This window comes from Monodelphis domestica, chromosome 7, assembly GCF_027887165.1.
Source record: "Monodelphis domestica isolate mMonDom1 chromosome 7, mMonDom1.pri, whole genome shotgun sequence".
In the NCBI taxonomy this organism is placed as follows: Eukaryota; Metazoa; Chordata; class Mammalia; order Didelphimorphia; family Didelphidae; genus Monodelphis; species Monodelphis domestica.
The window spans coordinates 235,158,618-235,446,975 of NC_077233.1; positions in this window are offsets into that span (position 1 = coordinate 235,158,618).

A 288,358-nucleotide genomic window follows, 5' to 3' on the forward strand; every position below is an offset into this window, starting at 1 on the left:
TCACAAGGGTAATTCATTATGATCCAATGGGACTTATACCAGGAATGCAAGGATGGTTCAGTATTAGGAAAATCATCCACATAATTGACCATATCAAAAAGCAAACTAACAAAAATCACATGGTTACCTCAATAGATGTAGAAAAAGCCATTGACAAAATACAACACTCATCCTATTGAAAACTCTAGAAAGTATAGGAACAGAAGGTCCTTTCCTAAAAATAACAAACAGCATATATCTAAAACCATCAGCCAACATCATCTGCAATGGGGATGAACTAGATTAATTCCCTGTAAGATCAGGAGTGAAACAAGGATGCCCATTATCATCTCTATTATTCAACATTGTACTAGAAACACTAACAGTAGCAATTAGAGAAGAAAAAGAAATTGAAGGTATTAAAATTGGCAATGAGGAGACCAAGCTATCACTCTTTGCAGATGATATGATGGTCTACTTAACAAATCCTAGAGAATCAATTAAAAAGCTAGTAGAAATAATCAACAACTTTAGCAAAGTTGCAGGATACAAAATAAACCCACATAAGTCATCAGCATTTCTATATATCTTCAAAATATCTCAGCAGCAAGAATTACAAAGAGAAATTCCATTTAAAATCAACCTAGCCAATATAAAATACTTAGGAATCTATCTGCTGAGACAAACACAGGACCTATATGAACACAAGTACAAAACACATTCCACACAACTAAAACTAGATCTAAACAATTGGAAAAAACATTAACTGCTCATGGGTAGGATGAGATAACATAATAAAAATGACAATCCTAGCCAAACTTATTTACTTATTTAGTGCCATACCCATTGAACTACCAAAAAACTTTTTTACTGAATTAGAATAAAACATAACAAAGTTCATTTGGAAGAACAATAGATGAAGGATATCCAGGGAAATAATGAAAAAAATGCAAAGGAAGGTGGTCTTGCAGTACCAGATCTCAAACTATACTACAAAGCAGTGGTCATCAAAACAATATGATACTAGCTAAGAGACAGAAAGGAGGATCAGTGAAATAGACTTGGGGTAAGTGACCTCAGCAAAACAGTCTATGATAAACCTGGGACCAAAATCCACTATTTGATAAAAAAAAATTGCTGGGAAATTTGGAAGACAGTGTGGGAGAGATTAGGTTTGGATCAACATCTCACACCTTACACCAAGATACTCAGAATGGGTGAATGACTTGAACATAAAGAAGGAAACTATAAGTAAATTATGTGAACACAGTATAGTATATATGTCATATCTTTGGGAAAGGAAAGATTTTAAAACCAAGCAAAAGTTAGAAAAAATCACAAAATATAAAATCAATAATTTTGATTTCATCAAATTAAAAAGGTTTTGTACAAACAAAACCAGTATAACCAAAATTAGAAGGAAGTAACAAATTGGGAAACAATCTTCATAACAAAAACATCTGACAAAGGTCTAATTACTCAAATTTATAAAGATCTAAATCAATCATACATAAAAACAAACCATTCTCTACTTGATAAATGGGCGAGGGATATAAATAGGCAATTTTCAGTTAAAGAATTCAAAACTTTTAATAAGCACATGGAAAATGTGCTCTAAATCTCTTATAATCAGAGAGATGCAAATCAAAACAACTCTGAGGTACCACCTCACATTTAACAGATTGGCTAACATGACAGCAAGGGAAAGTAATGAATGCTGGAGGGGATGTGGCAAAGTTGGGACATTAATTCATTGCTGATTGAGTTATGCATTGATCCAACCATTCTGGAGGGCAATTTGGAACTATGCCCAAAGGGCACTAAAAGACTGTCTGCCCTTTTACTCAGCCATAACACTGCTGGGTTTGTACCCCAAAGAGGTAATAAAGATAAAAGACATGTACAAGAATATTCATAGCTGCGCTCTTTGTGTTGGCAAAAAAAAAAAATTGGAAAATGAGAGGATGCCCTTCAATTGGGGAATGGCTGAAAAAATTGTGGTATATGTTGGTGATGGAATACTATTGTGCTCAATGGAATAATAAAGTGGAGGAATTCCATGGGAACTGGAATGATCTCCAGGAATTGATGCAAAGCAAAAGGAGCAGAACCAGGAGAAAATTGTACACAGAGACTGACACATTGTGGTACAATCAAATGTAATGGACTTCTACATTAGTTGCAATGCAGTGATCCTGAATAACCAGGAGGGATCTATGAGAAATAACACTACCCAAATTCAGAGGAAAAACTGTGGGAGTAGAAAACCGGAAGAAAAACAATTGCTTGACTACATGGGTCAAAGGGGATATGATTGGGGATTTAGACTCTAAATGAACATTCTAATGCAAACACCAACAACATGGAATAGGTTCTGAGCAAGGACACATGTAATACCCAGTGAAATTGTGTGTGGGCTACGGGAAGGGTGGAGTTATGGGAGGGAGGGATAGAATATGATTCTTGTAACCAAGGAATAATGTTCTAAATTGACTAAACAAAAAAATAAATAAATAATTTCTACCTTGCCATGGCCAAGGGAGGACTTCAAGTACTGAAACAGATTTGTGATCTCCTTAATTCAGCAGCAACCTCCAGTTACTCATAATACAGCATATCTGACATTTCAGATGACTACTGTCCATTACTGTCCTTCTATGAGTTCATCACAGAGACGTCATCCAACATGCTAATGACCTTTCTTGGTTTCTCTTGAAATTGCAAGATTTCAGACCACTGGAGCATTTTGACTGCCCACCTGTCATCTTTCATTATTTCTACATTACCAACCTACATTTTCTCTTACTAATCATGTGATTTCTTTTTTTTTTAATATTTTAATTTCCCTCCAATTATATGCAAAAGAGTTTTTTTGTTCTTTAAAATTTTTTTTGAGTTCCGCATTCCATTCTCTCCCTCTGTTCCTTATTTACCCCATTCCTTCCCTTCCCTGAGATTTTAAGTATTCTGATATAAATTTTATATGAATCATATAATTTCTTAATGAAACTTTCTGTTCCTATTCTACTTTGGAGTTAACTCATTTGTTAGAAGTTCTACCCTGATCGCAATCACCACATACTTCTCCATTGACTTTTTTGTGAAGCAGATATTATTTATTCCCAAAACATTTTTGATCTTTACCCAAGATCATACAGAATTGAGATAATGTTTCCCCTTTGTCCTTCAGAAAAGTCATTCTGGAATTTTTAGACCCAATTCTGGAACAGAAGTTATAATAATGCCTGTCTTCCCTCTCTTGTGGCAACATAGTTAGATATTATTGTACTCCATCATCTCCCTGGAAAGTTATGAAAATGGAACATAAGCTCTGGCAGGTCCTAACTATTCTTGAAGAAAATGCTTCAAGAATAAGCCTGACAAAGACCTGCCATCAGAGGATCAGTCTGACAAATAATAAGAGCTCACAATTCTGTAGTCCATTTGAGTTTACAAAGTGTCTTCTTCAGAACAAACCTGTGACAAAAGTAGTGAAATTATCAAGATTTGTCCTTCCAGGGTTACTGGAGCTTTACACTGTGATCCAGTCAAAGTGGTCTCTTTCTTCCTCATATGCAACCCTCAGGCTCTCATCTCTGTGCCCTTGTCATGATCCTTCCCTATGTCTGAATTGCTTCTTCTCTCCTCATCTTGTCCTTAGAGTATTTCTCCTTTCCTTCAAGACACTCAAAAACCACCTTCCAAGTGAAGTTTTCCTCATCCCCATAGATGTTATAGTTTTACCTCCCAAACTGCTTTGTATTGAATCATTCTATATTTGTTTCCTTTATATCTATTCTGTATATACTTATATTTATGCAAAGCTTGACTCTTTTAGAACATAAGGTCTTTTAGAATAGATATTAAGTACCTAGGACAGTGCTTAGTTCACAGTAAAAATTTAAGAAATATTTGTTCTGGTTGATTCCCATTTTCCAGAATAAGAAAAGGAGTCTTACCTTAATTAAATTGCTTATTAATGATCACACAACAAGAGAGCATTAACCAAGATGTGGACTAAGAGAGTAAGGAGTAAATTTTGGAACCAGAGATTCTGGATTAACTTGTTTTTAAGATAAATAGGTAGATAGAATGGATAGATGGGTAGACTGATAGATGTTGATAGAAAGATAGAAATATAGATAGAAGAAATATAGGTACATAGACACCTATATTTCAATATAATTTAGTGTCCTTTGTCATTCTATTAATTTTATTTTCTGCATTAAAAACATTATTCTGAGGAAGAGCCCTTGCATTTCATCTGGCTGCCAAAGGGGTGCTGGAGAAAGGATTAATAGAAGAGAAAGGGTAAAGATTTGAATGTGAGGGTAAAAAAATAGAGCAACTTTTCATTCATTCAACCTCCCCTGCAAAATAAATAACTTGCCACTCCCAAATGACTCACTGCCTATGCAAAAATCTAAAGTACTCAGAACCTAAATAAATGAATAAATCAATTAATTAATAGACAGATAGATGAAAAATCCAAAAGAGAGATGGTGAAGAACTTGAATTAGGATTGTGACAATGTGAGTGGGGAAGAGAATATATATATAATAGTAATAGTTAGTGGCACAGTGGATAGAGTGCCTGGCCTGGAGTCAGGAAGATTCCTCTTCTTGAGGTCAACTCTGGCCTCAGACACTCACTATGTGTATGACCCTGGGCAAGTCACTTAATCCTGTTTGCCTCAGTTTCCTCATCTGCATAATGAAGGAGAAGGAAATGGTGAACCAGTATCTCTACCAAGAAAACCCTCTGAAGGGATCACAAAGAGTTCGATATGACTAAAAACAACTACACTTTTTTTAAAAGTGAGAACATTATACTTTAATTTGCATTTAGAATCCCTTAGTTCTCTCTCTTTTTAAAAGTTTATTTATTTAATTAATTAAGAATATTTTCCCATAGTTACATGAATCATGTTCTTTCCCTCCCCTCTACCCACCCCCTCCCATAACCAATGAGCAATTCCACTGGGTTTTACATTGATCAAGACCTATTTCCATGTTATTAATATTTGCAGTAGGGTGATCATTTAGAGTCTACATCCCCAACCATATCCCCATTGAACCATGTGATCAAGCAGGACAATAACATTTTTAAAGCACTTTATGGTTTAAAACACACTTTACAAACTTTTTTTTTTTCATTTGGTCTTCATGATAAGTCTGGGAAGTAAATCTATTATTATCAGCTTTTTAGAGAAGAAGACACTGAACCATAGGTAAAGTTGCCCAGCATCTCTTAGTAAGCTTCTTGGATGGATTTGAACTTGTATCTTGTTGGCTTTAGGTCTGGTGCTCTATCCACTGTGTCATCTAACTGCCTCAATGCATTTAGGAAGGATATTATGAGGTAGAATTGCCAAACCTTGGTAACCAACTGAGAAGCTTTGGGGAAAAGAGTCAAAGATGGTTCCCAAACACCCTCAATTAGAGCTGAGGAATTTAGTACCTAAAAAGCAGCTCTATATCCTGGTGGCATAAAGTTAAGTTAAATATAAGGGAGTCATAAAAACAATAGGTAAGGATGTAAGTCAGTTCTAAATCACCTGAATTACACATACAATGCATGCTATGTCAAGGGGACACTTAGGAGCCCAGTATCATCAAGTACTGCATAAAAGCATAACCACCATCTATGGTTAAGAAGGTTGTGAAAATCTCAAGGGCCTCACTTCGATCCGATCATCATTTTGGACATCCAGGCCAGTGTCAAGGCTTAAAGCTTGGGTTGGCAGAGAATGGGGAGGTGTGCCCTTGATGGTCCTTGTGTCTTCCCCCACCCTCACTCCCTACGTGCTTTCAGCGCTGTGTTGCTTTCCTGCCTTTCTCTGAGGACTGAGAACAACTTGGCTTCATTAGAGCTCCCAAATTCTTCCTAACCCTCAATTTCAGATAGTTTAATAACTGAGTGTGATTCTTAGCTTCCTGGCAAGGGACATTGTTGAAATTAGACCCTAATAATAAGATGAAAGAGGCAAAGCGGTGCAATAAACAGAGAGTGGACTATGGTGTCAGAAGACTCAGTTTCAGGTGGCATATCTGTGTGACACTGGACAAGTCACCTAATTTTTCAATGCTTCTAAATAAGTCTTGAAGACTATAAATTTCAAAATAGTCACTGCTCTTCACTGATACAGTTTTCTTATTGGGAGTTTCTAATACCACTAGAGTGATGGTCCTGGGAAAAAAACCAATGCTACTGAGATTGGGATAATAATAATATATCATTTGGCAGCATTTATATCTAATAATAGCATTATATGACATTTGAATTTAACAATGACAATATTTATACCATATAATAGTATATATTGAATATGTTAACATATGAAAATATTTCTATTTAATAATGATAGTATTAATATAACAATGAAAGTTAGAATTTTTGGTGCTTTGTGGATTGAAAAATAATCTGTAAATTAATATATTATTTAATTATATAATTCATATTATATGAAAATATTAATAATAACAACTATTATGTATTATTTATATTAAATAGTAGCATTTATACTATGTGATAATACTTGCATGTTTTAACCTTTATATATTGATTATATATTATACTTTGATATTTATTTGATGATAATATTTATATAAGAATACTAATGATATCAATAACTAGCATTTATTGTTTTAAGATTTGAAAAGAACTTTACACATTTGATTTCAAATTTTATCCCCACAACAATGTTAGGAGGAAGGTTCTATTGTTGTTCCAATTTTATAGATGTGAAAAGTGAGGCAGATAAGGCAGAGTGACTTACCTAAGGTTACACAACTAGTAAGTTTCTGTTGGATTTGAACTCAGTTCTTGGCTCCAAGTCCATTTATCTTTTGGATTCTTTCACATGCCAGATATAAGATAAGATAGATATAAGATTGTAAGCACATAGATTTGGAACATTAAGAGGCCTCCTAGGTCATTTACTCAAATTCCTTAATCTTACAGATAAAGAAATTGAGGGTTCAGGGAAAGGAAGTGATTTCCTAAGTAAGTGATGGAGTCATCATTTGAACCCAGGATTTTAGTTAGCTCATTATCCAGGACTCTTCAAGTATTCAAATCATTTATACAACAAAAGTGACATAATTAGGTTGTGAAATGAGTTGTCTTTAGTTTTGGTGGCATAACTACATCTTTCACAGTGACTGTGTGGTTAGTTGAATCCAAAAAATTGCTTCACCTTAAGTGTCATTTTGCTTCTTGTGCAGCACATCCAGCCCTGAGGTATTCAAGTTAAATGTGGTGGCTCTATTGTCATCACAGATGGGGAAAGAATTTTAGACTCCCTGGGTTAAAAAGAACTTTAGAGGCCATCTACTCCAGCCCCTCACTGAGAAAGAATCTTCTTTACAAAGTGACCAATAATTACATGCTTGTTGACTTGACTTGATTTGACAAGTCATCCAGTCTTTGCTGTAAGACCTCTAGGGAGAGGACACACATGACCTGTGAGGCAGTCCATTCAACTTGAGATGACTCTAATTATTGGAAATTTTTCCTTACATTCAATCTACTTCTGCCTTTATGTAATTCCCACCCATTGCTCCTAGTTTTATCCTCTGTGACCAAAAAAGAAAAATAGTAATATTCCATTCATTTGGCAGATCTTTAAATAATTATGTGGAGATAGGATTAACTCTCCTCTTGCCTATTTTAAAATTAATCAGCAAAAATTGACAACACCCCTACTTAACACTAAGTAGGGGAGATTCACAAACCACTTGCTAAAAGTGGGTGTCAACTGCAGAAGTGACTGACCACCCCCTAGGCAGTGCTAAGAAAATTAAAAAAAAATGCAATTGGCTCCTGTAAAAGTGGAGAAAGGGACAGGAAGGGACATGAAAAAAGACTATAAAAACCCTGAACTTCCTGTCCTAGGGGGTCTTCAGAAGCCTGAATTTTCAGCTTGGAGGGTTTTGGACTGGGACTGTAGTTTGGAGCCACAACTTGGAACTTCATTCTGGAACTCTGGCTCTTGGACTCCTTCTGGTAAGACTGCTCCTGAATCTTCTCCTTCAGAGCTTCAATTTAGGTGAGTGATAAACTGAACTTCCTTTCCTGGCTTCTGGAGAGATTAGTTCTGGAGAGGCCTCCCCTTCTTGGAAGAGGTCACTTGGGTTGAACCCTTGTTTAATTCACTACAGAACCCTGCCTGTATTGAGCTGGGAACTGGAGCAAGATTTAGGGTGATAGGCTAGACTTCTTACTCTACCCTCTTTTACATTTCTCTACTTTCATTCTTTCCACCTCTCTGTAAATAAAGCTCCTGAAAGCCAATTTGACTTGAGCTATGATATTTTTTAAATAGGCAACCACAGTATTATCTTAGAATTCTCATATATTTAGTCAAACCCTTAATTTAATCCCTTTCATTTTAAAACAACTTTAATCCCTCCTCTTTTTTTTCTCTAGGATAATGATGAAGAAAATGTAAAGCTATCTAAATTGTTTCCCTTTTGCATTCACAAGAAGAAACTGTTGTGTGTTCTTCATTTTTTAAAAGAATCAGTGACATTATGGAGTGATGCCTTGACTTGTGCATAAATTGGATTTAGGTGGAGTGTTGTATAGTCCTCAGCCTAATTCTCTCTTCTAGAGTTATCCAAGTCCAGTGGTAAGATGAAAGTCAGGATAGCTGGTGATGACAGTGAATGACTTGGCATCTTCAATGTCTAACCAAGCTCTAAGAACTCTACAATTTCATGGTCATTGGAACAAATTGTTCTCGTTGACTTATTCCACTGGGGGAAGTCTTCACATGATTGGGTTGATTAACTAGTTAGTCCCTTGTGCCAAGCAATCTATCTAAAAACTAATCAATCAATTCAGATTTCTATAATAATGACTTTTTAAAAAAGTTTGCAAAGTTATATATATATATATATATACATATATATATATATATATATATATATATATATATATATATAACCACCACTCATATTAAATCTCATTTGATCCTCATAACAATGCTAGGAGGTAGCAATGTGGGCTGTCATTGGGTAGCAAGGGGTAGTAATGGGAACAGGCCCCTCATACTCTGAAATCCTTCATTTCTCACTGGTCAGCACTGGTTAAACATCAACTGCAAAGCCTGTAGTTTTCATCATTAGTCAAGTATTAATTGTGTATTGTCTCTAATATTCTATACTGGCCATCAGCTTTGTGCCTAATCTGTTTTATTAATTACTTATATTGTTCTATTTTTATTTTAGATTAGAACTGTAAGGCACAATTAATTACTTATAGTGGTCCTCCAATGTACTGCATTCACGCGCACACACACACACACACACACACACACACACACACACACACACACACACACACACCCCATGTTCTCATTTTAGAAGGGCAGCGAGATCTCTCCCACATCAACAAATAATGATAAGGTGGACAATGGGGGAACATGGAACCTGTGCACTGGGAACTCTGGCATTCCAGAAGAGTCTCCCATACTTGCACATGCTCTTTATTCCCTATGACATCAAACCCCAAAACACACTCCACCTGAATTTGGCTGTGTCTACTTTCCAAGGTTTTGGGGAAAGTTGAAGATTTCTCTGGAATGAGAGATGACTATTCCCAGACCATAATAAATATGTCAACCCTCATCCACAGGGTGTGGAGGTTGCTCCTTTATAGCAGAAGCTACAACTTTACAGTGGAAGTTGCTACTCTATAGTGGAAGCTGTCACTCTATAATGGAGCTGCTACTCCTTATTATCTTTGGAAGAGCCTACTCAGCTGGTCCCTGGGCTTATCCATCAGCCATAAGGCTACCTAATCAGCCCCTCAGAGCATTCCACCAGCTATTAGGCTATTGTATCACCATAGACCACTTCTTCAAGTAAAATTTTTTTTTTTTACTTCTGGATTTAAAAGCATTTGCGTCTCCCATAACAGTAGGAGCTATTATTCCCTTGTTATATATGAGGAAACTGAGGCTGAGAGAGATTAAATGATTTACTAGATTAAGTGATAACTAGAAGGTGTTTAAGACAGGATTTGAACTTGAGTTTTACTGACTCCAAATCTAGTACTTAATTTACTAAATGAAAATTATTTTAGAAGAGGGAAGCAAAGACAACCAAGGATGAATATAAATGCATGAATGGCCTAGTAATAACAGCCTCAGGAGTGCTAAAGTTCAGAATGAGTCCAGGGTACTTAAAGAATTCAGGGATGTGACCATCAGCCTTCCCTGCTTGCTTTACAAATGCCAGAGCTTCCCTATTATCTCTAGAATCAAATATGAACCTCTGTTTGGAATTTAGAGCTCTTCACATCTTGACTTCTTTCTATCTTAAAGTTGAGTGTGGCCATACTGGTCTACTTGCTGCCCTTCACATATCTATCTCCCACCTCTAAGTCTTTGTATTGGTTGTCCCCCATGTCTGGAATGCTCTCCCTCCTTACTTTCATTTCTTAGAATCCCTGACTTCTTTCAATATTCAGCTTTCATGAGTCCTTTACCAGTTCCACTGGTTTTAAGTAATTACCTTCCACTTGAAGTATAACTTACATTTGTCAATATCTTATACTTATCTGTATATGTACATGTTGTTTCTCCATTAGAATGTAAGCTCCTTGGGTGTAGGGACTAATTTCTCTATTTCTTTTCATCCCTAGAAATTAATACAATATTTGGCATATACTGTGTGCATAATAGATACTTAGTTTGATTGATTGACTCAGAAGATAGTTGCAGCTAGCTAAATATTGAATTTGGGGAGAAGTCTCTAAAACAGTGCTCCAGATTCTTATCCATGATTCTGTATTGTTCAACATTTTGATTATTGATTTAGATCAATGAAATTGATGATTACATGTTTGTTGGATTTGAAGAGAAACAAATTTGGGAAAGATAGATAGTGCATCAGATAATAAGATTATCACCCCAAAAGATCTTTGATAGGATAGACCAAATGTAATAAACTGAAATTTAATAATAATGAATTAAGGTATTGTATTTAGACTAAAAATGTTTCATTTTCATAAATATAGTATGGAGGATACACAACTAGATGAGTGCTCATGTGAAAAAAGATGTTTGTGGTTTTTGTTTTTGTTTTTTGATGGCAAGGCCAAATATTGTCCATCCTTTTTTATTTTTTTAAGTTTATTTAGTCAATTTAGTCATATTCTTTGGTTACATGAATCATATTTTTCCCCTCCCTCTGTCATGGGTGGAGTCCAGCCTCACTCACAACTCCAGGGTTCCCAAACAGTGGCGAATGATCAGTCAAAATAAATAACAAACGGAAGACAGTTTAATCATTACGGCCATGGGACTGCTTTGCATCTGACAGCTGCTCTGCCATTCTCAGGCGTTGGACTTTATTTTTATACCCATTTTCTTGGCATTATTGGCAGATTACATTACCTAACACACATGTTCAAAGAGAGATAATTGTTAAAGTGATACATTAACTTTTAACAAACCACTTGATTAACATTCTATATTTTTGTATTGTGATTATAGACAGAATACAAGATACATGATTTTATCACAGGTGGCTTAATTTTCTCATTACCCTCTGAGAAGTTTTGAGCTTACAATCAAGGGAAATTACTTATTGCTTTTAATAAAATGGAATAATTAATCAACAGTTCTTAAAAGATAATTTAACAATCATACCATTGAGGTTGAGGGGTACTGGGAACATAATTCAAATTTAGACCGATCATTTCTCAGGGTTCTTACTAGGGAGTTTCCCACTGGCAAGTTACTGGTTTATGAAGTCGAGTCACTGAGGCATATTGAATCTTGATGTGCTTGTACTTATCTCATAGGCCTCTATGATTGATTTGTGTACTGGCTTCACGAGAATAGGCTTCTGTGAGTGGGGAAGTTCTTGGGCTTGGCCTGTCACTGCAGTTTTGCTGGGAATTATGTACCTAAGTAAAAGTTAACCCTTGATAGCCTTTTGGGATTGGATATGAGGGTCTAGTCTTTTGGTGATGTTTTGGGGAATAAGGATGCATGTGTTTTGCTCTTGCATTTTTTATTTTGAGACTGGGGGAATAATAATCATGTCAATTCATAGGTAATGGGCATTGATGAAAGAGGTCATGTAAAAGAGGATAGAGTGGGCAGTCACATCTTGCCAATGACCACTCTGTGGTCTCGCCAGCTACCACGCATGACTCTGTCAAGGTGTTGTGGTCTGATGGCCCCCAGCATCCCTCCCCTTCCCCCCCACCTTTTCCCATAGTCGACGCACAATTCCACTGGATTTTGCATGTGTCTTTGATCAGAATCTATTTCCATGTTGGTGATGTTTGCACTAAGATGATCATTTAGAGATTATATCCCCAATCATATCCCCTTGACCCATGTAATCAAGCAGTTGTTTTTCTGCAGTGTTTCTGCTCCCACAGTTTTTCCTCTGTATGTGGATAGTATTTTTCCTCATAAATCCCTTCAAGTTGTTCATGATCACTGCATTACCACTAATGTAGTGGCATTGCATTTGATGGTACCACAGTGTATCAGTCTCTGTGTACAATGTTCTCCTGGTTCTGATCCTCTCACTCTGCATCAATTCCTGAAGGTCATTCCAGTTCACATGAAATTCCTCCAGTTTATTATTCCTTTGAGCACAATAATATTCCATTACCAACATATACCACAATTTGGTCAGCCATTCACCAATTGAAGGGCATCCCCTCATTTTCCAATTTTTTGCCACCACAAAGAGCACAGCTATGAATATTCTTGTACAAGTCTTTTTCCTTATTATCTCTTTGGGGTATAAACCCAGCAATGCTATGACTGGACCAAAAGGCAGACAGTCTTTTATAGCCCTTTGGGCATGATTCCAAATTGCCCACTAGAATGGTTGGATCAATTCACAACTTCACCAGCAGTGCATTAATGTCCCAACTTTGCCACATCCCCTCCAACATTCATTACTTTTCTTTGCTGTCATGTTAGCCAATCTGTTAGGTGTGATGTGATACCTCAGAGTTGTTTTGATTTGCATATTTCTGATTATAAGAGATTTAAAACATTTTTATGTGCTTATTAATAGTTTTGATTTCTTTATCTGAAAATTGTCTATTAGGTTTGGATCAACATTTCACACCCTACACCAAGATAAAATCAGAATGGGTGAATGACTTGAATATAAAGAAACTATAAGTAAATTAGGTGAACACAGAATAGTATACATGTCAGATCTTTGAGAAAGGAAAGATGTTAAGACCAAGCAAGAGCTAGAAAAAAATCACAATATATAAAATAAATAATTTTGATTATGTCAAATTAAAAGGTTTTTGTACCAAAAAACCCAATGCAACCAAAATTAGAAGGGAAGCAACAAAATGAAGGAAATCTTCATAACAAAAACCACTGAAAATGTCTAATTACTCAAGTTTATAAAGAGCTAAATCAATTGTAAAAAAAAAACAAGTCATTCTCCAATTTATAGATGTTTGTGTTTTTGAAAACTACACGGTCAGTTAATCAGCACTGTCATGTGATAGCAAAGTAACAATAATAATAATAATAATAATAATAATAATAATAAAATTTGTTCAGGGGTGTAATAGAGGGTGTATTTAGGTAGTAAAAGAGAGAGGAAGAATGGGGTACTCTCCCCCTCAAGGCAAGGCAAAGGAGGTGTATCTGTTATTAAATTTGACTAGGAGGGAGGAGGGCAAGTGTGTTTATTCTCCCCCTTCAGCTCTACCAGATAAAGCTTGTCAGGTTACTCCCCACTATTACTGTTTCTCTCCAGCAAGCTCTTCCTCCCAGGGGGGAGAGGGGTACCTTTAATCACCTCTCAGTTATAAACTACCCTTTATTCAGTCTTTAGCCAATTGTTGTATAAAGCAGAATTCATTATAGGGTAACAGGAATGCAGGATGAAATTAGGAAAAGCTGGTCAGTTGAGGCAAAGAGAAGAAGAAAGAGAGGTCCCTAAATATGTAAAACCCCTTTCCCAAAGTTGAGGTGACTTGAGTTTAATAGCCTCAAGCCCCTGAGGGGTTCAAGATGATGAACCCTGTCTTTTAGCCCTGCCCATCAACAGACTCAGTTCAGGAGAGGAGGCTGATTTCTTCTTGTGGACTTTTCTTCGTTTCAGTCTCTGTCCACTTGTTGGAGGATTTTGGGGGGGTAGGTATCAGGAGTCAATGAAAGGAGAGGTTTCTTGGGAGCAGGACCCAGTCAAAGACTGTACCTTCTCTGTAGCTCTCTCGAACTCAAAGACACTGGCTCCAACTGCCTCCCTCTGGATTCCTTTCCCAGGATTCCAAGACTTCTATGCCCATCCCCCACTGCTGCTTCTGGGATCTTTGCTGTCAACTCCAGGCTCTTTCCACATCCAAAAAAGTCTCTGGATTTTCTCCTCTCATACAGGGGTTGTAGTAAGTAAGTCAGAGTGTTCAGAATGAGAGGGATGAGAGTGTCATTTCCCTTTATCCTGATCAGGCTATATCTAGAAGATTGTACTTTGTTTTGGTCACCATGTCTTGCGAAGGAATAGACAAATTGGAGCATATTTAGAGAAGCATAGCTAAGGTGAAAAATTGGAGACCATGGTGTATTGGCATTGGTTGAATGGACTAAAAATGTTTACCCTTGAAAAGAGAAGACTGTAGAAAGGGAGTGGAGTGAAACAGAAAATAATAGCTGTCTTCAAGTTTTAAAGAGTTATCATGTGGAAAAAGGATTAGTCTTGTGCTGCTTGTCCCCTGAAGACAGAATTAGAAGCAATGGATGAAAAGAGTTGAGAAGCAAGTTTGAGCTTATTATCATGAAAACTCCGTAACAAACAGCTGCTCAAAGGTGGAATGAATTGCTTTAGGAAACAGCGTGTTCCTTCTCTTTAACTCTAGGTCTTAGAGGATAGATATGGTTGTCATATGGCAGATTCTTGGTTAGGTCCATATAGGACGAGATGGTTAGCAAATTATCATATGATAGATTTAAAGTCTGACTTTAGAAATTATCTAATCCAGTTCCTTCACTTTATAGATGAAGAAACTGAAGCCCAGAGAGATTAAGTGATATGATGAGAGTCACACAGGAGGCAGAGGTAGGATTTAATCTAGATTCTGAAACAAATTCAGCACACTTTCCAACTCTGAGATCCTATAATTCTGTAATTGTTGAAAAATCTCTTTTTTTGTTTTGTTGTGTTTTGTTTTGTATAGCAGTGTAGTTACCAGTGTGGTAGATCCAAGAGAAGTCAGGTGTCAATCTTAAAGAAACTTGTAATCTTTTTACAGGGCAATTGAAATAATTAAATGATAATCTAGAACCATATAATTTAAGTATAAATTGTGTTGGGATAAGACTATGTAAATACAACATATTTCCAGAGAGCAGGAAAATGAACCTTCCTGGACTCAGTGGCTTCAAAAGTACTTTCTAGTTCTAAATCCATGATATCATGACTATAATCTGGAGTATAAAGAAAAGCTTTGGGTTGGAGATGGTACTTGAACTAAGTTGCACTGATTAAATTGAATTGGAATATGCGAGATTACAGGGATAAGATTTTCCAGTCAAGGAAATAGAATGGGGAGATGCATGGAAAAAGAAATACACATGGCATGTGGACATAGCAAGTCATCAAATTTGTTGTCCAACAGAAATTTTTTGTTATGGAATCCCTCCTGGGACCATTATGAACAACAGCAAGAACTGAATGTTATGCTTTTCTTTCTAAGAACTTATAGAGTTTGTAGACACCTGGGTTTGATACTCAGCTCCCTTCCTTTACCACCTGTGTGAACTTGGGTAACACATTTATCCCTTTTTGATCTCAGTTTCTGCCTCTGTAAAATGAAAAAAAAAAACTGAAGTAGAAGGTCTCTAAGGTCCATTACAACTGTAACTCATAATTTTATGTCAGCTTCTCCCTTTGGTGGCTCTACTCCCAGGTCTTCTACAGTTGGCTGATAGGGTGGTGTCCCCAGATGTTATCCTGTGTGCTTCATTTCCTGTTTTTACCCCCATAAATAGTGAATAATATGTCTCTAAGTTCCTCCCTATACCAGTGGGTGAGGGGTATGAAGAGAGAGACTGAAAGGGAAATGGAGAGAGAGAGAGATAGAGACAGACAGAGAGAGAGAGAGAGAGAGAGAGAGAGAGAGAGAGAGAGAGAGAGAGAGAGATTCTTTTTATGACACAAATATGATACTGAAATTTAATCCAGGAAGAGCAAAAACAGAAAAAGGAAACCTGGCAATATCTCTAATGAATATCGATGCAAAAATCTTTAAAAAATGCTAGCAAATAGACTATAGCAATATATCATAAGCACAATATTCACTAATACCAGGTACGATTTGTACCAGAAATGCAAGGCTGGTTTAATATTAGCAAGACTATTAGTATAATTGACTGTATAAATAATCAAACTAATAGAAATCACACAATTATCTCAATAGGTGCAGAAAAGGCCTTTGACAAAATACAATACCCTTTCCTATCTGAAATAGAGAAAGTAATCTTTGCAAACTACTGTTACTACTTGCAATGACTATGATGCTCTGGCTTATGACTGTGACAAGAGAGCAGCTGCTGCTATGGGGACACACCTAAGGATTGCCTAGTTACAATGGTGGAGATAGAAGTACTACAGAGATAGAGAAAGACTGAGAGATACTGCCACAGGGGAAATGCTGCCAGAGGGGGAATGCTCTGAGGTTTTCCGATTGATCCCTACTGATGGCTGATGGGTCAATGTGTCTTCCCTCACCTCCTCCTCCTTTTCACTCCCTCCCTTCTCCAACCCTCTTCTCCCTGTCTCCCTTTCCTCCCAGTTCTTCTTGAAGCCTTTGGCTTCTTCCTCCCCCCTCACCCCCCCAGTGAACTAAAAAAAACATTCTTTTCTTTTCCTTTTCAAATCAAGGGGACAGTTCCCCTCAGTTTACTACTCTATTTCAACAAGTAATAGTTTCCATCAGTTTACTATTCTATTTCATATCGAAACACTAGAAAGAATAGGAATAAATGGGTCTTTCCTTAACATGATAAGTAGTATCTATCTAAAACTGTCAACAAGTATCACCTGCAATGGGGATAGGTTAGACACTTTGGAGGTGAAACAATAATGCTCATTATCACCACAATTACCTAATATTGTACTAGAAATGCTAGCTTTAGCAATGAGAAGAAAAAGAATTTTAAGGAGTCAAAATAGTCAACGAGGAAACTAAATTATCACTCTTGGCAGATGATACAATGGTATACTTAGAGAATCCTAGAGAACCAACTAAAACCTAGTTGAAATAATTAATAGCTCTAGCAAAGTTACTGGATATGAAAAAAAACACACATAAACCATCAGCATTTCTATATATTTCCAACAGAATCCATCAGCAAAAGATAGAAGGAGAAATTCTATTTAAAATAATTCTAGACAATATAAATTACTTGGGAATCTTGTCAATTGAGGAATGACAGAATAAATTGTGGTATATGATGGTGATGGAATACTATCATGCTGTAAGAAATGATGATGTCTTCAGAAAGAGCTGGAAAGACCTACATGAACTGATGCAGAGTGAAATAATCAGAACCAGGAGAACATTGTACATGGTAACAGCAATATTTTGGAATGATCAATTGTGAAAGGCTTAACTGCTCTCAGCAATACAATTCAGGACAATTCTGAGGGACTTATGACAAAGAATGTTATCCACTTCCAGGGTTGGAGTTGGAAAGCACATCAAAGCATACAGCTTTTCATTCTCATTTATTTGGGTTTTTATTTGGGGGTTTTGGTTTTTGAGTATTTTCTTACAAAAATGAATAATATGGAAATATGTTTTGCATTATCATACATGTATAACCCAGATCAAATTGCTTACCAATTCCAGGAAGGGGAAGGGAAGAGAGGTAGGGGAACATTTTGAATGATATAACTTAAAACTTGTGTAGGAAATTGTTACTGTATGATATTGGTAAAATAAAATATTTATTTAAAATGTTTTATGAAATGCTTAATAAATATCCCATTTGATCTTCATAAAATCTCTGGGAGGTAGGTACTATTATCAACCCCACATTTCAGATAAAGATATTGAGGTAGAGAGAAAGGAAGTGAATTTTTTGGAGTCCTATAGCTAGTTAAGTGCCTGAGGCTAAATTTGAACTTCATTCTTTCCTAAGAATAGTACTCTATCCAGGCTTGCTGCCTAAAAAAGGTGGCTGAGGACCCAGAAAGAAATGGAAGGGAAAGGGCACCCAGAAATAAGGGTCTAGATCCTTAAAAACCAACCTTAAAATTTTGCTTGGAGTGGACCCTACCCCAATCTTCCACCTATACATTTCTTTTAACACAGGGATGGCTACCAGGTCATAAAAACTAGAGGAAGGGCAGGAGGAAATAGGGCATTACCTCTTAGAAATCCTCTGCAGGGATGCTCATGGGGCAAACAGAAATCTTTTCGTCCATGCCCCTCCCAATCCATTCCTCCCATTCCAACCCTGAACATGACTGACTGACTGCTAGCTGAGTCTCCCAGAAACCAATCACATAGGAAAGGCCGCCAGTTCCCTGGAGGCTCTGCTATCCCATGACTGAATTTTCTTTCATTCCGCTCCACCTAAATCATCTAAAAACTAAAGCTGAGGTCCCAATGATAAATGAAACTGCTTTCCTAAAGAGTTTGGCCTGGCCCCAGAACATCAGCTCGCACACCAGTTTATTGTCCATTTAAATCATGTGTGCTTTTTATGACAAAACGATAATGACAAAAATGGAGGTGATTCTCTAAGAAAGTGGAAAAGCGATATTTTTGCAACTGGAAATTAGAAATGTATTATTAATGTTAAGTATTAATTATATATTTTAAGCCTCATATTGTTGAGGTGACAAGGGGCATAATTTTCAGAGTAATACTGGGCCCACCAATATGCAGCACAGTTCTTTTATTACACTCAGATTCTATTTCCTTTGCACATGAATATTTCATTTGGAATTATTTACTCCATCTTGCTATCAGCAAGATTTTCTAGCCCGAAGAGGAGTCTTTCTTGCCTGCACCCAGTCCTTTCAGCCAAATTTCTTTGACAAAGGGAAAGCTTCCTATAGCAAAGATCTACTATTTTAGAGAATACCGCCATAAACTATACATTGGAAATTTCTTTAGTCACTGAGAAAACCTACCTATACAAATTGGTAGTACATATAGACATCTGCATACATTCATTATACTTACATATATATATATACACACATACATATCTCACCCCACCCACCATTACTTTGCAGGCTCAGTGATGGCAGGCGATCTGACTTTCTTATCTATCACCCCAGTTAAAGGTTATTGACATCTGGGGTCAAAGTGTATTGCTTAGTTAGGCTTCGCCTTTTTTGCCTTTTTTATCCCAGCTTCACCTTTTCCTAGCAGATTTCCTACCATTTCCTATTTCTGTCACCCCAGTGCAGTCTTTATTACCATCTGCCTAGGCTATGTTCAATCTTTCTCTCCACTCTGTCCTGCAGGCCATTTTCAGACTAATTTTCTAAATGCATAATAAATCCAATCTTATAAAGTGACTCCACTGCTCAAAACCATTCAAGGGGTCCCCATTGCTAAATGAATAAGTTCCCATCTCCTTATCCTAGTGTTCAAGGCTTCCCATAGTCTCCTACTATCCAATATTTCCAGAGTCCTTCCATACTACTCTAATCCATTTACTCTCTTTCCAACCCATTAACCCCTTCCATGCCTTTGCTCCCTCTGCTCCTTGTACTTGAATTATTTCCCTCACTTTCCCCCATCTTTGCCTAGCTAAATCCTACTCCTTCATGACTCAACTCTTCCAAGAAGTCTTTCCTGATTCCTCCTGTCCAAGATTATCTTACTCTCCTCAGAATTGTCATAATATCTTAATATATTTATTTTTTATTTTGTATTATAGTTTTATGTACATAACCTAACAATAGCTTACCTCACTTTCCACTCCTTTGCAAGCTCAGTGAGGGCCAGCAATCTTACTTATTGTACAAGTCTTACTTCTCCCCTACATCACCCCTTTTATACTTCAAACACTACCCAAAACTCTTTCTCTGCAGTTAAATAAATCTCTTTTATTTGAAGTGGAATATTTCTCATCAATCCTGGTAATGTATTTCCAGCCAAACTGTAATATATATATATATATATATATATATATATAATAACAGATATCCCCAGAACTCAACCTTCTATCTTTTTTTTTTTTTAACATTATTTTATTTGGTCATTTCCAAACATTATTCACTGGAAACAAAGATCATTTTCTTTTCCTTCCCCTCCCCCCCCTTTCTCTCTCCCATAGCCGATGCATGATTCCACTGGTTATCACATGTGTTCCTGTTTCTAACCCATTTCCATGTTGTTGGTATTTGCATAAGAGTGTTCATTTAGAGTATCTCCTCTGTCATGTCCCCTCAACCACTGTAGTCAGGCCTTTGCTTTTCTTCGTTGTTTTTACTCCCACAGTTTATCCTCTGCTTGTGGATAGTGTTTTTTAGATCCCTGCAGATTGTTCAGGGACATTGCATTGACACTAATGGAGAAGTCCATTACCTTTGATTGTACCACAATGTATCAGTCTCTGTGTATAATGATTTCCTGGTTCTGCTCCTCTCGCTCTGCATCACTTCCTGGAGGTTGTTCCAGTCTCCATGGAATTCCTCCACTTTATTATTCCTTTTAGCACAATAGTATTCCATCACCAACATATACCACAATTTGTTCAGCCATTCCCCAATTGATGGGCATCCCCTCGTTTTCCAATTTTTGGCCACCACAAAGAGCGCAGCTATGAATATTCTTGCACAGGTCTTTTTCCTTATTATCTCTTTGGGGTACAAACCCAGCAGTGCTATGGCTGGATCAAAGGGCAGACAGTCTTTTATCACCCTTTGGGCATAGTTCCAAATTGCCCTCCAGAATGGTTGGATCAATTCACAACTCCACCAGCAATGCATTAATGTCCCTACTTTGCCACATCCCCTCCAGCATTCATTACTTTCCTTTGCTGTCATGTTAGCCAATCTGCTAGGTGTGAGGTGATACCTCAGAGTTGTTTTGATTTACATCTCTCTGATTATAAGAGATTTAGAGCACATTTTCCATGTGCTTATTAATAGTTTTGATTTCTTTGGCTGAGAACTGCCTGTTCATGTCCCTTGCCCATTTATCAATTGGAGAATGGCTTGATTTTTTGTACAATTGATTTAGCTCTTTGTAAATTTGAGTAATCAACCTTCTATCTTTAGATCCCTGAATCTACAGAAATCATCCACCTGTCCAGGATGCAGTGCTTTTTAATGGACATCTCTCTAAATTCCTCTCACTTTTCAAGGCTCAGTTCAGAGAAAACTGAGACCAATGACATGACCTCCCTTTTCTCCTTTTGTCTTCAACCAAAAAAAAATGCCCCAACACCTTGATATTATCCCTCATTCTCCCTTTGTTCCCCCTATCTCTGTCAACAAGACTGGTCTGTCCCCGTGTGCTCTTGATTTCATTCCCTCCTGTTCTCTCCAGAAGACTGCTCCCTCAATGATCCCTTTTCTTTCTCTAATCCTTAATCTTTCCCTATTTACTACTTCTTTTCCCACTCATCACCCCAAACATCAGCTTCGCTGCCTCCCTATATTAGCTCACCCATTTTTATATACATGGATCATCCAATAAATTAACCAATAAGAAAGCATTTATTAAGCAGCCATAATGTTTCATCTACAAAATGGGGACAGTAACAGCACATGTTTTGCAGGTTTCTTGTGAGGATCAAATGAGATCATAATTATAAAACATCTAGCACAGTGCTTGGAACATATTAAGTGCTGTATAAATGCTAGCTTTTATTATTGAGAGTGAGATCATTTCATTGTTTGTATTTGTATCCCCAGTGTAGAGCACAGCTCCTGGAATGTAAAGACTTCTTAGTAGATACACATTGACGATATCTTTTTGTCAGATGACACCTGTAGTGTGGGAAGGAGGGAGATAACTGGGAATTTTCATATGATAAATAATTAATTAAAATAAATATTCTAGATCATTGATTAGATAAATGCCGATCAAAATAACTCTGAGATTTCATCCCACACCTATCAGATTGACTAAAATGATAAAAAAAGGCAAAATAACAAATATTAGAGGGGATGTGGAAAACTAGAGGTACTAATGCATTGTTAATAGAACTGTGAACAGATCCAACCATTTGTGGAAAACAATCTGGAATTATACTCAGAGATTTATAAAACTGTGTATCCCTTTTGAACCAGTAATACCACTATTAGATTTATCTCCTAAGATAATCAAAGAAAAAGAAAACTAAACTATATGTTCTAAGGGAGAAGTGTGGGGGAGGAGAACAAGAAATACTTTTTTGGACATAACTAATGTGGGAATTTATTTTTATTGGATAAGCTGCTTCATTATATTTTTACATTACATTTTTACATTTCATTATATTTATTATGTTTGGAAAAATCACATTATTATATTTTGTCATGTTACATATTGTGTTATGCTACATATTTTAAAAACTCAAAAATGCATATTGATTGATTGAAGCTTTCCTCTTGCACTCAGTTATCAATGCTTTTAATATCTTCAAGTTATCATGTATTTTCTTCTTTCTCTAATTTTATTTATAATATCATATACTAACCACTTCTCAGATCACCTTAAATTATATTTGTCTATGTGACTTCCATTTCCCCAGGAGAATATGTGCTCCTAGAAGGTAGGTGTTCTTCTCTTTTTATCGTCACACCTCTCAGGGTTTGGGAACAGTGCCTTGCAGGGGGAAGGAGCATGAAATGTCTATTGAATTGAACTGATTCAAGTCTAAATAAATGCTCGAGGCCAAAGATGTTGGGTTTTTAAAGACCAAAATAGAACATGGCATGGGAAAGTTTTCTATCCGCATAGGCTAAGCACTGGAATACCCTTCCTACTGTGTCTTGCTGTTTGACATTATAATTTCACCTCTAACTACAGCTTCCAGCTGGTTTTTGATGAGCTTCCAAAGGAGACATTGACAATAAGGAATACTATTCAGTATTAATAGATGTAATAACACTGCATTATCAGTGCAGCATCTCTCTGGGAGCATATGCACATCATGTTAAACTCCAAGATGAAGAGTAAGTAGGAGACAACCTGCCAGCAATCCTGGCAGCTAGTGGAAGAATGCCACTGACTGTCCAGGAAACTGCAGGGTACAGCTCACTCAGTCCATAGCTTTAAATCTGGCCTTAAAAAAATAAATTCAAGGGCAAGTGGCATGTAGTGGTTGGATCTTCCTCCATGATGAAAGTAACTTTCCTCAGGGACTTTTAGAGAAAAGAACAGATTCAGCTCTAGTCTATAAACAGATAGGAATGAATCTTGTTGAAGAAAAATGCCTTCCTCTCTTCCTTCTACCAATAACCATTCTCATCCTGAGGTCTAATTAATAGATTTTTTTTCATCCCATTAAGTCTTTTGACTCAGAAATCCAATTGACTTGAAGGGATTATTTCTTAGAATCTATATAGGTATGAGAAATTGTGTGATTCAGTGAATGGAGACTGACCTCAGAATCAGGAAGACCTAAAGTGAAGCCACAAATCTGACTCATTTTAGTTCTGTGACTTTAAGCCAAATGTCACTTAAACTTTCAGAACTCTAGACAACCCTATAATAGTTGAAGTTGTTGAGAAGGCATTGACTTATATTGGTAGAAGTTTCTCTCTGGAAACTCCCTATGTCAATGAAATTCCAGATTCATTCCCTAATCTTATGTGGATATACTTCAAGTTATATTAAGGTCCCAGAAATATGTGTCTATCTTGATTTTTGGTGTCCTTTTCCTATCGCTTCAATATTCTTAAAATTTCCCCAAGAGTTTGCTAGATACATAGAGAAACTTCTTAGGATTATGATCCAACGTCTTTTTTTTTAGAAAGTTCTTGGAAATACTTAAATGAACTGACTAACAACGTTTTAATGGAGTGATTTTCTTCCCAAGAAAAGATGATTTAAAGGAGAGTGTGGTTAATATTATAGTCCCTCTGAAGAGACATCTTAAGAAGAAAAAAAGAGTGTCTACAGTATGTCCCCATCTCCAAGATTCTCTTCGTACTTTCACCAAATGGGAATATCTAACTTGGAGAAGGGATGGCAGGCAAGAATGGAAGGAAGGATATAGGTTCATAGAACCAAAAGGAATCTTAGGCACCACTTGGTCTAACTTTCCCTCTTTTTACAGGTGGGAGAACTAATTAACGCCCATGGAAGGTAAATGACTTGCTAAGATCATTCAGGTGGTAAGCTTCAGGGATGGAATTGAATCCAGATTTTCTGATTCTAGAGCCATTATGTTTTCCATTCTATTACTGTTTTTTATTTGAAGGGTTTTGAGGTTCAAGAGACATTAGATTTATTGTGTTTGGCCCCAATGGACATAACCAGAAACAATGGGTAGGGAGTACAGAAAACCAGATTTAAGCTTGTTTAAAGGGAAAAAGTTGTTGTTTGGCTTTCATTTTCAAAAAGGATCAAAGATAAGTCATCATCTGACAAAAAGTTAGGATGACTGGTGATGACTAAGGATGTGGTGGATGGATGAACTTGGCATCTTTGATGTCTGACCAAGCTCCAAGTGCTCCACGGAGCCTACTTTAGCCACCTTCATAGCCTTTGGAACAAATTGTTCTCATCTGTTCTCTACCAGGGGAAGTCTTCACATGCTTGGGATAGACATCCTCATCAACTCACCAATGTATTTGTGGCCCATTACCCTTAGCCTGGCTTAGCCCATATGCCCAAATGGTTTTATAGTGCTGCAATGCTATAGCTTCTTGGAGCCACAGGTGAGAGTAGAGTGTTAGATGGACACTAAAAGTGGTTGAGTATCCCTGAAAAGAGGTCAGCAAGCCCTCATTCAAGAAGTGCTAGTACTCCTTGAACACTCATATTAGTAATATTAATGATGATAAAAACAGTAATAATAATAACTAGCATTTTTCTGATACTTTAAGGTTTGCAAAGCACTTTACAAATATTATATAATTTGATACTCATAATGACCCTGAGAAGTAGGTGCTATAATTATCCCCATTTTATAGTTGAGGAAATTGAAACAAATAGTGGTAAAATGACTTGCTCAGAGTCTCAGAGGTAGTAAATATCTGAAACTCAATTTGAACTCAGATCTTCTTGGCTCTTTGTTCAACACTTTATCTATTGTGATAATTACATTCTTTGGTTAACAATTAATTCTATTCACAGGTGAAATATGATCCCTTGGAGAGGTAGTGTGGTCCACATCATTGAGGGAACTGACCTAAGGCAAAATCCTACTTGTTGGGGACTTCATAGAAGTCTCTTGTACAGTTAGGACTGGTATGTAAGATCTCTCTGACTTTAAGATTCTTTGATTCCTGAAATATATACACAAAGAAGTCAGCAATCATAGTCAAAAGGAAGTTAGTTATTGGTTGGTACTGGACAGAATAGACATGAAGATGTTTTGTTAGAAGCTCCACGTCTGACTTTCAAGACCATCCATGAACAGTAAATTAGTGGCAACATTAAGACAAGCCTTCAAGTTTGATTCTGCATAACTCTAGCTATTTCTGTGAAGGAGAGGGCTGATATAGTCATTGTATTTTATGGAACTATTTTAGTGATCAGAAAGATAAAGGCAGATGTAGCATATGTGAAAATGTTTACTTCATCAGGATGTTGTATCAGAGGAAAATAAAGTTAACATTAATTTTCACTTCAAAAGTCCCTGTGGTAATAGACCAATTTGGGAAATGGCAATTCAGAAACCAAAGGACAACATGAATCCAGCTTCTGATAGAGCCTGGCTATGCAACCTGAGAAAATCACTTAACTTGAGGGTACCACCAATAACTCTCCCAGACTCCAAGTTACACAGAAATCATTGAGTTCCATCATTTGAAAGAACCTCCATGCCAACAGCTCCTCAAATCAATGAAATCTCAGATTCCCAAAATCCCTTCTTCCATTCAGAAATTACTTTGTTATAGTTTATGTAACATTAAGTTATAGCAGAAGTATCTCATTCTGACCCTTGACCTACCTACTTCCAGTGGCTTCTTTGGATGAACTGGTTGTCTGGAATCTAACCCAGCTTGAAGTACCTGATCCCATCCTATGAGATCTTTAGTTCTGATTAATCTCAGTACTATTAGGAAGAAGAGTCTCAACCAAAAGTTTATCCCACTATACCCAAAGGTCTATAAAACTACATTCCCTCTGATCTAGAAATACCACTTACTAGGTCTATAACTCAAAGTGATCAAATAAAAAGGAAAAGGACCCATATGAACAAAATTATTCATAGTAGCTCTTTTTGGCAAGGAATTGGAAATTGAGGGGACATCCATCAATCAAGGAATGGCTAGACAAACTGTGGAATATGATTGTGATGGAATGATTTTATCCTATAAGAAATAATGAGCAATATGTTTTCAGAAAAACCTGGAAAAATGTATACAAACTGATGCAAAATGAAGTGAGCAGAACTAGGAAAACATTGAACTTAGCATTATTGTACAATGATTAACTGCAATGATACCCGTTATCAACAATACAAAGATTCAAGACAATTCTGAAGGATTTTTGAGGAAAACTGATATCTTCCTCTAAAGAAAGTACTGATGAGTCTAAAGGCATTTTAAAGAATATGAGTTTTTTTGTGTGTGCCTGTGTGTTTTAGCCTTTCTATGGAGATATACTTTGCATGACTGAACATATATAATGTATATCAAATTTCTTGCCTTCCCAATGAAAGTGGAGGGGTGTGTAGGAGGGAGAGAATTTGGAATTCCAAAAAAATTTTACTACAAAAAGTATTTGTACATGTAATTGGAAAAAATAAATATTAAAAGAAAAGCCATCTAAATCAATGTTGCTTCTTATTTGGACCCTCAATTTTAACATCCAAGGAAGGTAACTCATGATGGTATCCAGGAAAAGTAAGTAAAATTTTAAAATTCATTTAGTCCATTGTCTACCTCCACCTATCATGGGCTTTGTTTGTGTCTTCTGAGTACACTTGGTTTCCAGCAGTCGTTGTTGACTTAATGCTAATGAAAACCTGATCAAAATAATTGAAGGGTTTTTATGAGAGGTGAGTGTCCATTTATTGAGAAACCAAATTCCCTTCTTTGAGACAGGAGCTGAAAATTTCCTAATACAATAGATGTGCACACTGTATGTAACCCTTACCAATCCCTATTAAACCCAGGATTAGGCAAGGAGTAGAGCAGATCGACAATATATTCTCATTCAATCTCTTTTAAAATAATGATGCATGCAACTTCATGTCATTACTTTTTAATAGTCTTAGCCTATTTAATAGCACAGTAATATTCCAAAAAGGAGCAGGGAATTATTTCCACATTTAATTTTCATTGCAAAAGTGAAAGGAGCTCCTTCCACGGTGGAGGCTTTGCTCGCTGCTTCTGACTGCATTAGCTTTGCTACATTACAGCAGAGCTAATGAAACAAAGCTGAATGATTAGCTTCAGACTCTTCTGAGCATTTCCAAGTAATGATTTGACTTGCTACCAGGGACTTGGACATGGGTTTTTCAATAGCTGGAGGAAGTTTGCTTGATTTCCCATAAAGTTGGGGCAAGTTGACCCACTAATTTGAACTGTGCTCTGAAGTGTATGTGGGATGAGGTGAATTCATCATGTGTAAGAAAGCTGTGGAAGATTGGAGTGGCATTCGTTGATTAGTTCAACAATTCAAAGGAGCATAAAGTTAGAATTGTAAAAAACTTTTAAAGGTCAATGAGTTCAATTCCCTCATTTTGCAGATGGGGAAACTGATGCCCAGAGAGTTTAAGAGATTTGCTCAGGATTGCAGAAACAGTATCTAGGATGTCATTTGATCCCAAGTCTTCCTGATTATATGATCTGCTCTATACTGGCTTTCTGCCAAAGGACGAATATCTATTATCATTACTACCTTCCCATACCTGGTTAGAAACCTCCAGGAATAGTGGTACCTACCTGTAATCCCAGTTACTAAAGGAAGATGAGTCTGACAGAGCACGGGAGCTTGGGAATTCTAAACTTCAGTGGGACTAAAATTAATTAGGTGTCCATTCAAAGTCCGGCAACATTATGTACCTGGGAAGAGAGGATCACCTGGCTGCCTAAGGGTAAACCAGCTCAGATCAGAAATGTGGAACGACTTCAAGCCTCAGTGTCTACTAGCAGTGGGATTGGCATATGAGTAGCTGCTTCACTTTCAACTTGGATGAAATAGCGGGATAGAAATTTCCAGATGTTTCAGAAGGGCTAATAATATCAGGGCCAGTCCCCAGAAAAAAGTATTTAGTAGATTTGTTTTTAGCACCCTATTGCCTACCCATAAATTGCTCCCTTCCTACCTCATGACCCTTTCAACTTTTCACTTCTTGTCTCTGGGGCTATCCCCTAAGTTCTGTTGCTTCTCATTCTGCATACCTCTCTCATTAAATTATATTAGACATTCATTATGATTTGATAATAGTTAAACATCCTTCCTTTCCTGTTCAATTTCTGCCGTAAACACTAAGTGATTAACATTGTTTTTTCTCTCTTAAAGTCCTGACAGCAATGAACTAACTTTGGGAATAACAATTCAGAAACCAAGTCACTCTCCGAGACTCTCCCTCCTCATCCATAATGTGGAGACAAAAAATATCTCCATTGTTTTGGAGATTAAATTAAATAACATATTATACTTTATAATTTAAGCCCTTCTGAGCTTAGAGAGGGTCACTGAGTTGACCAGGATAAGAGATGTGTTAGTGGGAGAGCTAGAACTAGAACCCAGCTCTCCAATCTCCCTTCATAATTCTTTTTATGCTCTACCATCATTTCATCTCTATTGGCTTTGACCGAGTTCATAAATTGTATCATTTCTTTAAAGGCTTTAGATTTTAGCCACATGAAGATAATCACTGTTCTTCATATACTCATTTACCATCAAAGTGAGAGTGCCAGCTATGTCCCTAAATTAGCATTCCATCTCTCATCCTCCATGTTTGGAATGTACTTGTTCCTCCTTTTTCTCTTGGAATCTTTAACTACCTTCAAAGATAATCTTAGGCACTACTTGCTATGATAAACCTTTCCAGATTTCCCCAGTGTCAGTGTTCTCTCTTTTCTCAAATTATCTTTTATTTACCTCTGTGTATATAGGTTATATTTCCCCAGCTACAGGGAATCCCCTTGAGGGAAGAGACTATTGCATTAATTTCCTGTATCCCCAGTGCCTGACACAATGGCATACCCATATAAGGTATTCAAATCAATATTTTTGAGACTCCCCAGGGGCTTTATAAATAGGATTAGAGAATTCAAGAATATCAAATCTTAGCTTTGGAAGGGAATTCATAGGCATGTCGTCTAATTCATATCTGAGCAGGAACACCCTCTTGTACATCTTCTGCATTAGGCAACTAGGTAGCACAGTGGAGAGAGCATTAGAAAGACCCAAGTTTGTATCTTGCTACAGACACTTCCTAGTTGTATGACCTCTGGTGAAATATTTAATATCCATCGATCTCAGGTTTCTCATCTATAAAATGGAGTTAAGAATAGCATCTGCCTCACAGGGTTTTTATTAGGATCAGATGAATTATGTAAAACATGTAAAATGCTTCACAAACCTCAAAGTGCTATGTAAATACCAACATCTCCTGAATTGGTCACCTAGTCTTCGCTGGAAGAAATCTAGCAAAGAGGAAGTCTATCCTACTTTTGAAAGCTTGACTTTTCCTCTATACTAAGTTCTTCTCTGAAACTTCTGGGGAGTGTTCCTAACTTTGTCCTTGGAAACAAGCAGAATAAGTCTATCGCTTTCTTACACGCCAACCCTTCGAATAGAAAACAGTTCCCGTATCTCCCGCTCAGTTTTCTCTTCTTCAAAGTGAACATTATGAGTTCCATCAACTGATTCCTATGTGACAAGATCTCCACTGCTCTTTCCTTCCAATATGTCTAGAGCCTTCCTAAGACATGGTGCCTAAAAAGAGAGCAATATTCTGTATAAGCTCTGATCAGGACACAGTGCAATAGCATTGCCACCTCCGAAATCCTACACACTATTCTTTGCTTAGCACAGTAAGATCTGCGCTAAGCATGTCTGTGCATGTGTGTTTCAAATGTGGTATTAACTCTCACCAATTCTGTAGTGCATTAACATCTCCAATTATTTTATACATCCATACAACTGTCAAGTCTCATCTCTGTAGCTACAGCTCAAGGAGTCAAAGTGAGGTCTAGGACTAAAAAAGAAGGCATTGATTCTTAATTCACTTTATTTTCCCTTCCTCACAAATGGGTCATTAGTTAGTTCAAATTCACATAACTTTTAGCACAGTGTGAGAGAAAACTTGAGCCTTCACTAGATTTTCTTTATTTGGAGACCTGAGACTTATGGTTTCTCTTCTTTGGAAGAGTAGCTACACTTTGGTCAACAAAAATGAAATCTTTTTTAATATGAAATTTTTTATTTAATTAATTAAACTAGATTATTTTTCCATGGTTAAATGATTCATGTTCTTTCCCTCCCCTCCTTTCCCTCCTTTCACCCTCCTTCTGTAGTCAAAGAGCAACTCCACTGGGTTTTACAAGTCTCATTGATCAAAACCTATTTCTCTATTATTAATATTTGCACTAGGGTGATCGTTTAGAGTCTACATCCCCAGTCATATTCCCATCGACCCATGTGATCAGGCAGTTGTTTTTCTTCTGTGTTTCTGATTCTATAGTACAAGTGAAATCCTCTAAGAAATTCTCCATGTTTGGCCTGAATTGACAGTTTGTTCCTGGAAAAATATGGCCCTGGTATGCCCCCATGAATCATGGATAGACTTGACCCCAAAAGATAACTGCCCATAAAGATAACCCTTACTCTTGGAAGTGAGTCCTAGTTTCATCAGAATAAACAAACAAAAATGGTGTTTTTGTAGATTCGGAATTCTTAATATTTTGTCTGTGTATGTGATATATCCTTTGGAAATGTGATAAGCAAACAGCCCCCTTCTCAGAAGGACATTTGTTGCCTATACTCATAAATGAAGAAAATGTTCAGTTTGTAAGGAATTAATGAAAATAATGTTGTTTTTCCTATCTAAGTTAAAAGGGACCTAAAATCTTTAGAGACCTCAAGTTAAAAATTCCTTTTACAGATGAATGCATTCTCTTAGGATTAAGAAACCAAAGAGGGAATGAAGATGATCTTTTCCAAGGCTCTTATTTTATAGTCAAAGAAATTAGGAAATGAGATAAATTGACTCATCTAAGGTCACAAGGATATTATTTCTCAGAGCTGGGATTTGAATCTAGGTCATCTGAATTCTATTGTGGGAGTGAAGTTTATTTTAGTATACCTTAAAGTATGAGTAAATTAAAAATTTTACTCTGTGTAGCATTACAAGTTATAGCAGCAAGGTTGGAATCATCTTTCCTAAATGAACAAAAATATTTCCAGGGCATGAAAAACAGTACAAGACTGAGAGGTGAAATGCCAGTTTAGGGAAATAGCTGGTGGTCCAGTTTGATGGTAACATAGGGTACATGAAGTTGCTGAAAACTTCAGAATTTGAGGAAAATTTTTTAATTGAGTCCAAGCCAATGGAAAGGGAAATATGTTGTAGTGGAAAGAATTTCAGACAAGGATATAGGATATTGGGCTGTGGTTCTAACTTTAACCCTGATAAAGAAAGGCACTAATCCTCTTGGGGCATATTGCTATTTCCTAAGAGAATATTGCCCATGAAGGGTCAATAAGAGGAGACCTTTGGCAATGGGCTTGGACCAATGAAGAAAAGAGAAGTCCACTAGGAAGCTAAGCTCTAGAACATGTAGCTAAATATATAAGTATATGTTCATAGATAAAATCAGGCTGATCCATTATAAAAGGAAATGTAGAAGGTATTATATGACCTGTAACTACAAGGGAATTGGAGTCATAATGAAAAATATTTTTCTGTGTAAAATCATATCATATCCATATCTGTGTGCATTTATCTTTATATCTAAACATAAATGAAGTGAAATATGTGGGCATTTAAGAACTACGGTGGGGTTTTAAAAGAGTTAAAGGCAAATTTGTAGTTACACACCAGTCATTATAATGAGGATATCTTAAAAGATTAGCACACATTTTGTCATGATAGAGAATTTTAAGTATAAATTCTTAAAACCCAATCAAATATTCTGTAATTAGTAAAACAGTATAATTATCATCTTGATTCCAATCAGAAGTCAAGATATGAAACATGAATACTAATACAAAAATTTTCTGGCCAATTGTATTATCCCCCAATTAAGCAAAAGCTACATGAAGGCAGGTTCATTTCTATGCCTGTCTTTGTATCATTAGCTTTCAACACTGTACTGCTGACATAATAGGTGCCTAATAAATACCTCTTAGATTAGTATGATTATACTGATTATGCTAACCCTAGAGTTTGGGGTTTGAAAAGAGAAGACAGATTCCTCAATAAATAAATGGTCAAAGGATATGAATAGGTGGCAGTTATTGAAGAAAGAAGAAATAAAAGTTGTCAATACTAATGCAAAAATTTCTTCAAGTCAATTATTATTGGAGGAATACAATTAAAATTACTCTGAGCTTCTGCTTTATACCAGTAAGATTGGTAAAGATGAGAAAAAAATAGATAAATGACAATTGACACAGGGACTGTGGAAAGAGACACTAATTTTTTCTTAGTAAAGTTGTGAATTTAGTATAATGAGTGATCACATGGCCAATCTGTGCAAAATGGGGGTCCTTGATTCTTCCATCATGGAATATCTTTTTGACAAGCACACCCTTGGAGAAAGTGACAATGGGAGCTAAGCCTCCACCTGGCTTCCCCCACAAATGGGAACTGTGGGTGAGACTCCTACAAGCTTTCAGTGCATGCATATTTTGGTTATCTAACCTTTTCATAATCTGTACTAAAACCTACCACCATTTACATTCCAATACAGAGGATTGATTTTTTATTTTTAATAAACCCTTACCTGGGAGTCAGTACTGTGTATTGACTCCAAGGCAGAAGAGTTGTAAGGGCTAGGCAATGGGGGTCAAGTGACTTGCCCAGGGTCACTCAGCTGGGAAGTGTCTGAGGCCAGATTTGAACTTAGGACCTCCCGTCTCTAGGACTGGCTCTCAATCCACTGAGCTACCCAGCTGCCCCCCAGAGACTTGATTTTGATGAAAAATAAAATAAAATAACTTTAGCTATTTTGGAAGGAAATTTGGAACAATACCTAAAAAATTCACTGAACTATGCATAATTTTTGATCCAGTAATATTATCAGTAAACTTGCATTCCAAAGAAATAAATAAAATGGCTACATATATGTATATAATCCCCAAGAATATAAATATTTGTAGCAGTCTCTTATTCATCAATTAGTGAATAACTGAATGCATTATTGAATGAAGGTAATGAAATATTAGTGTGCTGTAAGAAATGATAAAAGGGTTTCAGGGAAACCTGAGAGGACTGGTGTAAACTATTATAAGGTCAAGTGAGTAGAACAATTTATAAAATACAATATTAAAAGATATATATTTGAAGGACAAGCATTAGGAATGTCTTGACCAACCATGACTCCAGAAGAATAATCGTGATGTACATTGTTCCTCTTCCCCTCACTTGACAGAGAAGTGATGGAGTCAGGATGTAGAATGAGAGATGCATTTTGGGGGATGGCTTATGTAGGATTTTTTTGTTAGAAATATGCTTATTATTATATGGAAATTCTTTTTCTTTTTTCTGATGGGGTAGAGAAGGATTTAGGAACAGAATAAGATCAGCAATAATATTTCAAAAAAAGAGGGGAAAAGAAAGAAAAGAAAAAAGTATGTAAAAGAAAATTCACAAAAAAGAACAGAAAGTAATTCAGAAGAAAACAGACAATTAGGAAAACTTTGAAAGCAACATTCTAAATTTTAGCACAGTTTGGGAAAAGTTGTGAAGCTATGTGTGGCTGAGACTTGTCATTTCATGTGTAGTCATTTTTTGTACTTTTGTTTTGCATAAGCAAATTCTTTTCATGTTTTGTATTGTTACATGTAGAAAAAGAATTTAAATTAAATTGAAAAGGCTTTCTCTAGAACAAAATCACTCTAAACAAGAGACATTGAGAAAGGGCCAAAAATGAATCATTTTTTGTCTACTATGATATGTCCTGAGGGATTCTTTCCCAGACCTGAACCTTAAGATGCTGTTTACAGAGAGGCAATTTCTATATTCCAGCTACCACATGTGATATTCCTGTTGTTTGGTCATTTCAGACTCTTTATGTCCTCATTTGGGGATTTCATGGCAAAGTTACTGGAGTGGCTTTCCATTTCCTTCTCCAACTTGTTATACAGATGAGGAAACTGAGGCAAAGAGAATTAAGTCCCTAGTAAGTTTTTGAAGTTAGATTCAAACTCAAGAAGATGAGTCTTATTGACTCCAGACCTGGTACTCTACCCACTGTGCCATCTAGCTTCCCTTAGCATTTGGTGGATTATGTCGTTTATACCAATTAGGTACATAGCAAATTGACAGAGCCCAACTTTATCCACTTTATTATTTTATTACTTCTGAATCAATTTTTTCATCTCTCTAATCTTAGCCTTTATTAGTTCAGGCTTTTTTCTACCTGTTTTCTCTCCTTCATAGTACCCTACTTTTAGGGTTATACTGGGAAATGTTTAATAAATAGCTCTCAAAAATATATATATAGGAGACAGCTAGGTGACTCAGTGGATGCAGCACCAGGCTTGGAGACAGTACGTCCTGGGTTCAAATCTAGCATCAGACCCTTCTTAGCTGTGTGACTCTGGGAAAGTCACTTAACCCCAATTATTGAGCCCTTACTACTTTCCTGGCTCGGAATCAATACTTATTATCGATTTTAATTCAGAAGGTAAGGGTTGGGGCTTTTAAAAAATATATAGAGATTATATTTTTGAGTTTAATTTGCATTATTAGCATTCCCTATAACACTTTAAACCTATCTACCTAATGAACAAAATAATGACTTGAGCCTTGATTTATAGCTTTTGTCCATTCCAAGATGTTAAAAACTCAAACCAAAAACTAACCATTGGCCATTGTGAACTGTTGGACCTGGCTCCAGAATAGCTCTATAGCAACTTCTACAAATTATCTAAATCAAATGAAACAAGGTCCTACCTAACACAGATGCCTGCCCATTCCCTAGTTCTCTCACCTCTTTGACCTAGATTTCCTATGCTAGTTCTGCTGAAGGGCACTGGGCTTTCCTCGATCATCTTTAAAACTCTGGATTAAATTTTTTCTCTGCCATGATATACCAGAACTTCAGCATTGGCCAGGGTTGTCACATCCTTGTTTAGACCTCAGAGCACCTATCCTTGTTTTGCCCACAGGTGCTTTTTTTGCAATAAGAAACCTAGATTTGCCCCCCTTGGAAGAGAATTTTCTCTTCTTGATCTAGGAACTCTCTTCAGCCTCCTTTCCTCAGAATCAAACACTTGCTATCCATGGGGACTTATGTGCAGAAATGGTGACTACTTTCTTCTTTCCATTAGGTATTTTCTCATTATAAACTTAACGGTAATCATAAACACAGAGTACCTGATTGTGCTACTGATGATTAATGACATTAATTTGCTTGATTTATGGTTTTATTTCATACATATTAATTGCACATAACTATTATTTCATTGTTTATTATTGTATATACAGTATGCTTAATGATTAGCCTAGTGTTATTTGTTTGCTAAATACAATTTGCATATTACCATTACTTGAAAAATGAAAGTTGACATGTTTTATGTGTATTGTGATATTTTTTATCTGGGAACTCACAGGGAATAACTTGTTTTATGTTTTCATTTTTTATTTATATTTTTTAAAATTTTGCTTTATTTTATTCCAATAACAAATTACATGTAAGTTCTCCAAAGTTATATAATTCATGTTGTCTCCCTCTCCTTTTTCTTTCCCCCTCCTGGAATTGACAAGCACTTCCTTTGGGTTATACATGTATTAACACCTGATTTTAGAAATGAGTTAATTAAATTAAAAATGAGGTGGAGGCATAATAGAATATAGAAAAGTCAAAGAATAGTGTGAGAAAGTATTTCATTGCATAATCTAGTCTGGGCAGACTATCAATAGTCTCTGATTTGCCTGATTTTTTAGATTATTTTAAAAATGCCAGATACACTAACAACAGAAATTAGCACTGATTTCCTAATAATTGTAGGAAATAACATCCATTCATATATCTTCTGAGGAGGAAAAGTTTGTAAGGAAAAAAGGAACCTATAACAAAAAGGGGGGGTAAGTGGGATGGAGTTGACATCAAAGACATTAAAATGTCAAATAGAGGATTTTATATTTTATTTAGAGATAATAAGAAGACACTCATTTACCAAACAAGAGGGAAGAGGTGCTGTCTTGGTGAGATCAATGGTTTAGAAAAAATCACTTTGTCATCTGAGTAGATGATGGTGAGGCAAGGCAGAGAAGCTAACAAAAAGGAAAGTGTCTAAGTAAGACCTAAGCTACAGTGACTGGAAGGAAGGAAGGAAGGAAGGAAGGAAGGAAGGAAGGAAGGAAGGAAGGAAGGAAGGAAGGAAGGAAGGAAGGAAGGATGGAAGGAAAGGAGAGAAGGATGGAGGAAACTACACAAGAACTTTCATTGGAAAAGTTATGTACTGTTTGAAGAATATTTAAACTTTTGAATAAAATATATATCTCTGAGCCCCCCTAAAGGTGGAGGGGTAACTAGATGGCTCATTGGAGAGAGGGCCAAGCCTAGAGATGGGAGGTTTGGGGTTTGGGTTTGGCCTCAGACATTTCCTAGCTGTGGAAGCCTAGGCAAGTCACTTAACCCCAACTGCCTAGCCCTTACCACTCTTCTGCCTCAAAACCAGTACTTAGTGTCCAATCTAAGACAGTAGGTAAGAATTTTTTTAAAGGACTTAAAAAGGAAGGAAGAAAATAAGCATTTCTTAAGCACTTTACAAATATTTCATTTGGTCCTTACAAAAACTCTGAGAGGTAGCTGATATTATTATTTTAGACTTGAAGAAACTGAGGCAAGACAGTGATTTATTGATTTTCCAAAGGTCATACAGTAAGTATTTGAGGACATATTTGAATTCAAATTTTCCTGACTCCAGGCCAAGTGATCTATCTACATCACAGCTGTTAAAAGTAATTCTGATTGGATTCTGAATATATTTTATGTAGGTGGTCACCAGGGATTTAATTTCCAAATCCCCCAAAATTAATTACTAAAGTAAATGGAATTTATGGTAGTTTATTTATAATATTTACAATAGAAGGAAGATATTAAGGAATGAGTGAGAGAGAGAAAAAAAAACTCTGGCTTCTTTTGATACCAGTTAGAATCTTTAAGCCTCAGCCAAGGGAAGAGAGTCTCAAGAAGATGGGCCTTACCTGGAGGCTTCACATCTCCAGAAAGGCAGGGTTACTAAGTCAGCTTTTCACTCACCAATGGTGACAGTCTTAAAGAAGTCTGGGCCTTCCGGTCACTTCTTTGAGTCAGTGCCTGAATATCTGAACGAATCTCCGAATCTCCATTTTCCCTTAAGCTCTGAGTGACTGATCCTTCACTCTAAGACCTGGTGACTGACTGTCCTCTTCAGGCTTTTTCCCCTCTATTTAAAATCCTTTTTCTCTTGTGTCACCTCCTCTAAATTTTCACGTCTACCAATCACAGCAGATGTTTTCTCCAGGATTGCCCATTCTTTAGTTCTCACCTTCTTTGGTTAGATTTTATAATTTTGGGTTACTTAAATCCTCTTTTGTTAAGTTCCATTTTTGTAGTTACTTAACACCTTTTTATGGTTAATTCACCATTTGTAGTTACTTACATTTTTGTAGTTAAAATCTAAAAATAGATTGTAGTTTACAATTCTAGCTTCACTATAAAGGAAGAGCTAAGTACCTTCATTGTTACCATCAGGAGATTGCAATTTTATCTTCACAATGAAGAAAGAGCTAAGCATCTTCATTGTTACAATCAGGAGATAGCTAAATCCAATCTTCACACTGCCTGAATATAGAAATAAGATTTGACAACAAATTGCATTTATGATTCTGAAGAGTAACAAAGTGAGGATGATCCAGAGATTTAGATTCTGAGACATTGGAAACATGTTAGTGTCACAGAGAAGATCAGAAAATGAAATAAATTTTTTGGGAAATATATCATGTTCAATTTTGGACAAGTTACATTGAACATGACTATTGGATATCCATCTCAAGATGTCTAAAAGGCAGATGATCTAGAGCTGTGGCTGAAGAGAGAGACTAGAATCAAATAGATTTCAGAATCATATGAATAGAGATGATAATCATTTATTCGTGGAATATTCGTGGAAGCTGATGGAATCTCTAAGGGAGAAAGGACAATGCAAAATAATGAAAGAATCCAGTAGGGAGCCTCAAGGGACATCCACCATTACTAGAAATTATTTATATGAAGAGCCAGAAAAAAGAGTCTGAGAAGAAGTAGTTAGACTTTTAGGAGGAAGAAAGAATGACAAAAAAAACCCAAAAACAAAACAAAAAGAAAAATTCAAAGAGAAGAGAGACCAAGAAGAGGTTGTGTTTGAAATATTTCAGAGAGTACAAGGATTGAGAAAAGACTTTTTACTTTTTCTTTTTAGTAATTAAAACATCATCACAAAAAAATGAAGAGATGATTTGATGTTTAGGAGAAACCATGGTCAGAATACAATCCTTTTTAAGACTGCCATTTAAAACAAAAGAGAAGAGTCTGCTTGATTTTGCCAATCATGTGAATGTTCAATGAATGGCCTAAGGCAGTGATGGTGAACCTATGGCACAGATGTCAAAGATGGCATGCAGAGCACTCTCTGTGAGCAGCTGACTATCCTCCCCCCACCCTCCCCCTCCCCAGAGTTTGTTACTAGAAAGGTAGAGGGACTCAGGGGGATCTGATTCCCTCCCCCTCTCCATTGTGCCCAATGACATTTTTTCACCACCCTCCCATGCCCAACAGCCCAATGGAGCACATGGGGGTAAGATGAGTGATTCACAGGCAGCAGAGCTAGAGGAGAGCAGACAGCTCAACGGGCTCCTCTACCCCTCTCTACACTCACTGGGAACATTTTTCATTTCCCCCACTCCTTTATCCAGTCACCCAATGAAAGAGCTTCCTCCCTCCCCTGTGTGGGGTCAGGGGGGCAGGGCACACCTAGTACTCATTGTGTGTGGGAGGGGATAGCACTTGGTCTGTGGGGGTAGGGGCGAGGCCTGGCACTCCATTTCCAAAAGGTTTGCCACCACTGGCCTCAGAAATTGCCTCAGAGGGGGCAGCTGGTTAGCACAGTGGATTGAGAGCCAGGCCTAGTGATGGGAGGTCCTAGGTTCACATCCAGCTTCAGACACTTCCTAGCTGTGTGACCCTGGGCAAGTCACTTGACCCCCATTGCCTAGCCCTTACCACTCTTCTGCCTTGGAGCCAATATACAGTATTGACTCCAAGATAGAAGGTAAGGGTTTAAAAAAAATTTTTTTAAATTAAAAAAAAAGAAATTGCCTCAGAGATTCACTGGATTCACACAGAGTGTTGATTTTACCCAGGGTTTGAAAGATACCAGCAGTGGATTCTTAAGGCATATATGTTTGCAAAAATGAGAGAGACCAGTTATTGTCAGTGGGCAACTATGAGAACAAATGGAAGATTCCTTCACTTCTTTCTTTTTTATTTCTTTTCTTCCTTCTTTCTTTCTTTTGCCTCTTTCCAATTGATTTCCTTCTCTTTTGTCTTCCTTTCTCTGATTTTCTCTTGTTCATTTATATTTACCTACTCCTACCTCTCTGGGTCCTGACCAATCTGTAGCTTCTAGTCTTCTATTCCTAAACAATCATCTCCAAATTGCATAGCTAGTTGTTCAAATGAGCTAATATATGAAAATAGAATACATTTTTTTAAGGAGTAAGTTTAATTTATTCCAACAGAAAAGACCAAAGTAGGACAGGTAGGTAGCTCAATGGATTAAATGCCAGGTCCTGAAATGAGATGTCCTCAGGTCAAATCTGGCCTTAGACACTTCTTACCTGTGTGGTCCTGGGCAAGTCATTTTCCCCCATTGCCTAGAATAGGATACATTTAAAAAAATGTTTCACAAATATCAAAGTGCAATATAAATATTTGCTATTATTATACCAAATTAGAAATTAGATATTTACATTTATAAATTGTTGCATTTTTATTAAATGTAGCTAAGATGGCTTTCACACAACTTGAGCTGGTGTTATTCATCAGGATAATAGCAACAAAAACTGTTTGGACCCAAAACTTTGATTAATGGGACCCATTTAGATTTGGTCTAAGAGCAAACCCTCAACTCGCAAACTTATCTTCTACTTTTTAGTTTGAAGTCCCACTAATTCCCTACACAAACCCTGGAATGGGCCAGACTAGTCTAGTCACCATCTCATAAACACCTCTTGCAATTTCCCCAAATGCAGCTTTGTCCATGTCATTTATCTTTCCTGAAATTCTCTCCCTATTCTCTGAATCTCCAAATTAATTCAAAGCCATAGCTTTACAATATCATTTTAAAAAGTATGTGTTGAGGCATTTTATTTTATAACAACAGATACAACTTTGATAGAACTTTCTACGAAATATCCTTACAAAGTACAGTTGGACCTCATTTTATGCAGCCAATCTATTCCATAATTCTCATAAGTAGAAAATCCTAATAATAGTGAAACCTATGATTTAATAAGTATTTCTTCTATGAAAATACCAAGGTACTTTATGACTTTTCTTAGGCTTATCAGAGCTACTACTCATAACTACTCCTGCACTTTTGGACCATTATTAAGAACTAAATAGCATTCATGGAATAAAAAAGAAACACTGTGCTGACAGGACTTGTTACAAGTGAGAACTCCAGATAAAGACTGACGCGAGAGTTAAATGTTTGGCACAAAACAATGCAATGACTCACACTAATGCTTTTCAGAGGGAGAATGAGTGTGATTGGGTGAACTGCTCTGAAAATTTGTGCTGCTTGGGAAAATGACTCAGATTTAGCACAAAATTAACATTTTTTATTTTACATTTTTTTCTTTATTCTTTTTTTTTGGATTGCCAATCACATATACCTGAGTTTGCATAAAATGAAATCCAACTGTATATTCCCCAAAAGATAGCTTGTCAGCTGTTAACAGAAAGGAGGTCTTCATCCTTTAATTTTGACGTTCTGGTACTAACATGCTGCCATATTTAACCAGAGTTTTGTTACATCTCCTTTTGATATTATTTACCAAAGTTGATCATAGTAGTACTCATGCATATTTAACACCAGATTTCTGGTTAAATATGACAGGTATTTATTTATATATATAAATACATATATATATATATATAAATATGGAGGTATTTATTTAAAAGACAAAGGCAATAAATCAAAACCATTGTTAGAAGAAATCTGGATGAGCCTATAAATAATGGGTAATTTTTTTGATTATTATACAACTACTTCTAACTGAAAGTCTTCTTCTAATATTTATATTTCATGGTCTTTGCGCTAAGTTTTCTTCTAGCTACAAGATTAATATTCCAAGACTCCTCTTATCGATGACCTTTTATATTCTAAGTTCATAGAGGTCTTCCAGCTCTGATATGCTATATGGTTAATTTTCATTCATTCTTTTTTTTAATCCTTATCTTCCATCTTAGAATCAATACTGTGCATTGGTTCCAAGGCAGAAGAGCAGTAAGGGCTAGTCAATGTGAGATAAGTGACTTGTCCAAGGTCATACAGCTAAGACGTATCTGAGGCCAGATTTGAAACTCAGACCTTGCACCTCTAGCCCAAGATCTCAATCCACTGAGCTACCTAACTGCCCTGCTCCTTTTTTTTTTTACTTTCAATGGTGATAGTAGTCTTGCTCCTATTGAAGAATTGAAGAACTCTGATAAATATATTGATACAATGAAAATCAGAATTGATTCAGAATTATAGAAATTACCAAATGGAGATGGAATATTACAATATAACTGTAACATGTCAAATGTCACAAAATGTTCCATTTTCTCAAGAGATGAACTTGAATATACTTTAATGTCCTGGAAACTCATCTTATTTAAATCCCCTTGAAAATCTGTGATTTGTTTTCTGTCTTCAACATGATTTAGGATTGCTCCAAAATCTGTAAATATCCTTGCCAAATTGAAGTGAAAGCTTCCCAAGGAAAATGAAAGCATCAAAAGATCTTCATTAGATTCTTGAGATTCAAAGTCTCAGATGCAATTCTTAAAGGACCATATGGGCCATGGGGTATACTCCAGCCTATGTAGTTATAAAGGAGCCAAATCACAAGTATTCAAAGGGATTTGGTTTTATTACCTGTCACCAGTAGATGCAGCCTGAAGTATAAGAACTCACAAAATCTATGGCAAAGTTGACAAATTAAAGACACCTGTTCCAAGAGAGGATTCTCAAAGAATAGGAACCCATTTAACTGCAAAATAAATTATTATGGGTAATTTTTTAATCCTTTATCTTCCATTTTAGAATAAATACTGTGTATCTTGGTTCCAAAAAGCAAGAGGTAGGCAATGGGGGTTGTTTGCCCAAGGTCATACAGCTTGAACCCAAGACTTTTCCTCTCTAGAAGTGACTCTCAATCCACTGTCACCTATCTGCCTCCCACCTTAGGGATACTTTAAGAAAGACTGTGAGGGAAATAATTTAAGACATTTAAACAGCAAGGAAAGATGATGATGACTGAAATCATGACTGACCAAGGGAGTGGCAAGAATTTGGCTTAGCTTTTGTGATCTAAAATAAGCATAATTTAGGGAATAATATTTCTGTTTAAAAAGACCATGTTATAAATAGACTCGGTTCTGAAGTAAGGAAAACCTTGTGGAAACAAGAAATTATTAGCATTCTGTGTAGTCAACTTTGGGGGTAGCCATGATGATGGCTTTGGTGGAAATGGTTTTGGTGACAGTCATGGTGGCATAAGATAATGAGGAAGTAGAGATGGTTACAAAGGATTTGGCCATGAAGGTTATGGTGAAGGTAGCTTGGTTACTTTGGAGAAGGTAGAGGTTATGGAATGGCAGAAGCTATAAAGACCAACAACTACCCCAGTCTTTAAACTCTGGTCCAATGAAGAGAAGAAACTTAGTAGGCATAAGCCCTTGTCATTATGGTGGAGGTCAATATTTTGCAAGCCATGTAACCAAAGTGGCTATGATGGTTCTAATAGTAGCAGTGGCAGAAGATTTTAATCATTGTTAAGAAAACAAAGCGGAGAGACAGAGAAATGACATGGAAGCTGTAGGTTATTGGAGATATGTGAACTCAGTCAAACACAGTGGTGGCCAGGGTCTAGAAGCTACAAAACAACATGTTTTAGACAATTGTCTAAAACAGGCAAAAAAAAAAAAAACCCACCATGACTGTATTTGTGACTAATTGTATAACAGGTTATTTTAGTTTCTGTTCTGTGGAAAGTGCAAAGCATTTCAAAAGAATTTTATGTAGAGTTTTTGCACCCATGCTGTTGATTGCTAATAGTTTAATCAGTATGCTGAATAAATGTTAAAAAAAGGAAAAGAATCAAAGTTGAGCTTTTAAAATTGAACCAAGGTACATTATGACCAGTGTGAAAAAAGTGTTGTTTCATAATGGAAATTTAATGAATGTGTCAAAATCTTGTGAACCCAATGCCAAATTCTGTAAAAATAAGCAATTTCAACAATCAGAGCATATGCCACATATTAAAAGTTTTTGAAAACATTTTTAAATGTAACGTTTATTTATATAACATTTAACTATTTTACTTAATTCAAGTAATTTATATGTCATTTAATACTCCCCACCTCTATTTTCCCTAAGGGATTTCTCTTCTCTTTTCTTATTTAGTTTTTTGTTGTCACTTTTTGTTGCTCAACACAATTCTACACATTTGACGACAAGGAGGAGAATCTGCTTATACATAACTTCTCATTCAGCCAACTTGCAAGAAGGTTTCTCCTTTGGAGAAAGTAGTTTCACTAGAGTGGGGTCAGGGGCCGGATTTGAAGACAATGAGTAAAGAGGTGGTAAGGAAGCTCCCAGACCACTTTAGACCACAAAAATCTCTCCTTCCTCTGAATTCAGTGCTTACTGATTGTACCACTCATTTATCAATTAACCATGTAATACTTCCTCTTGTGTTATATTGGCAGCTCTTATATTTTTATTTATCTAGGACTTAAGCCTGAATATTGACCCTGACACAAAGTTCCAAATTTTTAAAATGATGTAAGGCAGCTTACACTTTAAACATAGTTTAAAATGAGGCCATTTGGGATGAAAACAGAATGGAAACCATTTAATGGAAAAAGAGGAATTAGAAACTACCAGGCAATGAAGATAAGTTGATTGCTACATTTGGGCACCAGAATTGGCTCTATATTTTATGGATGCCTAGTTAAAAATAGAAGCACGTGCTGTGTAGTTTAGTGTTCTGACAAGATAAAGCATACAAATTCATCTCCAGAGATGAACTATTTTTGGAAATAAATTTGAGTAGGAATTAACTGTATCAGTCCTTATATATTTCGAGGGATATTTTGTTGATAATATTTTCAGTATTTAAATCAAAAAAGATATAGAAACCTTGGTCAAATGGATGATTTTTGTACAATGTGAAGGCAAAGGATTCAAGATTAAATTATACTTAGTCAATGAAGTTCTAAAGGGCACTAAGATGATTATATGACATCCACATACTTTATTTCTAATATTGAATATAGGAACAACTAGGTTGCCCAATTGATAGAGTGCTGGAGTCAGGAAGATTCATTTTCTCAAGTTTAAATTTGGTCTTAGACACTTACTAGTTTTGGGACCCTAGATGAGTCCCTTAACCCAGTCTGCCCCAATTTCTATATCCATAAAATGAACCGGAGAAGGAAATGGTGAACAAGCCTAGTGTCTTTGCCAAGAAACCCCCAACAGTGTCACATAGAGTCAGACATGACTAAAAATGATCAAAAATGAGCAACAATATGGGAACATATTTGAAACTCAAGATAAATTGATATGTCAGATTCTTTCTCCTTTTGTTCCCCTGCCCTTCTGTTTTCTGCTAGCTCTCCAACTCCTCTCAGATGTTACATATCTCAAGTGAAACTTTGATAAAGGCTATCATGAAGTTAACTCAAGGAATGAATTTGATTATCAATACTTATTGGACAGAATGTACCTGGTATTTTTGTCTCTGGATGTCATTTGACTTTTTACGTACTCACTTAGATGAAAGGTCAAAGATGGGCCCAGTTCTCCTACATGTATCCCAGTGAAGTTAAAAAAAAAACAACAACAAAACGAGATCAAGAAATAACTTAGAGATTCAAAGAAAAACTACAGTTACTGACTTCCTCCAGCTCAGATTGCACAAAAAGAAGGCTGTGGGACCCTTTCACTAGGGAAGCCAGTGTAAGTGTTAATCAAGCTGGAAACCTGTCATTCCTAGGACCAGATATACTCTAGAGGTACCTAAAGATTGTAACACTCATCTACAGAAAGCAGGAAAGGTCTAGAGAGCAGATGGAGTGACCTCAGAAAGATCACTTGCAAGCATCTGACTATTTTAAAGTAGATATGGGGATTGAAACTGGTAATGCTTTGGCTACAATGCTCTGGGGGTCAAGGACGGGTGAAGTACACAGGACTTTGTCTTGAGATACTCAAGAATTCTGAACCCTGAACTACTCTATATCAGAGGAAAGGAAGCCAAAAATTCTAGGTAAAGCAAGCTCCCCAAAAGGTAAAAATCTCATATCTGTCAGACCTTGAAAGTTGGGAATCAGCAATAATGTGACAGGCACTCCAGAAGAGTTCGAAGTCCATTGCAGAGGTCAAGTAGGTGTCTCAGTGGATTGAGGGTGCATTGCCATCTCACCTAAAATAAGTGCTCTTGAAAGCCTGGAAGGTTATATCATTCTGAATCCATATAACCTAGAGGAGGCTGAAACCTTTCAGCATTCTGAACAGAGATATACTAGTGGAAGAGAAAGACAATAGCAGTAACACAGACCACTGATGGTAAAGGAAAAGGGCTGACTGCCCCTTTCAAGAGAAAATGATGGGCAGAAATTGGCCCTGTCAGAGTTCCAAATCAGGAAAACTGATATGTGAAAACAGAGAAATAGTGAAAACTCTAAAGAAATACTATAGGCGATGAGAAGCCCAACAAATGCCCCAGAAGAAATTCCAGAAAAGATATACAAACAGTTTCAGAGGGGAGAAAAGCATTGACTTAAGTTCCACAAGAGTACCTAGGAGAAGTGAAAGTGAAGATAGAAATTGAAATTATAAATTGAAATAAGATTTTTTTGAGGAAGAATTAGGAGAATAAATAGCTTAGAACAGAAGTTAAAAAAAAAAAAACCTAACCAAAGGAACAGAATGTCTGAAAATAAAGAACTCAATGTTTCAATGAGGCAACAAGATTTATTAGAACAAAATAAAGTTTTTTTTTTCTAAATAGGAATATATTCAAATTGATGGGGAAAGTAAAAATAGAGAGAAGTTCTTATTCGACTCTGAAAGAAATCCCAAAATGAAAGTTCTCTGGAATGTCAAATTCAGAACATTTAAGTAAAAGAATATATATATATATATATATTGCAAGTAGCTAGAAAGAGTTCATATACTATGTAAGGACAGAAATAACTATGTAAAACTTGGCAGCTACTACTATAAAGGAGAGAAAATTATGAAAATTAATTTTTAAAAAGAAGAAATAAAGGCTTAAAATCAGAAGTACCTTATCTTGGAAAATTAGATGTAATCTTCCAGGGAATAATGAACCTTTATTACAGGGGAAAGAGACAAATGTTCTTTTAGAACTTTAATAGTCCCAAATGGCATAGTCTAGTGATGATCTTACTCTGAATTGATGATCTTTAATGAGAAAAGAGAGGAGGGAGTGAGGCATACAATGGAAGAAATAAAAAAAAATGTGGGAAACTTATTATTTCTCATAATTGGGGTAAATAATAAGAAAATTCAAACAAAGGAAACAGGGAGGAGAGTAGGAATTACATGAACTTTATTCTCATCTAAATAAGACAAAGGATCATTGGACCCATTCATATATGTATTCACATAGAAAGAGAAAATTATTTGTATACATTGAACATAACTGAAATAGGAAAGAAAGGGGAGAGTAGAGAGGATACATTATGAAGGAAGATAGAGTAGAGGAGGGGATAGTTAGACACAAAGACAAACTATTAATTAGTCTGGGAGAGGGAAACAAAGGAGGTACAGTGGTGTGGAAGCAGATCTCTTCAATTAAGTATCATTCATGTTAATAATATTCCTTCACTATCACAACCTCCTTTATAAAGAGAGAAAGTTGAAGAAAACAGAATATTAAATCTCATAAAGAAGTCTAGAAAAGTCAAAATATTGAATAATCCTGTATTGACTACAATACAACAAACTTGTTAATCAAAAAAGACCTTTGAAGAAATTATTTAGTTTAATAGAAAGGAAATAATGCAATTCTAAAGAATTGTTGGGTAGAGTAAGAGATTTCAACAAAGAAATGGATAGCAATGAGACAATATACTGAAACTTTTGGAACTCAAGTGCAACCAAAACATTTCTAAGGGGAGAATGTATATTTTTAAACACTATCATAAATAATAGAAACAAAGAAAGGATCAATGAATTGACAAACAACTAAAGGTTCTACACAACTAAGAAATTAAAACAGAAACAACTAAACATTGACATTGAAATTCCAAAACTCAAGGAAGAGATTAACAAAACAGAAATCAAAACAATAATATTTAATTTGGAATTACTCTAGCTGGTTTTTAGAAATAATAAAATAAATAAAGCATTAGCTTATTTGATTTTACAGAGAGAAAGAAGAAAACCAAATTATCCTAATCAACAATAAAGTAGGAAAATTCACAACAAATGAAGACAAAATGAAAGGAATTATTAGAAATTATTTTACATGATTATATGACAACAAAGGTGATATGTTAAAAGAAAATGATGAAAATGTACAAAAAGGTAATATTACCAGGTTAATGAAACAATAAGTAGGCAATTTAAATTATTTTTTCTCAGCAAAATAAATTGAACAATCTGTAAATAAATTCCCAAAGTGGATGGGAGGAACCAGAATCAGATGAAATTATATATGAATACTATCAAATAGTCAATGAATAATTAATTCTAACATTATAAAAATAGTGGGTGAAAGGAGATTTTACTAAACTACTTATATGATATTGATATTGCCTATATACCTAAATCAAGGGGGAAAAGTATAAAAATTAAAATTAATCTCAATTAAAATATTAAATTAAAAGATATATTTATTAATGATCATTAGAAATAAAGGAATAAAAGGCATACAAAATAAAAACCATGTTTACATGGCTAATCATCCTGTTCAAAATCCCCGCACTTACCACCACCATGCTCCTGAAAGGGAGCCAGTGAGGCGGGGATCCTCCACCTCACTGCCTAATATCCCCTGTCTACAGGAAGTAAGTAATGACAGGAAGTCAGTGGGCTCCCAGGAAATGTAGCTTTTTAGGGTAACAGATTTTCAATTATAGAAAAGAGAGGGAAAATAATATCCCTAATGAATATCAAACTATTGCAACATATTCAGTATGGATTTATGCCAGTAAAGCAAGTCTAGTTCAGCATGTGAAAAGTATAAACATAATAGACCAAATAAATAAAAATATACATAATTATATTAAAATTGTAGAAAATATTTTTTATAAAACATATTTTCAATTCTTAATTAAAACACTAAAAGCATAGGAATAAATAGATATTTACTTAAATTAGTCAATAATATTTATCTAGCAATCAGAACCACCATTATATATAATGAAAAACAAAAGTATGATCAATGGTAATGCAAGGATGACCATTATCATTACTATTATATAATATAGATCTAGATATACTGACTTTAGTGTTGACAAGTTTTTAAAATGAGAGAATAGGCATGTGCAAAAATAAAACAAAATTATTCTGTTTTACAGATGAGATGATGGGCTATTTAAAGAACTCTAGAGACTCACCTAAATAATTCATTGAAAAAATAATCAGCAAAGTTGCAGGATATAAAATAAATCCACATAAATGATCAGTATTTCTTCTTATTACTAATATAACTAAGCAGGAAGGAAGAGAAATTCCATTAAAAATAACTACAGACTATATAAAATATCTCCATAAGTTACTAAACTATGCATAGCCCTTTACCAAACTATGTCAACAAAAAGGTACATATTCTTAAAGAAATCAAAGAAACAAGTAAAGGATTCATATATATGAAAATATTCAAAGCATCATTTTTATTGTAGCAAAGAAATGAAAACTAAGGAGATAGGGATTCCTTCAACTGGAGTATTAATGAATAAATTATGATGCATAAATATAATGCAATATTTACCATGGCATAAGAAATCCAGACATGAGAGATTTGGAGAAACTTGGGAAAGTTTATTTGAACTAATGCAATGAAATGAGTAGAAAGAGAATCACTTATACAATTATTACAACATTGCAAAGAAAAACAACTTTAAATGATTTAAGAACTGTGATCAAGGTAATGATGAACCACAATTCCAAAGGACTAGTAATGAAATATGCTATCCATCTCTTGATGGATAAATAATGGATTAGAGGTTCAAAAGAAGACATGCATTTTTTTTTGCATGGGTTTGTATAGTTTTGTTTTGACTATACATGTTTCTAGAATAGTGTTCTTTTAATTTGAGGCATAGGAAGAATTGTGGGGAAGAAAGGAGTTGGTGGCAGGTATGCAAAGAACAAGAAAAGAAAGAAAAGAAGCATTATTTTAAAAATGCTATCAGCAAAACAAAATTCAGAGAAATATAAACAATCAAGATGGTTTTAATACTATTGATCATTTAGGAAGCATTTTAAAACCCTACTATTTGCCAAGTGCTATGTTAGGCTCTAGGATTACTAGTGAAAAGAATAAAACAAATATCCCAGCACCAGGAACATAGTAGTAAATGTTGAGTGATTGATTTAGTGCTCACAAGGAGATTATATTCTAATGGAGGCAACCAGTACCTATAAAATATATGTATCATAAATATAAATGGCATTGTCATTGATCATTGTATTAATCAGAGTAACTAAGTCTTTCACAGTTGATTATTGCATTATTGTCAATCATGTGTACAATATTTTCCTGGTTTTGGTCACTCCGTTTTACATTATATAAGTCTTTCAAGGTTCCATCCTTTTCAGTATTTCTTACAGTACAATAATATATTATCACAGTCATATATCACAACTTATTCAACCATTTTCCAATTATGAGCATTCCCTCAATTTCCAATGCTTCACAAAAGGGTTACTGTAAATATTTTCACATTTCTAGGCACTTTTCTTTTCTTTGACTTTCTTGGGATACAGATCTATTAGTGATAGTACTGGGTCAAATGGTAATTACGTTATGATGTAGGTCCGCATAAACTTTAAATTATTTCTTTGTATATTCTTATATATATACATATATATACTTCTTTTGCCATTTTTTTTATTTTTCAGTTACACATTGAAATAGTTTTTGAAAATTGTTTTTTGACATTTCAAAATTTAGATTTTCTCCCTCTCTACCCTTCCTCCTCTCCCTGAGATAAGTGAATAGTTCAATATAGGTAATATCCATACTTTCATGCAATATACATGTCCATATTGCTCATGTCATAGTAGAAAACATATGACATATACAATAGAAATCTCATGAAAGAAATATAGTGGAAGATGGCATTTTTTGATTTGCACTCAGATTCCAACAGTTCCTTCCTTGACTATATATAGAATTTAAAACATGAGTCTTTTGTGGTTATCTTGGAGACTTGCTTTGAATTATATATACTTCTCTTATTTATTAGAATGCAAGTACATTACAAATAAGAATTGTTTCCTTCTTCAGATTTGTATCACCAGTAACTAGCACAGTGACTGGCCCATAGTAAAGTCTTAATAACTATTTCTTGGTTCTTTGATTAGTTGATATACCAGGCATGGGTTTGTAGGATAAATGCAAAACAATGAGATAGGAGATAGTGTTGAGAATGAGGAACAAAAAGATCAGATTGAATGGCACACAAAATGAAGGAGATAGAATAATGCCCAATGTGATTAGAAAGGTAGGTTGGGACTGGTTGCATAGAATTTTAAAGTGAATCAAAGGAGTCTCCCCTTAATCCTAGAGATAACAGGAAGCCAGTGGAATTCAGTAAGTACAAGAAACATGTATTTAAAATGACACTTACAGATATTTACTTAAGCAGTAGTGGGTAAGATGTAATATTGTGGAGAATCTTGAGGCAGGGAGACAATTAGAAGGCTATTGAAATAATCTAGGAGAGATATGATGAGGTCCTGAACTAAAGCAGTAGCTATGTGAGTGAAGAGAAGTCACAAGATGTGAAAAATGTGATTAAAGAAACAGCAAGACTGAGCAAATGATTGGACATTTGGAGTAAGGGAGAATGAGAAGTCAAGAATGATCCCAAGAGATTACATATCTGGGACACCTAAAGGGTGGTGAGACCTTGACAAAATTGGGAAATTTTGCAAAAGGAGAGAGTTTGGTTTATATATGTTAAGTCTAATATTCTCCTGGACTTCCAGTTTCAAATGGTAGGACTGAAGTTTCCTGTAAAGACTGGAACTGGATATACAGATCTAGGAATTAGTAGGCTAAATTCATTGTATATATCCGTTTTTATATGTATATGTCCTTTTTTTAGGAAAAACTTTATGTATTTTATATTCCCATTTTCCATATTTCTAAAACCTGGGATTACCTATTTTCCATAATTCTTTTTACAAGAAAATAACATCCAAACTATTTACTTATTGCTTGAAGTTGACTACCAGTGGAATTTCTCTCAAACCTTGCTTGACTCTTGTATCATAATGGAATTCTCTTCCTTGTTTTTTTATTTCTGATTTCTTAACCAAGACTGAAACTTCTCTCCATCTCGCATTGGAAACTTATCCACAAAATTCAATTCTCTTCCTGTGCTTACCAGATGTCTCCAATCACCATCAATGTCTATATATGGGGAAGCTTTATTCATGGGAAAATTTCCCTTCTAAGAAGCATACTTCATTTTTATTTGCTCATTAATTAACAAGGTTAGAGGGGTCTGACTGATGTGCAGTAAGATTACTGACAGTTTATACATTGTGAATCATGGCATGTCACAGTCTGAACTATTTATAATCAGATGAATGGCATAAAATATGCCACACATGCTAAGGATGAACATTAATATTTAGTATTCCAAGTTAAACCAGAATGATTAATTTGACCTTAACTTTATATCTTGCTTTAGAATTTCAAATCCCTTCATCATTTAAAAGAATCATTAAAAATATTTTCTGAAACATATGTAGAAAGCACTTTTGCAATAGTAATTTAAACTATCCATTTTTTCTTTCTGCTTTTAACTCCTTATGGACAGATTAATATACTATAAGAGTTTAAATTTAGGTTTTATGCTAAATATGAGAATTCTAAAGTAATATTGTAGTCACCGATTTAAAATTATTATAGCTTAAGTCAAAATGACTTTTAGCAGCTTTACTTACAAAAAGGTAGAAAGAATAAAAGTGGGAAAATGTAAGACAAAGAGACAGATTCTAATAATCCTACCAGCCCTTCTCCCGAGAAACCAGGCTAAGCCCCAGAAGGATTTCCCCCAATCGGATCTCCACATGGATTTCCTAGTAATCCTCAGTCAGAGGTCCTGGTGGTGTCTTCAGCCAGAGTTCCATCAATACAGCCTTCTCCAAGCCAAGGCAGGGATCTCAGCCACTCACTCCAAGCACCAGGAAGCGAACTAATCTCTGGAACCAATCTCTCCAGAAGCCAGGAAAGGAATGAATCTAGACCATGCTGGTCTCTTCCCTTTATGCTCCTATTTTCCATTTCATTTCCTGTCATTCCCCCTTCTTCACAGAAACCAGTGGAAGTCTTTCAATTTGCTTTGCACTGCCCCAGCAGGGTGAGGGCAGTAGCCTTTGGAGGTGTGTTTACTCTAGTAAGTGATTCCTGAACTCTCTTACTTAATGGTAAGTAGGGGTACTCTAATTTCTTGAGTTAATTAGCTAAAAAATAGAAAAGGGGAGAGTTAATTCTATCTTCACAATATGAATATTCAAACTGATCTCACAGATGTGGGTATTCCTAGAAATGATGCGAATTGAAACCTGACCTTGTCTATTCCTCTTGTTTAATCCCTATCTGTCTCCTCCATTTGGTTTGTCACAGGGCATCCACCTAATATGTTAGAGACCTCACTTTTTGTTGACATCTTGGATATATCAGGGGCTCCACTAGTCATCTCTTGTTTTAGTCATATAATGAGCCTACTTTCATTTTTTGCTCATGGATTTCAGTGTTAAATCAATCATTGAAAAAACATCTATTCAATTTTTAATATATGCTACACATTGGAAATATAAATACAAAGAACTAATCTACACTTTCAAGGAGCTTATATTCTAACTGGGGAAACAACATATATGTAGAAAAGTAGATAACAAAAAAGGATGATAACTTCCTTTAATTCACTTCATAATACCTTCTTGCTAAAATAGTTAAGAGGAGTTTAGAACTTCAGAGATGATGGCATCCAAAAATCCTGCCATTTGGATTATGATTATGAATCATAGGAATAGTACCTGTAGTTATATTTTGCTTACAAATGTAAATCCTTACATCATCTCTGAACTTCTATGACCCATATCATGTTCTCTCATTCCAGATATATTAGAAGTAACCCTCATGGCAACCAGCACACAATTAAGAATTATTTCTTTTTTGGCTGTGACTGCTTTAAATTTAATCTTTGCATTCTGTTCATTCCCTGTCTGAATGTATTAAGCAATCTTTACTAAAGCCAAAATGTACCTACAGATTGTATACACGTATTCTATAATAATATAATACACATGTATCTACATATATTTATATGTGTATGAATTATACATATATATGCATAAAACAATTGATTGGCAAAATGGGTCAGTTTTGTTTTTAGCAATCATCATAAGTTATAACTAAATTGTTTGCAATTAGATTGGTATTGGTGAAGTGTAGAAAATACTCTGGGTTTGCTAAAAGCCAATAGATTTATATATTTAAAGACAGCTTTGGATTGGGTAACATCTGAGCTCAGCTTTTGCTCCATAATATAACCATTCAATATTAGCATTCCTTGGAACTTCTGCCAATTAAGGGCCACTTCATATTCATGCAATTAAAATATGGAGTTCTTTATAAAAAAATCTGCCAAATATTTCCACTTGAACTTTAGAATAGATAAATGATGGGGTTTTTTAGTTGAATAATTTTCACAATTGTTCTTAATTAGATTAATAATAAAGTCCACTATTGATATCTGGAAAGACTAGTAGTAACCCCAAATTACATATTTAGTGACTATTGTGTAGCTAGTATAAAAATTGAAGACATGGTCCGCAAGAAATTAATGTCTCCATCAGTTATGGAAATAAGAGTAATTCACATATGAATTCCCACACCAGGGCTGCTTGCCCAAATCCCATTAGCATTGTTGGGTCAGGTCTCTAAAGGTTGACTATTACTAATGTTGTAATTTGATGGGTAATATTAAGGGACTGATTTTCTAGTTTTATCACTCATGAGCCTCACCAATGTGCTTCCTATTGACAATCACATAATATTTACATGCTGAGAGTAGACCAAGATCTAGCAAAGGATACTGGGAAGTAGTGATTAAATAAATTGGAAGAGAACCAGCAGAGAGTAGAATAGTATCCAACACACACAAACAAACAAACAAAAAAAAAAACTAGAAGAGAGAATATATAAAAGAAAAAGGTGACTAAAAATGCCAAAGACTGAAAAAAGAGGTCAAAAAGAATGAAGATTTCACCTATATCAGGATTTGTTTAAAGAGGGAAGTATGTGTATGTCTTTATGTATATATTAGAAAGAAATTTTAGAATTTCAAAAAGATAAATTGAACAACTCATAAATGAATCTTCTAGGAGGATGAAAAAGGAAGGCCCAGAGACATTTACGTGGCTCAGCAGATAGATATCCTGGCTTAGGGACAAGAGGTTCTGGGTTCAAATTTTGCCTCAGACACTTCCTTGCTGTGTTATCTTGGACATGTCATGGGACATATTCCCAATTGCCTATATACCTTAATGCTCTTTACCCTGAAACTAATACTTAGATCGTTTATAAGACAAAAGTTAAGGATTTTAAAAAAAGAATTGGTAGGTCAGGAGAATTGCACACAACAAAATACTGAACTCGAATATGAGATATGAAGAGAAAATATGATGCTTTAAGGACTTCCAGTAAGGCACCAAGAAAAGGAAAACCTATTTACATACTCTAAGATTTTTTCAGAGAAAAAATATCTGGAAATATTGGAAGTAGTCAGCAAAGTTTAGAGTATGACAATCAAAAGAATTTTAGCTCAGCAAGAAATATTATGCATAATTTAGAACTGTAATATTAAAGAATATTTTTTCAGTAAGTAATATATTTAGAACATGGACAATATTGGATAGAACAAAAAAAAAGCACTTCAAGGGACTCTGAAAAGGTAGGAATTGCAATCATTTAATGAGATTAAGCAATCTTAAAAATTCATAATGTTGAAAAAAACAGGGAAACTATATTATGCCTAAAAGTACCAAAGACTTTTTTTTAATGGATAATTATAATGGCATGCCAACTAAATTATTACAAAAAATCTAGGTAAATTTCAAAAAAGCACCACACATAATATAAGAATAAGAAGCCTTATTAATTATTACTTTTATAAAATTCACTTCCCTATAACTCAGTTGCTTCTATAAATTATGGGATTGCACTTGATTTCCTCTAAGTTCCCTTCTAGATTGAAACATTTGAACTCAATCAAACTATTAACTAATCAACAAATATTTAAATTATTATTGTGTTTCAAACCTTGAGTAAGGCACTAAAGATATTAACTTAAAAATAAAGTAATATATACTCACATTGAGCTTACATCCTAACCTAGAGGCATAGGAAACCATTGGAATTGGTTGAATAAGGAAGATATATGGTCAGATCTACACTTAAGGAAAATTATTGGGCAGCAGTTTGTTGGATGGGAAATAATGAGGAGGCACATAAGAAAGGAAAACCAATTGCAATTCTACTGTAATAACTTGAGCAAAAGATGATAAGAAACTGAACTAATGTGGTAGCTTGTGGGTAAAGAGAAAGGGTCAGATGTAAGACATACAAATAGAATGATCTTGCAAACAGCAAGATTTGACAACTACTTAGATATATAGATAAAGAAGAATGAGGACTCCAAGGTAATATAGGATTACAGACCTGAAATATTGGAAATTTAATGTTGCTTTCAACAGAGATAGCAAAGTTTAGAGAAAGGGAATGATGAGTTCAATTTTAGGCTTATGAAATTTCAGATGTCTTTTTGATAAGAAAATGGCTTCTCTTGGAAGAGAAGTGATAAACTCAAGATTCAGAATGAGGCATAAATTAGTGGATTACACCAATGTATTCCAGTCAATATCCAGTTTCAAATGTCCAATGTTAATTGAAGATAAGGCATTGAACCTTGGGGAGAGACTCAGGCTAGATAAATAAATCTAAAATAGATCTGTATCATATTGATAGCTTTTTTTAGTTTTGTTAATGCATTTTGTTATTAAATCATACACATGTACACATTATTTTTACTTCATGAAAGTTACTCTTGTAACAAAGTCACTATTAATTAAAACTAATAATATACTAATAATCTAAAAGAGCATGGAACCTTTTACATCTACACTACAGCATGCACTCAAGCAACTCTTCTTTTAATGACCAGAAATCTATTTTTCCCTCTCCCAATTGCCACTTGATTAGTTAAAAAACACAAGAAAAGGAAAACAAATATCTTTTAGCAAGAAAAAAATAAATTATCTCAACAATTGTATTATGTGTTTATTATTTATATAATAATGCATATCAAAACTATGTATATAATATATTATTATAATAATGTATTATGATTACCATGTGCTATAATGCATAATTATGTATACATAATTAGTATATACTACATAAAATGTATATGTGTGCATATGTGTATATACACATATATGCACACATACATATATGCACATACATACATACGTACGTACATACGTACACATGTATAAGTAATTCCACACCCTAAACATGTCACCTATCTGTAATGGATAACATATTTCATCACTGGTTGACTAGAATCATGAATGGTAATTTCATTGTTCTTATACCTTACAAAGTTGTTGGTTCTTACAATGTTCTTATTATTTAAATTATTCTCCTGCTTCTGTTCATTTCTTTCTTCATAGGCTTTCCAAAGTCCTTAAAGTTGTTCATTTTTATAATACTGATGGTACAGTATAAATTATCCTTCTGGTTCTGCTTATTTGTTCTGCATGAATTTATGGAATTCAACGTGTGGCATTTTGTTAACATTTTAATTTATCATTTGTTTTTTAACATTTTTAAAAATTTTGATCTCCAAAGTCTTTCCCTCCTGCCAACACTCTCCCAAATTTGCTGAGAAAGCAAGCAATATGATATCAATTATACATGTGAAACATTACCATATTAGCTGTATTACCAAAAGAAAGAAAGAAAAAAGAAAGTGAGAAAATCATATTTTAAGTTGCACTCAAAATCCATCAATTCTCTCTCTGAAGGTAGAAAGCATTTTGTTATCATGATCCTTCTGGAATTGCCTTGGATCATTGTATTGATCAGAGTAGTCAAGTTTTTTACAGTCAATCATCATTACAACATTGCTGCTCCTGTGTGCACTGATCTCCAAGACCTCCCACCCCCCATCTTTGTCATTTTCCATAGCACAAATGCAGTTCATCAAAATAACATCACAATTTGTTCATCTATTCCCCAAATAATGAGCATGCCTTCAGTTTCCAATTCTTATCCACCACAAAAAGAGCTGCTATAAATTATTCTGTCCATCTTCCTTTTTCTATGTCTTTGGGATATGGCAATGATATTTCTGGGTCAAAGAGCCAGTGCAATTTTATAACCCTTTGAGCATAGTTCCAAACTGTTCTCTAGAATGGTTGCGCTAGTTCACTATCTACCAATATTTCATTAATATCCCTATTTTCCCCTCATCCCTACAACATTTGTAATTTCTGCTAAGTGTCATGTGGTACCTCAGAGTTGTTTTAATTTTCAGTTCTCTAATCGATAGTGATAGAGTATTTTTTCATCACAGTGTGGGTAGTTTTGATTTCTTTTTCTGAAAATTGTCTCATCATATTCTTTAACTATTTACAAATTGGGAAATGGGTCTTATTTTGATAATTTTGGCTCACTTTTATATTCATATATATTTAAGAACTGTTACCTCTTTCAAAGCAACTTGCTATAAAATATTTTGATAGTATTTCATTGTCTATGGTACCCTTTAGAAGAATTTAGTTTCCATGATTTTTTCTTTTAAATTAGATCTAATTTTTCTTTTGATTTATCTGAGATTGTTTGTTACGCCTTCCTTTTTTATTATAGTACAAGTTGAATTAGATTCTGTTCTAGCCTTTTATTTAAAAAACATTCCTTTTTTTCAAGTGAACATCTTGTAAATGGCATATTTTTTTAATTCTGATTTCATATCTATTATCTGCTTCCATTTTATAGGTGATCAGGTTATCCCCTTCATATTCTTGATTGTTATTATTAATTGTATATTTTCCTCCATCTCATTTTCTTTTGTTTCTTCCTCTCTCTTTATCCTGCCTCTCCTCAAGTCCATTTTGCTTCTAACAATGTCCCCCCAATCCACCCTCCCTTTTAGCATCCCTCTATCCTTTCTCTTATCCTTTTTTCCCTCCCATTTCCCTATTGAGTAAGTTACATTTCTATATATAACTGAATGTATCTATACATTATTCCTTCTTTGAGCTAATTCCAATGAGAGTAAGCTTCAAGCATTGCCTGCCACCACCCTTACTCCCCATCCACTGTTGAAGTTCTTGCTTGAGTACATCTATTATGTGAGAAAAATTTCTCCCTTCTTCCTTTCCTTTCCTCTTTCTCCCAGAGTACCCCACTGAAATAAAAATCCTTCCTAGATGGATAAGAGATGATAACCACCCACCTAGAGATCTGTTCAGAGTCAGTAAAGCTCTTCAGGGTCAGTAAAAGACAAAACCCCTTGGGCTCTAGAAACAAAATGTATTTTTATAATAGGACTAAAGGGGAAATGATAGGTAGGTTCCAAATACTATAGATCTAGTCTCCACCCAACCTCTTTCACCTCATGGTGAATTATTTCTTCTTCTTAAGAATTTACTCAAGCTACTCTAAACTCCTAATCTCTAACTAAGACCCAGAAAACCTAGCTATCTGATTATACTACTTTACTAAATAGGATGGATTATCCAAAAAGGATAAAGAAGAAGGACTCACAGATGTATTTGAGCCTTTACCTAAAGCCTGGGGTTGTTACTAGGTATACCCAGAGACCCAGATGACCAAACCCTAGGGTTTACCATCACCAAGTGGATTTCTGACAGATAGATCTCAGGCAGATGGTCTCTGTACTTCAGGGAAAAAGCAGTATACTCCAAGGCTCTCAAACCCAGGAATCACTAACCTTTCCACAAGATTAGAATTTCCAAAGGAAACTTGCCAGATCAAAGATTCTCCTTACAGCTAGGTCGAAGCCAGATCCAGAGAGAGTGACAGTTAAAAACAGTCAAACCCCAAGATCTCTTCTTCCTTACGGTATCTTTCTCCTCACCACTTTCTTGTCCTTCCATTTTTCAGATTATCCCAACATAATCAACTCACACCCATTGCCACATCTATGTAAATTCCTTTAAATTGCCCTAATAATCATATAATTAGGAGTTCTAGGTTTTATATATACATATATATCCCAGAACTATATATATAATCTTCCTATATAGGAATGTAAACAGTTTAATTTTATTGAATCAGCTCTGGTCTTTGCAGCAGGAATGGTTGGAAGTCCCCTATTTCATTAAATATTAATTTTTCCCCTGAAGAATTATATTCAATTTTGCTAGATAGGGTGTTCTTGGCATGTAATTCAGGGTCATTTACCTTCTGGAATATCATATTCCAACTTACTCACTTTTTTAACATGGAAATTGATATTTAATGAAATAGAGGATTTCCAACCATTCCTAATGGGAAAAAAACCCCAAGAGCTAAATAGAAATTTTGACATAGAAATGGAAGACTCAAGGGAAGGAAAAATAGTCATAAGGGACTCAATATACCAAAAAAGAGATTAAAGAAAAATGAAAATATCTTTCATGTAGAAAAATGTTTATATCAGCTCTCTCTATGGTGGTGACTGAGGAATGAATAAATAAGTCATAAGAACACAGTTAAACCCATGGGAATTAATTAGATTGCCAAGATAATAAATATAGAGGAAAAAGAGAAACTCTTGATGAACTCCCCAAATTGGAGCTATGAGCTAGCAAAGGAGAATAACAGAAAGATAAACAAGAAGTTTTAATGGTTGTTTCTGGATGGGAATATTAAGGAATATGGACATTTCCCAGTTTTTTATTTGAGGAATCATAAACAAATATTTTAAAAAGCAAATATAACAAGCACATTTCATATCAACAATCAAACTATAAGCTACCATTAACAATTACTTGAGAAAGTAAAAGAATGGATATATAAGGAAAATATTGAACTCAATGAAATCTGAGTTATGATCTCATCAATAATGTTTGGGTCAAAGAACAAATCATATAAATTTGATGTAAACAATCAAAAAATAATTGCATTGAGCAGAATGTTAACAATGAAATGGCATAGCAAAGCTTATAGGATATAATAAAACAAAGTTACTAGGTGAAAATACATATATATTTGAAAGCATACATCAAAAAATAGACAAATAGGATAAATGATGACCTTAAAATACAACTAAAAGGACTTAGCAACCCTATAAGTACAAAAGAAGAAACTTTGACAGTTGGAAGAAAAAGAAAGAAATCTGAAAACAAAAAGTCTTAAAAAACAAATAAAACTAAGAACTTTTTCTTTAAGCCTGGAATGGGGATGATAGTCAAATTGAAAGGAAGTGATGAAATAGTTTTTATATTAAATAAAATATAGAAGAAACTAAATCAGTGTTACTCTTAAAAACCCAAGAATACAAAATATTAGAATGGGTGAAGTGCTTTAGACATAATTTATTCAAATTCCTTTTTTTAATAGATGATGAAATAGTGACCCTGGTTAGATAGTAAATATCAGATCTAGGACTAATACTTTGGTCCTCTGACTCCAAATCCAGCAATTTTTAAAAACTATACTATACTGCACTAGCAATTCCATAAGCAGTTAATATCTTCCTGTACTTCTGACAGTCCAATAGTAAAATTCAAGTTCCATGGCTATGATCCAGATTGGTTATTCAGTAAAGCAAGCTACATACTGGAAATGTCATGTTAAATGCACAAGAGGCTCACATTAATTTCAGCATACAGCACAGTATTGGGGCAGAGGGAGGGAGATTTTCTGTGAAATCCTGAGCACCATCTTGGCCTCTTCAAGGGGAATGTCCTGGGAATTTCATGAGAGGCGTGAAATTACTGTCTCATTAGTGCATTATTTATTTTGAGGAAGTATTCAAGCTTGTTCAGCCTCTCTCATTCACATGGCTGGATAGCCAGTATAATGGGAATAACATTAATTTGATTTTTTTATAGGGGTGATTTTCAATTTGAACTACTTTCAAGTTGTGAAATGAGTCTGAATAGATTTATAGGAGAATAGGGCAGGGGGAGCATCATGTAATCTTAATTTTTCAAAAGTTCTACTGGTGTGCAAAACATTCTTTCTCTCCTCCAGACCCATCACAAGGAAAAATAACATGTCACCATCCTCCCACCCCTTAAGCAAATTAGCAAGACAAATGTTAGCAAATAGCTCTGTATACTCACCATTATTTACAAGGGGGATAGAGAAGATGAAGCTATGAAATAAATCACACTGACAGTTCAATCAAAGGAAATCAAAATATATTATTCATGCTACTTCTTCTGACTTGAAAAGAAACTGGACAGAGTAAGCCAAGTATGTACTCCTGTGTCTTATTTACCCATAATAATCATTTGGTTTCCAGAGTTGCCACTGTCTAATGAAGTCTATGAACAAAGCAGACATTATTTTTGAGGTGAGCCAATAATCATTTATGCCCAGCATTGCATTTACTCAACATGTGTAGCCCAAGCTAATTTTCCCGTAAGAAATGTTTTATTTTAAAATATATTTATAGAACCTTTAAGATACTGTTTTTAGTGGGTGGGGAGGGGCACTAATATGGAATGCTCCTGGGAGAAAGTAGAGTGGCAGAATTGAAATTTTGGATCAGAAAAAAAAGGAAAGTAAACTTATTTTTTCAAAGAAAATCTGTTGTACTTGTACACTATTGTCAGATATCTTATTTCATGTTTGATATTTTAGAAGGGAAAATACAATTGTAATGACAATTTTTTCGTTCATAACCTCGACACCTTTTCTGGAAGAATGTTTGGGTAATTCAGTACTAGACTCTATCAGGGATCCTGGTTAGGTGTGCAATGGCTTCTAACTAAAACACGTTCACAATTGTGTTGGGGGGAACAGGACATATAGATATGCAATAACTTAGAGGTTACTGCTACTTCATTCCCCTCAGAAAAGTATAGAAGGTAAAGATCCCTTTGCCCTAATCTAATCACCCTCTGAGAACATCAGTTTCTTTGTAAAATGAGACAGTTGGACTAGATGCCTTCTAAGGTCTCTACTAGCTCTACTTTCTAGGAATTTGTGACCTGACAATTCAAGTCTTCATATAATTAAGTTCTGAGTCGGATCATCCAGTCACTAAATGATTACTAGTTTTTCAGGAAAAGGAGAAATCCCTCAGGGATAGAATAGCAGAAATAAGTTAGAATTAAGTTAGACTTTATCTGGCCTTTTAAGAATGGGTTAGTTTATATGTAATTGGGAAATATTAAATGATATAAATAAAAAAATATTTAAAAAGAATAGGTTGGACAGTTTAAGAGAATACAAGGGGTAACCTATTCAAGAGAAATACAGCATAAGAAAGAAATGCAAAGGGATATTCACTGTCACCCAGGGTATCCCAAAGACAATAGTTTCATGTAGATTGTGCCATCTACTACTGGGAGCTAATTCAGAATGGTCAATTCTCACTTTTTTCTCAGTGCCTCCAACTTCTAGTTTATTCTTGGAGGATAATAAAAATAAAAGTAGGTCATGTCTAGATTTCCCCAAATGTGGGCAACATGTCCTCGGGTTCCTATCTGAACAATCAAGGCAACCAATGCAAATCAGCCTGTGGAAAATAAAAAGAATGAAAAAAAAAATTCACGAGTCCATAAATATTTATAGGAAAATGTACAGAAGTCAACCCAGAAAAAATCCAGAAGGTAACTGAACTTGGGGCAGTTATAGATTCTAACCTTTCATAGTAGTAAATCTGTCTTTCCCACAGGTCCCTTTAAGATTAAGAGTAGAACTCTGTGAGTTCTTTTATTTAACTCTGTGAAGACAATGTGTCTTTTTTCACAACATAATGAACAGAATAATATGTATTATATGATCACACACACACACACACACACACACATATAGTCTATATAATATTGTCTGCCTTCTTGGAAAGGGGAGGAGCAATGGGAGGAGGAGGAATGAAACATAGATTTTTGGACATAACTAATGTGAATTTCTGTTTCTTTTGGACAAGCATATTTTTATAATTTATTACATATTTATAACAAAAGAAATGAATTCTGCTTTCCTAAGGAACATATTAATCAAGTAATAGAAAAAAAGGTTCCATATTGAGTTGTCTAATACAAAAGAATTATTGTATTTTATCCTTTCTCTTGATAAAAAACACAGATTCACATAATATATTCATTTGAAAGTATATTATAATGTTCAAAAAGCTTTGGAATATGTTTTTTCCAATAAAAAACTGTTTAAAAAAGATTCGTAGCAGAACTCTTCATTTAAGATTCTTTCTGAAGGATCAGCATCCTTTAGTAGATGTTGGCCTAACAGTGCTAAATTTCAAACTATATCACAAAGCAGTAATCTTCAAAACAATATGATATTAAGAAACATAGATCAATCAGTGGAATAGAATAAATCACAATAAACAATAGTAAAAGAACATTGCTATATAATTTTTGATGAGCCCTATGATACAAGATATTTGGGTAAGAACTCATAATTTGACAAAAATTGCTAGGAAAATTGGAAAACAATTGGGCAGAAACTTGGAATCAACCAACATCTCACAATGTATATCAAGATAAAGTCAAAATGGATAAATGACTTAGATGTAAAGTGTGCTGCCATAAATAAATTTGGGGAACATGAAATACTTTACTTGTCAGAACTATGCATATTATAAGAGTTTATTATCAAATAATTGAGAATATGATGAGAAGTAAAATGGATAATTTTGATTACATGAAATTATTTAACAGATACAAAGCTAATGCAGTCAAAATAGAAGGAAAAAAGAAACTGGGAAAAATTTATAGTGAGTGTCTCTGATAAAGACCTCATTTTTTAAAATATATAGAGAACCAAGCCAAACTGATAAAAATAAGAGCCATTCTCCAACTTAAAAATGATCAAAGAATACAAACAGCTAATCTTCAGAAGGAGAAATCGAAGTTATCTATAGTCATCTGAAAAAATATTCTACAATGCTCTGGATGACTACTGATTACAGAAATGAAAATTAAAACAACTCTAAGATACCATCTATCAAATTGGTTAGCATTCTCTGTAAATTTGAGAAATTAGACTTTTGCCAGAGAAATTTATTATATTTTATTATTTATTTATTATAAACAAATAGTATTTATTATAATACATATTAATATGTTATATATTAAATTCATTATGAAAATATGTTATAAAATTTTTATTATAAAATGTATTGTAAAAAATTTTGTCCCCTACCCCAGTTTGTTATTTCTCTTTTAATCTTGGTTAGATGGAGTTTATTTGTTCAAAAGTCTTTTAATTTAATAAAGTCAAAATTATTCATTTTATATCTTACAGTGCTGTTTATTTATTTGATCAAAAATTCTTTCCTTCTCCATAGATCAGTCAAATTATTTTACCTTCCTCTACTTTACTTATAGTACCACTCTTTGTATCAAAATCATATCCCAATTTAAACCATGTCTTGTTATAGATCTATACCAGTGATAGTGAAATTTTAGAGATAGAGTGCCAGGCCCCACCCCACCTCTCCCAGAGACCTAGTGCTGTTCCCTACCATCTCACACCCCCTGGGTCTCCCCACTTACTCCAGTCCAGGAGGGAGGAAGCACTCATGCTGGGCTGCTAGGCAGAGAGGTGGGGAAGTGAGAAATGTCCTCAAGCATGGCAGATGGAGGAAGGATAACAGCTCTATCCCAGTCCCTTGGGCTTTCTAGTAATGAATTTGGGTTGGTGACTGCAGGTGTGCCCACAGAGATGGCTCTACATGTGCTTTTGGGCACATGTGTCATAGGTTCACCATCACTGGTCTATGCCTAGTTTCTATCCTATTGCTTTCTAGTTTCCCCAGTAGTTTTTATTAAATAGTGAGTTCTTAGCCCCAAAACTGTAGTCTTTGTGTTTATCAAACATTAGATTGCTGAGGTCATTTACCCCTGTATATTTATCTAATCTATTCCATTGATCCACCATTCTATTTCTTAACCAATACCAAACTATTGTGAGAATTACTGCTTTATAGTACAATTTGAAATTTCATACTGCAAGACCTCTTTCCTTCACATTTTTTTCATTAATTCCTTTTACATTCTTGACCTTTTATTCTCCTAGATTAATTTTGTTATTATATTTTTCTAGTTTTATTCAATGAAATAATTATTTGGTAGTTTGGTACGGCACTATATAAGTAAATTAATTTAGTTAGTGTTGCCATTTTTATTATTAAGCTTTTATTATAAGTTTGGGCTACTCATGAGCAATTAATACTTTTCCAAATGTTTAGATATGACTTTATTTGTGTGAAGTGTTTTGTAATTGAGTTCATACAATTTCTGTGTATTGACAATTAGATTCCCAGGTGTTTTATATTGTCTAGGGTAATTTTAAATAGAATTTCTCTTTTTATCTCATGATGCTTTATCCTTTTATCTCATGCTTTGTTGGTAATATCTAGAAACAGTGATGATTTATGTGGGCTTATTTTGTGTACTTGCAACTTTGCCAGTTATTAATCTCCTCAACTAGCTTTTTAGTTGATTCTCTAGGATTTCCTAAGTATACAATCATATAATCTGCAAAGAGTGATAGTTTAGATTCCTTATTGCCTACTTTAATTTCTTCATTTTTTCTCTTATTGCTAAAGTTAGCATTTCTAGTACAACATAAAATAATCATGGTGATAATGGGCAACCATGCCTCACCTCTGATCTTATTGAGAAATCTTCTAACTTATCCCCATTGCAGATAATATTTGCTAATGGCTTTAGGTAGATTCTACTTATTTTAAGAAATGGCCCATTTATTCTTAATAGGAATGGCTATTGTATTTTGTCAAAGGCTTTTTCTCTATCTGCTAAGATGATTATGTGATTTCTCTTAGTTTTTTTTTAAATATGGTCAATTATACTTATAGTTTCCCTAATATTAGATCAGACCTGAATTTTTGGCACAAATAGCTATGAACTTTAAAAGGAGATTGAAGAATATTTTTTTACTTTCCTGTTTTTCTCCACCCTTTTTTATTTATGCTTTCTTTTGCAGTAAAGCTAATATGGAAATAGATTTTATGTGATATCACTTTTATAATAGAATTCAATTTGCTTGCCTTGTCAAGGGGGGGGATAAAGAAGTTAGAGAGAATTTGGAACCCAAACATGTTAAAAAGGAAATGTTAAAAGGTTGTTTTTAAGTCATCTGGAAACATTTAGCAAAGTAAGAAAGAAAATACATTTTTAAAAGAAGACTACCAAAAAAAAAAAGAGGCATAACTAGAGAGGTAGCATGATATAGTTTTAATGAGATCCTTAGACATTTGTGTTAGTCCACAAAACAGATCATTAGAATAAGTTAAAAGTCTGAAGTTCTTGTCTTGGCCCCATTTACTCATTTTGTAACCTTCAGCCAGGCACTGACCTTTTTAATAATTACCCTTAGCTATTTCACATGTACATATATGTTAAAAATAAAATAATGTGAGTAGAAGCTTTCTGAGCATTAAAAAAAAATAGAAAAATCTGCAGAAATTAAAGGAAATCATGTTCCTCTCTTTAACATTTTTCTTTTATTTTATTAGTGTCTTCTTACATATGGGGAAGCTAAGATACAGGGAGTTACTTGGGGCAAAGCTAGAAACAGAACTAGAACTAGCACTAAGAAATCCCAATAGTGATGCTGCTCTCCTCTTTCCCATGACAATGGAAAATGAATTGCCAGAAGATATTGTGCCTATCAGTTGCTTCTTTTGGTCTGGGTGGTGACCATTTTCCTCTTCCCTTTTTGCTCTATGAGGGGAAAACTATAATACTCTGGTATTTTTACTGGTATGCCGGGCACATCTGAATGAATACTAGATTCCTGTCGAGTGTAAAGCAAAATGTCTCTAACTTGAGCCTTGCGGAAGTCAGAGAGAGAAGGAAGTCGGAGGGTACAGAATAAAGTGGGATCATTACATGTTCAACCCAGACTGAGAAAAACATGTTTTTAAGTAGGAATGGGGTTGAGGTTGGGTGTGGGTAGTCAGGGGACAGATTGTTTCAAAATACAGATTGTTTCAAAATACATCAGGAAGAAAGTATGGTCTTCTCCAAGAAAACAGATGTGTACTTGTGTATACAAGGGCACAAGCAATCCCCAGTGATCCTGCCTGCACACAGTCTCTTTGATGAAGGAAATGTTACTCATTTAAAGCCATTTTGGAAGGTACGTCCTGACTCAATGGCAAATCACCATAATTCTCTAGGGAGTGTGTTTAATTGCTAAGCACTGCCCTCTGCACAGAAAAAAAATAGAGAAGAAAAGAACAAGCAAGGAAGGTTTCTGGCTTTGCTAGTCGGCTCCAGTAGTACTTAACAGTTTTCAACAGATGCCACACTTGACTGATTAGTATATGATTCTCTATATAAAGTGTAACGCTTGGGACACCTTCCAACCAACAGGGCACGTCCCCGAAGGGGGGAAAGCTTACTCCAGGACATTCTCTGTTTCAAGTGCTAAGGTCTTTAAACCAAAAATTAGGATCCTCTGGACCAGTTAATGTGTCCAGATTTAGTCTTTTCCTCCTTGAAGAATTGTTCTGTTATCGGGGAAATCTTCAAATAGCCTGCTAAGTGAGATTCCTGATATAAAGAGGTACGTACCATAGAATCCAGGAAGTCTTCCGGGTCAGCCAACATTGTACGTGAAAAGGGAGGATCAAGATTTCCTCTTATGGACCTCTTTCATTCCACAAGCACAGGGGAATGGCATCAGAGTAAACTGACAGCAACGGAGATTTGAAATGAGGCTCTTTTTGTGACTGAAAAATGTTCAATGATATGTTCTACATAACAATGATAATAATGTGGAGTGATTTTGAAGTTTTCCAGATACTTCCACTTGTGCTATCTTATCTGAGTCTCAGAACAATTCTTCAAGGCAGGGAAAGTAGGTATTAGTATCCTATTTGATAGCCAATGTGGAAAGAATTCTTGATTTTGATTTAGTTGAGGAAAGGAGTATCTTCTACCATCACCTTTGTAGCAAATTCTTGAGAGTTTCCTGAGACACAAAAAAATCAGAAGCTGATACAATTTAAAATTAATGTTAAAAATCTTGCCCCTGCCCTCATTGTATAGATGTGGAAATTGAGGTATGGAGGAGGTGATGATGCAGACATTCAAGGACACACTGTAAAATTAAAATGGCAGTCTCCCTCTAACAAAGGCAAGTCCACATTTATTAAATATTTACTATATGCCAGGCACTACCCTAAGCACTGAGGATTGCGGGTTTTAAAAGTAATGTTCAATAACTATTATATTTTATAAAGTTTTATTAATAATAACTAAAGTAAAAGAACTAACTGAAACCACCCTAGTCATGAGAGAAGAGAGTGGGGGAGGAATCAAAGCAAACTTAAATACAATCACCTAAATGTGAGGACAAAGGATTCTAGGTAATAGAGAAAGGAATTTTGGGTAATGTAGTTTTTAGGGGTTCAAGAATTCCCCACTATACAGGATACAAGGAAATGAAAAAAGCCACAGTTTAAGAAGGAAGACAATGTAAACAACTATATACAAACTGGTATAGACAAGACACATTGGAGATAAGTAGCAAAAGGAAGGTATCAGCATTAAAAGAGAACAGAAAAAGCTTCTTGTAAAAGGAAGCATTTTGTCTTAGACCTGAAGGAAGCTAGGGAAGCTGGGACACAGAGATGAAGAAGGAGAGAATTCCAGACATGGAAGACAAGCAGAGAAAACATCCAGAGTCAAAAGATGGAGTGTCTTGTGAGAGGAATAGCTTAGAAGGCCGTTCTCACTGAAAGTACAAGACTCTTTCCAATGTACATGTAATCTTTTTTATATCCTATATTGTATTTTATTTTTTCCAATTACATGTAAAAATAATTTTATCATTTTAAAAAATTGTGATTTCCAAATTCTCCTTCTCTCTCCTTTCCTCCCCTCCCTCCTAATTGAGAAGGCAAATAATTTGAAATAAGACATATAATACCTGTAATCTTTAAGAAAATTCATTCTTCATGTTAAGTTCCTCTCATGAAAACATTCCCTCACTTTCCCACTATATGCCTTGACCTCAAGACTTATCCATATTCTGTACTGTAGACACATTACTTACAAGAGATACATGGAAACAAGGCAAATTTTGAATCTGAGGCTGGATTTGAATTCATATCTTCTAGACTCCAGACCCAGCTCTCTAGTCACTGAGCCACCTAGCTCCTCATTAGAGAAGGTGATAAACACCAGATGATTGATGAGATGGAAAAGGAAAGACGGGTTTTAATTTAATAACATAGGAATAGGAAACGGGGCTGAACAAATAATTTCAATAGTATGTGGCATAAGGAAATTCACTCTACAAATGCACATCGGCACTTTCTTAGCAATATATAGTCTTTTCATTTGTTTGTTACATTGAAATACTCAGTTAACTCTCTCCCTCCCTCTCTTCCCCTATTAAAGAAGGCACCATTTGATGAAAAAATATATGGAAATATAAAACAATGTCTTATTTCTATTTATAAATTCTTTCTCTGGAGGTAGAAATACATGTAATTCTTCAAACATTATTTCTATTGTTGTGTATAAGGTTGTCTTGGTTCTGCTCATTTCACTCTTCATAATTTCATGTAGGTCTTCTCATGTTTTTCTAAAGTTAATCTGTTCATCATTTCTTATGGCAAAATAGCATTCCATTACATAAATCATCAACATTTCTGTATATCACCAACAATGTTCTAATAGTAAAAGATAATCCATTTAAACTAGCCATAGATAGAATAAAATTCCTGGGAGTATATCTGCAAAAACAAATCCAGAAACTATAAGGATGTAATTATAAAACACTTATACAAATTAATTCTGATTTAAATAATCCGAGAAATATTAATTTTTCATGGATGGGCAAAACCAATATAATTAAAATGGCAACCTTACCTAAACTAATCTATATATTCATTACCATCCCAATTAAATTACCAAAAAATATTTTATTGAATTGGAACAAATAATAAAATTTGTTTGGAAAAACAAATTCAAGAATTAATAAAAAGGATATAGTCTTTAAATATATAAACATACATATATACATATACATATATTTGGGCAACACTGAATGAATGTTAACTTGATGTCCTGATTTCAAATTTGGCCAAAGACACACTAGCTTGCTATATGATACTAGGCAAGTTACTAAAGTCTGTTTCCCTCAGTTTCTTTATCTTTCAAATAAGCTGGAGAAGGAATGGCATACCACTCTATTCTCTTTGTCAAGGAAATCACAAATAGGGTCACAAAGGGTCAGATGTGACTGACAGGACTGCACAATAACAAATATTTATTTCATTAAATATTACCCAATGATATGTAAAATGTTTTAATGTTCATTTCTTCAAATTTGGAGTTTCAAATTCTTCTCTTTCAAATTCTCCTTTTCTCCCATCCTTCCATATCCCATGAAAAGGCAAGCAATATGATATAAATTATGCATGTGAAGTCACACAATGCAATATATAATCTTACTGAATTTCCTGGAACAAGATCACATAGCCGGTAATGTCAGAGGCAGGATTTAAAACTAGGACCTTCTGGTTTTTAGGTTAGCTCTCTTTGTACTATGTGATACTGCCTATCTATAAACTAAAGAAAAGAAACAAAAACAAATCCTAGAACTCTTAGCTCTACAAAACAACAAATTCAACTGAATGAAAATAACCAAAATTTAGGACAAATGTCTAATCCCCATTTGTGTGACACAAACTTAAGACAATATGGCTCATTGGATTTATAGTCAGAGAATCTGAGTATGAATCTTGGTTCTGCTTCTAAAACTAAATTTAAGTCATTTTTCCCTCCATGGGTTTCAGTTTATAAAATGAAGGAGATGGGATAGATGATTTTTATTCTCATTTTAGACTGTGTCCACTATCCTCTACCATTTTCAGGTTTCCCAGATTTCTTCTCCTCTAATAATCCCTCACTAAAGTCAACTTTAGACCCATTTCTTTTCATCTTCCCATACCCCATCCCAACAGAATAGGTGGGATAGTACTAGCTGGAAACTATAGCTCTAAGGCTGTTGAATCTTTCAAAGATACATTTCCAAAAAAAGAAGCAGGTCTTCTCTCAACCCATTGTCCAGATAACCACAGAAACACATAGCAACAGCATACTAAATATTTCAAGGACCAAATTAGAGATACAGGCAACAAAGAAGAATGTGCGTAATTCAGACTACCAGAGAGGAAGAGGGCACACCAAGCCAAAATTATGGGATAAAGAAAGGTTACAGAGGCAGAAACATGCAGAGTGTACATTTGAGGGGTCATTGAATGAATCAAGATGGTTATAGTGTAGGGTTCATGGAAGACAGAAGTATCAAAACTTCAATCAAACTTGGGTTCTCCTGAGCATAACCAAACTAGGTTAAAATATTTAACCAGGAAATATTTAACAAAAGAAATAAAAATATAGTAGAACAGAGCTAATGTTCTAAGGCCAACAAGGGATTCTTATAGACAGTTTAGTAGTCTTCCCTTCATTTGAGTTCAAGAGAGAAGCAGAATAATTCAATCAACATTTCAAGAAACATTTATTAAGTCTTGACTAATATGCCAGATACTGGAAATGTAAAGAAGAAAAAAAAAGGCCTTTCCCTGGCAAATTTACATTCTGATAGAAGAGTCCAATATGAATGCGGACAATTCAATACAAAGTATATATCAAGTTAGGTAAAGTTATTTCAGGCAGGTAGGTAACCCAGTGGATAGAGTTCTCAGCTTGATGTTAGAAAGGCTTATCTTTCTGAGTTCAAATCAAATCTCACACACTTACTAGCTTTGTGACTCTAGAGAAGTCACTTAACCCTGTTTGCCTCAATTAATCATCTGCCAAATGAATTGGAGAAGGGAATGGAAGTCCACTCCAATCTCTTTGCCAGAAAACCCCAAATGGATCATGAAGAGTCAGATACAACTGAAATAACTGAACAATATAACAAAAATGACATTTCAAGAAGAGGGACATTAATGACTGCAGCAGCCAGGATAGTCTGTGATATGATGTTTCCTCCATTAAGACAAGCCACCTTCTAAAATGTTGGAGAGAGGAGTTAGGGAGGGTCAATAAATCATGTTAAACAAGCATGTTTTTTTTTTAAAGGAAACTAAGAAGTTTGTAAGTTGATGGTGAGGAGGAAGTCCCTTATAGATGGGGAAAACAGCTATACAAAGACAGAAGATGGAATGTTCTGTACAAGGAATGCTTAGGAGGCCTGTTTGACTTTAATGAAAAGAAGAAGAGGAGTAATATGAAATGAGATTGGAAAGGTAGATGGGAATCACACTATGAGAGTTAGATGATGATTTTGTATTCAATACAAAAAAGGAACCACTGAGACTTGTGAGTGAGCAACCTCCCTACAAAATATAACTGGCTGGGAATATGATTGGCCCTGATCATATCCTCAGCTAGTCATTTTTCAGTAGAAAAGTTTAATCCTTTAATTGATTATTTTTTCTGTAAGCTTCATCTTTTCTCCCTCTCATTGTTTGGTTAGGACACTATCAAGGTCAGGTCTTAAAGCCAACTTGCCTTTTCCTATCCAAGATCACTGGGCCAGTTGGTACACACTAAAATGGTGGTATAATATTTATGGGACCTAGAGATGGTGAGAGTGGAAGGCAGCTCAGATATCTAAAGAACTGAATGTCCAGTTGAGCTTCAGAGAGGAATGAAGGCCTGGGGGCTGGTGGCACATCTTTGCCAAAGAGATTAACTCCAAAGGCTTTCACCCCAATCCCTTTTTTCCTTGCAATACATCTCTGACATGACTGTTATTAGTGAGTAGGCTCAGAAACTTGCCACCTTGTATGATCTGAATTGATCCAGTGAAGAATTCTCTGAAAAACGCCATTAAGATGATTTATAGTCTAATTTTGGTTGCTATAGATTCAGAATCAGACTTATGACTGGGGAAAAAAAAAAGTCCCCTGCTCACTTGAAATTCAGGAGAAGGTTTTTGTATTGATAGAGAAGCATGACTGGCTAGAAAAAATCATATTTTTTAAGTTTACATCTAGCACTCCTGGTTTGGGGTTACTATGGCAACAGAGGGGCCTGCGGGGCCTCAGTAGATCTTAAGCTATTGGGATGTGATTGATAGCTCTCCAAAATACTGTTTAGCGCCTTCCCCACTAAAAAGCCAGCCAGGCATTCGTTTATTTATTTAAATACATGGTTACACACTAGCTAGCCCTCTAGTTTGCCCCCCTGCATTTCATTCTAATCATTATTGTTAAGGAATTGTTGTTACCAGTCAGCTTATATAAAGAGAAAACAGATCTAATTAGGGCGATTTTGCCAAGGACAAGACACAGTAGGCATTAAAGCAGGTTCTCGTGCATGCTATATTATTGTGCTTGTTTAACATGATTTATCGACCCTCCCTGACTCCCCTCTCCGGTGCTTTTAGGGATTCTGGAGCCTGACTAGTATTCGGAAAGAACTTAAGTCCTGTATACAATAGTGCCGGCTGCACACTCGCACAGCTGAGATTCCCGAATTCGCATCTTCTCGGGTCATAAGCCTGACAATCTGACGCGGATTGGTGGCAGTTCCCATGTGGAGCAGCCGCAGGGAGAGCCCTATGCCAGGCGGCTGACCAGGAACAGTTCTCATTTACTTAGCGGCTGCTCATCCTATTCCGGGACGTCTAGGATGCTTTTTGGCTTCTGTCACTGCTGGCCTTTGGGGTCACGCCATTGCTCCTGAGCGAGGGGAGAAAAACTCCCTTTGTTTTCCTTCTCCCTCAATCACTCCCTGTCTGACTGTCTGCTGCCATCATGCCAAATATCCAGCTCATTCACAGACTTGAAGCCACCATCTTCCAAGCAGGGCACTGACGATGAGAAAGCAAAAGCTACACACATTGGTTGTGAGATTTTTCAACCGATTCATTTTAATTCCCTGCGTAGCTGCGGAGATTCACGGGGTAGAATGAGGTTTGGAAATTATCTCTTCTCCCAACCAGAGCTATTATGGATGGAGTGTTGAGCTTGGGATCAAAAAGACGAGGTCAAGGGGGCAGCTGGGTGGCTCAGTGGATGGAGAGCCAGGCCCAGAGGTCCTAGGTTCAAATCTGGCCTCAGACACTTCCCAGCTGTGTGACCCTGGACAAGTCACTTAAATCTATTTAATTGATTCCAAGACAGAAGGTGAGCGTTTAAACCTGCCTCAGGTTATTAGTAGCTGTGGGCATGGACAATTCACTTAACCTCTCTGACTCATAGTCTTTTCATCTGCAGAGAGAGAGAGAGAGAGAGAGAGAGAGAGAGAGAGAGAGAGAGAGAGAGAGACAGAGAGACAGAGAGAGACAGAAGAGACAGAGACAGACAGAGACAGGTTCCTTTTACCTCAAAATGCTATCACTATTTTCTTTTTTTTTTTGCCGTCTCCTTTTCTCTTCATGCCTAACATATAGTACATGCGTCATAAATGCTACTTTATTCACTACTCAAATAGTATTTGTCGATTTATTTCACCTACTTGCTTATGGTAATATTAATAGAAGAGTTAATAGCAGACTGGTCTCAGAGTCAGAAAGACTTGGGATCAAGCCCTAACTAAGACCTACTTACTACATAATAATAATAGTTAACATTTATAGAGGACCTACCATGTGCCTGGAATTCTGCTAAGTGCTTTACAAATATTATCACATTTGCTCTTGAAAGGGGTAGAAATGTTCACAATCTTCACAACAATCTTGGGAGTGCTACACCTACAGTGATTTGCATTATTGGGTATAGCGTTGTTTTCAATTGCTTCTATTTCTTATCAATATAGTCTAGTCCACTAACGTATTTTTCTCAGTTTTTCAAATAGTGCCAAATGGTTTATATAACTGGTGTTAAACTCAAATAGAAATGGATCCTTGTTGGCCACATATTGACTTAGAAGACCACACATTAACATTACCTATTTTGTAAAGCATCTTTTAAATTAATTTTTAAATATATTCCAATTAAAATCTGCTTTGATGACACTCAAACATGCTGCCAGCAGTAGATTTGGCATCTCTGTTTTAGGTGGCCCTCACTTTATAATATATTTTGAAATCTGATCACACTGTACCATTTTAATTTTGTCTCATTATTTCCTAAGAAATTATAGATCTATTTTATTTAGAAATATTAGTCTTTGGTGTGAATTTCTGTTATTCTTTTGTACAGTGTCTTCTGTGTACATTGATTGTTAAAATACAAAATGAGCAAATGTTTTAGGTAGTACCTTCATTTTTATTATAATAGAATAATGCAACTGAGAACAATAAACATATTTTCAATTATTTATCTTCCTTATTTTTCCAGTGTTTAATAATTGTGTGCAACTATATATGTGTATATAAACATATAAAAATCTTGTATATCTTGGTAGGTTGACCCCCAGATTGTATCATATTTTGTCATTGTTTTAAATGTAATTCTCTTATTGTCATTTTCCAGGTCCTTGCTATTACTTTTAGAAATGCTGGTTATTTTTGTGCAGTTGTTTTATATCCAGCAACATTGCTAAAGTTATTAATTATCTCAGTTGATTTCTTCAATGGTTCTTTGGATTTTTCCAAATGTATCACCATATTATCTGCAAATAGGGCTACTATATATCTCACTTGCCTTCATATGCTTTGTATATATTTTTTTTACACACTTAGATATATACATGTTGGAGTATATAATCTTTGTAAATAAGGACTCACATTTTGTTTTGGTTTTTGTCTTTCTTTGTATCACCAGAAATAAGAAGCACATAATAGATGCTCATTAATTGAGTAGATTTTTGGATAGTGATGATGTTTTTTTTTAATTTTGTTCTCTCTTCACATTGTATTAGCTAAGATTTTCTAATTACATCATATAACAGTAGGAGAGAGCATTCTTGCTTTTCCTATTTGTAGTATTAAAGTTTTCAGTGTTTTTCCATTGAAAATAGTGATAATTGGAGTACCAAGTCTGGAGTTGAGAGGACCTGGGTTCAAATCTGATCTCACACATTTCCCTAATTGACTAGCCCTTATTGTTCTTCTACATTAAAATTGATACTAAGTATCAATAAATATAAGGTAAGAGTTAAAAAAGAGAAAAGAATGATGATCCTTGCTTGTAAATATGCTTTTGAGCATATTAAAGAACTTTCCAATGTCTATGGGTGTTTTTTTAGATGTTTTTAGTGTGTTAAAAACACACATGAATCTTGAATTTTATCAAATAATTTTTCTATAGCTATTATAATAAACATTTGGGGTTTTTTGTTGTTGTTGCTAACATGATTGATTACACTAGTGCTTTTCCTAACATTAAACCACATTTAAATCACTGATATGGATACAACTTGATCATATTGGAGTGTTTTATGAATATATTTTTCTTGTCTCCTTAAGCATTTGATATTTAAAATTTTTGTATCAATAGTGATTATACAGTCAGTTTTTCTCATTCCTCCTTTGTCATGACATGCTTTGTCTAATGGGAGAATATTTATATAAGAAAAGTAATTGGGTAGTATGCCTTCCTAATCTACACTCTAAATAATTTTCATAGCATAGATATGATTACTATTGAAACGCTTAATAGTTAATTTTTATAAACTCATCTTACTACTACAAAATTTCTCTTCATTTGGTAATTCATTTACTACTTTCTTCATTTATTTTCTATTGATTTTAAGAGTTTTATTTCTTCTTTTGTTAGTTTGAGTAGTTTATGATTTTATAGATATTCAACTATTTCCTTTGAATTCTTGGTCTTGCTGATATACCATTGTGTATAATAGTTTTTGATATTTCTTTACAATTAATTTTTACTATAAATCAACCTCTTCAATTTGTACTGGGTTATTTTTCTCTTATATTTTTCATCTGTTTAGCTAATTATTCATTTTTTCAGTCATTTCAAACAATTGTTATTTTATCAGTTTTCAAGTTATTTTATTTTTAATTTCTCTTCTATAATTTTCAAAATTTCTTCTTTTTTTGCATGTTAAATGACTTCTAAAATTTATTTCCAAGTCTTTTTACTTGCATGTTCAAGTGACTAATTCTCTCTTTTTCTAATTTGTTTATAGGAATCTTCAGAGCTAAATATTTTTCTCTGAGGCCTGCTTTAGCAGAATTCCATAAGTGTGGACATATTGCTTTACTGTTAACAAAAATATTTTTATTTCTATTACCTATTCATTATTAAGAATGTCATTACTTAGTTTCCATTTAACTTGTATCTTTTAGTTTCATTTCTTTTATTCATTACTGTTTTTATTGTTTTGTGGTCTATAAAAGATGCATTTATATCTGCTCTTTTATATTTGTTTATGATTCTTTTATGACCTAGAACAAAATTAATTTAGGTAAAGGTGTAATAAAATACTTTATGTATTTAATATTCTCATTCATAAGTCACCATAGTTTTAGTCGATTCTAGTGAATCCCATAATTTGTTCAGGCCTATTTTTCTCCTTGTTTGTCTATTGGGTTTATCCAACTCTGAGGCAGAAATATTAATACTTCCTATTTTTATATTGTTACTATCAATGCTTTTTGCAATTTACCCAAGTTTTACTTTAAAAGCTTAGCTATTATTCCATTAGTACAAATGCTGATGAAATTACTATTTTTTCATTGTCTTTCATATCTTTGCATCATAATGCAGTTTTTCTATTAATATTCTTGATATTATAAGTTTTTATGTTTTCTCTATTTGAGATTATGATTGTAGCTCCTACTTCTTTAGAATTGCCTAAAGCATAATATATTTTCATTATATACTCTTTTCTTCTATATGCTTTGAATATATTATTAAGAGTGCTAGTTCTCTACAGTAACAATAACATACAGTGTCTATAACCAAAATCTTAAGGGGATCAATTCTGTTATTTTCCTTTTTTCCCTCACATATCCATTTTCAGCAATCCATCCTTCCATTAAACATCAATAATTTATTATGTGCATTAATTAGAATACTATCAAATATTTATTAAGTTTACTTTCTATTGGGACAAGCAAGTACATTTAAAACATATAGAAGATATCATAACTATAAAATTAGCAAATAGAAATATACCAAAAGTTCTTAAAAACAAGATTGCTTTGTAGGGAAGATACTAGCCTCTGGGTAAACCAGGAAAAGTTTTATCCAGTACGTGGTTGTATATTAGAGGAAGAAAATGACAGCATTAGCCAAAGAATGGAGTGGAGGGAGAGTTTATTCTAGGCATGGGGAGCAAACAGAGCTAAAGCATGATTCAATGGAGATAAAATATTGGGTGTGAGGAATAGAGAGAAGGCTAGTTTGGATCGATGATTAACTGCAGAAGGGGAATAATGTACAACCAGGCAAGAAAGATAGATTGGGGCCAAGTTGTTTAGGGCATTGGTTGAGTAGGGGAGTCACATAATCAGATCTTCAATTAAGGAAAATTATTTTGATAGCAGAGTGCATGATGGATTGGAGCAGGGAAAGACTAATTAGGAGGCTGTTACAATAATTTAGGCAGGAGTTGACAAAGGCATGAATCAAGGTGATAGCTATGTGAGTAGCTAAAAGAAGTCAGGTGGGAGAGATGCTGTGAAGGTAGAAATAGAAAAATTTGGCAAGTGATTACACATGTGGGATAAGGGAAAGTGAAAAATTTAGGATGATACCATGATTATGAATCTGAGACACCTTAAGGGTGGAAATGCCTTTAGGAAAAACAATGAGTTCAGTTTTAGGCATGATGAGTTTAAGATGTTTCTAGGACATCTAGCTTGAACTAATAGATACTCTATGATCCAGAACTGAAGCTCCAAAGGGGGAAAACATTTGGATCCATGGCCATCTGAATAGCTGTGATAGTCTATTGGAGCAAAAGAGAGAAGAGAAGAAAACTTAGGGCAGAGCTTTCAATAATAACCACAGTTAGGAGGCATGGTTTGTACAATGGTCCAGAAAATATTCTGAGGAGTGGTTAGACATGTGGGCAGAGAACCAGGAAAGCCACAAAAACCCAGAAAGGAAAGAGTATTCATGAGGAAAGGGTGGTAAATACTGTCAAATAGAAGAATAGTTGAAAAGGATTAGGACTGGAAAATGATAATCAGATTTGACAATTAAGAAATCACTGGTTGAGGGATGAGGTCAAAAGCCACGTTAAAAAGTAAGTAAAAGATGAAGGAGTGTAGGCTGTAAGTGTAGACATTTTTATGGAATTTCCCTGAGAAAGCAAGGGGAGATCAGGATTATATCTGAAGGGGACTTCTAGCAACTAATGAAATTTTTAAATAAACAATGATAATTGATTTATGCTATTACCTCTTTGAGTATATAATCTACAGTTCAATTCATCCTTAGCCATGCATTCCAAGTTTCCAACTACTTCCTCCTCTGTTCTGGGAGTTGGTGCGGAGAAACAGAACTTTGTGTTAAAGACTCATGTCCTGACGAGTCCATCTCCTACTATAAAGGTACTGATTATTAGACCTGGGTTTCATACCCTCCCACTTCTGAGGGAGCCCTTCATGCTGCTGCCAGAAGTTTCCTCGGTTTCTAATAACCACTGCTCTCACTTTTTTATCTGCCCCTCAATGTTCTACTACCTTTATTCTCCCTCCACCCTAAAGGTACAGGAAGAAATTAAAACTCTCCTCCCCGTTGCTTCTTGACTTATTCAGAAGGCATCATGTGGTTTCTTCTTTCCAGCTCTCACTCTCCCAAGATGAGAGGCATTACTCTGTATTATCCTACTTTCCATAATATTGATTTAGTAATGGGGAGATGAAATTTTCCCCCAGAAGTGTTCATTCAATATTTTTTACTTACTCTGTTATGGATTTTTTTCCATGATATCTTTTACTCTTTAAATTCTCTCTTACTGATAGATTCTTTGCCTTTTCACATTAAAAAAAATGGAGTCTTTTTTTAAAATTTAGCCTTTTTAAAAAAAAAAAGAATATGGGACAGCTGGGTGGCTCAGTGGTTGAGAGCCAAGCCCAGAGATGAGAAGTCTTGGGTTCAAATCTGGCCTCAGACACTTCCCAGCTGTGTGACCCTGGGCAAGTCACTTAACCCCCTTTGCCTAGCCCTTACCACTCTTCTGTCTTGGAGCCAATACACAGTATTGACTCTAAGACAGAAGGTAAGGGTTTTAAAAAAAAGAATATCAGCTAACAAATTGTAAGTCTCCCATAGCCTATGCTCATGAACATTTTTATGTCTAGTCATCTGAAAACATTTTATTTCTTAGTCTTTTTTTTTATTTTGTCATTTTCTGAAACTATCTGCTTTTGGGTCAGGTTACATGTTAAATTTCCTACTAACCTCTGGGGTTTTTTAAGGGGAATATTCAAATTCACAGAATCTTTACAGATGAGAAAATTAAGGTCTAGGGAAATTAAAGAGACCTTACTAAGGTCACGGAGACAATAAACGTCATAGGTAGGACTTCATCTCAGGTTCTTTGACTTCAGTGTCAACAAACTTTTCACTATATTTCCCTGCATTGACCTTCCCTTGAACTAAACTTTCAATTATCTTCTTTGCTGCTTTGTAACATCTTTTCAAGATATGTTGGTTTTAGGTGTTAACTAATTAACTTTTTTTCTTCATAATATTACATCCCTAACTTTCCTGTTATAGCTCATTGCTAGGGAATAATCCTGAGTTGTTCTAATTAGTTCTCATTGGAATTTGAGGGGGCTGTTTCTTTTCTACCTATAAAATTTATTCTTAAATATTGGTATTCTGAAATTCACTAAGGTATTTCTTAGAGCATTAAATTTAGGATTTCTTTTTTGTTGTTATGTGTATTCTCATGATCTGTTTTTGATTGTATGATTAGAATATTTGAGGGCATTAGAGGGACACAATTCCTTCTAGTATAGTATTGAGATTTTCTTTCTTTTATTTTTAAGGTTCCCTGAAGAATACAAAAAGCTATACTCCAAAAGTCATTGTCTAAAATTTTCATAGATGTAGGAACATACTTAATGTTTTAATGAGGGAATTTTGGGGGGGAAATATTGGAGTATCAGGTACAACAAGCTGGTGAACTGGTCTTCCATTATTTTTTCCTTCTGTAAGAATTATCTTGTGAAAAATTCTGTTGCTTTTTCTTCTTCCTGTCATTCCTGATATTTTCTGCATTTGGGGGCTCCTAACTATGCATAAATGTATTATTGTAATGTAGGGAGATTTGACCCCCAGATGCCTCTCACTCTTCCTCTCTAGCTCTGTATGGCTCCCTCTTTCACTTTTTTTTAAGTTACCTACAGAACTTTGTATGCTGAATTTGTATTCAGCAGTTCATATTCTATTTCTGCTACCCACTCTCTCCATCACTTTAGTCAAGTCATTTAAACTATATGAGCTCCACTTTCCTTATCTATAAAATGAAGAGGTTGGTTTACATGACCTTTAAAATCTGTTGTAATTCTAAATCTATTTCTTTATTATCCTTCATTTGCCTTTGTCATATTCTTGTCACAATCTACCTTGCAACATACTAATTTTTGTACATGAAATATCTCCTCCTATTAGATTAAAAGCTCTTTTAGGGCACCAAAATTTTATCCTTACCAAATAACATAGTGCTTCACATGAAGAAGGTACATAATTGTAGATCAAATTGAACTAAATTCATGTAGAATTGAAAGTTCATAGATTTGTAGCGAAAAGGAATTTTATCTCTCTAATAGAATCCCCTCGTTTAACAAATGAAAAACTGGGGCCCCCAAAAGTTGTACTTGATCAAAGTCAGACAATAGCTGAGAACATTCAAACACAGGGATTCTGATGCCCCATTTTTGCTCTTCCCAATGCATCATGTTGTCTCATTAATGTGTTTTTCTACTATGAACCAATTTATTTGAAATTACATATTCAGAATATGCTCTGGGATCATGACACACTATGAGAACAAGAGGAAGTGAAAGAAGGAAGAAACTCCAGGAGGATGTGGAGTTTCCTGCACCAATGAAATCAAGTCTGGACCAAAAAAAAAATGATTTGTGAACTCAACATTGGTGGTCACCTTGCAAATGTCACAGTCTCTCCAACTATAAGCTAATCATTTTCAGCTCTGCTGATAAAATCTGATTCTGACTGTTTTTGAAAGCTGAGTGTCAGGCTTTGCCAAAGTTCCCTTGAGTTGTGTATAAGTGAGCTCTTACAATGATGACTAATAGGGAAGTGTGTTTGCATGATAACACATGTATGGCCCCCATCTCTGAGCAGAGGGAGTGAAGGATCCAGTCTGAACCTTATCATTTTGGAAAATTTATGTTATGAATTATTATTCCATGTTATTGGAAAAATAAAATAGCTTTGAATTTAGAAAAGTAAAATAAATAAAGAACAAAGTTCTCTTAAGCAATGGAGAGGAGCAGTTCAGTTGGAAAGGCACCTGGTGTACTAACCTGTCAAGGAAAATGGAATGTAAAATCAGTGAGAGAATGGAGCTGATGGCAGTACTTAAATCAGAGCACCTTAGGACAGTGCATTTATGAAATACCGAGAGGTCTCAAGGGTCACTCTCTATCAGCTCTTCTACTGAAATAAGTGCTATTATTTTCTAGATGAGTGCCCTGGATTGAATATAATTATATAAGGGATGGGGCTGAAAGACTGGGAAGGGTCTGGCTTAGTCATAGAAGGTTGCATGCCTTATAAAGCTTAAAACGCTATATAAAGAAGAGTTGTTGGTCTTATTATTAATGAGGTTTTCATTGAGAGCCTATATACCTATCTGAATGGATCTTCCTAGCACTTAATTTGGAACATAAATGGAGGAAAGCCAGGAGCTTTTCAAGAGAGCTTACTGCTCCATCCTGAGACCAGCAAAGACCTCCTGGACCTCGTATATTCCAGGCCAAACACCAACCCTGGCTATCCTGGGTTGAACGTCTTCCTCCTTTCTCAACCCTTTATATTAAAATATGAAATGAAACCCCACCATGTATGTCATTCTAATGAGGTCAAATCAACGTTCTCTTACTCTCTTTCAATTTTTTTTCTTTCCCTCACCATGGGTGATAACCCCAGAGTAGATGGTTATAGAGCAAATGTGAACCCTTAGCCCCAAAGGGGCACTGGGTAAAGGACTGAAAGAAGATACCCATTGGGCTCTGCCTTGGGTAGTCTATTTAATTTGGGTGCCAGGGTGGTTCAAACACATGAGGCAATCCAAATGTAAATGGAGAATGTCATTGTCGCTTGAGTTTCTCACCCCTTGGGAGCCATTGTTAAGAATAACAATTAGTGATCTCAATGAGTCAAAATGAGAGCACTGGTTCTGAAATCAAAAGACCTAGCATCATAAGAGTTCAGATCCTTTCTCTTTTCCTATAATTCCTGTACAAACCTGGGCAAGTCACTGAATCTCCCACAGCCTCAGTTTCTTCACTTGTAAAAATCAAGGGGTTAGACTAGATGGCCTCCAACTTCAATTTAAGCCCTCATCCAGAGGTTGCTAACTTTTGGTTGATAGCGTGTGTATTATTATCCCCATTTTTCAGATAAAGAAACTGAGTCTCAGAGATTGAGATTTACCCAAGTCAACATTGCTAGCAGGAGGTAGAAGTAGTGTTGGACCCAGATCTTCTGAAGGTTTGCCAAGGTTTCTTTTCATATTCTGCCTGAAATTTTGAACTTTGTAAAAGTAGCCTGTGTCTTCTTGTAAAATACTAGATAAATGGAACCTGGAGAGTGGGAGAATGGTCAACATCATCACCATCACAATCACCATCATCATCATAACTAACATTTATACAGAACTTACTATGTACTTGACATTTTACTAATTGCTTATAATTATTATCTCATTTCATCCTCACAACACTGGGAGTTAAGTACTATCGCTGTCCTAATTTTGTAGTTGAGCGGACTGAGGTAAACAGAGGTTAAGTGACTTGCCCAGGATCACTCATCTAATCAAACTCATGGCTCCTAACTCCAGGCCTGGCATTTTGTCCTCTGAGCCAATTTAACCATAATCATAATAATAAACATTTATATTGGGCTCACTATATGCCAGCTACTGTGCTATCAGCTTTACAATAACCATTTCATTTGATCTTCACACCAACCTTGGGAAGTTGATGCTTTTATTATACCCATTATACAGATGAGGAAACTGAGGCTTAAGTGACTTGCCCATGTAATACTGCTAGTAAATATTTGGAACTGGATTTGCATTCAGTTTTTCCTGAGTTTTGTAAAAATGGAGATTTGAACCCCAGACTTCAATCCCCAGAAGTCCTTGGCACTTTCCAGAATTCCCTATTATCTCACTTGAATCCCCACCTGGGCCAAGAACAAAATGGGTATTTAAACTGACTGTACCACCTACTTGCTCTCTCTGCTTCTGCTTCAAAACACACGTGTCTCTCAAGATGTAGAGTAAGTGACTGTGAATGGGCTATTCAGCCCTAGACACGTGCTTTTCTTATTTTGTATTTCTTATTTCCTTGATTTCTAATAATCTTTAATAAACCTCTAAAAATATAATACTTTTAGTAGAGAAACGAATTTAACTCTTACAGTTTGCAGGTCCAGTGCTCTAGTCCATCTACTGCACCATCTAACTTCCCATTAATAATAATAGTTTAAAAAACCCTTTGATCCTAACCATATGTATGGATGGCAAATAGCATATTATAGATAACTAAAGCTCAAACCATTCATTCATTCATTCTTTCAGAAATGGGGAGAGGCATGACTTATGTGCCTGGAAAATGAAAAAAAAAACAAAACAATCCAAATGTTAATTAATTCATCTAAAAAATATGGGCATCATAGTTGCCTAGCTAAGTATAAAGAGGTGTAACCAGTATAATGGTCACACAGGGATGGACTATTTGGCCCTATCAGCACATAAAAGAAAGAAAACATAAAAATACTCTTTAGTTTTACTTCTATAATAACAGCTGCAAAGTAGCAAAAAAGATTTAGATCATCTTGAAACATTAATTTAAATCTTAAACTCAATGTATGTAAAACTGAATTCAGGGGCATATAGGTGGCTCCATGGACAGAGAACAAGTCCAGAGAAAAGAGGTCCTGGGTTCAAATCCGATCTCAGTACATTATAGCTATTTGGCTCTGGGCAAGTCACTTAATCCAACATCATAGTACTTAACAGTCTTCTGCATTGGAATCAATACTTAGTATGATTCTGAGACAGAAGGTTAGGGTTAAAAAAAACAAAACAAAATGAATTTATCCTTTTTTCTCCCCAAACCTTCCTGTCCTCCAAATTTTCCTGTTTCTGTCAAAGGCACCATTACTCTTCTAGTGTCTCTGGTTTACAACCAGAGCATTATCCTAGATTGCTCAGTCTCTATTAGTTCACCTATATGGTTGTTGAACCTCTGAATATGAGACCCTTGTCCACTGACCAATAAGCCAACATACTACTCAAAGTCTTGATTCAATGTATGAAGAGACATAAAGCAAACTCTAGACTGTTGAATAGACCCCTTGTGATAGCTTCATGGAAGGACATAAACAAAATGTTGGAATGATTCTCTTTTTAATCTTTATATTCCTTGGGACATATAGAGTATGTGGTATATAAGAGGTGCTCAATAAATGTTTATGATTGCTTGACTGCTTAATTAGGAGATGTAGATGGATTGTAATCAGCTCCATTGGAGAGAGTAGTCCCATCAAGTCTCAGATCCACCAAAGGTTTAAAACAAAATAATAGGTTTGGATTGAAATGAAGGATTCTTAACTTGGGGCTCATGAATTTATTTTTAATATTTTTATTGTTTTAATAAGTTTTTAAAATACATATTGATTTTAATAAGTTATTGTTTTTAATAACTACATCAATGGAATTTATTTTCTTTATAATTTTATGTATTTTATTTTATACATTTAAAATCAGTATACTCAGAAGGGATTTATAGGTTTCATCAGACCGAATAAGGGATCCATAACACAAAAAGGGTGCTAAACTTTTAAACTTCTGAATTGTAATATTGAGTTAATAATATCTACCTCATAAAGTTGTCAAATTCAAAATGATTAAATAATTATTTAGCACTTACTATATACCAGTTACTGTGCTGAGTAATGGATATATAACAACAAAAACAAAAGCAAAAAGGTCCCTACCCTCAAAGAGCTTCTACTCTGGTGGAAAAAAAAAAAAAGTGCTTTATGACCTACAAAGTCCAAGATGAATGTGGATTATCAGAATCATTGTTGTTATTTTAGGCTCTACCTGCACTGATTACTCGTCTCTTCCAGTAGGGAAAGTCAGAAGTAAGTCAGTGGACGTGTGCACCTTGTTTAGCAAATACTATTTCTCTCAAAGCAAGGATTAGGATGACAGTGACATATGGCAGGATGTTAGTCTGGTGTAACGTCCACAATTTACACAAAGTACAAGAACAGGTTTGCAACTCACATTGCTCAGAGCTGTAATCCAAGAGAACCGAGATGAAGCATGCCCATGCCATGAAGATGAAGCCAGTCCAGTTTTCTCATTCAGAATAATCGGCTACGTCCATTAAACGTAACCTCGAGATTCATCATCCTAGAGAGGCTGTTCCAAATACAGCACTTGGTATTTGGTCTGTCTCATTCAATCCTCTGGGGTAGATCAATAAAAGAGAAGAATATGGTGCCTGAGAGTCTGGCAGAAAAAATACTAATAATAATTAAATGACCTTAGTGAATATTAACATTGCCTAGCTTTCTCAGGATTTTTAGACGACCCTGGGTAAATCAAGCAGGTTCAGATGTGGTATGGATTTCTGCTGTCTCATTTAATATTTAATATTTTAATATTTAATTTAGCAGCAGTATGCTCTCATTTCATATGTTAGGTAATATTAAAAAGTGAGCTATTAAAAGCACTAAGTGTTTTAGGTCAGGAGCAACACAATATTTCATAAATGAGAGGTGACTCTGGGGTGTCTTATTTTATTTGGTTTTGAAACCACAGATTTATTTTCTAAAACATTTATTATTCATGTACTAATAATACATTCCTGGTATTTATATGGTGCCTTTTCTTCCAAGGAGCATTCCATTTGGATTTTCCCATCAGGTTTCCTAAACATTCTTGACAATTTGGGAAGAGGCTGGAAAAAATTTCTCTCATAGAAGGTCATATAGCAAATCCATGAGGAGATGGGGATTTGTATTATAGAGAGAGAGGTCCATCAACCAAGATTAGATGAGAATATTTGAACGAGCTTCTTCCTCTGACTTCTTGACTTCTGGGGCAATGGAGTGGTAGAGTGGATAAAACACCAGACTTGGAGCCAGAAATCCTCTACAAATGGGGGACACAGTGTGAAAAGTCCTGGGCTTGGAGTCAGGAAGCTTAAATCTGGCCTCATGCACTTATTAACTGTATGACCCTGGATAAGTCATTTAACCTCTATCTGCCTCAGTTTCCTCATATATCTGGAATGAGGAATAAAGGAGACACTATTTGTAAAATCCTTACACATATACTTTATAAAAGTTTATTTCCCTCTCATTCTCTGGGCTCCAATTATTCCTCTGGAACTCATAGATATGACAATTCACTTAAACTTTGTACTTTTTACTTGAATCCCTAGTGCTGGCACATAGAAGATGCTGACTGAATACTTAATTTTTCTTATTTGTAAAATGAGGTAGTTAGACTAGATGTCTTCAAGGGTTCCTTCTAACTCAGAATTCATGAATCAATGGCCTTATTTGTTTTTTTTTTCTACCACTTTTAAGCCTCTTGTAGTAAGCTCTGTGTGTGTGTGTGTGTGTGTGTGTGTGTGTGTGTGTGTGTGTGCATTCTTTTGGTCATGTCACTGGAGGTTCCTCATTAAGGAGGTCAGGATAATATTTTTTTTCTTTTTTTTAATATATTTTATTTGATCATTTCCAAGCATTATTCGTTAAAGACATAGATCATTTTCTTTTCCTCCCCCCCACCCCCCATAGCCGACGCGTAAGTCCACTGGGCATTACATGTTTTCTTGATTTGAACCCATTGCTATGTTGATAGTATTTGCATTAGAGTGTTCATTTAGAGTCTCTCCTCTGTCATGTCCCCTCAACCGCTGTATTCAGGCGGTTGCTTTTCCTTGGTGTTTCCACTCCCTCAGGATAATATTTTATGTCTCCTCCTATCCTCATTGTTCCACAAAAGCAGTCATTCCTAATGCTGACCAGATGGAGTCTTTCTCCCCAATGCCAGATTGGATGGGAGACTGAAAAATTATATTCTTTCCTGTACTACAGCAGCATGTTCAAACTCAAATAGAAACAGGGCCACTTACACTAGAAAATAACATTTTAGCATTATGTATGCCCTTTTGTCTTTTTAAATTTTATTTGCTTAAATATTTGCCAATTATATTTTAATCTGGTTCATGCAGGAGTAGGGAGTTGAACCAGGTGTTTGATACCTCTATTCTACACAACTGTTTTGACTTTGGCCACCATTGTGTGGTTGGAACCTTGGTTTTTGACTTGGCACCACTTCCATGAAATCCTAATAGGGAAGGATCTGACCCTAAGGCTGATCCCTTGAGAACCCATACCATTGTGTACCTCTGTGTATATGGAAGGGTTTTCCACTAAACTGTAGAGTTCAGAGTAAAATACAAAGCAAAGAAAGTCAGCAATTGAATAGTCAGTCCAGACCCCCCAAATCTGGGGAATTTCCATTAAGGGAACAATTTAGATTTTCACTTGTCCTCAGAATCCAAAATTTGGGTCATGAAAGAGAAGTAAAAATTTCATTAATTAGAAGTTTCCTTGTTTTTCATTCATTTATGGATTCATAGGATTTCTAATTAAAAAGCAGGCTGGTTTGGCCATTAGAAAGACAGAATCAAGAAGACCTGAGTTCAAATTCTGAATCTGATGATTTAAGGTTTGCAAATCACTTTTCATGTTATCTCATTTGATTCTCATAATAACTCTATGAAATAAATACTATTATTCTCCCCATGCTACATATGCAGGTGAGAGAAAGGAAGAGCCTTCTCCAAGGTCACATAGCTGCTAAGTATCTGAGGGAAGATTAGAACCCTGGTCTTCTTGACTCCAAATCCAATTCTTTATCCGCTATTCCTTTCTACCTCAGAAACTTAGCCTCTCCATGCCACCAGACAACTCTCTATCACTAAAACTATTATCTTAGTTCTGGGCAGCTAAGTGCTGCAGTCACCTAGAGTCAGGAATTCTTGATTTCAAATTTGGCCCCAGATGTTTACTAACTGTGTGATCCTGCACAAGTAATTTAATTCTTCTTTTGCCGAAGTTTCCTCATCTGTAAAATGAACTGGAGAAGGAAGAGGCAAACCACTCTAGTATCTTAAAAAAAAAAAAGTCCCAAATAGGGTCATAGAGGTTTGAATGCAGATGAAAAGACTAATCAATGACAACAATCCATCCATCCATCCATCCATCCATCCATCCATCCATCCATCCATCCATCCATCCATTCATCCATCCATCCATCCATCCATCCATCCATCCATCCACCCATTCATTCATTCATTCATTCATTCATTCATTCATTCATTCATTTGTTTAACTATTGATTGATTTTAAAGCCTCAATGTGTGATTAGGAGAGTGCAGTGCTGCTCAGCAATTCTGATACCAACTACAGGTATTGGTGATGGCAATGTCCTCCTTTGGCCTTTCTTGCCATTGAGTATTCTATTTCTCTGCTCTTCCCATTGAGTATTCTATCATTCTGCCTGTGGAAGTCTAAGAAGGACAGAGTTATGCAAAGAGAAACTGAGAGAGGTCATGCTTCATCTCCTATACTGTCTTCTCTTTGGACGATAAGTCACAGTAGCAGTGACTGTCATTTTCTATGATGCCTGTCAGTGTTCTCAGGAAAACACAAGTTATGAGCTGCTTGGGTGTATGTGTATGTGTCTGTATAGAAGTAACAAGCACAGAAAATTCTCCTCCCAGCAAGCCTGTCACAGCTCATCATGAAGGGGCATTACTGTCTGTAGCCAAGGTGGGAAGGATTATTATCGTCCACCAAGTAATTCTCAAGTCAGACTCCTTCAAAGGAACACACTGCATCCGGTTTTCATTGCCACATGCCAAGAAAGACAGATAACCCTAACGAAATCCCAGAGAGGGCAACTAAATTGAACAAAGGATCACAGGCACATCAAATGTTAGAGTGAGAAGGGACCTTGGAGATCACTTCTTCCAGTAGTCTTCCCTTTTTATTTATTTTTTTATATTTTTGAATTCAAAAATCCATTTTCCTCTCCTTTCCATCCTTCCACTACACTAAAAAGAAGTAAAAGGGGGAAAAGCTAATTTTTGTAACAAATATGTATAGTGAAGCCAGAAAATTATAATAAACCAAATCCCTCTGCACAAAACTATATGTCTCATTTGGCATCCAAAATTCATCATCTCTCTGTCATGTGTAAATATTTCATTATGGATCTTCTGAAATCAGGAATGGTCATTGTATTCTCCATGGTTCTAACAGTTTTCAAAGTTGTTGTTTTTTTCAATTTCGCTATTATGGCAAAAATTGTTCACTCTTAATTAGATTATAAAAGTCCTCAAAATTGTCCATTTTTATAATAGAGATTATTCTGCTATTTCTGATCATTTCATTCTGTTATCAGTTCATCTCAGCTTTTCCAGGTCTTCCTACCTCTTCCTTTTAAATATGAGGAAATTTTATATGGAAGTTTCTCATAAAATACATTTTGGGGTCTTGAAAGATGAGAAAAAGAACAAGTCATCGATAAGCCTAATGCTCTAATAAAGAGTATAGATTGAATGAACAAGGACTATTTTGACAAAATCCAGATTAGATCATTTGGTTTTTCAAGGTTAAGCCCCTGATAACTTGAAAAAGCTAGTATTAACACAAAGAGAATAAAGTATCATTGTATGCATGAAGTAGAAATCTTATGAACTTCTTAAATAAAATAACTGACATTTATATATATATGTGTATATATATAAAGCTTTGCAAAAGTCTTTATATACAGTATCCCATTTAAGCCCAAAATAACTCCATGAGAACAGTAAAAGGTTTTTATTTCACCTTATTTTTATTGATACCTTTTATCTTAATACCAAATTAATTCTTTAATATTTCCCTTCCTCTTTTCTTCCCAATGAAATCCTGCATGTACCAAAGCCTTAAAAGAAATGAGAGAAATGAAAAAGAGAAGAATATTCACTGCCCTAGAAAACATACAGAGTCGAAATACAGGTTAAAACATACCACTTTTATTTTATCTCCTCCATGAACTTTTCTTTGGCCTAAGTAATATGCATCTTGTTTCACATGACAAAAAAGAAATAGATATTATTTGACTATAATATGATATTATATGATATATTATGATATGACATGACATAACATAACATAATATAATATAATATGCTCTAATATAATATAATATAACATACTATGCTATAATATACTATACTGTAATGTAATATATTACAATATAACATAACATAACATAATACAATATATGTACAACTTATATACAAAGCTGCCTTATTGGGAAAGGTAAGTATTGGAGGGAGGAAAAACAATTATAGACAAGAGTTTATTAGTTTCTTGTAGATAGGACAGTTTTGAAAAGAAGTAGTATTAATGATGATCATATCAAAAAAAGAGAAAGAAAAGAACATTGATGAATCATTTAAGAATACAAATAAAAGAGCAAAGGAAATGCAGAATGAACTCACAAGCAAAGCAATGTTGAAACTACTATATTAAATATGAAATATGTATGTTTTAAAAACTGTACCTAATTGAAATTTACAGTCTCATATGTGGTCCTTTTTATGTTCTTTGAATGTGGAAATGTTCTTGCTTGCTAATGCTTATCAAGATCATAGTAATAAAAGAGAAAAAAATTGTAAAAAGACAGGAAACAAGCAGTTCAACAAAACTAATCAAGAAATCTAAAGTTGTTAACAGCACACACAATAGTCTACATCCACTCTCCTCCACCTCTTCAATGGAGGGATAGAGAATTCCCTCAACTCTTATATGCAGTCAATTTTGACCTTTATAATTATGCAGCATTCCATTTGTTTTGGTTTGGTTTTTGTTCTTATCTTTTACATTGTCTCAGTCATTGTGTATAATATTTTTCTGATTCAGATTATTTCACTCTATATCAGTTCATATTTGTTTTCCCATCTTTACTTAATTATACATACTTATCACTTACTTATTGTTAGGGTGGCATTCAAATAAGCAGCTAGGTGTCATAGTAGATAGACTTGAAGTCAGGAAGATCTGAGGTCAAATCCAGTTTGAGACACTTACTAGTTGTGTGACCCTGAGCAAGTCACACAACGCATCACAGTCTCAGTTTCCTTATCTGTAAAATAGAGATCAAATAGTACCAGTTCATACCTTCTAACCACAGGAATCCCAAAAGACTTTGCCCTAGGCTCTCCTCTCTTCTCCTTCTATACTACTTCACTTGTTGAATCCATACGTTTAATTATCACCATTATACTGATTATTCTCAGATCTACTTCTCCTACCCTGATCTCTTTACTGACTTCCATTCTCACAGTTCCAATTACCTTTCAAACATTTCATATCATGTAGGCATCTTAAACTCAAGTTATCCAAAGTTGAAGTCATTATCTTTCCTTCTAAGGTTCCCCAAACCCAACTTCCCTATTATTGGAGAGGACATTATCCTCCCAGTCCTCCAGGTTCACTTAAGGGCCATTCTCAACTCTTTCCTGTCTTTCACTCTCTACATCCAATTTATTATTGCTAAGGTTTGTTGGTTTCACTTTTTCAACATCTCTTGAATATGCCTTCTTTCCTACTCTGATACTGCCATCATTCTGGTGCCTTATTTTGCTACATTCTACAGGGAATCTCATGTGATTACATCAAGAGGAATCTATAACCAGAAATCTATTCTTGCCCAATACACAATGACATATAGTCGAGTCTAGCAATTTAGATTTTTCTGGAAGTGGCTAAATTTATATTATATTCTTAACACTGTATAAATAAAATGGAAACCATTTTACTGGTTCAAAATAACCCATGCAAATTCCCTCATGGAAATAGTCTTTCAACAGTAAACACAAGTGGCTAGGAATAATACTGGTAGGCAGGTGAAGGAGTGGATAGTTTGGTTTTGGTGCTCAGGGTCAACATAAAGAAGCATTATACTTGCCACCTCTCAAAGTGGAATTAATCAGAAGGAAATTCAGCCGACAGAAAGCATCCTGGGCTATTTTCCCTATTGCTTAGAATTCAGTAATAATAATAGTGTATATATATATATATATGTATATGTATATATAATATAAATAAAATAAATGAAGGAATTGTTTTCTAGGAGTCCAGCAGGTTTCATCAATTTCTAACCATCTAAGGAAAAGTGATCATTGTCCAATATTTGACTTCTATTCTATATAGTACCCACTCAAAAGTCTACTTCTTTCTGCCACACTTTGATATAATTCCTATATATTTGAGTGCCTGGATGAGAAGAAATGGATGGATGGATGGATGGATGGATGGATGAAAAGAGTAATTAAGTGCCCATTGTCATTGTACTATACTAAGATTGCATATATACATATATAATATCCAGATCCATATATAAATGAATAAAGTTCTTGTTTCCAAGGAATTTATATTCTAATTTGTAGAGACAAAACAAAAAGAGTGTAGGATTCTGGGTGGAATGTTTGGTAAGGAAGTTACACAGGGAATGTATCAGAGGATGATAGATTGCCACTCCAGTGGCAATAGAAGTATTGATTTAATTAGTGGCAATAGAAGTATTGATTTAATTTTATTGCCAGAACTGGAAATTGAATAAAGGGATGGGGATGAGGAGGGATAGTGTGAAGGAAAATGTCAAAGAAACAACTGAGTAGTAAAGTGAAGCATGTCTGGAGCTAGCCTAGATGTCTAGATGGAATAGGGTTGTTAACAGAGCCTAGGGTGATGACTTGGTCATTATTAATGTGACGTTCTATGCAGACATGACTGGAAGGTCTGTATGATTCACCTTAATATAAAGGTATGATTCTGCAAGACCAAAGAACCATTTTTTAAACCAATGCAAATTGACCATGGAAGAGAGACCATTTAGAAAATTCCTCCCTTTTGCCTTGCCTGTCTATTAAAGCAGCATAACAAATGAGATCTGATTTTCATTAAGTTGCACATGTATTTGAATATTTTGCTTATGAACTAAATAATGTACTTGAACTCATAGAATCATAGGGCTAGAAGGATACTAAGAGCCTACCAACCCATTCCATTAAATGAGCCCAAGAAGGCTGATTTATCCAAGTTAAAACATTTAGCCAGAGTCAAAGATGGGATTTGAATTCAGGTTTTCTTTCTTTTAAACTTTGCTGTGTCAATGAGTCACTCTTGTATCAAAAGTCTCATTTGAAAAGATTCAAAAACCAGTTCATCAAAACCAATCAATACATCAAATATATTTTAAATTTTGTGTAATATTCCATATCCATGGGGGAAAGGGAAGAAAGAGAGGACAAGAATTTATTAAGTACTTATGGGTCAGGCATTGTGCTAAAAGCTTTATAGATACTATCCCATTTGAGATGATCTTCCACTTCTGCAAAGAGGAGAGAGATGTGCATTTTTTCAACTCTTTGCCATAGTTAAAACTGATCATTGCAATTTCAGATCACTCTTTGTTTTTATGCTTACATTATTATACATGCCACCAATATTGTTTGTTTGTTTATGTGTATGTGGGAGGTGTTTTAAATTATATTATCAATGGAAGAAAATTACCTGGGTTTATCCATGAACCTCTACGGTTATTCTACTTAAATATCTAGAGTACTAAGTAAACCCCCCAAAAATCTACAAAGAAACTTTTAAATGTACTCAAAGTACAAATGTACTTCAATAAGATGCAATATAGACTATTTGCTTCCTACTGCTTGTGAACTATAATAGTGGACTAAGAATGTAAAAAAATGCCCCTTCTGGTTTTCATTAACCTTCACCTGAATCATGGAGGTTTTCTAACCTTAGATCTTAAAATCATTTCTAGGACAAAGTCTTTCCCCCCGACAGTAGCCTGGGATTTATTCCAATAACTTCTTAGATCTTTTGGTCTTTGATTGACTTAAGGGAAAGGGTATCAGTGGTATCTGAGCTTGACTTTTGTTGGTTCTCTCATTTGTAGTTGGGCTGCTTTATCATGAGGGTTAGATAGACCTAAGCTAATGCCATGCACTCCCTTTGAGACACATACGTGCAGACCCTGCCAGGATCACAGTCCATGATACAACATTTCTTTTCATTCAACTAACTTAACTCAATAAACATGTATTAGTTTAAGTCAACAAAATTGTAATAAGCTCCTGCTACATGCTAAGCACTATGTTAGGATAAAATATAACCTACTAGGACATAAATATAAAATAAAATATGCTAGTGATAGTAGGAGGCAGCTAGGTGGTTCAGTAGATAGAGTGTTGAGCCTGGAGTTAGGAAGAATAGGGTTCGATGCTGGTCTTATATACTTTCTAACTGTATGATCCTTGGCAAGTTCATTTAACCTCTGATTTCCTGGCAAAAGGATCAATTGCATTCACTGGAGCGGGGAATGGCAAACCATTCCAATGTCCTTGCCAATGTCCTTGCCAAGAAAACTCCATGAATGGCAATAGGCAATGAGGTCACAAAGAGTAAGGCATGGTTGAACAACTGAACTATGATGAGATAAAATACCATCTGAGATAACCATAATATACAATAATTCATGATTATGAGATTGCATTAAAGAAGTACCAAACAAAGTGCTCTCTAAAGTCAATTGGGGGGTTGAAACCAATTGGTGGAAAAACTGTACCTGACCATCTTTGGAGCTATAAAGGTAAGGATTGGCCTCAGCTAATAATCTGATATTTATGTAATGTTTTAAGGTTTGCAAAGAATTTTTATACTCATTATCTATTTAGATAGTCATGGCCATCTCATGAAGTAGTACTATTATGATCCCCAATTTAACAGATGAGGAAACTGTTGCTTAGAGAAAACAAGTGTCTTATCCAGAGCCACAAAGGGAGTAAATGACTGACGTAGGATTTGAATTCACATCTCCCTAAATCCAAAAATAGTACTCTATAGATAATGCCTCATACTTGATTAATAATTTTTAAAAGTCTATGAAAACCTTATTCACTCTATATTTGGGCTCCAGGTCTTCCAGTAGATGTGGACAGCCCTTTTGCCCAATAATTTTTATTCCTTGCTCTTCCATTTTATTTTATTTTTCCACCTATTTTTCTGTGGAACTTTTCTTCTTCCTCTTGTGTCTTTCTTCCAAAACTATGTTGTATTTAATTACTTTGATTTAATATTCTCTTTGTACTTTATTCTGTATATATGGTGTTACTGTTTCCAATAAAAATATAAATTTCTATAAAATAAAGATTATTTAAGACTTTTTAAAAATTTAAATAAATTTATTTAGTCAATTTAGGACATTATTACTGGGTTACAAGAATCATATTATTTCCCTCCCTCCATTCTCCCACCCTTCCCATAGCTTACATGCAATTTCACATGTCCTTGATCAAAATCCATTTCCATGTTGTTGGTGTTTGCATTAGGATGTTCATTTAGAGTCTACAACCCCAACCGTATCCCTTCTACCCATGTAATCAAGCAGTTGTTTTTCTTCTGTGTTTCTACTCCTACAGTTTTTCCTCTGAATATGGATAGTGTTCTTTCTCATGAATCACTCTGAGTTGTTCAGGATCACTGAATTGCCACAAATGGAGAAGTCCATTACATTCGATTATACCACAGTGTATCGGTCTCTGTGTACAATGTTCTGGTTCTGCTCCTTTCATTCTGCATCAATTCCTGGAAGTCATTCCAGTTCCCATGGAATTCCTCAACTTTATTATTCCTTTAAGCACAATAGTATTTTATTACCAACAGATACCACAATTTGTTCAGCTATTCTGCAATCACAGGCATCCCATCATTTTCCAATTTTTTGCCACCACAAAGAGCGCAGCTATTGTTGTACAAGTCTTTTTCCTTATTATCTCTTTGGGGTATAAACCCAGCAGTGCTATGGTTGGATCAAAGGGCAGATAGTCTTTTAGTGCCATTTGGGTATAGTTCCAAATTTCCCTCCAAAAATGGTTGGATTAAATTATAACTCCACAACAAATATATTAATGTCCGAACTTTGCCACATCGTCTCCAGCATTCATTACTTTCCATTGTGTTTGTGTTAGCCAATCTATTAGGTGTGAAATGATACCTCAGAGTTGTTTCAATTTGCATCTCTCTGATTATAAGAGATTTAGAACACTTTTTCATGTGCTGATTAATAATTTTGCTTTTGGGTTGAGTCAAGATGGTGGCGTCAAGGCACCAAAAGTTCAGACCTCTGAAAACCCTTCCTTACCAATTACAAATTAAATGCTTTTAGTGGACTGAAAAATCAAACCTAACAACAATACAGAGCCAAGGAACCCTACTGCTGGACTCAACTTTAAAGGTATGCTCCCCAAAAGCCTGAATTTGAGAACATTCGGGTTTGAGGTGAAGGAAGGAGGAAGGTTCCAGGCCCCTGCCCCACCTGGAACAGCTAAGCCTCCAGCATCAGCTGGAACCTCTGGGCAAGCAAGGGTGCTGGTCTGGAGGGAGTACCTTGCAAGCAAAGCTGTGCCAGGCTCAGAGTGTTGAATACAGGCAGTGGGGAAGCAGTTAGAAAAGAAGCGCAGATTACAGAGTGGGCAGCATAGTTGCAGCAGCAGAGACACTCCATATTGCCCTCTCCTTTTCCAAGGATATGGCCTTAGGGCATATCTAGATCTGAAACTCAGCTGGACTTAATCTCCTCAAAGATTTCAGAGGGCAGGGAAGCTCAAGCTGCAACATCCCTCCTGCACAGTCTGGGCTGAGAGATTTGCTGACTAAGCTCCAAGGGTGAAGGCTGACAGAAAAGCCCAACACCACGGATCCAACACAAAATGAAAGGAGCAGGTAACTGCAGGGAGTAAAGAAGGGGTAAATATGAGCAAACAACAGAAAAAGAAAAAAAATTACAATCCACAGCTTCTCTACAGGCAATAAACAAAGAGCAAACAGAACAGAAAAGGATGAGAGAAAATCAAGCAAAAAAAAAAAAAAAACAGAAACCCCAGCAAATTGGATACAGGCTTTGGAAGAACTCAAAATACAAATCAAAACACAATTAAGAGAGAGCTTAAAAGGCCAGATAAGTCATCTGGAAGCAGAGGCACTTGAACTAAAATGAGAAAATACTATCTTGAAAGCCAAAATTAACTGAAAATTAACTGAAATTGCCTATTCATGTCCCTGGCCAATTTATCAATTGGAAAATGACTTTATTTTTGTACAATTGCTTTAGCTCTTTAAAATTTTGAGTAATTAGAACTTTGTCAGAGATTTTTGTTAAGAAGATTGTTTTCCAATTTGTTGCTTCCCTTTTAATTTTGGGTGCATGGGTTTTGTTTATACAAAATCTTTTTAATTTGATGTAATCAAAATTATAGCTTTTACATTTTGTGATTTTTTTCTAGCTCATGCTTGGTTTTAAAGTCTTTTTCTTTCCCAAAGATATGACATATATACTATTCTGTGTTCACCTAATTTGCTTATAGTTTCCATCTTTATGTGCAAGTCATTTCACCCATTCTGAGTTTATATTGGTGTAGGGTGTGAGATGTTGATCCAGATTGATTCTCTCCCATACTGTCTTCCAATTTTCCAAGCAGTTTTTATCAAATAGTGGGTTTTAGTCCCCAAAACTGGGATCTTTGGGGTTATCATAAACTGTGTTGCTGAGGTCACTTACCCAAAGTCTATTCCATTGATCCTTCATTCTGTCTCTTAGCCAGTACCAAATTGTTTTGATGGCCACTGCTTTATAGTACAGTTTAAGATCTCGGACTGCAAGACCTCCTTCCTTCTCAGTTTTTTTCATGATTTCCCTGGATATTCTTGATCTTCTGTTTTTCCAAATACACTTTATTATGTTTTGTTTTCTAATTGAATAAAAAAGTTTTTTGATAGTTCAATAGGTATGACACTAAATAAGTAAATTAATTTGAGTAGGACTGCCATTTTTATTATGTTAGCTCATCCTACCCATGAGCAGGTAATGTTTTTCCAGTTGTTTAGATCTAGTTTTAATTGTATGGAGAGTGTTTGGTAGTTGTGTTCATATTGTTCCTGTGTTTGTCTTGGCAGATAGGTTCCTAAGTAATTTAAATAGTCTAGTGATTTTAAATGGAATTTCTCTTTCTATTTCTTGCTGCTGAGATGTGTTAGAGATAGAGACAAATGCTGATGACTTATGTGGATTTATTTTGTATCCTGCAACTTTGCTAAAGTTCTTGATTATTTACACTACCTTTTTAGTTGATTCTCTAGAATTCATTAAGTAGACCATCATATCATCTGCAAAGAGTTGGTCTCCTCATTGTGTATTTTAATCCCTTCAATTTCTTTTTCTTCTCCAATTGCTACAGCTTGTGTTTCTAGTACAATGTTAAATAATAGAGGTGATAAAGGACATCTTTGTTTCACTCCTGATCTTATTGAGAAGGATTCTGTTTCATCATCATTGCAGATGATGTTTGCTGATAGATTTGGATATATACTGTTTATTATTTTCAGGAAATGCCCTTTAATTCCTATCATTTCCAGTGTTTTCAATAGGAATGAGTGTTGTATTTTGTCAAAGGCTTTTTCTGCATCTATTGAGATAATCATGTGGTTCTTGTTGGTTTGCTTGTTGATGTGGTCAATTATATGGATGGTTTTACTAATATTGAACGATCTTTGCATTCCTGGTATGAATCCTACCTGGTCATAGTGAATTACCCTCATGATCACTTGCTAGAGTCTTTTTGCTAGTATCCTATTTAAGATTTTTGCTTCTATATTCATTAAGGAGATTGGTCTATAGGTATTTTTTCCTCTGTTTTTGACAGGCTTGACTTTGAAATCAGTACCATATTTCTTTTGTGAAAGGAATTTAGTAGAATTCTTTCTTTGCTTATTCTGTCAAATAGTTTGTATAATATTGGGATTAGTTGTTCTTTGAATATTTGATAGAATTCATTTGTGAATCCATCTGAACCTGGGGATTTTTTCTTAGGGACTTCTTTGATGGCTTGTTCAATTTCTTTTTCTGATATGTGGTTGTTTATTTTTTCCTCTGTTAGTCTGTGCAATTTATATTTTTGTAAATATTCATCCATATAACTTAGATTGCCATATTTATTGCCATGTAATTGGGCATAATAGTTTTCAATGCTTGCCTTAATTTCCTCTTCATTAGAGGTGTGGTCTCCCTTTGCATCTTGGATACTATCAATTTGGTTTTCATCCTTCTTTTTTAAATTAGATTGACCAGGACTTCGCCTTTTTTATTTGTTTTTTCAAAGTACCAGTTTCTAGTCTTATTTATTTTTTTATTTTTTATTTTTTTAATATTTTATTTGATCATTTCCAAGCATTATTCATTAAAGACATAGATCATTTTCTTTTCCTCCCCCACACCCCCCATAACTGACACGTAAATCCACTGGGCATTACATGTTTTCTTGATTTGAACCCATTGCTTTGTTGATAGTATTTGCATTAGAGTGTTCATTTAGAGTCTCTCCTCTGTCATGTCCCCTCAACCCCTATATTCAGGCAGTTGCTTTTCCTCGGTGTTTCTACTCCCACAGTTTATCCTCTGCTTATGAATGATGTTTTTTTCTCCTAGATCCCTGCAGATTGTTCAGGGACATTACACCGCTACTAATGGAGAAGTCCATTATGTTTGATTAAAATACAGTGTATTAGTCTCTGTGTACAATGTTCTCTTGGTTCTGCTCCTCTCGCTCTGCATCACTTCCTGGAGGTTGTTCCAGTCTCCATGGAACTCCTCCACTTTATTGTTCCTTTTAGCACAATAGTATTCCATCACCAACATATACCACGGTTTGTTCAGTCATTCCCCAATGTCCAGTGATTTACTTTGAATCAGTCCCCCTTGTTCTCTCCCTTGATGTTTCCATTTTTAGTCCCTCCCTTTTTGTTCCCTCCCCCTCCCCCCTTTCTTTCCCTCCCTTTTTGTTTTCCCTCTCCCCCTCTCCCCCTTGGTTTTTCCTTCTCCCTACCCTTGTTGGGTAAGATAGAATTCAAGATCCCAATGGATCTGGATGTTTTTCCCTCTCAGAGTTGATTTCCCTGAAATTAAGGTTTAAGTAAAAAACCCTCTCTTCCTCTCCTTCTTATAGGTTTCTTCCCCTCCCCTTCCCATGTGAATCTTTATGTGAGAAAGATTATTCTATTTGGTCTTTCTTTTCCCCCTATTTACACATTACATTTTCCCTACATGTTAGTATACATAGATTGATATAAATGTAGTCCTTATAGAAGAGAGTTTGAGTAAAAGAAGAAGATAACATTTTTCTCCTTTCCCCTTTCCTTAATATTTACCTTTTCAGGTATTCCTTGCTCTTTGTTTTTCGTTATCAAACTTTCCACAGAGCTCTGCTCTTTTCATTGCAAAAAGTTGGAAGTCTTCTATTTTGTTGAATGCCCATACTTTCCCTTGGAAGTATATAGTCAGTTTTGCTGGGTAGCTGATTCTTGGTTGAAGACCCAGCTCTCTTGCCTTTCTGAAGATCATGTTCCATGCCTTACGATCATTCAGAGTAGAACTTGCAAGGTCTTGTGTGACCCTGATTGGCATTCCTTTATAGCTAAATTGTCTTTTTCTGGCTTCCTGTAGGATTTTTTCTTTTGTTTGAGAGCTTTGGAATTTGGCAATTACATTCCTGGAAGTTGTCTTTTGGGGGTTTAGTGTAGAAGGTGTTCTGTGAGCTCTGTCAGTGGCTGTATTACACCCTTGTTCTAGAATCTCTGGGCAATTTTCTTTGATTATATCTTGTATCACGATGTCGAGTTTGGTGTTTATTTCTGGCTTTTCTGGAAGTCCAATTATTCTTAAATTATCTCTTCTCCCTCTATTTTCCAGATCTCTATTCTCCAGAGCTCCACAGGCAGTGACTTTCACTGGAACTCGGATGGAAGGATCCGGCCAGGGGTTACAATCTCAGCTCTAAGTTTCCCTCTGTAGCCTTGGACTCGGCTCTCCTATCCCTTAGGTCCAAGTGATCTCGGGTTCTGGCTTTTGAGGGGGACCTTACCTTTTGATCCAGGTCCAGGAGGAGGATTCCCAGGGTCTATGCTGTTGATCGTTTTGAATTTCGGTGCCCTACGAGCATATAGTTTGAGATCTGTAGGGAAGGGTTTCTGGAGATCTGAACTTTAGCTTTCTCTAAGCCGCCATCTTGACCAGAAGTCTGTCTAGTCTTATTTATTAATTCAATAGTTCTTTGATTTCAATTTTATTAATTTCTCCTTTGATTTTTAGGATCTCTAATTGAGTCTTTGTCTGAGGATTTTTAATTTGTTCACTTTCTAGTTTATTTTTTAAATTTGGATGCCCAATTCATTGCCCTCTGCCCTCCCTAATTTGTTAATATATGAACACAAGGATATAAATTTCCTCCTGAGTACTGCTTTGGCTGCATCCCATAGATTTGTAAAAGGTATCACATCATTGTCATTTTCCTCAATGAAATCATTAATTGTTTCTATGTTTTGTTCTTTAACCAATTTTGGAGAATCATATTGTTTAATGTCCAATTAATTTTTGATTTGCCTCTTGATGTACCATTACTAATTATTATTTTCATTGCATTGTGACCTGAAAAGGTTGCATTTATTATTTCTGCTCTTTTGCACTTGTTTTCAATGTTTTTATGCCCTAGAACATGGTTAATCTTTGTGAATGCACGATGTGCTGCTGAGAAGAAGGTGTATTCTTTTTATCCCTATTTATTTTTCTCCACATATCTACTAACTCTAATTTTTATAAAATTTCATTCATTTCTCTTACCTCTTTCTTATTTATTTATTTATCTGATTTTTAAAATTTGATTTATCTAGTTCTGATAGAGGAAGGTTTAGGTCTTCCACTAGTATAGTTTTCTATGTATTTCATCATTGAGCTCCACTAGTTTCTCCTTTAGAAATTTGGATGCTATGCCATTTGTTGCTGTAAAATTTAAAGTATATCTCTAACAATAAAAATATTATATTTTATGAGGTTTATTAAGGATTATTAGAAATCAAGGAATAAGAACTTCCGGTCAAGATGGCAGCTTAGAGAAAGCTAAAATTCAGATCTCCAGAAACCTTTCCCTGCTGAACTCAAAGTATATGCTCCTAGGGCATCGAAATTCAAAACGAACAACAGCATAAACGCCGGGAATCCTCCTCCTGGACCTGGACCTGGATCAAAAGGTACGGCCCCCTCAAAAGCCAGAACCCGAGATCACTCGGACCTAAGAGGTAGGTATAAGGAAGGTCCCAGGACCCATTCCCCCAACCCAGAATGCTGAGTCTGAGGCAGCAGAGGGAACCTCAGAGCCTTAGGGTTGGCTATCCTGAAGGCCTTTTCCTGAAAACAAACTGATCCAGTCGCGGGGGCACCCAGACAGCAGGGAAACAGAGAGAGATGGGGGAGCCTGTAGCCCCCTGAACAGATCCTTCTATCTGAGTCTCACCGAAGGTCCCTGCCTCAGGGCATACTCAGTCTGAGGTTAATCCTATCACTAGCCCTCAGAGCTCCTGGAAGCCACATCCCACATCCCCTCCCCCCCCCCCCCCCAGAGAGCAGGGTTGTCTGAAACAAGAGTAAGGCATGGAACATGATCTTCAGAAAGGCAAGAGAGCTGGGTCTTCAACCAAGAATCAGCTATCCAGCAAAACTAACTATATACTTCCAAGGGAAAGTATGGGCATTCAACAAAATAGAAGATTTCCAAGTCTTTGCAAAGAAAAAGGCCAGAGCTCTGTGGAAAGTTCGATATCGAAAAACAAAGTGCATGGAATACCTGAAAAGGTAAATATGAAGGAAAGGGAAAAGGAGAAAAATGTTATCTTCTTCTTTTACTCAAACTCTCTTCTATAAGGACTACATTTATATCAATCTATGTATACTAACACATGGGGAAAATGTAATGTGTAAATAAGGGGAAAAGAAAGACCAAATAGAATAATCTTTCTCACACAAAGATTCACATGGGAAGGGGAGGGGAAGAAAACTCCTATAAGGAGAGGAAGAATGTTTTTACTTAAACCTTAATTTCAGGGAAATCAACTCTGAGTGGTAAGAACATCCAGATCCATTGGGATCTTGAATTCTATCTTACCCAACAAGGGAAGGGAGAAGGGAAAACCAACAGGGGTGGGAGGGAACACAAAAAAGGAGGGAAGAAGAGGGGGGAGGGGGAGGGAAAAATGGAGGGACTAGAAAGGGAAACATATCAAGGGAGGGGACAAGGGGGACTGATTTAAAGTAAATCCCTGGACTAAAAGGTAGTGCTAAAGAAGAAAGGTTAGAATTAGGGAAGGATATCAAAATGCCAGGGAGTCCACAAGTGACAGTCATAACTCTGAACATGAATGGGATGAACTCACCCATAAAATGTAGACAAATAGCAGAATGGATTAGAATCCAAAACCCTACCATATGTTGTCTTCAAGAAACACACATGAGGTGGGTTGACACCCACAAGGTCAGAATTAAAGGATGGAGTAAGACCTTCTGGGCCTCATCTGACAGAAAGAAGGCAGGAGTGGCAATCATGATATCTGATAAAGTCAAAGCAAAAATAGACCTGATCAAAAGGGATAGGGAAGGTAATTATATTTTGTTAAAAGGGACTTTAGATAATGAGGAAATATCACTAATCAACATGTATGCACCAAATAATATAGCACCCAAATTTCTAATGGAGAAACTAGGAGAATTGAAGGAAGAAATAGACAATAAAACCATACTAGTGGGAGACTTAAACCAACCATTATCAAATTTAGATAAATCAAATCAAAAAATAAATAAGAAAGAGGTAAAAGAAGTGAATGAAATCTTAGAAAAATTAGAATTAATAGACATATGGAGAAAAATAAATAGGGATAAAAAGGAATACACCTTCTTCTCAGCACCACATGGCACATTCACAAAAATTGACCATACATTAGGTCACAGAAACATAGCACACAAATGCAAAAAAGCAGAAATAATGAATGCAGCCTTCTCAGATCACAAGGCAATAAAAATAATGATTAGTAATGGTACATGGAAAACCAAATCTAAAACCAATTGGAAATTAAACAATATGATACTCCAAAACCGTTTAGCTAAAGAAGAAATCATAGAAACAATTAATAATTTCATCAAGGAAAATGACAATGGCGAAACATCCTTTCAAACCTTTTGGGATGCAGCCAAAGCGGTAATTAGAGGCAAATTCATATCCCTGAAAGCTCATATTAACAAACAAGGGAGAGCAGAGATCAATCAATTGGAAATGCAATTGAAAAAACTCGAAAGCGATCAAATTAAAAACCCCCAGCAGAAAACCAAATTAGAAATCCTAAAAATTAAGGGAGAAATTAATAAAATCGAAAGTGATAGAACTATTGATTTAATAAATGAGACAAGAAGCTGGTACTTTGAAAAAACAAACAAAATAGACAAGGTACTGGTCAATCTAATTAAAAAAAGGAAGGAAGAAAAGCAAATTCACAGCATTAAAGATGAAAAGGGGGACAGCACCTCCAATGAGGAGGAAATTAAGGCAATCATTAGAAATTACTTTGCCCAATTATATGGCAATAAATACACCAATTTAGGAGAAATGGATGAATATATACAAAAATACAAACTGCCTAGACTAACAGAAGAGGAAATAGAATTCTTAAATAATCCCATATCAGAAATTGAAATCCATCAAGCCATCAAAGAACTTCCTAAGAAAAAATCCCCAGGGCCTGATGGATTCACCTGTGAATTCTATCAAACATTCAGAGAACAGTTAACCCCAATACTATACAAACTATTTGACATAATAAGCAAAGAGGGAGTTCTACCAAACTCCTTTTACGACACAAACATGGTACTGATTCCAAAACCAGGCAGGTCAAAAACAGAGAAAGAAAACTATAGACCAATCTTCCTAATGAATATAGATGCAAAAATCTTAAATAGGATACTAGCAAAAAGACTCCAGCAAGTGATCAGAAGGATCATTCACCATGATCAAGTAGGATTCATACCAGGGATGCAGGGCTGGTTCAACATTAGGAAAACCATCCACATAATTGACCACATCAACAAGCAAACTAGCAAGAACCACATGATTATCTCAATAGATGCAGAAAAAGCCTTTGATAAAATACAACACCCATTCCTATTAAAAACACTAGAAAGCATAGGAATAGAAGGGTCATTCCTAAAAATAATAAACAGTATATATCTAAAACCAACAGCTAATATCATCTGCAATGGGGATAAACTAGATGCATTCCCAATAAGATCAGGAGTGAAACAAGGATGCCCATTATCACCTCTACTATTTGACATTGTACTAGAAACACTAGCAGTAGCAATTAGAGAAGATAAAGAAATTGAAGGTATCAGAATAGGCAAGGAGGAGACCAAGTTATCACTCTTTGCGGATGACATGATGGTCTACTTAAAGAATCCTAGAGATTCAACCAAAAAGCTAATTGAAATAATCAACAACTTTAGCAAAGTTGCAGGATACAAAATAAACCCACATAAATCATCAGCTTTTCTATATATCTCCAACACAGCTCAGCAGCAAGAACTAGAAAGAGAAATCCCATTCAAAATCACCTTAGACAAAATAAAATACCTAGGAATCTATCTCCCAAGACAAACACAGAAACTATATGAACACAACTACAAAACACTCGCCACACAACTAAAACTAGACTTGAACAATTGGAAAAACATTAACTGCTCATGGATAGGACGAGCCAATATAATAAAAATGACCATCCTACCCAAACTTATTTATCTATTTAGTGCCATACCCATTGAACTACCAAAATACTTCTTCACTGATTTAGAAAAAACCATAACAAAGTTCATTTGGAAGAACAAAAGATCAAGGATATCCAGGGAATTAATGAAAAAAAAACACATATGATGGGGGCCTTGCAGTCCCTGACCTAAAACTATATTACAAAGCAGCAGTCATCAAAACAATTTGGTACTGGCTAAGAAACAGAAAGGAAGATCAGTGGAATAGACTGGGGGAAAACGACCTCAGCAAGACAGTATACGATAAACCCAAAGATCCCAGCTTTTGGGACAAAAATCCACTATTCGATAAAAACTGCTGGGAAAATTGGAAGACAGTGTGGGAGAGACTAGGAATAGATCAACACCTCACACCCTACACCAAGATAAATTCAAAATGGGTGAGTGACTTAAACATAAAGAAGGAAACCATAAGTAAATTGGGTAAACACAGAATAGTATACATGTCAGACCTTTGGGAGGGGAAAGGCTTTAAAACCAAGCAAGATATAGAAAGAATCACAAAATGTAAAATAAATAATTTTGACTACATCAAATTAAAAAGCTTTTGTACAAACAAAACCAATATAACTAAAATCAGAAGGGAAACAACAAATTGGGAAAAAATCTTCATAGAAACCTCTGACAAAGGTTTAATTACTCATATTTATAATGAGCTAAATCAATTGTACAAAAAATCAAGCCATTCTCCAATTGATAAATGGGCAAGGGAAATGGATAGGCAGTTCTCAGATAAAGAAATCAAAACTATTAACAAGCACATGAAGAAGTGTTCTACATCTCTTATAATCAGAGAGATGCAAATCAAAACAACTCTGAGGTATCACCTCACACCTAGCAGATTGGCTAACATAACAGCAAAGGAAAGTAATGAATGCTGGAGGGGATGTGGCAAAGTAGGGACATTAATTCATTGCTGGTGGAGTTGTGAACTGATCCAACCATTCTGGAGGGCAATTTGGAACTATGCCCAAAGGGCGACAAAAGAATATCTACCCTTTGACCCAGCCATAGCACTGCTGGGTCTGTACCCCAAAGAGATAATGGACACAAAGACTTGTACAAAAATATTCATAGCTGCGCTCTTTGTGGTGGCCCAAAACTGGAAAACGAGGGGATGCCCATCAATTGGGGAATGGCTGAACAAACTGTGGTATATGTTGGTGATGGAATACTATTGTGCTCAAAGGAATAATAAAGTGGAGAAGTTCCATGGAGACTGGAACAACCTCCAGGAAGTGATGCAGAGCGAGAGGAGCAGAACCAGGAGAACATTGTACACAGAGACTAATACACTGTGGTATAATCGAACGTAATGGACTTCTCCATTAGGGGCGGTGTAATGTCCCTGAACAACTTTCAGGGATCCAGGAGAAAAAAAACACCATTCATAAGCAAAGGATAAACTATGGGAGTGGAAACACGGAGAAAAAGCAACTGCCTGAATACAGAGGTTGAGGGGACATGACAGAGGATAGACTTTAAATGAACACTCTAATGCAAATACTATCAACAAAGCAATGGGTTCAAATCAAGAAAACATCTAATGCCCAGTGGACTTACGCGTCGGCTATGGGGGGTGGGGGGGAGGAAAAGAAAATGATCTATGTCTTTAACGAATAATGCTTGGAAATGATCAAATAAAATATATTTAAAAAAAAAAAGAATTAGGGAAGGATATCAAAATGCCAGGGAGTCCACAAGTGACAGTCATAACTCTGAACATGAATGGGATGAACTCACCCATAAAATGTAGACAAATAGCAGAATGGATTAGAATCCAAAACCCTACCATATGTTGTCTTCAAGAAACACACATGAGGTGGGTTGACACCCACAAGGTCAGAATTAAAGGATGGAGTAAGACCTTCTGGGCCTCATCTGACAGAAAGAAGGCAGGAGTGGCAATCATGATATCTGATAAAGTCAAAGCAAAAATAGACCTGATCAAAAGGGATAGGGAAGGTAATTATATTTTGTTAAAAGGGACTTTAGATAATGAGGAAATATCACTAATCAACATGTATGCACCAAATAATATAGCACCCAAATTTCTAAAGGAGAAACTAGGAGAATTGAAGAAAGAAATACACAGTAAAACCATATTAGTGGGAGACTTGAACCAACCATTATCAAATTTAGATAAATCAAATCAAAAAACAAATAAGAAAGAGATAAAAGAAGTGAATGAAATCTTAGAAAAAATAGAATTAATAGACATATGGAGAAAAATAAATAGGGATAAAAAGGAATACACCTTCTTCTCAGCACCACATGGCACATTCACAAAGTTTAACCATACATTAGGTCACAGAAACATGGCACACAAATGCAGAAAAGCAGAAATAATAAATGCAGCCTTTTCAGACCACAAAGCAATAAAAATAATGATCAGTAAAGGTACATGGAAAACGAAATCAAAAAATTATTGGAAATTAAACAATATGATACTCCAAATTCATTTAGTTAGAGAAGAAATCATAGAAATAATTAATAATTTCACCAAGGAAAATGACAATGGCGAGACATCCTTTCAAACCTTTTGGGATGCAGCCAAGGTGGTAATCAGAGGTAAATTCATATCCCTGAGTGCATATATTAACAAACTAGGGAGAGCAGAGATCAATCAATTGGAAATGCAAATAAAAAACTCAAAAGCGATCAAATTAAAAACCCCCAGCAGAAAACCAAACTAGAAATCCTAAAAATTAAGGGAGAAATTAATAAAATCAAAAGTGATAGAACTATTGATTTAATAAATAAGACAAGAAGCTAGTACTTTGAAAAAACAAACAAAATAAGCAAAGTACTGGTCAATCTAATTTAAAAAAAGGAAAGAAGAAAAGCAAATTAACAGCATCAAAGATGAAAAGGGGGACATCATTTCCAATGAAGAGGAAATTAAGGCAATCATTAAAAATTAATTTGCCCAAGTATATGGCAATAAATACACCAATTTATGTGATATAGATGAATATATACAAAAGTACAAACTGCCTAGACTAAGAGAAGAAGAAATAGAATTCTTAAATAATCCCATATCAGAAAATGAAATCCAACAAGCCATCAAAGAACTTGCTAAGAAAAAATCCCCAGGGCCTGATGGATTCACCAGTGAATTCTATCAAACATTCTATTGAACAGTTAACCCCAATACCATACAAACTATTTGACATAATAAGCAAAGAGGGAGTTCTACCAAACTCCTTTTATGATGCAAACATGGTACTGATTCCAAAACCAGGCAGGTCAAAAACAGAGAAAGAAAACTATAGACCAATCTTCCTAATGAATATAGATGCAAAAATCTTAAATAGGATACTAGCAAAAAGACTCCAGCAAGTGATCAGAAGGGTCATCCACCATGATCAAGTAGGATTTATACCAGGGATGCAGGGCTGGTTCAATATTAGGAAACCCATCCACATAATTGACCACATCAACAAGCAAACCAACAAGAACCACATGTTTATTTCAATAGATGCAGAAAAAGCCTTTGATAAAATACAACACCCATTCCTATTAAAAACACTAGAAAGCATAAACAGTATATATCTAAAACCATCAGCTAATATCATCTGCAATGGGGATAAACTAGATGCATTCTCAATAAGATCTGGAGTGAAACAAGGATGCCGATTATCACCTCTACTATTTGACATTATACTAGAAACACTCGCAGTAGCAATTAGAGAAGGAAAAGAAATTGAAGGCATCAAGATAGGCAAGGAGGAGACCAAGTTATCACTCTTTGCAGATGACATGATGGTCTACTTAAAGAATCCTAGAGATTCAACCAAAAAGCTAATTGAAATAATCAACAACTTTAGCAAAGTTGCAGGATACAAAGTAAAACCACATAAGTTATCAGCATTTCTATATATCTCCAACACAGCTCAGCAGCAAAAACTAGAAAGAGAAATCCTATTCAAAATCACCTAAGACAAAATAAAATACCTTGGAATCTATCTCCCGAGACAAACACAGGAACTTTATGAACACACCTACAAAACACTCTCCACACAACTAAAACTAGACTTGAACAATTGGAAAAACATTAATTTCTCATGGATAGGACAAGTCAATATAGTTAAAATGACCATCCTACCCAAACTTATTAATCTATTTAGTGCCATACCCATTGAACTCCCAAAAAATTTCTTTACTGATTTAGAAAAAACCATAACAAAGTTCATTTGGAATAACAAAAGATCAAGGATATCCAGGGAAATAATGGAAAAAAAAACCACAAATGATGGGGGCCTTGCAGTCCCAGACCTTAAACTATATTACAAAGCAGCAGTCATCAAAACAATTTGGTACTGGCTAAGAAACAGAAAGGAGGATCAGTGCAATAGACTGAGGGAAAGTGACCTCAGCAAGACAGTATATGATAAACCCAAAGATCCCAGCTTTTGGCACAAAAATCCACTATTCGATAAAAACTGCTGGGAAAATTGGAAGACAGTGTGGGAGAGATTAGGAATTGATCAACACCTCACACCCTACACCAAGATAAATTCAAAATGGGTGAATGACTTAAACATAAAGAAGGAAACTATAAGTGAATTAGGCAAACACAGAATAGTATACATGTCAGACCTTTGGGAGGGAAAAGTCTTTAAAACCAAGCAAGGCATAGAAAGAGTCACAAAATGTAAAATAAATAATTTTGACTACATCAAATTAAAAAGCTTTTGTACAAACAAAACCAATGTAACTAAAATCAGAAGGGAAACAACAAATTGGGAAAAAATCTTCATAGAAACCTCTGACAAAGGTTTAATTACTCAAATTTATAAAGAGCTAAATCAATTGTACAAAAATCAAGCCATTCTCCATTTGATAAATGGGCAAGGGACATGGATAATCAGTTTTCAAATAAAGAAATCAAATCTATTAATAAGCACATGAAGAAGTGTTCTAAATCTCTTATAATCAGAGAGATGCAAATCAAAACAACTCTGAGGTATCACCTCACACCAAGCAGATTGGCTAACATGATAGCAAAGGAAAGTAATGAATGCTGGAGGGGATGTGGCAAAGTAGGGACATTAATTCATTGCTGGTGGAGTTGTGATCTGATCCAACCATTCTGGAGGGCAATTTGGAACTATGCCCAATAGGCGATAAAAGAATGTCTACCCTTTGATCCAGCCATAGCACTGCTGGGTCTGTACCCCAAAGAGATAATGGACAAAAAGACATGTACAAGAATATTCATAGCTGCATTCTTTGTGGTGGCCAAAAATTTGAAAACGAGGGGATGCCCATCAATTGGGGAATGGCTGAACAAATTGTGGTATATTTTGGTGATGGAATACTATTGTGCTAAAAGGAATAATAAAGTGGAGGAATTCCATGGAGACTGGAACAACCTCCAGGAAGTGATGCAGAGCAAGAGGAGCAGAACCAGGAGAACATTGTACATAGAGACTAATACACTGTATTTTAATCAAACGTAATGGACTTCTCCATTAGTAGCGGTGTAATGTCCCTGAACAATCTGCAGGGATCTAGGAGATAAAACACTATTCATAAGCAGAGGACAAACTGTGGGAGTAGAAACACCAAGGAAAAGCAACTGCCTGACTACAGAGGTTGAAGGGACATGACAGAGGAGAGAGTCTAAACGAACACTCTAATGCAAATACTATCAACAAAGCAATGGGTTCAAATCAAGAAAACATCTAATGCCCAGTGGAATCACGCGTTGGCTATGGGGAGTGGGTTGGAGGAAAAGAAAATGATCTTTGTCCTTAATGAATAATGCTTGGAAATGATCAAATAAAATATTATAAAATAAAAAAAAAGAAATCAAGGAATAAAGAAGATACAAAATAAAAACCATGTTCCTATGGCTGATTAGCCCATTTAAAATCCCCACACATCCACAAACACTATACTTGCTATATCATTGCAAAGGAAGAGAAGAATGAGAGGCAGTACTGCCAGTTAAATACCAATTGTGATCTCACCAATGTGGAGCTTCAGGAGAGATTATAGGGAATTGTTGGAAATACCAAGCACTTCTGGGGAATGAATTATAGGGTTCAAAATCTCCATTTTTACATTCCCTCCTGAGAACTGAGTAAGAATAGTGTCTCTGATTGGTCTTACCAACTTTACATACAACTTTGAAATTACAATAATTTGAGGATAAGAGGAACAGAGAACAAAACCAATGATTGCTAGGCACATTGACAAAAAGCCAGTTAGGGGGCAGTCCCCTTTGGTATAAGAGTATACATACAAAACAAATGCATTTAAACCCCACACAGTTCAAATCACCATATCCCAAAGTTCACTCTGTATCTTCTGATGCAGCTTGTGGTCTGTGGAGGCATCTTCATGGTGTCTTCTCCAAACAGTTCACTTTGTGGATTTGAATAGGGTAGCACGTTTCTCAACCTAAAATTACTCTCAAAAGGAATTTAAACTTTGCAATTTAAAAAAATAATAATTATACAGTGCATACATGTTGAGTGCTGATATTTCCTCATTGTCTATGCTGCCTTTTATCATGATATAATTACCTTCCCTATCTCTTTTAACTAGATCTATTTTTACTTTGGCTTTGTCAGATATCATGATTGTGACACCTGCCTTCTCTTCATCAGTTGATGCCCAATAGATTTGGCTCCATCCTTTTATTTTTACCCTATGGAGCCTACCTTCCTCATCTGTGTTTCTTGTAGTCAGCATATAGTAGGGTTTTGGTTTCTAATCCACTCTGCTATTTGCTTGTGTTTTATGGGTGAGTTCATTCCATTCACTTTCAGAGTTATAATTACCAGCTGTGTATTTCCCAGAATTTTGATTTCTACTCCTAGTCCTGCCTTTTCTTCTTTCATTATTTCCTTCTACACCAATGTTTTGTTTTTAATTAGTGCCCCTAAACCCCACTCTTATTTTACTCCCCTTTCTAACCTCTCTCTTCTTATTCCCCTCTTATTTTTTTACAGTCTTTTTAAACTTCCCACTGACCCTCTCCATACCTTGTACTGCTTCCCTTCCCACCAGTCTGTTTGAGTTAAGAGTTAAGTATTTCCTGTCTCCAACCTCTTTATCCTTCCAGTGTATTCATATTCTCTTCCCTCCCACCATGAGCTTCTTTGTGACATATAAATTTACCTCCTTTTGTTTATTCTCCCATTTCTTTTAGAATTAATCTCTTTTTAAGCTATATATATGTGTGTGTGTATACATATATGTATGTATTTATGCATACATATATCTATATACTATATCTTGGCATTTCATCCTATACAGTTTTTCACTGTTCCCTCTAAGTGTAATTCTTCTAGCTGCCCAGGTGATAATAACAATTTTTAATAGTTACCAATGACCTCTTTTCATATAGGGATACATATTATTTTAACTTATTGGGTCTCTTTAAAAAAGTTGTTGTTTTTTTTTGTTTTGTTTTTATTTTTCCACCCTTTCTTAATTACCTTTTTATCATTCTCTTGAGTTCTGTGCTTAGGCATCAAATTTTCTGTTTAGGTCTGGTATTTTCTTTACAAATGCTTGGAATTCTTCTCTTTTGTTAAATGACCATACTTTCCCCTGTAAGTATATAGTCAGTTTTGCTGGGTACTTGATTCTTGGTTGTAGATAGCTCCCTTGATTTCCATGCCTTTTGGTCCTTCAGTGTAGATGCAGCCAGATCCTGTGTTACCCTCATTGTGGTTCCATAGTATCTGAATGACTTTTCTTATCAGCTTCTAATATTTTTTCCTTGGTCTGATAGTTCTTGAATTTGGCTATAACATTCCTGGGTGTTGTCAGTTGGGGATTAAGTACAGGAGGTGATCTGTGGGTTCTTTCAATCTCCACTTTTCCCTCTTGTTCTAGAATATTGGGGCAGTTTTCTTGGATAATTTCCTGTAGTGTGATATTCGGGCTTTTTCTTTTGTTGTGGTCTTCTGGTAGACCAATTATTCTTAAGTTTTCTCTCCTGGGATGATTTTCTAAATCTTCTGTTTTGTGAATGAGGTGCTTCATATTTTCCTCAATTTTTCATTCTTTTGATTTTATTTTATAGTGTCCTTCTGTCTTGTGATGTCGCTTTCTTCTAGTTGTTGTGTTCTGGTTATAAAAACTGGATTTCATCCCTGGCTTTTTGGTCATCATTTTCCTTCTGGTCTGATTTTCTTTGGAGGTCATCTTTCATCTCCTTTATCTCATTTTCAAGCTGGTTAATTTTGGCTTTCAAGACACTATTTTCTTATTTTAGTTCAAGTGACTCTGTCTCCAGATGACTTATCTTACTTTTTTAGTTCTTTTCCCAGTTGTCTTCAGCCTCTCAATTGTGTTTTGAATTGTATTTTGAGTTCTTCCAAAGCCTCTATCCAATCTGCTGGGGTTTCTGTTTTTTTGCTTGGTGTTTCCTCATCTTTCTCTGTTCTGTTTGTTTTTTATTCATTGCCTTTGTAGAAGCTGTCAATTGTAATTTCTTTTTTCTTTTTTCTGTTCTTTGCTCATATTTACCCTTCTTTACTTCATGCAGTTGCCTTCACTCTTGTTCCTCTCACTTTTTGTGGTTTTGGGCTTTTATTTCTGCCTTCACCCTTGGAGGTTTGTCAGCAAATTTCTCAGCCCAGTCTGGGGGAGGGATGTTGGAGCTGGAGTTTCCCTGCCTCTGAATGCTTTGATGGGATTAAGTCCAGCTGTGTTGAGCTGGATGTGCTCTTAGGCCAAAACCTCAGGAAGGGGGGGTGCAATATGGAGTGTCTCCACTGCTGCAACTAGGCTGCCCACACTGCGCTGTGTGCTTCTTCTCCAAATGATTCCCCACTGTCTATGTTCTATGCTCTGAGCCTGGCACAGCTTTGCCCACAAGGTACTCCCTCCAGACCAGCCTCCTTGCCTGCCCAGAGGTTCCAGCTGCTGCTAGTGGCTTAGAGCTCTAGGTGGGGCAGGGGTCCCGGGACCTTCTTTCTTCCTTTCCCTTAAACCCAAGTACTCTCCAATTCTGGATTTTGGGGACATATCTTTTAAGATGAGTCCAGCAGGAGGGTTCTTTGGCTCCATCTTGTTGTTGTTAGGTTTGATTTTCAGTCCCCTAGGATCATTCAGTTTATAATTAGTAAGGAAGGGTTTTCAGAGGTCTGAACTTTTGCTGCCTCTATGCCACCATCTTGACTCTGCCCCTCTATTTAACACTTTGTATTTATATTTCCATTGTCTACAATAATGCTTGCATATAGCTTTTATTGTTTTTCCTTTATTTTTGAAGTGGACCAAGGACATCATGGAGTGATATCTTGACTTATTCATGAATTGAATTTAAGTGAGGCAGATCTACACAAAGCTGTCAGTCTTACCCTCCCTTCTAGAGTCATCCAAGTCCAGTGGCAAGAAAAAGTCAAGAGAGCTGATGGTGGCTTGGGGTGCAGTAGATGACAATGGAGTCTTCAAATGTCTGACCAAGCTTTAGATGATCTTTACTGCCTATGTCAGCCACCTTCATGATTTTTGGAACAAATTGTTCTCATTGGTCCATTTCACTGGAGGAAATCTTCACATTCTTGGGGTGGACATTCCCCTAACTCACTGCTGGGTTTGAGGTCCCTCAATTATACTCAACCTGGTTTAGCCCATCTGGTACATAGTAGGTGCTTAATAAATACATGTTGTATGATCAGTCAAGTGATTGATTTGGGGCATGATAGAAAGGCCAGGAAGAAGCACAATCTGAAAATGGAACAATTATATGAATAACAGCTTGTAGGCCTGTAAGACTGAATCAAAGTGTACTTAAAGGGGAGCAATGTATAGTAACCCTGGCAAGGTAAACTGGAGCTGGACTGCTTTGAATATCAAATGGAGGGTGTATATTTTATTGTTGAAGCACTAATCAGCCACTGAATTATTTTGTTTGTTTCTTTTAGGAAATAAATGGTATGATCACAACTGGGCTTCAGGAATATATAAACTTGCCAGTTGGGTAGAAGATGGATTGGAGCAGGGAGAGACCTGAAGCAAAAATATTTGGGAGATTATTGAAAGAGGGAGTTTTGGAAGAGAATAGGTTTGGGAGAAAAGATAATGAGGCTATATTTGGATATGTTGTATCTAAGACTCTTATAGGACAGGGAGTAGGAAATGCCTGACAGACAGCTGATGATGTGGGGCTAGGGTTCAGGAAAAAAGAATCTCTTGGACTGGATACATAGAAATAGGAACCAATAACACTGAAGTTATAAATGACCCCAAAGAGCTAATGAGAACACCAAACAATGGAAAGAGAAATGTTATTTGTTATATGGAATGGTTCTTTAGGGGCAGAAATATGGGGAAAGAAACAAAGGAAACTAAACATATAAAAATAAAAGATGTCAATAAAACTTATTTTAAGTAAAAGAAACAGAAAAAGACAAGGGAGTAGGATTTAGAATGGAACTTTGAGGTTCACTCATAGTGACATGGACAGTGTCAGAAAAGGATACTGAAAAAGAATGTTCATCAAGGTAGGAAAAGATCCAGGAGAGAGTAGGGTAATGAAAACCCCCAGAGGAGAGAATATTTAGTGAAGGAAGAGGAGGAGGAAGGATGTCAACACTGTAAAATGCTATAGAAACATCATAAGGTTGGAGACTCAGAAAAGGCTGTCAGATTTGTCAATTAAGAGATCACTGGTAACAGTGGAAAGATAGTTTCAGTCAAGTGATGAGATTAGAAGCCAGATTTCAGTTAAGAAGAAAGTGAGGGGAGAAAAAGTAAGGACACTGTTGACAACTCTTCTGTGAGTGTGGCTATGAAAGGAAGAGAGGGTTGAGTTGATGTTAGAATCAATTGAGATTTTTTTTCTCTCAGTTGGGATTATTTGCCAACTATTGCTGAGAAGGAGAAATTAATGTTCTTATAGCACTTCAGACTTATAAAGTGTTTTCCTCATAATAGCAAAGTAGGTCATTCCAATGCCATCTTTAACAGATATCTAAAATGTTAGCTATCTTAAGAGATTTATCCAAGGTCACACTGTAACTCTGTGTCTCAGTGGCCCTTAGGCACCCCTGATTTCAAGTCCATTATGCCATATTATCAAAATGGTGGGGTTTGACTTAGATGACCTTTAAAGGTCCCTTTCAACTTTCATTTTGTGAGTTTATTATTCATTACTATCCTGATATTACTGCTCTAGAGAAAGGGAAAAGGGATTTATTAAGTACCTATTACATGCCAGGAACTTTACAAATATTATCTTATTTGTCCCTTGAAGCAACTCTGAGAGGTAGATGCTATTATTATCCTTGTTTTCTAGTTGAGGAAACTGAGGCAGAGAATTTAAGTGACTTTCCTAAAGCCACTGAGTTAATATATTTGAGGTTAGATGTCAAATCAGGACTTTCTGATTCCAGATCCATTACTCTATCCACTGTGATATCTTGCTGCTCTTCAAGTAAATTTAATCTACTTTAAATTGTTTGGACCCTACAAACTCCTTCCCCGCCACCCCTAAGATGGTCAAAGAACTATTTCCCATTCTTATCTCAAAACTCAGGAGTCTAACATCAGAAACCCTATTAAATTTCCTCTTGCAGAACTAGCATTGGCTTATATGGGCATTATCCCCTTGTTAGGGAATGAACTGGTCTTTATTTTAGCCTTGGTCAGTATCCTAGGTTTTAGTTCTCATATTAGACATTGAATTCTGTCTCTAAATAATTAAAAAAAAGTAAAGCTGTAATAAAAACAAAAGTAAAATCCATTTTCCTTAATGCCTCCCTCACTCTGACAACCTCTCCACTTTTTCTTTGATTATCTGGTGGCATTATTAATTAATTCATTACCCAAAGGCTATCAGCTGGACACCAATATTAATTCTACCCTATCTTCCTAAGGCCCTTTTCCTTAGGTCCCAATAAAATCAGTCAGGAATGAAAAGAAAATGGATATGTTCCACAGAACCTTCCCTAAATGATCACTCCCAAGTTGAAGATGTTTTTCAACTATAGCACTGAAGTGAATGATATGGGCATTATCTTCCCTATTTAGAGCCATTGATATATTTGTTGTTATACTTTGGAGCACTGATGTGTGACTGTGGTAGCATTTGAGAAAGAGGATTGGAAACAAGGAATGAATGAGCTGACTGCTTGTGTAATCCAGGAGGGCAAGGCTAGAGCCAGGCTGGTAGGGAGATCAGGAGCAAGAATAACGAGCCCTGTCCCATGAACTCTTTGGGGAGATGAAAGTTTCAGAATACTAAAGTGTGACTTAAAGACCCTCTCTTTTTTCCCCCTCTGTGGGGACAGCTCCTTTGGCGTCTTCCATTTTTCCAGCCAAGGTAAAAGGCTTGGTCATTTGCCCTTTCATTTGTTCCTTAAAGATTTTCATTACTGAAGTAATTTATTATAGGCAGATCATGACCATATTAAGTCAGTATAATCACATTGAAGAAGTGGGCCCCAGGCTGGGATTTAAAACTTCTAGGGTTACAGTAAAAGGCTCTGCTAGCAAACTAAACTAGAGAGGATCATGCTTCGAAGCCAGGCTCATGGTTTTTCATACAACACACGTTATGGGATTACTCACAATACTTAACTAGTATATTAACAATTCAAGGTTGGAGTCTCCTGGGATTATATGTCCGTTTTAGGAAATAAACTCAAGGTATCTCTTCAATAAGGCAGTTAGGTGGCACAATGGAAGGATATAATGCTTGGCTTGGAGTCATGAAGACTCGAGTTCAAATACGACTTCAGACATTTGCCAGCTATGTGTCTCTGGGCAACTTACTTGACACTGTTTGCCTCAGTCCCCTCAACTGTCAAATGAGCTGAAAGAGGCAATTGCAAACCACTCCAGTATCTTTGCCAAGAAAATCCCAAATAGAGTCACGAAGAATAAAACAACTGGAAAAAAAACTGAACAACAAATACCTAGTGTCATGCAAGGACAGACTTTGATGGTGTAGAACACCAGGACTGGAGTCAGGGAGACTTGAGTTCAAATCTCATATCAGACCCTTAGTAGATAGTTGTATGATACTTGGTAAGTCACTTAACCCTGTTTGCCTCAGTTTTCTCATCTGTAAAATCAACTGGAGAAGAAAATTGTAAAATGCTCTGGTATCTTTACCAAGAAAATTACAAATGGAGTCCCAAAGAATCAGACTCAACTAAAAATGACTGAACAACAACAGCATCTCTTTAAAACCCTCTATATATAGAAGATAGTCAATCTATCCTCCATATTGACATAGGCAGGAGAATATAGCAGAGAGAGTCCTGTCAGAAGGTCTGACTAGCATAAGTATTGAGCTGAAAAAAAAAAAAAACCTTATAGGTCATCTAGTCCAAACTGTTCATTTTATAAATGAGCAAATCAAGAACCATAGACATAGATCAAATATTTGTTAAGTGTCTTCTATGAGCCAGAAACCATGCAAAGGGTTGAGGATAAAAAAACATGAAAGCAAGATACTCCCTATGTTCCTACACTTAAAATTAGCTAATTATTATAACAGGATATTGCATCTCATTTGTTAACTAAGTTATCAAAATCATCATCATTATTATGTTATTATTTATTATATTTGTGTATATTATCTGTATTTTTATTATTATATTATATTAACCATTATTAAAGGTCTATTACTTGTAGCTGGCCTTGGCACTGTAGGGAGAAGGAAATGACAGAGGGTAAAATGACGCTGTCTAGCCTAGATCAGCTATGGAAAAACAAAAGGAGCGAATGTCTATTCACCATTAAAATTTAGAATTTAGAGTTGTGAACCTCTGAAGAAGTGTCATGACAAAAATAGTCAGGGTCTTCCTCACACTTTCGTGTTGTGTTGGTGACATGAGGACAGAGATATAGAAAATTCCTCTCCTTACTCTTCACCTAAAATCTGTCTTCTTAATTGCTAAACTGACTGAACTTCCACTGTTAAATATTATTTCTTAGTGGGTTCTCCTTGAAGTATCCTCTTTCCCAACCTAGACATTGAGAGGGGATTAATATGAGTTATGGCCAATTAGCTAATGCCACTTCACCCAACTCAGAGTAGATCAGTGATAGAATGGTGGAGCTTCTGTTTCATCTGGAGAATCAAACAGAAAACTGGTATGTCCTTGGAAAAGGTATTTCATGTCTCTAGACCATTTCAGCATCTATTAAAGAAATTATTTTTGAGTTGTTTTTCAGTCATGTCTAACTCTTCATGACCCCATTTAGGATCTTCTTGGCAAAGATACTGGAGTGGTTTGCCATTTCTTTCTCCAGCTCATTTTACAGATGAAGAAACTGAGGCAAACAGGTTAAGCAACTTGTCCAGGGTCACATAGCTAGTAAGTTTTGACTAAGACCAGATTTGAACTCATGAAAATGAGTTACTCTGATTCCTGGTCCAACAGTTTATCCACTATTGCACCTAGATTCCTTGTTAAAGGAAGATGTTGAAATAAATGGTTTCTGTGATTCTTTCTAGTTGTAGATCCTACAATTTTCTGTTTTTCTAGAGTTTTGTGAAAAGAGATGTGATGCTATAGGTATATTTCTTATCATAATAGAGTCGGAGAGCATCTAGACTAATCCCTGCATTTTAGAGGTAAGTAAAAAGAGGCCAGTTTGAAAAAGATGAATCAGACAGATACTGAACAAAATTCAAAACTAAACTAAAATTTCTCAAAATTTTAGGTTTTATTTTGAGAAACCTTGAGATATGACCCATTTCTGTAGTGTAGATGTATGACTGGCTATGGAAGCTTCTGATTTGATAGTTGAGTAGAATGGCTTAAAGTTATAAAGACCTGAACAGAAAAATATTCTTATACCTCCCCAAAAATAAAGATTAAAGAGGAAAAAAAAGAGAAAAGTTCAACAGCATTTAAATAGCTACAATAGGCAGAAATCAAAGTAAAATTTTATGCTAATCATCTTTTGTGATTCTATACCTTCAATAAATTCAGTTAGAAAAACTCAACTTGCCATTCTAATAGCAGACCAATTCTTATTTATGAAAAACGATACAGTCTGGATGTCTATTTCACATCATTCCAAATCATCTCTCACTCTTCCACTTAACAGCTAAGCAACAACAACTTCAATTTATATGTCAACCGATCATGGAAAGGCATTTCAAGGTACTTTGCTTGGGGTCCGTGCAGTGGGGGATGTACAGTAGTTTATAGATCAGTATGTCCTACCAGTCTAATGATGGAAAGCAAAATTAAAAAAAGTTCAAAGGCCTCAAGTTTTAAGTTAATGGTTGCCCTTCTAATAGACTTATGCTCCAAGACAGGGAGTAGATAGAGATGGATAAAAGATAAAGTACTGGTTAGGAAGATTTGTCTTCTTGAGTTCAAATCCAAACTAAGAAACTATTAAGCACCGTGACCCTGGGCAAGTCATTTAATCCTGTTTCTCATCTATAACCCCAGCTTCTCATCTATAAAAATAGCTGGAGAAAAAAATGGCAAATCCTTTCAAGGATTTTTTTTTTTGCTAAAACAACTCCAAATGGAATCATGAAGAATTGGATAATACTGAACAACAATAATAAACCATTATAGGAAAGACCAGAGAGAGTACATAAAGTGACTGATCATTTTAAAAATCATTTAGCCAAATGTCTCTTAATTTTTTTCTGGGATAAATGGGGAATAGCTAAAAATCAGAGAGAAGTACAAATTAAAGGAAATATTAATTCTGAGAAATATTAACTGGGTTTGCAACTGGAAGACCCAGTCTAGAATCTTGGCCCTGCCCTTTAGTATCAAGAGGATACTGAAAAAATCGCTTAATTTCTTTTGGTCTCAGACTCCTTACTTATAAAATGAGGGAATGGGAATAGATGACCTCTAAACAGCATTCATGTTATAAAAATGAGATATTATCATGTTATTCATTATTAACAATAATAATACATTAAATAGAATTTGTGGTATCCACATAATATTTTCATGCATTTATTTAAATATTCTTTGTTGGTGGTAGTGATTACTAAGTATATCATAAAAATTTAAAGATTTTATTAAAAATTCATAAAAATATATTAGATGACAAAGATGACAAACTGATCATTATGGATTGCTCTCATTTGAGGTAAATTCTCTGGAATTCTGATGAAATATTAAAGAGTTATGATGTTGATGATGATACTTGAACCTGAGTTCAAGTCCTGCCATTGCCATTTTGCTATGTGATCTTGTGGGCAAATTATTTTAGCCCTCTGGCTTCAGTTTCATCTATAAAGAGAGAGATTTGGATTGATGATTTCTAAGATCCCTTCCAAGTCTAAATCTACAAATCTTAAGATTTCCCAAAACTTAAAACTACTGTTGATCCTCCTGTATTGCCTATAAACTGTGCCATGTCTCCCATCATTAAAAAAACATCACTGGATTAGACTATCCCTACTAGTTAGAAATAGCCATACCCCAATAAACTTTCTTAAAAAACAGGCTATACCAGATTGAGGGTAACCAACAAACAGTCCTCCAACCTGTCATTGAGTTAGTGAAATATCTACCCCCAAGACTTCCCCTGGCAGAAGAGGTGAATGAGAATAATTTATTCCATTGGCCATGAAGACAGCAGAAGTAGGCTCTGTGGAATGCTTAGATCTTAGTGATACAATGAAGAAGCCAAGATCATCCACTGCATCCCGAGCTATCATCAATTATCTTGACTGTTGTCTTTGCCACTGTACTTTCATGACTCTGGAAGGGAGATTGAGGCTGATGACTTTGTGCACCTCTGCCTCACTTAAATCCCACATTTACACAAGTCAAGACATCCGATGATGTCATTGGTCCACTTCAAAAAGATGAAGAACACCACTATGTTTTTATCAATTCCAGACCCTGTACTAAGTGCAGGAGATACAAAGAAAAATGATGAAAAACTTTTAAAAGTTGTTTTTTTTTCAAAGTGTTTGCATGCTAAAGGAGGAGAAGACACCTACATACACACACACACACACACACACACACACACACATATGCAATTCTAGTATCATTGGCAAAGAGAGCAGTTTCATTTGAATGAAGAAGTCAGAAAACAGATCATGGAAAGTTTAGAAGAGACAAAAAGGAGAGGTTGTGGAAGCACTGAATTTAAATGACTTTTTCAAATTGACTAATTAAAAAATTAAAAAAAAATAAATAAATGAAATGAAAATAAATGACTTTTTCAGAGTTTAATTAAGAAAGAGAAGGACTCTGAGCTCTAAGTTTAAAGCCAGCCTCTGGCACTTTCTCCTGGTGTGAGACTAGGCAAAGCACAGAACCTTATTTTCTTATCTATAAAATAGGGATGATTATAACTAGATTACCTACTTTCATTAAAGATCTGGCTTTTAAGCAGAGGACATGTTACTACTATCTCTGACAGTTACTTCCTAGAGGACCTTAGACAAATTACTTTACCTCCTTGGTCTCAGTGTCTTCACAATGTAAAATAAGGGGCAGCTAGGTAGCACAGTGGTTAGAGCAACAGATGTGGAGTCAGGAGGACGAGTCACTTAGCCCTGATTTGTCTTACCCTTGTCACTCTTCTGTCATAGAACTGATAAGACTAAAGGTAAGAGCATTTTTTAATAATGTAAAATAAAGATACTGGACTAGGTGTCCTATGAGATCTCTTTCAACTCTCTGTCTATGATCCTATAATCCCCTCTGATGACTCCTCATGGAACAGAAGCAACCCTGGGTTCTTAAAGACTGTACCAATAAATTTAAAATTATTGTAGAATTCACCAAGCCAACTAGAAATACTTCATATTTGGGTCCTGTCATGGACTCTATAAAATACAACTAATGTTCAAGGTTGATGAATGTTTAAGCTTCATTGAATAAAGCATCATGACAGTGGAAAAAGCACTGAATTTGAAAGAAAAAGAAATGGATTTTAATCCCAGCATTGATGCTCACTGCCTTTGGAAATGTGTATTTTAAGTTTCTCAATCTAAAGACAGAAGTACATCATCATATGTGATGAAGTCATAACTCGAAGCAGTCAAAGTCAGATAAAAAAAAACTTGATAAAGTACAAGAGAAGCTGATGGGAAGAAGGCTATGAGAGAGGCTGCTTATCAGAAGTCAGAACACAAAAACCAATGGAGTTAAGAAGTTGAGCACAGCTGAAACCATCTAGCTAGAAACAGGTTCTACAGGTGAGGTGAGGAATTGTTCTGATGGGAAGAAAACTGCTGCTGGGAGCTGATTGGAGAAAATAGTATCCTATGTTATGAAAAGAGCTGAAAGAAAGGTTATCTTGCTCTTTAGCACTACCTAGAGTTTGATCAAGGAGAAGCCCTTCAGGAGTTTGCTTATTTTGTCCTTTATTGAGAGTATGAAACCTCTCTAATCCCCTGTTAAGTCTTACAAATCCAAAGCTTAAAAGGAATTGTTTTTTACTAAACAAATATTCTACTTATTTGCCTAACCAGACCTTAAATGCGCTATGATGTAAAAACAAAGCAAAACAAAAAATTGCACCTTAACATTACTTAAACAGCCTAATAGTGGCAGAGAAGCAATTTCAATAAGCAGATAGACCCAAAGGAGAAAAATGTCTCCAAGTATGTGGCATGTGGTCCAGGTGCTTCTTTGGTAGAAATCCCAGCCTGAAGTCTGGAATCTTAGGTTGCCTTGGGCATGTGGATTTCTCCACTAGTCTAGAAATTTGGGGTTTTTATTTCTGTTAGTTCATACTCTCCCCCCCCATATATACTGTATACATTGGTAGACATTTTATAAGTAATAAAAATTAAATTTTGTTTTGATTATGCATGCTTTTGCCTTTCACTTAATAATTGCTATGTTATTCTTCTTTTTGATTTCTTGTTTAGCAAATGTCTCATGATTAAAGTTAGTGGTGTGACAGAATAGTATAAATTATAACACTAGCAGGGGCACATGAGTACAGCTGTGTGTTTCCATCAGTATCACCCCCATTTTAGGCTTACTCTAATACCCTAAGAGACAGTCATAAAAGCATATTCACTACCAAAATGGCAGTGATTGCAAGGGGTGGAGGGAATAAAGTCAGCCCCATCCTAGCAAAAGAAAACCTGTAGAGATATGCAGGTCTATACCATACCCACAGTTTACAAGCATAGAATATTTGTTCTTCTACTACAGCTAAATTGACCTTGGTATATTTCATAATTTCTCTGTCTTTTGCCATCTATGAATTGAAGAAGCTGAATTTAAATGACCTCAAATTCCCTTCCAACTCTAAATTATGTTCTAAAACAGCTAGGTCAGCCTGAATTATACAGAATATTTTACTTAATATATCATCTTTATTTTTGTCTTCCTTTTTATTAAAAGATATTTTATTTTCCCAATTACATGTAATAATTTTCAATGTATGTTTTCTGAAATTGTAAGATCCAAATTGTCTTCTTCCATCCTTGGAGATGATAAATCATTTGATCTGGATTATACATGGATTATCAATTGCATCGTCTTTATAATATAAGTCAGATGATCTGAAAAGGCTTGAGAAAAGCATGGAACATGTACCAAACAGTGAATTCAGGAGAGAAAATCTGAAATATTGAGAGAGTAATTCAGCCTATCCCTAGACATACCTTGGCCCCAACATCGAGGTTATATTCCAGGTAGGACAACTTAAACTATTACAGAGGAGGATTTGTCTTCCCTTAATCCCAGGTGACCAAGGGCTTCAAATATCCCAGCCTAAACTGAGCATGCTTTTCTGATATTTTAATAGAACATTCTTTTGAAGTTGATGTAATATTTATCAGGCGTTTTGTCTTCTAAAGAGCCAAATCCCAATGCTACTTCCTCCCACAGCTATGATTGTTTACTCCAAACTCCAAAGTTACTGGTGTGGACCAGTGCCCTTCCAAAATTGCCTGTGATGCTGTGAGGCTTCTCTCAGCCCTATTGGCAAAGGCAGTCACCTTTGGCCAGTGTTAAAGAGTTAACCAAGCAAGCTTTTGGTGCCCCTGGGATGATTTCATCAATAATACACAGAAATAGGCAAAACAGTATAGACACAGAGGTTAATAGCCTCAGTAACTCTATTCAAGAGAGTTGGGAAGGTTTTTTTGTTTTGTTTTGTTTTAAGATTTTTCTTCCCCAAATGACAAGCCTTGGTTTGGTATGTGAGTGTGTTTATGTTTTGGAGGAAGGGCAATTGACCTTTTTTCCCCCACCAAGTATTCTTTAAGAAGAATCACTCAACCATGCTAAAGATTCATTTATGCCTAGGGCCAGCCCCAATCAAAAAAAAAATGTGAAGAAAACCTAGTAGATGACCTTGTTCTGCATCCTTTTTCTCCCTACCTTTTCCAGTCTCCTCAAACACTCCAAACTCTCCTATTCTCCCTTCTTCCATTAAAACCTGCTCTCAGATCCTTTATTTATACTTTAGTGTGAAGTATTAAAAACATAAAAGGCTACCCTTCCCAGAGGTATTTGTATTTCAAAGAATATAATAGATTTAATTTAAAATGATGAAGCACTAACAGTGAAATTCTAAGTATCACTTAGCTGGTGGAGGAAGATCATTTATCTCATGAGATATCTTCCTGATTACGTCTATCAAAAAAACAGAGAGAAGATCACAGTATCTTGGTTCCATGAGAGAAGAGGCAAAGTAAAGATAAATGGGGAACATTTTGTTGTGTTTTCAGTCAGTTGAGGAGAATGGAATTGGAGTCAGGAGATCAAGACTATAATTTATGGTGGGTTTGGAAGTGACTGTGTGACCACAGATTATGTCCCTTTTTTGAGCATCAGTCAGCTAGTCAATAAGCAATTGATTCATAGGATCATAGAATTAGAGATGGAAGGGATTTTAGAGGGCATTTTAAAGAGGAGGAAACTCAGGTTCTCAGAGATTAAATGATTTGACCAGGGTCTCTCAGCCAGTAAATGTCAGAGACAAATTTGAAATCCAGCTCTTTTTGATTCCACAACAACTTTCTTGTGCATAAAATGAGGGAGTTGAATTAAATAATCTTTAGAAATCCCTGTTAATCACCAGTCAGAAGAGATAAGCTGGTAGCTACATCATTGAAATGCAAATGTCTAGAAGTTCAAGATTGTTTCATTTTTTTTGTATCTGTAATCCCCAATAACTAGTACTTAGTGTGTGGAAATTAGTAGGTACTTAAAATACTTATTAATATTATTTCTACCAACTCTAGGGGAAGAGAGGTTATCACAGTATAGTCATAGATCTCTCAGTTGATGAAAATCTATTATCATAAAATAATTATAATTTGAAACATCTGTGGGTCAGTGGATAGCATACTGGGCTTAAAGTCAGAGAAGTAAGTGAGTTCAAATCCAGCCTGAGACACTTCCTAGCTATGTGATCTTGGGCAAGTCATTTAACTTCTGATTGCTTGACAAAAGGATCCACTGGTTCCATTGGAGATGGAAATGGCAAACCACTCCCCTATCCTTGCCAAAAAAAAAAATCTGAAGTTCATGGTGTTACTAATTCGAAAACAACTGAATGACTGAATAGCAGCACCAAAGGGCTTATTTATAACACTATTCTGAAGGTCTAGACCAAGGACTCACTCCAAGGATCAGGACACTTTATACCAAGGTTTTTTGTTTGTTAGTTTGCTTGTTTTTGGTAACTCTATAACCAAAGGCTTTGGATGGGACTCAATAGAAATCTATTTCATGTCAAATTCTGCTTTTCAATGAGCAGTATAGTTGTTCACTGAAGGACCAGTGTCCCTCAGAGAACTCTTCCTGGTGTACACGTATTAAATACAAGTGGGCTACATGTTGTCCTTTGAGGTGGACAAGGGAATTTTGAACTTAAAAAAATGATCACAATTTTCTGAAGTTCAGATAAGAAGGTACAAACCTAACATTTCTTTGGTGTAGGGAGCTTCTCAGTAAGAAATTTCTTTCTACCTATAGATCTACAATTGTTCCTCAACTGAGAGTCTCAGAATATTTCCTGGAGAAAATGAAAGGTTAACTGACATATCCAGAGTCAAACAACAAATATGTGTCAGAGGGTAAAGCAGGGTCTTTTGGCCCCTAAGCATAGCTCTCTATCTACTATACATTAGGCTGCCTCTTGTAAATTAATAATTTTGTCATTTCCTTTGTCTCAAACTAAGACTTTTTCAGCTTGGGTTGGCCCTGGAGCCTGAAATATGTGAACTTATTTACCCAAAACTTCTACCTTTGATCCACCTTAAAGAATAAACTTGTCATTGGAGGTGTGGGGAAGGAAAGAATGAAAAAGAGATTTAGAAAGATTTGCATTCTAAAAATTATATCATGGGTTGATGCAGTCAAGGAGTATCAGCTCTGAAACACCAGCTCACTCATCTTCTCTAAGTCTTGTCTAGATCTGGGGATTGGTGAGTAGTAGGTACTTCCTCCTAGAGATGGAATCTCCACGAAATCCCAAGCTAGATGCCACCTACAGCAAGGTTGAGGATGAATGAAAAACACCCCCTTAATGTATAAGCCCTCACAGGGCTGTCCTTTTCTTGTTATTGCACTAATGTCAACTTAGCAAAAATAATCTCTTTTTTTGATTTTTCATACTTACTCTAGGCCACAGATGTGAATTGATGTGTTCCATTAATGGATAATGGTAAATTGAAATAAGAGTATCACAAGCAACAAATTTCTGATGGTGCCCAGAACACATCCCCAATAGAAGTCTTTCATAATGGAAAGGAAATGAAATATCATTAGGATGCAGAAACTTAGGGATGGATTCTTGGCTCCTTTTTTAAAGGCTATATATCATCACTCAGATATTTGGTAGATGTGATGCTAGTGAAAACGGAATGGAAAGTTGCTTTGGGGATTTGGAATACTTGGCACTACTATGTTCATATTAGTGTGCCTCATTGCTGCTGATTTGGGAGTGGACTTTCTCTGAACAGCAGAAGGATTAGGAAAAAGTGTTACATATCCTACTATGCATACTATGTGATCCTCTTAGGCTTCTACTCTTGAAAGAAGCAAGCTTCTTCAGTACAAGAGAGGGAGGGAGCGGGGGTTAATTTTAGAAAGACTACAGGGAAAATTAGGGGGGGGATAAATAGGGAAGGGGGTAGAAAAGGAAGTAAAATAAGGGTGGGAACAAGGGGGACTGTTCAAAAGCAAACATTGGTGTAGAAGGAAATAGTGAAAGAAGAAAAGGCAGGTAAAGGAGCAGAAATCAAAATGCTGGGAAATACACAGCTAGTAATCATAACTCTGAATGTGAATGGAATGAACTCACCCATAAAACACAAGTGAATAGCAGAGTGGATTAGAGTCCAAAACCCTACCATATGCTGTCTACAAGAAACACATATGAGAAAGGTAAGGTACACATAGGGTGAAAGTAAGAGGGTGGAGCCAAATCTATTGGGCATCAACTGACAAAAAGAAGGAAAAAATGCAAAGGAAGGAGGACCAGATCTCAAACTATACTATAAAGCAGTGCATATCAAAACAATTTGGTACTGGCTAAGAAACAGAAAGGAGGATCAGTGGAATAGACTTGGCGTAAATTATCTCAGCAAGACAGTTTATGACAAACCCAAAGACCCCAGCTTTTGGGACAAAAATCCATTATTTGATAAAAACTGCTGGGAAAATTGGAAGCCAGTGTGGGAGAGATTAGGTTTGGATCAACAACTCACACCCTACACCAAGATAAATTCAGAATGGGTGAATGACTTGAACATAAAGAAGGAAACTATAAGTAAATTAGGTGAACACAGAATAGTATACAGGTCAGATCTTTGGAAAAAGAAAGATTTTAAAACCAGTCTTAGAAAAAAATAACAAAATGTAAAATAATTAATTTTGATTACATCAAATTGAAAAGAATTTGTACAATCAAAACTAACGCAATCAAAATTAGAAGGGAAGCAACAAATTGGGAAATAATCTTCATAACAAAAACCTCTGACAAAGGTCTAATTACTTAGATTTATAGAGCTAAATCAGTTGTACAAAAAATCAAGACATTCTCCAATTGATAAATGGGCAAGGGACATGAATAGGCAGTTTTCAGATAAAGAAATCAAAACTATTGATAAGCACATGAAAAAGTGTTCTACATCTCTTATAATCAGAGAGATGCAAATCAAAACAACTCTGAGGTATCACCTCATACCTAGCAGATTGGCTAACATAACAGTTATGGAAAGTAGTGAATGCTGGAGGGGATGTGGCAAAGTAGGGACACTAATTCATTGCTGGTGGAGTTGTGAATTAATCCAACCATTCTGGAGGGCAATTTGGAACTATGCCTAAAGGGCTCTAAAAGACTGTCTGCCCTTTGATGCAGCCATAGCACTGCTGGGTTTGTTCCCCAAAGAGATAATCAGGAAAAAGTCCTGTACAAGAATATTTATAGCTGTGCTCTTTGTGGTGGCAAAAAATTGGAAAATGAGGGGATGCCGTTCAATTGGGGAATGGCTGAACAAATTGTGGTATCATGTTGGTGATGGAATACTATTGTGCTCAAAGGAATAATAAAGTGGAGGAATTCCATGGAGACTGGAACAACCTCCAGGAAGTGATGCAGAGCGAAAGGAGCAGAACCAGGAAAACATTGTACACAGAGACTGATACATTGTAGTACAATTGAAGGTAATGGACTTCTCCATTAGTGGCAATGCAGTGTCCCTGAACAATCTGCACTGACCTAAAAAACACTATCCACAAGCAGAAGACAAACTGTGGGAGTAAAAATACCGATGAAAAGCAACTGCTTGACTACAGGGGTGGAGGGGATATGACTGAGGAGAGACTCTAAATGAACACTCTAATGCAAATATGAACAACACGGAATAGGTTTGAATCAAGAACACATGTGATACCCAATGGAATTGCTCGTGGGCTATGGGAGAGGTGGTAGGAGGGAGGGGAGGGAAGAAAAGAAAATGATCTTTGTTTCCAATGAATAATGTTTGGAAATGACCAAATTAAAATAAAATAAAAAAAAAGAAGCAAGCTTCTTGGGGAATCTAGGTAGCTCATTGAATTGAGAGCCAAGCCTAGAGATGAGAGGTTGTAGGTTCAAATCTGGCCTCAGATACTTCCTAGCTGTGTAATGCTAAGCAAGTCACTTAACCCTCTTTGCCTAGCCCTTATCACTCTTCTGCCTTGGAACCAATGCACAGTATTTATTATAAAACAAAAGGTAAGGGTTTAAAGAAAAAGAAAGGCATAAGCTTCTTAATATTATATATGTAGGACTTCTGGTCAAGATGGTGGCTTAGAGAAAGCTAAAGTTCAGATCTCCTGAAACTCTTCCTTACAGATCTCAAACCAAATGCTCCTAGGGCACCAAAATCCAAAACGATCAACAACATAGACCCCAGGAGTCCTCCTCCTGCACTTGGACCTGGATCAAAAGGTACACCCCCCCCAAAATCCAGAACCCGAGACCACTTGGACCTAAGGGGTAGGCAGAAGGAAGGTCCTAGGACCCATCCCCCCCAACCCAGAGAGCCGAGACCGAGTCCGAGGCAGGAGAGGCAACCTCAGAGCCCAATGGCCTGCTATTCTGAAGGCCGCTTCCTGAAAACAATCTGACCCAGTCGAGGGGGCACCCAGACAGCAGGGAAACAGAGAGGGACGGGGAAGCTCTTAACCCCCTGGGAGGAGCCCTTGGAGCTCCAGGAAGCTGCAGCCCCTCCCCCTCAGAGAGAAGGGTATTCTGAAACAACAGCAACCCTCAGGGCTGGCAAAAGGGCCTCGGGAGCCGGCTATTCTGAAGGCCACATCCTGAAAACAACCTGACCCAGTCGAGGGGGCATCCAGAAAGCAGGGAAACAGAGAGAGAGGGGGGAGCTTATAACCCCCTGGCTGGATCCTTCTATTGGAGTCTCACGAAAAAAGTCCCTGCCTCAAGGCATACTAAATTCAACCCAGGGAAATCTAATCTCATTAGGAGCCCTCGGAGCTCTGGGAAGCCGAGGCCCCTCACCCCGCAGAGAGCTGCAGCTGACCGGCTAAGGCACAGGAACAAGGGCCAAGCCAGGCTTAGAGCGTGGAAATAAGGTAACGGAGAAGCATCAGGAGGGTGCCAAGGAGAGGAGGGCAGTAACAGGGACACACCAGCAATTCCTGGCTCCCCCGGGAAGACAGAATAACAACTGCCTAGAATGGACAATCTGCCTAGGGCTAAAACCTCTGAACACCAGACAGAGATAAGAAAAGCTAATCCTCCCCACTCAGATAGAGACTACAAACTACACAGAAGCACAAAAGCCCCCAAATTCCAAAAGAAACAAGAAGAAGGGGGCGACTTTGGACACATTTTGTGGAGCAAAAATACAAAACACAGAGGAGATAGAAGAGGAAACACAAGCAAATGCTCTGCTACCTTCCAAAGGAAATGGAAACTCTCCACAAACCCATGAAGAATTTGAATCTGAAATGATCAAAAAGATGGAAGCCTTCTGGGAGGAAAAGTGGGAAATAATGCAAAAGAAATTCACACATCTACAAAACCAGTTTGACCAAACTGTAAAAGAAAACCAGGCTTTAAAGCAAGAACTAATAAAGCAAAGCCAAAAGACCAAGAAATTAGAAGAGAACATATAATATCTCACTGACAAAGTGACAGATTTGGAAAATAGAGGGAGAAGAGATAATTTAAGAATAATTGGACTTCCAGAAAAGCCAGAAATAAACACCAAACTTGACATCGTAATACAAGAGATAATCAAAGAAAATTGCCCAGATATGCTAGAAAAAGGGGGCAATACAGCCACTGAAAGAGCTCACAGAACACCCTCTACACTAAACCCCCAAAAGACAACTCCCAGGAATGTAATTGCCAAATTCCAAAACTCTCAAACAAAAGAAAAAAATCCTACAAGAAGTCAGAAAAAGACAATTTAGATATAAAGGAATGCCAATCAGGGTCACAACAGGCCTTGCAAGTTCTACTCTAAATGATCGTAAGGCATGGAACATGATCTTCAGAAAGGCAAGAGAGCTGGGTCTTCAACCAAGAATCAGCTACCCAGCAAAACTGACTATATACTTCCAAGGGAAAGTATGGGCATTCAACAAAATAGAAGATTTCCACCTTTTTGCAAAGAAAAGAGCAGAGCTCTGTGGAAAGTTCGATATCGAAAATCAAAGAGCATGGAATACCTGAAAAGGTAAATATGAAGGAAAGGGAAAAGGAAAAAAAATGTTATTTTCTTCTTTTACTCAAACTCTCTTCTATAAGGACTACATTTATATCAATCTATGTATACTAACACATGGGGAAAATGTAATGTGTAAATAGGGGGAAAAGAAAGACCAAATAGAATAATCTTTCTCACACAAAGATTCACATGGGAAGGGGAGGGGAAGAAAAACTCCTATAAGAAGGAGAGGAAGAGAATTTTTACTTAACCTTACTCTCAGGGAAATCAACTCTGAGAGGGAAAAACATCCAGATCCATTGGGATCTTGAATTCTATCTTATCCAACAAGGGTAGGGAGAAGGGAAAACCGAAGGGGGGAGGGGGAGAGGGAAAACAAAAGGGGAGGGAAAGAGAGGGGGGGAAGCGGAGGGAACAAAAAGGGAGGGACTAAAAAGGGAAACATATTAAGGGGGGGACAAGGAGGACCAATTTAAAGTAAATCACTGGACTAAAAGGTAGAGCCGAAGAAGAAAAGGTTAGAACTAAGGAAGGATATTAAAATGCCAAGGAGTCCACAAATGACAGTCATAACTTTCAACGTGAATGGGATAAACTCACCCATAAAACGTAGACGAATAGCAGAACAGATTAGAATCCAAAACCCTACCATATGTTGTCTTCAAGAAACACACATGAGGCGGGTTGACACCCACAAGGTCAGAATTAAAGGATGGAGTAAGACCTTCTGGGCTTCAACTGACAGAAAGAAGGCAGGAGTGGTAATCATGATATCTGATAAAGCCAAAGCAAAAATAGACCTGATCAAAAGGGATAGGGAAGGTAATTATATTTTGTTAAAAGGGACTTTAGATAATGAGGAAATATCACTAATCAACATGTATGCACCAAATAATATAGCACCCAAATTTCTAATGGAGAAACTAGGAGAATAGAAGGGAGAAATAGACAGTAAAACCATATTAGTGGGAGACTTAAACCAACCATTAACAAATTTAGATAAATTAAACCAAAAAACAAATAAGAATGAGGTAAAAGAAGTGAATGAAATCTTAGAAAAATTAGAATTAATAGACATATGGAGAAAAATAAATAGGGATAAAAAGGAATACACCTTCTTCTCAGCACCACATGGCACATTCACAAAAACTGACCATACATTAGGTCACAGAAACATGGTACACAAATGTAGAAAAGCAGGAATTATAAATTCAGCCTTCTCAGATCACAAGGCAATAAAAATAATGATCAGTAATGGTACATGGAAAACCAAATCAAAAACTAATTGGAAACTAAACAATATGATACTCCAAAATCTTTTCGTTAGAGAAGAAATCATAGAAACAATTAATAATTTTATCGAGGAAAATGACAATGGCGAGACATCCTTTCAAACCTTTTGGGATGCAGCCAAAGCTGTAATCAGAGGTAAATTCATATCCCTGAGTGCATATATCAGAGGTTGAGGGCACATGACAGAGGAGAGACTCTAAAAGAAACTCTAATGCAAATATTAACAACATGGAAATGGGTTCAAATCAAGAACACATATGACACCCAGTGGAATCTCGTGTCAGCTATGGGAGATGGGGGAAGGAAAAGAAAATGATCTTTCTCTTTAATGAATAATGCTTGGAAATGATCAAATAAAATATTATTTAAAACAATATTATATATGTAGTCTTCTTTGGCTTCTTAGACCATGGAAATAGTTGATACAACTTTATCTTTTGGTACAAAACTTCTGTTTTGGAGAGGTTAGAGGGGTCATGGAAATCAGAAAAAAAAAAGTTTAATCCTCCAACTTGTTAATGTGGCCTGGAAGGCAGGATACAAAATAAATATGCAAAAATTATCAGCATTTCTTTATAGCAATCAGAAAATCATAAGGAAAGAAAGGGAAAGAAAATCTCATTCAAAACAATCACAAAATCACCTTAGTTTCTTGAGCCATTGAAATTTAATTTAAAACACAATTAAATAATAAAGAATGAGGCATTATTTGCTTGTGCTTTGGCGGTGCCAATTTTTTTAGTCTTAAATTTTTTTATTTAATTAATTGTGCTAATATTGTTAAATGATAATGCTATCTAATTTAATTTAAAGTATTGAGGTTTTATCATCCAAACTGAGATAGATGAAACAATGACATTAAAGTTAACAGACAAAAAAAAAAGTCTAGAGTCATAAAGGAAATGAAGAGGGAAAGTGGAAAAATAGAGAAGTAAATTAATAAAATAGCCTAAGTAAGCATCAGAAACAGTTAATCTTAGTAACTTGTATAGATAAGCCTACTATAAGTTTTTCAGGTAGAGGAAAATTTTATCTTACAAAAGTTACCTGGAAAACTGGAACATGAACATAGTCTTATGAAATTTAGGATTAGGCCAATTGCTGATACCATAATAACCTCCAAATGGATATGTGGCTTGCATATTAATGATTTCACTACTAAGAAAATTTGAAGAGACAAGCAATTTTTATACTTATAGCTAGTGGAATTCTTATTTAAATAAGTGGATAACTCAAACAGAGAAGATGAAATTACATGATTTCAGTCTCATGAAATTAAAAACTTTTTAAAAAAAACAAAATCAATGCAGCTATCAGTGAAAGAGAGATGACTGTGGGGAAAAAAGCATTCCATTAAACATGCATATAAGGGTCTGAGATCTAAGATATATAGGGAACTAACACAAATATGTAAGACCAAGAGTAATTCTCCAATGGATGTGATGCAAGAATTTAAATATACAGTTCTCAATAGAATAAATAAAAAATTTAAATGTTATGATTTTTATTTCACAAATAACAAGAGAACACATATCAAAACAACTCTCAGGCTTCACTTCATATCTAAAAAATTGACAAAGATAACAAAAGGAGATGTTGAAGTGAGGCATACTAATACCCTATTGTTGGATCTGTCAATTGATCTAACAATCTGTAAAGCAATTTGGAATTATTCCAGAGAAATGACTCTATAGTTTGCAGCAAGAAACTAGTATTATATTCATTTCTAATATATTCAAGGAACAGATTAAAATTAAATGAAAAAGAGCTATTTCCTGAAAGTCAAAGGATATAATTAAGCAATTTTCAAAGGTTGAGATCTAAACTATGAAAAACCATATGAGAATGAAAAAGTGTTTTAAATCCCTCCTGATTAGGGAAATGAAAATCAAAACAACTCTGAGGTACTACATTACACATAGCAAAATGACCAATATGATAGTAAAAGAAAATAATAAATACTGGAGGGGATGTGGCAAAATTGGGACACTAATACACTGCTGGTAGAGTTGTGAATTGATCCAAGAATTCTGGAAGGCAACTTGGAATTATGCCCAAAGGACTTTAAAAGAATGCATGCCCTTTGATCCAGCATACTACAACAGGGTTTGCATCCTAAATAAATTTAAAAAAATGGAAAGTATCTATTTGTGAAAAAATATTTTAGCTGTGATTTTTGTGGTGGCAAAAAAATGGAAAATGAGGGGGTGTCCCTCAGTTGGGAAATGGATACTAATTGTGGTATATGTTGGGGATGGAATACTATTCTGCTATAAGGAATGATGAATGGCTTGATTTCTGTAAGAACTGGAAAGACTTCCATGAACTGATGCGGAGTGAAATAAGCAAGACCAGGACAACATTGTACACAGTAACTAAAACACTGTGAGATGATAAAATGTGATAGACTTTGTTACTAGCAACAATGCAATGATCCAGGACAATGCTGAGAGACTTATGAGAAAGAATGCTATCCACATGTTGAGAAAGAACTATGGGAGTAGAAATCCAGTAGAAAGCATATGTTTATCACTTGTTTTTATGGGTATAGGATTTGGGGTTTTGGTTTTAAAATTTTATTTTATTACAAAAATGAATAATATGGAAATAAGATCTGAGTGATAATATATGCATAACCAGTGGAATTGCTTGTCAACTCCAGGAGAGGGGGAAGGAAGAGAAGAGGGAGACAACAAGAATCATGTAACCATGGAAAAAATTTAAAATTAAAATAAAACATATGAGCACATGATCCAAATCACCAATAATTAGAGAAACAGAAATTAAAGAAATTCTGAGGTTCTACCTCATATCTATTATATTGGCAAAAATGACAAAAAAAGGAACATGAAAAGTGTTAGAGGAACTGAGGGAAAATAGGCACATTAATGCTTAATTGGTGGAGCTGTCAATTGGTCTAGCTATTTTGGAAAGTTCTTTGTAACTATGACCAAAAAAAGGCCACTTAATCTCATTCTCTTTGATCCTTGGTTTAAATGCTAAAGGTATCAAAGCACTCATATATGAAAATATGCTTAAAAGCAGCTTTTTTTGCTATGACAAAGAACAAAAACTATGAAAGTACCTACTACTCTGGGACTGTCTGAACAAAATATGGTATGTGAATGCAATGGAACAATATTGTACCATGAGAAATTATGAAAGGGATAGTTTCAGAGAAATCTGGAAAGACATACTAACTAATGCAGAATGGAGTGAATGAAACAAGGAAACAATTTATATTACAACAATATCATAAAAAATAACAGAACTTACATAAAAGCAGAGCATCTTTAAAGATTACATAATGAATTTATTTATTTATTTATTTATTTATTTATTTATTTATTTATTTGCACTTTAAAAATTATTTTATTTGGTCATTTCCGAACATTATTCATTGAAAACAAAGATCATTTTCTTTTCCTCCCCCCCCCCCTTCCCACCACCTCTCCCATAGCCAATGCACGATTCAACTGGGTATCACATGTGTTCTTGGTTTGAACCCATTTCCATGTTGTTGGTACTTGCAATAGAGTGTTCATTTAGAGTCTCTCCTCAGTGGTATCCCCTTCCCCCCACGACCCCCCGTAGTCAAGCAGTTGCTTTTCCTTGGTGTTTTTACTCCCATTGTTTATCCTCTGCTTGTGGATAGTGTTTTTTAGATTCCTGCAGATTGTTCAGAGACATTGCATTGCCACTAATGGAGAAGTCCATTACCTTCAATTGTACCACAATGTATCAGTCTCTGTGTATAATGTTTTCCTGGTTCTGCTCCTTTTGCTCTGCATCACTTCTTTGACGTTGTTTCATTCTCCATGGAATTCCTCTACTTTATTATTCCTTTTAGCACAATAGTATTCCATCACCAACATATACCACAATTTGTTCAGCCATTCCCCAATTGAAGGGCATCCCCTCATTTTCCAATTTTTGGTCACCACAAAGAGTGCAGCTATGAATATTTTTGTACAAGTCTTTTTACTTATTGTCTCTTTGGGGTACAAACCCAGCAGTGCTATAGCTGGATCAAAGGGCAGTCAGTCTTTTATCACCCTTTGGGCATAGTTCCAAATTGCCCTCCAGAATGGTTGGATCAATTCACAACTCCACTAGCAATGAATTAATGTACCTACTTTGCCACATCCCCTCCAGCATTCATTACTTTCCTTTGCTGTCATGTTAGCCAATCTGCTAGGTGTGAGGTGATACCTCAGGGTTGTTTTGATTTGCATCTGTCTGATTATAAGAGATGTAGAACACTTTTTCATGTGCTTATTAATAGTTTTTATTTCTTTGGCTGAGAACTGCCTGTTCATGTCCCTTGCCCATTTATCAATTGGAAAATGGCTTGATTTTTTGTACAACTGATTTAGCTCTTTGTAAATTTGAGTAATTAAACCTTTGTCAGAGGTTTATATGAAGATTGTTTCCCAATTTGTTGCTTCCCTTCTGATTTTAATTACATTGGTTTTGTTTGTACAAAAACTTTTTAATTTGATGTATTCCAGATTATTTATTTTGCATTTTCTGACTCTTTCTAAGTCTTGCTTGGTTTTAAAGCCTCTCCCTTCCCAAAGGTCTGACATATATAATATTCTGTGTTTGCCTAATTTTCTTATATTTTCCTTCTTTATGTTTAAGTCATTCACCCATTTTGAATTTATCTTGGTGTAGGGTGTAAGGTGTTGATCTAAACCTAATCTCTCCCAAACAGTTCTCCAATTTTACCAGCAGTTTTTTTTTTTATCAAATAGTGAATTTTTGTCCCAAAAGCTGGGATCTTTGGGTTTGTCATATACTGTCTGGCTGAGGTCACTTACCCCGAGTCTATTCCACTGATCCTCCTTTCTGTCTCTTAGCCAGAATCAAATTGTTTTGATGACCGCTACTTTATAATATAGTCTGAGATCTGGGACTGCAAGGCCCCCTTCCTTTGTATTTTTTTTTTCATTATTTCCCTGGATATCCTTGATCCTTTGTTCTTCCAAATGAACTTTGTTATGGTTTTTTCTAGATTAGTAAAAAAAAAATTTGGAAGTTCCATGGGTATGGCACTAAATAGATAGATGAGTTTGGGTAGGATGGTCATTTTTATTATATTGGCTCGTCCTATCCATGAGCAGTTAATGTTTTTCCAATTGTTCAAGTCTAGTTTTAGTTGTGTGGAGAGTGTTTTGTAGCTGTGTTCATAAAGTTCCTGTGTTTGTCTTGGCAGATAGATTCTTAAGTATTTTATTTTGTCTAAGGTGATTTTGAATGGGATTTCTCTTTCTAGTTGTTGCTGCTGAGCTGTGTTGAAAATATATAGAAATGCTGATGACTTATGTGGGTTTATTTTGTATCCTGCAACTTTGCTAAAGTTGTTGATTATTTCTATTAGCTTTTTGGTTGAATCTCTAGGATTCTTTAAGTAGACCATCATGTCATCTGCAAAGAGTGATACCTTGGTCTCCTCATTACCAATTTTAATGCCTTCAATTTCTTTTTCTTCTCTAATTGCTACTGCTAGTGTTTCTAGTACAATGTCAAATACTAGAGGTGATAATGGGCATCCTTGTTTCACTCCTGATCTTAATGGGAATACATCTAGTTTATCCCCATTGCAGATGATATTAGTTGATGGTTTTAGATATATACTGTTTATTATTTTTAGGAACGACCCTTCTATTCCTATGCTTTCTAGTGTTTTTAATAGGAATGGGTGTTGTATTTTATCAAAGGCTTTTTCTGCATCTATTGAAATAATCATGTGATTATTTGTTGGTTTGCTTGTTGATGTGGTCAATTATGTGGATGGTTTTCCTAATGTTGAACCAGCCCTGCATCCCTGGTATAAATCCTACTTGATCATGGTGAATGACTCTTCTGATCACTTGCTGGAGTCTTTTTGCTAATATCCTATTTAAGATTTTTGCATCTATATTCATTAGGGAGATAGGTCTATTATTTTCTTTCTCTGTTTTTGGCCTGCCTGGCTTTGGAATTAGTACCATGTTTGTGTCATAAAAGGAATTTGGTAGAACTTCCTCTTTGCTTATTTTGTCAAATAGTTTGTATCGTATTGGGGTTAACTGTTCCCTGAATGTTTGATAGAATTCACTGGTGAATCCATCAGGCCCTGGAGATTTTTTCTTAGGAAGTTCTTTGATGACCTGTTGCATTTCTGTTTCTGATATGGGATTATTTAAGAAATCTATTTCTTCTTCTGTTAGTCTAGGCAATTTATATTTCTGTAAATATTCATCCATATCACCTAGGTTGGTATACTTGTTGCCATATAGTTGGGCAAAGTAGTTTTTAATGATTGCCTTAATTTCCTCTTCGTTGGAGGTGAGGTCCCCTTTTTGATCCTTGATGCTGTTAATTTGCCTTTCTTCTTTCCTTTTTTTAAATTAGATTGACTAGTACTTTGTTTATTTTGTCTGTTTTTTCAAAGTACCAGCTTCTAGTCTTGTTTATTAGCTCAATAGTTCTATCACTTTCGATTTTATTAATTTCTCCCTTAATTTTTAGGATCTCTAGTTTGGTTTTCTTCTGGGGGTTTTTAATTTGTTCATTCTCAAGTTTTTTGATTTGCATTTCCAATTCATTGATCTCTGCCCTCCCTAATTTGTTAATATATGCACTCATGGATATGAATTTTCCTCCAAGAACTGCTTTGGCTGCATCCCATAAGGTTTGAAAGGATGTCTCACCATTGTCATTTTCCTCAATGATATTATTAATTGTTTCTATGATTTCTTCTCTAACTAACCGATTTTGGAGTATCATATTATTTAATTTCCAATTAATTTTTGATTTGGCTCTTCATGTACCCTTTCTGATCAATATTTTTATTGCTTTGTGATCTGAAAAGGTTGCATTTATTATTTCTGCTTTTCTGCATTTGAGTGCCATGTTTCTGTGACCTAGTGTATGATCTATTTTTGTGAATATGCCATGTGATGCTGAGAAGAAGGTGTATTCCTTTTTGTCCCTATTTATTTTTCTCCATATGTCTACTAACTTTAATTTTTCTAAGATTTCATTCACCTCTTTTACCTCTTTCTTATTTATTTTTTGGTTTGATTTATCTAAATTTGATAGTGGATGGTTCAAGTCTCCCACTAATATGGTTTTACTGTCTATTTCCTCCTTCAATTCTCCTACTTTCTCCATTAAAAATTTGGATGCTATACAATTTGGTGCATACATGTTGATTAGTGATATTTCCTCATTGTCTATACTCCCTTTTAACAAAATATATTTACCTTCCCTATCCCTTTTGATCAGGTCTATTTGTGCTTTGGCTTTGTCAGATATCATGATTGCAACTCCTGCCTTCTTTCTATCAATTGAGGCCCAAAAGGTCTTACTCCATCCTTCAATTCTAATCTTGAGAGTATCAACCCGCCTCATATGTGTTTCTTGAAGACAACAAATGGTAGGGTTTGGGGTTCTAATCCAATCTGCTATTTGTCTACATTTTATGGGTGAGTTCATCCCATTCACGTTCAAAGTTATGATTGTCACTTGTGGATTCCCTGGCATTTTGATATATTCCCCTAGTTCTGACCTTTCTTCTTTAGCTATCTCCTTTTGAAGCCGTGATTTACTTTAGGTCATTCCCCCTATTCCCCTCCCTTGATATGCTTCCCATTCTAGCCCCTCCCTTTTTATTCTCCCTTCCCCTCCCCCCTTTTCTTCCCTCCCTTTTTATATGCCCTTCCTCCTCCCCCTCCTTGATTTTCCTTTCTTTCTTACCCTGTTGGATAAGATACAATTCAGGATCCCACTGGATCTAGATGTTCTTCCCTCTCAGATTTGATTTCACTGAGAGTAAAGTTTAAGTAATTCCACTTCATGCTCTCTTCCTCTCCTTCTCATATGAGAGTTCTTCCCCTCCCCTTTCCATGTGTATCTTTGTATGGGAAAGATTATTCTATTTAGTCGCCCCTATTTCTTGAAGTAAATGTTAGTATTATCGACGATTGCCCCCCTCCCTTTTTCTTTCTTTGCCCCCCCTTTCACCAAATCTTCTTGATGCCCCAATCTTTCCCTATGCATGATTTTTCTAACTACTCTTATGATGCATACAATTTTTGAGAGTTACACAATACATTTCCCCCACATATATGTATAATTTGATATAAATGTAGTCCTTATAGAAGAGAATTTGACTTAAAGAAAAAGATAAGATTTATCTCCTTTTCCCTTTCTTTCATATTTACCTTTTCATGTTTCTCTTGCTTTCTGTGATTGGATATCAAATTTTCCACTAAGTTCTGGTCTTTTCTTAGCAAATGCTTGGAAATCTTCTATTTTGTTGAATGCCCATACTTTCCCCTGGAAGTATATAGTCAGTTTTCTGGGTAGTTGATTCTTGGTTGGAGACCCAACTCTCTTGCCTTTCTAAATATCGTGTTCCATGCTTTGTGGTCTCTTAGTGTGTTAGCTACTAAGTCCTGTGTGATCCTTATGGGAGACCCCCTTTATCTGAAGCTCCTCTTCTTGGCTTCTTATAGGATTTTCTCCTTTTCTTGGAAGCTCTTGAATTTGGCAATTACATTCCTGGGGGTTGTCTTTTGGGGAATTAGTATAGAGGGTGTTCTATGAACCCTTTGTATTTCTATTTTGCCCCCTTGCTCCAGAATATGTTGGCATCTCCTGTAGAATAGCATCGAGGTTTTTGTTTATCTCTGGTTTTTCAGGGAGACCAATAATTTTGAGGTTGTCTCTTCTTCCTCTGTTTTCCAAGTCTGTGACCTTTTTAGTGAGATATTTTATGTTTTCTTCTAATTCATTAATTTTTTGGCTTTGCTTTATTGATTCTTGCTGTTTTGTATTCTCGCTGTCTTCCATTTGCTTAATTCTGGTCATTAGGGACTGGTTTTGCTTTTCAGCTTTGTCTGCCCTTCTATTAAATGCTTCCACCTCTTTCTCCAATTGTGAAGTCTTGTCTATCAGACTGCTGATCTCTTTCTCCCATTTTTCTTTCCAAAAGGTTTCCATCTTTTGGGCATGCTCACTGTCTTCCAGTTGCTTAATTCTGGTCATTAGGGACTGGCTTTGCTTTTCAGCTTTGTCTGCCCTTCTATTACATGCTTCTAGCTCCTTCTCCAATTGTGAAGACTTGTCTATCAGACTTCTGATCTCTTTCTCCCATTTTTTTCCCCAAAAGGTGGGTAAGCTCCAGTTTGAGATCTTCCAGAGCTTGTGTATAGTTTCCATTTTGGGAGGCATGTTCTGATTTTGTTTGGATTTCATCCTCATTCTCTTATTCTCCTTGGGTACTCCCTCCATAAAAGTTTTCAATAGTCACTTTTCTCCCCCCTTTCTTCTTGGAGGCTTGATTTTGAGCCGTGTGAGCCATCCCTTTGGTGGTTTTATTCCACTTTCTTTTTTGGTCTGGGGTCTGGGTGATATGGGCAGGTTTTCTGTGAATTTAGGTTGCCTCAGACTAGTTCTTCTCAGCCTCTGAGGTTTATTAGAGTGCGGGCCCCTGTGTTCAGCCCAACCGCCCAGGCAATCAGCGTGGCCCACCTAGGTGTTCAGCTCCGCCCAGGTGCTCAGCACAACCGCCCCAGAGTTAATCTCCACAGCCCCCTGTGCTCAGGATTCTCCCATGAAACCTCCTGGAGAGGTTGTTTCCTTTCAGTCTTTGGATCCCAAGGACCCTGGTGTACCTCCCCCCAGACAGAGACGCTCCTCACTCACTCACTGTCGCAGTGAGTGCTTTGATAGCTTACTCTGGTTTGGTGGCGGGGTGGGGAGGGGTGGCTCAGTTCACGTTTTCGTGCGAGCTTTTCCTCCTCCTTATGGTGTGGAAATGTTCAAACCCCACGTACCTTCATTTCTGTGGGGTACTGGAGAGTCCGTCCGTTCTTCCAAAGGTGATTTTTATGCTCTTTTGAGGTAGTCTATTTCGTTTGGTGCCGCAGAGGGGAAGCGAGTCGTGTCTAGATTGCAGCCATGTTTACCCGGAAGTCTCCATAATGAATTTATTATACAAACTGATCCATAAGTCTTAGTTCAATTTTAACCTTATACAACTCAGGTCTGCTCTCAGGCATCTAGAATATCCAATAAATGTAGAAAGGGAACTAAGTTCTTTAGAATTAAGATGTATAGTTTCATGCACAATCCTCTTCTGTTCCATATTGCATGTGGAAATTCTCATCTAATTTAATGTTTCTTAAATTAAAACTTTTTTAAAGTGGTTATAATATTTATATTCTTATAGAGAGATCTCAGGGCTAATATATATATATATATATATATATATATATATATATATATAGTAAGGTGGTTAAAGGCAGAAATAGAGTTTCTACACATATACATGTGTATGCTATATACATATATAATATATATTTTCAAATATCCCTTCCACATTGCAATTTCCCAATATGGTTTCAATATATGGCAGATCAGAATAAGAAATTGAATGGGAATTTGGGGGCAGTTTTGTGCAAGCTGCAGATGACACATGAAGGCCAACAGACAGCATAGATTAAATTTAGAAGCTAAAATTGCATACTTACTCTAAAACACAGTATAATAAATAAATGTGTGTATGTCAGTAATTCTTCCCCTTCTCCTACTACTTATCTAGTTAAAATAGGAAAAGAATACAGTCTATAAATAGAATAAATTTGGAGATATTGTTCCCGTAGATTTACCAATTCCCAGTGCCTTGTGCCCATTTTTTCTGTCTTGTAAAGTGACTAAAAAGATATACACTTAAGATAAAAATATTTCACTAATGACATGACACATGTCTCTTCTTGAGAGATAGGTATTTCCAACATTCCTTTATGGGAAGAGAAAGTTTGTTCCTTGTATGATGCATTTGCACTCCAGGATGCTACAGTGAGTGATCTTTTATATCACTTCCAAGTCTCAAGGCTTCAAAAGAATCAGGAATGTGAAAGAGAGATTCTCTAGGCTTGGTTCCTTGAAGCTTTAAGCCCAGACACAGCAGTATACTTTTAACAAGCCTATGCAAGAATTTTGGAGTCATGGACCACAGAGTTCTTTAAAACTTTCTTTTCAAGTTTCTTTGCTAGCTTGATCAGCTTGATTCTATGGGAGGGTCACCAGGTTTGGCAGAAATTTGAATCCTGGCATCAACTGATATTTACAGTATCCTTCAGACATAGAACCTCCCCTCCTCCTCCCTGCAACCCCAGGCATGAAAAGCAGCTAACCAGTGAAGATGTGAAATGCTGGACAATATTCATGGCAAAAAATCCACCCAGAATGTAAAAGTTTTTGCTTGAACGGGGTTGTCAAAGGGGCAAACAGACATCTACTTTTTCAGAGGTCTTTCATGATGGGGCACTAGTCCACAGTGCCTTCAGGTACTGTGCAATTGTTAGAAAAGATGATTCTATTTTTGGAGACAGAGCAAGTGTCAAAGCATCCCTAATGGATCAGAAAGTTGGAAGTGGAGAAGGGTAGGCTGGAGAATAGGAAAGAAAAAAATCATCATAGGAAAGAGCTAAACAGTGAAAGACATGAGTTACTTAAGGATAATATTGTATTCATAAGAACTAAATGAATATTTCTGTCATTAATTCATTCACTGATTTACTCATTCACTAATTCAGATGCTACTGCATTGGTTTGAGGAAATGGGAAGGAAAACTGCTCCTCTGAGTTCTGAAAACTTCTCCTTTACTTCTCTGTTTATGCCTACCCCAATATGTAAACACATTTAAATTAAATTCAGGCAAAAAGCACAACCCCAATCTCCAGCCACTATATATCGCTCTCCTCCTGGTTTTAAATTTGGCCACTAATTTGTCATTACAAGGCAATACATCAACACTGTAGATAATATAAAATATTTAGGAATCTATTTGCCAAGACAAACACAGGAAATATATGAACTCAACTACAAAACACTTTCCACACAAATAAAATTAGATCAAACAATTGGAAAAACATTGATTGCTCATGGATAGGATAAGCTAACATAATAAAAATGACAATACTACCCAAATCAACTTATGTATTTAGTGCCATACCTATCAAAGTACCAAGTACTGCTTTTACTAAAATAGAAAAAATATGACAAAATTCATTTGGAAGAACAAAAGATCAAGAATATCAAGGGAAATAATAAAAAAATGTGAAAGATGGAGAGGGCCTAGCAGTACCAGATCTTAAACTGTACTATGAAGCAGTGGTCATAAAACAATATGATACTTACTGGCTAAGAGATAGAAGGGAGGATTGATGGAATACACTTGGAGTAAGTGAACTCAGCAAGATAGTGTACAATAAAATTAAACATCCTAGATTTGGGAAAAAAAATTCACAGTTTGACAAAAACTATTGAGAAAATTGAAAGCAATATGAGAGAGAGTAGGTTTAGATCAACATCTCATACCCTACACCAAGATAAACTCAGAATGGGTGAATGACTTAAATATAAAGAAGGAAACTATGAGTAAATTAGGTGAACACGGAATAGTATACTTGTCAGGTCTAATGAAAAGAAAAGATTTTAAGACTAAGCAAGAGATGGAGAATATTACAAAATGTAAAATAGATAATTTTGATTACATTAAATTAGAAAGGGTTTTTACAAACAAAACTAATACAACCAAAATTAGAAGGGAAGCAACAAATTGGGACAAGTCTTTTAACAAAAACCTCTGACAAAGGTCTAATTACTCAAATATATAAGGAGCTAAATCAATTGTAAAAAAAAAAAATCAAGCCATTCCCCCATTGATAAATGGGCAAGGGACATGAATAGGCAATTTTTAGATGAAGAAAGCAAATTATCAATAAGCACATTGAAAAAGTTTTCTAAATCTCTTATAATCAGAGAAATGCAAATCAAAACAACTGAGATACCACCTCACACCTAACAGATTGTCTTAACATGTTAACATGACAGGAAAGGAAAGTAATGAATGCTGGAGGGGATGTGGCAAAATTGGGACATTAATGCACTGCTGGTGGAGTTGTGAATTGGTCCAACCATTCTGGAAGGCAATTTGGAACTATGCCCAAAAAGGTATTAAAAGCCTGCCTTCCATTTGATCCAGTCATACTTGGTTTATACCCCAAAGAGATGATAAGGAAAAAGACTTATACAAAAATATTTATAGCCACACTCTTTGTGGTGGTAAAAAATTGGAAAATGAGGGGATGCCTGTGATTGGGGAATGACTGAACAAAATGTGGTATCAGTTGGTGATAGAATACTATTGTGCTGAAAGGAATAATGAACTGGAGGAATTACATGGAAACTGGAACAACCTCTAGGAAGTGATGCAGAGTGAAAGGAGTAGAACCAGGAGAACATTATACACAGAGACTGATACACTGTGGCACAATCGAATGTAACAGAATTTTCTACTAGCAGCAATGCAATGATCCAGGACAATTCTGAGGGACTTATGAAAAAGAACACTATCCACATTCAGAGAAAGAACTGTGGGAGTAGAAATAAAGAAGAAAAACAACTATTTGATCACATGGTTTGATGGGGATATGCTTGGGGATGTAGACTCTAAGCGATCACCTTAGTGCAAACATCAATAATATGGAAATAGGTCTTGATTAATGACATATGTAAAACCCAGTGGAATTGCTTGTTGGCTATGGGAGTGTAAATGCCCAAACTGTAAGGATAATTTTAGTGTTTTTACTTAAATTCTAAAATAAGTGGTCACCATGGGAAATTCCCAAATATGAAAATACCCAAGTCAGCTGGGGATTTTTGGAGATTTTAATTAATAAAGAAAGAAGGAATTAAGGGAAGAAGAGAGAGATAGAATTGATTTAAACTGCTCTGGCTCAGGTTGAGCCAAGAAATAGTTAAAGTCCTAGGCCAAAGTGGCCTCCCTGAGCCTAAGGGAGAGCAAGTCAGTCTTTATCACTAACCACGACCTTCTCCAAGCTGGGTTCTTCCACTCCGAACTGAAATTACTTTCCAAACTGAATTCAATTGTCCCTGAACTGTTCCTTCACCTCCTTTTAAAGAGATTTTTCTCTTATGTCACCTCCCCTAAATTTTCACATCTACCAATCACAGTAGATGCTTTTTTCCAGGACTGCCCATTCTTAGTTTTCACCTTCTTTGGTTTTCACCTTCTCTGGTTAGATTAAATCTTCTGAGTATTTCACACCTCTTTGTTAAGCTTGCCTTTTGTAAGTTACTTGACCTTTTTAGGTACTAATTTAACCTTTACAGGTTAATAAATACAGAGGTGTATGGGATGTTCAGGGAGGGGTAGTATCTCTGGTATGGAGGGCTTTTCGTGCCCTTCTAGGGCAGCTCTCCAGCCTCTGACCCTCACCTGACACTCAGCTCTCACTTGTGGCTCCCAGTAGCTGCTAGCATGTGGCAGCGGCCACACCCCGGGCAATGGCTTCGATGGGCCAGCTAAACCTTGTGAGGGTAGCCATCGGGTCATCGACCCCTGGTAAACGAGGGCTTTGCTCACCCAGCATGTGAAGACTGCTTCGGCTGAACAGACAGAAGAAACCAACAAGAAGGTTCAACGGTTGAGAGGGCGACGCAGCAAAGCACTGTGGAGTGCTTAGGGCATGTTGGAGCACAAAAGACAACATGGCCATCCAATGCAACTGAGGAAATATCCAGGTGTAATGATTTTTCGTGCCACTGGACCCAGGCTTCCAAGGCCGAGAGTGGGACTGTCTCTGTGCATTGACTTTTCCACTTAAATCTCCTTCACACACAAGTATCTTTGTGCACACTCATCTGTCATAGATGAAAATACACAAAGACAATTGTCATCCTCAGTTACCGAGAGACTACCACTACTACTACTAACCTTTACAAGTACTTAACACCTTTTCATATTAGATCTAAAAATAGATCTAGCTTAAGGTTCTAGCTTTACTATAAGGTATGAGTTGGGGACTTTCATTGTTCAATCAGGAGTTTAGAACTTTATCTTCCCTTAAGGCACTGTCTGAGTAGGGTGGAATAATTTTAAAAGTTCCCAATACATTCCTGATTCTTCTTAGACCAAGTATTTCCATTGTTACAGTAAGGCAATAGTTTAAATAAAATCTTCTAAGGTATAGTCTGAGTAGTTTTAAGATTCATAGGAGGGGGGATTGAAGGTGGGGAGGGAAAGAATATGATTCATGTAACTCTGAAAAATATTCCAAATTAATTAATTAAACCCCAAAATAAAATAAAATAATAAATAAAATTTTAAGAAAAAATAATTAAAAATAATAAAGTCCCATCTTCTACAGGAAGCCTTTATTTTTTAAATTTGGAAATTTTTATTTAATTAATTAATTTAGAACATTTTTCCATGGTTACATGATTCACATTCTTTCCCTCTTCTCTCCCAAACCCACTCCCATAGCTGACACACAATTCCACTGGGTTTTACATGTGTCATTGATCAAGACCTATTTCCATTTTATTGATATTTGCACTAGGGTGATCATCCCCCTATCGACCCATGTGATCAAGCAGTTGTTTCTTTTTTCTGTGTTTCTACTCCCACAGTTCTTTCTCTGGATATGGATAGCATCATTTTCATAAGTCCCTCAGAATTGTCTTGAATCATTGCATTGCTGCTAGTAGAGAAGTCCATTACATTTGCTTTTACCACAGTGTATCAGTCTCTGTGTATAATGTTCTCCTGGTCTGGGTCCTTTCACTCTGCATCAATTCCTGGAGGTCATTATAGGAAGCCTTTAAAAAGGACTCTTAATAATAACATATTCCCTCTGCTGATAATTTCTGTTTCTACTGTATAAATCTTGGTAGTATATATTTGTTTGCATGTCGCCTCCCTTCTTAGACTATGAACTCCTTGAGATGAAAGACTATCATCTTTTTTCCTTTCTTTGCATCTCCATTGCTTAATGGACACATAGTGAGTGCTTAATAAATGTGGGTTGATTCACTTTTTCTTCAGACAAAGGAGTCCACTCCATCTGATTACTTCTAATGAAAGCAGTGATGAAGCACTATTCCTCAATTTCAGCTGATAACAAATAACAGTAAAACTATAAAAATTCTCCACTATAGAAGTCAATCCACTGCAGTCCAGTCACAGTCCTAGGCAGTATACACATACTCCTCTGTTCAAGCAGGAGATGAGCAGGTGTTATAGGCATAATCTAATTGAGGCTTTCTCCCTCATGCCACCCCAAGGAATTGAAAGTGCATCTTAAAGGAGGTGCTGGGGTGAGACATCAGGGAACTGTCTGAATCTTTTTATTTTGGGAAGAAACAGACAAAGACTTGCTTATGATCAGCAATGTCTAGAACCCAAAAGGAAGGATGTTCTACAGTCTGAACTTATATCTAAGAAAGGCAATATTCAAGCACTGCCTTTGACAGTGAGTTGAAGGGAAGGATGGGAAAAGTCTTTTTTGTTGTTGTTGCTGCCTTCATTTTATGTTGGGAAAAGTTTCTTTCGTAACAGAGTCATATCACGAAGCATGTACTCAGAACAAGAACCTTACCAATATTGTACAATGATCAACTGTGAAAGAGTTAACTTCTCTCAGCAATTCTATGATCTGAGACAATTCTCAAAAACTTATGTCAAATCATTCTATCCACCTACAGGGAAAGAACTGGTCAGATGCAAACCAAAGCATACTATCTTTCACATGAATTTATTTATGTTTTTATTTGTCAGTTTTGGTTTTATATAAGTATTCTTTTAGAACAATGATCAAGAGGGAAATATGTTTTTTATGATAACACACATAATCCAAATCAAATTACTTACCATCTCTGAGAGGAGGGAGGGAAGAAAGTGAGAGAGATAGTTTGGAACTTATAATTTTGGAGGAAACGTTAAAAATTTATATTTGTGTCATTAGGAAAATAAAATATCTTTGAATAAAAAAGAAGCATGCACTCTGCATGCACAGTGATGACTTTGGGCAATGGCTTCTTATTGGGGGATAAGTCCTTAATATTTTTTTAGAAAGGAAACCAATTTATTGAAAAAAAAAACAGTGATCAAAATATTTAAAAAACAAATTTAAAGATCCCCAAGTTAAGAAGTCTTAAGCCAATGGAACTGTAGTTTTGGTCTCCCTGACTCTCCAAAAATTGTTAGGAAGTTTTTTCTTTATCTCAAACCTAAAGATGTCTCTTTACAGCATCTATTTAAAAGTTCCTGGTTCTGCCTGCTTGGACTAGACAGAACAATTCTAATCCTTCCTTCATCTGACAGTTTTTCAAACACTTGAAGAAAGCTAAATTTTTCAGATGCTTCTTCAATTGCACTCCATATGAAAAAGGATGATCAATAAGGTGTGATGGAATGTACCCTCAATTTGGAGTCAAAAAGTCCAAAGTCAAATTCCCTCTCTGCCATTTATGACCTGTGTGACCTTAAGTAAGTCTGTCCCCTTCTTTGGGTCTCAGTTTCCTCATCTATAAAGTGAGGGGTTTGGATTATCACAGAGGTCCCTTGATGAGCCCTTATTTTTGCTCAGATGTTGCAATGCTTCATTGATTCTTATGTTTTTCTGAAATTAGAGCATGTGAAAGATGTTTAGCAGTTGGTGGCACAATAGATAGAGCACTTGACCTGGTGTCAGGGAAACCTGAGATTACTTAATTTTGCTTACCTAAATATTAACAGAGAAGACTTGAATCCAGAACTAATGATTCCATATATAACACTCTTTCCACCAGGCCAGTATGCACATTAAAGGACTTCAGTACTATGAATAATGGCCATGGATTCAGTTTCCTGACTTTCCATGGTTTTGTATTTTTCTTCTTAATGTTATTTTGAATTTGTTTGGGCTCAAATTATATTATATCCTTGTCATCTCCATTAGCTAAAATGTATTTATGGCTGATTATGCATGCAGAAAATAAATTAAATATCTGAATAATATTACTAGTAATTTGTGAAATTACTTTATGTTATTGAGCCCAAACAACAACAAGGCAGCAACAAATAGCCAAGAAAACAAGAGGATAATCCATTATAATTGTTCATATTACCATAGAAATGGGACAGGAACAATTATGGATAATTTCAATGTCTAAAATCAAGTGTGATGAAAATTATATTGAAGTTAACCAAAAAACATTCGCCATTGCTCCAAACTGCCAGAAGCAATGAGTCCTGCCCTCAAAAACAACCACAAGCCAAAAAAAAATTAAAATTAAAAACAAAAAACAAGCCATTACCTTCTGTAAGTTGTATATCTAGGTCTTTATAGGATCTTAATCAAAGGTGCCATTTATATGCCTTATTCTACATTGTGTGAATCTCTGGTTATGTTGACATATTATATTCTCTATTTATTGAATTAATTATAATTCAGATTAGATGCATTTCTATATGCAAAATAGAGAATACATATTATTCTGCATGTCTATGTACATATCAATCATGAATATGTGCATATATGTATGCATGTATTGTGTATATATATACATATATATATTTATACACCCATGAATATGGGGAATGAGAGAGAGAAAAAGAGAGAGAGAGAGCACTTATAGTGAGGAAACTACATTAAGCAATGCATACTAGCATGTGCTCTGCAATATATTGCCTTAGAAGCAATGATAAATCATGTGATTTGCCCATGGTCACATAATCAACATACATCAGAAACAGGACCTAAGCCCAGTTCCTCCTGAATCTGAGGTTCACTTTCTATCCACTACACAAGGCTGCCTATTATTATAGGGAATTTGGGAAGGGGGAAAGGCTTATACAAAGGGGAAAAACACACTTAAATAAATGAGTTTATTAACAAAGAAAGGAATGATGGGGAAGGAAAAGAGGAAAGGGTTGCATCTGACTATTTGCCCCAATATATTTAAGTCACTATAGTTAATTTCCTAAGCTTAACCTGTCTAACTAATTCAACTAAAGATTTCTAAGGAAAGTCCAACAGGGAACCCAGAATCTCACACACAGAGTCCTTGGTGGGTCAGGTAACAGGAATCCAGCTGTTGTGTCCTCAGATGTTCCAGGAAAGAATCACTCTGTCCACCAGAATATAGGGGGATCTTCTTCTCAATCCTTTTGATCTTATTCTAATGCAGACAGCTTACAACATGAGATTGTCCAGGGAGAGTCCAGATCCACACCCTTCAGGCTTGACCTTCTGCTACAGACAGTTGGAAACCTGTCCCTTCAACAGCTTAGAACTCTCACCCAGCCAGCTCTTGGAGAATTCTGAGGCTTGAGGGTTATCAATCAATTCTTTGTAGCTTCTTTGCACTTTGTAACTTTCCTCACTACACTATCATATATGTGGATACCTATATAGTTTTTTTTAATCTAAAGGATTTGAGCAATTCATTGAGATTTTAATTAAGGTCCATGTAGGCACGATGGAGCTATTCTAGGTAGGAATACACACACACACACATACACACACACACACACAAGCAAATATATATATTATGGGAAGCTAGGTGGCACAGTGGACTGGAGTCAAGAAGATTCATCTTTCTAAATTCAAATCTGGCCCCAGTACTTACTAGTAGTGTGACCTTGGACAAGTCATTACCCTTGTTTGCCTCAATTTCCTCATCTATAAAATGAGCTAGAGAAGCAAATGGCTAATTATGCCAGTATCTTTGCCAAGTAAACATCAAGTGAGGCCACAAAGAATTGAGCATGACTGGAAATGACTGAAAAACAAATTCACATATAAGTACACATTGCATATATGTTCTACATATATGTGCACACATATATTGTTTTAATAAACATATATATATATACATTGTACAAACATGAATACATATTGTGTTATATAACTATCAAGAAATAATGTATATGTCACCCAGGAAATTAAAGCAATACATCTTTAAATTGGCTGATTATCCATTGATTTTCAATTGACTATATATAGAGAAGAAAATTATCATGATAGACTAGTGGTTTGATAAATAGCTCTTTTTTGGTGGGAAAAAACCAGAAATGAAGGAGGTAGTCATTATTAGGGGAATGGTTGAATGTTATATGGATGTGATGAAATATTAATTTGTTTTAAGATATAACACCTTTTGTTTTCAAGATTTCCAATTTGGTGCTTAATTGGAGATTTTTATTTTGTTCCTTTTCTATTTTTTTTGTTTGATTCCCCAATTCACAGTAATTGATGGAGTCTTTCAATTTTTATTTTACCATCTCATGCTGGGATAGTAAGGCATGTTTCCTTGATAATTTCTTGAAATATGATGTCTAGGCTTTTCTTTGATAATTGCTTTCAGGTAGTCTAATAATTATTTAATAACCTGTCCTCAATCTGTTTTTTTTTAATTTTTCTTCTATTTTTCATTCTTTTTATTTTATTCCATGTTGATATCTCATTGATTCATTAGCTTCTTTTCACCCATTCTAATTTTTAAGAAATTCTTTTCTTCAGTAAGTTTTATACCTCTTTTTCCCATTTAGCTGAGCTTAGTTTTTAAGTAGTTTTTTTCCCCCTTTGGTGAATTTTGTATCTCTTTCCCCATTTGGCTAATTCTTATTTTTAAGGAGTTCTCTAGTGTATTTTTCTATCTATTTTACCATTTTGCCAGCTATATTATTTTAAGTTGTTATTTTCTTCATTTTTTGTGACTCTTTACCGTTTTTGACACTAATTTCATAATTTCACTGCATTATTTTTTCCACTTTTACTCTAAATCTCTTATTATATTTTTTAAAATTTTTGATTTACCTCTGATACAAATTCTGTTGGGACCTGTATCCAATCTCTTCTGGGGGTGCAAGTACTTCTCTGGGACCACAAGTTCTATGTCCAGTGCCAGCAAAGGCTCTCCATAATGTCTTTCTGATTATTTGTCCAATCCCCCTACTATTTGTGTGCTGAGACCTCCTGAAGGTATTACCCTACTGATATAACCTTCATAAACTTGGTCTGTGCTATCCTTACTGTGTTTATAGGGTCCATGACCACCTGTGAAACAGACCATTTCTATTAACCTGCTAAATTGTTGTGTGAGGAAAATCGTTTTACCCCAACCTTTTGTTGCTTCTGCCACTCCAGAATTCAGTTTTAAGCATTTAAAATTATTTGGGGTGGGGGAATTTGGAAGAATCTAAGTGAATTTCTGTTACTACTCCATCTTGGCTCCACTCTCTCTGTATTCAAACTTTTCAAAAAACTAAAACTTACTATTTGAATGATGCCACAATTAAACTTTCTTTTTTATCCACAAATTATCATTCATTTGTGATTCCCTTGGCATATTTGTCAGAGTACTATATGTTGCCCAGGAAGACCTGGATTCAAATTCCATCTCTGACATTTACCAGTTTATGACTATGGGCAAATCTTGACCTATTTGAACTTCATCTATAAACTAAAAGAATTAGGTCATATGTCCTCAAATTCCCTTTATATTTATAAATCACGACTATAGTGCTTTCCTCTATCATTACTAAACTCAGAGTGAATATAGAAGGCCAAACCCTAAACATTGGAAAATGGTAAAGTAAAAAGCAATATACTTAGGGTAGACACCAACATTTTGTGGCCCTGGTCTCTGCTCATGTTATAGAGGAGAGTTGGGTGAAAGGTGAAAACCAAAGGCAGAGGAGTAGCCCTGAATAGAGCTTGGCAACCACTCAGAAATGCTAGTCCCCCCTGAATTCCCTGTACACTTCAAATGCTGTAAGCAAGCAATGGAACATATGATATGATTTAAAGAACACTATCAAAGTTATCTTTATAAAAATAAAACTGAAAACCAATTCACAAGGCTATAATTCTTGATGGACCAAATCTCTCCCTTTCCCAAATCTTACAAATACATAGATAAGAGGGTATCACAATATTCTTTATAGTAGCTGAAGTTCTTTGTATAGACTTTTGAAGGGACCCAGCTCACAGGATAACTTTAAGACACAACTCTCCTAACACTCTCAAGTCTTTTCTATAGCCTACCAGGATAGAGTACTATGCCAGTCCCAGCCAGTTTGCAAAATCTAAAGGAGCTGCAGTTTAGATCCAAATTTTTAGAATTAACTCATTGACAATATTCTGGGTGACCCAAATGCAAAGGTTTTTTTTTTCATATTTCCAATTCAGACACTTTTCTGCATGACCTTAAACCTCTTCTTTACCAGTCCCACTGGTGTAAGCCATGGAATTAAAGAATCAGTCTTAGAGAATAGGATATGGTGTTAAAAAGAATCCCTGATCCACTTTTTCATTTAGTTACCTCCTTTTGTCTTGCAGTTTAATTTGTAGTGAGAATGTCAATTTTGTTTTGGTTCAGTTCCTCTGGTAATATATTGACTCGTTGATGATTGAACAAGGGTTTCACGTTTAAAGTATCAAGATCAATAAACTGAGGTTTATTAATAGTCTCAAACCATTACTGTCACTCTACTCTTATCATTTTGGAAACAGAAGGGGTCCAAAGAGAACAGAAAGTCATTTTGTATTTTTCTTTGTTTCATGGATTATTATGACCAAAGAATTTGTTGCCTAATGGTCAAGCTAGTGGTCATGAACATCTCACATTATTGGGCTACTCCTTGGACAACAGACCTAGTCCATGATAGGAACTATACTCGACATTTTTTTCACTATGTAGAATATATCAGTAACTTTACTTCACTGTAATAGTTTCTGAAGATTCAAGATAGTCTTCAGTCCATGATGAAGAATAGAAGGAAGACTTTTGTCAAAGATGAATTAATACTAAATAATAAGGAGACAATTTAAAATTCTATCCTATTGTGTGAAAGAATTAAATAATAATCTTATATACATAAACCATTTTTATGTTTATAAAGTACTTTTTGTACAGCTCCCTTGTGAGGATAGGGAGGGAAAAGGTTATTGTCCCTTTTCAATGATAATAAACTTGAGATCCATTAAGGTTCAGTGACTTATCTAGGATCACAGGGTTCAGGAATGTCTGAACTAAGATCCACATAAATTTCAACATTCTTTCTTCTTACATCACCATATTCCCCCAAATGCCTTTAAAATAGATTGAGGGAAATTCTTTTAAAGGAAAAAAACAAGTCAATATGCATGAGGAATATGATGCAAAGGAATAGTCTTTGAGATCTTGAAACAAGAAGATGAAATAGAATTGGAAGGTCTTGCATCGAATATTATATCTTTTATTTTTTAACTTGATTCATTATTCTATTGATGTAGGGAATGCTAGGAAGCTTCCTCCATTATTTTACCCCTGAATTTATTCAGGCTTCATCTCTGCAGGCTTCAGTTAGATTTGATAATTTACTTGTACAGATTTGTACTGCCAACTCTATCATCCTTCTTCTCAATCTCCTTATATGTAGAAATCAGGGCATATGAACTCTTGAAATCTCAATTTGCTATAATGATTCACATTTACTAGTCTTCACTTCCATCTACCTTTGTGAACATTAAATTTCCTTTTGCATCCTTTATACCTAAAATGAAAACTGGCAAAAATCAGGGAGCCTTGAAAAGGGTCTCTATAGGTTTGGAAATCTAGTCAGAATAGGTTTGAAATGCCTAGAGACTTTCCCTTGATTGTGCAGAAAACTCATGTGCCACCAGTAACTTGGATTTCTTTATTTGCAAATCAGATCACTGATTGTAATAGAATATGGCATATTATCAATATTTACTGCCCTGAAACATACAGAATGCCACAGTTGAATAAGTCCTTGAATAGTTAAAGGAAATTTTGGTACAACTTTGATTCAGGAATTTAACAACTGCTTCACAGCATCTCACCTTCCAGATGAAATGGTGGCCAAGGGAAAATATTTCATAGACACATCTCTGTTTGGGGACCCTGGAGGCTTCTTATGCTGTGTCTTTCTGAACCTGAATCAGAGATGTTCTGGTCTTCAGCAATCCCCTGATACTAGGAAATAATCCTTCAACCAACACTACTGTAGACTCACAAGATGTTATAGCTTGAAGGAAATTCAAAAACTCTCTAATCCAAATTGGGGGAACTACACTTTTATCTTGGAACCCCTCAATTGCTGGGCATCCTCTTTGTTTCCAGATTTGTATCACCTCAAAAAGAGTTGATAAATATTTTTATATGTATAGGACTTTTTCCTCTTCCTCTGATCTCTTTTGGGTAAGGGTCTAGCACTGGAATAGTTGACTCAATGGGCATGTGCTTTTAGTAATTTTTTAGCACACTGGAATGAAGACTTCAGTCAATAACACTAGAAAAATAACCAAATTCTTCAATGTACCCCCCTAAAGTCCTGAAAAGAAGTACTGACCATACTGTGGGGACCCAAGCTTCTACTGAGAGTTATAAAGATCTCAAAGAGTCTATAAGGACCTCAATAAATCCAAAGCACTGTATTGGGCAATGAGAAGCAAAATTTACTTAAACTAGGTCTCTACTATCATGAAGTTTATATCTTAATAGGAAATGTAACCAACAAAGAAAGTTAAAGCATAAAACATTACACAATAAATGCCCCCGACAAAGTCCTAAAATAAATATTAATTTAATTTATTGTCTATGGCTATCAATTTAGTATTTGATATTTCCATATTTAGAAACTAGCGTTACCTAAATCCAATCCACTACATTCTTTATTCCAGTTTTTTGGGGTTTTTTACCTTTCTCAGTGTCCTGTTTTCATAAGGGTAGTAGTAGTTCTAACAGAGTTATGGCTTAGAAGTTGGCAAGTCTATCTAAGCTAGCCTTATTCCCATAAAGCGTTAATTACTTGACCACTAGGAGAAAATGTAGAATATTTCATGGCCTCATATGTCGGAAGAGCATTAGCTTAAGACTCCAGGCTCCTGGATTCTAGAATAGTGGTCTGCTACCAACTAGCTGTATGATTCTGAGAAAGTAACTTTATATCCCTGAGCCACATAAATGTGTTTACCTATATTACAAAGGAAATGAGAGTAGATGACTTTTAAATTTGGAGTTGGAGGGGGCCTCAGAGGCCATCTAATCCAACTCCCTCATTTTATAAAGTAGGAACCTGAAACCCAAGGACATTAAGGAATTTACCCTAATGTCAGGCACAAAGAAGTTACTATCATGATATATTGGAAAGTTCTTTGAATTTTTCATTCAGACAATAGGAGTTCAAATCCTGCCTTTCTAATACCAAACACTTGTGTCATCTTAGAAAAGTCATGTACTCTCTCTAAGCCTAATATTTTCCTCATCTGTGAAATGAGTAGGGAATGTTCTTCAAAATCCCATCTAGTTATAGTTTTATTATGATTATGATTGACGATGATTGGACTAATTATAGTCTCCTCCAATTTCTGAGCCTTCACACTTCACTTCATTCATCTAATGGTTCTTTAAGATCTACTGTTATATAAAAGAATATTGTAAATCCAAACTGTTTTTTGGGGGGATGGCGGGGTGGCAAAAGCTAGAAGAACCAAGCATTTCAGGTAGGCAGCTAGGTGGTGCAATGAATAGAGTGTCAGGTCTGGATTAAGGAAGATTCTTCTTGAGTTCAACTCTGGCCTTACACATTTACTAGCTATGTGACCCTGGGCAAATCGTTTGACCTTGTTTGTCTCAGTTTCCTCATCTATGAATCAGCTGGAGAAGGAAAAGGCAAACCATTCTACTCTCTTTGCCAAGAAAATGCAATTGTGGTCACAAAGTGTTAGATATGACTTTAAAAAAAAAAAAGGACTGTACCTGGAACTGAAAAATTCAAGAGTTACATCTCTAGGCATGTTTCCACATCCAAAAGGTTAGGAGGTTGGACTAGATGAATTAGTTTCCTTCCAGTTTTTGCTACCTATGAATCTTTGGAAAAATGATTGCCTACAAGCTTATTACCTCAAGCACTCTCCACCAGACCATGCTGCCTATCTGGGATGAGATGTCTATGATCATCACTTTTCAGGAAGTGATTTTATTTACAGATTGATTTGGTAGAAGCTTTTTAACACGATTAAGGTATCTTCCAAGGTATTCTCCAAAAGTAGTCAATTAGAAATATTATCAGTGTGGAAAAATCTGTAAACTTGGGAATATAAGAAGCTTACTTAAAAGAAGAAGAGCGGCATTATAGTACAATAGTGGAAAGTACAAATGGCAGGGTGCACATGGTATCTGGATAAAGGTGTGTTTGAGGACAATGACTTGTCATTTTGACCACAGAGGCAGCAAAATCATGGCCTCCAGTCCTGATTCTCCCACTAAACATCTAAGTAAGTTTAGGAGTCTCTTAAGCTTTTTTTTTTTATAACAATTGCCTAATGTCTTTTATAGTTATAGAATTATCTGATTCTTTATTTCTAGTGGGGTGGGAAGGGAAGGGACAAAGACAGAGATAAAGATAAAGATAAAGATAAAGATAAAGATAAAGATAAAGATAAAGAAACAGAGACAGGCTGAGAGAGGCAAAGAGAAAAAGACCAACAGAAACAGAGGAGGATAGAGAGAGAGAAAAAAAAAGACAAGAAACAGACAATTTTCATAAATAGGAGTGGTTTGGACCTGAAAAGATTGCTGGGATTTTGAGTTTTTGCTCATCTCCTAAGGAAAGGAAATATCATACAATTTAACTTTTATCCTGTCCCCAAATCAAATGATAATTCATCACCCTGGGAGAGAAACAAAAACTCAAAATACCCTAAGACTAAGAATGGTCTAGGTTTTTTCCCCTTGTCCATGGAGGAGGCAGAATTTGCAGTCACTCTCTTCTTTAACCCCACTCTTGGGGACATTATACCAGTACCATCCAAGGAAGGGAAAGGTTTGGCTCAGACACATAAGTATTGGGTGACAATTATATCCCTGTTATAGAGGAGAATGTCTAACAAGACCAACCATGTCAATCTCTTGTCAAAAAAGAAAAAGAAAAAAATAGATTGTTCCTTAATACCTGTAAGATAAAATGTAAATTTTTCCATGTTGACTGTCAAAGACCCCTACTTGGCTCCAGCCTACTTGCCTAGGCTAATCACACATTTGTCCCTTTCATAAACATCCATATTCCAGTCACATTGGACTACATACTATTGATAAAAAGTCTTCATCCCTAGAATCTTAGGCTTATCAAGCAATCTTCTGTTTTATGAATAGGATTTTCAGAGGTTGAGAAGGTATGATCCCACCCCAGGGATGTGAGAGTACTAGCTTATTTTATGACAATTTCCTTTCTTTTCTTTAATTTTTATTGTCATGCAAAACCCATTCCATATTGATCATTATTGTAAGACCAAACACATATGTAACCCAAACCCCAAAATAAAACCAAAAATACACTAATGTGAAAGGCAACTCCATCAGTTCTTTCTCTGTAGGTGGATAGCATTCTATCTCACTCCATAGATCTTTCAGGATAAGACAATTTCTTATTAAAATGAATAAATTTCCATTCTGGTTTACCATACCCATCTTGGACTAGTTTGGATAGTGTTAGGTAATTCTCTCCTTATCTAATCACCCTTAGCTCTGAACCTTCAGAGTAGATCCTTGTGACCCTTTCAAGGTGCTGCACCCATAAAGCTTGACCTGAAACATGTAGTTAGTGTTTCTCATGACTTTCCTGTAGTCCTATCTGTTAATTCCTTTATCATTTGGTACACAGATCAATCAAATCATTACCATCAATAAGTTATGAAATCAGAGAATTATTTTACAAGTAGAATTATCAAATATAATTTCTGGAAGGAATCAGAATGTAAATCTTCTCTTCTAAAAGATAAGATTTTTATAGGGGGTTCTTTTTGTTTGTTTTTTGTTTGTTTGTTTTTCCTCTTTGGAATACCAAGGTTTAAGTGCCTTTGAGGCTTCTGAGTTCTTGCAAAAGGCAAACTACCCACAACTGCATATTTTCTAACATCATGTCTGCATGTGTTCCCTGGTCCTTCTATATATAAATGTCCTTTACCAAGATGCAGGTCAGTGTAATTTTCCAAAAGGTTAGGAGCTATGGCACTTTAGAGATGGCTGGCTTATTATTGTAAATGCCATCAAGTCCACTCTATAACATTTACTGAGTTATTTACTACATACTTTCTTCTTTACCTGTCAGATACTCTGACCTGCTCCTGTCAGGCATCTTCCTCCTAATCTTGCCTAGCCCTAAAATAATTCCTTTTGAGTCAGCCACAGTGGAACATTTCCTAGAGCTAGGTATGTCTTTCAAAAATTACTGCACCAAACTATCCTTAAAGAAAATCAATACAACTCACTATTTGAGATGAGCAGTGGTGGGCTGAGAACATCTATGTGGCTGAGAATGGTTAGACCATTTTTAATTTGCTCAACCAAATTAGAAACGCAATACAAATATTTTAAACCAACAAGCTTCAAAACTACTGGATTTTCTTTACTTAGTGAAAGACACAAGTTTGCCCCAGTAATCTCTGGTACAGCAAATTTCAGACAAAGGAAAAAAAGTAGTTAGGACATAATTCTATTATATATTAAACAGGACAGTACATAATCACTCCTGATTTCAGAGGTCACCAAAATAATATTGAGAAAAAACGTGACTCCAATAAATCAAACAAAAAGCATATATTAACTACCTACTACATGCTAAGCAGGGTGTTAGGTTCTAGGATAGACAGACAAAAGCTGAAAAGGCCTTGTTTTCAAGAACATTCTATCACTGGATACACATCAAAATTATACCTAGGAATTCTTGCTTCTGAAGCAATTTAATCTGAATGTAACTTGAGAGAGTGTGATGAGTCCAAGTATGGTTTAACCATAAGTACATTTGCAACAGAAAGTGGATGATATGCTTCCCATAAAGTCTACCTTCAGATTCTCAGGAGGTGAGAGGAGGGAATTAAACACTGGAAGAGCTGTCATAGGGTGATGTGACTTAGGGAGTAGTGGTCCAAAGGAAGACTTCAATGTGAATACAACCCTACAAGGAGGAAACATGACCCTAAACACACATCAGTGCCCTGGTGCAGAGCTCCATTCACCTTATGTTATAGCTCTGCAATCAATTGTCATAATATCTAAAGCACCATAAAATCATCCTGAAAATTCTCCAGACATAGTCCATGAACAGAAATTAAAGTTACAAAGCATGACAGTCATGGTTCAGCAGATGATGACAATATATAGTTCGGCAAATGTTATATGTTCTCAAATCCATTTCATCTAGTAAAGGATTCAAAGAATCCCATAGCCAGAAGAAACCATATAGATACAGTCTAGTATAGATAGTACAGTAGACAAAACAATGGATTTGACTGACTTCTTACTTTCTATATCTATGGGCAAGTCACTCTCTGGGCTTCAATATATGTGTGTGTAAGTCTATATATACATATATGTATATATGGGAATTGTATATAACATAATTTTATGATAATATAATATAAAATAAGGATGTTAGTCAAAATAATCACTGCATCTAGGATCCTATGACATATGAAGGTTCATTGTAGGGATGGTTTGATCTTAGTAAGAAGACCTTCATTTTCAATGCTCCTTGGGGTTAGGAAGAGTTGTGCCCAAATATAAATCTTTCTTCCACTCAATCTAAATTCATACAACTTATTATTAGCTATCATTCCATATTCCCCTTTATTTGGCTAAAGACTTTGACGACCATCTATAATCAATGACTTTATTTCATCTCCTCTCATTCTTTTCCTAACTACAGTTTGGCTTCTGGTGGCATTGTCTAATTGAAATTTTCCTCTCTAAAGATAACAATGATCTTTCAATTGATATATCTAATACCTTCTTCTCATTATTCATGCTTCTTAATCTCTCTGCAGCCTTTGATATTGTAGATTACTGTCCTCTCTTCTCTCTAGATTTTCATAACATTATTCTGTCCTAGTTCTCCTCTTTTCTATCTGAACACTCCTCAGAATTCTTTTTGCTGTATCCTTATCCAGGTAATGCTGACAAACTGTGGGTATCTCCCAAGAGTATGTCCTGGGGTTTCTTCTCTTCTCCTTCTGTACCTTTTCACTTGTGATCTCAGCAACTACCACTGATTCAATTAATTCTGCTGATTTTCAATTCTACTTATCCCATTCAAATTTCTTTTCTGACCTTCAGGCTCATATCTCCAAATCCACATTGGGCATTTTAAACTGGATGTCCATTAGATATCCTAACCTCAACATGTTCAAAATTGAACTCATTATATTTTCCCCAAAACATTCTCCTCTAACTTACCTCTTATTTTTTGAGGTTACCACTATCCCAGTCACCCAGTTTTACAACCTCAGTTGTAACCTTGATTCTGGCTTCTTGAAAACCTTGACTCTTAACTCATCCCCTGTATCCAATCTGTTGTCAAGTTTTATTGGCTTCACTTTAATAATACCTTTCATATATGCTTCCTTCTCTCCAATGATATTTCCATCACCATAGTATAAACCTTCATCACACAAAAACCTGTTGGACTATTACAATAATCTGCTAGTTAATCTCTCTGCCTCACATTTCTCCCCATTCCAATCTATCCTCCATTCAGTTACCTAAGTGCCCTTCCTAAAGCACATAACTGACCATATTAATTCTCCCTCCCTCCTTCTACTCACACACTCAGTAACCTCTAGTGGCTCTCTTTTACCTTCAAGAACAAATGTAAAACCCTTTTGTAGTCATTCAAAACCTTTTATAACCTGATCCCCTGAAAGGACGAACAAATTATGGTATATTATAGTGATGGAATTCAATTGTACTGTCAGAAAAAAATGAGCAAAATGATTTCAGAAATAGCTGGAAAGAACTGTATGAACTGATGCAATAAACAGAATTAGGAGAACAGTGTACACAGTAACAGTAATATTGTATGATGATCAACTGTGAAAAAATTATCCACTCTCAGCAATACAAGGATCTAGGACCATTCTGAAGGACTTATGAAAGAATGCTAACTGCCTCCAGAGAAAGAAAAGTTGGAGCAAATAGCAGATCAAAGAATACTATCACATTTGTTTATTTATGGTTCTATTTGGCAGGTTTGGTTTTATATAAGTATTCTTTTACAATAATAACCAAAGTGGAAGTATATTTTGCATGATAATATATGTATAACCAAAATCAAATTGTTTACCATGTCTGAGAAGACGGCAAGAAAAGAGAGAGGGAGACAATTTGAATTTTATAATTTTGGAAAATGTATGTTGAAAATTATTATTACATTTATTTAAGAACATAAAATCTATTTGAATATAATCTGGCCCCATCTCCATCACCTTTTAAGTATTCTCACACCTTATTTACTCCATCCATGGACTCTTTCTTGATTCAATGACCCTTGTCACCTTACTATTCCTCAGATTAGACACTTCATCTCCTGGCTAGGTATTTTTGCTATCTCCCAAGACTAGAATTTTCTCCCTCCTTATCTTTGCCTCATGAATTTCCTACATTTCTTAAAGTCACAGCTTAAATTATAATATATATATAATATGCATATAAATATATACATATATAAATATATAATATATAATGTATATCTATATAATATATATAAATAATAAAATATAAAAAGACTTCTGTCTTTTCCAATGAACTTTAAAGCTAACACCTTCCCTTTGTTGATTATTTTCTAATTATTCTTGAATATAGTTTGTTTTTAAATTAAATTAAATTAAATTCTTTTAATTTAATTTAGTCAATTTAGAACATTATTCCTTAGTTACAAGAATCATATTCTTTACCTCCCTCCCCTCCCCACACCCTTCCCATGTCCAATGTTCAATTTCACTGGGTATTACATATGTCCTTGTTCAGAACCTATTTCCATGTTGCTGATGTTTGCACTAGGATGTTCATTTAGAGTCTACATCCCCAATCATATCCTCCTCGACCAATGTAATCAAGTAGTTGTTTTTCTTTGGTGTTTCTACTCCTACAGTTTTTCCTCTGAATGTGGATAGTGTTCTTTCTCATGAATCACTCTGAGTTGTTCAGGGTCACTGCATTGCCACTAATGTAGAAGTCCATTACATTTGATTGTACCACAGTTTATCAGTCTCTGGATACATTGTTCTCCTGATTCTGCTCCTTTCACTCTGCATCAATTCCTGGAAGTCCTTCCAGTTCACATGGAATTCCTCCAGTTTATTATTCCTTTGAGCACATAGTATTCCATCACCAACATATACCATAATTTCTTCAGCCATTCTCCAATCAAAGAGCATCCTCTAATTTTCCAATTTTGCCACCACAAAGAGCTCAGCGATGAATATTCCTGTACATGTCTTTTTCCTTATTACCTCTTTGGGGTACAAACCCAGCAGTGCTATGGCTGGATCAAAGGGTAGGCAGTCTTTTAGTGCCCTTTGGGCATAGTTCCAAATTGCCCTCCATAATGGTTGGATCAATTCACAACTCCACCAGCAATGCATTAATGTCCCTACTTTGCCACATCCCCTCCAGCATTCATTACTTTAAGTTGCTGTCATGTTAGCCAATCTGCTAGGTGTGAGGTGATACCTTAGAGTTGTTTTGATTTGCATCTCTCTGATTATGAGAGATTTAGAACACTTTTTCATGTGCAAGGTATAAAGAGGAAATCAATCTCATTTTTGGTGAGAAACCTTTGTATTCTATATTTTCTTAGCTGACATATTGTGTCAATGATTATAAGCTATATTTTTTTTATTTTTTAAACTCTTTTATTATATTTTTCTTGCTTGTGCAATATACTATTTCAGTTTTTTATTAATTTTCCTCTTTTATAATTGAAGCACATGTTACCAGTATTAATATTTTTTTTTATTTTGAGGTAATATAAGTTTAAAATATATTTGCTATAATATCAATGCATGCCCCCAAAGCTTGAGACCATAAAAATGATTCCATTATTTTTTTAAAAAAATTTTATGAGATTTTGCTTTGGGATTCTGTCTGATTCCAGGACAAGAGAATACAAAAAGAGCCATTGCGTAGTGCCAAAGAAGCACAAAGCTAAACTGCATAGTGCCAATTGAGCATAAGGTCAAAGAGACCAACCAACCCTGGTGGGATTGATGTAATTTTGAGCCAAGACAAGAGGACTTGAACTTGTTTGGGGTTTGAGGTTGTGGCTATTTAACATGTGTTAAAGGCAGTTCTTCCTTGTTCCACATTCTACCAGGTATCTCAAATTTGGCTCCTACCTGGCTCCTATAATCTAGTCCCTTTTCTATTTTTCATAATGTGGCAACTTTCTGTAGTCCTGGCTACTGATTGGTAAATGCATCATTGCTTAAATCATTTTAATTGGGCCCTAATGCAAGGACCTGTTTTAGATTTATTTTTCCTTTACTTAGAAATTTTACACATAAGACTTTGATAGTCTATATTTTATCCAGGAATTATCTTTTTTTATTTGGATTTTTAAAACTTTTTTTAAATTTCTCTTGCCAATGGATTCATATACCTCATAACTCAGCCACGAATCCCTAAATAATCCCTGTGTTTTTCAAACACCCTCTTTAGGGGGGAATGTATAATTATTATTATTTTAAATTGAAAAGTTTAAATTTCTTTTTAGAGTAATTTTAGGTTGAGAAACATGCTACCTCTCCAAATCCAGAAAGTGAACTGTTTGGAGAAGACATCATGAAGATGCCTCCACAGACCACAAGCTGCACCAGAAGATCCTGAGTGAACTTTGGGGTGTGGTGATTTGAACTGTGTGGGTTTGAATGCATTTGTTTTGTATGTATACTCTTATGCCAAAGGGGACATCCCCCTAACTGGCTTTTTGTCAATGTGCCTAGCAATTATTGGTGGTGTTCTTTTTTCCTCATCCTCAAATTATTGTAATTTCTTAGCTGGTATGTTTACAAGACCCATTGGAGACACTAGTCTTACTCAATTCTCAGGAAGGAATATAAAAATGGAGATTTTGAACCCTAGACTTCATTCCCCAAAAGTCCTTGGTATTTCCCAGAATTCCCTATAATCTCACCTGAGGCTCCATGTTGGTGAGATCACAATTGGTATTTAACCAGCAGTAATGCCTCCCATGCTCTCTTCTCTTCCATTGCAATGATGTAGTAAGTTTAGTAGTAAGCTAAGCGCGGGGATTTTGAATGGGCTAATCAGCCATGGTCACATGGTTTTTATTTTGTATCCTTGATTTCTAATAATAAACCTCATAAAATATAATATTTTTATTAGTAGAAATATAATTTAATTTATACACTCCCCAATTAGACTATTTGGGAGCAAAGGACATCCTTCTGTAAATTTGTTTTTGTAACCTCAGTGCTTAGCACAATGACTGACACATAATAGGCACTTAATAAATTTTTTTTAACTTTTATTATTTGGATAGGAAAGATTTACTATTAATATGAAGAATATATTTTAGATATGTTAGAAAGTAGGAGTCTTTAAATTCAAACTGTCTTTGTGGGTGAAGAATTTCTGGGGAGGGCAGTCAGTCAAAATGGATCTGATTTAATGCAATAATAAAAATTCATTCTGGCTAGGACAATGTGTTGATTTTTTTTTAAGGAATAATACCTATTATCATAAATTTCATTTGGTTAAATGTACTTAGCCCAAGTCATTAGAAGTTAAAGGAGATGGTCACCAATCTCATTCTGCATTGAAATAATACCAACTAGGAAACTCTTAAAAATGGTAACCATAGTGAGAAACATTGTATATGGCCCTTGCATTAAATTTTTAGTATTTTACAATTTTTTATTTCAAAAACAACCTTATTCCTCTTCCTAATCTAGTATCTGTCTAAATGACCTATTTTGCCAAGATGGCTACTTGATAACCTAAAATCTTCTCCCACATAGTCCCTTATAAGGTCTGGAGAAATCTTTTTTCTTCCCTACATAGGGCATTAACTGAGGAGTTTCATGATCAACTTGATTCACTTACTGGAAGGTAAGTATTTGTATCTTTCTGTGCATGGTGGGGACAAGGAGACTTTTTTTTTTGCTGCATAATTCACATCGATTGGAGATGAAGTCATTGATTTGGGCTGTTGTAGACTGACTGATAATGAATGTTAGTTTGCATCATTGTGGGTCACATTCGCTGCTTTCTGCTAAGATTATAAAAAGTGGAGGTTTATTTATAGAATAACTGTTTTTCTCTTTTTTTGAAGCACATCATGAACCAGAGACCTGAGAACCAACATTGATCCCTGGATATTGCATTCCTCCCCACTCAGGGAGTTTCTCAGTTACAGAGGTGTTTGCAATCCAGAAAGTAGTTAAGAAATGATTCTTATATACTATTGAGGTGATTTTGTATAGTTTGATATCTTGCCAAGTGAGAATAGTCATATACCCCATATACTTAAGAATTCTTATCAATTGAATGATTGATCTTGACTTGAGAAGATTGATGATGAAACATGCTACCCACTTCTTGACAGAGAAGTGATAAATACCAGAGATCAAATACAAAAGGAAATGAACAACACGTACAAAAATGTTCATAGAGATACTTTTTATTGTGGGAAAGAACTAGAAATAAGTGATGACCATCAATTGGTAAATATTGAACAAACTGTAATATTTGGATATAACAGAATACTTGTGTTATAAGAAGTTTTGACTAGAACAGAATCAGAAAAAAACGTGGGAAGATTTGTAAAAATTAACTGAGTGAAGTGAGAAGAACCAAGAGAATAATTTATATGATAACCATAATAATGTACTTTGAAAGACTATAGAATTCTTATCAATTCAATGACTGATCTTGACTTCAGAAGACATGAAACATGCTATGCACTTCTTGACAGAGAAGTAATAAATTAAAAGTGCAAAATAAGATATATTTTCAAATGTGTTCCATTTTTCTTGACTATACTTACACTTTGTTAGAAATGAGGGCCTCTCTTTGGGTAGAGGGAGTTGTGTTATCAGGCAGAAGAAAAGAACAGTAATAAAACATTTATAATAGAAGAAAATAAAAGGAGTTCAGAAATGAATACAAACATGGCAATTTCATTGATAGCATGTGGAATTTGTTATACATTTAGCTAATATAATCAAAATTCATTATTTCATATGCAATCATCTTTTTGTTTGTTGAAATGTTCATGTTTGTTCATAATTGTTTAGTTCAAACTAAAAAATAAAAATTTGTAAAAGGAAAAGGAAAAAAAAACTAGTGTGAAAACAAAAGGCAACTATAAAACTTTAAGAAAAAAAATGAATGCATCAGTTTGGGGATCAGGAGCCATGAGTTGAGTTTGTATACTGATTTACAATATGCCTTGAACTTGAGGTATCTTTCTGAGGTCCAATAGGGATCAATAAACCATTGGTAGAAAACTATGGATACAGACTATAAGAAGCATAATAGTTCAGCGTTCTAAATATTAGAGCTATAAAGGCAGATTTTTATTTAACCATGCTCCAAACTTAACTAAACATTAACCAATATACTCTAAAGGATCCCTTTGCTTGGAATTTTTTCTGAATAGCAAAAACAATAATTCAATCTAAGATGCTTTTAAAATTGTTATGTGTAGAATCAGGGAGATGAAGAAGATGATTTCTTCAGCCCCCATTGATCTTTAAAGGTCTGTCTGCTTTTTGAAAAAAGGAAAAAGAAAGGTGCTCTCTCTTGATTCCTACAACACATAATTTCCTGTAGAACCAGAATTCTTTGTATTGAGTGCCTTTTGCCAAATTGATTGTCCATAGGCAATTAATAAAATTTGAGAGTCCACCAATGGAAAGATATTAGAATTATAGAATAATTAGAACTCCAACACCAATGTGAAAAAGTTCTGAGGGTAAGCCAGATGGGCTCTTTGATCTGCCTGGTTAGGCTTTGACTTTTTTCTAATTAGGAAAGTGTTCATTTTAAACTGATAAGCATTCTAAGCACTGTACATGTCTGGCCAATGACTAATTAATTAATTTTTGACTTTGAGCAGTGACAATTAATTTGAAAACTTCCTACGATCCATGGCTGCATATGGAAAATTCAGGCAAAATGTTTAAAATTCATGTTGGCTGATATGTTATAGGTCATTTGAATTCCTTTGGTTTCTAAGAGGGCAATGAGGGTCAATGAGTTAAGTAACAAAATTAGGATTGAGAGGGTAGATTTATCATCTCAACTAGTATAGGACAAATTTGTATTTGACCCAAAGCATTTTAGGGGCACACTATCCCTCTTGCAGTATTCACTATCCCAGTGCCTCAAGTTTCACTGTTGATCTTTGTTACTATACAATACAAACTTCCATCTGCCCTAGGGTCCCTTGACTGTGTTATCTCTATTGGAAGGTGTGCTTTCAACCTCAATTCCCACAAAGGAACATGTTGGACTACCCCTTCTCCCAACATTACTATAGCTGAGGTCAAAATGCCTATGCTATTGCCAACCCCTTTTCCCACGGGTTTTTGTCTATATCACCTATGACAAAATACTTAACCCAAATTTTACCATAAACCTGCCATAAAAGAAAAAAAAAATCATACTTCTCTGGCATAAGGGGAGAGTCAAAAAAGTTTATATTGATTTCCCAGATCATGAGATGCCACACCCCCAGCCCTTGCAAAGTTGAAGGGATTCCTGTAATTAAAACATTTCTTGATTGAGTCAGTCAAGGAAAATCAAGCCTGAAGAGTCATTTTGAATCATTTGGTCCTTGATGAGAGATTTGTTGATGTCCTAAGAAAAATCTATCTCAAAATCATAAAGAGATTCTTTAGATCTGGATACTTGTATGGAACATGACATTCTAGCATACCTTTGAGGTGCAAAGGTAGGATTGAGATGTGGAGGAGAAGGAACATGTGAAGAACATCCATTTACAGGGAGTAAGTATGTACATGCCACACAACATATTTAGTACATTACCATTTAAACACACTGATTTAGGGGTCTTGTCATAAATAAGCAAGGTTCATGATAATGAAATAGGCACAAACTTATAAATAAAATTCTTGCAGGACTCAAACATGTAGAAAAAGAAAAAACTTTTCTGTCTGGTTGACTCCAAAGCTGAACTCTTGTATATATGTAATATGTATATGTGTATGTATCATATATAATGGTTGTACAGAAAACATATATGCACATAAGGTAAATCTTGGAGCACTAACATACTAACATATGATAGGAATTAAACTAACAATCTTAACACAATTTAGATCAGGGAAAGAGAATAGCTAGGACTGAAAAGGGAAGTTCAAAGTTTAGAGAGCCAGTGACAGGGAAAGAACAGGGCACATAATATAGTCAACTTAAATATCTTAAAATATTAAAGAAATTGTAGTAGCTAGAGAAGTTATGAAAACATAAGATAAGTTAGGAAAAAAGTTACCATAGCCATAGATCATTAAGATATTGTTACTAGATAGTTAAATTGATATTGTTGCATATGGTTATTATGTTAGTCCAAAAATACATGTTACTGAATTGTATCAACCCTTGTAAAAAACATACCTACACTGAATATTTTCTCAAAACTTCTTAGCATTGGCTTAGGTAGTTAAAATAAGATAAAAGTAGATATAGCCAAGGAAATGCAGTTTTTCTTATTTGGGGGGGGGGGAGAGAGAGAGAGAGAGAGAGAGAGAGAGAGAGAGAGAGAGAGAGAGAGAGAGATGGATAGGCAGATAGGCAGATAGATAGATAGATAGAGAGAGAGAGAGAGAGAGAGAGAGAGAGAGAGAGAGAGAGAGAGAGAGATAAAAAAGACTAAAGAAACAAAGGTAAGTAAATTGTCTGACTCAGTGCATTGTCAAGGTGACAAATCCATGCAAAATGAAAAGGGGGTATTTGTAAGAGAGAGGAATTTGCAAAAGAGAAGAAGATGCAAAAGAAGGAAATCTGATCCAATTAAGCAAGAAACAGCCCATGCTGGTGAAGAGCAGAAAGGAAGTGACCCAGAATTCCAGGGAAAGGACAAAGGTTGAGGGGAACTCATAAATTGCCACTTCAACTGGATTCCTTCAGCTGTCCCCTTTGGACACCTATGGCTTCCTAGTGGTCCCTGGAAGCTTTCTGCTCAACTCAACTCAACATAGTAGATTGGACTTTGGAAAAAGTCATCTACTGAGGAAATTCTCTCTAAGGATTTTCTCCACCTCTCTCTCTACCCAGGTGTCTTGAGCTCTAACCAGATTAGCTCAAGAATAGGGACAACCAGCAGCTGACCAGAAAAGGGGTCAAGGCTTAGAGCCAGGACCCCAAGAATTGGGGGGTCAGTTTGCCAGTCTTTAGAGATTCCTGCTACCCACTTTCCTTATCCAACCCTCTTACTATCCCTTCCATGAGTGATTCTCTATTAAAGTGTTAATATCTAGATCAGGTCGGTCCACTTTCTGACACCAAAGAAAGGGAATGAAGATTTGAGGAGAATCATACCTCTCTCTTCCCAAGGAGGAAGATTAGCTCAAGACCAGGGTTGGGGAGTGAGCCCAGATCTCAAAAGGAAAGTGATAGTTGAGGTATTGGAAGGATCCAGAGGCAGGAAAATCTATCCTACCTCTCAACAATAGCTAAGATCAAGAAAGGAGGCAGTGGGTCATTTCTCCAAAGTCCTCTCCTCCAGTCCTTAACCTCTACCTCCCAAACCAAATCTCTGAGGAGACACGCTCTGTCCCTCAGGGAAACAAATTCAGATTGTCTTCATCTAGAGGAAGAGAGGGGAAGATCAACCTCTTTTCCCTTCTCATTCTCTCAACCCCTTCTCTCCCTCTCCCTTATCCACCAGAGCAATATAGGTGTCTAGGTGGGGACTGTTTGTTTCCTCTTGACTAGCTGGGGTCTCCAGGTTTATCCAGGCAGAGTTTCAAATTGTTCTTGAGAGTAGTTGGATCAGTTCGTTGCTCTACTTCATTACATACACTGCTTCATTGGGATACCTATTTTCCCTCATCCCCTCTAGCATTTTTCATGATAGGTGTGGTTAGTACCTCAAGGTTGTTTTAATTTGCATTTCTCTGATAAATAGTCATTTAGAACATTTTAAAATTATTATAAAGAGCATTGATTCAGTACCTGTTTAAGAAATAAGGCCTTAATCTGAGAAACTTGTGATAAATATTTTTAATATTAATTCACTGTGAATGGTACCTTTTTGAAAAATGTAAATTTTCCGGATTCTCTTTAAATTAGGTCTATTTTTGCTTTGTCTGAGATCATGATTGCTACCCTTGCTTTTTCATCAGCATAATCATAAAAGGTTCTGCTCCAGTTCTCTATATAAACTATGTGTGTGTGTTTCTATCTGGCCTATTCTGCTTTTTTTTTTTAAGAATTTTTTCTTTAATGAATTTTTGTGTTTCTTTTACCATAGCAATGCAGTTTTTTAAGCTGTGATTTTCTTTAGTACTTTTTTGCTTCTTTTCCCAAGCTGTTAAATTCCTTTTTTTGTAATATTCCTCCATTTTCATTTTTCCCCAATTTTTCCTCTACCACTTTTATCTCTCTCTTTAACTTTTCCAGAAATTCTTGTTGGGCATGGGTCCAATGAACATTTTACTTTGAGATTTTGTTTGCAGCTGTTTTCACATTGTTGTCTTCTGAATTTATGTTTTGGTCTTCCCTGCCACCATAATAGTTTTTTATGTCAAGTTTATTGTTAGTAGTAATAGTAGTAGTAGTAGTAGTAGTAGTAGTAGTAGTAGTAGTAGTAGTAGAAGAAGAAGAAGAAGTAGATCCTCGCCCATGTTATACTCAACAGACTCTTGTCATCTGTTTCAGAGCAGAACCTGCCTGAATCACAATGTGGTTCCCAACCAGATCGCAGCACCATCAACATGGTCTTCACGGTGAGGCAAATGCAGGAAAAATGCCTTGAGCAGAACCTGAGACTCTACATTGTCTTCATAGACCTGACGAAGGTGTTCAACACAGTGAACAGGGACGCATTGTGGGTGATCCTCAGCAAGCTCGGTTGCCCACCAAAATTCGTCAAACTAATCCAGCTCTTTCATGTTGATATGACAGGGGAAATCCTATCTGATGGAGAGACTTCCGATCACTTCAACATCTCCAATGGCATGAAACAAGATTGTGTCCTCACTCCAGTGCTATTCAACCCTATTCTTCACCCAGGTATTACAACATGCTGTGATGGATCTAGACCTGGGCGTCTACATCAATTACCGACTGGATGGCTCACTATTTGACCTTCGCCGCCTGACCGCAAAAACAAAGACAACAGAGAGACTCATTCTGGAAGCTCTCTTCGCAGATGACTGTGCTCTCATGGCCCACCAAGAAAATCATCTCTAAACCATTGTGGACAGGTTCTCCACCGCAACAAAACTGTTTGGCCTGACTATCAGCCTCAGTAAAACAGAGGTGCTGTTCCAACCTGTACCAGGGAGGCCAACTAACCAGCCATGCATTACAATGGACAGCACACAGCTTTCTAACGTCAACACTTTCAAGTACCTGGGCAGCACCATCGCCAATAATGGGTCCCTAGACCATGAGATTAATGCCAGGATCCAAAAGGCCAGCCAGGCACTCGGGCGGCTGTGCTGCAAAGTCCTCCAAAACAGCAGTGTAAGCCCTGTGACGAAGCTCAAAGTGTATAACGCAGTGGTCCTCAGCTCGCTTTTGTACAGTTGTGAGACATGGACTCTGTACCGGAAGCACATGAAATAGCTGGAGCAATTCCACCAACGCTCTCTCTGGTAAATCATGAGGATCCAATGGCAGGACCGTATCACCAACCAGGAAGTCCTCGACAGCCAACTCCACCAGCATCGAAGTCCTGGTCCTCAAAACCCAGCTACGATGGCCTGGACACATCATCCGCATGGACCCACAGCGAATACCAAGACAGGTATTCTATGGTGAACTGTCAACTGGACTCAGGAAACAAGGTCGAATAAAGAAAAGATACAAGGATCAGCTAAAGTCCAACTTGAAGTGGGCTGGCATTACACCAAAGCAACTAGAACTTGCTGCCTCTGACAGAAGCAGCTGGCAAACCCATATTAACCATGCCGCCTCCACCTTTGAAGATGAATGACATCGACGTCTTGCCGCTGCGCGTGAACGCCGACACCAGGCCACAACCGCACCTCCCATAACAACTGGTGTCCCATGCCCCATGTGCCACAAACTTTGCGCCTCAGTCTTTGGACTTCAAAGCCACATGAGGGTACATCAAAAGATGATAATGCACAAAGACAATCGTCATTCTCGGACACCGAGAGACTACTACTATAGTAGTAGTAGTAGTAGTAGTATGTTCATTTTCTAGCCTATTTCTTAACTTTTAATTTTATGTTAAAGTTGATCTTTTCTCACTTGAAAATGAGAAGATAACTGTACCAAGGTTCAGAATTTTTCTTGCTATTAATTTCAGATCTATTTCTGGAAGTTCATAGGTTTCCACTGCTTCCAAGGTCATGTGATTCTAGGAGAGGTATTGTTACTGCTCTCCTAGTCTAGATATGTGTGTGTGTGTGTGCGTGTGGTATTTAAATGATAGTCAGGTAAATAAGGAAGAAGGGTACTGAAAGGAACAGGAGATAATATTTCAGAGAATGGTCACTTACTTTACTATTTTGCCTAAAGTCCACTCTTGTTTATCTCACTGGAGCTTTCTTAGAGGATGACTTTGCTGAATTACCTAGATATTTATTTCTTTCCCTTTTAAGATTATCTTTTATTTACCTATCTGCTTATCCTTCATGTTATCCTTCAATGGAATACAAGCTCCTTGAACATGTGGACTACTTAAATGTTTTGTCTTTGTACTCCCACTGTCTACCACTTTGCTTTGAACTACTGTTTAATAAAAGCTGTTGGTTTCAATTTAATTCATTCAATCAAAAAAATTATTAAAGACTTAAGATATGCAAGGCATGATGAAAGGCACTGGAAACATAAAGACAGAAAGAAAACAGTTCTAATCCTAAAAGAACTTCTATTCTTTTGGAGGAGAGAATACTCATAAAACATGTGCATATTATAGACAAAATAAATGCAAGATCATTTTTTGATGAAAGTGCTAGCAGGTGGAGGTGAGGGGAGATCAAGAAGGACTTTTTGTATGACTGGGTTGCAGAATCTATAGCATGTATGCAAGAGGGGGCACTTACAGTCCTTTCTGTGGGCACACCCACCACCATCCCAACACAGAGTTCGCCACAGATCATTACAAGAACACCAAAGGGATGCAGGGCCAAGCTGCTGTCTTCCCTCTCTCCATGCAGTTTGTAGTTTGGGCACTCAGTCTCTAAAAGTTTCACCATCACTGTTATAAGCTTTATCATTTAACTGAATTTTGAAGGAAACTATTGAATTAAATTGTAAGAAATCATTTGGAGTAGAGGTTCTTGATTTTTTTTAATACCATGCACTCTTTTTGCAGTGTGATGAAACCTGTGGATCTTTTTCAGAATAATATTTTAAATGCATAAGTAAAATACATGGAATCCAAAGGAAAATAATTACATTGTAATATAGTTTTTTTCTTTTTAAAGAAATATTTATAGATCTCCATGTTAAGACTCCTCGTTGAAAAAAGTTTTACAAAACTGCCTGTTGTTACATATTTTCTTCTTCCATTTTTTATTTAGCTCTTTCATTTGCTATTGCTCTTTTGAAAAGGCTCTGAGCTGATCTTTGGATTTCAGAGAAAGGTCACCAGAACAATCAAGACACTTCTGAAAAGGAAGCTAATTAGCAACTAAAACCCCCATTAACATCCTGCCTGATCAATTAAACTAATTGTCAAATATTCTCATCTCTGTTATAGAAAACTGAATTGCATGTACACATTGCTTTTTGTTGAGGTTATTGTTCAGTCATGTCCAACTCAACTATATTTGGAGTTGTACTGGCAAAGATCCTGGAGTAGTTTGCTATTTCTTTCTCTGGCTCATTTGATAAATGAGGAAACTGAAACAAACAGAATGAAGCAACTTGTCATACAGCTATAAGTGTCTGAGGCCAGATTTGAACTCAGGAAGATGAGTGCTTCTGACTGTAAACCAGAACTCTGTCTACTACATGACCTTACTGTCTCATACACATTGCTATCAGGGAATGAGTATAATGTGCTACTTAACAAGCCACTAATCCATTCAGGCTTTGAAGCAATAAAAGGAATGATCCCACACAACTTGTCAATAAGAGACAAATATATTTGTTCCTAATTTTTTAAAATTTCTTCATATATACGATATGATATATATATATATATATATATATATATATATATATATATATATATATATATATATACCCACACACATCTCTATCCTTGTCCTTACATACACACAGAGACTTTGGGGGAATGCTAAGGATTGTTCATAAAATTCACATACAAGCTCATCTTGACTGCTTTAATATTGCCTTAAGTATGCTGTGATCTACAACAGAGCACTGGGAACTATGGTGGTTTTAAGTACTGAATACAAGCCCCATTTTTCTTTGTTAAACACATCCTGTGATAGGAGGAGACATTCAGCAGACTAGTACAGTATTTTTACTCTGCTAACCAACCGAGCGTATATCTGCCCACCTCCTCCCCACAAAAACAAGTCATTAAAAAGAGGCATTTTTGAAACATCCTTCAGTACATGTTTATATCAATGTCAAAGGAAAAGTGAGGGAATGGGGGGGGGGGGAGGATATGAAATGGCATTCAAAGAGAGGAAAAAAAGGGAAATTCTGTCTCTCTGAGTAATCAATGTGTTTCAAATATTTGTGATAAGGCATATTGAGCTTATCAAAAAGTGGAGCTCCAATGACACAGTTCACATGTGGCAGGGAGATAAGAGAAACAAGGTTTTCTCCACCTTTTTCTTATATCCCGAAGACCCAATTTAATTTCTCACTCCATGAGCTACATTTTCCATCGATGGAAAAATCTATACACATTCACTAATGCTTCTAATTTCATAATAAATGTTTCTATAAAGTGTAATTGACAAATGTGATTTTTAATTCAATTTGGAAAATACAGAGTGGAAAAGTATAGAATTGGTGATCAAGTGTCTGGCTTTTGAGCAAGGAAAGCTTGAGTTCAAGTGCTAACTCTAACACATGATAACATGTGAACCTGGTGAAGTTAACCTCCCAGTGGTCCAAGACAATGTTCTTTGAATGTGACCTAAAAATTACCAATATGTTAGTAGAGAGAGCATATATAAATATATATAAATTAATCATCTGGTATTTCATTACTATGGGAGTTTCCTCCATCAATGATGTTGAACAACCCATTTATGTGACTAAATAGATAAATCCAAGGCATGTAGAAACTAAACAATATGTCTCTAGTCATGAAATAAGTATAAGCAAAATTTGAATACAATTCTTCTTGGCTTAAAGTTGAATATGCTATTCATATATCTCCATTGCTTCTATGATAAGTACATTAGAAGATTTCAGAACATGGTATTATGTGCCATACAAGAGAAGAGGGTTGCAGAAAGTATTCTAGAGGAGGAGAGGGAATTTAAGGGAGACATTAAGGATGGAAGGGATTTCTACACAAGAAGAGAGGGAGGAAGAGTTTTCAAAACATAGGAAATAATGTAAGCCAATTCCCTAGAAAAAGAAAATTCTTAAGCTAAAGGGGAGATGGGGAAGATATTATCACTAAAAGTAATTCTGGTTTATCACAGCATATAGTAGTGGAAGAATAACATGAGATGAAGCTAGAAAGGTATTATGGCACAAGATTCTGGAGGGTCTTGGATATGAAGCAAGAGAATTTAGACTTTTTTGACAATTTTGTTTAATTAGGCTATTTAAAACATTATTCTTTGGTTACAAGAATCCTAGTCTTTCCCTCTCCTCCCCCAAACCCTTCCCATAGTTGACACGGAATTCCACTAGGTTTTAAATGTGTCCTTCATCAGAACCTATTACCATGGTGTTGATGTTTTCACTAGGATGATCATTTAGAGTCTAATAATATCTCCCTCGACCCATGAATTCAAGCAGTTGTTTTTATTTTGTGTTTTTACTCCCACAGTTTTTCCACTGAATGTGGATAGTGCTCTTTCTCATAAATACCTCTGAGTTGTTCAGGATCACTGCATTGCCACTAATGGAAGAGTCCATTATATTCAATTGTACCACAGTGTATCAATCTCTGTGTACAATGTTCTGGTTCTGCTCCTCTCACTCTGCATCAATTCCTGGAGGTCATTCAAGTTCACATGGAATTCCTCCAGTTCGTTATTCCTTTGAGCACAATAGTATTCCATCACCAACATATACCACAATTTGTTCAACCATTCCCCAATTGAAGGGCATTTTCCAATTTGTTGCCACCACAAAGAGCACCACTATGAATATTTTTGTACAGGACTTTTCCCTTATTATCTCTTTGGGGTACAAACCCAGCAGTGCTATGGCTAGATCAAAGGGCAGACAGTCTTTTAGCACTCTTTGGGCGTAGTTCCAAATTGCCCTCCAGAACTGTCATATCAATTTACAAATCCACCAGTAATGCATTAATGTCCCGACTTTGCCACATCTCCTCTAGCATTCATTTCTTTCTGTTGCTGTCATGTTAGCCAATCTGCTAGATGTGAAGTGATAACTCAGAGAAGCTGCAGAGACTGGAGAGGTGGCCTTAGGCAACAACCGAGTTCCTTAGCCCCATACGCAGGGAGAGCCTGCCCTCCTCACTCAGACTTCTTACTGAAAAGGAAAGGAAAAACCAGCATAATGATGACAAAAAATGCCCAGGAAAAATACTTCCCAACACCAAGAAGAACAAGAAGAAGGCATTGACCCTGGATAATTTTTATGGAGGAAAAATCCAGATTACACAGGAAATAACAGAAGAGGATACACAAATAAATGCATTCAAACCTTCCCAAAAATGGAAATTGGCCACAAGCTCTTGAAGAATTTAAATCAGAGCTCATTAAAATTATTTTATAATCAAGTGTATATTCCTACCCAGTGTTGCCTCTCACAGCCATTTCCCCCATTTCACAGGTAAGACAGATATTTGAAAATTAAGGTGTTTTCTGTAATTTTTAGTTCTTCTTCTTGTGTTCATTAATTTATATTCATTAAATATTTTGATAAGACTAATTAGAATTGGTGTCGATGTGATTTCTGTTGTCCATTTCCTATTTCTGAGCTTTAACTAAACATAAAATATCTGAATTCAATACCTTATATTTATATAGTACTTTTAATTATCCTTTTTTCTTTTTTGATTGATGCTTTTTATTTTTATAAAACATTCATTTCCAATAAGTCACTGCCCCAAGACTAATAACTTTTAATATACAGTGAGGTATTATATTTCCTTGAAAAATAAAAGATTACTTCAGTAAAATCAACCAATACTATGTGAACCAGAAATAAGGAAATTTGAAGTTTGAAGAAATGCTTCAGAAGAAGAGTAAATGGAACCTCACAAGACCTGTGCAGATGGGATAGAATTCCAACCAGGATCAAAAGCAGTTGGAGGAGAAAAACCAAACTTCTTATCTGGGACTCTGGAGCTGGGTGGGAGAACTACAAATCGCTAAATCCTTTGCTTGAACAGAAGAAGATCTCAATTCTCAACTGGAGCCAATCTTTGAGATAAAGACTCTCTTTTTCCCTTAGGGGAACCCACAGCTTGCTCCTGAAAAAGATTTCCTTGGTCAAACCCTCAAAAAAAGCTATATAGGAAAAAAAATCTTAGGAACTTCATCTTCCCTCTGCCCTTTCATTATTCTTTCAACAACTTTATACCCAAATAAATTAGATATCTTGATTTATACTAGAACTTGAATCGAAGTCTATGTGTTAGGAGGGGAACTTCAATCAGTTAAGAAGAAAGCTGAGGGGAAACAGACTTACCCTTTAGTGTAGACTGACTGACTCCATTGGTAACAGCTCAGCTTAGAGAAAGAGGAAGTGTCACGTAGTATTCAATGCCCAACAGCTGAACATTGGTTCCTTCCTTTTCAAAGTCCCTCTCACTAATACAATTTTGGCATCCCAGGAAAAAGCCAGAATCCATCCCAGGCAATTCAAAGGAGGATTGTCAGCTGGAACCCCTAAACAAGGATAGCCATTTTAAAGGGTCAAGGACAGGAGTTTTTGAGAGAAAAACACAATGCTGCAAATAATTTTCTGGGCTTCTGTGCTCATGGCACTAGCTATATATTGGGCATATTGTGTAATTTATAACACAGTAACATCAGTTATGATGGATATGGTACAACTTAGTGCTAATACTACTTCATTTATTACCATGATACTATTCTCCAATTCAGTAGTTTGGCAGGTGGTGACCCAAATCTACATGATCCTCATGGCTACCATACAAACCCTCCCTTCCCTAAAATCTGTTTTAAGGATCCTATCACCAAGGAAGTCTGCACAAATACTAGTATAAGATAGTAAACTAGTAGACCTGGTAAAGAAAATGTGTAATGAATACCTAGCAAACAAAGAAAAATAACAATGCTAAGGAAATGGCTGAAACAACTAATACAACTATTAATTTCAATATTTTGTACAAAATTTTAAACTCATTTCCTCCTACCTGCTTAGTCTATGAAGGAAAATGTATTTTCTTATCTCTTCCCCATGGCCAGACTAGGTCATAATGATAATATGCTTTAATATAGATTTTTTCTGTTAATTGTGATTGTCAGTGTGTATATTACTTTCCTGGCTGTGCATCAGTTCATATAAATCTTCCCTTGTTCCTCTGAACTGTTTATATTCACTTTTCTTTTTTATGATGTACTAATATACCATTACATTCAGATACCACAGTATGTTTAGCCATTCCACAATCAATAGACATCTACTTTGTTTCTGGTTTTTTGTAAGCATACAAGAATGTTTTTTCTACTAATTTGTTTATATTATACATTACATTACAATATGCATATATATGTATCTAAGTAAACCATCATGTCATCTTCATGTAAGACTATTTAGTCATTTCATTTTATGTTTATGCCTTTAATACATTTTGACTGTTTTATTGCTATTTTTACAGCTATGTTAAAAATAGAATGTAGAAGGTCATTCTCACTTTACCCCTATATTTTATTGAGATAATTTCTAGCATTTTTCCCCTTGACAAGTAATGCTAGCTATTTTTGTTTTATATAAATAACATTGTAAAGTTATTCTATTGTTCTCTTTAGGGTTTTCAGTTTAGGTGAGGTTCACATTTTGTAAAATGTTTTAGTTTCCTAGTGATAGCATTTGCTCAATATGATGGTGCTAAATGTATTCTGAAAGTTGAACCACCATTGTTATTAGTCTAATTTGGTCATAGTGAATGATTTTTTTATTCTATATTTTTGATTACTATAATCTTTCCAGTAGGAATTTATCCTAAATTTCATGTCAAAATGCATTCCTAATATTCCTCATTCTTTGCTTTATTTTGGCCTATGTCCTAAGATAAAATATTAAGATATTTGTTTCATAAAAGGAACTTGGCAAAATGTTGTTTTCCCCCAAATTGGGGAAATAATTTGTCTAATGTATTTGTACTCTTAAAAATGTTTGCTAGAATTCCCCATAAATCTGTTTGCCACTGGGTTTCTTTCTGTGGTAGTTTCTTTATGGCTGGTTCAATTTCATTCCTGAAATTGGGTTACTTAAGATTTCTATTCCATAGTCTTTTTACTCTGAGTAATTTAGAATTTTGAAGGCAATCATCTATTTCCTTTAAATTCTGGGCTACACTGGATAGAGTAATTATAATTTTATTTAATTTATTTTATTTAATTTAATTTATTTATTAAATTTAATTTAATAATTCTTTTTATATTTTACTCTGTTATGATTTCTCATCTTATTAATTTTTTTAATTTTGATCATTTGATTTTATACTTTTTAAAAATCAGGTTAGCTAATGATTTATTGATTTTATTATTCTTTTCATTGTTCACTAAATTCATTAAAATTATTTTTTAAATCTATTTTATTAGGGTATTATCTGAAGAGACATGATGTTTCCTTTGAGGACTGCTTTATCTATAGCCCCCAAATTTTGACAGATTGTTTCATTGTTATCATTCTTGTTTGCATAATTATTCATTTTATGTATTATTTATTCTTTAACAAAACACTTTCATGTTATTATTGGTAAACCTCCATTTAGATCTGTGCCTTTTGCTTTTGTTCCCTAGAATAATTATACTTTTATTTTGTATAGTTTAGAAGTTAAGCTTAATGTTTCTGCCTTTTTATTCTTAGTTTAAATTTTTTTAATCGATTGGAGACACTGAAAATTACACATGTATATATTTTTAATATTGCCACTCTTAAGAGAATGAGCCTTTTAACTTGAACGTTTTCAAAAGCTTGCTCAGAGTTCTATTTTCTTTTTCTTTAAATTTCTTATTTATTTATTTTTAGCATTCTTTTGTATTTTGAATTCTAAATTTTCTCTCTCCCTCCCAACTCTTCTCTGCCTGCTTAGAAGGCAAACAATATGCTATTATACATGGGAAATCATTCAAAACACATTTCTATAATAATCATTTTTAAAAGCAAGAAAACAAAGAATTTGCAAAAATTATATTTCAAGTTGCCCTGTGATTTCATTGCTTCTTTCTGGAGTTGGATCAGGAATCTTTTGGAATTATCATTGACCATTGTATTGATCAGAGTAGCTAAGTCTTTCAAAGTTGATCATCATTGCAGCATTGTTGTTTCTATGTTCAATGAATTTCTGATTCAGCTCATGTCACTTTGCATCAATTCATATATGTTTTCCCATGTTTTTCTGAACCCATCCCCCTTGGCATTTCTTAAATAAAACAATAGTACCCCATCCCAATTATATTCTATACCTTATTCAGCCATTCCTCGTTGACGAGCATCCCCTCAATTTCTAATTTTTTACCACCACAAAAAGAACTGCTATAAATATTTTTTGTGCATAGACACCTTTTCTTTTTTCTTTAATATCTTTGAGGTACAGAACAAGGAATGGTATTGCTAAGTCAAGGAGTATTCACAGTTTATCACTCTTTGATCCAAAACATTCTCCAGAATAGTTGGACCACTTCACAACTCCCCCAACTATGAATATATAGAATGTGTGTGTGTGTGTGTGTGTGTGTGTGTGTGTGTGTGTGTGTGTAGCTGTTGTCCTATATATTCCTCCCCCCTTTCTCATGTGTTTGAGCGAACAAGGCAGTTTCTACCTTCCGGTAAAGTGGATTAACTTGAATAAGGCTAGAACCTGGACCTAAATATATATCTATATATCTATAATATATATATATATATATATATATATATATATATATAATAATATATATCTATAATATATATCTATATAACTATAAGCATAGTGCCTAGTACATTCAACTTGTTTCCTACCTACAAATAAGCATGTCACTATCATCATTAAAAAACAAAAATCTTCATCAGATATTACCATACCCTCAAGCTTTTGTTCTAAATACCTTTTCCCCCCTTCTTAGCCCATTTCCTCAAAAAAAAAATGCTGTCTATGCTCATTACTTTTAAATACTCTTTTCTCATTTCTTAGTACTTTGTGATTTGTCTTTTTACTTCATTATTCAGTTAAATTCTGTATCACAAAAGCTACAAATTGTATTTAAGTTTACAAATTTGAAATTCTTCTCTAAGGCTTCATCTTTTTCATTCTATTTGCTACATTTGACATTGTTGATCCCTTTCTAATTTTGTGCCAATCTGTTCTCCTATGGATTGATTCACCTACTGCAAATTGCCCCTTCCTTGCCAACACTTTATATGTATGCTGCCTTCCTCTATGGGAGTATAAGTTCTTCGTGAGAAAGGATTCTCTTTCCATTTGTATTTGTATTTGCAGCACTTAACAGAGTGATTGACATGCAATTGAAAAATGTCTTTTAATTCATTCATTCATCTTTCTTAGACTTGGTTTCCAGGTCAGTTTTTGATTGATAGTAGACAGTTTGTATTTGTTTCTGTCTTTTCAAACTTTTGACTGTTTAAATATATCTTGTCTCAGAGTAATTAAGTTTTTATTATTACACTTTATTTTTTTCCAGAGTCTCCTCCTTAGGCAAATTTTTCTATATTCAGTTCTAAATCACATTTTGTCTTTCTAATATTTCCACTGTTCAAATTTCATTTTTTAAAAAAATTTTGCTTTTTTCCTCTGAGGCTTTGTTTTCACTTTACAATACTCTCTTTTGGGTTTATGTCTTGGGATTCTTACAAAAATAATATTTCTTCATTTTGTTCAATTGTTTTCCTTGTCTAATCATATTTCTAGCCTCTAGTTCTTGAATTTTGTGTTCAAAAAATTTGTGCCAAGACCAGATTCCACTATCTCTGGCATTACAGGAACAGTTAAATAGATCTGCTTATTTCCATACACACTATAATCTGAATGACATTGCTAACTGTGCTTCTGGATAGACACTATTCTATCCACCTAGTAGTGGATAGTCATTCTGTTTCAATCCCTAGTTTCTCCCTAGGCCAGCTGGTGGTCCACTAGCCTCAACCTATCTCTGTCAAGCTGGTTAGATCACATATCATGGTCATTGAGAGTTGGCTGAGCTTGTCTACCTTGCCCAGATAGACAACTTTTTTCTTTGCTATGAGCTATATTTGCTACAAGCTGATCAAATGATGTAATATTTTAAAGAGTCAAAAGCTGCTGGTTTTGTCTGCATTGCCCAAAGAGTGGTAGCCTGAAGAATTTTGTAAGTCTCTTACTTTAAAGGAATTACTAGATGAAATAAGCTCAACATTTTCTTAGTGCCCTTTTAATAGTGACTATGACATGAAAGGGTATGTAAATATTTTGTCTCTTTGAGTGTATCAAAGATTTTCCCAATCAAGAAGCAATTTCATATATTGTAAATATTCCTAATAGATCGGTGACATCAAATATTGAAGTTCAAAGTTGAACTGAGTGCATAAGCTTCCCTATTTATTTGCTTTCCTGTTGGGGTTCTACAAGTGTGTGTTCATCTTCCCACACAAATAATGAATGAATTGTTTGAAGAATCTTACCCATTTTGATGTGTGGATTGTGATGTGTTTGTTATTATCACATTTTCTTTCATATGAATATCTGTACTGTTGTTACTCTCACTTTGTCTTTAAGTAAATGTTTGTTTTTGAAGTCTAAATTGCCATCTCTGTGAATAACTGATTTTGACTGTATTGGAAGCACACTGTCAGAGGTAGAAAGTGGTGAATAGGGAAAGTATATTTCTTCATTGTAGGGTTACCTCTAGAATCCTTAGAGAATATGATTAGTAATCCTCCTCTGGGAATCTAAATCTGCTACTGTGAGGGGAGATTGGAGTGAGTGAGTCAATCCAGAGAGTAAACACAAGGTTATATGCCCCATGTGAGGAATATGAGGCCCTATATTATCAACTGAGATACTCACATCTGTATTATATTGATAATGCTTTTGTTCTGAATGATTGTAAGTTTAATACTCTTCTCTCCTTTACTTCAGTTTCTGAAGAAGAATCAGACCTTCTCCTCTCCAAAGCTATTCCTCTAATTATGTACTTAATTCTATTTCCTCCTATCTTCTCTTAGACAACTATTCCACAATAATTCTTCCCTTTGCCTATAACCTTCAATGTCTCTTTTAAAAAAAAAAAAACCTTACTTTCCAACTTAGAATGAATACAGTGTATTGGTTCTAAGGCAGAAGAGTGGTAAGGGATAGGCAATGGGGGTTAAGTGACTTTCCCAGGGTCACACAGCTAGAAAATATCTAAAGCCAGATTTGAACCTAGGACCTCCCATCCCTAGGACTTGCTTTCAATCCACTGAGTGACTCAGCTGCTCCTCAATGTATTTTTCTACTGGCTCCTTCCTTGATGATGACAAATATGCTTATGGCTCCTGAATACCAAAAAATAAACCAGTCAGTCAATTCAGTGTCTGAAGATAGAGTGTCTTATGTGAAGACCAGTAAGGAGGCCAATGTCACTGGATGAAAAAGTAAGGTATAAAAAGACTGAAAAGATAGAAAGGTATCTGGTCATAAATGACCATAAAAGTCAAATAAGATTTTTATATTTGATGCTGGAGGTGATAGGGAGACATTAGAATTTATTGAGTCAGAAGTGAACTGATGAGATCTGCATTTAAGGTATATCAATTTGACAGTTAAGTGCAGGATAGAGTGGGAAAATACTTGATACAGGGTGAACAAATCAGCAGACTATTGTAATAGTCCAGGAATGAGGTGATAAAGACATGTACCAGGGTGGTGGCAGTGTCAAAGAGAAGTTATGGAGGTAATATCAACAGAATTTTGCAACTTATTGCATATGAGAGATAAGAGTAAGGAGTCAAGGATAATGCCATGATTTTAAACCTGGGTTCCCAGGAAGGTGGTAGTGCCATCCAAAGTAATTAGGAAAAAGGAAAAGAGGAAGGTTTTAGGGTATATGAAATTCAATGTTAGGCATGTTGAGTTTAAGATACATAAGGGAATTTAAGAGATGCTCATGGTTAATAGGAGTTACTTAGATGCAGATCCAGTAAGGAGAAAAAGACTAGTTAGACCATTAGCAGAAAGGGATAACAGGCAGGAACAGATTTATGAAAACCTACAGAGATGTGTATCAAGGAGAAGAAGATTAACAGCATCAAAAACTGCAGAGATCAAGCAGTATGAGGTCTGAGAAAAGTCCATTAAATTTGGCAGCAAGAGAAAATTAGTAACTTTGAAAAGAACAGTTGAATGATGGGGTCAGAAGCCAAGTTGTTTAGACTTAAGAAAAAAATAGGAAAAGAAGTTATGTACTGTAGATGACCTTTACAAGGAGTTTAGAAGTCAGAAGCCAAAATGTTGAGAGTAGAAAGGAAAGTATAATGAGATATCTATTATAGATGGTCTCTTCAAGGACTTAAATCACAAAATGAAGAAGAGTTATGAAACAATTACTAAAGGATAGATCAAGCAATATTATGTGTATTTGCTAGTTGGTTGGATTTTATTTTTAGGATGCGTAGGCCATAGCCACTTTTGCAGCCACTTGAGAAGCACCCAGTAGACAAGGAAAAATTAAAGATTAGTGAAAAAGTAGAGATTAGAGGTAAGGGAAATGTGCTGTTGTTTCTCATCCCCTAAATGCACTCTTTGCTTACTTAATTTTCCTCTCCTCTTTTTACCTTCCATCTTCAAAAACCACACCTTATCCCTAACATATAGTTCCTTCCTTGAAAAAGTTACCTTTTATCAATGATATTTACATATATGCATATCTACACAAATTGATGGATGGAATAGATGGCTAATGACATCTCCTTGCTTAGACTGTAAGCTCTTATAGAGCAGGGAGTATTCTCTCCTTATGTTTAGATGTGTACAAGTTATCACATTACCAAGTGCATATTGGTGCTTAATAAATGATGACTATCCTTCAGAATGACTTTATGAAAAAGAGAAAATACTGTCCAAATTTCACAGTTAAGAAAGAGCAGGGGGAAGAGATAGAAAGGTTGTATATAGCTTGTCTAAGGTAATACAACTAGTTAGTGAAGGAGCTAGGTCTAGAATTCAATTTCCCTGACTTTTTTTTTTCAAAACAGGAGAAATTTTTAATGTCTTACCTTTTCTTTTTTTTTTTTTAAACATTGCTTTATTTGGTCATTTCCAAACATTATTCATTGGAAAAAAGATCATTTTCTTTTCTTCCTTCGCCCCCCTCCTACCACCTCTCCCATAGCTGATGCGCGATTCCACTGGGTATCACATGTGTTCTTGATTCGAACCCATTTCCATGTTGTTGGTATCTGCATTAGAGTGTTCATTTAGAGTCTCTCCTCAGTCATATCCCCTCAACCCCTGTAGTCAAGCAGTTGCTTTTCATCCGTGTTTTTACTCCCACAGTTTATCCTCTGCTTGTGGATAGTGTTTTTTAGATCCCTGCAGATTGTTCAGGGACATTGCATTGACACTAATGGAGAAGTCCATTACCTTCGATTGTACCACAGTGTGTCAGTCTCTGTGTACAATATTTTCCTGGTTCTGCTCCTTTCACTCTGCATCACTTCCTGGAGGTTGTTCCAGACTCCATGGAATTCCTCCACTTTATTATTCCTTTGAGCACAATAGTATTCCATCACCAACATATACCACAATTTGTTCAGCCATTCCCCAATTGATGGGCATCCCCTCATTTTCCAATTTTTGTCCACCACAAAGAGCGCAGCTATGAATATTCTTGTACAAGTCTTTTTACTTATTATCTCTTTGGGGTACAAACCCAGCAGTGCTATGGCTGGATCAAAGGGCAGACAGTCTTTTAGTGCCCTTTGGGCATAGTTCCAAATTGCCCTCCAGAAAGGTTGGATCAGTTCACAATTCCACCACCAATGAATTAGTGTCCCTACTTTGCCACATTCCCTCCAGCATTCATTACTTTCCATAGCTATCATGTTAGCCAATCTGCTAGGTGTGAGGTTGTTTTGATTTGATACCTCAGAGTTGTTTTGATTTGCATCTCTCTGATTATATGAGATATAGAGCGCTTTTTCATGTGCTTATTAATAGTTTTGATTTCTTTGGCTGAGAACTGTCTGTTCATGCCCTTTGCCCATTTATCAATTGGAGAATGGCTTGATTTTTTGTATAATTGATTTAGATCTTTGTAAATTTGAGTAATTAAACCTTTGTCAGAGGTTTTTATGAAGATTGTTTCCCAATTCGTTGCTTCCCTTCTGATTTTAGTTACATTGATTTTGTTTCTACAAAAGCTTTTTGATTTGATGTAGTCAAAATTATTTATTTTATATTTTGTGACTCTTTATAAGTCTTGCTTGGTTTTAAAATCTTTCCCTTCCCAAAGGTCTGACATGTATACTATACTGTGTTCACCTAATTTACTTATAGTTTCCTTCTTTATGTTCAAGTCACTCACCCATTCTGAATTTATCTTGGTGTAGGGTGTGAGGTGTTGATCCAAACCATATCTCTCCCACACTGTCTTCCAGTTTTCCCAGCAGTTTTTATCAAATAATGGATTTTTGTCCCAAAAGCTGTGGTCTTTGGGTTTGTCATAAACTGTCTTGCTGAGGTCATTTACACCAAGTCTATTCCACTGATACTCCTTTTTGTCTCTTAGCCAGTACCAAATTGTTTTGATAACCACTGCTTTATAGTATAGTTTGATATCTGGGACTGCAAGGCCACATTCCTTTGCATATTTTTTTCATGATTTCCCTGGATATCCTTGATCTTTTGTTCTTCCAAATGAACTTAATTATGATTTTTTTCTAATTCAGTAAAGAAGTTTTTTGGAAGTTCAATGGGTATGGCATTAATAAGTAAATTAATTTGGGTAGGATTGTCATTTTTATTATGTTAGCTCATCCCACCCATGAGCAATCAATGTTTTTCCAATTGTTTAGATCTAGTTTTAACTGTGTGGAAAGTGTTTTGTAGTTGTGTTCATATAGTTCCTGTGCTTGTCTGTGCAGATAGATTCCTAAGTATTTTATATTGTCTAGGGTGATTTTAAATGGTATTTCTCTTTCTAAATCTTGCTGCTGAGCTGTGTTGGAGATATATAGAAATGCTGACGACTTATGGGGGTTTATTTTGTATCCTGAAACTTTGCTAAAATTGTTGATTATTTCGAGTAACTTTTTGGTTGATTCTCTAGGATTCCCTAAGTAAACCATCATATCATCTGCAAAGAGTGATAGCTTGGTCTCCTCATGGCCAATTTTAATACCTTCAATTTATTTTTCTTCTCTAATTGTTATTGCTAGTGTTTCTAGTACAATGTTGAATAATAGAGGTGATAATGGGCATCTTTGTTTTACTCCTGATCTTATTGGGAAGGCTTCTAGTTTATCCCCATTGCAGATGATGTTTGCTGATGGTTTTAGATATATACTGTTTATTATTTTTAGGAAAGGCCCTTCTATTCCTATGCTTTCTAGTGTTTTCAATAGGAATGGGTGTTGTATTTTATCAAAGGCTTTTTCTGCATCTATTGAGATAATCATGTGATTTTTGTCAGTTTGCTTGTTAATATGGTCAATTATGTGGATGGTTTTCCTAATATTGAACCATCCTTGCATTCCTGGCATGAATCCTGCCTGGTCATAGTGGATGACCCTTGTGATGACTTGCTGGAGTCTTTTTGCTAGTATCCTATTTAAGATTTTTGAGTCTATATTCATTAAGGAGATTGGTCTATAGTTTTCTTTCTCTGTTTTTGACCTGCCTGGCTTTGGGATTAGAACCATGTTTGTGTCATAAAATGAATTTGGTAGAACTCCTTCCTGGCTTATTCTGTCAAATAGTTTGTTTAATATTGGGATTAGATGTTCTTTGAATGTTCGATAGAATTCATTTGTGAATCCATCTGGACCTGGCGATTTTTTATTAGGGAGTTCTTTGATGGCTTGTTCAATTTCTTTTTTTCTGATATGGGGTTGTTAAGGTAATTTATTTCTTCCTCTTTTAGTCTAGGCAATTTATATTTTTGTAAGTATTCATCCATATCACCTAGATTGCCATCTTTGTTGCCATATAATTGGGCATAGTAGTTTTTAATGATTGCCTTAATTTCCTCTTCATTAGAGGTGAGGTCTCCTTTTTCATCTTGGATACTGTCAATTTGGTTTTTTTCTTTCTTTTTTTTAATTAGTCTGACTAATACTTTGTCTATTTTATTTGTTTTTTCAAAGTACCAGCTTCTAGTCTTATTTATTAAATCAATAGTTCTTTGACTTTCAACTTATTTTTCCTTTGAGTGTTAGGATCTCTAATTTAGTCTTCATCTGAGGATTTTTAATTTGTTTGCTTTCTAATTTCTTAATTTGCATGCCCAATTCATTGACCTCTGCCCTTCTTAATTTGTTAATATATGAACTCAAGGATATAAATTTCCCTCTGAGTATTGCTTTGGTTGCATCCCATAGGTTTTGAAAGGGTGTCTCATCATTGTCATTTTCTTCAATGAAGTTATTAATTGTTTCTATGATTTGTTCTTTAACTAACTGGTTATGGAGAATCATATTGTTTCATTTCCAATTAATTTTCCATTTACCTCTCCATGTTCCCTTACTAATTATTATTTTCACTGCATTGTAATCTGAGAAAGTTGCATTTATTATTTCTGCTCTTTTGCACTTGTTTGCAATCTTTTTATGTCCTAATACATGGTCATTTTTTGTGAATGTACCATGTGATACAGAAAAGAAAGTATATTCCTTTTTGTCCCTATTTTTCTCCACATGTCTATTAACTCTAATTTTTCTAAGATTTCATTCACTTCTCTTACCTCTTATTTATTTTTTTATTTGATTTATCTAGTTCAGATAGAGGAAGGTTCAGGTCTCCCACTATTATAGTTTTTCTATTTCATCTTTGAGTTCCTCTAGTTTCTCCTTTAGAAATTTGGATGCTATACCATTTGTTGCATACATGTTGAGTACAGATATTTCCTCATTGTCTATACTGCCTTTTATCAGGATGTAATTGCCTTCCCTATCTCTTTTAACTAGATTTATTTTTACTTTGGCTTTGTCGGATATCATGATTGCGACACCTGCCTTCTTTTTGTCAGTTGATGCCCAATAGATTTGGCTCCACCCTCTTACTTTCACCCTATGTGTATCTACCTTTCTCATATGTGTTTCTTGTAGACAGCACATAGTAGGGTTTTGGGTTCTAATCCACTCTGTTATTCACTTGCGTTTTATGGGTGAGTTCATTCCATTCCAATTCAGAGTTATGATTACTAGGTGTGTATTTCCCAGCATATTGATTTCTGCTCCTGTTCCTGCCTTTTCTTCTTTCACTATTTCCTTCTACACCAATGTTTGCTTTTAAACAGTCTCCCTTCTTCCCACCCTTATTTTACTTCCCTTTCTACGCCCCTCTCTTCTTATTCCCCCCCATTATTTTTCTAAAATTAACCCCCCGCCCACTCCCTCTCTTGTACTGCTTCCCTCCCCACCAGACCATTTGTTTCCCTTCTACTCCCCTATTGGGTGCAAATCTATTCTTTGCCCCCAATGAGTTGGATTGTTTTTGCCTCTTTGAGCCAATTTCAAAGCACGTAAAAGTTGAGTATTTCCTGTCTACGACTTCTTTACCCTTCCAGTATATTGATGTTCCCCCCCTCCCACCATGAGCTTCTTTATGATGTATAAATTTATCCCCATTTGTTTCTTTTCCCATTTCTTTTAATATTAACCTAATTTTAAGCTCTAGTTATATATATATATATATATAGTTATAGTATATATATATATATATAACTAGAGCTTAAAATTAGGTTATACATATATATATATGTATACTCATGTGTATATCTTTTTGCATTCATATATCTATATACCTATTTATGTCTTGTCCTTTCATCCTATACAGTTTGTCACTGTTCCCTTAGTGTACTTCTTTTTGCTGCCCAGGTAATAACAATAGCTTTTAAGAGTTACCAATGACCTCTTTTCTTATAGGGATACATATCATTTTACTTATTGAGTCTCTTAAAATTTTTTTGTTTTATTTTGTTTTTCTTTTTTCCCCTCTTTTTTAATTACCTTTTGATGATTCTTTTAAGTTCTGTGCTTGGACATCAAATTTTCTGTTCAGGTCTGGTCTTTTCTTTAAGAATTCTTGAAATTCTTCTATTTTGTTGAATAACCATACTTTCCCCTGTAAGAATATAGTCAGTTTTGCTGGGTAGTTGATTCTTGGTTGTAGACCTAGTTCCCTTGCTTTCCAGAATATCGTATTCCTTGCCTTTCTTCTTTTCAGTGTGGATGCAGCCAGATCCTGAGTTATCCTTTCTGTGGTTCCTTGGTATCTGAATGGCTTCTTCTTGGCAGCTTGTAATATCTTTTCTTTGTTCTGATAGTTCTTGAATTGGCTATACCATTCCTGGATTTCAGTTGGGGATTAAGTAAAGGAGGTGATCTGTGGATTCTATCAATCTCCACTTTTCCCTCTTGTTCTAGGATATCAGGGCAGTTTTCTTTAATAATTTCCTGTAAAATAATGTCCAGGCTTTTTCTTTTGTCATGGTCTTCTGGTAGGCCAATGATTCTTAAATTGTCTTTCCTTGAACAATTTTCTAAATCCTCTGTTTTGTGAATGAGATGCTTCATATTTTCCTCATTTTTTTCATTTGTTTGGTTTTGTTTTATAGTGTCCTGCTGCCTTGTGAGGTCACTTGATTCTAGTTGTTGTATTCTGGTTCTTAAAGACTGGATTTCATCCTTAGTTTTTTGGTCGTCCTTTTCCTTTTGGTCTGATTTTCTTTGGAGGTCATCTTTCATCCTCTTTACCTCATCTTTCCTCTCCTTTTTCTCATCTTTCATCTTCTCCACCTCATCTTTCATCTCCTTTGCCTCATTTTCCAGCTGGCTGATTTTGGCTTTCAAAACATTATTTTCTTGTTTTAGTTCAAGTGCCTCTGTTTCCAGATGACTTATCTTAGTTTTTAAGTTCTTTTCCCAATTGTCTTCAGCCTCTCTTAATTGTGTTTTGAATTGCATTTTGAGTTCTTCCAAAGGCTGTATCCAATTCGCTGGGATTTCTGATTTTTCCTTTTCTGGTCCCTCCCCCTCTTTTTTGTTCACTCTTTGCTCATTACCTGTGCAAAAGCTGTCTATTGTAATATCTTTCTTCTTTTTCTGTTGTTTGCTCAGGTTTGCCCCTTCTTTGCTTCCTGTATTTGTCTGTGCTCTTTCTCCTCTCATTTTTTTTTGTTTTTGTTTTGGGGCTGTCAGTCTCCCCTCTTGGAACTTTGTCAGATCTCTTGGTACAGTCTCTAGGGGAGGAATGTTAGCTTCCCTGACCTCTGGAGACTTTTGATCTGATTAAGTTCAACTGGGTTGGGCTGTATATGCTATGAGGCTGGAGACTTCTGGAAGGCTGGGCCACCCAGGCTCTCTCCAGTTCTCTCCAGCTTCTTCTCCACTGTCCACAAGGTTTCCCAGTGCCTTTGCCCTCCTCCCTGAGCTCTGAGGAGTTCTGATGGGATTATGTTCAACCGAATTTGTCTGGATGTGCCCTGAGGCAATGGTGAGACTGGAGCCTGATGGAGGGACCCAGCCACGGCCTGATCTCTCCCTGGCTTCCTCCCCACTTTCCAGACTGGATGCTCAGTGCCCGGCGCCCTGCTGCTCACAAGGTAGACCCTCCAAACCAGCACCTTTGCCCACTCAGAGGTTCCCACTGCCGCTGGGGGCTCATCCCTCTGGGTTGGGGGGGAGGGGTCCTGGGACCTTCCCTCTGCCTTCCCTTTAGACCTGAGTATTCTCAGATTCTGGCTTTTGGGGGGAATACCTTTTAATTTGAGTCCAAAAGGAGGGTTCCCCACCTCTGGCCTGTTACTCAGCTTGAATTTCGGTGCCCTAGGAGCATTCAGTCTGTAATCGGTAAGGAAGGGTCTTCCAAGGTCTGAACTTTTGCTGCTTGCTAAGCAGCCATCTTCACTTCACCTTTCAATTTTCCTGACTTCTACTAAACTTTGCTGCCTCCCCATGTCCCTATTATCATTTGTGGAGTATAAGATCTCAGGATCTAGAACTTCATCAAGACCTGTATGTTATCTGGCATAACAAATGATGAAGAGAGGTATCTAACTTAAGAAAAGCTTTTTGACAATAATCATTTTACACTCACACTTTTGGGGTAACCCTATAAAGATGTACAAAGCAGATCTTCAGAAATTAGGAGTGACCACCCCCCAAAAAAACCAAAGGATTGAATGAAAGAAAGCTACTGGATTTCAGGATACAGATGGCACATGAATCTCTCTCCGGTTTATCTGATACAAATCACAGCAACAAGGAGAGAGACAGGGAAGACTCGAAGTGAGTTAACTTCTTCACTAACAGTAAGGTAAAAGTAATGCAGTCACTGAGATATACCTGATGTAAAGGTTCCTGGGTACCAAGTTTTCTGGTGGGTGTGTGGGATGGTATTAATAATTCTAATATTGCTGTCCAATAATTATTCATGCTGTCTTTCACTGGGATGTCATCTAAAGTCTCATCAGATATTTTTCCTATGGAAAGGATGTGCTGTAGCCAGTTCATAATAGCTCCCTCCCTGGGTCAATCGTTAAGTTTTCAGCATGAACATTTATGCCTCAAAAATCAGTAAATGCTACAAATTGTGGCTTAATTTATTGTTCTGTTCATTGTCTAGACTTAATAAAATGATGGAGACAATATAAATAATGCAAATTAAACTCAAAGGTATGTTCTATATATTTTTATTTTCAGAAAGCCATGGAAGTGGTGTGGCAATACAATATTTGTTTTGCCAGAGTCATTCATAAACCAAGGGAGCTAGAGAGTCCTTTATCATATACAAGAAGTAATGAATGGGTAGAAGAGAAACTGTAGGACCACAGTGACCTCAGAAAGCATATAATCCAACCCCTTCATTTTACAGGTGAAAAAAAAATTGGGGCCTGACTATTTTAGGAGACTAATCCAAGATCACACATATAATAAGCATCTGAGATGAGATTTAAACTATGATCCTCTGATTCTAGGACCAATGTACTCTCTACAATGACAGTAGTAGATTGTAAAAAAAGTAATTTAAATGGAGATGAATTGATAAAAAATTAATTAGCAGATATTTATTGAACTCTAAATAATTAACACCAAATGAGGCACTGGATGGGAATAATAAGAAATATGTTATACAGAAGTATTTACATAATACTTTAAACTGGAATGTATTATAGATCTCATATAGGTTTCTTCTATAGAAAGGGTCATAGAGAAGGGTACCAAGGCCCAGAGAAATGGATTTACTTGAAAAATATTTCTAGCTTCCTAGAAACTTATAATTTCTTTGGGGAGATAAGACATGAAGAAAGGATTATAATAAGAGAATAATGTAAGACAGTATATAATTAAGTGTCAAATGATGTGGTAGATCTCTCAGGTCCCTTACAGCTCTGAATTTTTGTCATCCAAGCAATAAGAATTCAGGTATATGTGTGTTTGAGGAGTCAGGAGTGACTTTTGAAGGAGGAAGGAATCTGAGCACTGAATATAGGCATAAGGGTAGAGATACAAAAGAGGGTGAGAAAGTGAGCAACAATGGCAAAGGACTAGAGACTAGTTCGAGAATCCCCAGGTTGCTAGACACACAGCCTTTGGATACATTAGAGATCAGCTTTGAAATACTATTAAAGACTTAATCTATACATCATTTTTTAAATATTACCCATGCCTTTTCCATTGCTGCAGAGGAAAATTCAGAAACAATACACTGAAAGATAGTTTGCAGATTTTAATTGAAATTATTGGAGGAATTAGAGCTCAGTGAACCTTTTAAGTGGATAGTGGTTCTCAAAACTGCTCCTACCCAAGTTTAGCTTATATGTCTGTTGTGGATAGAAGAAACAAGATAAGGCAAGAGGAGCACAAGCTGGCCTGTTCTTTTCTGTCACACATGTGAAACTTGTAGTGAGCAACTCTTAAGACTTCTTGCTATTGGAGTAAAGCATCATGGATACTTTTTTTCAAAAATGAAAAATTAATTGACACTCTTTCCTCTCCAACGGGTAAATCAAAGGTAGATGAGCTTTGTTTCTCCCATGTTCATCTTTAAGGATTCACAGTGAGGTTTTCTGGAAGGGTGACAAAAGGACAGAATATGGAGATAGTAGAACCAAGCAGCCTGGTTTTAATGGCAGCTTAATCTTTGTTCTGGCAACTGATCATTGCTTTTGTCTGACTGAAGTTAGCTCTTGTCTGTCATAAGTAGGATACCCACTTGGGCACTCAAAGTGCATATTATCAGCAGAAAAGAAACTAATAAGCAGTTTGGGTTTGCATTTCTAGATGGTGTTTAAACAATTGTAGAGCTGGAAACATAATAGGAACATTTTACAAACCACATTTTCCTGAAAAATGGAAGAAGACAGTTTCCACTCCTGTGCACAAACTCTTTTTCAGAGGAAAGTGGCAGGGGAGAGTGAAATTCATGGGTATGGAATATTGGATAACATGTTAATAATTTTTCAATGTACTGAAAATTTTTATGAATTTTTTCCTCTTCTACTTTTTTCTTTTTTCTTTCAAAATACCAGCTTATAGTTCTATTTAGTAATTCAATCATTCATTCACTTTTGATTTTATTAATTTCTCTTTTAATTTTTAGGATCTCTAATTTCATTTTCATCTGGGGATTTTGAATTTTTTCACTTTCAGGTTTTTTTATTTGCATGTCCATTCATTGACCTCTTCCCTCCCTAATTTGTTAATATATAAACTCAAGGATATAAATTTCCCCCTGAGTACTGCTTTGGCTGCATCCCATAGATTTTGAAAGGATGTCTCATCATTGTCATTTTCTTCAATGAAATTATTAATTGTTTCTATGATTTATTCCTTAATTTACTAATTTTGTAGAATCATTTTATTTAATTTCTAATTAATTTTTATTTGACTCTCCATATGCCCTTACTAATTATTATTTGAATTGCATTATGCTCTGAAAAGATTGTATTTGTTATTTCTGCTTTTCTGCATTTGTTTACCATGTTTTTATGCCCTACTACATGGTCAATCTTTGTGAATGTACGATGTGCTACTGAAAAGAAGGTATATTCCTTTTTGTCCCTATTTATTTTTCTCCATATATGTATTAACTCTAATTTTTCTAAGATTTCATTTATATCTCTTACCTCTTTCTTATTTATTTTTTGTTTGATTTATCTAGATCTGGTAAAGGAAGGTTCAGGTCTCCCACTAGTATAGTTTTACTATCTATTTCCTCCTTTAGCTCCACTAGTTTCTCCTTAGAATTTGGATGCTATACCATTTGGTGCATACATGTTGAGTGATGATATTTCCTCATTGTCTATACTGCTGTTTATCAGGATGTAGTTACCTTCCCTCTCTCTTTTAATCAGATCTATTTTTTCCTTTGGCTTTGTCAGATATCATGATTGCAACTCCTGCCTTCTTTCTGTTAATTGAGGCTCAATAGGTTTTGCTCCAACCTTTGATTCTAACCTTTCTTGTGAGTATCTACCCACCTAAGGAGTGTTTCTTTCTTTTTTTTTTTAAACCCTTACCTTCCGTCTTGGAGTCAATACTGAGTATTGGCTCCAAGGCAGAAGAGTGGTAAGGGTAGGCAATGGGGGTCAAGTGACTTGCCCAGGGTCACACAGCTGGGAAGTGTCTGAGGCCAGATTTGAACCTAGGACCTCCCGTCTCTAGGGCTAGCTCTCAATTCACTGAGCTACCCAGCTGCCCCCAGGAGTGTTTCTTGTAGACAACATATGGTAGGATTTTGGATTCAAATCCATTCTCCTATTGGTTTGCATTTTATGCATGAGTTCATCTCTTTCACATTCAAAGTTATGATGGCCACTTGTGTATTCCCCAATATTTTGATATCTTCTCCTACTTCTGTCCTTTCTTCTTTTGCTATATCCTTTTAAACCAGTGGTTTGCTTTTAATCAGTGCCCCTAATCCCCACCCTTAATATGCTTCCCTTTATGCCCCCTCCCTTTTGACTCCCTTCTTATTATTTTTTATGGTCTTTTAACTTCCCTCCCCCCTCTCTTTCCCTCCTTTTTTGTACTCCCCTTCCCCTTTCCCCTTTAGTTTTCCCATCTCATATTCCCTGTAGTTTAAGATAGAATTCGATACCCCAATGGATTTAGACTGAGAGTAAGGTTTAAGTATAACCTATTAGCACTCTCTTCCTCTTCTTATTATAATAGTATTCTTCCACTTCCCCTTCCCATGTGCCTCTTTATGTAATATAGATCATCCAATGTATCTTGTTCCTTCAAGTTTCTCATGGTGCCATCATCTATTCCCCCCTCTCTTTTTATTTTTTAACATATAGTCTTATACCACTTATTACCCCAATCTCTTTCGGTGAAAGATTCTTCTAATTACTATAATAGTGAATATAGTTTTTGAGAGTTACAAATAATGTTTTCCCCATATACTAATATAAATAATTTGATCTTATTGTAGCTCTTAAAGAATAAAATTTGAATTTTAAAAAATTTCCCCCTTTCCCCTTTGTTTCTTATATACCTTTTGCATGTTACTCTTGATCTTTGTGTTTGGATATCAAACTTTTCCCTTAGTTCTGGTCTTTTCTTTCCAAATATTTGGAAGTCATCTATTTTGCTGAATGCCCATACTTTCCCCTGAAAGTATATAGTCAGTTTTGATGCATATGTAATCCTTGGTTGAAGACCCAATTCTTTTGCCTTTCTGAATATCATATTCCAAGTTTTGTGGTTCTTCAGTGTGGAAGCTGCCAGATCTTCTGTAATCCTAATTGGTCCTCTTGATATCTGAATTGTCTCCTTTTGGCTTCTTCTAAAATTTTCTCCTTAGTTTGGAGGCTCTTGAATTTGACAATTACATTCCTGGGAGTTGTCTTTTAAGGATTTAGTGTAGAGGGTGTTCTATGAACTCTTTCAATGTCTATTTTGCCCCCTTGTTCGAGAACATCAGGGCAGTTTTCTTGGATAATTTCTTGTAGTATGATTTCAAGATTTCTGTTTATTTTTGGGTTTTCAGGTAGACCAATGATCTCAAATTGTCTCTTTGTACTCTGATTTCCTGATATGTCATCTTTTTAGTGAGATATTTTATGTTTTCTTCTATTTTGTCAGTCCTTTGACTTTGCTTTATTAATTCCTGTTCTTTTGAAAGATCATTGGTTTCCAATTGCCCAACTCTGGTCCTTAAGGCCTGGTTTTCTGCTATAATCTTTTGGTTTTCTGCTTTAATCTTTTGATTTTCTGCTGTAATCTTTTGACTTTCCTTTTCAGTTTTGTCTATCCTGTTTTTTGTGATATCCAGCTATTTCTCTAATTGGGAGTACTTGTCCTTTAAACTTATTTTCTCTTTGAACTATTTTCCACTTTTCTTGCCAGAAAGCTTCCATCTTTTTGATAGCCTTAAATTTGTAGCCTGGGTTTTTCCTCTGAAAAATTTTCCAGGGTCAGTCCTTTCTTCTTGTTTTTCTTGCTTGAGGGAGGTTGTTGTTCCTGGGCAGTATTTGCCATCATTGCAGAGGTTTTTCCTTCCCTTTTTAGTCAAAAATCTGAGTGAGAAGGGGGTGGCTGGGTAGCACAGTGGATTGAGAGTCAGGCCTAGAGATGGGAAGTCCTAGGTTCAATCTGGCCTCAGACACTTCCCAGCTGTGTGACCCTGGGCAAGTCACTTGATCCCCATTGCCTAGCCCTTACCACTCCTCTGTCTTGGAACCAATACACAGTATTGACTCCAAGATGGAAGGTAAGGGTTTTAAAAGAAAAAAAAATCTGAGTGAGATGGGCAGGCTCTCTGTGTATGGAGTTAAGGAGCAAGGATTTTGCCTGAGGCAAGCTCTCAAATCTCCACAGCTTCTGCTGTTTGCTGCCCTATGTAAAAATGGAGATTTAAACCCCAGACTACAATCCCCAGAAGTCCTTGGTACTTCCCAGAATTCCCTATAATCTCACCTGGGTCCCCACCTGGGCAAGAACACAATTTGTATTTAAACTGGCTGCAGCACCTACTTAGGCCTCTCTCTCTCTCTTCCTCTAGTCAGAGATTGCAACAAGATGCAATTTAATTGTGAATGGACTAATCAGCCCTAGAAATGTGCCTTTCTTATTTTGATTTCTAATAATCTTAATAAACCTCATAAAATATAATATTTTTATCAGTAGAGGCTAAATTTAACTTTTACACCTACTCTGTGATATCTTCCCACTAGGGCCCACGGTCTTAGCTCTTTGGCCTGCTGGGGTTTCAAGTGTAGCTGCTCTCAGGGGCAGGTCTTTGGTGGTCTTAGTCAGCTGGCAAGGATGTAGAGGTGCCCCTTGCTCACTCTAGAGGTACCCCCTCGCTTGATCACTGATTCTAGCATGCTGGCTCTGACTCTGGCTCCTTAGGTGGGGTGGGGGAGGGTAGATCAGCTCTCATTTTGGTGGAAACTTTTTCACCCTCTCATAGTGTGGCAATGCCCAAATCCCACATACCTTCAATGCTGCACCCTTTGTTCATATGAATTTTGTTTTTTTTGTTCTTTTAAGGTAGTCTATATTGGTAGGTGCTGAGGAGAGGAAGTATCCTGCATCTAGACTGCTGTCATGTATACCCATAAGTCCCTTCCATCTTTATGATAAGCTCCAATTTAAATTCTTCACAAAGAGGCAATTTTCAGTTAAAGAAATCAAAAGTATTAATAAGAACATGGAAAAAATGTTTTAAATCTCTTATAATCAGAGAGATGCAAATCAAAACAACTCTGAGGTATCACCTCACACCTAGCAGATTGACTAACATGACAGCAAAGGAAAGTAATGAATGCTGGAGGGGATGTGGCAAAGTAGGGACATTAATACATTGCTGGTGGAGTTGTGAATTGATCCAACCATTCTGGAGGGCAATTTGGAACTATGCCCAAAGGGCACTAAAGGACTATCTGCCCTTTGATCCAGCCATAGCACTGCTCTCTTTGTACCCCAAAGAGATAATAAGGAAAAAGTCCTGTTCAAAAATATTCATAACTGTCCTGTTCAAAAATATTCATAACTGTGCTCATTGTGGTGGCAACAAATTGGAAAATGAGGGGATGCCCTTCAATTCGGGAATGGCTGAACAAATTGTGGTTTATGTTGGTGATGGAATACTATTGTGCTCAAAGGAATAATAAAGTGGAGGAATTCTATGGGAACTGGAATGACCTCCAGGAATTGATGCACAGCAAAAGGAGCACAACCAGGAGAACATTGTACACAAAGACTGATACACTGTGGTACAATTGAATGTAATGGACTCCTCCATTAGTGTCAATGCAGTGATTCTGAACAACTCAGAGGGATTTACGAGAAAGAGCACTATCCACATTCAGTGGAAAAACTGTGGGAATAGAAACAGAGAAGAAAAACAACTGCTTGAATACATGGGTCGAGGGGTTATGGCTGAGGATGTAGACTTTAAATGAACATCCTAATTCAAACACCAACACCATGGACATAGGTTCTGCTCAAGGACACATGTAATACCCAATGAAATTGTGCATTGGGTGCAGGAAGGGTGGTGGGAGGGGAGAGAGGGAAATAATGAGATTCTTGTAACCAAGGAATAATGTTCTAAATTGACTAAATAAATTAATTCAAGAACTAGAAAAAATAAAATAAAATTTCACCTTCTGCTTGAAAAAAATAATAAATTCTTTAAGAGCTTGTGGCCAATTTCCATTTTTTTGGAAGAGTTGGATGCATTTATTTGTATGTACTCTTCTGCTATTTCCTTTGTATTGGGGATTTTTCCTCCATAAAAAATTATCCAGGGGCAATGCCTTCTTCTTGTTCTTCTTGGAGTTTGGAAGTTGTTTTTCCTGGGCATTGTTTGCCCTTATTGTGGTGGTTTTCCCTTCCTTTTCCAGTCAGATGTCTGAGTGAGTTGGGCAGGCTTTCTGTGTATGGAACTAAGGAGCTCAGTTTTTGCCTGAGGCCACCTCTCCAGTCTCAGCAGCTTCTACTGTTTGCTGCCCTTCTCTATGCTATATCCTTGTGGGCACTCACAGTCTGAGATCTTCAGCCTGATAGGGTCCCAGGTCTAGCTGCTGTCTTTGGTGGTCTTGGTCAGTTGCGAAGGAGGTAGAGGTGCCCCTTGCTCACTCTAGAGGTCCCCCACTGCTCCCCGCTAGCTCACTGATTCTAGCATACTGGCTCTGACTCTGGCTCCATAGGTGGAATGAGGGAGGGTTGATTAGTTTGCTTTTTGGTGGAAGCTATTTAACCCCCTTATATTGTGGAAATACCCAAATTCCCCATGCCCTCAATACTGTGTCCTATTGTGGAGTCCTTTTGTTCCTATGAATTTGGTTTTTTTTTTACCTTTTGAGGTAGTCTATGTCGGTTGGTGGTGAAGAGACGAAGAATCCTGCATCTACACTGCTGCCATCTTTACCCAGAAGAGCTTCTTTTTTAAAAAATCTTTGTTATAAGGCATAACTGTCTGGAAAGAATAAAAGGATAGGGGAAAATATAGGCCATGTTAAAAGATAATTAAAATCTACTTTCACCTTTTGCCTATGAATTTGTTTGCATATTTCCGGGCTTCTTCACTTAAGGTCCACAAACTTTAAAAAATATCCAGATAATTGTATTCCAACATAACTGGCTTCCTTTGTAATTATATTTTATTGAAAACTATTATTAATAGTATAACATATATGTCACTGTGCTATACTCTTACATTATTAGAATATATTATATTATTATATATTTTAAAATAGTGCTCTGAGAAGGGTTCCATAGGCTTCACCAGCCTGCCAAAGGGATCCAGAACACAAAAAAAGTTAAGAACTCTTGTTCTATTTATTTATTTAACTATTCATTTCTTTATTACTGTGTTTCAATTAGTGTATGTGTATATAACATCACAGTTTCATTTATTCTGGATTACTTCAGCCAAAAGATTGTACTGGTTGCACAATTTCATCATCTCCTATCTATAGAATAAGGATTCTGTGTGTGTGTGTGTGTGTGTGTGTGTGTGTGTGTGTGTGTGTGCGTGTGCGTGTGTGTATGTGTGGTCTGCATGTTCAGTGTGTGGAAATGTAGGAGCAGTAGAACTTTTAGAGTTCCCAACTTTCTCTGGGGTTATACTCATCAAAGATATGCAATAAGTATGAAAAGCTCACAGCACCCATTATCCCTGACTTAGGGAATGACATAAAGATTCTTAGGAAAAACATAAATCTGGGAAAATCAGCAGAAAGCTAAAATGTTTGCTGAGCTAGGTTGTGCCTAGAACTGGGAGGGTCACATGAACCCATCATACTTTCTTTTTTTTGGAGGGTTTAAAATTGCCCCCACAAGGATCATGGGATTATAGATATAGTCTAAGTAAGGACATTGGAGTCTGAATTCTTTTTTAACTTAATTCAAAGATATTTTATTTTTCCAATTATGCAATAATAATGCTGTAAAAGTTAAAATTAAATCTCAATAATAATACTATATTTTAAGAGATTTATTAATGAGCATTAGAAATCAAGGAATAAAGAAGATACAAAATAAAGACCATATGTCCATGGCTGGTTAGCCATTTTTAGCCATCCCCACTCACCACCATCACTGCTGATTCTAAATAAGAGAGAGAGAGCCTCTAAAGCCCACACCCTTTATCCTCTGTCTATAGGAATTACATAATGACAGGAAGTCAGTGAGCTCTTGGGATATGTAGTTCTTTTTTAGGGTAACAGATTTCCAATCATACAATGTAATGTATATAATAATGTAAAAATGGCAAACTGCAATGTTGATCATTATTGTACGCACACACTCATACAAAACCAAAGCCCTAAAATAAAACCATAAAAAAAAACTGATGTGAAAGATGGTATGCTTTGGTCAGTATCCAACTGCAATAGTTCTTTCTCTGAAGATGGATTACATTTCCCATCATAGATCCTTCAAAATTATCCCAGATCAATATATTGCCAAGAGTAATTAAGTTCTCATAGTTGAACATTGTACAATATTGTTGCTACTGTGTACAATTTTCTCCCACTTCTGTTTATTTTGTTCTTCATCAGTTCATGTATAACTTTCCAGCTTTTTCTGAAATCATCCTCATCATTTCTCATAGCACAATATTATTCCATTACCAACATGTACCACAATTTGTTCAGCCATTTCCCAATTGATGGACATCCTCTCCATTTCCAATTCTTTGTCACCATAAAAAGAGTAGCTATAAATACTTATGTACAAGTACTTCCTTTCTTCTTTTTTATGATCTCTTTAGGATACAGACCCAGTAGCAGTATTATAGGACCAAAAGGTATAGAGCTTGAGTTCTTATGTATTTAGAGACCATCTAATCCAACTCTTAGTTTTATAGATAAAGAAACTGAGGTTCAGAGACATTATATGAAATGCCCAAAGTTGTATCACCAATGAGTCAGAGGTGGAGCTTGAACCTAGATCTTTCTGCTTCCTTGTCATACTGCCTCCAACTTTGGTTAGGTCTAGAAGTATAAATGTGGGCCAACCCGATGACTCCAAACAGGAATGAATAACCAGACATTCTTGGCAGAGGAATCAAATAAGACAAACTCATAGAAGAAGGTCTAGCATCATATATGACAAATAAATGTTTGACAGTTGATTGATTGATTGCTCAACCTCATTATTGTTGGTCAGGTACAGAGAGTCTAGAGACAGCCCTGATTGCAAATGATCTTATCTCCAAGGCTGATTTTCTTTCTCTTAGACCAAAGATGAGAAAATTTTTGGTCTTATTTCTTCCCTTCCCCTTCCCTGAGAAGTATAGGAGCAGCCTTTAATTGACTATAGAGTCAGGGTGAGGTGGAAACCCTCGTCTCTCATTTTGTCCAGTGGTTCATATTTAAACCAAAAGCTTGAAATAATTTTCACACAGATCCACCACCTTGTGAGGAAGTATCAGAGGTTCAGTTTTCATAATAATAGAGATACTTTATATAATTTGAAATTTGTGTCAGAATTCAGTACTATATCTTGCTTCACTAAATAATTATCATAATCCTTTGAGGTTCAGAGAACAAGGATTATCTCCATTTGAATATCCTGAGTGATTGCTCAAATTCAATATGTCCAAAATGGAACTGGCTACTTCACCCCTTAAAATGGGCCTTTCTCCAATCTTCCCTAATTCTATTGAGGGTACCAGCATTTTCCCCCCATTTTCCCAGTTCTACAACCTGAGCATTGAATTATTCACTCTCTTTATCTTCCAAATCAAATCAGAGACTACTGCTCTAGGGCTAACTTTATTCTATGACTCTTTCACCTGCTATGCAGTTCTCTAGCCCCTGGGACCCTGTACTCCTAATTGATGAGAGTTTGCTATAACTAGCTGAACCTATTCACCAGGATGTCATGACACAATGACAGCTACTCTCTGGCCACCTTCATGCCAGGCTTCTGCCTAGGTTTTCCTTCTCTTACTCTCCTTTCCAACTCTAGAGATGATAGTCAAACCAACACTACCATTCCTGGAAAGGGCATGTCAATCAGTTGCTCCTCATGACCTCCCAAGCAGTACCTGCCTTCCTCATCACCACTTCTTCATGTATTATCTTCCCTTATTAGAATGTAATGTTCTTGAGATCAATCACTCTCTTTCTAAATATTGTATTGCAGATCAAGTGCTGGACCTGAAATCCGAAATTCAATTATTTTTCATCTTTGTTTTTGTATTTCCCAGCATGCAGCACAGTGATTTGCATATAATATGTACTTAATTAGTACCTTTTTGAATTTAATTTATATTTTCATTTTAGAGATGAGGAGCCTGAAACCCAGAAGAAAGTTATTCTTATAACATCATACAAATAGTTAGGGACATAGCTAAGTCAAGTTTTCTGACTCCTAATTTAAGCCTTTTTCTACTGTTAAATGTTGCCCTTATATTATTCTTGCTTTCCAGTGACTAGAAGGCTCTGTCTAAACTTACCTTTTTTATCTCCCCATTCTAAATGCCCACCCTTTACTATCCTTTAAGAGCTACTGAAATTCACAGGAAAACAAGGTGAGAAATTAATGAGATTTGAATCCAGAAGACTAAAGACCACTCTCACTTCTCAAAAGACAAGGCAAGAAAAATCACAGCAATTTTCATTATTGATAATGTAAATAGGTAGCTAATACAAGCCTTCCATCACTAGCAGCATTCACCATTTGAATCTCTCATATTTTCTATCCTCTAGGCACTTCTATTATGTAAACACTTCAATATCTGGCCTTCATTGGCAGAAAAAATCTCTTCCATTCAAAATAACCATCCATCAAAGAATGGATGCTGTTAACTACCATATATCAATGCTTTACTCATTTGAATTCCTTTGAGATGGTGATTGAAGTCTCAACATTGAAAAGAGAGATCAAAAGGCTGCTGGCTAGATTAAAGAACCTGAAAATTATTTCCAAGTTGAGTGATGTTGAGGAAGTATTATATCTCTCTCCACTTAAGTTTCTATGCATGAAGAACTAAATCAATTATATCCAAAGTGGGGGACTTGACTTGACACCAAAAAGGTACCTTGATCAACCAGTAGAACGACTGGAAGATGGAAAGCATTTCTCTATATATAATAGCCAATCATGAAGACTATCTCCAGTACAACCATAGCCATTCTTGTCTCTCAACATCACTCCAAACCAATTCTGTTCTTTCCCTCTGTTAGGTAAGCGTCCAGTTAGGTAAGTTCCAACTTCTGGACCTCTCAGGACAAGTATAACTTAACCTGCAGTGTATGAGTTTTTAAGGAGGACTAGCACCTCTGTGCTTACCAAGCACTTTTAAGGGTTACTCATCCACCTTTGGTGTCTACTTGGCACGCAACTCTCACATATGGTTCCAAGAAGGTATAGAGTACATAGTGGCCACATCATGAAAAAACCATCTTGGATGATTGGTTAAACTAGGTTGAGGGTCACTGATAGACCTCAAGCCAATTGGCTAATTAGGGGGTATGTCACCACCCCCAAGCATGTGAAGACTTCCCTTGGTAGAATGGATGGATGAGAACAATATATTCCATTGGCCATGAAGGAGGATGAATTAGGTGCTGTGGAGGATTTAGATCTTGGTCAGACATTGACCAAGTCATCCATTGTATCCCAGATCATCTCCAGTCATCTTGGTTTTTGTTTTGCTGCTGGATTTGGATGATGTAAGAAGAAAGAGTGGGGTTGACAACTTTGTGCAATTCTGCCTTACTTAAATTCAATTCCTTTACAGGTCAAGTGGCCCCATGGTGTCATTGGTCCTCTTCTAAAATGAAGAGCAAACAACAACCTAACAACCAGAGCCTAGACCCCTAGAGCAGCAGTCACACAGATGCCATTGGAAAAATTCCCATTCTCCACTATAATACACACTCCTCACCCCCAGATTGCCTCATAGTTATAGTAGGTACCCCTTGAGTTATAGGCCTTGAATTCTAAGGCAGCAGCAAGTAAAAAAGAGTTTGACTTTCCCCTTTCTATTTTGTGTAGAAATGTGAATCTCACAAGGATGAGAAGGTAAGGTTGAGTTTTGATCTGCATCACTGATTTCCTTACATCATCTTCATACACACACATGCATACACACAAACACACACACTTACCACACTTAACTATTATTTACAAGTACATCATCTTCCTTCCAGTAGCCCATGACAGCAAGCAAAGATGATCTTTGGCTACTTATTCTCTCATAACATATTATTCCTACCTTCACAACATCTTTTGCATCCATTCCCTTAACTCCACTCATACAGCCATCACTCTAGTGCAGGCTGCCTTTGCCTTTTCACCTGTACTGCTCCAATAGATTCTTAATTGACCTGCCTGGCTCAGATGTCTTCCTTCTCCAATATGTTGTTCACAGAGATGTCAAAGTGATTTTCTTCAAGCATAAGTCTGGTCATATCACTCCTTTACTAAATATCTTCTAGTTATAGAGGTTCCATAGTGGTCTCAAAAGTGGTTCCCTGTTACCTCATCTTTATCTCATCCTTTTTAATGTCTGCTTTTTATGTTTTAAAAAATATATGTGATTAGTAGAAAAGAAGTTTATCTTTATATAGTCATTTTTCAGTCATGTCCAACTGTACCCAATTGTATATAACCCCTTTGGGTGAGATTTTCTTGACAAGGATACTAGAATGATTGGTTATTTCTATCTCCAGTTCATTTTCTTATTTATAAATTATATAATGTACATCTCTATTAATAGAAATATATCTAGTAATTCTAGTATTTTTAAAACAAACCTACCCAGATGCAGAGTGAAATGAACAGAACCAGGAGAACATCGTACAGTAACAGCAATATTGTAGAAAGACCAACTATGATAGACATATCTACTCTCATCAATACAATAAACCAGAATAATTCTGAGTGATCTATGACAAAGAATGCTATCCACCTCCAGAAAAAGAACTGCTGGAGTCAGAATGCTGATGAAAGCATATAACCTTTCATTTATGTAATTGAGTTTTGATTTGGGGGTTTTGATTTTATATGATTATTCATTTACAAAAATGAATGATATAGGGAATATGTTTTGCATGATAACACATGTATAACCCAGATCAAATTGATTGCCAGCTCTGGAGTGGTAAAGTAAGGGAAGGAGGGAGACAATTTAGATTATATAGCTTTGGAGAATGTATATGGAAATTTTTAACTATATATAATTGGTTTAAATAAATAAAAATAAATAAACCAACCAAATACTGCCTTTATTTCATGATCTCTGAACAAAGGATCCTGTATGGATTTTAAATAAATATAATGTGCATGTTTCATCTCTAATTTGTTGCTAATTTAATAAATTTAATGTATATGTCTCATTTTTTTCCATTCCAAATGGAGGTCCATTTATTTTTTTTTTTAGTTTTATTGATGTTTTTTTTTAATTTGGTCAATTTCAAACATTATTCCTTGGATGCAAAAATCATTTTCTATTCCTCCCTCCCCTCCGGCCATCACTCCCTTATCCGATGCGCAATTCCATTGCGTAGTACATGTGTTCTTGATCCAAAACCATTTCCATGTTGTTGGTATTTGCACTAGGGTGTTCATTTAGAGTCTGCATCCCCAATCATATCCCCTTTGACCCATGTAATCAAGCAGTTGCTTTTCTTTAGTGTTTTTACTCCCACAATTTTTCCTCTGAATGTGGATAGTGTTCTTTCTCATAGATACCTCCAAGTTGTTCAGGATCGCTGCATTGACACTAATGGAGAAGTCCATTACATTCGATTGTACCACAGTATATCAGTTTCTGTGTACAATGTTCTGGTTCTGCTCCTTTCACTCTGCATGACTTCCTAGAGGTTGTTCCAGTTCCCATAGAATTCCTCGACTTTATTATTCCTTTGAGCACAATAGTATTCCATTACGAACATATACCACAATTTGTTCAGCCAGTCCGTAATTGAAGGGCATTCCCTCATTTTCCAATTTTTTGACACCACAAAGAGCGCAGCTATGAATATTCTTGTACAAGTCTTTTTCCTTATTATCTCTTTGGGGTACAAATCCAGCAGTGCTATGGCTGGGTCAAAAAGGTAGACACTCTTTTAGTGCCTTTTGCGCATAGTTCCAAATTGCCCTCCAGAATGGTTGGATCAATTCACAACTCTACCAGCAATGAATTAATGTCCCAACTTTGCCACATCCCCTCCAGCATTCATTACTTTCCTTTGCTGTCATGTTAATCAATCTTCTAGGTGTGAGGTGATACCTCAGAGTTGTTTTGATTTGCATCTCTCTGATTATAAGGGATTTAGAACACTTTTTCATGTGCTTATTAATGGTTTTGATTTCTTTGACTGAGAATTTCCTATTCATGTCCCTTGCCCATTTATCAATTGGGGATTGGCTTGATTTTTTGTACAATTGATTTAGCTCTCTGTCAATTTCAGTAATTAGACCTTTGTCAGATGTTTTTGTTATGAAGATTGTTTCCCAGTTTGTTATTTCCCTTCTGATTTTGGTTACATTGGTTTTGTTTGCACAAAAGCTTTTTAATTGATGTAGTCAAAATTATTTATTTTACATTTTGTGACACTTTCTAAGTCTTGCTTAGTTTTAAAATCTTTTCCTTCCAAAAGGTCTGACATGTATACTATTCTGTGTTCACATAATTTACTTATTGTTTCCTTCTTTATGTTCAAGTCATTCACCCATTCTGAGTTTATCTTGGTGTAGGGTGTGAGGTGTTGATCCAAACCTAATCTCTCCCACACTGTCTTCCAGTTTTCCCAGCAGTTTTTATCAAATAGTGAATTTTTGTCCCCAAAACTGGGATCTTTGGTTTTGTCATAGACTGTCTTGCTGGGGTCACTTACCCCAAGTCTATTTCACTGATCCTCCTTTCTGTCTCTTAGCCAACACCAAATTGCTTTGATGACCACTGCTTTATAATATAGTTTGAGATTTGGGACTCCAAGGCCACCTTCCTTTGTATTTCTTTTTCATTATTTCCCTGGATATCCTTGATCTTATGTTCTTCCAAATGAACTTTGTTATGGTTTTTTTTCTAATTCAGTAAAAAAGTTTTCTGGAAGTTCAATGGGTATGGCACTAAATAGATAGATAAGTTTGTGTAGGATGGTCATTTTTATTATGTTAGCTCATCCTACCCATGAACAATTAATGTTTTTCCAATTGCTCAGATCTAGTTTTAGTTGTGTGGAGAGCGTTTTGTAGTTGTGTTCATATAGTTCCTGTGTTTGTCTTGGCAGATAGACTCCTAAGTATTTTATATTGTCTAAGGTGATTTTGAATGGAATTTCTATTTCTAATTCCTGCTGCTGAGATGTGTTGGAGATATATAAAAATGCTGACGACTTATGGGGGTTTATTTTGTATCCTGCAACTTTGCTAACAATGTTGATTGTTTCCACTAGCTTTTTAGTTGATTCTCTAGGATTCTTTAAGTAGACTATCATATCATCTGCAAAGAATGATAGCTTGGCCTCTTCATTGCCAATTTTAATACTTTCAATTTATTTTTCTTCTCTAATTGCTACTGCTAGTGTTTTAGTACAATGTTAAATAATAGAGGCAATAATGGGCATCCTTGTTTCATTCCTGATCTTATTGGGAAGGCTTCTAGTTTATCTGCATTGCACATGATGTTTGCTGATGGTTTTAGATAGATACTGTTTATTATTTTTAGGAAAGGCCCTTCTATCCCTATACTTTCTAGTGTTTTCAATAGGAATGAGTGTTATATTTTGTCAAGGGCTTTTTCTGTGTCTATTGAGATAATTATGTGATTGTTGTTGGTTTGCTTGTTAATATGGTCAATTATATGGATCGTTTTCCTAATATTGAACCATCCTTGAATTCCTGGCATAAATCCCACCTGATCATAGTGAATAACCCTCATGATGACTTGTTGGAGTCTTTTTGCTAGTATCCTATCTAATATTTTTGCATCTATGTTCATTAAGGAGATTGATCTGTAGTTTTCTTTCTCCATGTTTGACCTGCCTGGCTTTGGAATCAGTACCATATTTGTGTTGTAAAAGGAATTTGGTAGAACTCCCTCTTTCCTTATTATGTTAAATTGTTTGTATAATATTGGGATTAGCTGTTATATCTCATTTTTTTAAAAACCATGAATGGCATGGATTTACTTCTCTACTAATAATAATATTAGATGCATTTCTATTGTAGAGAACTATATCTAAAACATATAAATTATAAAATACATGCATACTGGGAGTGTAGGATTAAAAATTTTTTAACTATGGGGACCATGATCAAAAATATTTGGAGACTCCTAAAGTCTCTTACAACACAAGCATTCTATGATTCTGGAACATGGTGCTAGATTGTCAAAATAATAGAGTAATTTAAGGAATATTCACTAGCTGTCATATTGAATGAATGCCACTATCCACATTTTCACTTCAAACTGTTACAGAAGACAATTTTTTTAATATCCACTGGATTCAAAGCTCCATCAGTACCATCCTAGCTTTAGAAGCAGGACCAGAAAAGTTCTAGATCTAACCCCTTAGAGGTAGCACTAAATAAACATAAACCATAGTTTATAAGCAAAGTTTTGGTTTACATGGAACAAGATCAATCTTAAATACTTCTGCCAGATCATTCCTTGGCTCAGTTTCCCTCTGGCAATGTTAGAATTGTGAGATTTAAAATGGTTGAGGTCTTAAACTGTAGTGATTAAAATAGTGGAAGATATAAATTGTGATAGATATAAGGGAGGGTGAGTAAGTTTGACCACAGAAATATGTTTCACTACAGTGTCTTGGTTTTTAAAATCAAATATAAGGTGGTCGCCAGGGAAATATTCCCAATTATTCAAATACCCAAGTCAACTGGGTTTTATAGAGATTTTAATTAACAATACAATGAGTAATCAAAGAAAGAGAGAGAAAGAAAGGAATAAGTATGAAGGGCCTCAAGCCAATATGGCCTAGACCTGAGTCTTAAGAGAGAAATCAGTCAGTTTTTTAACACTCACCACAAGGTCTGACTAAACAAGGATTCTAGTGGCACCAGGCCAGCTCCATCTCAGCTGACTTCACCAGAGAGCCTTCCAGCCAGAGACTGTTCCAAAGGGCCTCTCTCCAGAGCCTCCAGAGGGACAGAGTCCCCTCAGAGGAGCTCCAGAGAGACCTCCTTAGAGATTGTCCTCTAAGAGCTTCCCTTCTCCAGAGCCTCTCTGAAGAGATTCTTCCCAAGCGATCCTCATCAGAGATCCTCCAAAAGGATTTCTCCAAAAGGATATCTCCTCAAGAGATTTTGCTTTTTCTTATATAGGGGTTTTTCTCCCATGTCACCTCCCCTAAGTCCCTACATCTACCAATCACTGTAGACGCTTTCCAAAGGACTGCCCATCTGAATTCCTGCTAAGTCGACAAATCTTCTCAGTAAGTCTGAACCAGAAAAAAAATGCTGCTGTGTCGACCAAGATCCTCAGTAAGTCTGAAGGAGAGAAAACACAGCTGAGTCAACTAATCTCATCAAGAGAAAACTTGCCCAACCCTTTAGGTACCTAGCATCTCATTGTATCAATTCTAAAAACAGGCCTGGTTCAAAGAACTCCTTGCCCCACCATAAGCATGGATCCAAGTACTTTCTTTGTTTATCAAGGAGTTTTCTCCCCTAAAGCAGTCTCAAGTATGAGCGGGGTAGAGGTCCTCCCATTTCTGATCCTGGCGAGTTCTCACATCAAAATGGGGAATGTTTCTCAGTAGGGAATTTGTTCCAATTAAGAATTCCCTGATGGGGAAATCCTTAACATTCACAAGTCTGAGACATTTCAAGATTTACATAATTCAGCTCATAGCTAAGTCTCTTCAGAAAAGGTAAAGTGCCTTCAAAATCTATGCAAGTACTAAGGTTAAGAATGGATTGATCACAGGAGGGATTTTATTTAACTAGGAAGGAGAAAAGAAAACACAATACCTAGAACCACAGTCAGAATAATTTACCTTATCAAATATACCTTCCCAGCCAAATGGGTCTCTTCCCTCCCCAGAATTAATTCTAGAGATGGCAATCTCTCAAAAAAGGAGAAATCAATGAGTTAACCTCCAAATGAATTCCACTTCCCCTAATGGAGCAATAAAATATTCTAGATTTATAGTACTATCCTTTTTTTTAACCCTTATTTTTTGGTCTTTGAATCAATATTGTGTATTGGTTTCAAGGCAGGAGAGGTAAGAGCTAGCAATTAGGGAATATGTAAAATGCCCTAAATCACACATCTAGGAAGTATCTGGGACCAGATTTGAACCCAGGATATTCCTTCTCAAAGCTTGATTCTCTGAGCCACTTAGTTTTCCACTACAGTACTACTCTTTAAGTTAAGGCCTTATGTTAAAAAGGGAAGAACTACTCATCACCAGTACTCACCAATATTGACCCACTTGTAAATCACAGTATTATAATATGAAAGATAATTTCCAAGTTTATTTAATAAAAAGGTATCAAAATTAATGAATTTCTTACTTATTCTCAATTTCCAGGTAGGAGTATAACTTTCTTAATTGCTTCAACATTGACCAATTGATCAAGAATTAAAATTAGAAGGAAATAAAATAAGCTATTTTTTAAGTTAATGTAATAGTCTTTCAAAAAGACTTTTCTAGTTCCATTTACTAACACCCCCTGTCAAATTTGCTGTGTCTATATTTTGTTTTTGTATTTTCTTATTAGTCCACATGTTATTTCTACTCTCCTTACTCCAGTAGAGCTAGCTAAGTGAACCAGTGGAGAGACCTCCGGGTCCAAAATCAGAAAGATCTTAGTTCAAATTTACTTCAGACACTTCATAGCTATGTGGTCTTGGGTAAGTCACTAAACCTTAATTTGCCTCAGTTTCCTCAATTGTGAAATGAGAATAGTAATAGCACCAATCTCCCATGTTGTAAGGATCAAATGAGATAACATTTATAAAGCATTTAACATTTACTATACCTGGCATACCTAGTAGGTGCTTAATAAATGCTTGTCCCCTTCCTTTTCAATAAACTGTAAGTTCCTTGAGGATAGGGATTATTTCATTTTTATTTTTTTATACACAACATCTGGAACACATTAGATGTTAGTGGATGTTCCTTAAATAAATTGAATGACCAAACAAGTTGAAGCACACCAGCATGATGAAGGTCTGACTAAGGTGGTATCTGTTTTGAGTTGAAAGAAGAGAACTAAAACATTTTATTGAAATTAAAAAAAAAAAACCTTCTCACATTTAAATCAGCATTAGTTTACATGTCTGAATGATCCTCATTTTAAAAGATAAAATGCCAAGCCCTGAGAGATTACTGACGCCCTTTCAAGACTGTCATGTCTCTCTGTATTTAGTTCTATATTTCACTGTCTAGGAGCATTTGTGTCTTAAACTGGCAGATATAGAGGAGATCCTTTGACAGGATGTGAATGCTTCCAGCTTGATTTCACAGACAGACACATAAGGGAATAATGCAAGCGCACTCCTGATGTGTCTCCACTATAGTATTTAATAAATGATCAGATTTACTGTGTGGTACAAGATGGCAGATTCCATGCCCAGAAGAGAAACTTGAATTGATGCACATAAAAATCAATATGGATCACAGCAGCAAAAGTAGAAGTGGGAGGTAGGCAGGAGGGAAAAGCCAGGAGACTTAAGTTAGCATTTCCTCAAAAGAGTATGATTAAAGCTAGGTTTGAAAACAACTATGTTAGATGTGGGTGTTTGGGATCGGCCATAATGATGGGGCTAGAAATTATACCAAAGCCATGGGAAGACTCCCCTGAGAATTAAAGCCATCAGGAAGGCATGTGATATGTACCAGTGTCCTCAGCAAGAAAGTCCTCCCCAGTTGTTTGCCTGCCCAACATTGAGAGCTCTTCAAATTGCTGGAATTTTCCCAGACTACCTTTAGGCCTGTTTAATTTTATTCATCTTATACAAAAATGAGGAGGGAGAAGGTAAATTCTTTCTCTGTAGAGCTGCCTTATATTTCCCCATGGTAACAGAAAGCAGAGAAGACCCAGACAAAAGGGAAAGTCTTGGCACTCTCCCCAATCCATTGCTAGGTTAGCCAACAGTTTCAAACTTTTCCCTAACAAACATTTTGCAAAAGATATTAACTGTAGAGAAGAACTTCTCTTAGGTCTGACATAGAATTAGAAAAGTTGCTTGGGTCTTGGGTAAAAACAAAACTTTGTCTAGGAAGCAAGATTAATTGGAAATAAAAGTGAAATAAGTGGCACCGAGTTACACTCAGGTATTCAGACCGGATATGGGAATCAAAGGTGGCAGAACCATTATGAGGAATTCTGGCACCTGGGTTAAGTACGGTTGATGTGGAGCCAGTAAATAGTGCTCAAAGTGCTATTACTCTCACTGTGCTGAATGTGGCATGAAGAAACACTTCCCCTGAGCCCAATGAGAAAATAAGTCCATAAACATAGGCTTCATCCCTGAAGAATTAAGTTAAATGAAAGTCTTCTTTTCCATGGGCAGAAAATGGTACAAGAGCTTGTGGCCATTCCCAGAGTTCAATTTCTTGTCACCAAGATGCTACTCTGCTCCTCTTCCCAGACTCAACCCACTGGGAACTTAATTTTTTTTCTTCTATGTTCTTCCCTCCCCTGAGTAAAGAAAAGGTTCCTTATTGCCATGGAAAAGATGCTTTCCTGTCCATGGAAAGAAAGGATGCCTTTTGGCCAGTCAACATCTAAGGCAAAATCCTAGTGGCTCCTATCTCCTTAAAGCTCTGGATGGTCCTCGTCTTTGGATATTTTAACTAGGAGAAAAAAAAATAAGAATTTCAAGAATAAGTTCAGATAAGTAAATTGTTACTGGTGAGAGAATTTTTTAGATCTTATTTATTGATATCTTTTGTTTTCATATTACTATCACTCCCAATTATACTTCTCATCTTCTACCCAGGGTGTCATTGCTTAACAAAGAAAAAGTAAAAAGAAGCACATCAGCAATATCGAACAAAACATTAACCATGTTTAACAGCATTGGCATTATTCCACAACTCTTGTCCCCCACCTTCATCATTCCCATAAAGATAAGAGAGTGATATGTTTTCTCGATTCATTGATGGTCAAGCTTGGTCATTAATAAAATATAGAATTCAATACTGAAGGAGTTTGCTTTTTTTTTTGCTTTCTATTTATATTATCATAGTCAATGCATGTTTTGTTTTCCAGGTACTGCTTAATTCATCCCATATCATTCATACATATCTTCCCATATTCCTCTGAATTCCTATTTATCATTATAATGTATATACTGAAATTTATGTGGCACCTTGTGGTGGCAAAAAAATGGAAAATGAAGGGATGCCCTTCAATTGGGGAATGGCTGAACAAATTGTGGTATATGTTGGTGATGGAATACTATTGTGCTCAAAGGAGTAATAAAGTGGAGGAATTCCATGTGAACTGGAACAACCTCCAGGAAGTGATGCAGAGTGAAAGGAGCAGAATCAGGAGAACATTGTACACAGAGACTGATACACTGTGGTACAATCGAACGTAATGGACTTCTCCATTAGTGGCAATGCAGTGATCCTGAACAATCTGCAGGGATCTAGGAGAAAAAATACTATCCACAAGCAGAGGACAAACTGTAGGAGTAAAAACACCGAGAAAAGGCAACTGCTTGACTACAGGGGTGGAGGGGATACGACTGAGGAGAGACTCTAAACAAACACTCTAATGCAAATACCAACAACATGGAAATGGGTTTGGATCAAGGACACATGTGATACCCAGTGGAATTGTGCATTGACTATGGAAGGGATGACGGGAGGAGCGGGGGAGGAAAAGAAAATGATTTTTGTTTCCAATGAATTATGTTTGAAAATGATCAAATAAAATAATGTTTAAAAGTAAAAAAAAAAAGACATTTATGTGGCACCCCTTAAGTGATGAGCATCTACTTGGTTTCCAGTTTCTTACTAACATTAAATGTACTGCTATGAAGATAAGTTAATTCTAATGCAATTACTTTTTTTGTTTTGTATTTTACAGTTTTTCCAGATTACATGTCAATACAATTTCAAAAATCATTCTCTGACATTTTGCAAGTCGTGGTCTCTCCTTCCCACTCTTTCCCCATCCCTGAGATGGTGAGTAATATGATATAGCTTGTATATGTGCTCTTATGTAATACACATTTCCATGATTGTCATATTGTGAAAGAAGACACACATCACTTATACTAGAAAAAATTTCTGAAGGAAATAGAGTGAAAAATCTCCTTCAATCTGTGTTCAGACATTTTTAGTTCCTTCTGTAGTGGTGGGTAGCCATTATCAGTCCCTTGAAATTGTCCTAGATCCTTACATTGCTGATAGTGGTTAAAAGTATCCACAGTTGATTATTGTCTCTGCTCATTTCACTTTGCATCACTTCATATCACTCTGGCTAGAGTTTTGTTGTTGTTGTTACTCTGTTCATCATTTCTTATGGCACAATAGAATTCCATTACAACCACATATCACAAATTGTTCAACCATTCCCTAATTGATGCAATTTCATTTTGATAAAATACATAATATTTTTGTGGAGAAGAAATGGATTAATCAATCAATAAATAAACATTTATTAAATACTTACTATGTGCCAAGATCTGTGCTAACTACTGAAGATACAAAAAAGAAATGAAGGCAATCCCTGCCCTCGAGGAGCTCACAATCTAATGAGAGAGTCAATAAACACACACATACATACACAAGCACACACAATGTATATGGGATACATTGGAAATAATATGTAAAAAGAAGACACTAGAATTGGGCTGGGAAATGTTTTCTGTACAAGACAGAATTTTAGTTGAGACTTTCAACTGAGAAAGCCATGGAGGTTAAAAGGCACAGAAGAGGAGGTAGAGCATCCCATACAAGGAAGAGAACTAGAGAAAATAACCCAAGTCAAAAGTGGAATACTTTTTTCATGGAATATCAAAGAGGCCAGTGTCATTACTCTGAAGAGTATATAGAAGATAATAAGATCTAAGAAAACTGGAAAAGTAGAAAAAAAGCCAGATTGTGAAGTATTTTAAAAGTCAAACAGAGGATTTTATATTTGATCCTGGAGGTAATAGCTCCCTATTATATATATATATATATATATATATATATATATATATATATATAATATATATATTAAAAACCAATGGCATTTATTGAATGAGAGATAAAAGGTGATGTAATACAATCAGACCTGAGCTTTAGGGAGATTAATTTGACAACTGATTGGAGGATGGATTAGAGTGGGGAGAGTTTTGAGGCAGACAGATAGACCAGAAGTTTATTACAATAATCCAGATATGAAATGATGAGGACCTGCCCCAGAATGGTAGAAGTGTTGGAGAAGAGAAGGAAAATATTCAAAAAATCGGCAGGCTTTGGCAACAGATTGGATATAGAAGTGAGAGAGTCCTAGATCACTCTTAGAGTGCAAGCCTGAGATACTGAGAATAATTGGTAGTTCCCTTTCATTCCTCCATTGATTGAATCAAACACTAGTTATTCCAATATCCACTAATTTTTTTTCAATTAATAAATCTATGTTCTTTCTTACTTTCCCCTCCTCCCAATGGGGAAAAATTGAAAAACAAAACCCTTGTAACAAAGATGCATAATCAAGCAAATCATTTCCCACATTGACCATGGCCCATAAAATATATATCTAAATCTGTACCCTGATACTCTTAATCTCTCTGATAGGACACATAAGGTTTAGGATTAATTCTTTCCAATGGATTAGATATAACAACAAATACTAATGTGATCCAGTTCTCTGATCTCAAGAAGTTTAAAATCTGGATGGAGCTGGATTCAATATTAGGGTCCCTACCTTAGGAGAAAAGTTAATTTTCCATGCCTTCATTCCCACCTCAGCCTCCAGTCCTTGGCAACTATATGTTTCCCTGAGACTACTGTCCTTCAGAACCTAGCTCCAATGTCACTACAGGCTTGTATTCTTCTCTAATCTTCACAATAAGAAGTGATGCACACATCTAAAGATTCTCAAAGCATTCTATTTGTATACCTCTTAAACAAAAAGTAGTATTCATGTGTATGTGTGTGAGAAAAAGACAGAGACAGATAGAAGACAAAAAAGAGAGATAGACAAAGAACAAAGACAGAGAGAAACAGAGAAAAGAGACAGAGAGAAACAAAGAAAAAAGAGACAGAGACAGACAGACAGAGAGACACAAAGAAAGAGAGAGAGACAGACAAGAGTTGGAGGAGGTAGTGGAAGGTTAAAGGATCAAATTCCTACCCAACCCAGTTGATCACAGAAAACAGAACATAAGGATCAGATAATAGTAGTAAGTGTTAATGTATCAAAGTTAAAAGGCATATCTATATCTTGTTCCTTTACAAAGTGTGATAAAGCTTTCCTATTGGAATTGAAAGTGCAGCATGCCTTTAAGGGCTGGCCAAAGATTGGCCATACCTTTAGTGGCCTCAAAAAGAACTAAGCAGTCAATACAGTAAGCAACTTTGGGTAGCAGAACCCTTTCATGTCTACCTAAGGAGAGACCATCATCCCTTCCAGTAAGATGGGCATGTCAGTTTCTAGCAAAGCTACTCATCTAGAGAGGATCCCAGATCCAAAAAAGGGCAAAAGCAATTTTAGGTTATATAACCTCTGGGAGTGGGAAAATGAACCAGCAAGGTATTTAAAGGAGAATTAATCCTTACATTTGAGACCTAAGCTATAAAGAGAATCCTGGATAAGCAACTTGTTGAGAAGAGATGCCATATCCATGAGGGACCAACATGATGAAAAGAGAAAAAAAAGACATTGAAAAGGGGGCAGCTGGGTAACTCAGGAGGTTGAGAGCCAGGCCTAGAGATGGAGGTCCTGGGTTCAAATCTGACCTCAGACACTTCCCAGCTGTGTGACCCTGGGCAAGTCACTTAACCCCCATTGCCTAGCCCTTACTGCTCTTCTGCCTTGGAAGCAATGCATAGTATTGATTCTAAGGCAGAAGGTAAGAGTTTAAAAAAAGACTGAGACCCTGCAATATTAGAGTTAATGTAACCACATGCATCACCTATGTGTGTAACTCATTACCATTGTACTCTTTCCCCATGTTATTGTATGTATTTGTGGCAGAAGGTGTCCTGGGGTAATGGAGAAAATGCTTATTTCCTGCTACCTTAATAATTATCTTTGCTTTGAGCTAATTGTGTCTAGTAGCTGATCATTAAAGGTAAATGCAGCTATAGGCGCTTGTAGCTATAATGTTAGAGCATAGACCCATAGAAACTTTGAACCTTGGTGGAAAGGGGGTCACCCACTGGGATCCCAACCCACAAGTATGAACCTCCTGGAGAGATGCTCTAAGTGTAGGATATATCTATTTGTTTAAGCCTAATTTGCCCTACTAGTATTTCCACAAAGTAAAGGGCCATTTACATTTTATGTATTTATATACATATTTATGTATTTATATTTACATACCCACACCCAACACTAGGCAGAGCACTTTACAGAATATATTCAATACTTGTTTAGTCAATTAAATTGAATCTCCAGGGAATAAATCTCTATTAATGGGTTGTTCTATTTGCATCTGGCAATAATCTTTTAACTTTAAACAATGCTTTTCAACTTTTCCCATTCATTTTAACATCTATTTCACATCTATTCCTTATAACAACCTTATGGGGTCTACATTTGACAGATGGGGTGCTAAAAGCCAGGAAGGTTGACTAGCTCAGCTTTATTTACTAGACCATGTTGTAGCACCTACCCGTAATTGTCCAAACTCGTTCTCTGGATTGAGTCAGAAAGGACCTAACTCCCATGAACACTTGGACAACTGGGAAAACTTCTGGTCAGTAATGTGCATCTGTACAAGCCAAGTTGTCAGCTTCATCTATTCTGTGACCTGCTTCACAGCAAGGAAGATCACATGCTCCCAACATTTGGGGTTTGGGGGAGGAAGAAAGGTGCCTGAGAACTTAGCATGATCTTAGAGGCACACATTTGAGCATTGCAGTATTGCAAGTTTTTGAAGATTTGCAAAGTTCTTTGCATGCATTATCTCAACTAATAATTACAACAACCCTGTGAAGTAGGTGCTATTGTTATTTGAGGAGAATTAAAGGTTAAATAATATGCCTAGATTCTCACAAATAGCAAATGGCCAAAGTGGAGTTTCAGCCCAAGTCTTTCTGACTAGTCTAATATTCTGTCCACTATGCCTACCTGTGTCTACTGTGCCTTGCTGCATCCACAATAGTTTGCTGAGTCCATCATTCTTAGACAGAACAAGTGGGAGTGGAACAAAGACTACACCAAACTCACTGGATTTAATGGATGACTGTGATTGTTTACTGAGTGCCTATTCAGTGCTTGGTTCTGTGGTAGTAATCCCCGAAACACATTCAACCATAATAATATGACCTATTTGGGACTTTCAGTAATTTTTTGTTGTTGTTAGAGCCATCCTTTCTGGATTAATATTCCCATTTTGTAGATGAGGCAACTAAGAATTTAGTTAGCTGACATCAAAAGCTCATGTTCTCAGACTTTGTAATTTTTTAAACCTAACAAGTCATTAATTTAATAAATCATCTTAACTCTATTACTTAAGCTCACCATTGCAGTGTGACCTCTAAGCCCTCTGGTTGATTAATCCTCATTTGTAAAGTAATTAAGGACATATTATCTATCACTCCTGCCCAAATATTTGGAGGTTTGTTGGAAGAATCAAATGACATCATATTGGTAAAGTCCTTAGCTCAGTGACTGACCCATATTAGGTGTTCTACAGATACTTCTTCCCTTTCCATACTAAGTTAATTTTCAGTCATGAAAGTAAATAAACTATACATTTAGCACCAAAATCAAACCCTCAAATATCTAGTGTCGTGGTGGGAGGGCAAGTGTTACATAATGAACAAAGATGGCACACTTCTAGACTTTCTTTTCTTAGAGTGCATAATGGCTTATTTAAATGATACAGAATACATAAAAATGCTAATAGGTCTGTAATTTCATTAATATGCTTATTCTGGCCAGCAACACAGATCTCAAGCCATCTATGTCTGCTAGTCACATTCATTTCCTCCCATAAGTTCATTATTTAATGTTAGGAGGTTTTCCTTGTAATTTTTAAACATACATGGGAACCAGTAGGGTTATCCATTATTTCTTCCATGCTCTGGTGTATTTTTTTCTAAAGATACATTTCAAGAAACATATGACCAAAACTTATGGATGTTACAAAATAGCCCCAAATATTTGGGTCGAAGTGACAATCATATGTTCTTAATTACCTTCCAAATGAAGATTACTGTCAAACAGCCTTAGATTGCAGTATGCAGTGCCATGTTGTTTTAGCAATTGGGCTAAGATAATTTATTGGAGTACTGACTGGATGAATTTCAATAATTACAAAGACTAAGAATATGAGCATTTCCTTCCTGAATGCAAATCACTTCCAAATGGGCCTAAATGTCTACAGATATTATTCTAAATATGTAAATTGCTTTGTGAAAAATTCCAAGTGCTGACCATAGCATATAGAGAGAGCCTTGATTTTAAATCACTGATAGTAATCTTATGAGCTGAGATTCTGGTATTGGGGGCTTGTTTTGTTGGAGAGGTCAGAAGCTGTGGCATTGTTGACCTATTCCAGGTCCCATTAAAATTAAAGGGAACCAGTGCATGGTAGGAAGGTTCATAGAGTTAGAAGAGGTTACTCACAGCATGGAAGACACAGTTAATGGCTAAAACAAATTATCTTACAACTCTAAATGTACTGAACTTGCCAGAGAAAATAGTCAAACCCTACTAAAAAAAAGGGATCAAAAAAACTCCATACTGTAAGGATAAAGTAAGAGGTTTAGGCCTGAGGAATAAAACATGTTTGCAATCAAAATTTGAAAGCAAAAGCTTCTTGTGGTCAGTGTCTCCTGTTTTCACTTGTTTTTGTTGGCACCTAGAAAAGACAAGAATGGTGATACAGTCAGTGATGGGGATAGAGGCCATAGTAGTGATGGGGGTGGTGATAATGACAATAGTGGTGAGGGCAGAAGTGATGATTGAGGTGTTGATCATGATGGTGGTGGTGATAATGATGGAGATGGTGGTATTGCAGATGGTGATAGTAATGGGATTGTTAATGACCATCTTCCTGCTACTGGAGGTGATCATAATGGTGATGATATAGATCCTTTGTCTACAGCATTTTCCTAACATGACTGCCTTTCATACAGGAAAGTGAAGAAGCAAGTTAGAATCACTGCTTATCAGGGAGAGTCAAGAGGTGAGGCTAGTTCTACCCAGAGGTGTGTTCTAAAATATTTTAAAAACCTGTTCTCAAAAAAAAATTCATTCAGAACACAATTTTAAGTTTAATCTGCATTGTTAACATTTTCTTCATCACTTTCTTAAATCTAGAAATCAACAGAACAGAGATCAGGGCCAGGATCCAGTGGGAGAGAGATAATGATTTGGAAATGTCCAGGAAGAATTATATTCAAATACTCCCTCAGATACTCAACTGTGTGACCCTAGGAAAGTTACTTTATTTTCCTTGTTTTGTTTTATTGTTGTAGGGTAGCTAGGAGGCCCAGTAGATAGAAAGCCAGGTCTGTAGTCCAGAAGACTGAAATTTAAATTTATTCTCTTTCCTATTTATGTCCAGTAAAGTCTCCCAAATAAAATGTACACACACACACACACACACACACACACACACACACACACACACATCATATCTCAGTTGTTTGTCCTTTGTTTCAAAGAGAACTAGTGACATCCTAGGATGATGTCTTGATTTGCATGTGCATTGGGTTTAAGTAAAACAAAATTGTAAAAAGTTATCAGCCTCACTCTTTCTTCCAGTCATCAAAGTCTAATGGAAGAACAAAAGTCAGGACAACTGGCAATGTCCTGGGATGCAGTGGATAACCTTGGCATAATCGATGTCTGACCAAGTTCTAAACACTCCACAGCACTTTGGCATTGGAACTAACCTTATCCAAAGTCTTCACATGCTTGGGTAGATACCCTTCTAGTTCACCAGTGGGTATGTTGCCTGTCAGTTACTCTTAACCTTATTTCCCCATCAATGAGATATTTTTCCCAGGGTATAGCTGTACATTTGCTACAGCTTCTTAGAACCACAGGAGAGAGTCTGGTGAAAGGTAGACATCAAAGGTTCATGAGCAGTCCTCAAAAGGGCTCAGCAAGTGTTCACACAGAGGTGCTAGTCCTCCCTGAACACCCATACATACACCCATCCTGTCAGGAGCATACCAAGTATGGGTGATAGGAGCCCTAAATTATGATCACTGAGTATAGAACAGATTTTTATTTCACACCACAGAAAACTGATTAAGAAACTAAGGACTCAGAGGAATCCATGACCAAACAGAAATATGAGGCACTCGAGTAACCCCTCAGCTCCTCAACTCCACAATTCCAGAAGGAAATTAAATTTGACCTTGCTAACTTCTGTCATTCTGGTGAGTTCCTCTTTTGCACAGAACCTTACATAGTATCTTCAAGACTCTTAGTTCCATCCACCTTACAGCTTAGACTCCCCCCAAAAGGTTAACATACTTTTGAGTTGGATGAATTAACAACTCCCTTTTAACTGGTCTTGCAGTCTCTAAGTAACTCACTGGTTTTGCTCTCCCAGTAGAATATTAAGCCAAAAACTATGAGAACTGCCTTCTTTTTCCTCCAAGGAGTATTCTGCAACAACAACAAAAAATCTCTTCCTACAATGTCAATGTGATCAGCAGGCTCCCTTGATCCATTCTCCTTACTCCTTATTAATACCTATAAGTGAAGAAGAGCCTTAGCTTTTCTAACCTTCTTATCATATAGTTCAGTGCACAAGCTCTTGTATTGGTGTAAGAAGACCCAGGTTCCAATTCCAGCCCTGCTAATCAGATGACTTCTGGCAAGTTATTTAACCTCTCTCTAATCTGTAAAAGGAGCATGTTGAACTAAATTACCTCAAAGGCATTTCCTATTGCTATAGTCACTAATCATATGAAAGCTAACCGAAATCAAGGAATCAATCCCAGACCCTAAGCAAAAATCTCAGAAAAGATGATTTAGCCATCTTAGTAATTATAAGATAAATACAATTTCAACAGAAAACATTCCTCCGCCTCATCCTTAAAAAAGCTTTCCTTTTAAAGACTATTTATATATTAGCTATATCTATAGAAAGTAGTGAACTGATTCAGAGACAAAGGACTAATATTTGATCATTAATTTACCAAGAGCCATGCTGGCAGTTAGAGAATATCTAACCATAATCAACATAAAGGGAAGAAGCTCTGCTAATGACTTTCCTTGACCCAAATGAACTCTTCCTTCATGTACTCCCATATGGTTTGTTGAGAAGCCTTTTGCTAATCTCACCTATGTTGTGAGTTAGGATGAAGAATCCAGATAATGGAATGCTGATGCAGCTACCCCAGAAGTTTTCTAATGGATAATAAATTATGGAAAGAATATTCTTTGCTAGGTAATTAATGGAAATTTACCATTTTTAAGCTTCCTCTGGGAAATTTTCCATGTCAAATCAATTTGTAGATGGCACCCAAGAGGCAGAAAATCACAAATGTTTCAGCATTACTTCTTCATTAGATTGCTGCTAGAGGTTTAATTTTCAGTCCCATTCTCTGACGTCTTTGATCTTTCTTGACAGTGTTAACTCTATTTGGTCCTTGGTACCACATTGATTTTTTAAAACACTCTTTTAAGCTAGCCTTACTAATTATTTTTTTCTGGAAGTTTAATTAAGTCTTGTCACATAGGAATATGCCATTTTGGGGAATGACTGCTGAATATTATAAATCATATAACTGGTAGAAAGGGAAGAAAGTTTAAGGAGAAAGGTATGGCAGTCCCTGGAAGCATATATCTAGCATTAAGGCTCCATTCGTCAAGTGAGGATGATTTTTCTTCCATGTCAAAGCCTCTGGAGAAATCCCACTCCTACTGATCTTCTATTTTGAATCAGAGGAGTCAAATCAAATGCCATCATTCCATATTTCTGGCCTGCTGAGACAGAAGATATTAGAGTAAAGAGTATAAGACCTGCATGTGGGTCAGATATGGGGAGAGCAAGTGGGAAATTGTTCAGGTGGAGGTATGTCCAAAGAAATCACTGGATCCTGCAGAAACCACTCCACTGAGGAAAGAACCCAAAACATGACTTCTTGAACTATAATTTGAACCTCTTTTGCCTCTTGAATGATATGGGAGGAAGATCCTGTTTCAGTGTATGACCAGCTTCCTACTCTTGCTGGCAGTTTTTAAAGGGAAATCAAATATTCATTCATGAAGAACTGAGTGGATGTTCTTGGGCACCTTCCATGAGGGAAACCCTTGTTTTTATTTACTATTTTACAATTACAAGAGAGAAAGGGATTGGCATAGTGGATAGGAAGCTAACCCTTTAGCTTAGGAGTCCCGATTACAGGTCCCACATATGACATATACTGTCTCTGTCACTCTGAAGAAATTACTTAACCTCTCAATATTCTAGGTAAGTCTATTAATAAGGCGCTAATTTACATTAATAGAGGGAATTTACTCACCTGGGAATTCCATATACTAATGAAATTGTAAGTCTAGTCTCAGACATCCTTATAGTTACAAAGCATTGGCATGTAGATATAATAGTTCCACAAAATAATTAGGACAAAGGCTTATTCTCTCAGTTTATAGGATGAGAAAACTAGGTTCAGGAGATGGTTTGGTTTTTCCCAAGTCACACCAATAAGAGATGAAGCAGTCATGACTTCAGCTCAGATTTTCTGACTCCCTCTTTCCAATAATGCCAACATAGATTTCAAGGCTTTCAAAAATTCATGATTTTAATGAACTAGAGAAATCCCATGTGAACTGGAAAGACCTCCAAGAATTGATGAAGAATGAAGGGAGCAGAACCAGGAGAATATTGTATACAGAGACTGAAACATTGTGGGACAATCATATGTAATAGACTTTTCTAGGAGCAATGCAGTGACCCAGGAGAATCCAGAGGAATTTATGAGAATGCTGTCCACATTGTGGGAGCAGAAAGGCAGAAGAAAAACATATGATCAATCACATAGTTCAATAAGGATATGATTATGCTTTTTATGTTAAAGGGCCACTCTACTGCAAATATGAATGACATGGAAATAAGTGTTGAACAATGATACATGTATAACCTAGTGGAACTGCTTGTCAACTCTGGGAGTAAGAAGGGAAGAGGAATGGGAAAAATCATGGATCATGTAACCATGGAAAAATATTCTAAATTTAAAAAAAAAGAAAAAATCATGATTTTATCACTGTGGGTATTCTCTCCACAATGCAAAGACTATGAGGATTATGATTTCTCCATACCTTAGTAGCTGTGAATTTCCTGAGGGGAGAAATCCTTTAATTTTTGACTTTGAAATCCCTAATGCCTAGCACAGTGCCTGGCATTTAGTAAATGCTTTAAAAAAATGAATCTTGAGTTTCTGTGGTCAAAAAGATATTTAAAATCCTCACCTGGTGATTATCTACTGAAGATGGGCCTTTTTGAACTTAACAAGACTGGTTCTCTAATGACAGGCACAAAGTCCTTCCCTGGGTACCTACTCAATATATTTCTGGCTTGGCAGAGCCTATCAGAGGTCATCTGTTGTTGACACAGCCATAGAGATGCCAGAGTCATCTGCACACTGATATGACATCCAATCTGGACTTTAAAGGAGAAATGTTGGCAAATGATAGATATATAGTCATCTACAGGCTGTTGATGGATGGGAAGGTACTGTCAACAGAATAGCAAGGAGCACTGAGCCCTGTAATAATAGTAGTTCAATCTCATCAGCATGGGAATCAAAGCAAACAATACTGTCCATTTTTAAATTTTCTTTTTGCTTGTTTTGTTTTTTGAGAACAGGTGGGTCTCTATCTCTCTCATGCTATACACAGGCACTATTCTAATACTTGTAAGAATTGATTTTTATGTGCTGTATTAATTTCCTATCTATTAGGGAGAGTTACTTTATATTTCTGTGTCCAGGAAAAGGGTCAGAGATATTATCTAGTTTACTACTTTTTGCATTTTCTTTGTCTTTGGAAATCAGAAGGAATACTTCCCCTTTTTATCAGAATTTGGTTAATAGATGGAGAGAAGGATCCTTTTCTAGCCTACATAACCAATCCACCTATGTGGATGGTGAGGAATGGATAGGTTGATGGACCACCTCTTAACTAGGTATTACCAATTAAAGCTGTCTTGTGATGTTCAAGATTGGGGCTGAATAACAAGCTACTACAAATCTATTTATTAGACCCAGGTCAGGTGGTATCTGGTTGAAAGCAAGCCATAGAAACCGATATCACTTTATCTGCTATGATGCTGGCCCAACCAATAAACTTAATGTAATTGATAAACATAGCCTTACCCAAAATCAATCTCTTGAGATAATTTTAATTATAACATACCAATCAGCACGGAAGTTTTAAATTGTTCCATTTTTTTATGACCTGGGCTGGTTCACCCCTTCTTTTTTTTTTTTTAATTTTAATATTATTTTATTTGGTCGTTTTCATACATTATTCACTGGAAACAAAGATCGTTTTCTTTTCCTCCCCTCCCCCCCCCGCCTTTCCCTCTCCCATAGCCGACGCATGATTCCACTGGTTATCACATGTGTTCTTGACTCGAACCCATTTCCCTGTTGTTGGAATTTGCATTATAGTGTTCATTTAGAGTCTCTCCTCAGTCTTATCTCCTCCAACCCTGTGGTCGAGCAGTTGCTTTTCAGCGGTGTTTTTACTCCCACAGTTTATCCTCTGCTTGTGGGTAGTATTTTTTTTTAGATCCCTGCAGATTGTTCAGGGAAATTGCATTAATACTTATGGAGAAGTCCATCACCTTCGATTGTACCACAATGTATCAGTCTCTGTGTATAATGTTTTCCTGGTTCTGCTCCTTTCGCTCTGCATCACTTCCTGGAGGTTGTTCCAGTTCACATGGAATTCCTCCACTTTATTATTCCTTTTAGCACAATAATATTCCATCACCAACATATACCACAATTTGTTTAGCCATTCCCCAATTGAGGGGCATCCCCTCATTTTCCAATTTTTGGCCACCACAAAGAGCGCAGCTATGAATATTTTTGTACAAGTCTTTTTGTCCATTATCTCTTTGGGGTACAAGCCCAGCAGTGCTATGGCTGGATCAAAGGGCAGACAGTCTTTTATCGCCCTTTGGGCATAGTTCCAAATTGCCCTCCAGAATGGTTGGATCAATTCACAACTCCACCAGCAATGAATTAATGTCCCCACTTTGCCACATCCCCTCCAGCATTCATTACTTTGCATAGCTGTCATGTTAGCCAATCTGCTAGGTGTGAGATGATACCTCAGAGTTGTTTTGATTTGCATCTCTCTGATTATAAGAGATGTAGAGCACTTTTTCATGTGCTTATTAATAGTTTTGATTTCTTTGGTTGAGAATTGCCTGTTCATGTCCCTTGCCCATTTGTCAATTGGAGAATGGCTTGATTTTTTGTACAATTGATTTAGTTCTTTATAAATTTTAGTAATTAAACCCTTGTCAGAGGTTTTTATGAAGATTGTTTCCCAATTTGTTGCTACCCTTCTGATTTTGGTTACATTGGTTTTGTTTGTACAAAAACTTTTTAATTTGATGTAATCCAGATTATTTATTTTGCATTTTGTAATTCTTTCTAATTCTTGCTTGGTTTTGAAGTATTTCCCTTCCCAAAGGTCTGACATGTATACTATTCTGTGTTCGCCTAATTTTCTTATAGTTTCCTTCTTTATGTTCAAGTCATTCATCCATTTTGAATTTATCTTGGTGTAGGGTGTGAGGTGTTGATCTAAGCCTAATCTTTCCCACACTGTCCTCCAATTTTCCCAACAGTTTTTATGAAATAGTGGATTTTTGTCCCAAAAGCTGGGATCTTTGGGTTTGTCATATACTGTCTTGCTGAGGTTGCTTGCCCCCAGTCTATTCCACTGATCCTCCTTTCTGTCTCTTAGCCAGTACCAAATTGTTTTGATGACCGCTGCTTTATAATATAGTCTGAGATCTGGGACTGCAAGACCCCCTTCCTTTGTATTTTTTTTTCATTAATTCCCTGGGTATCCTTGATCTTTTGTTCTTCCAAATGAACTTTGTTATGTTTTTTTCTAAATCAGTAAAAAAAATTTTTGGGAGTTCCATGGGTATGGCACTAAATAGATAGATGAGTTTGGGTAGGATGGTCATTTTTATTATATTGGCTCGTCCTACCCATGAGCAGTTAATGTTCTTCCAATTGTTCAAGTCTAGTTTTAGTTGTGTGGAAAGTGTTTTGTAGTTGTGTTCATATAGATCCTGTGTTTGTTTCGGGAGTTAGATTCCTAAGTATTTTATTTTGTCTTGGGTAATTTTGAATGGGATTTCTCTTTCTAGTTCTTGCTGCTGAGCTGTGTTGGAATTATATAGAAATGCTGATGACTTATGTGGGTTTATTTTGTATCCTGCAACTTTGCTAAAGTTGTTGATTATTTCGATTAGCTTTTTGGTTGAATCTCTAGGATTCTTTAAGTAGACCATCATGTCATCTGCAAAGAGTGATAATTTGGTCTCCTCCTTGCCTATTTTGATGCCTTCAATTTCTTTTTCTTCTCTAATTGCTACTGCTAGTGTTTCTAATACAATGTCAAATAATAGAAGTGATAATGGGCATCCTTGTTTCACTCCTGATCTTAATGGGAATGGATTTAGTTTATCCCCATTGCAGATGATATTAGCTGATGGTTTTAGATATATACTGTTTATTATTTTTAGGAATGACCCTTCTATTCCTATGCTTTCTAGTGTTTTTAGTAGGAATGGGTGTTGTATTTTATCAAAGGCTTTTTCTGCATCTATTGAGATAATCATGTGATTCTTGTTGGTTTGCTTGTTGATGTGGTCAATTATGTGGATAGTTTTCCTAATGTTGAACCAGCCCTGCATCCCTGGTATGAATCCTACTTGATCATGGTGGATGACCCTTCTAATCACTTGCTGGAGTCTTTTTGCTAGTATCCTATTTAAGATTTTTGCATCTATATTCATTAGGGAGATTGGCCTATAGTTTTCTTTCTCTGTTTTTGGCCTGCCTGGCTTTGGAATTAGTACCATGCTTGTGTCATAAAAGGAGTTTGGTAGGACTCCCTCTTTGCTTTGCTTATTATGTCGAATAGTTTGTATAATATTGGGGTTAACTGTTCTCTGAATGTTTGATAGAATTCACTGGTGAATCCATCAGGCCCTGGGGATTTTTTCTTAGGCAGTTCTTTGATGGATTTCAATTTCTGATATGGGATTATTTAAGAAAACTATTTCTTCTTCTGTTAGTCTAGGCAATTTATATTTTTGTAAATATTCATCCATATCACCTAGATTGGTATATTTATTGCCATATAGTTGGGCAAAGTAGTTTTTAATGATTGCCTTAATTTCCTCTTCATTTGAGGTGAGATCCCCCTTTTCATCCTTGATGCTATTAATTTGCCTTTCTTCTTTCCTTTTTTTAATTAAATTAACCAGTACTTTGTCTATTTTGTCTGTTTTTTCAAAGTACCAGCTTCTAGTCTTGTTTATTAGCTCAATAGTTCTGTCACTTTCTATTTTATTAATTTCTCCCTTAATTTTTAGGATCTCTAGTATGGTTTTCTTCTGGGGGTTTTTAATTTGTTCATTCTCAAGTTTTTTGATTTGCATTTCCAATTCCTTGGTCTCTGTCCTCCCTAATTTGTTAATATATGCACTCAGGGATATGAATTTTCCTCTAAGTACTGCCTTGGCTGCATCCCATAAGGTTTGAAAGGATGTTTCGCCGTTGTCATTTTCTTCAACGAAATTGTTAATTGTTTCTATGATTTCTTCTCTAACTATCCGATTTTGGAGTATCATGTTATTTAATTTCCAATTAATTTTTGATTTGGGTCTCCATGTACCCTTGCCGATCAATATTTTAATTGCCTTGTGATCTGAAAAGGCTGCAGTTAATATTTCTGCTTTTCTGCATTTAAGTGCCATGTTTCTATGACCTAGTGTATGATCTATTTTTGTGAATGTGCCATGTGGTGCTGAAAAGAAGGTGTATTCTTTTTTGTCCCTATTTATTTTTCTCCATATGTCTATTAATTCTAATTTTTCTAAGATTTCATTCACCTCTTTTACCTCTTTCTTATTTATTTTTTGATTTGATTTATCTAAATTTGATAGTAGTTGGTTCAAGTCTCCCACTAATATGGTTTTACTGTCTAATTCCTCCTTCAATTCTCCTAGTTTCTCTATTAAAAATTTGGATGCTATACCATTTGGTGCATACATGTTGATTAGTGATATTTCCTCATTGTCTATACTTCCTTTTAGCAGAATATATTTACCTTCCCTGTCCCTTTTGATCAGGTCTATTTGTACTTTGGCTTTGTCAGATATCATGATTGCAACTCCTGCCTTCTTTCTATCGGTTGAGGCCCAAAAGGTCTTACTCCAACCTTTAATTCTAACCTTGTGAGTGTCAACCCGTCTCATATGTGTTTCTTGAAGACAACATATGGTAGGGTTTTGTGTTCTAATCCAATCTGCTATTTGTCTGCGTTTTATGGGTGAGTTCATCCCATTCACGTTCAAAGTTATGATTGTTATTTGTGGATTCGCTGGCATTTTGATGTCTTCCCCTAGTTCTGACCTTTCTTCTTTAGCTTTCTCCTTTTGAACCAGTGATTTACTTTAGGTCAGTCCCCCTAGTCCCCTCCCTTGAGATGCTTCCCTTTCTAGCCCCTCCCTTTTTATGCTCCCTTCCCCTCCCCCCTCTCCTTCCCTCCCTTTTTGTGCTCCCTCCCCCCTCCCCCTCCTTAATTTTCCTTTCTTTCTTGCCCTAATGGATAAGATAGAATTCAGGATCCCACTGGATCTAGATGTTCTTCCCTCTCAGATTTGATTTCACTGAGAGTAAGGTTTAAGTACTTCCACTTCACGCTCTCTTCCTCTCCTTCTCATATGAGAGTTCTTCCCCTCCCCTTCCCATGTGTATCTTTATATGGGAAAGTTTATTCTATTGATTCCCCCCCTATTTCTTGAAGTTAATCTTAGTATTATCACGGTTCCCCCCTCCCTTTTCCTTTTTTTGCCCCAACTTTCCCCAAATCTTCTTGATTCCCCAATCTTTCCCTATGCATGTTTCTTCTAACTACTCTTATGATGATACAATTTATGAGAGTTACACAAAACATTTTCCCCACATATTAATATATATAATTAGATGTAAATGTAGTCCTTATAGAAGAGAGTTTGACTTAAAGAGAAAGATAAGATTTATCTCCTTTTCCCTTTCTTTCATATTTACCTTTTCATGTTTCTCTTGCTTTCTGTGCTTGGATATCGAACTTTCCACAGAGCTCTGGTCTTTTCTTAGCAAATGCTTGGAAATCTTCTATTTTGTTGAATGCCCATACTTTCCCCTGGAAGTATATAGTCAGTTTTGCTGGGTAGTTGATTCTTGGTTGGAGACCCAGCTCTCTTGCCTTTCTAAATATCGTGTTCCATGCTTTGCGGTCTCTTAGTGTGTTAGCCGCTAAGTCATGTGTGATCCTTATGGGAGCCCCCTTATATCTGAAGCTCTTCTTCTTGGCTTCTTGTAGGATTTTCTCCTTTACTTGGAAGCTCTTGAATTTGGCAATTACATTCCTAGGCGTTGTCTTTTGGGGATTTAGTATAGAAGGTGTTCTATGAATCCTTTCTATTTCTATTTTGCCCCCTTGCTCCAGAACGTGGGGGCAATTTTCTTTTATAATCTCCTCTAGAATAAAATCCAATTTGTTGTTTACCTCTGGTTTTTCTGGGAGACCGATGATACGGAGATTTTCTCGTCTTCCTCTGTTCTCCAGGTCCATGACCTTCTCAGTGAGATATTTTATGTTTTCTTCCAATTCATTAATTGTTTGGGTTTGCTTTATTGATTCTTGCTGTTTTATCATCTCACTTTCTTCTAGGTGCTTGATTCTGGTCATTAGGGACTGGATTTGCTTTTCAGCCTTGTCTGCCCTTGTATTGGATGCTTCGAGTTCTTTTTCCAATTGAGCAGTCTTATCTGTCAGACAGCTGATCTCTTTCTCCCATTTTTCTTTCCAGAAGGTTTCCATCTTTTGGATAAGTTCCAGTTTGAGATCTTCCAGAGCTTGTTGATAGTTTCCATTTTGGGAGGCGTGTTCTGAATTTTTTTGGATTTCCTCCTCATTCTCCTCTTTCCCTTGGGTACTTCCACCATAAAAGTTTTCAATAGTCACTTTTTTCCCTTTCTTCCTGGAGGCTTGATTTTGGGCCATGTGAGCCATCCCTTTGGTGGTTTTATTTCCCTTTCCTTTTTGGTCTGGGGTCTGGGTTATAAGAGTGGTTTTTCTGTGAATTTAGGTTGCTTCAGACTAGTTCTTCCCAGCCTCCGAGCCCAGGTATTCAGCTCCGCCCAGATAATCAGCGCGCCTTGTTCAGCGCAGCCCGCCCGAAGTCCCCTGGCTTCTCCAGTGAAAGCGCCCTGAGACGTTTTTTCCTGGCAGTCCCCAGATCCCAAGGACCCTGGAGTGCCCCCCCAGACAGAGACGCTCCCCACTCACTCGCTGTCCCGGTGAGCGCTCAGGTAGCTCACTCTGGTTTAGTGGGGGAGGTGGGGTGGGGGAAGGGCGGCTCAGTTCACTTTTCTGTGCAAGCTTTTCCTTCTTATTTTAGTGTGGAAATGTTCAATCCCCACGTACCTTTGCCTCTGTGGGGTACTGGGGAGTCCTTCTGTTCCTCCAAAGGTGATTTTATGCTCCTTTGATGTAGTCTATTTCGTTCGGTGCTGGGGAGAGGAAACGTGCCGCGTCTAGATTGCAGCCATGATTACCCGGAAGTCTTGGTTCACCCCTTCTTGAGCATCAGGGTTCTCTTTCCCTCTACCCTCACTGGAAATCATCATATTGGTGCCAGACTTGGTATAGACACTTGATTGGCTTCAGTCCATTGCAACTTAGAGAGCCCAAGCAAAAGAGCAGCCTGTGTCACCAAGTCCAGCCTCTCCATTTTTTGTCATTTTAAAAATTGTCTCTAAGTCTGATTCTTGACTTGATTTGGATGAGAGACAGGGGGGGGGAGATATAGGGAGGGAGGAATAGAGAGAGGGAGGGAAGGAAGGAAGGAAGGAAGGAAGGAAGGAAGGAAGGAAGGAAGGAAGGAAGGAAGGAAGGAAGGAAGGAAGGAAGGAAGGAAGGAAATGTGGGGATCTTCCTAAGTATATTTCAATTTAGAATATAGGTTATTTTCCTCATACTTGTTTTATTTCCTCTTTCCGGACAGAGAAATGATGGATCCAATCTTTAGGTGTGTGTGTGTGTGTATACATATATATATATATATATATATATATATATATATATATATATATATATATATATATGTATATATATATGTATTTGGAAAATATAGGAATTATGTCCAATATTAGAATTTGTATTGCTTGACAATTCATATTTATTACAAGAATTTTCTTTTTTTCTTTCTAGTATAAAGTAGGAGGAAGAAAAAATAATTTTTGCTAAGTGAAAAAAAATAATTTTTTAAATTAAAAAATAAAGACCCATGGTGATGAAGGGCTTCTACATATTAAAAACAACACTGAGTAATATGAAGCGCTGCCAACTTCTTGCTCAGAACCTTATAACAGAGAGTGGTAATGGAAAATAGTCAGTCCAAGCAGAAATGGAAACAGCATAGCAATTACTTCCCTTTACAACAGTCTGTACTGATGATATCCTTGTGAGACAACTCAAGAGATGGAGAGAAGTGCTAATTTCTACAAGAAGTAAAATGGAGAATGTCCACTGATCAGTAAATGTTGTATTTTATAAGTACATGTGGAAGGAGCAGAACCTGGGGACTAAGTTACTATACTTTCTCTATCTTTCTCCTCCCTTTCTCAGCCAAACTCCTTGGAAAAAAAAATTGTAACTAAGAATTGCTTTGAATACCTCTTCTTTTACTTCATTCTGAAGTGTATGCCACCTGACTTGCTAACTCATCACTTCAGTCAAACAGCTTTCTTCAAAGTTACCAATAATTCCTTAATTGCAAGATAGGATGGCCTCTTTCTTCCTGGGTAATCTCTGTTGTTTTCTTTTTTCCACAAGATTAAACTTTCTAGCCTGTCATAGTTGCTGTTATTCATTTATTTTCAGTCATGTCCAACTCTTCACCACCTCATTTGGGGTTTTCTTGATAAAGAACTCCAACTCATTTGACAGATGAGGAAACTGAGGCAAATAGGGTGAAATAACTTGCCCAGGGTCACAGAGTTAGTAAGTGTCAGATTTTAACTAGGAAAAATATGACTCCAGGCTTGGTACTCCTAGCTGTCCCCTTGAAGGGATTTTAGAGATTTTCTAATATAACCCCATCATTTTGTGCAGGGAAAAAATACAGATCCAGAGAAGAGAATTGACATGTAGGTCACACAAATATTTGGTGGCAGATTCAGATCTAAAGTTCAGGTCTCCTGTTTCTTACTCCAGCAGCATCCTTTCTGCTATTATAATTCTGCTTCTGCTCAGAGTATTGAAAGAAGTGGGAGTCACTTTGGTCCTATGCTAATACAGAGTAGCACAGAAACTTTAACCAGCTTCACTTTTTCTCACCTGGATTGGTTCACTTCTCTTTAGACAGCTTGGTGGCTCCTTGATCGTGAGGGACTTACCTTATTAGTGGCAGATTTAATGCAGACGCCTGACTGGCTTTAGCCGACTGGAGGTCAGAACTCTCAAACTCAGGAGATCAACCAGCCAACTTGTCAATAAGATTTGCTCTCTTTCTCCAGGACCTCAGTTGAAAATGCCTTCCTTTGAATATAAGATTCTAGAAAATAAGGACTTCATTGATTGGGACTAGATATAGAATTCAGAGAACACAGAAGCTATTTATATGAAGTGTCCTATTTTAGATCTGAGTAAATTAAAACCAGAGGAACTTGAATGACTTGCTAAAGGTCACACAGGTAGGAAGTAAGTCACAGAAGTAGGATTTGAATACAGGTCCTCTGTTTCCAAATCTAGTATTCATTGCACTGTTCCACACTGAGTAAGATGGGCTGGGATTGAATCATAATTACTTACACTGTGTGACCCTAAACAAATCCCATCAGTTTCTTTATCTATAAAATTAGGAAGTTGGATTAGGTGACCTCCAAGATTCCTTACACCTCTAAATCTATTACCCTATGTTCCCAATGAAGATATGTTACAGTGAAAGCTCAAAATTCCCAGGAGCCAATATTACACAAATATACAGTTTTCAAATATGGGAGATAATGCTTTTTAAACCTTTCCTTTTTGCACATAAAAGTTATGTCTTTTCTCTGCTTATCTTTAAAGTGTTAATAAACATTATAGTGAGAAAATGTGTCATAATGAGATGAACATGGGTTTGGGAATGCCAAACAAGATGATATTTTTGTCTCAGCTCTTCCATTAAACTCTCAGTATCCTTGAGAAAATTAATTCCTTTTTCTGGGTCTTCATTTCTCCATCGTTATCTTGGAGGTGTCAGAAGCTGGACTAGATAATCTCTAAAGTCATTTTCAATTTTAATACCCTTGTTGTGAATGATGTCTTATGATACTAATGACCACCAATATTTCTTGTGTAAAGAAGCTATTTCTAGAGCCTGAAGAGTCTTCCTTCCTTGAGAATATCAAACTCCATTAAAAATGGAGCAGACTAAAGTTTATGTGCTGCTCAGTATTGGCATAAAGTATTGGAATAGAACCAAAGTGATGCCCACTTCCTTCAGTACTCTGGAAAGAAACAAAATTATAATAGTAGAGAAGATATTACTGGAGTAAGAGAGAGGAGATCTGAATTCTAGTTCTGAATCTGCCACCAAATATTTGTATGACCTTCTATTGGTCAATTCCCTTCTCTGGACCTTATTTCTTCCTCTATATGAAATGTGTAGGAAAGATTATCCCCTTTGGTGTGAGAGTTTACTGAGCCCTTTTAAGGGCTGCTCATACACCTTTGGTGTCCATCTGCCACTCAACTCTTACTTGTGGTCCATGAAGCTATAACATATGCAATGGACACACTCTAGGAACCATCTCAGCAAATGGATTAAACTAGATTGAGGGTAACCAACAGGAATCATACCCATTGGTGAGTTAATTGGGTGAGGCAACTACCCCTGACAGAAAGGATAGGTGGGAACAATCAGTTCCACTGTCCCTGAAGGTAGCTGAAGAAGACACCTTAGAGCACCTAGAACTTATTATCCATTGAAGAAGTCAAGGTCATCTACTGAATCCTCAGCCATCACCAGTCAAATTGACTTTTGCATTGTCATGGGCTTCAATGACTCTGGAAGAAAGAATGAGACCAACAACTATGTGCACCTCTGCCTCAACCAAATCCAATCCAGGCTCTAGTCAAAAAACATCGCCAGTGATGTCATTTTGATGCTCTTCGAGTAGGAAGAATAACCACCACCAAAACTATACAATCAACAGGAAAACACAAACAAAGGAAGGAGCTCAGTTTTAACTACCAAACACAATGGTACAAGCTGCATGATGATAGAAAACTGTTACTTTGTCAAAAGGAATTGTCTGTTCCCAGGAAAACTTCAGAAATGTCTGGGGAAGTGACTTCCCACAGCAAAGATAGATATCACATCTAGATATCTTATCTAGAAAAACTCTGGAGGTGGGGAAAGGTCATGGCTTTGAGGAAATTCTAGGGTAGACATTTCTTCCCTAATGCAAATCCAAAACTCCGCAAAAAACTTTGAGACTTGGAAGTTTGCCTGGGGTCACAGAGATTAGATGACTTATTCATGATCACATAGACAATATTTTAGTAAAGACCAGACTTAAACTGGTCTTCCTGACTCCAAGGCAGGCCTACCCCACACTCACTCCCTTATTAAAAACAATTTCATTTTTCCTATTGTTATTTTTTTATACATCAACAGCTTGCTAAATACTAGAGGGTGTGCCCTCTGTGCTAAAAGATTAATTCCTTTTTTCCTCTTCCATTTGTTTCCAATTTAATGAAATTATTTTGTAATCTTTTTATCTTCTTTTGCCAATTTTTGAGTGTCATTAAGTCAACCAACTATTATCAGAGTCATTTATTCAATTCCCCCTCCAAACCAACATTATATTCAGAAACCTCTCCTAGATACTGATATATGCTCATCATTGTCTCCTTCTAAATATTATTTCTTTGCTGGGTTTTTCTTCTACCTGTTTAATTATTCTTTCTCAGTTTTCTTTGCTGAAGCATCATGTACATCATACCTACTAACTTTAGGTGTTTCCCAAGGTCTTGCCTTAGGTCTGCCACATACTATAACTTGGTAACTCCACCAACTCTCATAGGTTTAATTATTATCTCTACGCAAATGACAAATACATATATATGTACATATATATGTGCACTTGTGCACATGTGCACACATACATGCACACACACACAGAGGCAGCTAGCTGGTTCTATGGACAAAGTGCAAAGCTTGGAGTCAGGAATACTCCTCTTTCCAAGTTCAAATCTGGCCTCAGACACTAGCTGTGTGACCTAGGCAAATGACTTAATCCTGTTTGACTGACAATGAGAATAAAGAAGCCTAAATAAGAGAAATAAGTTGTCCAAGGACAGACAACTAGTTCATAAAACTTTGAACCTTTTTTTTTTAACTTTTAAACCTAACGATTTTTCTACTATAATGATTTATTCTGAAAGTAAGGTCTTGGGTCCCCTAGGGATCCCCAAGACCCTTTCAAGGAGTCCATAAAACCAAAACACATTTCATAATAATGATGCTTTAGTTCTTTAACATGATAAATATCAATATATATAGCCCATATAAACAAAAGCTATTTGGAGCTCATAATTAATTTTTAAGAATCTAAAAGTTACAATTATTAGTTGTATATGTCCCTCCATTCTATTTTCCCTTATGTGGCATATGATTGTGACAGAATACTACTGTGCCCTAATAAATGACAAACAGGTTTATTAAGAAAAAAGAAAACAGAATGGGTGAATGTCCTGAATATAAAGAATGAAACTATAAGCAAATCAGGCAAACACAGAATAGTATACATGTCAGATCATTGGGAAAGGAAAGACTTTAAAACCAAGCAAGAGCTAGAAAAATCACAAAATGTAAAATCAATAATTTTGATTACATCAAATTAAAAAAGGTTTTGTACAAACAAAACCAATGCAACCAAAATTAGAAGGGAAGCAACCAATTAGGAAACAATCTTCATAAAAATAACCTTTGACAAAGGTCTAATTACTCCAATTTATAAAGACCTAAACCAATTGTACAAAAAATCAAGCCATTCTCCAATTGATAAATGGGCAAGGGACACGAATAGGCAATTTTCAGTTAAATAAATCAAAACTATTAATAAGCACATGAAAAAATGTTCTAAATCTCTTATATGAGAGACATGCAAATCAAAACAACTCTGAGGTATCACCTCACACCTAGCAGATTGGCTAACAGGACAGCAAAGGAAAGTAATGAATGCTGGAGGGGATGTGGCAAAGTTGGGACATTAATGCATTGCTGGTGGAGTTGTGAATTGATCCAACCATTCTGGAGAGTAATTTGGAACTATGCCCAAAGGGCACTAAAAGACTGACTGCCCTTTGATCCAGCCATATCACTGCTGGGTTTGTATCCCAAAGAGATAATAAGGAAAAAGACTTGTACAAGAATGTTCATAGCTACACTCTTTGTGGTGTCAAACAATTGGAAAATGAGGGGTTGCCCTTCAATTGGGGAATGGCTGAACAAATTGTGGTATATGTTGGTGATGGAATACTATTGTACTAAAAGGAATAATAAAGTGGAGGAATTCCATGGGAACTGGAACAACCTCCAGGAATTGATGCAGAATGAGAGGAGCAGAACCAGGAGAACACTGTACACAGAGACTGATACACTGTGGTATAATTAAATGTAATAGACTTCTCCATTAGTGGCAATGCAGTGATCCCAAACAACTTGGAGGAATCTATGAGAAAAAACACCTTCCATATTCAGAGGAAACACTGTGTGATTAGAAACACAGAAGAAAAAACAACTGCTTCAATACATGGGTCGAGGAGACATGGCTGGGGATGTAGACTCTAAATGAACATCCTAATGAAAACAGCAACAACATGGAAATAGGTTTTGATCAAAGACACATGTAATACCCAATGAAATTGCACATCGGCTGTGGGAAGGGAGGGGAAAGGGTTAGGGAGGGAAATAATATAATGCTTGTAACCAAAGAATAATGTTCTAAATTGACTAAATAAATTAATTTAAATTTAAAGAAAAGAAAAGAAAAGAAAGACCTACATGAAATTATGATGAATAAAAGAAGCAAAACCAAGAGAACATTATATGCAGCAATAGAAATATTATTTGACAAATAACTTGTGTATGACCACTTGAAGAGAAAGAACTGATAAATAGTAGCAAGCAAGATAGTTTATATATACATATATATTTTTTATATATTTACATATATTTTTTTTCAAAAGCCCTCTCTAGCACAGGGAGGGGAAAGAGGGAGGAAGATACCTGGGAATTTTAATGTAACAAACAAACAAATAATTTTTAAGTGTAAAAAGATCCTTAAAAATTTGAGAATCTGTATTATATCATACTGATTCTGAAATAACTTCATTTTTAGCTGGAAAAGAAAGGGTGAGGAAACTTAAGTTGCCATAGAAACTTATTTCTGGTGTTACTGAATTTAGGATCATGGATTCTGAGGTGGAAAGGACTGTAGAGATCATCTAATCCAATCTTTTCTTCTTAAAAATAAGAAAACTGAGACACAGGAACCTCTGAATGATTTCTCCCAAACTCAGACTGGAAGTAGTAAATGACAAAGGCGACATTCAAACTCAGGCCTTTTGATTCCAAATCCAACATTGTTTCCACTATACTTTCTGAATTCTTTCCTTTAAATCATGTTCTACATATCCTCCAAACTAGAAGTTCTCTAAATGTATCCCAGTGTCCCTTTCTAGTGCCTGAGACCTTTTCAAGGGGTCATATTCAAAAACTCATCTTCTACAAGAAGACTTTTTACATTGCCCTTAATTCCAGTGTCTTCTATTGATTATGTCCAGCTTATCATATGTATAACTTATTTGTGGGTATTTGTTTTCATATTGTTTCCCCCCATTAAGGGGGAACATGAGTTCCTTCAGAAGGGATTGTAATTTATATTTCTTTATATTCCTGGAATTTAACACAATGCCCATTCCTTTGTAGACACTTTTAAAATATTTATTAATTGACCAAATGACTGTTCATATATTTATATAAGCTGTTTTCTTCCCAATTAAAGTTCATACGTTTTAGAGTTGTTCAGTAATATCTGTGAGATTAATTTTTTTTTCATAATAATACTACTATTATTCATTTCCAATACAGTAAGTATGGGTAGATAGAATCCTTTGAAGAAAAACTCTTTGGGGAGGGAGTCCTCAATAATTTTTAAGAGTATAAATGGGTGCTGACATAAAAAAGGCTTTGAATTACTCCTCCAAAATAAGCTCATACCCCAGGCAATGATATTGGATCACAATCAATAAGTACTCTGAACTTTCATTTCTCTGTATATACCCTTACTGGGGGATTATATAGATAATCCCCTCCTTTTTATGGTCTTGTGGTTAAATCAAAGCTACTTCCTTTTCTTACATAAAGGAAATAATGCATTGTGTTATATTTTCCACATGACTAGACATGCAGATGGCATAAAGCTGGAAGAAATTGTAAATAAAAATAGAAGTCAGAATCAAAATGTGGAATGTGCTTGACATCCTAAAACATTGGGCCCAAATCAAAAATTGAAATTTAACAGAAGTGAATATAAAATTCTATAAAGGGTTGTAATACATGAATTTCTTAAGTACAGAATGGAATAATGCTGGTTTATCAACAGCTGATAAAAAACCATCTGGGTTTTTGATCCCCCATCCCACCCCAACCTCAATGTTAGACAACATTCTAGGGTAGCTGCTCAAAAAACAAAATAGCAGCACGCATTTACATACATTTGCCAAATTATAGAAATCTGCCCTTATAAAGTAATAGTCGCCCAATCTACTCTTCAGTGATCAGAGAAACTAAGGAGAAATGGGTTCACATCTGAGAGTCATGCTTTTGTCTCTTTTCTCTCTTCCTTCAAAAGGCAGTTTAAACACCATATTCTACAAGAAGCATTTCCTGCTTCTTTCAGCTACTATAACCTTTATTTCCAGACTACTTTGTATATAAAAATTTTGCATTTATTGTCTTTATATTAACTCTCACAACCAATCATCCTTGATTCCTCACTTTCTCTCATGTACTTCCCTGTATCTAATCCCTTTCTGAAGACTATTGATTTTACCTTTATAAAATCTCTTATATGTTACCCTTCTCTCCTCTGACATTGGCACCATTCTGGTGTGGGGCCTCATCACATCATACCTGGACTATTGCAATATGTCTCTCTCCTATAAATCTTTTCCACTACAGTCTATCCTTCACGAAACTGTCCAAATTATTTTCCTGAAGCACATGGTATACAACTAAACAATTAACTCCAGGGGCTCCTGGATCAAATATAAAATTCTCTGGAGTTCAGAGCCATAACAATTTATTGGGACCATACTCCCATTTTCTCTAGTCTTCTTATCCTTTTTGAACACAATCAAACACAAACACATCTGTACTCCCATGCCATTGACTCCTTCTCCAGACACCAGGCTTGTTTTTCCCTAGGTTTACATGTATTATCATGTAAAAAGTATTTCCATATTATTCATTTTTATAAATAAGTAATCTTAAAAAACTAAAACCCCACATCATACATGCAAATAAACAAGTGATAAATCATAGGCTTTGATCTGCATTCCAACAAAATTTCTTTCTCTGGGAGTGGATAGCATTTTTTTGTCGTAAGTCCCTCAGAATTGTCCATGATCATTGTATTGCTGAGAATAGCTGAGTATCACAGTTGGCCATTCCACAGTATTGTACTATGTTGTACATTGTACTATTGTACTATGTACAATGTTCTCTTGATTCTACTTATTTCACTCTGCATCAGTTCATGTAGGTCTTTCCAATTCTTTCTGAAATCCTCCTGTTCATCATTCCTTATAGCACAATAGTATTCCATCACTATCATATACCAAAATTTGTTCAGCCATTTCCCAATTGGGGACATCCCTTTGGTTTCTAATCCTTTGCAATCACAAAGAGAGCATCTATAAATATTTTTGTATAAACAGGTCATTTCCCATTTCTAAAATCTCTTTAGGATACAGACCTGGCAGTGGTATTCCTGATTCAAAAAGTATGCATTTATTTATAGACCGTTGGGCATAATACCAAATTTCCCTCCAGAATGGTTGGATCAGTTCACAACTCTAAAAGTAATGTATTAGTGTCCCAATTTTGCCACATCACCCCAACATTTATCATTTTCCTTTATTGTCATGTTGGCCAATTTGATAGGTGTGAGGTGGTACCTCAGAGTTGTTTTAATTTGCATTTCTCTATCAAGAGGGATTTAGAACATTTTTTCATATAATTATTGATTGATTTGATTTCTTCATCTGAAAATTGCCTATTCACATCCTTTGACCATCTAGCAATTGGAGAATGACTTGGGGTCTCATAAGTTTCACTTAGTTCTTTAAAATTTGAATAAAAATATCTTTTCCCTTTTCCTTCTCTTTCTTACTTTCCTTTTCATGTTTCTCTTGATCTTTGTGTTTAAATATCAGACTTTCCACTTAGTTCTGGTCTTTTCTTTCCAAATACTTAGAAATCTTCTATTTTGCTGAATGCCCATACTTTCTTCTGAAAGTATATAGTCATTTTTTATGGATAGGTGATACTTGGTTGAAGACCCAATTCTTTTGCCTTTCTGAATATCATGTTCCAAACCTTGTGGCCCTTTAGTGTAGAAGCGGCAAGGTCTTGTGTGATCCTGATTGGTGCTCCTTGGTATCTGAATTGTCTCTTTTTGGCTTCTTGTAGAATCTTCTCCTTAACTTGAAAGATCTTGAATTTGGCAATTACATTCCTGGGAGTTGTCTTTTGATGATTTAGTGTAGAGGGTGTTCTATGCACTCTTTCAATGTCTATTTTGCCACCTTGTTCAAGAACATCTGGGTAGTTTTCTTGGATGATTTCTTGTAGTATGATTTCAAGTTTTCTGTTTATTTCTGGATTTTTAGGTAGAACAATAATTCTCAAATTGTCTCTCCTTGCTCTGTTTTCCTGATCTGTCATCTTGTCAGTGAGATGTTTTATGTTTTCTTCTATTTTGTCAGCCTTTTGATTTGCTTTATTAATTCTTGCTGTTTTGCAAGATCATTGTCTTCCAGTTGCCTAATTCTGGTCTTTAAGGACTGATTTTTCACTATAATCTTTTGATTTTCCTCTTCAGTTTGGTCTATCCTGCTTTTCATGGCTTCCAGCTATTTCTCCAATTGGGAGGTCTTGTCCTTTAAACTGTTATTTTCTCTTTGAATTATTTCCCACTTTTCTTGTCAAAAGGTTTCTATCTTTTTGATAAGTTCCAATTTAAATTCTTCAAGAGCTTGTGGACAATTTCCATTTCTTGGAAGGTTTGGGGTTTATTTGAATTTCCTTCTGTATTTCCTCTGTAGCCTGTGATTTCCTACATAAAAATTTTCCAGGGTCAACCCCTTCGTCCTGTTTTTCTTGGAGGGAGGTTGTTGCTCCTGGGCACAATTTGCCATCACTGTGGAGGTTTTTCCTTCCTTTTTTAGTCAGAAATCTGAGTGAGATGAGCAGACTTTCTGTGTATGGAGCTAAGGAGCAAGGATTTTGCCTGAGGCAAGTTCTCAAATCTTTGCTGACTCTGCTGTTTGCTGCCCTTCTCTATGCTATTTTTCCCATGAGCGCCCACAGTCTGCACTCTTCAACCTGCCAGGGTTTCAGGTGTAGCTGGTCTCAGGGGTAGATATTTGGTGGTGTTAGTCAGCTTCCAAGAACCTAGAGGTGCCCCTTACTCACTCTAGAGATGCCCCTTGCTCAGTGATCTGGAGTGTGCTGGCACTGACTGTGGCTCTGTAGGTGGGTTGGGGGAGGATAGATCAGCTCTCCGTTTTGGTGGGAACTTTTTCACCCCCTTATAGTCTGGAATGCCCAAATACCATGTACCTTCAATGCTGCACCCTACTGTGGAGTTCCTTCATTCTCATGAATTTCTTTTTTTTTTTTTTGGTCTTTTGAGGTATATCTATATCAGTGGCTGCTGAGGAAAGTCTTGCATCTATACTAACTCCATGTTTACCCAGAAAACCAGTTCTTTAAAATTTGAGATATGAGACCTTTATCAGAGAAATTTGTTATAAAATTTGTTTTTCAGGTTTTTGTTTCCCTTCTAATCTTGGTTGCATTAGTTTTGTGTACAAAAACTTTTTAACTTATTACAATCAGAATTATTGTTTTTATATCTTGTAGTGTTGTTTTGTCATTTACCTTCTCCATATATCTGACAGGTAAACTATTCCTATGTTCCCTTAATTTAATTATATTATCACTCTTTATGTTTAATCATATTCATTTTGACCATATCTTGGTATAGGGTATAAGATATTGATCTAAACCCAATTTTGGACAGGGGGAGGTGAAGAAGGGAGTGAAAGAAAGTGAATTATGTAAACATGGAAAAAATTTTAATGAATAAATAGATAAATATGTTTTAAAAAGTAAACCTAATTTTTGCCATACTGTTTTCCAGTTTTCCCAGAAGTTTGTTTGGTTTTTTTCAAATAGTGAATTCTTATTCCAAAAGCTGGGATCTTTGAATTTATCAAACACTAGATTGTTGAGGTTATTTATCCCTAACCTGTTCCACTACTCCTCCCTTCTGTTTCTTAGCCAGCACCAGATTGTTTTAATGATCACTGTTTTATAGTGCAATTTAAGATTAACTATTACTAAGCCTCTACTTAACTACTAAGGGGTGTATGGGGTGCTCAGGGAGGAGTAATATCTTTAGTATGGAGGGCTTGTCATGCCCTCCTAGGGCAGCTCTCCAGCCTCTGACCCTCACCTGACACCCAGCTCGCACTTGTGGCTCCCAGTAGCTGCTAGCATGCGGCAGCTGCCACACCCAGGGCAACAGCTTCAACAGGCCGGCTAAACCTTGTGAGGGTAGCCATCGGGTTGTAGACCCCTGGTGAACCAGGGCTTTGCTCACCCAGCATGTGAAGACTGCTTCGGGCGGAACAGGCGGAAGAAACCAATAGGAAGGTTCAACAGCTGAGATGGCGATGCAGCACTGTCGAGTGCTTAGGGAGTGTTGGAGCACAAAAGACAACAGGGCCACCCAATGCAGCTGAGGAAGTCTCCAGGTGTAACGACTTTTCATGCCACTGGACCCAGGCTTCCAACACCGAGAGAGTGGGACTGTCTCTGTGCATCGACTTTTCCATTAAATCTTCATGCACAAGTGTCTTTGTGCACAAAAATGCACAAAGGCAATCGTCATTCTCCGTTACCGAGAGACTACGACAACAACAACTACTAAGCCTCCTTTCTTCATGTTTTTTTTTCCATTAGTTCTCTTGATATTCTAGAACTTTTGTTCTTACATATAAATTTTGTCATTATTTTTTCTAGTTTTATAAAATAGTTTTTTGGTAGTTTGATTGGTGTGGCAATAAATAAGTAAATTAATTTGGGTAGGATTATCATTTTTATTATATTATCTTGACCATTACCATGAGCAATTAATATTTTTCCAATTGCTTAGATCTAACTTCATTTGTGTGAAAAATGTTTTGTAATTGTATTTATGTAATTCCTGTATCTGTCTTGACAAATATATTCTCAAGGATTTTATATTATCTAGGGTGATTTTAAATGGAGTTTCTCTTTCTAACTCTTGCTTCTGAGTTTTGTTGGAAATATATGGAAATGCTGATGATTGATGTGGATTTATTTTGTATTCTGCAACTTTGTTAAAGTTATTATTTCAAATAGTTTTTCAGTTGACTTTCTAGGATTCTCTAAGTATAACATCATATCATCTTCAAAGAGTGATAGTTAAGTTTTCTAATTGCCTACTTTAATTACTTCAATTTCTTTTTCTTCTCTAGTTGCTAAAGCTAGTATTTCAAGTACAATATTAAATAATAGTGGTGATAATCTGGAATACATCAAATTAAAAAGTTTTTGTACAAACAAAACCAGTGTAACCAAAATCAGAAGGGTAGCAACAAATTGGGAAACAATCTTCATAAAAACCTCTGACAAAGGTTTAATTACTCAAATTTACAAAGAACTAAATCAATTGTACAAAAAATCAAGCCATTCTCCAATTGATAAATGGGCAAGGGACATGAACAGGCAGTTCTCAGCCAAAGAAATCAAAACTATTAATAAGCACAGGAAAAAGTGCTCTACATCTCTTATAATCAGAGAGATGCAAATCAAAACAACTCTGAGGTATCACCTCACACCTAGCAGATTGGCTAACATGACAGCTATGGAAAGTAATGAATGCTGGAGGGGATGTGGCAAAGTGGGGACACTAATTCATTGCTGGTGGAGTTGTGAATTGATCCAGCCATTCTGGAGGGCAATTTGGAACTATGCCCAAAGGGCAATAAAAGACTGTCTGCCCTTTGATCCAGCTATAACACTGCTGGGTTTGTACCCCAAAGAGATAATAAGGAAAAAGACTTGTACAAGAATATTCATAGCTGCACTCATTGTGGTGGTCAAAAATTGGAAAACGAGGGGATGCCCATCAATTGGGGAATGGCTGAACAAATTGTGGTGTATGTTGGTGATGGAATACTATTGTGCTAAAAGGAATAATAAAGTAGAGGAATTCCATGGAGAGTGGAACAACCTCCAGGAAGTGATGCAGAGCGAAAGGAGCAGAACCAGGAAAACATTGTACACAGAGACTGATACATTGTGGTACAATCGAATGTAATGGACTTCTCCATTAGTGGCAATGCAATGTCCCTGAACAATCTGCAGGGATCTAAAAAATACTATCCACAAGCAGAGGATAAACTGTGGGAGTAAAAACACCGATGAAAAGCAACTGCCAGAATACAGCAGTTGAGGGGACATGACAGAGGAGAGACTCTAAATGAGCACTCTAATGCAAATACCAACAACAGGGAAATGGGTTCGAGTCAAAAACACATGTGATAACCAGTGAAATCATGGGTCAGCTATGGGAGAGGGAAAGGTGGTGGGAGGGGCGGTGGGGAGGGAAAAAATGATCTTTGTTTCCAGTGAATAATGTTTGGAAATGACCTAATAAAATAATGTTTAAAATTAAAAAAAAATCTAGGAAGACACTACTGTGATATGGGAACCCGCTATGGGCTCTTGGGGCAAAAGGAATATAAAAGGTTTTGAGACTTTGGTGGGAGCTCCTGCTACCTTAGCACAGCTATTTGTTGACTTTTTTTTTACCTTTTGTTTTTTTTCTCTGAACTACTTTTGAACTGTCTTGAAAAATGCTTCTACCTGAAGTCAGTGGAATACAATTTTTAGTAAAAGGAGTATTTATTTAGAAAAAAATAATAATAATAGTGTTGATAATGGACATCCCTGCTTCACTCCTGATCTTATTTAGGAAGGCTTCTCACTTATCCCCATTGCTGATGGTTTTAAATAAATGCTACTTACTATTGTAAGGAACAGCCCTTTTATTCCTATGCTTTTTAATGTTTTCAATAATGTTGTCAATATTCCACTAGGCCAATTCTGATTTGTTTTTGTTTTTCTGTTGTTGTTTATGAAATTTTGCATGTGGTTGTTTGGACCTCACCATTCCATATTGACTGAGCTTTGTTCTTTATCATCATAGAAATTATCTAGAATTAGGTGATTCTTTTGCTTTTTGCTCATTTTCTCAGTCTTTTTTTTTTGCCAGTAACTAGGAATTCAGAAAGCTGATGATTCTGTCTCCTCTGATGATGGCTTGCAGGGCTCAGTACTATGAGTTTTACCCTGGGCCTAGATCTTCAGTGAAGCACAGGCTTGAAAGGGCCCAGTACTGTGGACTTCTGCTCCTCACTGTGCACTGGTCCTAAGGCCTGGGCCATCAAGCAGTAGATCTGGGATCTAGGGTGCTCTGCTGTTGGCAATGTAGGCAGAGTACCAGGATCCCAAAATTGGACTATGCTCTGGCTTGGAACCTGGTATAATAGTTGGGGGGCAGAGGGGAGGAGTGGTTGACCAGCATTCCCTTATGTGTTGTTTTGCTTCTAATTCCCCCTTAGCCCATGAAAATCAATTCTCTTTGTCTTTTAAACTATATTCAGTGGGAGAACTCCCTCACTTCATGTTGCTATTGATTTTTGATGCCTGTCATTTTGAGGTGTTTTTAAAAGATTTTTTTAGAATGATTGTCAGAGTGGTTTCAGTTTCCACTGCTACTAAACCACTTCCATACTCCAGGTGTTTTAACAGAAATGTTCTTCTCTCACCTCATCTCACCTCCTGATTTTCCTGGCTTCCTTCAAAAATCACCTAAAAATCCATCCTCTACAGAGAGTCTTTCTATAGTCTCCTTAATTCAATTATCTTATATTGATTCCTTTCACTTATCACATTGTAACAGATGAAATGGAAAAACAAAATGGATCTGCAAAAAAGCAATCAACTTAGAACCTTAGGAAGCCATCAATCAACTAAGATAGGCTATAGTTCCAATGGAATCAGGAGGAGAGCAGTCAAGAAAGGTCCAGCTGCTTGAACCCTCACTTCTTCCTTTCTGACTGCTGGGGATAAGCTGGAAACCAAACTCTTGGTCAATGATCATTTATCTGACTGAGGACTGAGAAGACTTTTGGAGCTTAGCTCAGAAGAAAATCAGTCAGCCTTTGCTGCCAATATCTCCCTTTAGAGAAAATAACTTTATTTCCTGAACTGAACCTACTGAGAAATCTCTAATCAAGAGGAAATTATAGGCAGTTAGGGAAATCTATTTCCCTCTCTCCCCCTCCCCCTCCTTATCTCCTCCATCTGAAATAATAAACCCTTTAGTTAAAAGATCTAAAACTGTGGGATTAATTATTGAGGAAACTCTTCGAGCTTACCATTTCTGAGAGAAACAGTTGGAAAGGGAACAGGAAGTGGCATGAGAGAAGGAGTGTAAGACTCAGTCTTCCTTTAGCTGGCTTCCTGGTATCCCTGTCCTATTACTATAAATCTCCTAATAGGGATATCTATTACAATATGTATAGCTTACTTGTTTATAGTGGCTTTCATATTGTCTCCCCCATTAGACTGTGAGGTCCTTCAGCAAGGGTTGTCATTTGTCATTCTTTAAATTCCTGAAAATTAGCAGAATAGTTAGTACATTATAGACAGTTTTGAAATGTTTAGTTAGGAGGCATCTGGGTGACTCTGTGAATTGAGAGCCAGGACTGGAGAAATGTGAGATCCTGGTTTCAAATCTGGCATTCTAGCTATGTGACAGTGGGATAGTCACTTAACCACCAGTGGCCAGCCCTTGTCACCCTTTTGCCTTTGGAACCAATACATAGCATTGATTCCAAGATGGACGATAAGTAGTTTTATTAAAAGTTTATTAACTGACCATTTGATTGTTCTTATACTTATACTTATATATGCTATTTTCTTCCGAATTAAAATTAAAACTCCTTGAGAGTTCTTGTTTAGTCTAAAACTTTGTGACCCCATTTGGAGTTCTCCTGGTAAAAATACTAGAATACCAGATGAGGAAATTGTGGCAGTGTGAAGTGACTTGCCCAGAGTCACACTGCTAGTAAGTATCTAAGGTCAGACTTGAATTCATAAAGATGAGTATTCCTGATTCCAAAACTAATGCTTTATCTACTGTGCTACCTAGATGCTATGATTCTTGAGAACAGGGATTATTTGATTCTTTATATTTGTATTCTTTAGTATTTGGCATAATGTTTGGCACACAGTATGTGTTTAACTAGTGTTCATTGATTAAATGTTTTAAGAGGTTCATCACCAAACCACAATAAATCCAGAGGAAGAGTGATTTAAAATACCTTAGAAAAACAGTGTTTCATGAGGATCCATAGAAGGAACTGAGTGTATTTTGCCTGGAGAATGAGAAACTATGTGTTTAGAATTATCATCTGAAAGACTGAGTAGTCTTGTTTTCTCTTGTTCCAAAAATCAGGACTTGGATCTGTGAATAGAAATATATATGTGTTTATACACACACACACACACACACACACACACACACACATATATATATATATATGTATATATATATGCATACATATATATAGTGAGTAGGAAACTACTAATACATATGTATGTATAAATTCATATATACATATACATTCATATATAAATATAAAAAGACTAACAGTTTGTATACTCTATTAATGGAAGAAGGTGCCCCATTAAGTGATCATGGGAGGGCTTGAGGAAAAGATGATCACTTTGGGGGAATGATGTGAGAGGCAAGGGTAGTGGTAATACACTGGATAGAATATTGGGCTAAATAGTCTTTAAGATATTTTCTCACACTAATATTCCTTGATTATAGGATTTACAGAGTTCGACATGACTCCTATAGAGAGAAAAATCTCATGATAACAGCTTCTTATAATATTTCCTGAGCTACCAAATACTGGATGCTAATAGATAAAACTAACATCAAACCCAAAGAATGGTCATGGTTTCTATGGCACAGTTTCTAGAACTTTTGACTGAGAATGTTCAAATGAATCCAACCCATTGGTTTCCTAGTATCCCTAATATAAATTTCATGAGATTGACAATTCAATCTTGTGAAAACACAAGCATTAGGATGCAGTTTAGCCATTACCTTCTGGATGGATGCATGGATGGATACGTGGATAAGTAGGATAATTATATATTGGTACTTACTATGTGTCATGAACTATTCTGTGTTTTACAAATATTATTTCATCTGATCTTCTGAATGAGGTGTTTAGGGAGGACCAGCACCTCTGTTGTGAGGATTTTCTGAGCCCTTTTTAGGGATGCTTATCTACCTTTGGTGTCTACCTTTCACCCAATTCTCACCCGTGGTTCTAAAAATCTGTAATTTGTGTGGTGATCACACCCTATCTTTAGCTAATCAAATCAAGAGCTTAAAGTACCCCAAGTTGATAGGAAGTAAAAGAGTTTAAAAGTCACTTGCTAATGTGGGTGACAACTCCAGAGGCCATTGCCTGGCCCCTGGGCAATATTAGGTAAATTGAAAGACTATGATTGGTTCCTGTAAAGTGGGGAAGGAACAGGAAGTGGTGTGGGGAAAAGACTGAACATCCTGTCCAAGGGACTTCTCCTTTGAACTTCTTCTCTTTTGGAGTTTGTCTTTGGAGACTGTGTTGGTGAGTTGGACTGAAGGAGGAGACTCTTTCCCTGGATCCTGCATCAGCTTGCTAGGTGAGTAGCTGGCCTTCCTTTCCTGGCTTTTGGAGAGATTGGTTCCAGAGTTTCCTGCCATGGTTTGGAGGATACATTGGTAGAACCCTGGTTGAAAGCCATGTGGAGACAGAGTCTTGGGGAAGCCCTGTTCTCAGAAGAAGTGCTAGTAAGCTTATTAGAATCTGTCTCTTTATCTACTTTTTTTTCCACTTTCACTCTTTCCACCTCTTTGTAAATAAAGTTGGTAAAAGTCATTTTGATTTGAGCTATAATGTTTTTAAATCAGCCACCACAATATTACTTCGGAATTCTGATATTTAGCATAAAACTTAAAAATAAAAAATTTTAAATTCCTACACCATCTCTAGTCATTCTGACTTTTGTCTTGACACTGGAATTTGATGACTCTGGATGAGAGAGGGAAGCTAAAAACTTTGTGCACTTCTGCCTCACCTAAATGCAATTCACCTACAAATCATGACATCACCTCATGATGTCACTGGTCTTTTTCAAAAATGAACAACAAATTTAAAGTGAAGTATAGTCTTAATTGGCTTGTAATCTGGAATTGTTAAAACCTGCAGTTATTTCTTATACAATTCCTATCTAGCTAGATTTTCCTCATCATGAACTTATGTAGTTGATTTTCCATACATAAATATAGAAAGTGACATTTATTTCTGTTAAATTTCATCTTATTAGACTTCCTCTAGCCTGATGAGACCTTTTTTTGCTTCTTAAGTCTGTCTTCAAAAAGGTTAGTTATTCCTCCTAGCTTTATGTCATCTACAAATTTGGTGAGCTTGTCTTCTATGCTTTCACACAAGTTACTGGGGAAAAAATATTTAATGACACAGAACAAGAATAACTTATTGGGACTATGTACTACACAATCTCCTCCAAGTTCAAGTCAAGACATTCCTCCAAGTGTAGATCTGGTCATTTAGGTATATGATTCTGATGGAGTATTGTTGTGCTATAGGAAATGATAAGCAGGATGATTTTGGAAAAATCTGGAAAGACTTACATGAACTGATGCAAAGTGAAGTTAGCAGAACCAGAAGAACATTATACACAATGATAGCAATGTTTTTTGATGCTCAACTGTGAATGACCTAGTTATTCTCAGAAATGTAATGGTCCAAGATAATCTCAGACTTGTGATAAAAAATGCCATTTGCCCACTGAGAAAGAAGTGATGGAGTCTGAAAATAGATTGAAAAATACTATATATCACTTTCTTTCTACTTCTTTTTTCATTTGAGATCACTTCCACAAAATGACTAATATGAAAAATTTTTTTACATGATTGAGCATGTAAAATCTATATCAGATTGCTTATAACCCCAATGAAGAGAAAGGGGTGGAAGGGACTGAGGGAGAGAAGTGGAAAAGAGGAAGAAAATTTGGATTGGAAAACTAAAAAAAGAATGTTAAAAATATTTACATGTAATTGAGGAAAAATAAAATATTATCAATACAAAAAAATAAAGTACATTAGATTTTTAAAAGATCTGATCATGTATCTAGTTCTAAACCTATCTAACTATATTATCATGTAGCCTGTATTTGTTCACTGGCTAGTTTGTCAAATGCTTTGCTAAAATCTAAGTACTCTATGTCTATAACATTACCCTGATACACACATTTGTTCATCTTATGAAGTAAAGAAACAAGATTAGTCTAACTTGACCTATTCTTATTAATATTAACAGCAAGCATTTATATAATGCTTTAAGGTTTGCAAAGTACTTTACTTAAGTTATCTCATTATATCCTCATTAGCCTGTGAGGTAGATGTTATTATTTAGTCTCTTTTTTTTTGAATGAGGAAACTAAAACTATTTTTGATGGAGCCGTATTGGCTCTCATTCTTCATTGCTCTTTTATACCTAGAACACTGAACTTAAATGAGGAAAAAGCTTTGTGTACAGGTGAAAGTAGTAGATGACTGCTCAAATCTATGAGTTACTCCCCTGCCTAGGCTATAAGCTTACATTAGGATAGTCTCTGGACAATGATAATCTGTGAAAAAAGAGTGGCTAAAATCTTCCTCTCTGTTTTTTTGTTTTTTGTTTTTTGGGTGTTGTTTGTTTTTTTTGTTTGTTTGTTTTGTTTTGTTTTGTTTTGTAAATCTGCTTGTTGAGGATGTAATTTTAGTGTAGGAAGAATATGTTTAGGACCTGAGAGAGTAGTCAAAAAGAAAAAAAAAACAACATGAGTCAAGGTTTGTGCTGATGGGGTGTGAATCAATGTGAGGTGGAATGACTGGCTTCAAAAAGCCTGTACCCAGTGTGGAGGTTTGGGAAGTCTTTAGAACAGGGGCATTACATTTGAGACTATGAGACTTTGTAAAGTGTAAGGATGAAGACAAGCTCTCTAGCATACTAAGGTAGCCTGAGAGTAGTCTTAAAGACATTTTCAAAGGGCATTAAGGGCCAATAGCATTCCTGAATGCCCCTAACAAGATTAAAATGCAATTGAGAAGTATTTACCAAAGCAAATAAGAATAGGATGAAACATAAAGATCACATTTTACAATTAAGTCAGTGTGTGATCAGCAGTGATCCTTATATATTTGTTTGTTGTTAGTCTTTTTTTTCAATACTGTCAGGTTTTTCTTGAACTGATTTGGATTTTCATTGGCATAGATATTAGTTTGCCATTTTCTTCTCTGGCTCATTTTATAGATGAAGAAACTGAGGCAAACATAATTAAGTGACTTGCCTAGGACCACACAGTTAATGAGTATCAGAGGTCCAATTTTAACTCAGGGAGTCTTCCTCAGTCTAGGGGTAGCACTCTATTCACTGTGCAACCTAAGTGCCTTATTTAAGGATTAATGACCTTCATTTCTATTTAAGTTTGATACCACAGGCATAAGAGATTGACTATAATAAAGGTGTCCTAGTGCCCAAGTCCACATAGCTTCCAGGTAGGGATCAATTACAATCAGTTACCAATCAGATTTGTTCTTGAACTATTTTCTCTGAATTGGTATTTTCCAAAGTTCCTCTCAGTTTCCCTGCTTCCTCTATTTTCCTCTATATTCCCAGTTTCCCTATTCCTCTCAGAAGAAGGAATAGGAATGAGGGCAACTACCAAGATAAGGTGGTCCAACTAAGGTGGAATCTTGAATTGGAAGTCTCCTACCCACCCCCAGATATAAGATTCCTCAGAACTAGTGGTAAAATAATATATTGAAACATAACCATACCATAAGAACTTATGAATATGAAGAATCAGAGAAGCCTAGGAAGGTTTATAGAAAGTAAAAAGTAAAACAATATACCAACAATGTAAATGGAAGAACACCAATAGTCTTCTCTGGGAGGGAAGATGTTGATCATGTCCTTCCCACCTCCAAAATCTCATCTTGGCTACTTCCCATCTTTCTTCTTAGCCCACTTTGGTATAGAGCATTAATGATGGGATAAAGCAAAGGATTCAGAATCATCCCATCATTAGCCTAGCCTTAAAGAATAGCATTGCTCAGACTTTCCATGGGTTTGAGGGGTAGTAGTAACTATTTTTATGGGCAACTTGGACCTCCACATCAGAAATAAGGACCTTTATGGATGCTGACCAGCTATTCAAATCTCTAGTTTACTTTTCATGGCTATTTATTTATTTTCTCCTCAAAATCTATATATTCCCCTGTAGTAAGGGATTTTAGCAGGGGCAAGCTGACAGCAAGAGATCTGGTGATTCCTTCTTCTTTGGCTTTCTTGATATTCTCTCTGTCCTTGCTGGTTTTGCTGCCAGTGTTGCTGCAGTCAAGTGTATTTCAACAGAGCTGTTACTGCGATGACTGCTTGCCTCAAAGAGGACTCCTAGTTGTGAGATTCTTTGCTCCTTGTTCCTACCAAATCCCCTAACCTTAATTAATAATTTAAGAATTTAGTTTAGATAATTATAGAAGGTATAAGGGTTTTAATCTCTGTTTGGGTTAAGAGTTAGTTATTCCCTAATTCCCTTTTCCCTCCTCCTTTTAGCTAAATAAACCTATTATATTTCATATATATATATATATGTATATATATTGTTAGTTAGTTAGTTTTGAACCCTTCTTTTAATCCACCTATTATACCCCTTCCTTCACCTCATACAAGCAACAGGGATACTAGTAGCCAAGGGCATCAGGATCTCCTCAGTGAAAGTACAAATCATCATTGTCATCATCATTGTGATTGTTATTATTATGCCTTAAGGTTTACAAAGTGCTATTCATATATTATTTCATTCTATCCTTTCAACAACCCTGGCAGGAAGGTATTGTCATAATCATGCATTTTATAGCTGAGGAAACTGAGGTAGACAAGGGTTAAGTGACTTGCCCAGATTCATACAGCTAGTATGGATCTCAGGCAAGATTTGAATTCAAGTTTCTTCTGACTCTGATTCCTATACCACAAAACCTACCTAGCTACCATCACTACTTAATTTCAGTTTTGTTTTGTTTTTAGCCATTGTTTCATACTGCTGTTCTGGGTCCAATCCAATCTTTTGAGTCCCCTATTTGCTCCTTCTCTTGATGATCCTGTATTTACTTAAATAGAATCAGATATCCATCAGATTTTCTAGGTTATCTGGAGCAAGGTAATTGCTAAATGATCTTAGAATTGTGAGGAAAAACCTTTGGGATCATTGTCTCCTGACAGGCTCCCTATAATCATCACCACTGAGCCAATTCAAGATATTGGTCAGGTAACCATATAATCAGCATTTAAGATAATTTATAGTATTTGTGGAAATGGAGCCTTTGGTAGATTTGAGGGTATATATGTGTGTTCCAAAACATCCCAGGTCCCCAAATTATCCCTACAGAGGAATTCATAGCCCATTTCCTAATTTTTTTATTACACCAACCATCTACCAAAAGTCAAGAGGTCTGAGTTCTTTAGAGAACTACCCAAGTGATGTCCTAGAGGCCTATGATTCATTTTATTTTCTTCTATTACTGTTTAGTAACTTATGAAAGAGTTATAAAAACCATTCATCTGATACCAAAAAATAAACAAAAGCAATATGGCAGACAGAGTAGAACAGTTTACTTACAGCATTTCCAGTCAGACGTACAACTAAGTTTATGCCAAAATTAGCTGATTAAATGCCCATTCTTTTAGTAGTCTAGGCACCTATATTATTAATTGGGTCAAAAACCAATAATGCCTTTAGGGAGCAGGGAGATTCAGTCATCCTAGGCAATCAGTAATGACCTTAGGCTGAGGGGTAAGAATGGGTTTATTCAAACTGCTGCAGAGATTTATATGATAGTAATAATCATTGACAGTTATATAGCATGTTAATTCATTCAACCCTTACAAAGGATTTCTGAGATGGGTAACATCATTTTCCCTATTTTACAGGTAAGGAAACTGAGGCTTTAAGAGGTTAAGTGACTTGCTGAAGAACACAACTAGTAAATACCTGAGACAGAATCTGAAACCACATATTCCTGACTCCCAGTTCCATCTCTCATCCATTCTGTCACCTAATTGCCTAAATGACTTCATGAATCCATGTCAGTTATGCTAGTTACTAAGGAATTATTTAGACACGTTCCCAAAAAAGCATTAGTGGAATTTCATTATGAGTCATAAAGCAAAACCATTATTAAATTTCAATTTAACAAAGTGATATGCAGCCAAAAGAATTGATATGTTTAGATTGCAGGAAAATCAAGAGACTAAAAAAAAATAGAAACAAAGTTCTTTAGTCATGGGTCTAATAAGGAAAATGATAAATACTGGTACAAAAAACACCTGAGTACACTGTTGGTGGAGCTGTGAACTGGTTGAACCATTCTGGAAAGCAGTTTGGAACTAGGCACCAAAAGTTACTAAGCTGTGTATAACTTTTCAATCCAATGATACAACTACTAGAATTAAACCCCAAGAAATCAGAGAAAGAGGAAAATGTTCTCTCTCTCTCTCTCTCTCTCTCTCTCTCTCTCTCTCTCTCTCTCTCTCTCTCTCTCTCTCTCTCTCTCTCTCTCTCTCTCTCTCTCCATATATATCTAGGTATGTATGTATGTAAGAATTTGAGCCAAAGAAATGACAAAGTGAAAAATATCAGAGGAAACTGGAAAAACTTTTATAAACAAATGCTAAATAAAGAAAGCAGAAAAAACTATATGACATTACAAATAAAAATAGCTTTGAAAGATTTTAGAACTCTGATTAATGAAATGACAAACCAGCTAACTATAATAATAATATAATAAAATAACAACTAGCAATTTGATAGTTTTAACTTTTACAAAACACTTTACAAATATTTAATCCCCACAACAACCCTGAATTATAGGTGTTCATATTATACCCATTTTATAGGTGAAGAAATTGAGGTAGATCAAATTTAAGTAATAAACTTGCCCAGGGTTATATAAGCAGTAAGTATTCTAAATTTTTCCTGACTCTAGGTTGAATGCTCTAGCCCCATACTGTTTTTCTTTCCAAAAAGGTTAAAGACACATCTTCAGGCATGACCAGTGTGAGAGGTGTTTTTCAGGTCTATGTATGCTTATGAAGAGACTTTTATATTTTTAGTTTTTTATTGTTTATTCAATGAAAGGATAGTAGGAGAGACAGATTATAGATGCATATAAATAGAAATTAATTTTTAAAGTGTAATGAAATATGACTGGAGGGAAAAAAGATAATATAAGGAAATTCATGGGAAAAATTATGGAGGCTGAAAAGGTATAGAAGGATTTCAACTTTTGCCAGGGGAAAAAATATACACATATCACTCTGATCAAAAAATGCATCAGAGATTTATGCTTTCCTATCTCAGAAAATCATTCTCTGGCTCAAGACAAGGATAGGATAGGTGACTTCAAAAACTCATTGTTAGAAACATATTTCTAAGCCCTCCTGAAAGCAGGTAGGTAGCCAACAAGGCAGAGAAGATACCCAGACCTACATAATCTCTATCAAATTACCCTTATATATATATATATATATTAGAGCATCTCAAAACCAATTCTGGAGTAACATAATCCACCAAAAAAAAAATACAAGATGAAATCATTTTTAGCCCCAAACAACTTAGAAGGCCAGCACAAAAGATTTAGTGTACCATGGTAGAAGTGGACTACAAAGTAGCACCCCAAGGCAGGCCCCAGGTTAGCTTTAGGACTTGGGAGCAGCTGAATCTCAGTCACAGATGGTAAGGGGGCCCTTTGCTGTCTTTGGGTACAACACTTTTGTTGTATTTTCCATCCAAAGAACCAAGTCCCAGTCTGTGAGTACAATCTCAGGGTGAGGAAGACCATTAGTACAAACTAGCACTCATGGTCACAGGAGAGCTGTGGGCTATGGCAATTAAATGTAATTGGGGAAAAATAAAATTTAATAAATAAATAAATTTATATAAATTTATATAATTTATATAAATAAATCATATAAATTTATATAATTTATACAAATAAATTATATAAATTTATATAAATAAAATAAATAAATGTAATAAATAAATAAAATTTAAAAATAAAAAATGTGTAACCTGAAGAGAAAAAAAGAAAGAAATTAAGTGGTCCTATGAATACAGTTCTGTGCTTAGAGTCAAAAATATTTTTGTAGATCAATAGATTTCATTATAACTGATTTCTTTGTCTTTGTAAACCCTTATTTTCCATCTTGGAATCAATACTGTATATTGGTTCCAAGGCAGAAGAATGGTAAGGGCTAGGCAATGGGGGTTAAGTGACTTGCTCAGGGTCATACAGCTAGGAAGTGTCTAAATCCAGATTTGAACTCAGGACCGTCCATCTCTAGGCCTGACTCTCAATCCCCTTAGCCACCTAGCTGCCCCCAATATAATTGATTTCAAAGCCATTCTCTAATTGACAAATGGTCAAAGGATATGAATAGGAAGTTCTCAGATGAAGAAATCAAAACAATCAACAATCACATGAAAAAGTATTCAAAATCCCTCCCTATTAGAGAAATGCAAATTAAAATAACTCTGAGGTACCACCTCACACCTGGCAGACTGGCCAATATGACAGGAAAAGAAAATAATAAGTTTTGGAGGACATGTGACAAAACTGGGACACTAATGCATTGATGGTGGAGTTGTGAATTGATCCAACCATTCTGGAAGGCAATTTGGAATTATACCCAAAGGCTTTAAAAGAATGCCTGCCCTTTGATTCAAAAATCCCATTACTAGGTTTGTAACCTAAAGGGATAATAAGGAAAAAGACCTATACAAAAATATTTATAACAATGCTCTTTTTGGTGACAAAAAAATTGGAAAATGAGGGGATGCCCTTCAATTGGGGAATGGCTGAAAAAAATTGTGGTATCTGGTGGTGATAGAATGCTGTTGTGCTGTAAGGAAAGAAAAACTGCTTGATTTGACTCATGACTCATTTCGACCAGCTGGTAACAGTATTGGCCTCCTGGGCAGAGGGGAGAGACAAAAGGGAAAGGCAGCTTTCCCTTAGGCTAAGCCTCCAAGTGGACGGGGGTATTGACTCCATGTGGGCGGCCTGGGCTCCACGTGGACTGGGGCAGGAGGAGGTATCAGAGCAGGGGAGAGAGAAAAGGGAGAGGAGAAGAAACAGATTTTTCAAGCAGAAACCTTAATAGCAAAGGGCTATTTAAAAGGATACCTTTTGACTCTTCTGGTAATTTCATTGATTTCACCTGAGTGCCAGAAGAAAGATTTAGCCCAAAGATTCAACTTTGGGGAGGCAAATGGGTGGCTCAATGGACTGAGAGCCAGACAAAAGACATGCGATCCTGGGTTAAAATCTGGCCTCAGATACTCCCCAGCTGTGGGTCCCTGAGCAGATCCCTAAACCCCCATTGCTTAGCCCTTACCACTCTGCCTTCTGACAATAGGGATTTAAATGGATAAGAACCCAATGAACTTTGAAGAGACTAAAGGCTATATTTTAAGGCATTTCAGACTCCAATGGTTTATAAAAATCTCTGTATTCTATTGCATTTTTTGTTATGGTTTAACTTTGTGATTTTAAGTTCATATATAACTGGATTCAATATTATTCTGCTTGAACTGAAGGTTGATTGAATTTATTTTGAATGTACTTAGTTTTAAAAATTCTGTTGTTTTTCCCCTATAACTATTGAACAAATATTATTGTGAATAAGCCCATATATGAAAAAACAGCTTTTTCTATTTTGCCAAGGATAGATGGACTTCAGAACTGGTTATAATTGTATTAACAACCTTGGAAAAATTTAATGTGCTAAATACCTCAAATGATTTGATTTTACGGGTTTTTTAAATATGATTTTTGGGATTTTTTTTAACAATCTGGTTATTTTTGCCTGCCCCTACCACGAGGTAAGGCCCTTTCTAGTAGCTGAAGTGAAATACATTTTATAAACCCCAACCTTCCCACATGTGAATGGAAGTTGGGCAGTTAATCTCAGGGCATTTGTATCCCTAAAAGCCTCCAAAAGGAGCACCCCTTTATTTATACTCTTCAGCTCACTACTTTACTTGCACCAGAATGATATCTAGATTTCTTGATTATGTTCTTAACCTAAGATGAGTTTTACTTTGTTTTAAAAATATGTTTAAATACCAAGGTTGAAAGATTGCTATGTTTGTAAAAATTGTGACAAATGTCCATCAATTCATAGGTCAGCAACTTATGTGAAATATGAAAGTGTGTTTGTTTGCTATTGTAATTAATTGGGCTATTGAGAATTTTGGGGATTTTGGTAACTACATATTTGTACTACTGTATTTTTAAAAGTGAAAAAATTGTTAACCTTGTTCAATTCATTTGCCTTCTACTCACAGTGATCATGGCCAGATATTAAGAGGAAATGGATCTCATTTTTGGTGAGAAAGCCTTGCATTTTATATTTTCTTAGCTGACACAGAGTGTCACTGATTAGAAGCTATATTTTTGAATTTTTAAAGCTCTTTTATTATTATATTTTTCTTGCATGTGCAATATACTTTTTCAGTTTTTTTTATTATTTTTTCTCTCCTTTTTATATTTGAAACACATGTCACCAGTATTAAGATTTTCTTTAACCTTTTGATTTTTCAGTACTACAAGTGTAAGATACATTTGCTAATGAATGCCCAAAAAGCTTGTGACTATAAAAAAGATGCCACTAATTATTTAAATAAATTATGGGACTTTGCTTAATGATTCTGTCTGATTCCAGGACAAGATATACACACAAGAGCCATTGCACAGAGCAAAAGAAAACCCAATCCAGGATGGATTGATGCACTTCTAGGCCAATACAAAGGTCTTAAACCTAGTGTGAATTCTCGAGGTTACTATGTTTAACATGTGTTAAGACATAGGCTTTCCTTGTGTCCACACTCACTCTGAAAATACTCACAGACGAGTATCCCGGAAACCTTGGCTCATATAATCTGGTCCCCTTTTCTGCCTCTCATAGTGTGGTAACCTTTCTGTAGTACTGGCTACTGACTGGGTAAATGCATCATTGCTTAGATCATTTTAATTGGGCCCTGATTCAAGGACCTGTTATAGATTTATTTTTCTTTTTACTTGGAATTTTTACACATAAGACTTTGATAGTCTATATTTTCATTCAGAGTTTTTTCTTTTTTTATTTGGATTTTTCTGATGTCTTTTTAATATCTCTTGCCAATTGATTCATATACCTCATACCTCAGCCATGCATCCCTAAGTGATCCTGTATTTATCAATCACCCTCTTAATGGGTGGAATGTAAAAAATATAATTATTTAAATTGCAAAGTTTAAATTCCTTTTGAGAAGAATTTTAGGTAAAAAAGAAGCTACCTCTTTGAATCCAGAACTGAACTGTTGGAGAAGATACCATGAAGAAGCCTCCAGACCAGCCAGCTGCACAAAATTGAACTTTGGGTGTAGTTGATTGAACATTTATTTGTATGTATACTTTCATGCCAAAGGGGACTTCCCCCTAACTGGCTTTCTGTCAATGAGTCCAGTAATTATTGGTTTTGTTCTTTTTTTCTCTTATCCTCAAATTATTGTAATCTTTAAATTGATTATGTTTTTATGATCCTTTGGGGAAGGACTTCTTCCCAGAGGATCAAACAGGGGGATGTAATAAATAGACTCGAATACAGGACTACAATCCCCACAAGCCTTTGCTCCACTTCCCGAAAATGAATTGTAATCTCACACAATTCTGAGGTGGGCCAAGATCGAGGAAGGATTTAAGCTGGTGGCAAAGATTTTTGGCTCTCTTTTCACTCTTTTGGACTTCCGTTTTGGAGCAGATGCTTCTCTTCCATGATGTGAGGTTATCTGGCCTAGGCACGTGTTTTCTCTTATTCTGTATTTTCTTTAATCTTTAACCTTTAATAAACCTCTAAAAAATATAATACTTCTTGCAGAGAAAAACTAATTTCTACCTGCCTCAGTCTCCCCATATTCCTAAATTTTAATCTTTACAACACCAGGTCATAAAAACAAGGCATACAAATGCAGAAAAACATAAATAATAAAGGCATCCTTTTCAGATCATAAGGCAATAAAAATAATGATCAGTAAGGGTCCATGGAGAGCAAAATTAAAAATCAATTGGAAATAAAATAATATGATACTCCAAAATCAATTAGTTAGAGAACAAACCATAGAAATAATTAATAATTTCATTGAAGAAAATGACAATGGTGAAACATCCTTTCAAACCTTATGGGATGCAGCCAAAGCAGTACTCAGAGGAAAATTCATATCCTTGAGTGCATATATTAACAAATTAGGGAGGGAAGAGATCAATGAATTGGACATGCAAATAAAAAAGCTTGAAAGTGAACAAATTAAAAACCCCAAGGGAAAAAAAAACAAATTAGAGATCCTAAAATTTAAAGGAGAAATTAATAAAATTGAAAGTGATAGAACTATTGAACTAATAAATAAGACCAGAAGCTGGTACTTTGAAAAAAGAAACAAAATAGACAAAGTACTGGTCAATCTAATTAAGAAAGGAAAGAAGAAAAGCAAATTAACAGCATCAAAGATGAAAAGGGGGAACTCACCTCCAATGAAGAGGAAATTAAGGCAATCATTAAAAACTACTTTGCCCAATTATATGGCAAAAATATGCCAATCTAGGTGATATGGATGAATATTTACAAAAATATAAATTGCTTAAACTAACAGAAGAAGAAATAGAATTCTAAAATAATCCCATATCAGAAAAAGAAATTGAACAGGCCATCAAAGAACTCCCTAAGAAAAAATCCCCATAGCTTGATGGATTCACAAGTGAATTCTATCAAACATTCAAAGAATAGCTAATCCCAATATTATACAAACTATTTCACATAATAAGCAAAGAGGGAGTTCTACCAAATTCCTTTTATGACACAAATATGGTACTGATTACCAAGCCAAGCAGGTCAAAAATGGAGAAAGAAAACTATAGACCAATCTCCGTAATGAATATAGATGCAAAAATCTTAAACAGGATACTAGCAAAAAGAATTCAGCAAGTCATCACAAAGGTTATTCATTTTGATTAAGTAAAATTTATACAAGGAATGCAAGGATGGTTCAATATTAGGAAAACCATCCACATACTTCAACATATCAACAAGCAAATAGACAAAAATCACATGATTATCTCAATAGACACAGGAAAAGCCTTTGATAAAATACAACACCCATTCCTATTAAAAACACTAAAAAGTATAGGAATAGAAGGGTCTTTTCTAAAAATAATAAATAGTATATATCTAAAACCATCAACTAATATCATCTGCAATGGGGATAAACTAGATGCATTCCCAATAATATCAGGAGTGAAATGAAGATGCCCATTATGACCCCTATTATTTAACGTTGTATTAGAAACCCTAGCAATAACAATTAGAAAAGAAAAGAAATTGAAGGTATTAAAATTGGCAAAGAGGAGCCTAAGCTGTCACTCTTTGTGGATGATACGATGGTCTACTTAAAGAATCTAGAGAATCAACAAAAAAGCTAGTGGAAATAATCAACAACTTTAGCAAAGTAGAAGGATACAAAATAAACCCATATAACTCATCAGCATTTCTATGTCTCCAACATATTTCATCAGCAAGAATTAGAAAGATAAATTCCATTCAAAAATCACCCTAGATAATATAAAATACTAATCTGCTGAGACAAACACAGGAACTATATGAACACAACTACAAAACACTTTCCACACAACTAAAACTAGACTTGAGCAATTTGAAAAACATTAACTACTCATGGGTAAGACGAGCCAACATAATAAAAATGACCATCCTACCCAAACTTATCTATTTAGTGCCATACCCATTGAACTCCAAAAAACTTTTTTACTGAATTAGAAAAAACTATAACAAAGTTCATTTGGAAGAACAAAGGATCAAGGATACACAGGGAAATAATAAAAATAAAATACAAAGGAAGGGGGCCTTGCAGTCCCAGATCTCAAACTATATTATAAAGCAGTGGTCATCAAATCGATTTGGTACTGGCTAAGAGACAGAAAGGAGGATAAGTGGAATAGACTTGGTGTAAGTGACCCCAGCAAGACAGTCTATGACAAACCTAAAGATCCCAGCTTTTTGGACAAAAATCCACTATTTGATGAAAACTACTGGAAAAATGGGAAAAATATAAGTAAATTAGGTGAACACAGAATAGTATACATGTCAGACCTTTGGAAAGGGAAATGTTTTAAAACCAAGCAAGACTTAGAAAGAGTCACAAAATGTAAAATAAAAAATTTTGACTACATCAAACTAAAAAGTTTTTCTACAAACAAAACCAAAAAATCTAAAGGGAAGTAACAAATTGGGAAACAAATCTTCATAACAAAACCCTCTGATAAAGGTTTAATTACTCAAATTGACAGAGAGCTAAATCAATTGTACAAATAATCAAGCCATTCTCCAATCGATAAATGAGCAAGGGACATGAATAGGCAATTTTCAGCTACAGAAATAAAAACTATTAATATGTATATGAAAAAGTGTTCTAAATCTCTTACACTAAAGAGATGCAAATCAAAACAGCTCTGAGGTATCACCTCACACCTAGCAGATTGGCCAACATGACAGCAAAGGAAAATAACGAATGCTGTCAGGGATGTGGCAAAGTCTGGACATTAATGTATTGTTGGTAGTGTTGTGAATTCATCCAACCATTCTGGAGGGCAATTTGGAACTATGCCCAAAGAATGCTAAAAGACTGCCTGCCCTTTGATCCAGCCATAGTACTGCTGTGTTTATACCCCAAGATATAATGAGGAAAAAAACTTGTAAAAGAATATTTATAGCTGCAGTCTTTGTGGTGGCAAAAATTGGAAAATGAGGGAATATCCTTCAGTTGGGGAATGGCTGAACAAATTGTGGTATATGTTGGTGATGGAATACTATTGTGCTCAAAGGAATAATGAACTGGAGCAACTGGAATGACCTCCAGGAACTGATGCAAAGTGAGAGGAGCAGAACCAGTAGAACATTGTATGCAGAGACTGATACCCTGTGGTACAACCAAATGTAACAGACTTCTCCATTAGTGGCCATGCAATGATCCTGAACAACTCAGAGGGATTTACGAGAAAGAACACTATCCACATTCAGAGGAAAAACTGTGGGAGTAGAAACACAGAAGAAAAACAACTGCTTGATTACTTTGGTTGGGGGGATTTGATTGGGGATATAGATTCTTAATGAGCATCCTAGTGCAAACATCAACAACATGGAAATAGGTTCTGATCAAGGACACATGTAATACCCAGTGGAATTGCCTGCTGGCTATGGGAAGGGTGGGGGAAAGAAGGGAGGGAAAGAATATGATTTTTGTAACCAAAGAATAATATTCTAAATTGACCAAAAAATTAAAATTAAAATTAAAAAAAGAAGAAATTGAGGAAGGTAAGTGATTTACTCAGAATCTCACAGCCAATAAGTTACTAAGGCTGGGTTTCTCCTAGCTGCCCATAAAAAAATGATATATTTTTTTAAAAACTCCTTCTAAGTGTGCAAAGCCAGACTTGAACTCAGGAAGATAAATCTTCCTAACTCCCAGCCCAGTACTGTAGCCACCACACAATCTACCTGCCTATTGACTTTCATCAGTCTACAAAACAGGTTAATGATCCTTCCCCTAACAAAAAAAATTAATAATTCCCTCACTAAAGGAGCAGAACCAGGAGAACATTATACACAGAGACTGTTTATACCATGGCTAATCAAATGTAATGGACTTCTCAACTAGCAGCAATGAAACGACCCAGGACAATTATGAGGGACTTATGAGAAAGAACACTATCTACATTCAAAGAAAGATCTGTGGGAGTAGAAAAACAGAAGAAAAACAATGGCTTGATCACATGGGTTGATGGGGATATGATTGGGGATATAGACTCGAAACTATAACTCTAGTGCAAATATCAATAATATGGAAATAGGACTGGATCAATGACACATGTAAAACCCCATGAAAGTTCCAGTTAGCTATGGGAAGGGATGGTGGGAGGAGAGGGATAGAATATGAATCTTTTAACCATGGAAAAATATTCTAAATTAATTAAATAAATAAAAATTTTCAAATAAAAAAAAGAATTCCTTCACTAAAAGGGTGATAGATGAAAAGGAGAAAGAGTGACTAGCATCCAAAATTGTGCACACCCACACTACACGGGCATGTGCTAATCAATGACAAATCAGAAATAGCTAACTGCCCACCTAGGCTATCCTAAGCCAAGCTTGAGCCACCATTGGCAGGTGTGAGGTGTAGGAAGTGAGTTAGAGAACAGCCTCTGGAGTTCACACACTTCCTGTGGACAGAGCTAGGTGGCAGTTCGTTCTAGGAGCTTGAGCAAGGAGGAGACCCGCAGGCAGCTTTCCTTCAGATCAGTCACGTGAGTGAAAAGGACTGATTCCCTTCCTTGCCTTGGCCTTCCAAGGCCTAAACTCCCTCTGGCTCTGCCAGAAGGTTGAGTTAACCTCTTTCCTGTCCCTTTCTTTCCTCTCTCCCTCTCCTTCTTTCTTACTCCCATTGTAATTAAACTACTATAGAGCTTCATTCTGACTTGAGAGTTTCATTTTAGGAATTTCATAAGTGAATTCCTTGGCAACCTTAAATTAATATACATCAGTCTTTTAAAGTGATTTCAATATTACAAGAGAAAACCTCAAATGGAGATTCTCCAACACAGCTACACAATTGGATAACTTCAGGGCTGCTACCCAATTTTTTTGAATCTTCTCCCCCTCCTACATTACACATATAACATGTCCAGAACTAGCCCCCCCAACCTCTGGCCTCTTCTGATGGCACTTTTACTTTTGTTATGGAGTTTTCAATGAAACAATTACAACAGAACACATGAGAAAATTGTGAAGTTAAGGAATACAGGAGGGCAGAGTCTTTAGTACAGACAGCAAGGAGAGGGACGACAAAAGCTGGCTGCAGCTGGCAATTCTACACTCCCCAAACACTAAGTCTGCCCTCCATCTTCAATGGACATTTGGTAATTAAAAACAGATGGGCCATCGTCTTCGCTAGGGTTCATTAACCCCTTAATGTTTCTCTTCTGGATATAGAATGGTTGACTGGAAAAGCCAATTTTGGAGGTCACTGGATTAAATAATACTCAATTCAGTCAAAGGCTGCCCAGCAAGATGGCAACAACACTGCTTATTCCTATTCAGAGGGACCTGACTGGGAAACAGGGATGCTTTTTCAAAAGCCTAAATGTCATTACAAGCTCATTTATCACAATATGCACAATGGAAGAAGACTTACTTTGCCTGAAAAGAAAAGATGGCATAATGGAAGGAGTATACTCAGAGCAGATATAGGAAGTCTTTTCTATAGTCCTAGATTCTGGTCTTTAGGGGAGTATTGCCAGATGATAGAGTATATGGAAGTGAGCAATGTGATAAAGAAACAATGAAACTATATATATATTTTTTTTTAATAGGATGGTAGGAGGGGATTGGGTTGTGAAAAAAAAATTTTAATGTTAAGCAAAGCATATTGTGTGTCTGGGCAAGTCACTTAAACTCTCCCCGCATCATTTTCCCCAACTAACAAATGAGGTAGAGGGGATGATTAAATGAGATATTATCTATACAATTCAAAGAAAAATCATGAAGCATAGCATACATTTCAGGTTGTAGTATGTTCATAAAATGCACTCTTTCTCATCCCCAAATAAATAGAAACTTAGGTGACACGAAAAATTGCTATATTTGTAATTCTAGGACATTGGTTCAAATCTCTGCTCTGTCCCTATTACTTGTGTCATTGTAGATAAGTCATAATCTCTGATTCTCATTTTTCTCATCTCCGAGATATCAGACAGGAGGAAATTTATACTTATTCACTTATATTCTTATAATCAATTATAGTTTTAATGTATGGCTAATTTGACTCAACTTCTATACAATGGAATATCCCCAGCCCAACTTCCATCAATCAATTATATCATCAAGCATTTATAAAATGCTTGCTATATTGTACTAAGTAATGGAGGTACAAAGAAAGAGTAAAGAATGGTCCCTAACCTCAAGGAACTTATACTCTAAAGGAAGAGAGAATGCCTATATAAATGGGAAAATTCAGAATTCATACAGAATAGATGGATAATGACGTTAGAGAGGCCTGGGAAAGCTTTCATCCATACAGTGGCATTCAAATTTAATCTTGGAGTAAGCTAGAGATCCCAAGATTTTAAATGAATTGGAAGGGCATTCTAGACCCCAGGGGACAGATAGTACAAAGGCAAGGAGAGGGGAGATGATGTATCATAAGGAAAGAAAAACAGGTCAGTTTCTAGACCTCAGTGTAAATGGAAGGGATACATAAAGGACATAAAAAGCTATACAAAAAAAAAAAACAAACTAGAGTTATAAAGAGTCCAAATTGTGAAAAATTTTAAATGCCAATTAAAGCAGTTGGTATTTCACCCAAAATATAATAGGGAGTTCCTAGAGTTGATTGGATGGAGTGCAATTAGGCAACATAGTGGATAAAGCACTGGATTTGAAATCAAAAACACTTATCTTCATGACTTCAAATCTGGCTGCTGTCACCTCCTACCTGTGTCACCCTAGGCAAATCCTCTTTGCCTCAGTTTCTTATCTATCAACTAAGCTGAAGAAGGAATATGACAAACTACTCTAGTCTCTTTGCTAAGAAAACCCCAAATGAAGTCACAAAGAGTCAGACACAACTGAAAAATGATTGAACAACAAAAAGAATTTATTGAATAGAAAGGAAGCAAATGGTTAGACCTATTCATTAGGAAAATCATTTTGGCCACTATGGAGAGGATGAGTTCTTGGAATGGTGAGAGGCAGGAGGGAGACCAGTTGGAAGACTCTTGCAGTAGACTAAATGAGAAATGATAAGAGATTTGACTATGGTGTGGCTATGTGAGTGGAGAGAAAACATTAGACAGATAGACAGATGATAAATAATAGATATATATATATATTTGTGCATATATTCATACATATATATATTAGAAATGCTATGGAGAAAGAAATTTAAAGATTTAGAAAAAATATTACTTAAATGGGTTGTGAATGTGGAGCCCAAAATAATGTCAAGGCTGCGAACCTGAATCATTAGAAAAATGATGGTCTCCTTGACAGTAATAAGGAAGTATTTAAGAAGAAGGGATTTTGAAGGAAAGCTAATGTGTCCTGTTTGGGGTGTATTGAGTTTGAGATGCCTATAGAACATCTTATTCAAAATACCCAATAGGAAGTTGGGGAAATGGGGATGTATCTCAAGGGAAGATTAAGGCTTGGATAGATAGATCTGAGAATCATCTGCATAAAGAGGATAATAAAAGCCATGAGAGCTAATGAGATCACCAAGTGCAAAAGCATAAAGTGACAAAAGAAGGTAAAAGACAGAGACTTGGGAGACATTCATAATTAGTAAGCATGGCAGGAATGAAAAGATAACAAAGGATACTGAGAAGGGATGAACTAGTATCACAAAATCACACAGAAAGAGACCAATCAGCTCAAATCCTCTGGAGAGGTCAAGGAAGATGAAGGTTAAGGAAAGAACATTAAATCTGGCATTGGAGAGATCAATGGTAACTTTGGTGAGAGTAGTTTCACATAAATAATAAGGTAGCAAGACAGGCGGTAGAGCATTTGGAGGAAAGTGAGAGGAGAGGAATTGGATGCACTAAACAGAAGAAAATTTTCCAAGTTTAGATAAAAAGGGAGGAGAGAGATTAACTTGTGGTTTCTTAGCTTGGGGTACAGGAACTTATATATGCATATACATACATATGTGAGAGCATTTTTACAAATTTATATGTGTATATATAAAATTTCATGCTTGTATATATTCACACACATACATACACACATACATACACATAAAGTTGTATTTCAATATAATTGTTTTTTTAATTCTATGTGTTTTATGCATTTTAAAACATTATTCTTAATAAAAGACTTCACCAGACTTCCAAAGTGGGTGGGGAGGCATGGAAAGAGAAGAAGCATTTATAAAAGACCTACTATGTGCTTGGCACTCTGCAAGGTGCTTTACAAGTTCTCATTTGATGATCACAAAACAATGGAAAGTAGGTGTTATTATTACCCCAAATGTTTATAGTTGATAAAACTAAGGCAGACAAAGATTAAGTGACTTACCCAGGTTACATAGGTGATAAGTTTCTGAGGTCATATTTTAACTCAAGTCTCCCTTACTCCAGATCCAATATTCTATTCACCTAGTTTAAGAACTCCTGAATTACACTCTTTATCAAATATATTCCTCTTCTCCACTAAAGCCAAAAGAATGACAGGGTCTATTTTGTTAGTAATACAAGATTGACTTGAAATGTTTCATAATGACAAGACATTGACACTTTCACATAAAAGGTTTAATAATCACATTAGAAGATTTTGAAAAGTAGCAGACAAAAGTTTCCCTAATTTGACTTAGCTTTGAGTTTCTCCCTTATAAATACTTAGTAGTCTCCTTAGCTGCCATATGTTTCAATCAGTGGCACAGTGACTACTCTCCCCAAGCCTGACACTGCTGAATTCTGTATGTCTCAAACTAAAATGTGTCATAAATCTAACATGTCAAAAGCACTTGTTTTTTCTTTGATTGCAAATATGTTTAATTCTTGGTTCACTGAACCATTAAAGAAAAACCACCCAAGCTTGTAATTTACAAAGAAGTAAATCTGCCCAGCAAAAATATTCATTTCAAAAAGTTAGTGGAACTCTAGATTAAATAAATAAATAAAACATTGACACTATTTTTCATGGCTTCCAGTTTTGCTATTTGCAAACCTTTCACATTGGGGCAGGTAGATAGTACAGTGAACAGAGAACTATACCTGAAATATGAAAGACCCAAGTTAAAAGCCAACCTGAAACACTTAGTAGCTGTGTGATCCTGAGCAAATTACTTAAACCTTCTTTGCCTCAGGTTCCCCATCAAATGATCTGGAGAAGGAAATGGCAGACCACTCTAGTATCTTTGCCAAGAAAACCCAAAATGGGGTTATGAAGAGTCAGACATGACTTCCATGAATGAACAACAATAAAATCTTTCACAGGCAATTTAAAGCCAATTCCAATGATTAACTTATTTCACTATCTTTACAGTATGGGGATAGTAAATCCAAAGTTCTAACTAGGCATTTTGTCACCTGATAGAGGAGGTAAAAGGTCTCATATCAACCATGTGGAGAGCACAGATCAGGACTTTGCTGCATAGGAATTCTTTTGGAATGCTGGAATGCTTCAGGATTCTATATCTGTCTCACCAGGACTCAGCCTTCAATTTCATGGCACCATGGTCAAATTTCTTATGAGCTTCACCCATGGTGGCTATGGTCATAATAAACTGGGTATGGTCCATTGCCCAGAGAATTCAACCTGTAACTTCAAGTACAATCTAGTGCCCTCAGCTGACTTTCCCAATATCTTATCTCTACTCTTCTCCAAGGAATTGGAAACTAGACATATCCCACAAAAAAAAAAAATCCATGCAATAGGTCATCATCTCCTGGCGAGAAGCCTAACATGTGGAGTAGGGATGGCCAAAAAGCAAAGGACTGAGGAACTACCCTAGATAGGAGGCCAGTGCTACAATGTCAATGGCTGTTAGGAGGTTGTACTTTGAGTACTCAGCTCCCCTTTCCTGTGGTACAGAGAGCAATGCCCATCCAGGTTGCTATAGTAACCGTCCTATTCTTGAGTTGCCTACTAGGGCAGATTATAGATACTGAAGCTACAACACTGTGCTGGAAATCTTTCTTTCCTCTCACTCTGGATGGTGGAAGTTGGAAGGAATTTTTATAGCAGAGGACTATCTATGCCTTTCCTAAAAGAAAAAAGAAAAGTTATTTAGAGTGATAATTTTCTTATATTAGACAGCTTCCAAAACCTTGATGATAAAGTGAATAGGGCTATAAAATTTGAAGTGGAATTGTTAGAATTACATATATGTGTAATAGACACATATGTATAGTCATGCAAACATATGTGGACGTATTCATTTATTTCATTAAGAATAGAGGAGTAGTGAAAATAGTCTTAAGGATATTCAGTGAATTAAGGGTCAAAAAGCCTTGTCAACAAATAACAAGAATACCCCCCAATAGTGTTGCTGTTTTTACATCTGATAACTAAATTGTCTGTGGCTCCCCTCTGACAGCAAGCAGAAAAGTTAAGTGATACAGTGGATAGAGTGCCAGGACTGAATTCAGAAAGACTTATCTCTCTGAGTTCAAATTTGGATTCAGATACTAGCTGTGTGACCTTGGACAAGTCACTTAACCCTGTTGGACTCAAGTTCCTCATCTTATAAATTAGCTACAAAAGGAAATGGAAAACCATTCATAATTGGAATGAATGAGCAACAAAACCCACTAGGGGAGGGGTTGGTATCCCTTCTTTATTTTGGCACCAGAGACAAAGTTGTACTTGTCTAACCCCCATTCAGTTTCTGAAAATATAATATCACTTCAGCCTAAGAAAATGTGATACTACAGAGTCAGAATAGGAAAAAAACAAAGAATGACTGGATAGAATGGAATTTAATTATTCCTTATTTTCCATTTAAAATTTCAAGACTTCAAAAACCTCATTTATCTTTCTAATACTTTGAAGAATCACCCAAAAGTAGGCAATTCTAAAAGATGTATATACACGAGTAAATGTGAATGGCAGAGAAAACCAATACACAATCTTAGCAGAAGACAACAATGTGGAAACAACTACAACCAAAGCCTCAAAAAAAATACTAATTGAACTTAAATGCAATTCCTGGAATTGTCAGAATTCCTGGAAGAGTCAAATAAAAAGAGGAATGATAAATGAAAAACTGGGAAGAAATGGGGAAATTATAAACAAAGGATTAGCAGCTTTACTTGTTGGTAACTCTCCTTTCCTGGACACATCCTTCTCCTATGGCTCCTATGACAATGTTCTCATATTTATCTTACCTTTTTTCTCAGCCTATTTTAAAGAATTTTCATTCAATTTCTTCCTCTGAATTATCAATGTGCCTACCATAAGCCTAAGTTTTGTATTATCTTCTCTCTTTATACTCATTTTCTCTTTGGTGATGACATTATTTTACATATGTTCAATTATCATCTTTATGTAGTTGATTGTCAAATATGCACACAATTCTTTTTTTTCTAAATTCAAGTCTTAAATCAGTGATTGTCTACTGAATTTATAGATCTGAACATGTCACTGAAATCTCAGGCACACCCTATATATCCAAAATGAAACTCAAGTGCTGTGGGAAAAGTGGGACACTAATACACTGCCGGTGGAGTTGTGAATTAATTCAACCATTCTGGAGGGCTATTTGGAATTATGCTCAAAGGACTTTAAAAGAATGCCTACCAACCACCAAAAGACTTTTTTATAGAATTAGAAAAAAGTATAACAAAGTTCTTCTGGAAGAACAAGAGATCAAGAATATCAAGGGAAAATAATGAAAAAAAATGTGAAGTATGGGGATCTAGTAGTACCAGACCTTAAACTGTACTATAAAGCAGTGGTCATCACAGAAGAAGTGGATCAGCAGAATAGACCAGGGGTAAATGACCTCAGCAAGCTGGTGTTTGATAAACTCAAAGATCCCAGCTTTGGGGCAAGAACTCAATATTTGAAAAAAATTTCTGGGAAAATTGGGAAACAATGTGGGGAAAATTATGTTTAGATTAATATCTTACATCCTATACCAAGATAATTTCAAAAAGGGTAAATGACCTAAATATGGAGTGAAATAATAAATAAATTAGGTGAACATAGAATAATATACCTATCAGATCTGTGGGAAAGGTAGGGATTTAAGACAAAGCCAGAGATAGAGAATATTAAAAAATATAAAATCAATGACTTTGATTATATCAAATTTAAAAGGTTTTCAGCAAATAAAATCAATGCAACCAAAATTAGAAGGAAAGCAAAAAGCTGTTAGAACATTTTTTATAGCAAAACCCTTTGACAAGGGTTTAATTTCCCAACTATATGAGAAACTAAGTCAAATTTACAAAAAATCAAGCCATTTGCCAATCAACAAATGGTCAAGGGACATGCATAGGCAATTTTCACATGATGAAATCAAAACTACCAAAGCACATTAAAAAGTGTTCTAAGTCCCTCCTCATTAGATAAGTGCAAATTAAAACAACTCTGAGGTACCACCTTACACCTAGCAGACTGGCCAATATGACAGCAAAGAAAAGTGATAAATGTTGGAGGCAATGTGGCAAAATTGGGACACTAATACACGGCTGGTAGAGTTGTGAATTGGTCCAACCATTTTGGAGGGCAATTTGGACTATGAACAAAGGGCTTTAAAAGAATGACTGCACTTTGATCCAGCCATATCACTGCTAGGTTTGTATCCCAAAGAGTTAATAAGGAAAAAGACTTGTACAAAAATATTTACAGCTGTACTCTTTATGGTGGCAAAAATTTGGAAAATGAGGGGGTATCCACCAATTGGGGAATGGCTGAATAAATTTTGTTATCTGATGGTGATGGAATACTACTGTGCTAAAAGGAATGATGAACTGGAGGATTTCTATGTGAACTGAAAATTCCTCCAGAAATTGATGGAGTGAAAGGAGCAGAACCAGGAGAACATTGTATACAGAGACTGATATACTGTGGCACAAACAAATGTTACATTTTTCTGTTATTGGCAATGCAACAATCCAGGACAATACCGAGGAACTAATGAGAAAGGCTATGCACATACAGAGAAGGAACTGCGGAAACAGAAATGCAGAAGAAAAACATATTATCGATCAAGTGGTTTGATGGGGACATCATTAAGTTTTTGGCATTAAAAGATGATTCCATTGCAAATATGAATAATATGGAAATAGATTTTGAACAATGATACATGTAAAACTGAGTAGAATCATTTGTCGGCTCCAAGAGGTGGGAGGAAAATGGAATGGGAAAAATCATGAATCAATCATGTAATTATGGAAAAATACTCTAAATAAATAAATAATTTTTAAAGGGAAAAAATGAAACTCGATCTCTTTCTCCCTAAATCACTTTCCTCTAAAATTCACTATTTATTTCTGGACAGGACCAATAACATCCTTCTATTCATCTATACTGACAATGTTATAGTTATCCTTAAGTCTTCTTTTTCTTTCCTTCCTCTATACATTAATTTCTTATTATGTGCCATTTCTGTTTTTGTCTCTATTTCTTCATTTACACAGTAGATGGTAGTGTATATGCAGGATGCAGAGATGATCTTTGGTGAGAAGGCTTGCCAAATCCAACTTTGGCGTCCACATCTCAATCAACTCTCACTTTGGCTCCAAGAAGCTGTTGCATTAGTGATGGCCACACCTCAATAAAACCTTCTTAGCAAATAGGCTAGAGAAATTTAAGGATAACCTATAGATCTCATACCTGTCAGTAAGTTAGAGGGATGTCTAAACTAAGACACCTGAAGACTTCCCCTGGCAGAACAGATAGATGAGATCAATTTGTTGCCAGTGAAAGCAGCGGAAGCAGGCACTGTAGAATGCTTAGAGCTTAGTCAGACATTGAAGATGCCACTTCAACAGTTCTCCTGACTTTTTTCTTACTACTGGACTATGATGATTGTTTGAGAGAATGAAGCTGACATCTTTATGATACTATGCCCCACATATCCAATTTACCAGCAAGTCAAGATATAACCCCATGATGCCTTGGTCCTCTTTGAGAGAAAATAATAATAATAATAATAATAATAATACCCTAGTTAAAGTAGTCATCACTTCTTACATGGATAATTATAATAGTTTCTGATTGGTCCCTCTATTTGACACCTCTCCCTCTGCCCAACTCAACTTCCACACAACTACAAAACTGATAAATACTAAAGCACAAGTATATCCTTATTATTTCCCTATTCAAAAATATTCAAAGGTCTATCACGTCAAGGTTAAAATATAGACTTCTGTGCTGGGCACTGTATGTCCTCCACTCTCTGGCTCCCATTTACTTTTCCAGATTTATTTCATATTATTCTCCCCTTCATAATTCTACATTCTAGTCACACTGAACTATCAAATGTTCTTCATATTCAATATGCCATCTCCTGTCTCCATGTTTTTGCATAGGTTGACTACTAACCTGAAGAATAATCCCTCCTCATCTCAGCTTCACAGAATGCCTGACTTATTTCATAAACCAATTTAGCTGCCACCTCCTATGTGAAACCTGTTTTGATTCTCACAGATTTTAGTGTTATCACCCTCATATTTAATTATATGTGTATATGCTTTATGCCTGCATTCAAAAAGAAACTGTGAGCATGAGGACTATTTAGTTTTAATTCAAGTGCTTAGCATGGTGCCTTTAGCATATCAGGAATAAATGTTTGCTGAACTGAAAAAAAAAGTAATGATCCCTTTTCAGTTCAATTCAATAAACATTTATTAAACATTTGCTATATTCAAGAAACTGTCTTTCTAGACCACAGACATGAGTAAATAAAAATAATAGCTTCTGCCCTCAAGGTTTTCACTATTCCCCTCATTCAGAATAGCCTAATAAGAATTATAGAAATTTAGATTTAGTAGAGACTTTAAATTATTAAGCTCTAATTCTTTCTGTTTTCTGCAAGGAAACTGAGGCATAGAGAAATTCATAGAACACGTCTGACCACTTCCTGCTCTAGAATCTTCATTGGCTCCCAATTATTTTCAGGAGTTTAGGATAATATGAAAACCTCTTACCTTGACATTATTTAAAAAAAAAACCCTCACCATCTATCTGGATCCAGTCTACCCTTCTCAGATTATTTCACATTATTCATTTTCACACATTCAGTGTTCCAATGAAATGAATAGATTTGTTCTTTGAACTCAGAAATCTATCTCTGATCACTTTGCCTTTGTAAAGGCTCTGCTAGCTCATACCTGGAATAAAATGCTTCTTCTCTCAGAATCCTTAATTTCTTTTAGTGTTAACTCTTCTGAGAATTCTTTTTCAATTGCCTTAATTATGAATGCTCCCTTTTTCCTCATATTCACTTTTATTTATTAGTTTACCCTTCATCTTCTTACCACAAAAAAGGTCTTTTAAAACAGGGACTATTTTAGGGTGTGTCTGATAGTTTATCCTTTGCAGAATGTTTCTTCTTTACCAAGCTAGTAGTACATTAGACAGAGGGCTGAACCTGGAATCAAGAAGACTAAATTCAAATTTGGCTTAAGATACCTACTAGTTATAGGATCCTGAATAAATCATTTACCCCTGTTTATCTCAGTTTCCTCAACTGTAAAAATGGGGCTAATAACCACATCTGCCTCCCAGAGTTTTGTGAGGTTCAAATGAGATAGTAGTAATTGCAATGCCCTTACCAAGATGCCTATTCTCTCCATTTCAAAATGCCTAGCCCAGTGGGTACTAAATGAACATTTATTGACTTGAACTAAATTGATTGTAAAAAAATTATGGTTGGAAGGGACCTTTCAGGTCTTATAGTCTCACTCTGTCATTTTACAAAAGAGAAAATTAAGATCCAGAAATGTTAAGTGATTTGCTCCAGGTCACAAAGGCTTTAAATTTTGAGACATATATTTCACTTCCAACCATCTTTATCAGAATATTTATCTATATGTGCTGCTATCTGAACAGATAAGACAATAATGCATGTATAGTTAGGAATCAGCACATGAATTGATTGTATTAATTTTGCTTCATAGAAATCTGTTTTAAGACTCAAGCTCCAGAATCACATTGCACCTAAAAATGTGTATTACTTTTGCCTTGCAAATAACTTCCCCCGTGCCTACTCAGATCATATATCAATGGTTGTTGAAGGCAAGACTCTATTACCAGCATTCTCTTAATTCAGATTCAATGAGGCCCTCACAAGACTTTGGACATTTAACACAAAGTGTTTGTTTGTTTTGCCCTGACTCAGCAAGGATATAAAAACATTGGATGGCAATTAGCTTTTCTGGGGGGTTTCCCCCTCATTCCATGTGGAAATGGGTCTGGTCAGCAAGGCAAGATATAACATGATACACGTGGACTTCAGAAATCTGCCAATTTCATGGGGCCCAGGTTCCATATGACTGGGGCTTTTAATGCCTTAAGATGATCAAAAATCTGCTTCAGAAAAGTTGGGGCCAATCAAGTCCCAAAAGAAAGTACAGAGTAGGGGGTGGTAGGAATACAAAAGAGAAAGCTGGGATCAATTGCATGGGCCAGTCAGGTCCTGAGGCAACTTTGCCTTCATTGTGGAAAAAAGAAGCTTCCTTGGAGCAATGCTGATCCTGTAAAAATGGAGAACAGAAAAAATATCCTTCACTTTTACCCTCTTATCTGTCATCTCCTGAGGCTGGCACACAGCTTTTAGTTGGGGTTTTCTTAGTGTATTCATTGATTATTGCCATTTTCACTCTGGTTCTACTACCAACAACTTTGAAGCATTCAACTTATACTAATTTTGGCCTGACAATTAACACACCAAGAAAAGAGAAGTTCTCCACAACCCAGCACCATGGCATCTATATGTGGAACCATTGGTTACAGCAAATGGAGAAATTTTGAATTCTATATTGTGAAGATTAAATTTAACTCTCCCCAATTGTGAAAATGAAATTAATTAACTCTCCCCTGATTGTGAAGATTAAATTGTAACCCCTGCCTATTTTTAGATTTTAATTACCAAAAGTATAAACACCCTACTTAAAAGTTGAGTATGGAGATCTGCCCATTTTTATATCTAATCACCAAAAGTGTAAACGTCCCACTTAATCATTAAGTGGGAGGTCTGTGACCCATGTGTGCAATAGTAGGTGACAAATAAGAATTAAACTAACTGCCCCTCTGCAGTCTTAAAGCAAAGCTTCAACTGTGATTGGTAGATGTAAAATTAGGGGAAGACATAGGAAGTGACGCAAAAGAAGCTTCTTTAAAAGGAACTGTCACTTTCTGTGAGGGACAGTTCTTCATTCTTTGGAAGTGGAGACTGGAGATAATTCTTCATTTTTTGGAGTGGAGGATGGACCCGAGACCCTGTTCCTGGTGTGGCTGTTCTAAAATCTCTTCCTTTGAACTGACAAGTGGTGAGTGAAAAGCTGACTCTTAACTGCTGGATTTTCTCAAAAAACTAACCTCAGAAGAGAGTTACCTCTTGAGAGAGACTTCCCCAGGTCCTAGGCTTTGTCGAGGCCTAAGGACTAACTCTCCCTGCCCAGGTTGAGCCAGGGACCCGAGTAAATTACTTAACTAGATATCTTGCCTTATCCTGTCTCTGGTTTTCTTATTTCACTTTTTCTACATTTTGTAAATAAATTGTAAATAAATCTCTTTGGAATAAGATAAATTCCTGGCTACCACACTCTTAAATATCACAGTCCAACCCTTTAAAAATTAACCCCTTTTCCCTCTTACAATATATAAGTTCACTTACCTTGGTAGCAAGTATACTTCCATGAATATCCACATAGATGATTAATTTGACTTGCACATTGCCAGAGTTGGCTTGTTCTTTAGGAAGCTCTGAAGGAAAGAGTGGGAGAGAAGATGTATTAGTTCTTTCTACCTAACTGAAGGTCTACAGAGCCTTTGTGCTAGTCTCAGCATTGTATAACTGTGAAACCTATACAATCTACCAGTGTTATGCCAGGAATGTGAATTCCATTTGATTTATGGATACTTGACACAGAGATCCTTTCTTCAGCTGAATTGCCAAGCATTCAAACTCTATTGCAGAGAGCACAACTCTGATGATCTAGGCATGTTGTTTAAATGCCAAACACAGGTTTGCTTCAATGACTCTTATGGAGAACTCCCACAAGGCAAGAACACACATAGAGAGGTCAAAAGAAGTTATTCAAAGATGTTTTTGGCACCAACTGTGAAACACTGGAGACACTGGCCTAGGAACAGCCCACAAGGCATGCCCACCTCAAAGAAGGTGCTATGTTGCTCTGTGAACAAAGCAGAATTATGGTAGCTCAAAAGAAACATGAGATCCATAAATTTAGAGATCTCTCTCCATCCCAAATATTAATGCATGGTATCTGTGTCCAACCTGTATTAAAACCTTCTGAACTCATTATGGTTTGATCAGCTACTGTACATTGACCCCAGCATAGAGATGCCATTTTGATCCTCTTCAAGTACAAAAGAATAACCCACCAACTATTTTGGAATAAGGAGGCACAGCAAAGAAAAACAGCCTGGCACAGTGATCATGATAACATTGACCTCATTCCACCCATTTGATCAATCCCTCTACCAAAAAAATCTTGGAGAGTCAATGTTGG